We start from the raw sequence: 288358 nt of genomic DNA on the forward strand, positions 1-288358 counted from the left end.
CCGCGTCCGGGCCCCGCTGCCGCCGCCGGTCGCTGCGCAGGTTTGGAACGCGCGCCATTTTGTGAGCGATAGAAAATCTGCCCGGCCAGGAAGCGCCGCGGATCCGCCCGCCGGGCCGGGCCCCCCCGCCCGACTCCCCGCGAGAGGGAGGCGCGCTGCGGGCTCCCGCCGGGGCCCCGCACCACACCGGGGCCCGAGGGCGGCTGGACTGCGGAGCGGAGGCGCTGCGGTGCCGGGGCCCCCGGCCGAAGCGGGAGAAGCGCTGTGCCCAGCCGCCGCCTCCCCGGAGCTCGAGAGAGGAGGCCTCTGCCGGGATCGGGCCCCCCACGGCAGCCGGGCAGGAGAGCAGTGGCCACCCCCAACTCCCACGGGTAAGTGTCCTGGCCGGGGCCTCTCGCACCAGGCCAGCTAATGCCATCCCCTCGGCGTGGGGACAGCCCCGCTGCCATCTTAGAGAGAGGGGCCCGGGGAGTCCCCGCCCCAGCCTGCCGGGCCGGGGCCCGCTGCACCCGCGAAGCCCAGGGGAAGGTGGGACCGGCCGGGCGGCCGCAACACCCTTTTCTCTCTGGCGTGAAGGTGGCGGGCCCCAGTGCTCAGGACAGGCTGCTCTTGTCGGAGGGGATCGCTCCGGTCCCGGGGCTGGGAGAGCAGGGAGATGATCCCGACTGTGCAGAGGGAAGGGGCTGGCAGGACTCTCCGGCTCTGACCTTACGATAGGTGGGAGGTGTCGGACTCTCCCGCAGCCCCCAAGGCCGGGGGAAGGAGTCAGAAGTTTAACAGAGCAGGCACCTGTTGTGGTGGTGGGTTGAGGTGCCCCGTCTGCACTCGGGTAAGTGACTTCCATGGCAGGTGTGGAAGTTGGAGGTGGGGGTGGTGGGAATACTTGTCACGTTACTGTCATTCTGGGGCACCCACAGAGTGCATATCTTCTAGTTGTTAGACAGCTAGCTGCAATCTTTTAGGGATTTTGCTCTGTGTTGGTAAAGAAACTAGAACATACATTATCCACTTCATATATTGAATGTTTTTGCTGTAAAGCAGCTTTTTCTCTAACAAACAAAGCCCCCAAACACAACTCAGGTACTGTAATTAGACATTCCAATATTGGTGTGTTTCTGACTCTTAATCAACTTTGAAGTTTCCAGTTTAGTCTTTCCAAGGACTATGTAAGGATTCTTTGATCAAGAGTCTTGAATGCTGGTGCTGCTTAGTTCTCCCATTATTCCCCAGTCAAGAGAGAAAAAAATCAAACAGATCTGTCTTTTTTTAGCTAATAAACACAGGAGATCTGTCTACAAAAAATCAACAAGCATAAAATATTTTTTTACAACAGACTTTTTTTCATCCTAGTGATAATGTGCTATTAGCTTGTGTTTCTAAACACTTGCAAGGATTACCGTCACTTTTATAAAAGCAGCAAAGAGTCCTGTGGCACTTTATAGACTAACAGACGTATAAGAGCATGAGCTTTCGTGGGTGAATACCCACTTCTTCTTGGAACACTTCTTTTATGTGGACAGTGTTCCAAGGTTCTATACAAGTAGAAGTTAGCTATTTTATCATTGTATTGATATCTCCGTGTTGTGTCATCAGTTTCTTTAATTTATTCCAAATGAAGAAGGCATAATCCTGAATTATTCTCATAAAACATTAACAGTTTTTTTGTAATAGCTGAATACTGTTGAAATAATTATACTCTTTTGGGTGTGATGTATTAGTAATTTCATTGCAGTATTTGAATGTTAGATGTTATCTGTCTATTGACTACTGTTTTTCATATATTTAGTGAACTTTGTAAATAAACTATTCTGTAGACTGTCCTTGGTGTCATCAGTTCATATGAGGTATCTACAACTAGGGTGTTCTTTGTATTTGAGCTTTAAAGTCATTAACATATATGGTGCGTTAGGTTTATGTTTTCTTTCCATTAATTTTTTTGGCATATTTAGCACAAGTATCTGAAGCTTAACATCGCTTCATGCATGTGTCTTGAAGTTAATGTGTAAAGTTAATGCATCTGATTTAGGAGTTGAATATGAGAGAGCTATTGCTTTTATAATCTTACTAAAAAGGACAGTTCCCTATTCCTAGTAACTGTGCAAGTGTTTACTAAATGAAAGTGCTTTGATATTGTTTCCAGGCTAAGGAAAAGTATGGTAGGACACAATTTGTTATGTCAGTAACAGTATTATAGTTCCTGAAATGAGATTTGTCTAGGTTTAGAACTTATCATTTTGGTTTTGTTAGGGTTGGCAACTTGAGGGAAAGAGGAGTGAATGAGGATGGTTTTAGCAAGTAGTAGTGGCGGCAAAGAGATTTCTCCGATACTTGTGCTTCAAAAAAAGTCCAGTGACTTGTAGATAGTATTCACTCTATATGGAAGGTGTAATGATGTGGTCTGTTAAGCATTTTTGAAAGTTTTGGGCTCTGTGTAGATGTTAGCACATGTTAGCTAATAGTCTAGACAAGGTGCACTAACTTGACCAGTTTAGCATGTATTAAGGCATTGTAACTTGTCTAGACTAGACTTTTAAAAAGTTAGCATGTGTTTTCTAACACATGCTAGTACCTCATCTTTAAATCTTAGTCTAGAAAAGGGCTTAGAGAGAAACTTGTAACTGAGTTAAAACCTCTAGACTGTCTTAATAGCCAAAGAGTGGTGAGGTGTCTATCATGTTAACTCAAATGAGTTAGCACAGGGGTCGGCAACCTTTGGCACACGGCTTGCCAGGGTAAGCACCCTGGCGGGCTGGGCCAGTTTGTTTACCTGCCGCGTCCGCAGGTTCGGCCGATCGCGGCTCTGACTGGCAGCGGTTTGCCGCTCCAGGCCAATGGGGGGGGCTGCGGGAAGCGGTGCGGGCCGAGGGATGTGCTGGCTGCAGCTTCCCGCCTCCCCCATTGTCCTGGAGTGGCGAACCCCGGCCAGTAGGAGCCGCGATCGGCCGAACCTGCGGACGCGGCAGGTAAACAAACTGGCCCGGCCCGCCAGAGTGCTTACCCTGGCAAGCTATGTGCCAAAGGTTGCTGACCCCTGAGTTAGAGTAACAAGATTGAAAAGCTCTCCTTATACTCTTTAAGATGCAGGCTAACACATTTGAAACTGCTAACTGGTTCTGTTGTAGCATTCTACCTAAACAGCTTCATGTTCAGTGTGGCTTTTCAATCATGTTTAGCTAACTTAACTGGAAAACATACTTTTTATCTGTTAAGACAGGGCTTTATAGCTACATTTCTCTTAATAGAAGAACCTGGGTAGTGAGCTAAAACACAAATGCTTCTCTATTAAATGGTGCTATAGCGTGACTGAATTTTCCTTTTAAAAGCTCTTATTTTGAGGTGTTCATAACTGTTATGGTCTGTCTTTACCTGAAAGTAGGCACATAAAGGCTCAAACTTGAAAGCAACTATTGAAAATTGGATTTACAAACAATTTAACATATTAGTGCAGTTTCAGTGGGTTTTTAGCCTTTGTATAACTTAAATGACACAGATTTTTAAAAGATGACCATTTGGAAAATTATTTCTCCATAATGAAACCCTAAATGCTTTTAGTATCTTTCTATTTTGTGCGAATTCTGGGAAACTTGTAACACTTCTGAGACTCTGAACTTTTTCAAATGAATACTGTTATTGTGGAATAACTTATTTTTATAGACCTATCATAATTACTTTTCTCTACACACTTGATTAAAATGGGTTGGGTTTATAAATCACTTTAAAAATGAGCAGTATTACACCTGTTTTGCTTCTTGAGTAGGAGTGTATTAGGGCAATCTTAACTTTTGACTGACTTTGGTTGTGTCATAAATTCATCTAAATAGACTTTACGTATCCAAACCTTTTGATTTTTTTTTTATATATATTGTGGTGTGTTTTGTTACAAGAATGTCCATTTTCCTATTGAAAGCTTTCCAAATTATGTGGTGTGTATTTTTGTTGTTGTAAATCTGTGCGAAAATAAGGAAACAGGTAATTCTGTTAAGAGGAATATATTCTTTTTTCATTTGTTATTGGAATGAGAGAGGAATTCTCTCTAGTATATATTGTACTGGCCATTTAAAAAAATTACATGGAACAATTTGCAACATGATCTGGACACTCTTTAGAAACAACTAACTATACCGTTCAGTGAGAATATAAGTGCAATCTAAAAATACATTAACGCTTTTTCCCAAGGTGGTGAGGGAGACAGGTCATCCCCATAAAAGCTTGAATGGCTTTATTATCAACTGTACAACATGCTCTCATGTAACAGTTCGCTAGTGGTCTCCAAATATAACCTATTTGGATCATCTTTTCTCTTTTAGGGATGAAAGATTTAATTCCATTTTCTTTATGATCCTCCATCTCTCCCGAGCCCAGCTTACAAAATTTACCAGCTTATAACTTCTTTTCCTATTACAGGCATATTTCAATACTTTCAGTAAGTCTTCACTGCAGAGTTCACTTGTGTTTTAACCCAACCTCCCATCTACATACCGTTGCTTGGAGGAGGTTTAAGCTTAGGCTCTGCTTTAGCTTAGGCTGGAACCTGTCCACTTTGCAGTGAGGATGGAGGCTAAATTGCGCAAGTGCTGATAGGCTTCCCATAATTCCCCATGAAGGCCAAACAAGTTCTCCCACAATTGACTGTGAAAGAATCATCGTTAATCTTAGCCCAAAGAGAACATAAGAACAGCCGTACTGGGTTAGACCAAAGGTCCATTTATCGCAGTACCCTGTCTTCCGACAGTGGCCAATGCCAGGTGCCTCAGAGGGAATGAACAGAAGAGGTAATCATCAAGTGATCCATCCACTGTTGCTCATTCTCAGTTTCTGGCAAACAGAGGCTAGGGACACCATCCCTGCCCATCCTGGCTAATAGCCATTGATGGATCTATCCTCCATGAACTTATCTAGTTCTTTTTTAAACTATATTATAGTCTTGCCCTTCACAACATCCTCTGGCAAGGAGTTCCACAGATTAACTGTGCGTCATGTGAAAAAATACTTCCTTTTGTTTGTTTTAAACCTGCTGCCTATTACTTTTGTTAGTGACCCCTAGCTTGTGTGTTATGAGAAGGAGTAAATAAGACTTCCTTCTTTACTTTCTCCACACCAGTCATGATTTTATAGACTTCTATCATATCCCCCCTTAGTCGTCTCTTTTTCAAGCTGAAAAGTCCCAGTCTTATTAATCTCTCCTCATACGGAAGCCGTTCCATACCCCTAATAATTTTTGTTGCTGTTTTCTGTACCTTTTCCAATTCCAAAATATTTCTTTTTCAGATGGGTTGATCACATCTGCACGCAGCATTCAAGATGTGGGCCTACCTTGGATTTATACAGAGGCAATATTATATTTTTTGGCTTATTATCTATCCTTTTCTTAATGATTTCCAACATTGTTTGCTTTTTTGACTGCTGCTGCACATTGAGTGGATGTTTTCAGAGAACTATCCACAATGACTCCAAGATCTCTTTCTTGAGTGGTAACAGCTAATTTAGACGCCATCATTTTATATGTATAGTTGGGATTATGTTTTCCAATGTGCATTACTTTGCATTTATCAACATTGAATTTCATCTGCCATTTCGTTGCCCAGTCACCCAGTTTTGTGAGATCCTTTTGTAGATCTTCACAGTCTGCTTGGGACTTAACTATCTTGAGTAGTTTTGTATCATCTGCAAATTTTGTCACCTCACTGTTTATCCCTTTTCCCAGATCATTTATGAATATGTTGAATAGGACCGGTCCCAGTACAGACCCCTGGGGGACAGCACTATTTTCCTCTCTCCATTCTGAAAACTGACCCTTTATTCCTACCCTCTGTTTCCTATATTTTAACCAGTTACCAATCCACGAGAGGACCTTCCTTCTTAATCCATGATAGCTTACTTTGCTTAAAAGCCTTTGGGCTGGTCTACACTGGGGGGGGGGGGGGGATCAATCCAAGATACGCAACTTCAGCTACGCGAATAGCGTAGCTGAAGTCGAAGTATCTTGGATCGAATTACCTGGGGTCCACACGGCGCGGGATCGACGGCCGCGGCTCCCCCGTCGACTGCGCTACCGCCGCTCACTCTGGTGGAGTTCTGGAGTTGATGGTGAGCACGTTTGGGGATTGATGTATCGCGTCTTAACGAGACGCGATATATTGATCCCGGATAAATCGATTGCTACCCGCCGATACAGCGGGTAGTGAAGACGTACCCTTTGGTGAGGGCCCTTGTTAAAGGCTTTCTGAAAATCTAAGTACATTATATCCCCTGGATCCCTCTTATCCACATGCTTGTTGACCCCCTTCAAAGAATTCTAGTAGATGGTAAGGCATGATATCCTTTTACAAAAATCATGTTGACTCATCCCCAACAAATTATGTTAATCTATGTGTCTGACAGTTCTGTTCTTTACTATAGTGTCAACCAGTTTGCTCAGTACTGAAGTCAGGCTTACCGGCCTGTAATTGCCGGGATCACCTCTGGAGCCCTTTTTAAAAATTGGCGTCACATTAGCTATCCTCCAGTCATTTTGGTACAGAAGCTGATTTAAATGATAGGTTACAAACCACAATTAGTAGTTCTGAAATTTCACATTTGAGTTCCTTCAGAACTCTTGGGTGAAATACCATCTGGTCCTGGTAACTTATTACTGTTTAGTACAGGGGTTCTCAAACTGGGGGTTGTGACCCCTCAAGGGTTGCAAGTTTATTACACGGGGGGGTTGCGAGCGGTCAGCCTCCACCCCCAAACTCTGCTTTGCCTCCAGCATTTATAATAGCGTTAAATATAAAAAAAGTGTTTTTAATTTGTAAGGGGAGGTCGCAATCATAGGTTTGAGGTGTGAAAGGGGTCACCAATACAAAAAATTGGGAACCCCGGATTTAGTTTATCAATTTGTTCCAAAACCTCCTCTGACACTTCGATCTGGGACAGTTCTTCAGATTTGTCACCTAAAAAGAATGTCTCAGGTTTGGGAATCTCCCTCACATCTTCAGCCATGAAGACAGATACAAAGATTTCATTTTGTTTCTCCGCAGTGGGCTTATCCTTGAGTGCTCCTTTAGCATCTTGATCGTCCAGTGGCCCCGCTGGTTGTTTAGCAGGCTTCCTGCTTCTGATGTACTTACAATTTTTTTTGCTATTACTTTTTGAGTCTTTGGCTAGCTGTTCTTCAAATTCTTGTTTGGGCTTCCTAATTATATTTTTATACTTCATTTGCCAGAGTTTATGCTTCTGTCTATTTTCCTCACTAGGATTTAACTTCCACTTTTGAAAAGATGCCTTTTTTGCCTCTCACTGCATCTTTTACTTTGTTGTTTAGCCACTGTGGCACTTCTTTGATTCTCTTAACAATGTTTTTAAATTTGGGGTATGCGTTTAAGTTGAGCCTGTATTATGGTGTCTTTAAAAAGTTTCCATGCAGCTTGCAGAGATTTCACTTTTGGCATGCTACCTTTTAATTTCTGTTTAACTAACTTCCTCATTTTTGTGTAGTCCCCCTTTCTGAAATTAAATGCCACAATGGTGGGCTGCTGTGGTGTTTTCCCAGCCATGGGGTTGTTAAATTTAATAATATTATGGCCACTATTACAAAGCGGTCCAGCTATATTCACCTCTTGGACCAGATCCTGTGCTCCACTTGGGACTAAATCAAGAATTGCCTCTCCTCTTGTGGGTTCCAGGACTAGCTGCTCCAAGAAGCAGTCATTTAAGGTGTCAAGAAACTTTATCTCTGCATCCCGTTCTGAGATGACATGTACCCAATCAATATGGGGATAGTTGAAATCCCACCTTATTATTGAGCCTCTCTAATCTCCCTGAGCATTTCACAGTCACTATTAAGAGCCATGAGATATGTCCCCCTCCCCCTGCCACAAACACAGACGAGTGCAGAAATGGGGAGGACACAGTAAAATGGGGATGCTCACACCTGGACTAGGCTAATTAATGTACCCTTAAAGTGAAATGTTTCCCCATCCCCAAAGAAAGAATATTTAATCATCGGATTTGTTGTTACTTTGGGGCAACAGTTTGAAAAATCTACAAATTGATTCATAGATTCTAGGACTGGAAGGGACCTCGAGAGGTCATCGAGTCCAGTCCCCTGCCCGCATGGCAGGACCAAATACTGTCTAGACCATCCCTGACAGATATTTATCTAACCTACTCTTAAATATCTCCAGAGATGGAGATTCCACAACCTCCCTAGGCAATTTATTCCAGTTGCACGAGGGCATTACTTTTCTGCACATTTTAGTTGAGATGCCTAGAAATAATCTATTCAGGTGAATGATTGGATAAATTAAAATAGCAAAAACTATCAAATTTTCAACATCTTAATTTATACTAATGGTGTTAATGTTTAATTAAACACATTTTTTTATGAATTAATGCAGCCAACCCATGGTAAGCTTTACAAATTATATGAAAAAATATTTTTAAGTGACTGATTTGACTTTCCTTGAGTGTGATATCCTGAGTTCAAATGTAAGTATAGTAGAACCTCAGAGTTACAAATATCAGAGTTACGAACTGACCAGCCAACCACACACCTCATTTGGAACTGGAATTACACAATCAGGCAGCAGCAGAGACCCCCCCCCCCCCAAACCAAATGTAATAATGTGTTAAACATAAACTACTAAAAAAAGGGGGGGCAGCATTTTTCTTCGGCATAGTAAAGATTCAAAGCTGTATTGAGTCAACGTTCAGTTGTAACTTTTTGAAAGAACAACCAGAACATTTTGTTCAGAGTTATGAACAACCTCCATTCCAGAGGTGTTCATAACTCTGAGGTTCTACTGTAGTTAAAATTGATTGTTTATTATTAAACCTGTTCAGTGCATGTGTACAAGTTTCCACATGTCTTTCAGAGAGCAAAGTAAACTACAGACACCCTCTAGTTTATTCTGATAGCAGGGTCTGTTGCTGCGGAGCCAATCAGAACTGTGCACATTCATTTCCCTTGTAGAGGAAGCTGATTGGTAGCATCTGAGACCAAAGACATAGAGAACCACCGTTCAAACTGAAGTAATATGGTAAAGAGAAGAAAACTGCTGTCTGGCAGGCAAGACAAGTGTTAAGTACTTGCCCATTTTTTTCCATTGTCTTGAACACATGGAATCTTTCTCATGCAGAACCCTGTTTTGTCTGTCTGGTTATCACAACAAATTTTGTCATGACACCTAAACAAATAGTTACAATAGCATAACATAAGAATGGCCATTCTGGGTCAAATCAGTGGTCCATCTAGCCCTGTATCCTGTCTTCGGAAAGTGGCCAGTGTCAGATGCTTCAGAGGGAATGAACAGAACAGGGCAATTATTGAATAATCCATCCCTTGTTGTCCAGTCCGAGATTTTAGGGACACCCACAGCGTGGGGTGCATCCCTGACCATTTTGACTAATACCCATTGATGGACTTATCCTCCGTGAACTTTTTGAACCCAATTATATTTTTGTATAATGTATGGGTGATACTTGGCTTTTATATAAGTTGTTTTACAGGGCTGAACTACAAAATACATGTTGGATACAAATCCGATTACAGTCATTTGTGTGTTAAATGGTTTCATTTACTTTTTTTTAAATAATCCAGTGATGATGGTAGAAATTCATTGGCTGTTTTGTTGATTATGGTTTCTTTATTATTGGAAATTCTGATTAGCAACTAAAACACATTTGATGGTATACTGACAAACAGGAAAACTTACCCTGGACATCTGAAATATGCTGATAACTTTGATAATGTTATGGGAGGTGATAATCAGATGTAACATTTGAGAATTCACTTATCCATATGTGTAATTCTTCACATCAGTTTCTGGAATAATAAAACATAATATACAATTTTTTCTAGAACCGCAGATGCATAGGTATAGCATCTTGTACTTTTTTCTTTCTTATATATACTAACTTCTTTGTAATAAAGGTTCAATATAATTTTACAAGTTTAAACTTTTTATATAAGCACTCTCTTTTTATGGTATGCATTTTAAGAAGTTAGGGCCTGATACTGCAGATATTTACATACATGCAAGTGGTCACATTTAAAAGCAGTGGGACTGGTTGCTGTATGTTAGTGTTTGCAAGATAGAGCCCTGAATCTGCAATGGGGTATTACACTTTTTTTTTAGCTAGTATCACAAACTTTTTCAGGTGCAATATAGCAGGGAGTCAGTTGACTACAAAGTTAATATAATTTCATTGTTGGATGGCCTATATATGTCAGCAGACTTTCACTGTTACTCTGTATACTTAATATGCAATATGTTTTATAAGTTTGGTTTATTGTATGTATTCATGAAAGTCATTTATATGACAAACAGTGTCTGGGATACATGGTATTACAAATGCTACGTGTGTGTACAAGGTTGAAGGTAAAATGTATAATATTGTATTGTTTGAGACATAATGACTATATATGAAAACTCTATCATAACTACTTCCCTGTGTATGCATTAATGTTGTTTTATTTTGTCTTACTATAGTGCTTAGAAACTTCAGTCAGGATCTGGCTCCCATCATATTGGGTGGTGCATAAATGCAATCCATGTCCCAAAGAGTTTACAGTCAGAATTTCCTGACTTGACTGCTTTTTCATTCAGCCGTATCATTCTCCTAATGTACGGGTTTTTTTTTTTTTTTTTTTTTTTTGCGGGGAATTAATACATATTTTAAAAAAACCACTCAAATAAAACAAAAAAGACTGCATGCTAGTGTATTTGAAGGTCTGCTGATTTGCCGAACTTTGGCAATAGCACGTCTAAATTTCATTACCTGCAAGTGTGGCTAGAAACCACTGATAATGTCTTAGGGTGGTGCTTTGGAGAGAGCTTCTGTCCTGTCCACATAGGATCTGTAGAGCAGCATTCCAACCTGTGTGTTTTGCACAGTATCCCTTTGCACCTCAGTGTCCGCATGAATCCTCTTTCGTTCTCTTTTCCCCTTCCTTAGCCTACAAACCTTCAATACCCTGTGAAGCTAAAGTAGCCACACTCATGTTCATAGCATGGCCTTTCTTACACTTGGAGCTTAGTGAAAGTCCTTGTGTGGAATGTATTGTACATATAAAAACAGACTGTTGGAATAGAAATGATCAGCCACCTTAACTCTAGTGGCTGGTGCCATTACCAATATAATTTTTTTTTAATTGCTCTTCCCTATGGGGACACAGGGTATAAGCATTTCTTGTGCAAGGGGCTACTTTGTATTTAACAGCAGATACAAGGAAATATTTATGATTGTAGATTGCTTCACCATAGAAGTCTGAGTATAATACACCTAAAATAACATCTACTGTCCTGTCACTTAATTTGCATTGTGCCCAGTTGTTCTCATTTACAGCAAGCTAAACATGTTTTAAAAAATATTTCCTTAATGGTAAAGATAAAAAGTTACTAAAATGAGGAAAGCTTGTTTGCATTTGAAGGGGAAATGTTATATTTTATCACCAGCCCCTTATGGCTTATACCATAACTGAACAGTTAGGTTCAGTTAAAAGAACAATACCTGTTTCCCAATTCAGGTAAATATTACCACAGAGTTAAACAGAGCATCTATACATCTAAGAACATTCTGGTTTTCTACTATTCACCATCCATTTATTCCAAGACACTGGTACATGAAGTAACAAGTTTAATCTTTAGTTCACAAGATTGAAGTACTATATTTTGAAATTATTCTCTCTTCTACATAACTTAGAGATAAATGCTACTTCTAAGTGACTTTATATTTTTAAAACACTTTTTATTATCAGTTTAACTACTGCTTTTGTAATGAAAGTAGAAAGTAAAAATATAAGATAATGTCATGTTTAGCCAAAGAACCCATTTTTTCGTTGGTGTAGGGAGAAAAAGATGTATGTATATGGCAAACTTTTGATTTTTTTTTTAAAATGTTTACTTAACTGTTGCAGCCCAATGATTGTATTAATGTAGCTTTGTGCATTTAGGAACATAAATTGCCATGTTAGATCAGACCACTGATCAATCTATCTCAGTATCCTGTTTGAGGGGCCAGTTCTGGATGCTTCTGGGAAGGTGCAAGAAACCCCATATTGGAATAACCTGCCTATGATAGAAGTTTCTTTCTAACTGCCTGGGGTTAGCAGTTGGACTATGTCCTGAAGCATAAGGGTTTGTAATTATAGATAGTTTTGTCCTGTCTAATGTAATTTAAGATGCTACACCTCTACCCCGATATAACGCGACCCGATATAACATGAATTCGGATATAATGCGGTAAAGCAGTGCTCCAGGTGGGCGGGGCTGCGCACTCCAGCGGATCAACGCAAGTTTGATATAACGTGGTTTCATCTATAACGCGGTAAGATTTTTTTTGGCTCCCGAGGACAGTGTTATATCGGGGTAGAGGTGTATTTGTTAATTTCTGATCCTTTTTAAAGGATTATAACTTTTTAAGTTTTTGGCCTCAATAACATCTTGTGATAGAGTTCCAAAAACTAATTGTGTTGTGTGAAAAATATTTCCTTGTATCTGTTTTACATTGTTGCTCTTCAATTTTATTTGTCTCTTATTCTATTATTATGAAAAAGGGTGTATGGAAGTTTTTGACCTACCTCCTCTGCATTATTCCTTTTATACACCTTTATAATCTCAACTCATATTTGTCTGATTTCTAAAGTGTTATATAGGTTTAGGCCAACATTTTCAGTCCTCCATGCCTAAATGTTAGGCTCCAAAATCCTTGTTTAGGCATATAAGTAAATCCTGCCTTGAGTCTCCTCCTCCATCCCCCCTTCCCCAAAGTCACTGAGACTTCTAGTTTCTGTTGACTTGCTTGAGCTCTGACTGTTTAGCAACTCTAAAAATGAGGCCACTTTTATTTTGGTGCCTGAATATAGGATTGGGAGCCTAATTTTTGGACACTCAGATTTTACCCTTAATCTTAATCTGATGTGGAGTTATTTTCATGTATTCATTGCCTTTCTCTGGACTGCTGTTATTTCTGTTATAGATAACTTAATTAAATTGCACACATGTTAATGCAATGTTAAGGTTGTATAGTTACACCTGGGACCTGTTGCTTAGGGAGATCACAGCGGAAAGCTCAATGATAGTTGTTTAGGAAGTATACAGTGGGACAGTGTACAATTCCCAAGTTACATGTCGGTGTTTAAAGGTGCTCCTAATGGAAAATGATGAAAAATAATCAGTGTTGTGACTAGGGGAAAGATGTGATTTGGGATCAGTGTGTCTTAAAGACAGCCTTTCCCCTTACATTCTATCCTAAGATGTTGATAATGAAATTACATGATCACATGGTATTTTTTCCACAGGATGTATGCCTCATTCAGAGGAGGTGATTTGGGAATGATGCAGCAGTTCAAAATTTGTTCGTATTCTTTTCAGTGTGCGGCCACACAGGTTACTTTGCATGGCGCTGCACACCATCCAAACCTTGCACTAAATAGGGAGTTAATAATAGGGAGTTGTTGTATCTGAGCCTAACAAACAGTGAAGTTATTCTCCTAGCACCCAGAGATCTGAAACTTTTTCACAGATTGGAAATTGATGCACAGAAAGATTAAGGCCAAAATTTGCAAAATTCTCCATTAATCTTGGGTATCTCAATGATTGAGCACACAGCTTGAGAGACGGCCTGATTTTTCAGAGTACAGTACATGGCATTTTTTTTATTGTACTTCAATGTCTACACCAGGGGTCGGCAACCTTTCAGAAGTGGTGTGCCGAGTCTTCATTTATTCACTCTAATTTAAGGTTTCGCGTGCCAGTAATACATTTTAACGTTTTTAGAAGGTCTCTTTGTACAAGTCTTTAATATATAACTAAACTATTGTTGTATGTAAAGTAAATAAGGTTTTTAAAATGTTTAAGAAGCTTCATTTAAAATTAAATTAAGATGCAGAGCCCCCTGGACCGGTGGTCAGGACCCGGGCAGTATGAGTGCCACTGAAAATCAGCTCGCGTGCCGCCTTCGGCACCCGTGCCATAGGTTGCCTATCCCTGGTCTACACAGTACTCTGAACATAAAGTTAGTTCTTGCAAGTAGCTGTAGGAGGTAGGGAAATATGTATTAACTTGTTTTACATACGGGGAAAACTGAAACAGAAAGGCAAAGTGACTTGCCCAAAGTTACACGATGAGTCAATGGAAGAGTCCAGTTTAGAACACTAGGCCTTCTGGCTCCCAACCCTGTGCTTATTTCCTCCAGACCTTATTGCCTGAGATGGACATCTACATTTGCTATTGATTTTAGTTGAAATTATGAGGTTTCGGTACTTCAGAAAATCAGGCCTTTATGTGTCTTAAGTTGGGGACCCAAAAAATGAGAATAAAATTAGTGGCCACATCACAAAATTTTGGTATCAGTGACTTGCCAGCTTCACATAGCAAGCCTGTGGTGGGGTCAGGAATAGAAACCAGTTCTTCTGTATGGCATTCATCTGCCTTAACCATATTTCCACCTCTCCTCTTCCCAAAGTCTCCTGCCTCATTCAAGACATATCTTCCAACTTTGCAACAAATGATGCTGAGTTCCTACAGTCAACCCTGTTCACTACACAGCCCTGATTCAGTCTCTGTGTGCTCAGAGAGGCAGGTGTAAGTTTATAGATACTTTTTTCTGGCTTTTCTTTTTAAAAAAAAGAAAAGAAAAGAAAAAAAAAGGTGCAGCTCTAATGCCACCTGATATCAGCACTGCAGCACACACCTCTAAAATTGATCTAAAGGATTAGCTACAGTAGCTTACAGAAGGAGTGTTGTGTTATCTTTCGTGGATTGGCCACCAAAGGATCCATAGTATGGTGAAACAGTGGGTTCTATATACATAGCCCCATTTTACAGACAGCTTTTTTGTGTACTTAGGTTTGGCAGATTCTTTCTTGACAGTGTGGATAAGTGGTTTAGATGTGACAGTGATATTGGAAATCTAGGTTTTGTTCCCAACTTGTATAACCTCTTATTGGGGTATGAGACCTTGCTTAATAAGTAATAAAGGTTTTGAAATGGCACAGATTTACTATCAGTTACTACTAACACTTGAACTCAAGGTCTCTTGGATTACGTCTCAAAGCCCGAGTCAACTGACTCGGGCTTGCCCTGCAAAGCTAAAAATAGCTGTGTAGGGAGTCAGGTTTGGGCTGGAGCCCGGGTTCTGAGACCCTCTCCATTGCCAGGTTTCAGAACCTGAGCTCCAGCCTGAGTCTGAACTACTACACAGCTTTTTTTAGCCCTGCAGCATGAATCCCACAAGTCCAAGTCAGTTGACCAGGGCTCTGAGAATCTCTGTTGCGAGTTGGTGGGTGGTTTTTTTTGTTTTTGTTTTTTGCTTTGGTGTGTGGCTGTGTAGATGGACCCTTGGTTCCCAGCCCTTCCTGTGGGCCACAGGGAGATGGGAGAAGTGCAGAGGATTCCAATTTTTTCTCTTACATCCAGAGTGGATTTGATTTAAATCATGATTTAAATCACTAGTCAGGAAGACTCGATTTAATCATGGTTTTTTACATAAAAGTGCTTTCTTGTTGGTTTTTATAGCCTTAATACGTATTCTTCACAACTCAGAGATAGATGTAGGTTTCATTTTTAGAAAGTACACACCATACATTTTTAAAGCAAACAGTGACTTATTTTGAAAACTTTTCAGATTAGTTTTACAGCTATTTAAGAAAATAAATGATTGTTTGGTTTTTTCATTTACCAATGGTAATTGAAGCAGATATTTATGAAGTCATTGGGAGGTGAACTGTCTGCAATTCAACAGGTTAATCATTAATATTTGGAGGATTTTTTTGCTGTGCTGTATTAGGAGAACATCACCAGACAGACATTTAAATTGTTTTATTTAACTAAAACAACAACATTAAGTATTCTGGATTTTTTTCTTCAGCAGCAAACATATGCTTGTTTTGTTAAAATATTATATGTCCCTCGCTTCTCACATTTATCTCCAGACTTCTTCTCCTTGTACAGATCTATTCCACCCCTAACAATCTTCTATTCATTGAACTTTTTGAAACACAAATTTGCAGAGGGACAATAGAGTTGAGGTCTGTTATTTCTCACCTCTATATATTATTTATTTTATTTAAAAACATTTTTGCTGTTAACAAGCGTGTTATCTCTGGAGACACAAATCCACAGTTTGAGAACTGCACAACTAAGCATCTCTGATGGTATCTTCTAGACTGAGTACTGAGTCCCATTGGATAGATAGAAAGATTAACCTAAATAATCTATACAGAAGCCTGTGGAACCCCATAAGATTGGGTCCCTAATCCATGAACTATTGGAACTCATTGACAAAACTTTTCTTAAACATGAATATATTGTCTCAGACTATAGAATTAGAATTTATAATCCCTATTCCATGATGAGATATCTTTGAGCTATAAGGTTGAATTAAGATACATATCTTTAGATAGGTTTTTTCCTCAGAAAGCATTTTATTAAAAAAACAAACAAAAAACACTTTGATTTTTGTCCACCCATCTAGAGCAGTTCTGTGTGGCATGCTGAAGTGAGACACCAGGGTGATGCATGTGCCCTGCTAACAGAATGTTTAGGGTTTTTGGCAACAAGCCAGGAACAAGATGCAGAGGAAAAGAGAGACAGCAAATGCTGATTTTCAGCACTGGTGTCTTGCTCAAATCTGAATGGACTCTTGTGGGGCCAGCAAAAAAAGGCACTTGGTTGTTGTCCCCAGAACTAGTCTTCTGTCAGACTTTAACCTCCTGCAGCAAACCATGGAGGTGCTAGAGCTCTTTGATGAAAACCACTGGAAGGATAGGTATAATGGAAAGTGTTAGACACTCTAAGTTTAGGTACACCTCTACCCCGATATAATGCGACCCGATATAACACAAATTCTGATATAACACGTTAAAGCAGTGCTCCGGGGGGCGGAGCTGCGCACTCCGGCAGATCAAAGCGAGTTCGATATGCGGTTTCACCTATAATGCGGTAAGATTTTTTGGCTTCCGAGGACAGCGTTATGTTGAGGTAGAGGTATATTGCTGCTGCTGCCGCTTCTGTAACAAACTGCACAAGGTGGGGAGGAAATCTACTCAAGATCACCAGTCCTTATCAGGGACATCAACTTAAAGCACATTTGAAATTTCTAGACCAAATCTAAAAACTTAAAATCTGAATTATGCTTAGTCACAAAAGTGTTAGAAATAAATAAAGAACTGAATATACAATTTCTGGACCCTCACATCTTCCAGACTCATCTGATGTACCTCTAACATTTCCAGTTAAATTATACCCTTGACATAATATGCATACAAAATCTTTTATGGATTGGTTTTTTGCTTGGCAAAATTGAAGGTTTATACAAGGTTTTCAAAATTGAGGTTATAATGAAAGGCGTTTCAACCTTACTTGTCTTGTAGGAGACGAGCATATCTCCCTAATTTGCAAAAATTAAATTGCAAAATTAAAAAAAAAAAAAGGCTTGTGGCCTTTTCTTTATAGTATAGAACAGAGGTTTTTGACCTGTGATCTGTGGACCTCTGGGGGTCAGCAGACTATGCCTAAGATTTCCAAAGGGGTCCGGACCTCCATTTGAATTTTTTTAGGGTTCTGCAGATGAAAAAAGGTTGAAAACTACTGATGTAGAAAGAAGGCCCGGAATGGTATTCTTTCTCCAACCTGCCACCTCTTTTTTTAATTTATATAATAGAAATTTCCATCTTGTCTGTCATGGATGACAGGATCAGTGGGATTATATCAAATACAGAGAAGTAAAAACTGATAGGAGAAATAATTTTCATTCATACTGTTTTATTTTTAATGTCTATTTAACACTCACTTGAGAGAGTAACTTTTTAATTGAGAAGACAGGTGTGGTGAAGCCTTAATGTTTGAGACACATTTGAACTATCTAAGGAGTTCTCTAATAAAAACTGGAAATAGCAGTCTTAATATCCTGAAATTTTAAGGTGGAAAAACAAGCAAAATCTTCCTTCTCTCACCCTTCAACCCTTTTGCGGGAAACGTCTACTCTACATTACAAAGAAGCCAAAGGAAGGGGGGAGCACAACCCCTTTTCTTTTATTTTGCAAATTGCCTTTACAGATCCAGCATAAACATTAACTTGGCTGGACTGCACATCCTCTGTGTGTGTGTGTGTGTGGGGGGGGGGGGGGGGTATACATTTTACAGTAGAAATAGTAATATATTAAGCTTCACATTTAACCAGTAAAACAGGAATAGAAAATACCACTTACACGGAGACCACAGTTTTACTGTAATCTTGTCGGACATTCAAACACTTGTAAAATCAGCTTTTCTGACAACAATTTCTGTAAAGATATATTATCAGCACAGGCTCTTCACTCCTGCCTTTCTCATGGTAGGAAGCACAAGACCCATGACTCTCCAAGATTTAAGGCTTTTGTTTCCTAAAGGCAGCAATAGTGTATTGGGACATGAACCATGCCCCTACTAGTGGGCACACGCTACAATGAATTCTAATTGGTGGCCTTGGAATCTTCTAATCAATAAAGAGTTTCTTGCAGATGCTGCATCTATTCAACTGCTGCTCTGGTTCTTTATGCTATCTAGCTTCCACTTTCTTTTGGGTATCCTGTTTGTATGCTTTCCTACCTTCCAGTGAGGTCCATTCATTATACTTTTAAAATTGTATCTTTCAGGGTTCTGTAGCGTTTTGACTTCTACTAACCAAGAAGCTCTGCTCAGTCTTTGGAAGCACTTAGTCAAGGTTTACGTGCTTTGATGTTTTGCTTTGTTGCCTATGTCTCAGGACTGCATTTTTTTCACTAAGCCTTGGTGGTTGTTTTTCCCCCTGCATGTTCAAAGTTCTCAGTTTCAAAGCTTCCTCCTTTGAGTGTCTTTATTTGCCCTTCAGGATATCATCCATTTCCTCAAGCCTTTGGGAGGAAGGAAAACTGTTCAGTCACTTCAAGCAATGTCTGCATGACAGAAAAATCTCTCATATATTAGCATGTTCATCAGCATCCTCTTGAGCACACAAGCATCATGGGTAATGCTTCCAAGCCTACCTCAAGAAACCCCCTAGCAATTCCTGTAAGTCCAGCCTGAAGCCAACCTGGAGTGCTCCAAATGAAAAAATCTCTAAGCAAAAACATAAGTGGGCCTTCACTGCTAAATGCTGGAACTGCAGTGGCACAGACCCAGCTTCCTCTCCAGGTTGGCCTAATGGGACATCTTCAATTCTCCACCATAGTGTCTTTCAACATCCCCTCTGCAGTTGGGGACTCTGCCATGTGTTGAGACCTAGCCAATAATTTATCTTTCGGATCAGTGGTTCTGAGTTCTGGCTCATTGAATGAGATCTCATTTCTTCATAAGAAGTGCTGTTGTGAGGAGGAGCTGAAAGAACCAGCAGCCCTCCAGCTCTGAAGGCCGCAGCTGCATGCAGCTTTTTGTTAAGGCACCTGAACCCATCCTTCCGGTAGGGTTCAGGATAAGGAGACGAGTCAGGAATCCTGATTACTTCTGTATATTTGGGAACCTAGACAAATCACTCCTTATTTCTGTGACTATCTTCAAGATTTCGTTATTTCCTTCTTGTCCTATGTTGGGAATTGGCTGAGCTTGATGGGCAATGGGAGTGATTTTTGTACAGAGATCAGCCCTCTACACTGGGAGTTGGATCATTTGCTGGGCAGAGTATTGGCCCTGACTCCTCCTGAGACACTGTTGATGACCCATGCCCCTAATTTGCATCTACTTGTGTGAGGGCAAGATCTTGATTCTACTGAGATTCAGAAATTGGACTCTTCTAATGCCAAATACTAGGACTTAGAAGCTGAGGCACTCTTCAATGCCAAATACATCTCCATGGTAGGATATAGTGATTCTACATGTGAGGATCCAGCTTCCCATCAGCTTCTTAAAAACTTGCCACGTCAATTGGCCTTGAGTTAGGGTTGATACAGATATCTGTCAAGGCCTCAGTCAGGAGGTACCTGAGCCAATAACTCCTGTCCAACACCTCTGTGGCCTTGCACCTCTATTTTGGAATAGCTGATGGTATGGCAGGTACGTCACGCTGCTTCTGCTTTCTCAGAGGTGGTTAGGGGGGGAAAATTCACCCCCAAGGACACCTCTGGCCACATCTTCCATTCAGCACATTGAAGGTTCATCTTATATTCTCTTATGGCCATAACCTTTCTCTTGGGCCCTTTTGTGAAACAGAAAAAAGAGGGCCTGTTTCAAAAGTTATCTTTTGCAATCACCCTAATTTTTAAGGCAGCAGTATATATTTACATGAGATACTCTGCCTCTGTAGCATTAGCATTCACCAAAGGATACTGAGCCCCCTTTCAATAAGCACATAAAAGAAGTTATGAGGGACTGTAGAGCATCTAGTTGATCTATCCACATTTAGTATCTGCTGGCACTTCAGGGGAGACAAGGGGTGTTCTAACTCCTATGGCCCTGGTCATCTAAGACACATGGTTTTGAGCCCTGTTTGGTAGGGCTATACAATCAGGTTTTTACAAAGCACTTCAGATTTCTCTCTCTATTATGCCGTCTCCTACTCCCAGTCACATTCTGTTAAAACTCTTGAGAATCTTATTGGGACGAGATGGTTTCAAGAAATCCACTCCCTCCTGGTAGAGACTTACCAACTTCTAGTGTTATTCCTGGTACTCTTTGGTAATCAAAAAGACAGGAGGGCTCCCACTAATTCTGTATTTCAGGGTCCTAATTCAGTGTTTTGTCAGAGAGATTCAAGTTGGTCATCCTGAAAGAAGATACCCTGTTGTAGAGCAAAATGATTCGGTATGCGCTCTAGACTTTGGACATTTTATATGCACTTGGAAAATATCTTATACTTACAATATGGCAGTTGCACTATCAATTTTGTATTTTGCCTTTTGATTTGGCATTAGCATTGTGTGTTTGTATGAAGTGTTTGGTGGTAGTTGTGTCCTGCTTATACAGAATAACAATTCTAATCCCCCTACTTGAAAATTGGGTAATCAAAGACACTTATCTGGAGGCTGTCAAAAGATTGGTTTGTTACCATTAGGGCATTGGAGGTGCTAGGGTTCAAGTTCAACTACCCAAAGTTTGTTAGTTTCCAGCTGGCAATTGGATTACATAAAAGCCTTGCTAAACACAACTCATCTGAATGCTCTCATGTGAGAGAACCTCCGTGGGCCTTGAGATCCTACAGGAAACAATGATCACATCCGGGCAACAGGTGTCTTCTGGACTTCCCTGTTCTAATAGCAGTCTAAGGACAATATTCATTTAGGATTTGAGTTCCAAATACCTCCCATCCAAATTGTGGTGAGCATGGCTGTATCTAGCTCCTCACCATAGTTATGGAAAGGAGCACAGTCCCAAATTCACAAAGTATGTTAAGAGAGCTGGCATACCAAAAAGTAGCCCCAATTTCAAATGTACAGTCTGACCACAATATTATACATAAACAAATTTGGTGGTACCAGTTGTGTCTCCAGTGCCAGAAAGCCCTGCAGAAGTGGCAATGGTCTCTGACCTCAAGTATATTTCTGGTTGCCTTGTAGCTAACATGTAGATAGATGGAGTCAATCCACAATAGATCTGCAGGAATGGTCTCAGGATTCAAGAGTTATAGTAAATAGTTATCTACTGATGGGGGACGTAAGAGGTGGTGCTTTTTGCCATCTGTTTGAACAAGTTATCATGGCACCAAGAAAAGAGTTTGCTGCCCAGAAACATTTTTTTTCCCATCTGTTGGGGTAGAAGGCTTCTGTATGACTTCTCCATCAATACCTCTTATAATGTGCGTTTTGGCAAAGCCCAGGAGAAACCAAATGCTCAATGATCTTCTTAAGACAAGTTTGGTTCTCAGCTCTTTTGCATCAGAGGGCACTACAATTCATCCAGCCCAGGAGCCTTTTTCCTGGCAGCTTGGCTCATGACATGGTCCAATTCCATAGGTACCAGAAGGACTTAGAGTGATAAGTAGAATAGGTTTGAAGAGTGGTACAAACCAGATTTGACCCCTTGACTAATACTGCTCAAACTACATGACAATTTTACCTCTCAGTCTGATTTAGCTGCCAAATAAGCTGGATTGAATTAGTCTAATTCAATTCATGACATAGTCTAAGATAGCCCAGTGTCTCTGCAGCCTTTGTGTTAGGTTCATGAAGGGCTTAACACTATTAACCTCTATTTAAGAAAATGCTATTAACTTTTCTTTAAGAAAAAGCCCTTTGTGTGATGGGATATTGGCAAAACTTTTTTGAACTGCTAGTTTAAGTTTAAGATAGACAAGTCAGACAGGAAATAATGCACAAATATTTTACCCAGTTAAGAGATGTGATGGATTCTTTATTACTTGATACCTTTAAATTGATTTGATGTATTTCGAAGAATGATGCTGTAGCTCATCCAGAAGACATGGGCTTGAAGCAGGAACTACTAGGTGAAACTGTATGGTCTGTGTTGTTTAGAAGGTCAGACTAGATAATCAAATGGTACCCTCTGGGCGTAGTTTTTTCGATAGAATGTAATTTTCCTGTTGGCAGTGACTTGAGGTTGCAAAGTGAGAAAGATTCAGTCTCTAGTGACTGATCCACCTTTTATACCATATTTTACAAGAATAAGATGGTATCATGAACTCCATCTGAGATTCCTATCCAAAATGATAACAGATTTCACCTTAAGGAACTTATCCTGTTAATATGCTTACCATGCCCTTATGGTCATCCCAGTGAGGCTCTTTCCCACATATTCAACCTTTAAAGGTCCTTGGAGTTCTGTTTAATGGGCTAATGCTCTTTTATTTCCTCTGAAACGTTTATTTCCTATTCTGTAGGCAGTGAAGTAAGTCTTTGTGTGTGTGTACTGTGAGCTCATGCCTTAATTGAAGGGTATGGTTGTTTTAATTTTTTACAGGAAGATATTTTAAATCTATAATTAGTCATTGAAGTCCAATGAATGCTTACAAATTAATAGCAAACACAAAATCCCCACATTTTAAATCTGACTAAAAATTCATTCTCCTTTTGAATTGCTCAGCTTTTACTTCCTTGGTCTTTTGATGAAGTTGCTTTGCCTAGTTCTCCAGTCTGAAATTTTTTTTTTATGGGAGATATGGGAGGTGGAATAGAAGGACCTTTCAGGCTTTCTTTATACACCTTCAAGAAGTTTTTTTTTTTTTTTTTTTTAAAAAGCACAAGTCAACATTTTTCCTTTTCCTCCTGCCTATCTTTGGGTTTTTATATTGCCTCAATTACCATAGCATCTAAGTACCTGTATAGTTTTTAATGTATATCTCCTCAGAACACTCCTGTGAGATGATAGTACTTCAGTATTTTACAGATGGGGGGGCTGAGACAAAGAGAAAATGAGGGGATGTCTACACCACAAGCGCTACATCAGCACAGCTGCTGCTATGCTACTGTAGTGTGGACACTTATTACAGTGACAGAACGGATTTTTCCATTGCTATAGTAAATCCACCCCCTTGTGAGGCAGTAGCTAAGTCAATTGAAGAATTATTCTGTTGACCTAGCAGTGTCTATAGTGGGAGTTAGGTCGACCGAACTAAATTGCACAGAGCATGAAATTTTTCACAGCCCTGAGTGTTGTAGCTATGTCAGCTTAAGTTTTAGGTGTAGACCAGACCAGAGTGACTTGTCCAAGGTCACACAGGAAGTCTGTGACAGTGGAGGGAATTTAATCTGGGTCTCCTGAGTCTCAGGGGTAGTTCCCTAGCCCACGGACCACACTTCTTTCTCTCTCTCTTTTTTTTAAGTCACTTTAGTAGTTATGTTCATACTTAATTTTCACATTTCCTGACTTTGGAGCATTCAATAATGAATCTGACTGTTCAGTTAACGTAGGAGCTTTGTTTTTACATTTAATTTCCTAGCTTTTAGAAAGAGCACAAACAACTTGTGCAGCTCATCTTCAGCAGAGTGTTAGGGCTCTGCTGTATTAGAGCTCCTGTCCTGGAAAGATTAGGAGATCTGGAGGCTTTGTAGAATTCTCAAAGCACCTCTACAGCATGTGGATTTGGAGCAACTTATTTTAAAGTGCTTTTGGATGACTTGAGCTACCTACAAGCAAGGAAAACTTCAGCCTTTAAAAAATTTCTCTCAAAAAGTTGTTTATGAAAACAGAGAACATGTTAAGTATTTTCCATCTTAATTGTAGTAGGTGCTGTTGATAGTTGGTACTTACTATAATAAAAGCATCAGGAATTGTAACGACTTTAAGCAAAGCCAAAACTTTTAATCTGAAATACTATAAATTTAGTTTACAAAATAGAGATTATATATTTCATCTGGCGATAATAAGAAATAAACAGAATAATTTTAGTCAGTGGACTAATAAAGAGAAATGTAAAGTATTAATTCTCTGAGAATCTTGACCTACCTATCCCATCACCTTTTCACAAATAAATAGTTACTTATTAACACAGAGGGCTTATGTGAAAACATGACTGTTTTGGAGTAGCATTTAGTTGCACATGTGGTTTTCAATTGCTCTAATTGCATAGGGAAGTTGCTTGCTCATAAGTTGTAAGTAAGGTTATCCACATTATTGAATGTTTGAGACTCCCTGACCTAGAATCTGCCAGTTGTAAAGTTCCAGAATTCTAGGTTTACATGATGAAGAAAATGCATTTGTAGTCTTTAGTGATCAGACTATTTTAAAAATGTAAACAATTTATTAAAACAATAGAGATCAAATATCCTGTTAGTCACTGAATTAAACTTTTTTAATTTGAACATTTTAATTATTTTGTAGTCCATATTCAAACTAGGAAAATCATGTTTAAAAATGCTAGCTAATGAGATAGCTGGTTGTAGTGGAGCCTAGAGTTGCCCATTACCAGTTAATATGTTTTTAAAGGTGTTAAACTCTGTCTACACCAGTGTTTTGAAAGCATGTTAGCTTTTTAACATGACCTATTTTTCTAGACTGGACATGGCTATAGGGGACCTACTAGAAGTCCCAGGATTAGTTTCTCATTTTCATCTCCCCAGGCTGACAGGATCTGTAAGTGCTATAGTGATAATATGTGTAGTCTCTGAAGGAAGGAGTTCTTCTTTGACTTTAAATAGTGATCACTCCTCCCCCCCCCCCCCAGATTAAGACCCCCATCTACGTTATAAGTAAATTTTGTTTCTGTAAGTGGATCCTGGCACTTACTTGATCTAGTTAAAATGCACAGTTGATTTGTATTCATACATAATTTTTTTTATTAGCATGCCACTTGACAACTATATTTGTGTCCCCACATCTACCACGCTGCGTTATCTTTTCTGTATGAGGGAAGCCTATCCCTTAATCCAAGAGCCCCAGGATGTTTGTGATTAAAGACTTTGGACAGTGCCTTCTCTTGAGGAAGTCAAAGTCCTGACTTTTTCCCAGGACAGCTACCTTTATCAGAAGGCCTCTAAGAAGAAACTCTTTCAGTGCTGGGGGAAAAAACCCTTTGTTGCTTCCCATTTCATAAAGATAGCATGGAGATCCATGGGAAGAAAGACAGTGTCTCCTCAGCCCTTTCCAAGGTAATGTACTGATTTTGACTCTTCAGATGCTGCTGTAAGACCTGGGAATTCCCTTTCATCAATAGATTCCCTCTCTCCTGTTGATGTATCTTGTTGCTCAAACAGTCATCTCTTGTAATAGAGGGTTGGTTGGTTCCTGTCAAACAAATGAAGAAAATCAGTGTCAAACTCCACTTCATGACATATTTTCTGTGTGATGCCTCCTTGAATGCAATCACTCTGGTGGTGGTCTTACTCATCACAGGCTTCACTGATAGAAGAGCTTTATGGCTCTAACCATGGTTGGAGGAATTTGTATGAAACTTGCTCATTACTCCATTTAAGGTCAAGAAGTTCTTTTAAAACAAAACTCCGGGAAGATCCTTTGGGTCAATGATGGAATGGGGAAAAAGTCTTACTGTTTTTTTAGACACATGATATGATGACAGCTGTGCATCTTATTACATAGGGATTTTTTTATATCAGTTTTAAATAATTTTTCATTTCTTAGTTTATAATGGTCTGTTTTTCTATATGAAATCTTCAATTCTGGAGATCAAATCTACAGCAAGAGATGGATTCTTCAGCAAATTTCACAGCACAGCTGTAGAAGCGCACAATATGTGGAGCCCTACCTAGAATGGGATGAACTGATTTACAGTATTCTCTTAAATGTTCTCTGTGGTAATGCAAGATTACTTGTGTGCTATCACACTATACATTTTAATACATGAAACACAGAAACTAAATATACTGTTAGTACAATTACACACAAACTTGTATATCAAATACCATCTTCTAAAGAAATCATGTAGGAAGTACACGTTAACCAGAAAAAGACCAATCCAGAATTGTTTTTTCAATATATAACGTAAGAATGGCCGTACTGGGTCAGACCAAAGGTCCATCCAGCCCAAGTATCCTGTCTACCGACAGTGGCCAATGCCAGGTGCCCCAGAGGGAGTGAACCTAACAGGTAATGATTGAGTGATCTCTCTCCTGCCATCTATCACCACCCTCTGACAAACAGAGGCTAGGGACACCGTTCCTTACCCATCCTGGCTAATAGCCATTTATGGACTTCACCTCCATGAATTTATCCAGTTCTCTTTTAAACCCTGTTATAGTCCTAGCCTTCACAACCTCCTCAAGCAAGGACTTCCACAAGTTGACTGTGCGCTGTGTGAAGAAGAACTTCCTTTTATTTGTTTTAAACCTGCTGCCCATTAATTTCATTTGGTGGCCCCTAGTTCTTGTATTATGGGAACAAGTAAATAACTTTTCCTTATTCACTTTCTCGATGTCACTCATGATTTTATATACCTCTGTCATATCCCCCCTTAGTCTCCTCTTTTCCAAGCTGAAAAGTCCTAGCCTCTTTAATCTCTCCTCATATGGGACCCGTTTCAAACCCCTAATCATTTTAGTTGCCCTTCTCTGAACCTTTTCTAATGCCAGTATATCTTTTTTGAGATGAGGAGACCACATCTGTACGCAGTATTCAAGATGTGGGCGTACCTTTGATTTATTTAAGGGCAATAAGATATTCTCTGTCTTACTCTCTATCCCCTTTTTAATGATTCCTAACATCCTGTTTGCTTTTTTGACTGCCGCTGCATACTGCGTAGACGTCTTCAGAAAACTATCCATGATGACTCCAAAACCTTTTCCTGATTAGTTGTAGCTAAATTAGCCCCCATCATATTGTATGTATAGTTGGGGTTATTTTTCCCAATGTGCATTACTTTACATTTATCCACATTAAATTTCATTTGTCATTTTGTTGCCCAATCACTTAGTTTTGTGAGATCCTTTTGAAGTTCTTCACAGTCTGCTTTGGTCTTAACTATCTTGAGCAGTTTAGTATCATCTGCAAACTTTGCCACCTCACTTTTTACCCCTTTCTCCAGATCATTTATGAAGTAGTTTGAGCAACTTCCACTACTTAAATAGCTAAAATATATTCATTTACCACCACACAGAAATAACTCCTACTGCAAAGTATCCAGATTTCATAAACGTAATTATAACTTGTTTCCAATGTGAATTTCAGATGGAAATGTTTCCAATTATCACATAAACATAACTCTTTAATAGTCATTGTAATATTCAGTAAGCTCATTAAACATTGCTAAGACAAGCATGTTGGTTTAAGATTTCAACGTTAGTCAAACAGTAGTTTTGAATATTTCAGCTGATACAGCTGGGGGATGGGCAGCTGCTGCTGAAGCATCTCTTTGCTTCCACTGCATGGGGGATGGGAATGTAAACAGAGCAGCATGACTTGCTGTTGTAACCAGAATCTTAACTCCATGCTTATAAACCTGACTATATTGCTTTAGTTTAACAACATAAAACTCCACTGTCCCCAGTTTTATTGTACATTGTCTAGTCAACCAATCACTAAAGCCAACTTAACATTTTTATATGTTGTTAGGATAGGAGCATAAAAAAATTCTGCTGGAATTCCACATACCTAGAATCACTAGATTACTAATAAAGATTTCATTTTCTTCTTGAGATAGTTATTAATAATCTCTAGAACTATAGCCCTAGTTAGAAATTTATTCTATCCTTTGACTAGCTATCAAAAACAACGCTTGCTAATCCTTACACAGTTTTTGTATTGTTTCCTGTATTTGAGGTGAAAATAACAAGGGACTATGTAGTGAAAGCTAATTCTAGTTAGAATCATATTAACTGGACAATGTGGGATTTATTTTCAAAATATTTACTACTATTTTGTGTGACGAGGGATAATATGTGGCTACAGAACAGACTTTTTAAAAGATTCAGAATAGCATCACCTGAATTAATAAACAGGCATAGATGGCGTCTTTCTAGCTTCTACTATGATAGCTACACATCATATTAGTCCTCTCTTTGCCTGGGTTGAACTCGGATAAGAAAGATATGTTTGTGTTGCACAGTAGAGGCTGACTACACATACTGTCATTATCAGAACTGCAGCTCAAGTTGAAGTCCAATTTAAAATACAAAAGTGATATACTATGTAAAACTAGTCATACAAAATTTATTCACTGAGGGCAAGTAATCTCTTTTGGAACAGTGAGTTAAAATTTTAGTTTTCTCACCATCAGAGTGGTGGTAATGGTGAAGTAGACTTTGTGTTAGACCTGGTAAATTTTCATAACAATTTTGCAAGTTTGATCTATTGGTGCTCATTCATAAATTTACAAAAAAATTCACTCAGAAATGTATATAAAAATTTGCTTTGAACATACAAAATAAAAACTAAATTGAAAGCTTGTGTTATGGGTGAACTATAAGTAAGGATACGTTTTAGTCACAGGTATTTTTAGTACAAGTCATGGACAGGTTACGGGCTGTAAACAAAAATTCATGGCCCGTAACGTGTCCATGACTTGTACTAAAAATACCTGTGACTAAATCTGGGGGAGGGGGGCGGCCTGGGGGTGCTGTGGGTATTCGGGGAGGGTGGCCTGGAACCCCCTGCAGGTGCTCGGGGGGGGAGTGGGAGGGAGGCGGCCTGGAACCTGCGCTGATGTTGGGGAGGGGTTGGCGGGGCTGGCAGGCTCCCTAGCTGACTTTGCACCTCACTGGAAGTGGCAAGATCCCTCCGCTGCTAGGTAGAGGCGTGGCCAGGCAGCTCTGCATGTTGCCTCCTCTCCGAGCGCTGACTCCGCAGTTCCCATTGGCTGGGAACTGTGGCCAATGGGAGCTGTGGAGGCTGTGCGCAGAGCCCCCCAGGCTGTGCCTCCCCCTAGGAGCCGAGAGATATCGCCGCTTCCAGGGAGTACCCCCCCCCCCCCCCGAGCTAAGCTCCCAGGGCCCTCACCCCCTCCCATGCCCCAGCACTGAGAGCCCCACCCAAACTCCTGCTGCTGCTGGGTGAGGGGGAGGCCCAGCAGCCCTCTGGCCCGCCGCACCGGCCGCTGCAGAGGTCACGGAATCTGTGACTTCCATGACCTCCATGACAAACTTGCAGCCTTAACTATGAGTCAGTCAAGTTTAAGGTGAATTAGACCAGTCTTGAACTGGCCAACACTCAAAGCCTGTAGATATCTGAAAGGGATGCAACCAATTTGAAACCTAGTTGTATTCACCTATTTTAATCCCAATATTTCTCTGCAAAAGACTCACACTAAAATGACCCCATGCACAGCTCTGTAAAATGTACAAAATAACCTAAAAAGAGAATATTTCAGTTGCATGGGTTGTTAATTTTGAAACCTAGAGATGACCTATCCACTGCTGATTGTTTTAGGGCTAGTCTACACTACCCACCCGGATCGGCGGGTAGAAATCGATCTCTCGGGGATTGATTTGTCGCATCTCATCTAGACGGATAAATCGATCCCCGAATCGACGTGTGTACTCCCACCTCATCAGGAGGAGTAAGCGCTGTCGACGGGGGAGCCGCAGCGGTCGATTTGCCGCTGTCCTCACAGCGGGGTAAGTCGAATAGGATACGTCAGCGTAGCTGAATTTGCATATCTTAAATCGACCTCCCCCCCCCCCCCCCAGTGTAGACCTAGCCTTAGTTGGAACATCCAGCTAATGTGCTTATTCCACAATACCAAACCACCTAGCCTTCAAAAACAAGTGCCTTTTGACTTGTTTGAAGACATTTGGATTAGAAGTAAGCTGTTTGAAAAGTCAAATAATGTGAGCAGTATGCTATTTTCTACTAAATGTTCAATGTACTGTGCACCAGGTATACAAGCAAGCAGGTTGTGTAAAACTGGAGTTGTATATATTGATTTACACATTGATATAAAATGTATGTAATATTTTTATTTGAATGTTTGATTCAGTGTATACCTTAGATTATATATTGTTTGTTCGGATAAATTTTGCTTTGTAAATTAGATAAAACACGTTACCCTGTATTTGTGTGATCAAATATTGGTTGAGTATCACTCTTGTTAGGTCTTTAAGAATGGAAACAACCAGTACTTTTGAAATTTATTATAAACAAAATATACAAAGGTTTTAAATGCAAAAATCTGCTAATGCATCCTTATGGTTGAGGTTTTATTTTATCTTTTTAGTTCCATTTATACGTAAAAATATATGAGAACCTATGCCATTGCCCCGGCACCCTTGAAAGAAGTAAAATATACAAATGTACTTTTTTAAATGCACGAGAATCAAATTCATTCACCATATGGCTCCCACAGCAATTATAACTTGGCCACTTTTCACACATGTATCTTGTATTACTGTGTATTATCGTAACTTACATGTATGTATTGAACAATAAAAGTTAAGATTTTTATACTGTAATACCAAAAATGTATGTTCAGGGTAGTTACAGTTGCTTGTAAGAACCATAATTTTGAATTTCCTCAGTAGTATGTATTCAGGATCCTGTCCTAGAAAGTAAGGGTAGATAGAACTTGCAAGATTGGGTCCTTACTATTGATATTTTGACACATTAGTAGTCCTTGGCATTTTACTTACGTTTTGTTTTCCATTTAAAATACTATATATTTACGTATGTTATATTTCTAAATTTGGCAGATTGTTTCCCTATAATATGTCTGTATGAACCAACATCATTGTCAATTATCAGGGGGTAGCCGTGTTAGTCTGTATCTACAAAAACAACAAGGAGTCTGGTGGCACCTTAAAGACTAACAGATTTATTTGGGCATAAGCTTTCGTGGGTAAAAAGCTCATCCGAAGAAGTGAGGTTTTTACCCACGAAAGCTTATGCCCAAATAAATCTGTTAGTCTTTAAGGTGCCACCAGACTCCTTGTTGTTATCATTGTCAATGTAGCTCCAAGAATAGGCTGCTGCAGATATAGATTAAAGGAGCACAAGAGAGTGATTTTCTGTTGGGTTCTACACCAATATCTGGTCAATTGTATGTTTGTTAGGTGGTTTGATTTTGCTGTTATGTAGTCTTGGATGATTCTACTCTAAGAAGGTAAGAATGGCCATACTGGCTCAGACTAGTAGTCCATCTAGCCCAGTATCCTGTCTTCCTGGCATTGGTTTCAGAGGGAATGAAACAGAACAGACAATCATTGAGTGATCCGTCCCCTGTTGTCCACTCCCGCTTCTGGCAGTCAGAGGCTAGGGACATCAGGGCATGGGATTTTAAGAATGTATGCTTCTCAAGTTCAGATTTACATGTTAAACGTAGACCCATTGGTATCAATGTATCAAGGACTATTGATCTAAATGTTGCACGTTTTTGACTGCTGTGCCCTATATCTGTAAGGAGGAATATAGGGATTTGGTGTATGCTACAGGAGAATTGCTATTAGAAGTTACAAAATAGTCTTTCTATAGAGAATAGAGGTCCTTCCAGAAACTGCTGTTAAGCTAGACCAGGGGTCGGCAACCTTTCAGAAGTGGTGTGCCCGAGTCTTCATTTATTCACTCTAATTTAAGGGTTCGCGTGCCAGTAATACATTTTAACGTTTTTAGAAGGTCTCTTTGTACAAGTCTTTAATATATAACTAAACTATTATTATATGTGAAGTAAATAAGGTTTTTAAAATGTTTAAGAAGCTTCATTTAAAATTAAATTAAGATGCAGAGCCCCCTGGACCGGTGGTCAGGACCCGGGCAATATGAGTGCCACTGAAAATCAGCTCGCGTGCCGCCTTCGGCACCCGTGCCATAGGTTGCCTACCCCTGAGCTAGACAGTCTTTCAATCATTTATGAAAGCTTCCATTGAGTCTTGTGCAACAGTATTGAGCAAACAAAGTTAATCTGTAATAAGTAAAAAATTATAATAAAAAAAATCCATGTAGCCCTGTTTGCTGATGCAAAGTTTTGTGTATGACAAAAATAGTGATCCTTTTAAAACTTTTATTTAAATTTGTTCTCTGAGGAATGCTTTGATTGTTATAGAGCATCAGTGAAGCTGTGGTGAAAATGTTTTCTATGGTGCTAATTATAGTTCATGAACTCTGTTGCTTGCTTCCTGTCTTTTGTCCGATCCAGTAGTAAAATGTAGTACTTTAAACACTAGATGCTCTAAATTTCTTTTTTTAAACAGTTAAAGTAAAACACAAGTTTAAATTCTAAAGTATCAAGTTTTAGTTATCCCATACACCTCCAGATTTAAAATGATGAAATGTGGACTTTTAAAATTATTATTCTATTAGTGTCTAGAGGCCTCAGTCAAGATGGGTATGCCACTGTGCTCATATGTAGTAAGAGATGGTCCGTATCCCAGAAGCTCAGTTTAATTTGAGACACAATGCAATAAGTGAATTTGACATACAAAAAAGGAAATGTGTGGAGGGATGAAGACTAAGGGTAATTAAAGTGACATCATAGCATTGCACAATTTAATGGTTCTAAATCATTTTACTTCTAAAAAAAATTTAAAATTGGTCATCCTGACTCATGCACAATCCACCTGTTGTTGGTTAGCTGATTTCTTATAGAGGTCACAGCAGAAACATATTCTGAGGAAGGTTTCAAAGGAGGAGAGAGTTGGGTTTTTTTTATGAATGGTGTTAAGGAGCAATGTGGAAGAAATCATTGTGAGAGATGCTGACAAATAGGCAAATGAAGGCTGGTTGGGTGAGGAGGGACAGTATAGATGGGTCTACATTACAGAACATTACCATTTTTTGCATGTTGTTGTGAAGAATAGTTGGGTAACATGATGTTGACCCCAATCTTATTATAGTATATCCTAGGATGAATTGTGTTCATCAGTATGTAAGTACATTGAGTAAATATTTTGTAGGAAAAATGAGCCCCAAATTGAGTTTACTGTGGTGGAGAGGGGAGTAGTAGAGGGATTTAGAGTAGAGAGTGATGCAATCAGAGTGACTGGTAAGGACATTGAACCTGTCAGTTATATTTTGAATGCATCGTAGAGGAGCAATGTGTGTGTTGGGGAGATTAAAATAGAGGGGGGTGACATTTTTTAGGTGAATTGTAAATTTGCTGAAAAAAGCATTTTGGAGTGGGGGGTGACATTGAAGCTATTCAAATTCAGGTTGAATTTGGCAAATAGTTTTGGTCAAAAAAACAAAACAAAACAAACCCCCATAAAACCAAAACTTGAGTATTTGTTTTGGGGAATTGTTGAAATGAAAAGTTTCAACATTTGTGAATTGGATAGTTTTGGCTTTTTATAACTTTTTGTTTCAACTCAACACTTTCTAAACTTTTTTTGTTGTTGTTTTGGTTTTTAACTTGGTGAGAGAATTTTTTAAAAAGCATATTCATTTTAAACTGATTTTTTCCCCCCAGATTTTTTCCCTTTGGTCACCAAAACAAAAAGATCTATTATTCACTCGGCTCTGCAGAGGAAGCAGCAACTGTAATTAAGTTGGGAGATAAGAGCCTGAATAAAAGTTTTAACTGTGTTAGTATTAGAGGATTGATGAAGACTTGCATCTGATCTATGTTGACCACTCTTGTCTTGGTTTCAGATCAAATGAAGCTTCTTAAATTAACTCTTTTTGCTTGTAGTGTCATGCTCAATCCTTTGTCCCCGCCCCATTTCCTATCTCTTTCCTAACTATCCCTTGTTTCTTTCTGTTCTTCCACAATAGCTTCATTTCCTATTTTCAATTCCTCTCCCTTCTAATTCAGTAAAGTAGGTCACACTGGATCAGACACTACTCCATGAAATCTGTGAGTGATACTTCTCTTGAGGAGGAAGTTAGTTTTACTCTCTTAATGACCTGTGATGAGGGAGATGAGGGAGATTCCTTCTTGACTCTTGTGGTGATCAATGTATGCTCTGACTCATGAGTCCATGTGCCTCTGTTTTAAAGTATGCAAAAACATATCTATTGTTGGTCACAAAACTATCTGGCCCCTTCTTAAAACTAGCACGATTTTTAAAAATTTTATTTTGACCCTCTGTGGCTTTGAATTTCACAGGTTAAATGTGCGTTATTGAAAGTCATAGACCAGGGGTCGGCAACCTTTCAGAGGTGGTGTGCCGAGTCTTCATTTATTCACTCTAATTTAAGGTTTTGCGTGCCAGTAATACATTTTAACGTTTTTAGAAGGTCTCTTTCTATAAGTCTATAATATATAACTAAACTATTGTTGTATGTAAAGTAAATAAGGTTTTTAAAATGTTTAAGAAGCTTCATTTAAAATTAAATTAAAATGCAGAGCCCCCCAGACCAGTGGCCAGGACCCGGGCAGTGTGAGTGCCACTGAAAATCAGCTCGCGTGCTGCCTTCGGCACGTGTGCCATAGGTTGCCTACCCCTGTCATAGACAGTTCTTTGATACTCCTGATCCTATTCCCATACCTTTCTGATATTAGTGTTTGGTAATTTGAAAAAGTTTAGAACAGTGTTAAGGAGACAATATTAAAACAAATATGCTGGACTGCAATTGTTGTGGCTGCTTGGTTACATCCACCCACTTTATAACTGTTGATTTCCTTTTCCTATAACTTTCTATTTGTTATTAGTGACTCTCCCGTTATTGCCTGCAGCTCCAGTCTGCTCTAATCTCGCTGGATTGCTTTAGAATTTTAATGTGTGAGAGATACTCTTCCAATGTGGTGTCTTTTTCAAATTTGATCATGACTGAATTTTGCCAGACACTTCACAAAAAGATATGCAGCCATGCAGGTTTAAGAGAGGGATGTTCGTTCTTTCGTTCTGTACTGGAATAGTTTGCAATTAATGGAAAACATAACTACTAGTACATGAACAATCTGTTCACCACTGTGACAGAATTGGTTATGTAAAATTTGGAACAGTTCTCTAAGATGCAGATTGAGAACTCCTAAATTTTACTGGATGTGGTAATTTTATAAAGTTATTACTTTTTTTCTTGCATTATGGGACAGAGTAAATAAAGAGAGATTGATCAGTATGACTTCGAACATTTTTGATTCCCAGTCCCATTACCCATAAGACCATGCTCTCTTGTGGTGTAGCAGTCAGAGTTGGGCACAATACTTCTGATCATGGAGTACCATTATTCGGTATATCATATTTTCTCTTCCTTTAATTCATACAAGTGCCCATTAGCTTTATATAATTTTTACTTTATACGGGGCAAGTATCTTCACTCAGCTATCAATGAGGACCTCAAAATTTCTTTCTTTGGTGAATGGCACTAGTTTAGGGCCCATTGATGTGTTTTCATTTTCATGTTCCATGGTGGTGAACATTGCATACAAGTCTATTTGCGTGTCTCATCCTCGCTAGTCTTTATGAAAAGAAACTATTCAGTGTCAGACTTGCACCAGTTTGCCACCCAGCTCTATCCTTCAGAACAACACAAGTTTCTCTTTTGTCATTATTGTAGTATGCAGCTCTCACACAGCCTCTACACTTTTCAGTACCTCTCACTGGCCCACTTTTTCTCTGCGTTAAGAACTTGGGCGCAACTGTAAGCTGAATTTGCCATTTTGTTGAATTCCTCTGAATGATTTCAAGTTACACAAAACTTTTGCTGTAAGAAGTGCTGAAAAGTGGACTTTATATGTAGGAAATGCATGAATATGTTTCCACTTGTACACCAAGAGAGTTTATAAAGAGACTAAAAACGTAGTTTCATGCTTGAAAACTGAACAAGTGGTAGTTCCATAAGTTATGACGAGACAAAGTTCAGTAGGCTTAGTTTTCTTAATAAGAAAATGATTAGTTATTAATTTTCAAAATTTGTATCTGAGGAAGTGCTTGAATACTGACTTGGTGTTCTCAGAGGATGCAACGTAGAATATAGGTAAACTTGCACAGAATCTGAATAACACAGATTTTTGCATATCAAAACAATTAACCTGTTTAATAATTCAAAAGAATGTCATCTAAAATACTGAATTCTTAAGTATTTTGATATTTTGCATAAGTTGCATAGTAAGTAAAGGCCACATATATTGGAGCATATTTTGAAAATCAGCCATTCTTACAAAAAAAATTTCTGGTTCTTTGTAGATTCTTTCCGCTCTTTATTTTTGTTGCAGTAACAGCTTTCTTCCTAACAGCTCACCTTTTCTTTCTGCTTAATCTTGTTGTGAAGTCATAATTCTTTGGTTCTGACAATATATTAATATTTAGAAATGATGCTGAATTAGATCATTTATCATGCAAGATCAAGCAGAAAAGCTGGACTATATGAGATCGATCCCTCCTTATGCTAGGTGTGTCTGTGAGCTTTCTGTAGTGGTGATTCAGTAAAGTCATACAGAATTTCAACATTATTAGTTTTACAATATTATTGTAGGCTTATATAATACTTAACATCCAAAGATATCTAAGAGTGTTGCCAAGGCGGGTAAGTATTCCCACTGAGGCACAGATTAGCTAAGGGTCTGATTATTCAGTGGTGCTGAATTAGAGGTGGGAAATGGACGGTGAGCAGCATCTCTGAAAGTTGGGCACTGTCTGATTTGTCACTTACAGTTGGGAACCAGGTCTCCTGATTTCTAGTATTTTATACAGTAACAGCTAGGCACTTCTTCCTTCCATGTAAATATACGATTTCTTTGAAGTGCGTTTGTCCTGCACTAGCACCTAGAGGCCATGACCAGTGACTAGGGTCCCGTTGTACACACACATAGCAAAAAGACTGTTCTGTCCCCAAAGATTTTAAAGTCTTAGATCCTTTATTAGAAATGGATTATCAGGGTAATTGCATCTTGTATTTTTGCCTCTTGTTCTAATCTATTTTCTTCATTTTACAGTGTTGTGTTTTGCTTCTGGACTCTCCCCTGCCACCCACCCCCACAGGATGATATGAGACTTGAAAGAAGACGATGCATACAGGTGATTCTAGTTTTGAAATTCCTGTAGAAAGAAAGATCTATATTGTTATTCTGATGTTCTATTCTTTTTTTGGATTTTGTTCCTATCCCCCAAAACTGCATCATTACAACCTTCATAAAACATATTTACAAAAGGAGTAGAAATCATTGAAGCACCTTTGATCTTTTGGAGATTACTCTCTTAAAAATTATAGTTTGAAATGTCCAGTAGAAAAACCGTTTTCCTGAATGTAGATTCTTTTCCAGTTTTCTCTAAATAGATGGCCAGGCAGTCAAAGTGCTGGGAAAGCATATTGCTTTATTTTAAGTCCCCTTGTCTCTGTTAATATTCCTCCTTTCATACCTTTCCCAGTTACAGATTTCCTGTTGTGTTGTGTAATTATTTGTATATAAATTTTAATGTTAAAATAATGTATTATTTTTGATCACTATGTAAAAAACAAAACAAAAGTATGCATCTGACAAACTATTTTAAGCAAGGAAATAGTTAACACTACTTCATCTTTAATCACCATTGGACCTAGATTTTGTAAGGGTTTCACAAGAGTTGATGTAGCCCTCAACTGTTTGCAATATACAGCCGTTCTTCAAGCTGATGCTTTGTTTTTGTGCTTTTTTTTTAAATTGGAAGTTCTAAAATCAGTGTGATTTAAAAAAAAAAAAAATTATTTCAAATCCTTTCCAGGAATTATACGCTTTTTTGGCTATGTGGATCTCTCAAAACTTGTATATTTTGTTTCAACCCGAAGGGCATTACTATGGCCACGCCTCAAATCCCATAAAATGGGATACATAATGGAAAAAAAAACAAATGAAGCAAAGTAGATTCCTGGATTGGATTGGAGCAGGAATGTAACTGCTTGGTTGCAATTAGTTTTACATTCTCACATTCTTAAGCGACATAACTATGCCAACAATATTTTGTGGTATACCCCGGCCTAAGTGCTCTCATAAGGATATCCAAAAACAGTATTGAGAATCCACTCCTGTTTTAAGGCTACCACAAGCACCTTGGTGAATAAGCATGTTTGGGATATCATACCATGCTAATGGGGACAGCATGGAGATGGGATAGTTATCATGTTTGGGCAAATTCAAATACTTATGTGTGTGGATCGAAATCTGTGGCCATGTTTAATAAGGAAATATGTGTCATGGGTTTTTTTGTTTTTGTTACTGTGCAACAGAATTTATCAAGTATTAACTCCTTAATCTCAGAGCCACCTATATGGTTAGGACAGAGATCAAAGTGGATAAATTACATATTTTTATGTATGTTGATCATCCTGTATTCAGAATGAAGTTATTTGGAGTGCATCATGAGATGAGCTGTGGAATGATAGATGTTTGAAATGTTGAGGACTGGAAGATTCTGAGCCGCTGCATGTTACATTTTAAAACTTCTAATTCTGAAGTTGATAGAAAGTGTAATAATACTATATCTTACTTCAGTCTACAATTGTAAAACACTGCTCGCTGGAAGGGGAACAAAGCCAAAGTAGTGCTCCTTCTGACATTGTATTACAATGTCGATGTTCTACAGAGGTGTGGGTTTTTTTTTTTTGTCAGTTAGATTGCTTATTAAAATTATTTGAACACAAACATTTTGGGAAATAAAGAATTCAGAGCTGGAATTACAGATTTGTAAAATATTTGGGTGTTGGTTTTATGTTATAGTAAAAAAAAAAAAAAAGACAGTATGTAGGGTTGGACTGTGCCGTCTATGGGTGATTGTTTCTTACATAGTATTTTACCTGCTAATTTTATTAAATGTAATATATAAATGTTTATACGCTGTACCTGTTTTAAAAGAGGGTAACTGTTGTGCTATATTATGAACAGCAAGATCTAATATTGCTGCTTCAATTTTTGTAAATCATCTGTTCTTTGAATGATTGTCCACAAATATTCCGCTTCTTGTACACATCTGAATGAGATCAGAGTCTTTTGAATAACAGTTTCTTCTGGGGCCATGCTGCACCTACGAGCCCTCTGGTCACCCTGAAGCTGAGGGTAAAAGAGCAGTGCGGCAGCAATCACTCTCCAGTTCTTTCTTACTGCTCATGGCTATGATACAGAACATCTATAGTGTCTGCATCTCTGTATGCTGTACACTTTTTCTTTCAAGATAGATAGTTTTATTCTTTTAGTCCATTGACTTTAAAAAATTGATTTTAGGGTCTTCAAGTCCATGTGCTGCCTTCGAAACCAGGACCTGCCTGTCCATGGTGGAGACAAATCCCCTGGATTAAAGGTCTTCCCCTCTTTCAGTGGAAAGATCCCCATCAATGATGGAGACTCCAAGTGCCTCTTTTGTCTGGGGCAAGTGCACATATCATGAAAGTGCTCTATAGCTGCTTTTTGGAAAGAAGCCGGAGTCCAGGGTGTCTTCACTCAAGCTTTTCCTCCTCAGAAGCTCAGTGAGGGCTTTCTTGGCACTGGAAGGCAAGAAGACTGTTTGTTTTTACCAGACCATCTCTCAGAGCTCCCCAGTTAAGCCATCTGTCTACTGTGGGTTCCAGAGCCCATTTGAGGTTGAGGAAGTTCCATTTCAGTGCTACGGAGTTGGTCAATACCTCCTTCATCTCTTCAGCCCAACCCTTTGATGAGAGAGGATGGAAGGAGCATCACTCTTGAGGTGACTAGAGAAGGAGATCCTCCCTCTCTGGATCTGAGCAGATCTAGCCTAGGAGGCAGTTTGAGGCCCAGATCAGGTCCTACTGATGCCTCAGCACCAAGCAGCCATTGACCAGCCTCTGCACATGTTCCAGAACCTGTCAATATATTTGGTACTGGCGACTGAGGATCAAAGTGCTTGACGCTGAAACAGTCAGCACAGGCACACACTGCACTGAAACCAAGAGTATAGAAGTGCTCTTTGGACCTCCTGGCACCAACACTGTAAGCCCTGGCACCAGAAAAGTGTGATCTGACTGATTAGTTTGCCTTCAATACTGAAAACCTTGGCACTGACTTCTGCTCTGTGGTACCGACCATTCTTCCTGAGTCTTTGCCCCGGAGCCTCTTTGTGGTACCAATGTGGTTCATGTTACTAGTAGATTTAGTATAGGACCAACCTGCCCCTCCATTGTTGTCCTCTGCTAAGAAACTTTCTATGCTAGTATCAGCACTTCCAGCACAGGAGCTGCTGGTTACTTTCAAATTCTCGAGAGATCTACACCACCCATGGAGGATGGTATATTCTTTCTCCTCTGCCTAGGAGGACCAGTGTGATACGTCTGCCTTAGTCCCTAGACCCATACAACTCTAGGCTGTCTGAAAGGGCATTCAGAGACTGTCCCTGTAAGACCTCCTGTGGGAACAACCATGAGCAATACCCTGCATGGTACCTATCATGGTCTGAACCTCGTTTTTCCAGAATCCCATGCAGTCAGGCCCCTTCTGGGCCCCAAGGTGGGGAATGGGTTCCCACTGCCTCTCAGACAACTAGAGCAAGGTCACCCTGCCCTCGTAGACCTCAAGATGGTCACCACACTCACTGGCACCTCATGTACCTGATGCAGAGAGCGAGTAGAAGGACTTTCACGAAACTGAAGGCCAACCTGTCCCAACAGCGATCTCATCCTCTTCACCTAATGAGGCAGTGAACATGGTGGTTCTAAACCAGCCTGTAGATTACTGGATCTTTGAGGAACTTCTCAGGAGGATGGCTGACACTCTGGAAACCCCAGTTGAGATTGTCTGACTTCTTCTCATAGACTGTAAGGCCAGAAGGGACCATCAGGATCATTTAGTTAGTTTGACCATCTGGACATTGCAGGCTACAAAACCTCACCAGCCCATTCCTGTAATAGACCCATAACCTTTGGCTCAGTTACTGAAGTCCTCAGATCATGCTTGTAAGACTTCAAGTTACAGAGAATCCACCATTTACACTAGTTTAAACCTGCAAGTGGCCCTGGGTGAAACCCCCCTGGGTCTCTTGCACTAACTTCTTGACACCCTGCACTTGTTGGCCCCTGGTAGATTGGCAGTACAATCATGTATGGTCATTAATGAACCCCAGTATGCAAGACCTCTTTCGCAAATGGGAGTGCCTGACTTTTTAGAGCTGTTTGCATCCAACCAGAATGTCAAATGCTCCAGAGGGGGAGCCAGTCCCAGCTCTCTGCCTTTCTGATTCCATGGGCACTGGGACTCATGTATACCTACCCTCCAATTCCCCTGATACCCAGAGTCCTCAAGAAGATCACAGAAGACACAGTTCAAATGATGATCCTAGCCCTGGAGTGGCCCTGATAGTTTTGGTTCTCAGACTTCATGAACCTGTCAATATGGTCTCAACCACGCTCTCACATACCCGGACATTAGCATGCAATTGCAGGGGCAAGTCCCGCACCTATAGATGATATCTCTCCATCTCACAGTCTGGATGCTGGCTAGATGATATCCACTGACAGATTTTGCTATTTAGCAGTTCAAAACATCCTGGTTTTCAGCAAAAAGGACTCCACCAGACTGAACTATACTGCTAAATGGAAGAGATTCTCTATCTGGTCCTTGGAGAATTGTCTCTCCCTGGGATGCACCTCTGTCTGCCATCCTGGACTGCCTACTTGCCTTAAAGTATTTGGACCTTTTCATTAGCTCCATAGAGTGCTTCTCTTGGTGATCTCTGCTCACTATCCCCCAGCGGAGGGTCACACTGTGTTTTCTCAGTGACTAGATTTCTCAAGGTCTCATTCATGTCTGTCTCCTCCTAAGAGGCCCTCCACCCTCCTGAGATCTCACCATTGTTCTAACAGGTTTAATGGGGACCCCCTTTTGAGTCTTTGCTGACTTGCTGTTTGTAACACCTCTCTATGAAGACCACATTCCTACTGGCCATAACCTCAGCCAGAAGGATAGGAGAGATTCAAGCCCTTATTATGGTCAGGCCACTTTATACAGTTTTCCATGGTTGCAAAATGACTTACAGACCTCAGTGGCTGACTTCCTCTTAATTAAATAATCCACCTACCAATCTTCCCTAAGCCTCACTCCATTTGGGGAGAAGCTATAATTTACACTTTTGATATTGTCAGGGTTTTTTCCTACTATCTAGAAAAAAACCCTTCAGAAATTCTTCTAGATGTTTGCTGACAGGATGAAAGATCAGTCAGTCTCCATTCAGACTGTCAGAATAAATCTTGGATTATATTGAAATGTGTTCGGAATTATCAGTACAAAATGAGAAACTGAGAAAAGCCTTCTTTTTGCATAAACTTAGACTGTGGTGTTTATAGGGGCTGTTCTGGAGTCTGCCAAAGAGACAGATGTCAAGGGATGCAGAGATCAATGCTTCTGAAGGACTTCATTGAAAGCCATATGGATCGTTTGATTTTTGAGATTTACATGGCTTCTTGCACTTAAGTGATATTGTTTACCAGAGTCACGATAGAAACTTCTGCAGGGTACTTCTTGGACAGTATATCAAAATCAAGAGGACAATATACAGTGCACTTTTACTGTGCTTTGAACTATCCAAGGTTCTCTACTGGGGTGGATAGTACCAGGAAAAAAATTCAGAAAGTACCATTCAGTCCTTCTTCATCAGTTGTAGCTGTGACAGATGCCTTGGTCATAGGTTGGAGAGAACCCAATGAACAATCCTAGGTCTCTTAAAAACCATAGTCAAAACTTCATATGAATGTCTTTAGAGCTGAGAACAGTTCAATTTTCATTCTTTCATTTTGAGCTTTTCTTTCTCCAAATCATGTATTGCTGGATAAGTCTTGATGGGCACCACTGTGGACGCACATTATATCAGATGGCAGGATTGCATTCATTCTTTTCTGTCTTACTAGGACATTGTGTGGTTTTGTGAATGGTTGTCAGATATCTGGTCATACCTCTGACCCTTCATTTTCTATCAACAGATTTAGAAGTCAGAAACTACTTTGTTTTACACAAGTAATCTTTAAAAGACATTAGTCAATCAATCACAGATTTTGTCACAAAGGAGAGACACACATGCCTTCAGTTTTGCTTTAGAAGTGCAAAGATTCTAGTTCCTTGATAGATGTTTTCTTCTATACTGAAGTAAGTTGATATGCATCTGCCTTTGGCACACCTGCTATCAAGGGTCCTTTAAGAAAACAGAGGACAAAGTTCATGTGATACGAATAGTTAAAGATATAGTTATATCATGGTGGTCTCCACTTCTCATGGAACCCATGTATTTGGCCATTTATTTCAACTCGGCAATGAAAGGTCACCAGGGTCCCAGAACTGTTGCCATTTATATGGACCCTGCTGCTGCGCATGAGCAGTTCTTTAGTTTGCTTTGATTTAGTCCCGTTGCAAAGGGGACTATGTCAAAGTGAACTAATGAACTGCTAATCCTCAACAGCAGGGTCCAGAAGGTTGCCATCATCATAGCGTGAAATTCTTTTTTTTTTTTTTTACTGTGACTGTGCTGTGAATTATATTTAATTTTACTGTGATAAAATCGTATCCAAGCTAATAAGTTCTTCTTGGATTGGTTGCTTCTCTCACCTCCATTCCTTGCATTGAAACCTAAGTCCATTACCTGTACTCTGGATCTCCTGTCTCAAGGCCAGGATCCAGTTTTTCATCTGAATCCAAATTCTCTTGGTCTGGTCAGTTGGGGTGTGGCATGTTGCTGATTTCTGATTTTGACTTCCCAAGAAGTTCAACAGATGCTTCAAGAAGTTCAAGAGGCCCCTCTCACTCTTAAGAGAATGCTGCTAATCTCTTGAATGGCCAAAGAATTGAGACTTGTGGGACATCTGTTTATCCTCTGTTTATTCCGCCCTAGAAGGAAAATAAAGAGAGGTTCTGTTGGTGAAGTCGTGCATCATCCAAATCAATTCTTTCCAAGTGGATAAAGTGTCAAGTCTGAAAGCTTGACTCTCTGCAGACAAAGTCCATTGCACTGGAAAGTTAATTGTCATGGGCTGAGAAGGTGTATTCATTGTTATTGGAGATATATATATGCCAAGCTCCCTGGGTTACATATTCTACGGTATTTATTTGCTCTGAATACCACAGATTTATGTTCAGTTACCAACTGGTATATGTTATTTAGTAACTGTGTTGCAGGCAACCTTCTTACAGTTTGGCACTACACTGATTTGGGAGGTCCGAAATGTATTGGCATAGATGGAAGAGAAGGAAATTCTCCTTACCTGTGATTTCATTGAGATCTCTTAGGCTGGTCTAGATCTTCTCTTTGCTCCCTCTTTCAGGATAAACTCCTGTTTTAATACAAAGTTTTTTTGCGGGGTGGGGAATGTTTGTGAGCAAGTTTCATGCTAGCGTTTCAGGATCTCGTGTTTGCGAGATTTGTATATTGCTTAGTATATTACATTTTTAGAATATACAACTGAGATCTAGTAACAGTTCTAGTAATGTTAGTTAGGCTGCAATATTTAGATTCTAGATGAAACAAGTTGATTGGGGACTATGGCTCCTTTATACTACAAATATAACCATGTTGCAGACACGTTTACAATGTGATTGTCTCCTGACCTGGTTATAATATGGCTAATGTTCTATTTGTATCACAAACTGAAATTGTGTTGTAACTGGGTCCCATGACACAGTTACTTGTAATGTAGATGAGATATTTATTAGAGCAGAGCTAAGCCTGCAGGCTTCAATTCATGTCAAGTTTTCATACTGAACTTGTGAGGTTCAGTTCACAGGTTAGTAAATTTAACCCTAAAGAGTTGCATAGTTGTTTTGTACGTAGTCCCACATAATCCCTTCAATGCCTTTCCTTCAAACAAGCTTTTTAGTTCCCTTCCTTACATTAAGGTCCCTCCTCTGCCTGAAAACCCCCTTGCTATAGCACTGGGTCCAGGAGGCTCCTCTGCGTCTACCTTATCTTTCAGCCACCCTGAAAGGGGTGGCAGAATGGCTGTTCTTCTTCGAGTGCTTGTTCACGTCCATTCCACATTAGGTGTACGCGCGCCGCGTGCACGAACGTCGGAAACTTTTTCCCTCAGCGGCTCCCGTCGGGCCCGCAGGGTCTCCCTTCCCGCCAGAGCGGCGCCCCGCCCTAGCGTATATATATCCCTGCCGGCCCGACCCTCCCTCAGTTCCTTCTTACCGCCCTTGGCAACGTTGGAACAACTCGGTCTCTCGCTTGAGAGTGTCCCTTAGCATAGCCATTAGCAATAGTTATCAGTTCATTGTATAGTTAAGTGTTAGTGTTAAGTAGTTATTTAGTTCTTCACAAAGACCAAAAAGGTCTTGGTGATAGGGGTTTGGTCAACCCCGGCACCAGCCCTGGGCGGCGGGGCATGCCACACGCCCAAGGCTTCAAGGCTTGTGCCGCGTGCCGCAGGCCTATGCCAGTGAGCGACCCGCACGAGTCGTGTCTCCGTTGCCTGGGGGAAGCACACCAGAAGGAGCGCTGTAAAATTTGTAAGGCTTTCAAGCCCAGGACACAAAAGGAGAGAGACTTTCGTCTTAAACAGCTCCTCATGGAGATGGCGTTACAGCCCTCCGCTTCCACGGTACCGTCGGCTTCGGTGCGGAGTGCCCCGGCATCGGTCCGCGACCCGACACCGGCGGTGCAGACTAAGCCTACGGTGCCGCCACGGCGAGATCACGCCCGGCACTGGTCTGCTTCGCCGGCCAAGCCCAAGAGCCAGCCCAAGACCCGGGGTCGCTCCCCGCACAAGAAGGTGGCACCAGCAAAGACCGCAAGTGCGGCCAAGGCCGTGCCGGCCCCGATACAGGTCCCGGTACCAGTGGCTCCGGCGCCGAAAGGCCCGTCGAGCACCGGGACAAGCGCGTCGAGTGAGGAGGAAGGGCTGGAGGAACTGTTGCAACAGCCCTCCACCCCGGACACATTTGAGGCGGCAAAGGACCTCATTGAATTGTCCTCCGTCAACACACTCCGCGCTAAAGACATTCCGCCGCGACTGCCTTCCAAGGGCAAGCCGGCGATGATGCGCCCATCGCGGTCGCCATCTCGGCACCGCTCACGGCGCCGGTCCCGGTCGCGCTCCGCCTCGGTGGACTCCCGGCTTCCCGCCACGCAACGGGCCTCCAAACAGACAGGCCCCGATGCGAGCGAGGCACCGCCCCAGCAGCCCGGCTCGAGCAGGCACCGGGACGCTTCGATGGCGAGGGTCCCCAGACCATCCTCCCGCAGCCGTTCCCGGTCCCGCGGTCAACGGTACCGTTCCAGGTCCAGATCGGCACGGCGCTACTCACGGTCCCGGTCCCGACGGCACCGCTCCCCGACACCGGACCGGCACCGCCCCACGGCACCGCCGTGGCCCTCTAGGTCGCCGTCGCTTGCGTCGGAAGAGGGCTCGGGGTTTTCCAGATATGGCCGCAGAGGGCACGCCGCTAGAGAGCACGAGGCCTCTTGGCAACCGCATTGGAGCCATCCGGGACAGTGGCCGTTCTGGACCCCGTGGGCCTATCATCAGCAAGGCCCTCCGTCCAGAACCTCGAGATCGGGCCCTTCAGGAGACCGGTCCCGCTCCCCACGGTGCCGTCCTGCCTCCCGTGCGGAGGCCACGGTCTCCAGACCACCTGATGCAGAGAGGGCGGACTCGGCACCGAGCCCGGCACTGTCCCTGACTCGAGGCAGGGGACGCACCCCGGAGGGCCACCCCGCTGAGGAGGAGTTACAGGAGGATGAGGACGCTCAAAAGGCCATGACCTCCTCCTCCTCACCGGATGAAGCCGTGGCGGGCACAACAGTGTCCGGCCCTCCCCCGGTTGACCACCGGGCACACCAGGACTTGCTCCGCCGGGTGGCCCTCAATTTGGGGTTGCAGGCGGAGGAGACGGTTGAGCAGGAGGACCCCATGGTAGACATTCTCAGCCCGGAGGGTCCCTCCAGGATCGCACTTCCACTAATAAAGACGGTACAGTCGAATTATAAGACTGTATGGCAGACGCCAGCCTCCTCTGCGCCGACGGCAAGGGGCGTCGAGAGGAAGTACTTTGCCCCATCCAAGGGGTTTGACTTCCTCTTCTCCCATCCAGCCCCATGTTCGCTGGTCATTTCGGCGGTCAACGAGAGGGAGCGGCATGGCCAGCAGGCCCCAGCCCCCAAGGCCAAGGAGGCGAAACGATTAGACTTGTTCGGCAGAAAGGTCTACTCGTCGGGAGGCCTCCAGTTGCGGATCGCGAACCAGCAGGCGATCCTCAATAGACATAATTTTAACTCCTGGGCGTCGGTGTCTAAATTTAAAGATGCCTTGCCTCAGGGATCGCAACCCGAGTTTGCGGCCATTGTGGACGAGGGAAAGGCGGTGGCCAAGACCTCGTTACAGGCCTCGCTCGACTCGGCTGATGCGGCCGCTAGGACTATCGCGTCCGGCGTGGTGATGAGACGCTCAGCGTGGCTGCAGGCGTCTGGTCTTCCCCCTGAGGTGCAAAACACCCTCCAAGACCTTCCGTTTGAAGGGACAGGGTTGTTTTCGGAGCAGACGGATGCCAGGCTCCATGGCCTCAAGGACTCGCGGGCTACCCTCAAGTCCTTGGGGATGCATACCCCTGTGACACAGAGGAAGCCCTTCAAACCGCAGCCTCCACAGAGGCAGTACCAGCCTCGCCCTCGACACGAACCATACCGTAGGCGGGGCAGAGACAATAGGCGTAGGCGCAACAATACGCCTAACCAGGGCCAAAACCAGGGCAACAATAAGCCGCAGCCGGGAAATAAGCAGGGATTTTGAAGATGCGATCGAGGACAGCGTACCTATCTCTTCTCCGGATCCTCCCCTGTGTTTCAGGGACCGCCTATCCCGTTTTTTCCGTGCCTGGTCCCATATAACATCAGACCATTGGGTCCTGCGCACGGTAGAGTCAGGATATGCCCTCCAGTTCTCCTCGCCCCCTCCCTCCTACCCACCACCCCCGTCCCTCTTCAGGGACCCCTCTCACGAGCAACTTCTCATGCAGGAGGTACGGACCCTCCTCGCTTTAGGGGCGGTGGAAGAGGTTCCTCCAGACCTCAGAGGAAAAGGGTTCTATTCCAGATACTTCCTCATTCCCAAGGCGAAAGGGGGCCTCCGTCCTATCCTGGACCTTCGCAAGCTGAACAAGTACTTGCAAAAACCACGTTTCCGTATGGTCTCCCTTGGTACCATCATTCCTTCCCTGGATCCGGGGGATTGGTACGCTGCCCTCGATATGAAAGACGCTTACTTTCACATCGCTATCCGCCCGGCCCACCGGCGGTTCCTGCGCTTCACTATCCAGCAGCGCCATTTTCAGTTTACGGTCTTGCCCTTCGGCCTGGCAACGGCCCCACGTGTCTTCACGAAATGCATGTCCGTGGTGGCGGCCTTCCTTCGGAAAAGACGGATGCGCGTCTACCCGTACCTAGACGATTGGCTCCTGGCGGGCCGGTCAGAGGCAGAGGTTCGCGCTCACGTGACATTGGCGCTACAAGTATTCCGCGAACTCGGCCTGTTGGTCAATGTGCCCAAGTCCTCGCTAGTCCCCACACAGAGACTGGAGTTCATAGGGGCAGTCCTGGACTCGGTGGCGGCACGGGCGAGTCTTCCCGTATCGCGATTCCTGGCGATCCAGGAGGCCGTGACCTCCATTCAGAGATTCCCCACGACCACGGCCAGACGTTGCTTACAGCTCTTGGGGCACATGGCGGCATGCACCCACGTAGTTGGACACGCCCGCCTCAGGCTCCGGCCTCTGCAGTTGTGGTTGGCCCAAGTATATTGCCCCAACAGCGACCCATTGGACATGGTCGTCACGATCCCGGCTCGGGTATCGAGCGCCCTCTGTTGGTGGCTCGACCAACAGCAGGTCTGTGCGGGGGTCCCGTTCGCCGCCCCACAACCAGTTCTGACGTTAGTGACAGACGCGTTGGACCTTGGTTGGGGGGCGCACCTGGGGGACCTGCGCACTCAGGGCTTGTGGTCCAGGGAGGAACAGTTGCTTCACATCAACCTGAAGGAGCTGAGGGCGGTTCGCCTCGCCTGCCAGACCTTTCACGCCACCATAAGAGGGCACGGCGTGTCAGTTCTGACGGACAACACTACCGCTATGTTTTACATAAACAAGCAGGGCGGGTCCCGGTCCTCTCCTCTCTGTCGCGAGGCGCTCCTCCTTTGGGACTTCTGCATAGCCCATTCAGTACACCTCCAGGCTGCATATCTCCCCGGGGTCCAGAACGGATTGGCGGACCGTCTCAGCCGGTCCTATCTCATGCACGAGTGGAGGCTGAGACGGGACATCCTCTGTTCAATCTTCCTGAGGTGGGGGTTTCCCCAGGTGGATCTGTTTGCCACCATGGACAACAGCCAGTGCCCGCAGTTTTGCTCCTTCCAGAACCGCAGTCCGGGCTCAATGGCGGACGCCTTTGCAATCCCGTGGGGCGGGAGCCTGCGGTATGCCTTCCCCCTGTTCCCACTCATTCACAGGGTCCTCCTAAAGACCCGCAGGGACAGGGCGACGGTCATTCTCATCGCCCCGGCGTGGCCACGTCAACACTGGTTTACAACTCTCTTAGAACTGTCCGTGACCTCTCCGATAGCCCTCTCCCTCCATCACGACCTCATAACACAAGACCGAGGTCGCCTGCTCCACCCGAACCTGCCATCGCTGCATCTCACGGCGTGGCTTCTCTCTGGCTAAGTGAGGTGGAGCACAGGTGCTCTCAGGAGGTCCAGCAAATCCTCCTGGGTAGTAGGAAGCCCTCCACAAGGGCGACCTACGTTGCCAAGTGGAAACGCTTCTCCCTATGGTGTGAGCCTCAGCACATCCAGCCCTTGCAGGCCTCGATACCACTGATTCTGGACTACTTGCTGCACCTCAAGCATCAAAGCCTTGCCCCCGCTTCTATTAAGGTGCATCTAGCCGCCATATCGGCGTTCCACCCGGGGGAATTGGGGCTGTCCGTATTCTCCAACCCCACTGTGGTCCGATTCCTCAAGGGGCTGGAAAGGATGTTCCCCTACTCTCGCCCACCTATACCCCCGTGGGACCTCAATCTGGTCCTCACTAAGCTCATGGGGGCCCCCCTTTGAACCCCTGGCCTCTTGCTCCCTCATGCACCTTTCATGGAAGGTCGCGTTTCTCGTGGCCGTCACCTCGGCTAGGAGGGTGTCGGAGCTGAGGGCCCTCACCTCGGAGCCTCCTTATACTGTCTTTCATAAGGATAAGGTGCAGCTTAGACCTCACCCTAAATTCCTCCCTAAGGTGGTCACGAGTTCGAAGAAGAAAAGACGGTTACTTACCTTCTGTAACTGTTGTTCTTCGAGATGTGTTGTTCACGTCCATTACACTTCCCACACTCCTTCCCCTCTGTCGGAGTCACCGGCAAGAAGGAACTGAGGGAGGGTCGGGCCGGCAGGGATATATATACGCTAGGGCGGGGCGCCGCTCTGGCGGGAAGGGAGACCCTGCGGGCCTGACGGGAGCCGCTGAGGGGAAAAGTTTCTGACGTTCGTGCACACGGCGCGCGTACACCTAATGTGTAATGGACGTGAACAACACATCTCGAAGAACAACAGTTACAGAAGGTAAGTAACCGTCTTTTTTCACCCCTGCTCCTCTTCCTTCAAATCAAGTCTCTTGGTAAAGATCTCAGTTTCATATCTCTGAAAGAATCTTATGGTGGATAGCATGTACCTATTTCTCTTCTCCCCTTCTCCCACAGTAGTGCAGGAGAAGCAGCAAACAGGCTGCTCTGAGTAACTTGCTTTGGGCGGCAGGGAGCAGGTATACAATGCCCTATTAAAAAGTGGGAGGGGGAACACTAAATGATTATTGAAGCAGGGCAATGCAGAAAAAAGCCTGTGGCTTTATTCCTTACCCACAAAATTTCTAGTGGAAAGGGAGATGAGGATCGATGGGCTCATTTGTGGAAAGGGGGAACAGATGGAGATAGGTCAGTACAGAGTGGGCCACATAAAGCTAAACATGAGTCTCTGCCCATGTTTCTGAAATTCTTGTGACCATGGGCTGAGGTTTAAAGAAGCGGTGAATCTTAAATCTAGGGTAAGTTTAAGATTTGTTGTAAAGAATTGGCACAGCTCTAAAACTTATAAACTATCATTTCCAGGAAATCACAGATATGAGTAAAGGAATTTCAACAATTTCTGGAGTACAAACTGCTTCGATTGTAGACCAGAAACATGAGAACATACAGGTGTCAAGATACATGAAGTATAATACTTTGAAAATAAAAGTGTAAGAGTGTGAGTGTGTGTGTGTGTGTGTGTGTGTGTGTGTGCGCGTATATATTGTGACGGGGCAAGGCCAGATGGCTATAGTAAAGTAATGGGAGACAGATATATTAGCCACAGGCTAAACAAATCCCTGTTACCAGGATAAGAAAATAGCAGCTGCCCCAGGTCAATTAAGACACCTGGTGCCAATTATGATCTTTCCAGAAGGCAGGGAGGACAGCTAGGTTGATTGGGACACCTGAAGCCAATCAGGGGCTGGCTGAAACTAGTTAAAAGCCTCCCAGTTAGTCAGATGGGTGCGTGTGTCAGGAGCTGTAGGGGAAAGCTGTGCTGTTGGAGAGACTGATCAGTAAAACCATATCAGGCACAAGGAAGGAGGCCCTGAGGTAAGGGTGAAGTGGATCTTGAGGAAGTGGGGACTGCTGTGGGGAAGTGGCCCAGGGAATTGTACGTGTCCGGTTTCTAAAAAGTCAGCTACCATAGCTGATACTATTAGGGTCCCTGGGCTGGAGCCCGGTGTAGAAGGTGGGCCCGGGCTTCCCCCTTTGCCACCTGATTAATCACTGAGACTGGGAGACAACAGAGACTGTGCAAGGGAGGGTAGCTTCTGCTCACCTCCCTTGCTGGCTTATGATGAAAATGGCTCAGTAGGCTGTGACCCTTGCCTCTAGAGAGAGAAGGGCTACGTGAAGGGTCACAGTGAGCCTCTGAGGCTAGCGAAATCTGCCAGGAAACACGGGACCCACGGAGATAAGGACAGAGCTTTGTGACTATATGTAAATGTGCGTGTATATATATTTATTTCTGGGTCGTAATACTGTTTTCATGACACAGTTGCAGTTAAGTAATATACCCTTTTTTACATTGTATTGTATGTTAAAGAATCCTAGTACTACTTTGGGCAAATAAACATGCACAAACTAAGTTTTACTACTTCAGATTTCAGTTTGAGTTCTCTCTAATAAGGAGGTAAATCAAGTATATAGGAAACAGTGCAATTTATTAACAGGGATGGGGTTGTTTAATGATTTCAGGAAGTCTAAGTGTAGAGTATCAGGGTACGTCTACACTACACACCGGATCGATCCCCGATCGCTCTGCTGTCGACTCCGGAACTCCTCCACGGCGAGAGGGAGAAGCGGAGTCGACGGGGGAGCGGCGGCCGTCGATCCCGCACCGCAAGGACGCGAAGTAAGTGATTCTAAGTTGATCTAAGATACGTCGACTTCAGCTATGCTATTCTCATAGCTGAAGTTGCGTATCTTAGATTGACCCCACTCCCCCCCGTGTAGACCAGGCCTCAGGAACTAAAAGCTGAACGGAGACACTTTTGATTTGGATTAAATACCGTTGCCAAAATATGTCATTTTGTTAAAGAAATACGTGGCTTCTTCTCTCAAGTGGACTAATTTTTATGAAAATAGGAAAAAAATTATTTTAAATAGCTTTAAGTATGGTTTTGGTAGATACACAGGATAGGTGTGTGTAAATAGTCTGAATTTTTTTTGTCTGTTCCAGTTTGATTTATATATATATATATATAAAAGCACAAATATTCACCAAATTCAAATAAATTGCTCTAATCTTTACACACCTATTCTTAATCTTTAATTTCTGTTTGATTGAAGTCAACCATACTAAGGCCTTGTCTGCACTAGAAAGGGTTTCCTGATATGAGTTGCGTCTCCACTAGGAGGATTTGCAGCAGGGTGGATTTGCTTTAAATCACTAGTTAGGAAGACTCGATTTAATGATGGATTTCTACATAAAAGTGCATTCTTGTTGGTTGTTATAACCGTAATACATATTCTTCACAACTCCGAGATAGATGTAGGTTTCATTTTTAGAAGGTACACACTATATTTTTAAACAGTGATTTATTTTGAAAACTTTTCAGATTAGTTTTACAGCTATATCAGAAAAAGAATGATTGGTTATTTCATTTACCAAAGGTAATTGAAGCAGATATTTATGAAGTCATTGGGAGGTGAACTATGTCCAATTCAACAGGTTAATCATTAATATTTGGAGGTTTTTCTTGCCATGCTGTATTAGGAGGAGAACATCACCAGACAGACCTTTAAATTGTATTATTTAACGAAAACAACAACGTTATGTATTCTGGATTTTTTCTTCAACAGCAAACATATAATAATTTAACAAAACACGCATATGAATTTTTGAATTTAGTTAAACGTTCAAGTTTTTTAAAATCAGGTTTGTTTTTGTTAAAATTGTTTTTAACTAAAACAGTTAAATTAAATATTTAAAAAACAACAACAAAAATTAAATTGACTATGTCAGCCAGGTCAACATGAGAAACTTAAAATATTGGCTTCTGCAGCTAACTCAGTCGTCTTCACCTTCCTTTTCCTGTTTGTTCATAATCTGGGAAAAGAAAAACAAGCTTTCCTGCTTTTTCAGGTCCCAAACGATTTCTCAATTTGGAATGAATTAGTCCAAAGGAAGAAAATATTCTTTCTACACCGGCAGAAGAAGCTACTGCTGTTAAAAGTGAGATTATCACTTCAACAGTCTCTGAATCCAAGTGCTTAAGTGACGTCCGCTAGTTCACAGGTGTGACTTTCTTTAAAACATCATCAGCAAACATATATTTCTTGAATGGTTCACCCTTAGTTCTGAAGTTTATTATAGTTGGCATTATGGAGGAATGATTGCTGGGTGTCCATATCGTAGCCAACTCCTATTCTTCGGCAGTTAAGGTTTCACCCTGGTACCGAGTAGTGAGAATATTTGCAAGAAAATGAGCTGGAGATAGTGCTTGTCCCATTTATTTTTTTTAATGCTTGTAATTTAACTCTGTCATTGCATATTTCTCTTTTTAAGATCTCACTCAGTTCCTTCTGAATTTCAACGTCTGCAATAAAACAGCTCTTTCCCTGCATTTTGTTCAAGACTAGAGAAATAAGCTTCAGAGTACTCAGCATGTGTTCAACATTTCTCTTAAGCCCAATGTTGAGAACTTTGGCTTTGACAGTGCCATCTATTTTTTCATGATCTTGTTCACAAACTGTCATCAGATTAGGCCAGTTCTTGATATAGCGCTGAAAACGGTTGACTACTGAATTCCAGGACTACTTTAAAGGTGAAATTGTAAAAGGAAGAACTGCCTATTTGAGCTATTTATTTTTTATCACAACTGCATCTAAAATGATAGTACCATAGAGTAACAACTATATTTTTTGTTCAAACATGAGAATTCAAGAATAGTCCAGAAGGAAGACAGGAGTCCTTAAGAAAGAAGTATTAAATAAAAAAGTTTACCAACTTGAAGATCCTGCATGTTTAGACATGTTCCTTTCATCATATTCAACGCAGCTCCCTCCTGAGAAGGAACACTTCTCATGATGTTGTTTCATTTGGGCAACCGGGCCTTGCATTTCTTTGTTGCACTGTTTGCATTTTGCACGCATGCCTGTCTTATCCACAGGTAGAGGAACTTCATTAAAATAGTCCCAGACTCGGTCTCTTTTACAGCCTGCTGCCATTATAGGTTTTCCCTTCTAGTGAGAGAATGGTATGGTAGATCTCAAATCAATGAAGTCTACACTCAGAAAGACCTCAAGACTTCTGGAATATGCTGCTCAAACAGTTTCACTTTTGTTTCTGCTGCCTGTCCATCCCTTCTCACATTTATCTCCAGACTTCTTCTCCTTGTCCAGATCTATTCCACCCCCAACAATCTTCTATTCATTGAACTTTTTGAAACTTTGCCCTTTTAGAGAGAGGTAAGGGATTGACTCTGTGTACACAAAGGGACAATAGGGTTGAGGTCTGTTATTTCTCACCTCTATATATTATTTATTTAAAAACATTTTTGCTGTTAACAAGTGTGTTATCTCTGGAGACACAAATCCACAGTTTGAGAACTGCAAAGCTAAGCATCTCTGATGGCATCTTCTAGACTGAGCACTGAGTCCCATTGGGTAGATTGAAAGATTAACCTAAATAATTTATACAGAAGCTCCTGGAACCTCATAAAATTTGGTCCCTAATCCATGAACTATTGGAACTCATTTACAGAACTTTTCTTAAACATTACATGAATGTAGTTTTTCATACTATAGAATTAGAATTTATAATCCTTATTCCATGTTGAGATATCTTTGAGCTATAATGGATCTTAATTAAAACTATCTTTAGATAAGTTTTTTCCCCCTCAAAAAGCATTTTATCAAAAAAATCCAATTTAAATAAAAAAAATCTGATTTTTTTTACAAAAATAATTGATTTTTATCCACCCTGATTTGCAACGACAACTAGCTATATAGCAGTTCAGTTTACACCTGTTCAAAAGGACTTCATTGCCAGTATGACTGCACCTAGACTAAAGTTTTTGCCAGCATAGCTATTTCAGTTGGGGTGTGATTTTTATCTCTCCTCCCTTTCCTCCCCACCGCCCCGCCAACCCATGTGGTTATGCCTGCAAAACTTAAGTGTAGACCAGGCTGAAGGCCATACTGCGAGAATGCTTGTAATGTCTGTAGGATTAGGCATTATCCAAAGCCTTTTGGTGGAGGGAAATAAATTCCAAAACGATAGGACTATGTAAGAATGTGTTTTACAGTATGCTTGTTTTCCATATTGTATGAGAGATGAAGCCTACCTTTATGGTACACAATTAAGTACAGTCTTCATTGATCAGGGGTAGCTGTGTTAGTCTGTGTCCACAAAAACAACAAGGAGTCCGGTGGCACCTTAAAGACTAACAGTTTTATTTGGGCATAAGCTTTCGTATTCATCTGAAGAAGTGAGTTTTTTACCCACGAAATCTCATGCCCAAATAAGTCTGTTAGTCTTTAAGGTGCCACCGGACTCCTTGTTGTTTTAGACTTCATTGAGTTCATATAATGAAAGTAGCTTGAAAATTAAGGTAATTGTTAGAAAGCAGATTTTACAACTGAATTCTAAAATGAAGTGTATTTTTAATCCACTTCATGTTTGCCATAATTATTCAGAACTATAAAACTTCCTTCAGACCCCTGCCTCTGGCCAGTCTGTTTCCTTGGTCAGGTATTAAATGATTTATATCATGTGAGACTGTTGCACATGATGTATTCATCTCTTGTTTAGCTCTTACATTAACAGTTTGGCATGCTGGCTGTGCATACATAGGATAGATGTTTCCCATTTCTTCTCTATCAACTGTTTAAATATATCTCGTACCTCAGTATCTACACATGAAAAATGACTTGAATTATTCTGTTTCTCTTGCTGGCACTTATGTATATAGGGAAAAAAGTCTAATTTCTGGTTTGTACTATAGATTAAGAAAAAGTTTATGAAGATTTTCAGGATACTTATAATGAACACTAAATTATGTATAATTGAAAAGTCACAGGATTTCCTTTTTAGCAGTAAATGGTCTCGTATTTGGGATTAATTATGTTTATAGACATTAGGCTAAGGTTGTCTGTCTACTGTTGTGTGTATTTTATTCAAAGAAAATTCTCAGGGTCGTCTTTTTTTAGTTCTATGCTAACTGTAGGGCATTGTTTCAGTACAGAATTAGTAGTGTAAGATTCACCTAATGTATTACATGGGTATGATTGTGCAGCAGGTGACTTATGTTCAGTCTTATCTGTGTTATTTTGCCTTGTAAACTATTAAAAATTATAAGTATTGGGAATTGATGTTTGGTCTTTGGAGATATGGAGATGAGGTTGCAGCAGTGTTAGAGACCCTAAGTTAGCTAAACCACTGATAAAAGCTTTACTTCTCCTGAGGAGATAGTGGAGTAGACTAGTTGAAGTATTAGTGCTGCAAAGTGTTGGCCCAAATAGATTGCTGAAAATTTTGTAAGCTTATGGTCAGATAATGTCTTCCTTCTGCTCTCTGCCAATGCTGCTGCAAAACTGTCTGTGCAATAGATATACTAGATGGGCATAAATTGAAAGCCTGTAAAAGTTTAACTGTTTAAATGAGATAAAGAATAAACTGATGATTTTAATGTAACTTCTAGGTAACATGTTTATACTGAGAATGTACTATGATGATGTGTCCTGAGGAAATGTAAGAAGAATTATTTTCATTAGATTTAATGTTAGCAACTTTCATTTTGAACATGGTTCTACCAAGTGAGGCATCCCATATAATTTTCATTTATATTCAGATTGTATCACAGAGATAAACTTTTGACAGAAACTTTCCCAAATTGTGGTTAGTGCTCAACGTTCTGGGTGGTATGGGGTTGGTAATGAAATACAGAGCCTGTCACCAGCTGTGACCTGGGTTGGGCCACTAGTGTTTGAAAGTCATTACCCTCTGACAGCTAGGTGACGGACAGAATAGTATTATGGCCCATTGACAGGGTTGGGATGCATATATTGCTGCTGCTTCATGTGCTGTACCTGGCCTGTGGATTAAAAGATAAGTTTCCAGAGCTGTCAGATACCTTTCACAAGCACATAAGAAAGAAACACACACCACTGTTAAGTAACGGGCTACAATCAGGGGGTAGTATCACCACTGTTGTGAGTGAAATGCATTAACACTTTCACTTCACTGCAAATCTGTAGAAAATGAGGTAAAACATCTAAAGAATCACATTCATTGCCACATTATAAAGTTAAGATGTGCAGCTGCATTCTGCTTTTAAATGGAGACAGAATGATTCAGAGAATAAATCTGAGTTAGTCTTTTTGGGTCTTGTAATAGATGTTTAATTTTAAATGGACTGAATCATGCAGAATTTCAGAAGAAACATGTATGCGATGTGAAAAATTCTCTTAGAACTATTGAAAGTATTAATGGTCAATACTGTTGTGTATTTATACATATAAAATATGTGTGCTAGTTCATATAGCTACATATTGAAACACATTAATTTTATTTTACTTACATCCTTTAATTTTTGTAAATGACGATTATTTGAGGAAAATCTAGCTATTCCCTTGCATTCTAGTGTTTATATCTTGGCACTAATCTGTTAATTGAAACAGAGTTCAGTGTATGGAGTATTGTAATATATTAAAGTAGCTTCCTATTTTATTTTATGCTCGTCCTCCATAATGATCAAAATATCTGGAACTTTGGTGCATGGGACTAAAGGGATTTTTTTAAAGTTTATTTTATCTGAGGAAGTGTGTATATATGATTTTTATAATAGCAAATGTTCTACTTATCTTCATAAAAACAAATCATTGATAAAGTTAACTGTGTTCCTCCCTTGCTATAACTGTTGTCAGCTTTATATATTTAAAATGTTTTTGTTTAAATTCTTCACCATTAGAAGTGTATGGATACCTTTTGCAATTGGATACTTTAAAAATCTCAGAACTTTGAAGATTTTTTTCATGCTTACAGTATGGCTATTCTGTGAGAAGTTTAAATCCTAATGCAGTACTTAGCTATAATCCTTGGGTATCATTACTGTATCACCCCCTTTCTTTGGGGGTGAAATGTAAAACATGATTCTAATCCTTTCTGGTTGTAGCTAATTTTGCTTTAAACTTGAAAGTGTTAACAACTTGAAAATATGATAAAGCTCAGTTTCATTTCTTGTTTATTGCTTGTTTTCCTATTGGACAATAGGAAGCAGCTCTACCCTGGCAACTGAAGTATGCTATTTGCATAACCTGGTTTGATTGGCCAGCTCGCTGACTAAGTCTTCCAATCATATGGTGTCGTTTTAGTGGTAGGCTATGCTAATTAACTGCTGTTGCTGGGGTTCACAGTGGTTTCTGTGTGCTGTTCTGCTGCATTGTGTTGCCTGGTGAGAGACATTGATAAATGAGTATTTAATGATCTGCAGCAGTTCCCACTCACTGCAGGCGGACACAGATTTTAGAACAGAAGTGGAAATAAGGATTTAATTGCTGTTAAATATCTATAACCGCTCTATATAATCTTAATATTAGGTTGATACTTAAAATGCTTGCCTTTAATGGAATACTTTATAGATTTTAAAGAGGAAATAGTGCAATGTAGATGGGTTTTATTCAAGGAGGAGGGCTGGGGTTTTAGATTTTAAAAGGGTTTGATATCAAAGTAACATGACTGATATAAGCATGACTTTGTCTGGGAACATTAATGATGCCAAATTAATATCTGTACTACCTATAATATATCCACTTGCTTTCACAAAAAATGTCTAGATGGTGTATCAATACAGTATATGTCCAGAGCGCACACACTCCTGTAAACACAGTGAGTTCAGATGTCATTGGGTTTTTCATATAAATGTGTTTGAGAGATTTTCCATGCATGCTACCTAGGCAGTGTGGCCTAATGTGCAGAGCACTGGACCGAGACTCAAGGGATCTGGGTTCTATTCCCAGGTTGTCTGCTGGCTGGCTGTGTGACCTGGGGCAAGTCGTGTGTCTCCGTGCCTCGGTTTCTCCATCTCTAAGCTGGGAAGAATAATACTTGCCACCCTTTTAAAGCATTTTCCTGTTGTGTGGTGCACTGATGAAAAGTATTCTATAAGAGCTAGGTATTAGTATTGTTATTGGTTCTGCTTAAGAACATTGGGGACACAGATCTTAAACAGTTTTCACCTTTGACTGATGTATACATCTTTTTTCTTCTTGTCTCTTCCCATTGCTACTTTCTCGCCTGTTCATAGACTAACTTACCTCCTTTAGGCTTCTTTTTCTCTTTTCTGTCCACATTCCTAAAGAATCAGAGAAATGTATGGCTGGAAGTGACCTTGAGAGATCATCAAGTCCAGCTTCCTGCATTGAGGCATGATCCAGTAAACCTAGACAATCTCTGGCAGGTGTTTTGTCCAACTTGTTCATAAAAGCCTCCAATGACCGGTATTCCACAACCTTTCTTGGAAGCCTATTCTAGAACTTGACTACCCTCATAGTTAGAAAGTTTTTTCTGCTATCTAACTAAATCTTCCTTGACGCAGTTTAAGCCCATTACTGTTTGTCCTACCTTCAGTGGATGTGAAGAGCAGCTGATCACCATCCGCTTATTAACAACCCTTAATATATTTGAAGGTCCCCTCTGTTGTCTTTTTTGAAGACTAAATATGGCCAGATTTTTAACCTTTCCTCATAGGTCAGGTTTTTTCAACCTTTTATCTTTTTGTTGCTCTCCTCTGGACTGTCTCCAATTTGTCCACATCTTTCCTAAAGAGCGGCACCCAGAACTGCACAGAGTACTCCAGCTGAGGCCTCAGCTGTGCTGTTACATATGACACGCCTCTTAATGCCCTTAAGAATGATACTGGCCCTTTTTGCAACTGCATCACACTGACTCATATTTAATTGTGATCCACTATACTCCTCACATCTGTTCCAGCGGTGTTACCGACTAGCCCTTTTGTAGCTGTATATTTGATTTTTTTTTCCTTCCTACGTTTAGTACTTTGCACTTTATTGAAAGTCATTTTGTTAATTTCAGACTAATTCTCTGATTTATCAAGGTTGTTTTGAATTTTAATTCTGTTCTCCTAAATTCGAGCAACTCTTCTCCCCCTGCCCCGTTGATGTCATCCACAGATTTTATAAGCATACGCTCCATTCCGTTATCCAAGTCATTAAAGAAAATATTGATTAGCACTGGACCCAGGCCTGACCCCTCCTGGGCCCCACTAGATACACCCTCCCAGTTTAACAATGGAGCAGTTGATAACTGCTCTTCAAGTACTGTCTTTTAACCAGTTGTGCACCATCGTATAGTAATATCATCTAGACCACATTTCCCTAGTTTTGCTTATGGAAATGTCTTGTAGGACTGTATAAAAAGCCATACTAAAATCAAGATATCTCACATCTATTGTTCCCCATCCCCCCCCCCCCATCTTAATAAGCCAGTATTCTTCTTCGAGTGCTGTCCGTGTGGGTGCTCCACTTCAGGTGTCGGTGCATCCTGGTGCTGTCAATCGGAGATTTTCGGCAGCAGTGTCTGTTCCGGGTGCGCATTAGCAGTCTCGCGGCGCAGCTGGTGCCTCATCTAGCATGCGTGCGGCTCGACCCCTTCAGTTCCTTCTCAACTGTCCTTGGCTTGAGACGGAGTCTGTTAGTGGTGTCACTGAAAACCTTAAAATAAGATTAGATTAAGTTAGCTAGCTTAGTTCTTACCCTTGTTTGTTAGCAGTGTGTTACTTAGTATAGTTCGTGTTAGTCAAACCTAGTTAGATAGCTGTTCAAATTTAAAAAACACTTTGGTTTTCCCCATTTCCCCCATTTTTCACATGAGGGATGCCTCAAATATGCCTGGATCCCCAGGCTTTAAAAGATGCACTTTGTGCAAGGATGAAATGCCAATCTCAATGGCCGCTCCTTATGTGTCCAATGCCTAAGGTGAGTTGCACATACCGCAAAAGTGCGCTCATGCAGCAATCTTAAAGCTAGAGCAAGGAGAGACTGGGAACTTTGCCTTAAACTCATTTTAATGGAGAAATCCCTCACATCAGCCTCAGACCCCGGACAACCCATGACAAGGGACTCCCCGGGCACATCCTCCATGAACAAATTAAGTGTCAGCTCCTCTATAAAATTGAGGAAAAGGGCCACGTCTTCCCCAAGCTGATAGCCATTGAAAAAGAAACAGTCTCTGTCAAGATCACTGCCCTCGTAGCTGACCTCTTCCAGAGTGAGCACCTTTGATGCACCAGACACCTCCGGCACCATCTGCTCAGGGACCTCTGTCGGCAGGAGAAAGGAGTCGTGTAGCAGGCATAAAGCAGCCTCCTCCTCCACGGCATGGATTACCCCTTTGAAGGGCACGGTACTGCAACCTCAACCTCAACCACCTGTGATGGCTTCTCCTCCGACACCGACCTCATCGGAGCCAACTGTGGAACCGCTAAGACCAGCACCAAAGAAGGCTACACACAAAGGGATGGCACCGGCCAAACTTCTATTTAAGGTGGCGGCACAGAAGGACACGGTACTGCATATGACGGCACTGATCCCCTTATTCACACATCAGATATGGAAGTTCTTCTGCTCCCGGATCTCTGCTGCTCGGCACCGAACCAACCAGAATCCCCCAATGCTTCACCTTTTTCAAGTGATGATGAGGGCGACATGGAGGAGGCAGTTTTTTCATTTGGACACTCCATCAGGCACGGAACCTCATTATAGATCCAGAGAACAAAGCACCAGGGACATGCCTCCATGTCTCGCTAACACCTGGATGTGCCCTCCTATGCCATTCCCCATTCAATGGTTACAGTGGGACCTATGGGCAGCCTACAGCCTCCCACTTCTCACAGGAAACCTATACAGTTCGCAACTACATCAGTACTTGAGCCCTCTGAGGTGACAGAGGAGGTGGAGGAAGACAGGGGAGAGACCACAGAACACGAAACATCCCCGATCACAACTCCTCTTCTTCCTCTGATGAGGCAGTAATGCCCCTGCCCCCACTATTACAGATTACTTCAAACACTTTCAAGAGTTATTCAGGCAGGTGGCACAGAGCCAAAATATTCCTCTTGAAGAGGCACCAGAGACACAACACCAACTCCTCGAGATCTTACACACTTCTTCCATGACAAAAATAGCATTGCCCATAAATGATGCTTTAATGGAACCTGCAGAAACGGTGTGGCAAACACCTGCCATCCCTGCAACCAATAAGTGTACAGACAAGAATACAATGTGACAAATAAAGGCATGGACATCCTCTTCTCTCACCCACAACCTAACTCCTTAGTGGTGGATGCAGTGAACCAATGGGGCAAACAACCTCAATTCAGATCCACGCCCCAAGAAAAGGATTGGAAGAGATTAGACCTGTTGCAGCGAAAAGTTAACTCTTCAGCGATTCTTCAATTCTGCATGGCCAATTACATGGCGTTACTTGCTAGCTACCATCACAATAATTATACCAACGTATTGCTAGAACAGCGCTTCAGGCATCCCTCAACGTGGCAGACACAGTGGCATTCATGATGGCGACAGCCATCGTCATGCGCAGAGCATCTTGGTTACCCTCATTGGATATCCCAAGGGCACTTCAGAACAAAGTAGAGGACCTCCTCTTCGACAGGGACAAGATCTTCTCTGATAAGACAGATGAAGTCTAAAGCGATACTGAGGACCCTTGGTATCTACATGCCCCCTAACAGAAGGCGCAGATACCAGCCTTACAATTGTAGCAGCGACAACACGACACAGCGCCAGCAGAGACCATACAATCAAAGACAGAGGCACAGACCACAGAGACATCACTCTACCAGTCTCAGGTTGCGAGGTTCCAAGCACCACCAAACAAGACGCAGTTTTGAAACGTTGGTCGAGGGTCTGACCGACCTCCCCCCACCACCAGCGCCAATGGGCGAGCATCACAAACCTTTGATCATTGGTTTTGGCTGTTTTAACATATGTGGGCTTCTATTAACACACACCACTGGGTTTTAGAAATCATTCGAATGGGTTATACCATCCCCTTTACCTCCATCCCACCTACCCAACCCCTTTCCCCGTCCCTTTTCAGGATCCCTTCTCACGAGCACCTATTGAGACGAGAAGTTCATCACTTTCTACAATTAGGGGCCGTGGAACAAGTTCCAACACAACACAGAGGAAAGAGATTTTATTTCTTGATTCAAAAGAAAAATGGAGGTTGGAGACCCATTCTAGATCTCAGAAAACTCAACAAATTTTTCCCTACCCACAGATTCAAAATGGTCACATTGAACTCATTGAATGGTTCGACGGGGACAGGTGAGCAAAGCCCACAGGTAAGTGGAGAACATGGAGACCTGGAAGATGGGTTGGAAATAGGAGGGAGCGTGGGCTATAATGGCAGAGAGAAAAGAGGGTCCGGGCGAAACTGGGAGGCAAGATCAAATCAGTATCTTAGATGCCTATATACAAATGCGAGAAGTATGGGTAATAAACATGAAGAACTGGAAGTGCTAATAAATAAATACAACTATGACATTGTTGGCATCACCGAAACTTGGTGGGATAATACACGATTGGAATGTTGGTATGGATGGATACAGCTTGCTCAGGAAAAAAGGGAGGAGGTGTTGCCTTATATATTAATATTGTACACACTTGGACTAAGATGGAGATGGACATAGGAGATGGAAGTGTTGAGAGTCTCTGGGTTAGGCTAAAAGGGGTAAAAAAAACAAACAAAGGTGATGTCATGCTAGGAGTGTACTACAGGCCATCTAACCAGGTGGAAGAGGTGGATGAGGCTTTTTTTAAACAACTAACAAAATCATCCAAAGCCCAAGATTTGGTGGTGATGGGGGACTTCAACTATCCAGATATATGTTGGGAAAATAACACAGCGGGGCACAGACTATCCAATAAGTTCTTGAACTGCATTGCAGACAACTTTTTATTTCAGAAGGTTGAAAAAGCTACTGGGGGGGAGCTGTTCTAGAATGATTTTAACAAATAGGGAGGAACTCGAGAATTTGAAAGTGGAAGGCAGCTTGGGTGAAAGTGATCATGAAATCATAGAGTTCACAATGCTAAGGAAGGGTAGAAGGGAGTACAGCAAAATAGAGACAATGGATTTCCGGAAGGCGGATTTTGGTAAGCTCAGAGAGCTGATAGGTAAGGTCCCATGGGAATCAAGACTGAGGGGAAAAACAACTGAGGACAGTTGGCAGTATTTCAAAGGGACACTATTAAGAGCCCAAAAGCTGGGTAGGAAAGATAGAAAATGTGGCAAAAGACCAGCTTGGCTTAACCACGAGATCTTGCATGATCTAAAAAATAAAAAGGAGTCATATAAAAAATGGAAACTAGGACAAATTACAAGGGATGAATATAGGCAAACAACACAGGAATGCAGGGGCAAGATTAGAAAGGCAGAGGCACAAAATGAGCTCAGACTAGCTACAGGAATAAAGGGAAACAAGACTTTTTATCAATACATTAAAAGGAAGAGGACGACCAAGGACCGGGTAGGCCCACTGTTCAGTGAGGAGGGGGAAACAGTAACAGGAAACTTGGAAATGGCAGAGATGCTTAATGACTTCTTTGTTTCGGTCTTCACCGAGAAGTCTGAAGGAATGCCTAACATAGTGAATGCTAATGGGAAAGGGGTAGGTTTAGAAGATAAAATAAAAAAAGAACAAGTTAAAAATCACTTAGAAAAGTTAGATGCCTGCAAGTCACCAGGGCCTGATGAAATGCATCCTAGAATACTCAAGGAGCTAATAGAGGAGGTATCTGAGCCTCTAGCTATTATCTTTGGAAAATCATGGGAGACGGGAGAGATTCCAGGAGACTGGAAAAGGGCAAATATAGTGCCCATCTATAAAAAGGGAAATAAAAACATTTTTGTTGCTTTCTTGTGGACTTTCTCCAGTTTGTCCACATCTTTCCTGGAGTGCGGTGCCCGGAATTGGGTAGAGTACTCCAGTTGAGGCCTAATCAGTGCTGAATAGAGTGGAGGAATTACTACTTGTGTGTTGCTTATAACACTCCTGCTAATACACCCCAGAATATATTTATTTATTTATTTATTTATTTGCACCAGTATTACATTGTTGACACACATTGTGTTGGTGATTCACTATAACCCCCAGATCCTTTTCTGCAGTCCACCTTCCTAGGCAGTCATTTCCAAGTTTTTATTTGTGCACTTGATTATTTCTTCCTAAGTGTAGTACTTCGCATTTGTGCTTATTGAGTTTCATTCTGTTTAATTCAGACCATTTCTCCAGTTTGTCAAGATCATTTTGAATTCTAATCATGTCCTCCAAAATGCTTGCAGCCTCTCCCAGTTTGATATCATCCACAAACTTTCTGTACTCTATATGCCAGGGATCAGCAACCTTTGGCATGCAGCCCGCCAGGGTAAGCACCCTGGCAGGACGGGCCGATTTGTTTACCTGCCACGTCCACAGGTTCAGCCGATCGCAGCTCCCAGTGGCCGTGGTTCGCCGCTCCAGGCCAATGGGGGCGGCAGGAAGTGGCGCAGGCCGAGGGATAGAAATAGAAATAGAAATTAATGGAGATATCCCATCTCCTAGAACTGGAAGGGACCTTGAAAGGTCATCGAGTCCAGCCCCCTGCCTTCACTAGCAGGACCAAGTACTGATTTTGCCCCAGATCCCCAAGTGGCCCCCTCAAGGATTGAACTCACAACCCTGGGTTTAGCAGGCCAATGCTCAAACCACTGAGCTATCCCTCCCCCCCACCGCCGCTGGCCGCTGCTTCCCACCGCCCCCATTGACCTGGAGCGGCGAACCGCGGTCAGTGGGAGCCGGGATCGGTCGAACCTGCGGGCGCGGCAGGTAAATAAACGGGGCTGCGTGCCAAAGGTTGCCAATCCGTGCTATATGCCATTATCCAAATAATTTATGAAGATATTGACTAGAATCAGACACAAGACAGATCTCTACGGGACCCACTTAATATGCTCTTCTAGCTTGATTGTGAACCATTGATAATGATGCATAGAAACAGGCAAAAAAGGAAGCTAAAAAGGCAATTGCAAAGGCAAAAATGGAGGCTATTTAGGAAGAATTATACAGAAAGCTGGAGGAAGATGGCAGGAAATCAGTTTTTGGATGGGCAATAAAGGGGAACATTGAAACACAAGATATGAAGAAATCTTTGTGTGTGTGAAAGGTGGGAACTGTGTGGTGACTAAATCTAAAGAGATGTTAGAAGTATGAGAAAAATATTTCCAAAGACTGTTAAATGAGAAGACAGAGTTGTGAGTGTTAGGTCCACCAACAATTATTGTGAAGCCTCTCAAAAGTTAACAGTCTCTGTAAAGGAGGTAGAAGAAGCACTGAATAAGGTGAAGAGTGGTAAAGCAGCTGGTGAAGATGAGACAACTGTTGATATGATCATGGCATTCTGAATGCAGGACAGTCTGAATACAGGAGAAAAGTGGCTACAAAAATTACTTGGTGAATCAAGTTAGGATAACAGAAGACTGGAGCACAGACCTGATTGTGCTTCTTTGGAAGGTTAAGGGTGATGCAAATGATCTGTTGGGGGCATCCCTGTTAAAACAGCTTGTTGAAGTGCTTGAGAGAGTTCTAGAGGCAAGGTTGAGGTGAAAGGTGGAGGAAAATATAGGAGTGGAGTAATATGGCTTTAGGAAGGGAAGGAGTATTGTAGATGCAAATGAGGTAAGTTTGAAATAAAGATAAATCGAGGGTTTAACTGCTAGGTAGCATTTATTGATCTTGAGAAAACATGACCTTGGTTCTGTGGGCGCTGGTGTTTGGAGTATTGAGATGGATGGGTCGGGGTCTTCAAGAAGTGGAGATGATAGAGGAGTTGTATCAAGGGTCAGGAGCTAAGGTGGTAACAATGCATTGAATTTCAGAGTTTTGAGCTGACAGTAGGATTGAGACATGGCAGTGTGAGTCAACTTTTCTTCATCCTAGCTGTGGAGTTAATTAGTAGGAGAACTAAGCCTTTGGAGACCCAGAGAAATCTAACATATGCTGACAATCTGGCCCTTTTAGCTGACAGCAAAGAGGAATTGGTAAATATGGTATCAGAGTGGGCATCCATGTTTGAAGATCATGATTTGAGGGTATAAACAAAGAAAATTGAAGTTATGTAAGTAGGGAATGTAAAAAAAGAGCTGTAGATTGAAGTTGCAGGAGAGAAGCTGAATCAGAAGTGTACTTTGGAAGTATACTTAGTGTCATTAAAGAGGGATCTGGGGAATTGAAAAGAAGAAGCTAATGTGCATGTGTGGCAGTCAAAAAGATAGCAGAAGTACTGTGGGACCGGCAAGTAAGTCACAAACTGAAAGGAAAAGTGTATGTTTTGTGTGTTTTGTCCCTGTCTGCTCTATGGTTTGGAAATGGTGGGTCTTACAGAGATGGAAGAAAAGATGATGCAAGTAGTAGAAAATAACATACTGAGCAAGATGGCAGGCAGCGGAGGGCGTACACAGTGTGTATGGAAGAAATTAGGGTGGAAGATGAACTTGGGCCTCTCAGGGATAGGCTCAAGAGTGTACATTTGAGGTGGACTGGGCATATGATAAGAATAGGATAAGAATGACAAGCAAAGAAAGCATGAGAGGAAGGCTGTTTTGAAGAGAAAAGGACTGGAACTCCCAGACCTACATACCCATGCCATTGACCGGAAGGCGTGGCAAAGAACCATGGGCAAGTCCAGTTCCAAGTAAATGGTCAAAGGAGTTGAGAAGTGAAGTGATTGAACCTCTCCACATACATTTGTTACCACATATGTTGATTTGTAACTGAGAATGCATTACAAGGTTAATAAGATTACCTTTGTGTTCTAGTAATGGTGTAGTATTTATCAACTAGTAATTTATCTAGTAACTTTGACCCTTTGGAGTATATAGGGCCAAATTCAGTCTTGGTCTGAGCAAGTGTAAGTCCTTTAAATTACAAATGGTGTTGCACTCCTGCCATAATTGAGTACATTTGATCCATGTTTTTTGTTTTTCAGATATTTTTGGAAAACATCTTTACTCCCAATTTTCCATTTTTAAAAATGTCATGAGACTCACTACTTTTAAAACAAAGACAAAAACATCAAACCTCTGATAACTAAAGGTTTACTCTTTGGAAGAAAGCCATTTGAGAGTCCATTGAGTAATAGCAGTAATGGTACTTTGCAGTGGTCTGCAGCCATTTTCAGTAAATGTTGGTGTAGAGGGATACCCTAAAGTATAAAGCAGTGTTGAGAGTAGCTTGGGAATATATGGATTTAAACTAATAGTTTTTCTACTTTTAATATTTAATTATGTTTTGTAAACCTTGATTTGAGAAAACAGACATGGGAGCACAACTTTTATTTGAATGTAAACATTTAACAGTTTCTTTTAACAGGCAGATTAATTTAAAAATTGTCAGTACATATGTCAAGAGTCTGGAAAATGATAATGTGTGATATTGGGAAGTATGTTTTGGAGAGGAGAGTGTTTGAGGCCTTGCAAAATATGAATTTAGTGGTTCCTTAGCAGCTTGTATCTGGTCAGTGGAATGGAATTTATAGGCACATATCAACATAAAAATAACATTTATCTGGTTTTATTTTACTTACTATTACAGGATTACTACGACTGAAAGAGATACAAAATATTTTTGTCTTTCAGTTTACTTCATGCATTTGGTAACACTATATATAATCAATTTCTCCTATTCCTTTTATGGGTCCATAAAATCGGCATTGGAACTCAGAAACTACATTTTAACAAATTTTTAGAAAACTGCTTAAAGTTCAGTGTCAAATAAAATAGCTTATAAACATTCTAAATATGTAATTACATTTACATTTTATTCTTTGTTTTTTTATGTATTGTTTTGAACCTTTTATTGATCATAAAATACTATTTATCCATTTTCCTGCAGGTGTGTATGTTCAGTTTATAGTAAATACAGAGGTTTTCATTCAGGTTAAAAAAAAATTACAAACTGTGTAGCTCAGTAGACTGAGTTGTGTATACTTGCAGAACATGTATTAGAGCTATAATAGATCTGAAGGAATCTGTACTTCTGGGGGAATTCTGACCACTGTGCATGGGCAAAAATCTTGTCTCCGAAGATTTCTTTGCTTTCTCACAGAAAAAATTTCTGACTGGGAAGCAAAGGGAAACTGCAAGAGTGGTCACATGCTCCTCCCCAGCAGCATTGGCATGTTGTTCAAGGTGCCTGGAGGAGCCAGCGGAGAGGTAAATCACTGCGGAGGGAAGGCGGGGCTGGAGATGCCCCAACTGTTGGCTCCTACCCTGTGCTGGCCTCCGCTGCTAGTCTTTGTTGTGATGGGGATGGGGGAAGATGGGACTTGCTCTTCCCCTGCAAGGAGCAGCCAGGTCAGACCCACCCCAGGAAACCTCCCCCAGCTGTAGGAAGCTCCGCATACTCCCCCGTCTCTCACTTCCTGCCCCCATCGCTCTTCAGCCATGGAGGGAGGAATTACAGTATGGGGAGATGCTCCCCCCCTCTGCCCAATCCCGTGCATCCAGATCCCACCATAACCGAACTCCCCTGCCAAGCCTCACTTCCCCCCACACGAGTTCCCATCCCTCTGAGCCTTACCCCCAGCATCTGGAGCACCCTTGCACCCAGACCTCATTGGGCCCCATGCCCTGCATCTGGACCCCCACCTCTGCACCCAGACCACCCCGCACTCGAATCCCCACCCCGACGAGCCCCCACCCCACCCCCGCATCCAGAAGTCCACCCCGATGAGCCTCACCCAGGATGGATTTGATTTAAATCATGATTTAAATGACTAGTCAGGAAGACTCAATTTAATCATAGATTTCTATATTAAAGTGCATTCTTGTTGGTTTTTATAACCTTAATACATATTCTTCACAACTCAGAGATAGATGTAGGTTTCATTTTTAGAAGGTACACACTATAGGTTTTTTAAGTGATTTATTTTGAAAACTTTTCAGATTAGTTTTATAGCTAATCAGAAAATGAATGATTGGTTATTTCATTTACCAAAGGTAAATAAAGCAGATAGTTCACCTCCCAATGACTTCATAAATATCTCCAATTCAACAGGTTAATCATTAATATTTGGAGGATTTTCTTGCCCTGCTGTACTAGGAGGAGAACATCACCAGACAGACATTTAACTAAAACAACTACGTTATGTATTCTGGATTTTTTTCTTCACCAGCAAATATTTTAACAAAACAAGCATATGAATATTTGAATTTAGTTAAACGTTCACGTTTTTTAAAATCAGGTTATTTTTGTTAAAATTGTTTTTAACTAAAACAGTTAAATTAAATATTTAAAAAACAACAACAAAAATTAAATTGATTATGTCAGCCAGGTCAACATGAGAAATTTAAAATATTGGCTTCTGCAGCTAACTCAGTCGTCTTCACCTTCCTTTTCCTGTTTGTTCATAATCTGGAAAAGAAAAACAAGCTTTCCTGCTTTTTCAGGTCCCAAACGATTTCTCAATTTGGAATGAATTAGTCCAAAGGCAGAAAATATTCTTTCTACACCGGCAGAAGAAGCTACTGCTGTTAAAAGTGAGATTATCACTTCAACAGTCTCTGAATCCAAGTGCTTAAGTGACTTCAACCAGTTCATGGGTGTGACTTTCTTTAAAACATCATCAGCAAACATATATTTCTTGAATGGTTCTTATTCCCAAACTGGAGCTCTTTTACGACCTGCTGCCATTATAGGTTTTCCCTTCTAGTGAGAGTATGGTATTGTAGAGCTCAAATAAATGAAGGCTACACACAGAAAGAGCTCAAGACTTCTGGAATATGTTTCTCAAACAGTTTCACTTTTGTTTCTACTGCCTGTCCATCCCTTCTCACATTTATCTCCAGACTTCTACTCCTTGTCCAGATCTATTCCGCTCCCAACAATCTTCTATCATTGAACTTTTTGAAACTTTGCCCTTTTAGAGAGAGGTAAGGAATTGACTCCGTGTACACAAATTTGCAGAGGGACAATGGGGTTGAGGTCTGTTATTTCTCACCTCTATATATTATTTATTTATTTATTTAAAAACCTTTTTTGCTGTTAAGAAGCATGTTATCTCTGGAGATACAAATCCACAGTTTGAGAACTGCAAAACTAAGCATCTCTGATGGTATCTTCTAGACTGAGTACGGAGTCCCATTGGGTAGATAGAAAGATTAACCTAAGTAATCTATACAGAAGCCCCGTCAGATTGGGTCCCTAATCCATGAACTATTGGAACTCATTTACAAAACTTTTCTGAAACATTACAATATATTGTCTCATACTATAGAATTAGAATTTATAATCCTTATTCCATGATGAGACAGTATAGCTCAAGGGTATATCTTAATTAAACTATCTTTAGATAGGTTTTTTCCTCAAAAAGCATTTTATCAAAAAAATCCGATTTTTTTTATTTTCTTAAAAAAAAAAATCATTGATTTTTTTTTTTTTTTATCCACCCTGGCCTCACCTCCTGCATTCAGAGCCCCCCTGCACCCAGAGCCACCCAGTGAGCCCTAATCATCTGCACCCATGCCCCCACTCACCCAGTACCTGGACCACCCTGATGAGCTCCCTGATGAGCAAGATCCGCCCACACCTAAACCCACTCTGCTGAGCCCCAATCACCTTCACCTGGACCCCCGTGTTGAGTCCCATTGCCCCTGCACCTGGAACCTCCCAAAAGAGGCCCAGTGCATCCAGATCCCACCCACCCACCTGTACCCCCCCCCAATGAACTGCCCTCATCCAGGTTGCCCCATAGAGCACCCTCTCACCCCACACTAAGTCCCTCCACTCTTGGATCCTGCTGGATTGAGCCTGCCTGCCCACACCTGGTGCACCTGGCATGGAGAGGCAGGGCCCGGGGGAGTTTCTGGGGCAGGCCCAGCCCTTGCATTGGGTCAGGTTCAGCCTCACTGCCGAGTCAGTGTCCGGGGGAGGGGGAGGCTTCAGGGAGATCTCCCACATCCATGCAGCCAGTGGCCTGTGCTCCCCACTGCCATGCTGGAGCCAACATTTATTTATTGACAAATAAGATTTGTAGAATTTTGCATATTTTTAAAATATTGTGCACAGAATTTTTATTTTTTTTGGTGCAGAAATCTATCGAGTAAATCTGAAAAAGGCAAGGATGCTGGTACTGATGTAGCTTCACCATCAGCAGTATCCTCTGAAAAATAAGTAAATCTGTAGTAATGTTTAATCTTGGATTTATTTCTAACCTTTTAATCCGGCAGATACTGAACTATATTTTCCTGATTGCTCTTTACATGCCAACCTCTAGTTCGCCCTCTGTCTTTCAGAGAGAACTTCTTAATCACTTTAATTTTATAAACAAATGTTGGTTAGAACTCCTTTGCTAAACTTACCTATTGAATATCATCTGTTCACTTTGATTTGCTGCAATTAAGTTCATGTGCATACAATTTTTGACTGAAGTAATCTGCAGTTTCTCAGACAAATTGGACAGAGTCTCATTGTACTTTGTCAGAATAGATCAAACTAGGTAGCTCTTGTGAAGCCTCTCATTCAGTTTACTGGATCAGTACAAGTGTCTGACATCACAGCCCTATGAAGGGGACAGTCTGAATATGTTGCCATTGTTATTAATTATACACTAGTGCCTTCCGGCCCTGAAGAGCCTTGTTCTTCTTTAGTCTGTGACACAAGAACTGCCTTTCCTTAAGTCTTTGAGTATTTCACTGTAAACAGAACTGAACACCTCAACTAAAATTCTCATAATGTCAGCGTAACTTTCAATAGTAGGAAATCTTTCTGGGTTGTTGAGTGCTTCAGTTTTCTTCCTGAGAGTTCAGTAAACCAAAGTTTTATATACTTAAGCACTTCCCAACATTTTTGTCACACAACAATTCTGAATGTTCTGAAAAATCCGGGCCTGGGAACCCCAAATCAGTGAACATTTTTAACCATAATCCCTGTATCTCTGTTCCTCATTTGTAAAATTGAAATTCCTTACCTCACAGGAGTGGTATGAACATAAATTCATCATTTGTAAGGCACTCAGATACTCTAGTGATGGGTGCTTTAAAAAAAGAGGAAATTATTAACTCTTTATTCAGAGCAAGTTATAAAGAGTGCAGTAAATAAGGCATGGGGCCATCCAGTGAATGAGGAGGATAAAAAGAAATGTTGAATAGCTGCCAATTTAGTGATCGCTGTCCATCCTGTGCACTGTGTGATATAGGAGGTCAGACTAGATAATTACAGTAGTCCGTTCTGACCTTGGAATTTATGAAAAAGGCAGGCATCCTATGGAATAAAATAGTATATGAGCATGTAGTTAAAGACGGTCAGAGGGGGATGAATTAAAGTGGCACAGCTCTGCCAAGCTGCCTCAACTGATCCTTCCATAATTCAATATAGGTATACCTAACACAGTGAACCCTGCTGGAATGTGTGCAGATAAACGCTGTAATTCAAATCTGTGGATCATAGCACAAAAAAATGTATGTTCTTAGTCCTTTTTCATCTTATTGTAGATGAATAGATTTTTTTTTTTTTTTAAGACCAGAAGGGACCATCAGCTCATCTAGTCAGATCTCCAGTTAATACAGACCAGAGAATTTCACCCAATTACTCCTGCATTGAGCCTAATAACTTGATTGACTAAAGCATCTTCCATTAAGGCATCCATCATGGGATGTAGAATCCACCACTTCTCTTAGTAGTTTAACCTTTGTGCCACCCATACAGAACCATGCCCCAGCAGCTATTGCCTGTTCTGGAGAGCAGGGTTAAGGTTGCGTTGCAGGGGTGGCATGTACCTTAACTTTGTATTTCCTGGTTTCCAAAAGTTTAAGTTTAGCCCTTCTTCATATTCTGGAACCATGAGTGCCAGTGGACAGCCTTAACTTTGTGTTAACTAAGGCTCTGTCTACACTGCAGTATTAAGTGGACCTAACATAGGTCGATTTACAGCCACTGCATTAATTACTGCAGTGGCAGATGTCCACACCGCCTTCGCGCTCCCGGCTGGGAGCAGGGGGAGGAGTGGGGGGCAGTAGCGCAGGGCTTTTTGCCTCTGGTGGGGAGATACGCACCCGGAATCCAATCAACTGCTGTGCTCCCGGCAGGGAGCCAGGACCCTGGGGGCAGCAGGGTTCCCTACAGGGAGCCTAGGCAGCATTCAAAGCCAGGAACCTGGGTGGCAGCCTGGCTTGGAGCAGAGACAGGGCAGCAGCCTGGCTGGGGAGCCAAGGAACAGGCTTTCTGGAGCTATGAAATTGACAAGAATGATAGCAAACAGCTGATGTAAATAATGCAGTGTCTACAGAGACATGGTGTCGCCCTAACTACACCGACATAAGCCCTATGCCTCTCGTCAACGTTGTTATGTTGTCATAGCAGAGGAGTTACATTGGCGGAAGGAGCATTTCAGTGTGTACACCTTCACTGTTTTGTTGACGAAAGCTGACTTTTGTTGACAAAACTGTGTAATGTAGACACGGCCTATGTTTTTGAGTATTTAATATGTATTCAGTGTCTAGATATAAGTAAAACACTATGTATATTATGGTGTGGATCTGTAGAGATTATAGTGTGTATATTATACATGGATGCATGAAACATGCAACCAAAGGCCTCCATGATATAAGAGAACTAGAAATGTAAAAGAGAACTTCAGTTTTCTTTGTACGAAGTAATTTTCTAATAGTCTTCCTTGGGAAGATATACAGTAGAAGCTCAGAGTTACAAACACTTTGGGAATGGAGATTGTTTGTAACTCTGAACAAAACATTGTTCTTTCAGAAGTTTACAACTGAACAATGACTTAATACAGCTTTGAAACTTTACTATGCAGAAGAAAAATGCTGCTTTTAACCACCTTAATTTAAATGAAACAAGCACAGAAACAGTTTCCTTACCTTGTCAAATCTTTTAACTTTCCCTTTCTCTTTGCAGTAGTTTACATTTAACACAGTACTGTACTGTATTTGCGTTTTTGTTTTTATTTTTGTTCTGCTGCTGCCTGATTGCGAACTTCCAGTTCCAAATGAGGTGGGTAGTTGACTGGTTGTAACTCTGGTGTTTGTAACTCGAGGTTCTATTGTGAGTGGCCAGATAGTAGGGAAAAAGAACATTAATGAACATCTATTTAAATTATAAGTACAGTCACCTGGCAAAGCTACCCCACAACCTATAAATAAATCCCAACTCATACAGGTCTGTCGCATCTTACGCGCATTTAACATGCGCGATTTTAGCTTTACGCGGTCAGCAAAAACAAAAAACAAAACAAAAGAGAAAAAATAACAATTTTAATACTGTACTAGTAGTGCGGGCGATTCCGCCCGCCATTCAACTCAATGTAATTTTGACTATACGTGGTTTTCGCTTTACGCGCTAACCGCGGAACGGAACCCCCGCGTAAGATGAGACTCGCCTGTATTTTTCTTGTGGCGCTCCAGCCACCAGTGGTTTTCACCTTCCAGGATTGGTGCAGGCCCTTAAAGGACTGCTGCCATAAGTGGGGAAAGAGATGTGGGCAGGATTTGTTGAGATGGAGGGATTTTCCCAAAGGCTCGGGCTTCTCTGAACCCAGGCCTTTAGTAGTACACCATTCTCTGGATACAAGGTGGACTCTAAGAGAAGAAAATTTAATTAATCCTCAGAATAGATTTGGAGCCACTTAGACATTAAATTAAGTGCAAGTTTAAAACATTGAGTATGGAGAACCTGTACCATCATGCAATTGTCTGAGGCCGTAGCCCCTCACGCATCCCAAGGCAGACCAGAACAAATTAGAGGAATCTGTTTTAGGGTTTTTATATTGGTGCACTGTAAAATCTGAGGACCTCTCAGGTTACTTAGATTGGCATAGGGAGATATCTGATGGTCTTGTTGGAGTCTAATGTTCTTTCTTTTCTCTCGTTCTTTTCTTTTTTCTTGTATTTGTGGGGTGATATAGTTATAAATGTAATTCTTGTTTTGATGGAAAAGCTTAATCAGGAGTGTTATGATGCATGGTGACATAAAAGTGGTCAAGCTCTGGATCATTATCATCTTCTCTGAAAGTTAATTCCACATCTGGATCCCCTAGACTGAAGCTGCCTTGTCTTTGACTTGCATGTTTTGCTCTGAGCGTTATAATCTCTGTTGTCCCTGAGAAATGCATCTTGGATGGCAGTTTGTAGATGCTCTTGAATTCTTCAAAGTAGCTAGGATCTGATCTATTAATGGCCTCAAAGACAGGATCAAGGCCTTGAACTGACAGTGGAAGACTGGGAGAGAGTTGAGGGACCAGAGGAATGGGAATGATGTGCTCAGAGTGTCTTAACTTATAAAGAGGTGGGTGGCCTCTATGTATCAGCTGGAGCCTGTCCATTATTTTTACATCATTTTAGATACAGCAAATTACGGTATTCCACTCTGGAGGTAACATGCTCAGATTACCATGATCAAGTTCTCTCTTATGGGAGGAAAGAGCAAAGTTTGCTCGTAAGATGGAGATGAAAAACAGCCTTTTTTATCACTGACCATATCAGATCATCCAGGCTCAGTGATGAGGCAGAAAAATAACAGAGGCTTTACCCAAGTTTGTCAAACTGGATGCATATTTTCAAAGAAAGGAAAGTGTCCCAGGTAGCTTCTAGAAAAAGCAGCAGCATTAGCTTTCAGTGAACTGCTGCTGTTTTTTGATTTATAAGCCTTGAAAGGTTTAGGACATAGCTGAGACTGTCTCTCTGAACCAGTGACATATTATCACAGTTCATATCAGCAGAGGTGTTTGAGCTGGTGTTCCTTCAATATAAATGAGATTTGCTGGCAAGCCTCATGTCATTGGGAGAGGAGCTTACACACTCACTATATTTAATTGATCTCGTTTACCTTTTGCAGAAAAAGTTAAATGATGGTTTAGATGAGCAATTACAGTTACCACTATAGGTCCTGAAAACAAATGACTTGAGTTGTTGAAGTGCTGTGCTGCCTATGCCTTGTCTACTATCTAATAATGCAAATTATGGAGATATAGCCATAGCCATGAAGCTAGGGTCTTTCAGTGGTACCACATATCCTATGTCCTTATCTGAAGCCCAGTTGAGAGGGATCCAGGATGTTAGCACATGCCACTTCCTCACAGATTTTTGCCTGAGAATCTGAGGTTGAAGAAAAGGTCATAGTTGGAATGGTCTTCTGGATCAAGTATTGAATTTCTGAGGATTAGGTTAAGTTAGTTTTTCAGGGAGATTCTCTGAAACAAGGCTGCGATGGTTCCTTTTAGGAGTGGAAGGCATTGATAGTTTCCATTAGGTGCTTTTCCCAGCCAGCACAATTACTAAATTGATTCACATATGGTAGCTCAGATCTTTTTCAGAGTTTCTTGAGATTCACCAGTGCAATGGAGCCAAACTCTGGGAATGGGTAATGTAGTTTGGTCAATTAGAACTAATCTACATGGATTTCAGTAAAGCATTTGATACAGTTCCACATGGGAAATTATTAGTTGGGATTAATACGGGAATCGAAAGATTAGTAAGGAACTGATTAAAGGAGAGACTACAATGGGTCATACTGAAAGGAGAACTATCAGGCTGGAGAGAGGTTACTAGCGCAATTTCTCAAGGATCGGTCATGGGACCAATCTTATTTAACATTTTCTTTCACGACCTGGGCACAAAAAGTGGGTGTGCACTAATCAAATTTGCAGATGACATAAAGTTGGGAGGTATTGCCAATATGGAGGAGGACTGGAATATCATACAGAAAGATTTTGACCCTGCAAACTGACATAATAGAAATTGGATGAAATTTAATAGTGCAGAGTGCAAGGTCAAGCACTTACGGACTTACAACAAGTATTTTTGCTATAAGCTGGGGACAGATCAGTTGGAAGTGACAGAGGACAACGAGAGACCTGGGTGTATTGGTCGATCATGGGATGACTATGAGCTGCCTATGTGATGCGGCTGTGAAAAAGGCTAATGCAGTCCTAGGATGCATTAGATTAGGTATTTCCAGTAGAGTTAGGGAAGTGTTATTACTAAGGCTACAGTTTTGGCATGGAGGTTGCAGAAGTCATGGAATCCGTGACTTCCAAAGACCTCCGTGACTTCAGCCCTGGCGGCTGGTAGCTGCAGGGTCCTGCCGCCTCCCGCAGTGGCAGGGAGCGATAAGGTACCCCTGCCGCCCGAGGCAGCAGACACCCAAGCTTTCAGCCACCTTGGGCAGCAGAGGTACCCCGCAGCTCCCAGTCGCTGTAGGCTGCTGGGTACCCCGCAGCTCCCGGCTGCTGCGGAGGACAGGGGTACCCTGGCAGCTCCCCACTGCAGCGTTGGCGGGGGAATTCCTACAGTGCTCCTTGTCGCTGGGGAAAGGGGAGGGGGACCCTGCAGCTTCCCTCTGCCACTGGTGGCAGGAGGACCCTGGAGCTCTGAACCTCCACAGGTGGTGGGAGCCCCAGAGCTCCCAGCCATCCCGCAGCTGCCCAGTCCCTTCCCATTTTATCATGGATATTTTTAGTAAAAGTCAGAGACAGGTCACGGGCCTCCGTGAATTTTTCTTTATTGCTCATGACCTGTCTGTGACTTTTACTAAAAATATCCATGACAAAATCTTAACCTTAGTTATTACCATTATACAAGGCACTGGTGACAACTCATCTGGAATACTGTGTGCAATTCTGGTCTCCCATCTTTAAGAAAAATGAATGCCAAATTGAACAGGTGCAGAGCAGGGCTACTAGGATGATCAGAGGAATGGAGAAGAATTAAAGAGCTTGGCTTGTTTAGCCTAACCAAAAGAAGGCTGAGGGGGAGATATGATTGCTCTCTGTAAATAAACCAGAGAGAGATACACCAGGGAAGGAGAGGAGTTATTTAAGTTAAGTGCCATTATTGGCACAAAAACAAATGGATATAAACTGGCCATCAGTAAGTTTTTAGGCTTGAAATGAGATGCAGGCATCTAACCATCCAAGGAGTGAAGTTCTTGAACAGCCTTCCAAAGGAAGTAGCAGGGGCTAAAATCCTAACTTGTTTCAAGACTGAACTTGATAAGTTTATGAAGGGGATGGTGTGCTCGCCTACAATGTATGTGGCCCATCTGTGACTACTGTTGGCAAATATCTCCAGTGGTAGGTGATGGGACACTAGATGGGGGGGAGGGTTCTGAATTACTTCAGAGAATTCTTTCCCATGTGTCTGGCTGGAGGGTCTCGCCCATATGCTCATGGTCTAATTGATTGACATATTGGGGTCAGGAAGAGATTGGCAGAGTCCCTAGTGTTTTTTCACCTTCCTCTGCAGCATGGGGCATTGCTCACTTGGTTTGAATTAGAGTAAATGGTGGATTCTCTGGAACTTGAAGTGTATAAATCAAGATTTGAGGACTTCAGTAATTCAGCCAGAGGGTATGTATCTTTTACAGGAGTTGGGTGGGTGAGGTTCTGTAATGTACGATTATGCAAAAGGACAGAGTAGATGATCATGATGGTCCCTTCTGGCCTTAAAGGCTCTGAGTTCTAAATTTTTCTGCCTCATTTAGCTCCATTCCTATTCAGTCAATCTAGTCAGCAAAGAATGTGAGCTCTGCTGTAATTTGAAAGCTGGGTCCAAATCTGGATTGCATTTTGGCTTCATTTGCTAGTTTGCTATGTTGAATAGCTACATTGGCCATGATTTTGGTGCTGTGATAGTGGAAAAGAAGAATGTTTTTGTTTCTTTACTGTGGTGGTGTAGTCCTGTGAATAGTTTTTCGTGCTATTGGCATATGAATTAGGATCCTGTTTTGTACGACTTTCATTGTAATCCTCTGCCTATACATTTCTTCCACTGCAGTTCATCTGAGCTATGATGATCTATGATGGCTAGAGGCCAAAGTGTCAACTGTAATGGTCGTCAAGTCATGGTAGTTATTGGGAACCTTACTTTGTAGGTGGTTGGCTTGTTGTCCCAGGATGAGCTGAAAATTGAATAATCAAATATTTTCAAGGATGAACCAGCCTTGATTGCTTCCCTAGTAAGATGAAGGAAAGGCCCTGATTTTCATTAGCATGTGGCAGTGGCTGGCCCAAAAGAGTAGAATGTTTGTGGTTTCTCCCATACTGGAAATTGGGTCCCGAGTGTATTTGTCTAAGTGTGAGAGTTGGAGATGGTCTGACAGCATCCAGTGGTTCCCCTGTAAACTAAAAGATCACACACTAATACTGGTGCTACTTATATGGAAGTTGAAGTTGCTGAGTATGATGACCCTTGAGGTTCATAACATTGCTGGCCAGCAGATCCATTATGTTCCTCCAGGAAGTTTCCAGGATTTTCATCTGAAGAGTCCAGACCACCAAGAGGCCTAGATTTTTTTATTTTTGTCCTTTGCCTCACAGATCAGATAGGTGCACTCAAATGTTACTGTTTCTGCGGTGCATTTTCCCCTGCATCTGAGGTTGGAGGGATTAGGACAGCTATTCCGCCTACTTATTTCTTCTTTCTAACTCATTATTGGATCTTTCTTGGCTTTCAATATATTGTAATTACTACATAAGGATTGGATGTGCTAGGGTAGGGTTGGAAGTGGCATTGAACCAGGTCTGTGGTGCAGGCAAGGTCAGGTTTCAAGGATCAGATCTTGAATGGTGTTTGTTTTTGTTGATGGATGACCTTGTATTCATCAGCAGAAGCCTGACTTTCTCTCAGTTTCTCTCTGTCTCCATCCCAGTGACAGCAGGAATTGGTAAAGATAGGAACAGTTGGTTTCCAGATTTTTCAGTAGGCCTTGTATTCCAGTTCTTAAAATTCTGAGTGTTTGACGTTGATGTGCTGGCCTCTCATGGAAAAGGTTTGCATGGTGGAATTGATCTATGGAACCAAGCACAAAAATGTGCAAAGTTTGTATGTGGAATTGTTCCAGCTGGTGAATAGCCTGGTTAATTTGGACTGCCTCCAGCCTGAAACAGTCCAGAAGCTGAAGTTGATACACAATGCGTGCAGTTGCCTACCTGTTAAATGGTGCTTCACAATAAGTGTACATACAGCAACACTGCTGTTCAATCGCCTAGTTTCCTTTTGGCTTCCATGTTGTATTTAAGTTATTTAACATGTAAAACCCTAAATGTAATGGAACTTGGCCATCTGAGAAACCAGTATGTCTATGTTATTACTGCAGCTGTCATCTATAATGAAGCTTGAGTGAGATACCGCTTGGTTTAAGTGGGTGGAAACTACTGATGTGGCATTCTGTTACTGGTCTTCTCTGGAAGTTATTTTACCTCTAGATCCACTGGAGCCTGGTTTTGTTTAACCTTCTAGGTGTGCTGAAAATCTCCTAGTGTGTCAGGTTTTTAGCTCAACAGGGGACATGAGCCCAGGATCCTTGTCTGATGCCTTTTTAATCTAATGGTTTGGTGTATACTTAGTTGCCAGTTCCATTGATTGAGTGCTCTGCAAGACGAGAAAGGATTTGGCTCTGTTGTGGTTGAGGCAGTTTTGGTTCCCAAGCAGCCTGAACCTGTCAATCTGCCAACCAAGGATCTGCTGGTGCAGGGTGAAGGGACGATTCTGTACCCAGATCTGAATTCCCTTCATCTCACAGTTGGGCTGCTGGATGGATATTGAAAGTAGAGCATTCATGCTCTTTACCCATCCAGAATATTTTAGTGAACAGTAGAAAGTCTCTGCGAGGTGCTCACCTGGTGAAATGGACAAGGTTTTCTTGCTGGTGTCATCAGACGTCCCTGATTCCACAAGAAACTTTGGTGCTAGCGATCTTAGTCTACTTTCTGGGCTTGAAGCAGAGTAACCTGTTTCTCAGCTCAGTGAAAGTCCATCTGGTAGTTCTTTCTGCACACCATCCACCTGTAGAAGGTCACAGTGTCTTTTCTCATCCAACTGTAATCAGATTTTGAAGAGCCTGGTTAAGGTGTTTTCAACTGTTTAAAAATACAGGCCCACAATGGGACCTTAACTTAGTACTTTTGGCCCTGATTGGGCCACTGTTTGAGCTGATGGCAATTTGTTCCCTGTTACTTTTCAATGAAAACATCCTTTCTGGTTGCCTTTACATCTCTGAGGATGGTAGAGGGAGATCCAAGCATTGATGGTGGTCCCTCCTTATACTGTTTACTTGTGGCACCTTAGAGACTAACAAATTTATTAGAGCATAAGCTTTCGTGGGCTACAGCCCACTTCTTCGGATGCATAAAGAGTGAACCATATATTGAGGAGATATATATACACACACATACAGAGAGCATGAACAGGTGGGAGTTGTCTTACCAACTCTGAGAGGCCAATTAAGTAAGAGAAAAAAAAACTTTTGAAGTGATAATCAAGATGGTTCAGTACAGACAGTTTGATAAGAAGCAAGTGTGAAAATACTTACAAGGGGATATAGATTCAATGTTTGTAATGGCTCAGCCATTCCCAATCCCTATTTAGCCCTGAGTTGATTGTGTCTAGTTTGCATATCAATTCCAGCTCCGCAGTCTCTCGTTGGAGTCTGTTTTTAAAGTTTTTCTGTTGTAAGATAGCCACCCGCAGGTCTGTCATAGAATGGCCAGACAGGTTAAAGTGTTCTCCCACTGGTTTTTGAGTATTATGATTCCTGATGTCAGATTTGTGTCCATTAATTCTTTTGCGTAGAGACTGTCCGGTTTGGCCAATGTACATGGCAGAGGGGCATTGCTGGCACATGATGGCATATATCACATTGGTAGATGTGCAGGTGAACGAGCCCCTGATGGTATGGCTGATGTGATTAGGCCCTATGATGATGTCACTTGAATAGATATGTGGACAGAGTTGGCATCGGGCTTTGTTACAAGGATAGGTTCCTGGGTCAGTGTTTTTGTTCAGTGATGTGTGGTTGCTGGTGAGTATTTGCTTTAGGTTGGGGGGTTGTCTGTAAGCGAGGACAGGTCTGTCTCTCAAGATCTGTGAGAGTAAAGGATCATCTTTCAGGATAGGTTGTAGATCTCTGATGATGCGCTGGAGAGGTTTTAGTTGGGGGCTGAAGGTGACAGCTAGTGGTGTTCTGTTATTTTCTTTGTTGGCCCTGTCTTGTAGGAGGTGACTTCTGGGTACTCGTCTGGCTCTGTCAATCTGTTTTTTTACTTCAGCAGGTGGATATTGTAGTTTTAAGAATGCTTGATAGAGATCTTGTAGGTGCTTGTCTCTATCTGAGGGATTGGAGCAAATGCGGTTATATCTTAGAGCTTGGCTGTAGACAATGGATCGTGTGGTGTGTCCTGGATGGAAGCTGGAGGCATGTAGGTAAGTGTAGCGGTCAGTAGGTTTCCGGTATAGGGTGGTATTTATGTGACCATCGCTTATTTGCACAGTAGTGTCCAGGAAATGGACCGCTTGTGTGGATTGATCTAGGCTGAGGTTGATGGTGGGATGGAAATTATTGAAATCATGGTGGAATTCCTCAAGGGCTTCTTTTCCATGGGTCCAGATGATGAAGATGTCATCAATGTAGCGCAAGTAGAGTAGGGGCGTTAGGGGACGAGAGCTAAGGAAGCATTGTTCTAAGTCAGCCATAAAAATGTTGGCATACTGTGGGGCCATGCGGGTACCCATAGCAGTGCCGCTGACTTGAAGGTATATATTGTCCCCAAATGTGAAATAGTTGTGGGTGAGGACAAAGTCACAGAGTTCAGCCACCAGGTTAGCTGTGACATTATCGGGGATACTGTTCCTGATAGCTTGTAGTCCATCTTTGTGTGGAATATTGGTGTAGAGGGCTTCTACGTCCATAGTGGCCAGGATGGTGTTTTCTGGAAGATCACCGATGGATTGTAGTTTCCTCAGGAAGTCAGTGGTGTCTCGAAGATAGCTAGGAGTGCTGGTAGCGTAGGGTCTGAGGAGAGAGTCCACATAACCAGACAAGCCTGATGTTAGGGTGCCAATGCCTGAGATGATGGGGCGTCCAGGATTTCCAGGTTTATGGATCTTGGGTAGCAAATAGAATGTCCCTGGTCGGGGTTCTAGGCATGTGTCCGTACAGATTTGTTCCTGTGCTTTGTCAGGGAGTTTTTTTTAGCAGATGGTGTAGTTTCTTTAGGTAATCCTCAGTGGGATCAGAGGATAATGGCCTGTAGAATGTGGTGTTAGAGAGCTGTCTAGCAGCCTCTTGGTCATATTCCAATTTATTCATGATGACGACAGCACCTCCTCTGTCAGCCTTTTTGATAATGATGTCAGGGTTTTTTCTGAGTCTGTAGATGACGTTGTGTTCAGCATGGCTGAGGTTATGGGGCAAGTGATGTTGCTTTTCCACAATTTCAGCCTTTGCACGTTGACGGAAGCAATCTATGTAGAAATCCAGTCTGTTGTTTCGACCGTCCGGAGGAGTCCACGCAGAATCCTTTTTTTTGTAGTGCTGGTAGGGGGGATTCTGTGGGTTAGTATGCTTTTCAGAGGTATGTTGGAAATATTCTTTGAGTCGGAGACGTCGAAAGTAGGATTCTAGGTCACCGCAGAACTGTATCATGTTCGTGGGTCTTGAGGGACAAAAGGAGAGGCCCCGAGATAGGACAGACTCTTCTGCTGGGCTAAGAGTATAGCTGGAAAGATTAACAATATTGCTGGGTGGGTTAAGGGAACTACTGTTGTCGCTCCTTGTAGCATGTAGCAGTTTAGATAGTTTAGTGTCCTTTTTCCTTTGTAGAGAGGCAAAGTTTGTCTTGTAAATGGCTTGTCTAGTTTTTGTAAAGTCTATCCATGAGGAAGTTTGTGTGGAAGGTTGGTTTCTTATGAGAGTATCCAGTTTTGAGAGCTCATTCTTAATCTTTCCCTGTTTGCTGTATAGGATGCTGATCAGGTGGTTTCGTAGTTTCTTTGAGAGTGTGTGACACAGTCTCTCAGCATAGTCTGTGTGATATGTAGATTGTAATGGATTTTTTACCTTTAGTCCTTTTGGTATGATGTCCATCTGCTTGCATTTGGAAAGGAAGATGATGTCTGTCTGTATCTGTACGAGTTTTTTCATGAAGTTGATGGATTTCCACTCCATACGGCTAAATGCAATCCACACAAGCGGTCCATTTCCTGGACACTACTGTGCTAATAAGCGATGGTCACATAAATACCACCCTATACCGGAAACCTACTGACCGCTACACTTACCTACATGCCTCCAACTTCCATCCAGGACACACCACACGATCCATTGTCTACAGCCAAGCTCTAAGATATAACCGCATTTGCTCCAATCCCTCAGATAGAGACAAGCACCTACAAGATCTCTATCAAGCATTCTTAAAACTACAATATCCACCTGCTGAAGTAAAAAAACAGATTGACAGAGCCAGACGAGTACCCAGAAGTCACCTCCTACAAGACAGGGCCAACAAAGAAAATAACAGAACACCACTAGCTGTCACCTTCAGCCCCCAACTAAAACCTCTCCAGCGCTTCATCAGAGATCTACAACCTATCCTGAAAGATGATCCTTTACTCTCACAGATCTTGGGAGACAGACCTGTCCTCGCTTACAGACAACCCCCCAACCTAAAGCAAATACTCACCAGCAACCACACATCACTGAACAAAAACACTGACCCAGGAACCTATCCTTGTAACAAAGCCCGATGCCAACTCTGTCCACATATCTATTCAAGTGACATCATCATAGGGCCTAATCACATCAGCCATACCATCAGGGGCTCGTTCACCTGCACATCTACCAATGTGATATATGCCATCATGTGCCAGCAATGCCCCTCTGCCATGTACATTGGCCAAACCGGACAGTCTCTACGCAAAAGAATTAATGGACACAAATCTGACATCAGGAATCATAATACTCAAAAACCAGTGGGAGAACACTTTAACCTGTCTGGCCATTCTATGACAGACCTGCGGGTGGCTATCTTAAAACAGAAAAACTTTAAAAACAGACTCCAACGAGAGACTGCGGAGCTGGAATTGATATGCAAACTAGACACAATCAACTCAGCATTAAATAAGGACTGTAATGGCTGAGCCATTACAAACATTGAATCTATCTCCCCTTGTAAGTATTTTCACACTTGCTTCTTATCAAACTGTCTGTACTGAGCTATCTTGATTATCACTTCAAAAGTTTTTTTTCTCTTACTTAATTGGCCTCTCAGAGTTGGTAAGACAACTCCCACCTGTTTATGCTCTCTGTATGTGTGTATATATATCTCCTCAATATATGTTTCACTCTATATGCATCCGAAGAAGTGGGTTGTAGCCCATGAAAGCTTATGCTCTAATAAATTTGTTAGTCTCTAAGGTGCCACAAGTACTCCTGTTCTTTTTGCGTATACAGCCTAACACGGCTGCTACTCTGAAACTTATACTGTTTATTACATAGACAAGGTGTCTGTAAGGGCACATCCTAAGTTCTGGGGTCCATGTATTCCATGATTCCACAACTGTGGTTGCCTCTTAATTTACTCTTTCCCACAGAGTTGTGCTGCAAATGTAAACTTTATTTTTTAAATAAAATTCTGTTCAACCCTGGAGGACAGAAATTAAAAAGTGTTTAAAATAAAACCTTGAACAGAGTGCAAACCAATGAAATGACCTCTGCAGAGTACCTGAAATAGTAGCTCTTAAGAGGAGTGAACCCAGTTAAGGCTCTGTGGACTTCATGATGCATGGGACTTGGCATTTTTCAAGGTTTTATAGAACCTGGCATTTTGGCCACAGAATTTGCCATTTTGATCCAACAAGACATCCAGCCTTTATGTGTCTATCTTATCTCCCTGCCCTGCAGTTGCCTCTTGCACTTCAGTTTTCCCTGCCTAAAAGGTAATAAATTGGGTTGTAGTGCATATTTCCTGGTGGAGCTGTGCAACAGGGGTCAGGGAGTTAGGGCTAGAGTCCAGCTTGTAGTCAGGGAGTGTAGGATCCAGAAATGTAGATTGGTGAACTAGGCTGTCTATAGAAAAGCAGAGTGACTGTGGCCCCAGGGAAATGAGGTGCTGAATCTGGATACAAATTATCCCCTTCCCTGGAATGCTTAAAAGGGAAGAAGTTTCTTTTGTCAAGCCGCCTGGACAACATCTTGGGAACAGTGGCCTGGGAATTGTAGCTGGCCTGCTTGGAGGTCATAGCAAAAATTCCCATTTTTGAAAATAATCGCTGACATATTTTATCGGCATTTTTAATTACGAATCATGGGTGAGGGTGTCTGTGAATGGGAATTAAGGGTTACAGTACTCTTCTCTCTCAGTGAATATTCAGCCACAATTGAGATCAGAGGCACTCAAGCTGAAGCTTTCTCAGTATAAATGAGAGGGAGCATTCTCAGAGGGCCTTTGTTTTGGAATTTGCTTCCCACTTCGGTCCGCCAGAGTCCAAGTTTGTTAACATTGTGGGTGCGCTGCAAAACCATCTTCTGTCTCTTTTTTGATGTCAGGGATGGGGTAGACTGCAGGGAATATGATAAGGGCAGTCCTTTCATTATTTAGTTATTTTAATGTTTGGGATAGGCTTCTAAAAGGACCTTGAATTGCATTTTAGAAATTTAAATAAATAAAAAGAGGTGGTAGAATAAATTAATACTCTTAAAGAATTTACGGGTTATTGCTGCAGAATTTAGTCCATTGTGTTGCAGTGTACACAGGGCCCTGAATTTATCCTCTATTTTAAACAGTGTCCAAGACATTTTATAACTATTGTTTAAATGACTCTGCAAATTAAAAATTTCCTAGTTTCCCAAGTGGTGTGTGTCAGCATAATTTGAAAAGTTCCCTTTGTCGTATTCATAGACTTTTGAAGCACTACGTTGTGGCAGCTATGTCCATAATTAAAAAAAAAAAAAATTCAACATGAGGAAAATTTGTTTTAACAGAGACAGCTTTCTGGTATCAGCCTGTTCAAGAATTTTAATGAAGATTTTTTTTAAGTGTCTTATCTTGGAAAGAGCTGTGGTCTAGTGTTCAGAATTGAAGACTTGCCTACATTAGGAAATTGTACGGGAGAAAAAAAATCTCAGTGGTATTACCACTAGGTCAGCATCAGTAGGCGAGCTGGTATAGAGGTTTCAGCAACTGGACCCATTTTAACCAACTTGTCAATTAAACCTGCTTTTTAGCAAGTTGAACATAACAGTAATATGTCAGAATCCACAGTACCTCATCTGTGTTAGCACTTCTGCTTGAAACTAGTTTAGTTTTAAAATATTGTTTTCCAAGTATTCTGCCTAGAGCTGGGCAAAAATAGATTTTTGATTCGCTGGTAGTTCTGAAAAATAAAAATAAATCTTTCAGGTTGACCCAAAAAACAAAATTCAGAAAAAATTTAGGCAAATCAAAAATGTCAGTTTTGGAACACTTTATTCATCTTGAAATGTTTTGTTTTCAGGCATGTTTAAAGGGCTAAATTCAGAAAATGGGGGAAGTGGTTTGGCCCTACTTTTAATTTTTAGCCCACTTAGGACATTTACCTAGAATGTAGGAAACCTGGTTACACTTCTCTCCTCTGCTTGATATGGAGCAGCTCTAATTCCACCTGAATGTCTATTCTTTTATTGTGATTCTGCAATATTTTCCGTTCATTTACATTTATGTTTTGTCCCTTTCTGTTGTGTGAAAGACTCTCTCAATTCAGGTGAATTGAAATGATGAAATTGATTGTACAGAAAGATCTCTCATGGCATTGACTAGAGAAACCAGACAACTATATTTTCTTCTAATCTCTTTTCAATTATAATTTTAGGTGTTACTTGTAAAAGTGGGAGGTAAACAATTTCTCTAACACATGTTTTAGTTTGTCACTTTAATGTGTCTCTGTACCACAACTTTCCCATTTGTAAAATGGGGTGTAATAATACTTTTTACTCACCTTTGTGCACTTTAAGATCTCTAGATTAATGCTGCTGTATATGTACAAAGTATTATTTTATCTGGTGTTATTTATTTTATGGCCTTGGAAATGGAGGTCAACTGGTGCAAATACCATGAGGATGTAAATATTACACTAAAATCTTGAATTGTTTTTCTAGGAGGAGAGACTTCAGCATGCAAACCTTCATCTGTTCGGCTTGCACCGTCATTTTCATTCCATGCTGCTGGCCTTCAGATGGCTGGACAGATGTCCCATTCACATCAGCAGTACAGCGATCGTCGGCAGCAGAACATAAATGACCAACAGGTTTCTGCCTTATCCTACACTGACCAGATTCAACAACCTCTAACCAACCAAGTACGTGATATCAGGAGAGAGACTTTTCAGTTTTGAGATACATGCTTTCTTCCCTAAATATTTAAATATTTTGGGACACTTTACCCATGACTTTTTTTTAGATAGAAACATCTATGATTACAAGGTTCACATCTAATGCATCTAGATCAAAATTTGATTTTTTTTTTTTTTTAGTTGAGAAATACTATTACTCCTTTGTAACAGGCTTCAAGAGACCATCTTTTGGCAGTTAATAAATATTTGCCTTATTTGTAAAAGGAATTATTCTATTCTAACCATTCTTGACAAGGAAAGGAAGTAAAGTAATCTGAGGGGAATTTATGGCAATTAAAGATCAGTCTAATGGTAATCATGAAAAATGTAAATTGAAGTCCAAGTTTGACTGCTTTATTTTTTTTAAAGAGGGAGACTGTTATAGTGGAGAATTTTATAGGTAACTTTGGATTGGAAAGTTATTGTACAGAACTTTATAAAGATCTTGATTTCAAAACAATAATACAAATTTTATATTCTCACTTGGACTCTTTCACTGCTCCTCTCCCACATCAGAGTTCTGTATTCTCATATATTAGCTCTTATCTTGGATAGGTGAAGTGAGCATAGTTGGGGAGTAGGAGGACTCCAGCTGGGTACTATCTGGCTGACATACTTTCCCTAGTGTCATTGGACTATGACAGCAGCTCCCCACCTATGAGGGCTAGATTATCCCCTTGCTCTCCCTGAGAGCATTCCTCTGTAGTTCCCCCCTTCTTAAAAGCAGCAGGGAAGCTGACAGCCTGCTTAAAGGGGACGGCTTAGCAACTGCTCCCTGCTTACACCCAGATTGACTGACTTTGGATTTAGGGAGTCTTTAAATTCTGCCTTCAAAGCATACAGGATAGTAAAATGAGCCCAACATAAGAGGAGGGAATGCTGCTGCTGTGCCCTGGTGCAAATCATCCCACCCCCGTCTAAGCCACCTTGGATGTGCTGCAATACTATCATGAGAGCCTTTACCAGGGCTCCCAAGTGTGTTGTTCTGTGGAAAAGCAAGATGAGGGAAGGGACCACAGAAGAAGAGGAAGAGATTAGAGAAGATGAGTGTGATCAGGATAAGCTCTAAGAGATGTAGGGGGGAAAGGGAAGTTCAGGCTGTTCAAGTGGAAGGACTTATGAGACTTACCTTCCAGGATTGCTCAGCTCCTGAAAATTGGAAATGGAAGAGCCAGGTGATCTGATACCCAGCGATCCCATCCTGCCTAGTTCATATAGGTCCCAGAAAACCCCATATGTTAAAAACAAGACATGATGGCTGAAGAGTAGGAATCTTCATTAAGAAGTTGCCTGCAGACAGGCTTGTGAAGATCCTGTATCCGCCAACAGAGGAAAAAATGCCAAGATCTGACTGTCCATCAGTGGATATAGCCACCTCAAGAGTGGCAAAGGGGGTGATAGTACCTACCAGAAGGCACGTTTTCCTTTTAAAACTGCTGCTTAAGAGAGAGGTCAATCTGCTTTTAAAGGAGCATTTAGCTCAGGACCCCTGCAGGGGACCCTGTATGTGATTTATCCTTCTAGGGTAATATTTGGGTGAATGCACAGATTTTTCATGTTCTCTAACACGAAGGATAAACAGATGGTGATGGCTGAAATGTTGCCCTTGTTGGGAGCTGCAGTGTTTTTCATGGCAGGTGCCACATACAGCATGACCAGGACCACCTTAGGAGCCAGGGTGATCTTCATAAAAGTAAAGAGGTCCCTGAGGGCTGAAGCAGTGGTCAACTGATTAGATAGCCAAGGCCAGCCTAGCTCCTCTACCCTTTAGGAGAGCAATCCTGCTTGGCAAAGAGCTTCAGAAGCTGTAGAAGTCTTTCACAGATAGGAAAAAACGAGTCTTCCCACAGTACAGCTCCTGCAGACACTGGTACAAATCTCAACCTTGGTGGGCTCTTGCCTCTCTAAACCTATCCCCATCAACCAGGGAAAAGATTACCTTTGGCAGGCTTCTTTTTGAGGAAAAAAATCTAATTACTTTTGTACCCACAGAGAAGCGCACAGGAGCCCCAGGCAATCAGCATGAAGGTATGCAGACGTGTACCGCATCTTTGCCACTTGCTAAATACATAGGTTAACATCACTTCGGATCATTGGGTATTGCATGCAGTACCCTGACACTTTTGAGGAGAGTACCACTCCAAAAGCTTTGTTTGCTTAGTCACCTTGCTCCAGTGCCAAAAAGAGGCAGGGTGTACAAGACTGTAGACACCCTGCTGAATTTGTAGCAAATCCCCAAAAATCATTCAATTTTCCTAGATTTTAGTGGGAGCAAGGGACCTATTCCACATACTTCACATTTCCCAAGACTAGCGGTGGACGGTGCCCAGTTTTAGACCTGCGTTTGACACTAGTGTGACTGCTGTTGGGATACTGTGTCCCTTTCTGGGATGTACAGTTCAAGAATGATATTGATAAATTGGAGACAGCTCAGATAGTAGCCAGGGAATGATTAAAGGATTGGAAAATATCCATTATAATGATAAACAGGTTGAGCTCTTTGAGGCTATCTGAACATAGAGAAAGTTAAGGGGTGACTTGATCACCGTCCATAACTACCTACATAGCAAATAAAAATTTGATGCTAAAGAGCTCTTCAGCCTAGCAGATAAAACTATTACGAATAAAAATGACTGGAAGCTGTAGCTAGACAAATTCAGACTAAAATAAGGCAGTGATGTTTAACAGTAAGGGTAATTAACCATTGGAACAATTTTACCAAGGGATGTGGTGGATTCTCCATCACTGGAAATTTTAAAGTCAAGATTGCATGTTTTTCTAAAAGATGTGGTTTAGTTCAAACAGGAATTAATTCAGGGAAGTTCTATGGCCTGTGTTATACAGGAGGTCAGACTAGATTATCACAATCATTCCGTCTGGTCTTAATCTGTGGACCTATGAAAATAAATTCTTCATTTCAGGGCTAAAGAAAGATCAAATCTTAAATTAGGGATTCAGTCAGACAATTCAGGAATTTGCCTGTTCCCTGGATCTTCAGGATGCCTTTCTATGCATCCCAATTTGGCATCACATCGATGAATCCTATTTTACACAATATTTGGGGCATTTCTGGCAATATCAAGCTCTCCCAAAATAGGACCTAGATATGTACTGAGACTGCGATGAATTTCCTGTGACCCAAAGCAGGCTCCAGTATGTAGAGCCAAGGTAGGGTCATCAACAGGGAGTTTCCTCTCACAGTGTTAGCAGCTGGTCTGTGTGTGAGCCCAGTTAGCACACAAGCAGATAAAACCTTAATTCAGGACAGCTGTCTGAAGCAGCAACACCAATTGCCAGCCCTGCTGCAACTGCAGGTAGTGTTCTCCTGGGATTACCTATGGATGCTGGAGTCTATGGCAGCGTGCTTGACAATAGTTCCCTGGACTGACTTCCAAATAAGAGTGCTACCATGTTTTCTGCTCTCAAACTGAGCAGAATCAAAGAACTCCAGGCTATATCATCAACTGCTCTCTGCATTCAGAATGGCTCTAAGGTGGTGGCTAGACAACACAAATCAGAAGGGTTGCTCCCTGGGTTGTCCCTGATAATTGGCTGATTAAGGCTGGAAGCTTGCTAGGATGGGGACGCCAACTAAGAAAGTCAGTGGCTCAAGGGAAATAGTCCACAAAGGAAAAGAGCTTGTAAGTCAGCCACCTCAAAATTAAGGCTTAAGACTCACCTTGCTCCACTAACACACTGTCTATGATCACAGTCTGGAGTTCCCCTCATCTAGTTCTAGCTTAGATCCACTCCAACTTGGCTTCCGCCCCTTGCATTCCACTGAAATGGCTCTCGTCGAAGTCTCTAATGACTTCTATCTAGCCAAAGCTCAGAGTCAGTACTCCATCCTTATCCTCCTTTACCTGTCAGCCACTTTCAACATAATCAGCCATGCACTTCTTGAAATCTTCTCCTCCCTTGTCTTTTTGTGACTGTCCTCTCCTGGTTCCCCCTCATCTCTATTCTCTCCTTTTGGATGTCCTTTGGAGGATCCTCCTTATCACCCTCTAGTTTTCTGAGTGCGTTCCACAGGATTCTGTCCTTGGTCCCCTTGTCTTCTCCCTATACCTCATCTCTAAATAATCTCATCCTAAAACACAAATTCCGCTATCATCTCTGAGCTGATGACTCTCGTATCTGCCTCTCTACTCCAGACCTGTCATCTTCTGTCCAGATCTCTGTCTGTCTGTGTGTCTGTCTGTCTGTCTCTCTCTCTCTGACATCTCCTTGTGGATGTCTAGACCTCATCTCAAGCTCAACTTGGCTAAAATAGAGCTTGTATTTTTTCCCTCCAAGCCCTCCCTACTACCTCCTTTCTTGATCACTGCAGACAACACCACCATCCTGTCTGTCACCCAGGCCTGTAACGTGGGTGTTATCTTTGAGTTGGACCTCTTTAGGTCCTCACATTAAGGCTAAATCTTGCAGATTCTTTCTGCATAAAATCTCTGAGATATGGCTTTTCCTATCCAACTGCAGTTTAAATTCTCATCCAGGCTTCTGTCTTCTCACATCTTGATCACTGCAACATCCTTTTCTCTAGCCTTGACAAATGCAGTCTTATCCTTCTGATATTCATTGAGAATGCTGCTGCAAAGATCATTTTCCTATTCTTTTGCTTTGACCGTGTTGCCCCTGTTTGCATCCCTCCATTGGCTCCCTCTTCAGCATTGTATCAACTGTAAGCTACTTGTCTTCACTTTCAAGGCCCTTCGTTCCCTATCCCCACCCTACTTATTATCTTTCATTTTCTATTGAGATTCCAATTCCTACCTCCAATTGGCACATGATGCCAGTCTGCATTACCCACGTGTCAGATTTTCAAACAAGCACCTTTGTGCTTTCTCCCATACTGCCCTTCATGCTTGGGAGGAGCTCCCAATAAGCATTCTCAAAACTCTACCCATGTTGCCTACAAAAAAATTGACAATGGCTAGTGTGCTGATACCACTGCCCGTCATGCTGACCAAACTGTGTAATTGTTTCCTTGTACTTCTGTATCTGTTGTCTTGTCTTATAATTTTGTAAGCTCTCTGGGGCAGGCTTTGTCTTTTGTTCTGTTTGTACAGTGCAGAGCACAATGGGGTCCTGGCTATGACTAAGACTCCTACGTGCTTCAGTAATGCAAATTATAATCACAAACTTAATGAGCCCATTTAGGTAGTCCGATATTGTTATCCTGGGCACATACACAAATTGTCAAGGAGGTATGAATAGCAAGAGCATGGTTAAGAAGCTGGCCATGCTTATGACCTGGCCAGAAAAAGCATTTGAAAGATATCACCCACACATAGCAGGGGATCAAAATGACACAGTAGGCTGGCCAGGCAGGCAACAGGTATGTCCATGAGAGGTGGGAACTCGGTTGTAAGATGCTTACTGTAATATGTCAAACATAAAGAACCCCGTAAATAGCTCTGATTGCCATCAAGATCAGTAGGAAGAGAGAGGTGTACTTCAGCAAGTGTAAGGAGCATAACTTCCTGGGAAATAGGCATTCTGCCTCTCCAATGGGTTTTTCTCCTCACACATCACCATCAGTAACAGGATATTATGTACCAATTTCCCAGGCCTGCCACACACTGTAATGGTTTCTAGTGACAGATCAAAGATCCAGTTCATTGTTTTGGTGCTACTGTATGTAGCAGCCTCAGGGTCGGATATTGCCCAATGGGGGGGAGCCTTCTTGGGTATGATTTCTTAGTTCAACCAGATGTCCTGTAATACTCTCTCTTGCAAGACTTTCAGCCCAAGAAAGTTTTTGCTTTGTTTTGGTTTTGGGTTTTTTGGAGTTTTGGTTTTTTTTGCTGTTGTTTCAGTGACTGTATTTGTAAACAGTGTGAGTGAGGGTCTTTCTCTAATAGTTTGTTTGCTATGCTGGGATTATTGGACAAAATTTTTAGTTTTATAGACTCCAACCTCCATCTTCTGGCCAGACTGCTGCACTGCACCACTTGCTCCTGTTCAAGTTCAGTGCCTTGGCTGGTGAGTTCAGGTGCTTTTCCTCTGATAAGAGACTTTCCTCAAAATTCCTAAACCTTCCATATCTGGAACAAGCCTAATTCTTCCTAATTTCAGTAAAAATTTGTTGGATTTTTAATAGCTCCTCTCGAAGCACAAGTGTTTTATTAATATTTCCTCAGACTCTACCAATCACAGTGGGACAAATTAAAGAAATCTTTTTTCAGTCTCCAAGATTCCTCATTTCTTCTTAGTCTCCTCATTTCTAGCATTTAGGACTGAAATGTTTTCCACAAAGATCCTGATGTTGGTGGATACCAAATGGAGCACCCAATTATTTGAAAGAAAATACAGATTTCTGTAAAATGGCCTTCATACCTATTGTCAGTTGTCTCCTGCCCTCTATGGTTGCCAAAGCTTGTATGGCTTATTGTTGGGATAGAGCGTCCAGCAAGAGTTAAAAACAACTTAGATCCAGCAAGTTGACTCTGGTTTACATTTACGGGAAATAATGCTGCCTGCTTCTTATTTACAATGTCACCTGAAAGTGAGAACAGATGTTCATATGGCAATGTTGTAGCTGGCGTTGCAAGGTATTTACCTGCCAGATATGCTAAACATTTGTATGCCCCTTTATGCTTCGACTTGTAGACTCTAAAGTAGTAATAATTCTACATTTGAAAGTGGCACTTTCATGATAGAGAGATTGTACTAGAGTACTTATATGAGATGTATTGTACTGTTTTCTTTTATACAGTACAAATATTTGTAATACAAATAATATAAAGTGAGCACTGTACACTTTGTATTCTGTGGTGTAATTGAAATCAATATATTTAAATCAATATATAAATCAATATATTTAAAAATGTAGAAAAATGTCCAAAAATATTTATAATAAATTTACATTGGCATTCTATTATTGTTTAATAGTGCAATTAAAACTGTGATTAATCGCGACTGTTTTTTAAACTCTAGTTAATTTGCATTAACGCTTGCATTAACTGCAATTAATTGACAGCCCTAAAAATAAGTAAATAACTGGAATTCTTAGTCGGATATAGTGGTATAAAATATAAATTCCTTTCATTGTACTCCCTTTGTTTGTAAAATCAAAGTCACGCTAGATGTAGCCAGAATCTTTGCTACTCCTTGTTATACTCAATTTTTTTTTTAAGTATCCAAATATCTCTTCATCTATTTTACAGGATATATATCCCCGGTCATAAAATTTCCCATAATGAAATGAGGTATATTTAACAAGAAACACGACTGCTTTGGGCAGTAAAGAATAGGACCACATGAAGAAATTTGTGTGGCAGTCACTTAGTTATCTATTCCCTCTTTTACCAAACACTACAAAATTAATATTGTTGTCAGCTGATACATTGTCCTTCAAGCTGCTCTGGACCAATTAAAAAAATGAAAATAGATCAATTTAATGTGCATAGCTGGGACTCTTAGGCTTGTTGCCTACTCTGTTTTTATTCTTTGTTTCCCGTTCTGACTTTGTGCTTTCCAACTGTCATTTGCATACCAACAAATTGGTCATATGAAATCGAAAATTTGATTTTCTTATTTGTAATTTTAATTTCTCTTAGTGGTACCAATCCCTGCTATGCATGTCCTGCTCCATTAATCTCTTAGGATGATAAAATTTTGTTGTTTATTGACAAATATAATTGCAGTGAAACCACTTGATTGTCATTTATCTTGGAATTTATACATATTTTCCAACATTCAATTTTGGAAATATCTCCTGGGGTTGCAGTTAACTATGTGGCCAGCAGGTAGAGACTGGAGTCTGCAAAGCAGGATTTAAAAAAAAAAAAAAAAAAAAAATTTACTGGAGAGCTGCCTCGAAGCTAAAGGAAAGGCAGGATTACCTAACAACATAGTACGGTGTGGTACCACTATGCAGAATGGGTATTGTCCCCTTCCTGTGCCATCATTCCCCTCTTTCCTTCATCAGAGGAAGAAGTGGTTATATAATTGGAGCAAAATTCAAATCTTTCATATTCTTCTGAGGGGATCTTGTTGTACCATTGGAATGTCCTGATTAAGAATATAGCTAAGCATTTTAAAATGCAGCCTATGGAGAAAAAAGGTGGAAGATTCTTACCTTTTTTTCCCCTTCACAATCTTCCATACCATTTTTCAGAAGGCAGAGAGGAAAATATTGCCTCTTTAAAAAGTTAATACAGGTCAGATTAGAACAATGGGGATGTGAATAGCAGCACGCACCAAAGTGCTGCGCTGTAACTCCCCTGTGTGGATACTGCGGGCACAAGTGAAAAGGTTTCTAGTTTCCCATTATTGTGGTCCTATTTGAAGAGGACTATGTTAATGCAAACTAGGAACCTTTTGGCTTGTGCCTGGAGCATCCACATAGGGAAGTTGCAGTGCAACCCTTTGGTGCATGCTGCTATTCACACCCCTATAGTCTGAACTGTGGGACAATGTAGACAAGCTCTGAGTGATGCTGCACAGGTGTAATTGAAAGCATGATTTGGAGATAAAGGAGTTAGGGTTATCTCTGAGAAGCTGAGAAGGGCGCAAGTTGGCCTGAAGAATCTTAATTATTGTTTGTGGTTTATGAGAAGAAAAGAAAACCAGCTTGATTTTCTCAAGGTGACTTTTCAGGGCTTTGCTAGAAAATTTTTTTACTTGTAAAGTGAACAAATTTGAGCTAGAAATTAGAGATGATCAACATGGAACCTCTGCAATGCTATTCTACAGAGGAAAATATGCATGGGTCCTACACATGCCTATCACAACATGGGGTGTATCTCATCCAGTGCACTAAATTCCCCAATAACGATGTGGGTGAAACCAGACAGTCACTGTGCTCTTGAATGAACTCACACTGGAAGATAAGACAGAAACACTATATCATTTATGGGTGAACACTTTTCGCAAAGCGATCATGCTGTATCTGACCTATCAGTCCTTTTTCTCAAGGGAAACCTGCACAACACTTTCAAAAGACAAGCCAGAGTGCTTAAATCCATAACTTTGCTAGATACTAAAAATCATGGACTGAATGAGACACTGGATTTATGGTTTATTACAACAATTTATAACCCATTAGCCCCACTCCCACCTCCTGCAACCTCTCTCCCCCATTCCTTTCCTCCCCATGACTGGAATGGTGTTAACGAGGGCCACTTCACCTTGAATGGTCCCTTGAAATGTGGTAGCTACTTATTCTAAAAAACCTGTTTCACCTTTTATTTATCTGTGACAGTGCATATATGTTTTCTAGACCTGAAGAAGAGCTCTGTGTAAGAGAGACAAGCTTTCAATCACTAACAGAAGTTGGTTCAATAAAAGATATTACCTCACCCATCTTGTCTGTCTTATATGCTAGGGCCAACAGGGCTATATCACTGCATTCTACAGAATAGGTATGCTGCTTACTACTTCCACAGTTGGGAGAACAACTCCACAAAGTCTAGTCTGTGGCAGCAAAGAGACTGGTCATTACACCTGCCTTGAACAAAGTGTAGCCTTTACGTTTTCACTTGTGACATGAGTGGAGTGACTAATGGATAGTGACAGAGCCTCCAGTCACACTACCAAATTCCTGCTCTTGCCTCAAATGCTTATAAGGACATTACCAACTGAAAAATCATATTTACGTATGTAAACTTGGTACCATCTAGGTTTATAAGTAAACCCTACAATTATTAGAACTGAAGCAGATTAGAGGGAGAAATAATTCCCTTTATATTTCAATTTATTTTCTTCATTTTACAGGATTTTATAGTCAGTTTTGCTGTCTTGTCAATGGTGTACACTGTTCTTCTGGGCTCTGCAAAAAGGTGTTTATCAGTTATAGTGAAACTGATGAGGCTGTAGGCTAGATTGTACACACAGTGAAGAGAAAAGTGTTGCTGAGCACGTTTGGTGAAGTTGCGTGGGCACTAGAGCAACATAACTCTCTAATTGTGAACAGGAATTAGAAAAGAATAGTCTTTTACTTGCTGTTTAAAGGTTGTTCTATCAGAAAATTGAATGTTTTAAAACTAGTTAGTTTTGGAAAATACAATTTTTGTTCCTTTTAAGTATTTTAAAAAAATATACTTTCAATTTGTCCCTAACAGATCCATTTACGTCTAGATCTCTCACATCATATAGACTGATAGATTCCAAAGCCAGAAGGGACCATTGTGAACATCTAGTCTGGCCTCCTGTATAAAACAGGCTATAGAACTTCCCCAAAATAATTTCTAGAGCATATCTTTAGAAAAAATATTCAATCTTGATTTAAAAATTGTGAGTAATGGAGAATCCATCACAACCCTTGGTAAATTGTTCCAGTGGTTAATTACTCTCACTGTTAAAGATTTATACCTTATTTCCAGTCTGAATTTGTCTAGCTTCAGTTGTATACCAGCTTTTCTAAGCCCCCTATAATATCACTGAATATAATGAAGCATTTTTGAAATGTACTGACTCTGCTGTTCCAGAACAGCATTTGTGGCATTTTACTATTTAAACAGTTGATATACCTGTATTCATTATGGTTTTATGTTTGTTTTTTAAATGCAAGTATGTTCAAAATACAAATATTTTGCATGTGCTTGATAAGTCAGGGGATCTGCTGGGGGAGGGAGCTGCTGGGGGAGGGAGGGAAATAAGGGGATATATTGTCAACTAGCTCAAAAAACAATGGGAATATTAAACCTATTAGTAGTAGTAATTTTTTATTTAAACACAGCTTTGTAAATATTAGAAATTCATCAGTTAGAGTGGATAGGATTAGATTTAGGCAGTTTACTCTTCTGAAGAGTGGTAATTATTTAGTTAAAGTGCTAGTTTTTTCTGTCTGTTTAAAGTGATGCCTGATATTGTCATGTTACAGAGGCGGATGCCCCAAACTTTCCGTGATCCAGCTACTGCTCCCCTAAGGAAACTCTCCGTTGATCTGATCAAAACATACAAACATATTAATGAGGTAAAGACCACATAGTTCAAAGTTATATTTTTATTTAATGTATGATAACTTGCTAATAATTGCAATATGTAGTGTTATCAAAAATATTGATTAAAGTGTTCCAAGTAGATTTTTCTATAAGATGCAATGAATTTAGACACATTTTTTACTGGCACATTATACAGGCATTCTTTCTTAATTTATGAATTAACTTGATGAATTCTAAATTAAACAAGTCCATGTACTTTTATTGTCAATAAAAATAACATGCAAAGTACAAAAGGGTTTGTGCCCTTTTTTATTCTTTATTATGTAATTAAAATCTTGGTTCATTTTTTCCCCCCGCCCCTGTAGAAATATCAGTAATGCCTTGTCTTCTCTTCTTTGGTGGGAAGTCTCCTTGAAGGACCTGAAGTGGAAACTTTCTCTGCCTTTAATTTAAAGGGGCTTGGTGGGTGTTGAATATTTAGGCCTAAATTTTCAAAAGTGACTATTTTGGGCTCCTCAGTTTTCGGGTCCCCAACTTCAGACAACTTTAATGAGCCTGGTTTTTCAGAACTGTTGAGCACCTGCCTTCAGAAAACGAGGTCCCTTTCAGTTGTCTCAAGTTGAGCACCCAAATCACGGCTCTCAAAATCAACAGTCACTTTTGAAAGTGTAGGTCTTTATAGTTTTTTCTTCCAACGGTTCGTAGAGCATTTACTTTCCATTGGTTTTACCAACAACACATGCGTTCTAAACACTGAATAAAAATCAGATTCCCTCCCAATTGCTCGTGTTTCACTACTCGATACCTGTGAGGTCATAATCTTACTGGGCCTCCAGTCCATAATCTTCTGGAAAAGAAGGCCTAGGCAGCAGTTGAATTGCTATTGTAAATATAAATAAACTTGAAGGTCTTTTATATGTATCATCAGGAAAACATAAGCCATCTTTGCCTTTCATGTTATCTTTTGATTGCTTTATCTTTTAGAAAATTTGAGTTTCTATAGAGCCTCCTTAATTGATCTATCTTAATTATTCAAAATCCAAAAGAAGGCAAAGTTATAAAGCAAGGAAGTGGTGATGTCCTCCTGGATGCCTGTGGTGATTGTAGAATAAAAGAAATGGCACTGCAGCCATCCATGATTTCACTTTGTTTTTTCTTTTAGTCTTGAGTACTTATGGACTGTAGTCTGGCAAAATTACTATTTCTAATCAAGGCCCCAGCAGTTTAAAAGCAGCTGCTGTTATCTAGTGGCCTGTGCTTGAGCCTGGGAGTCCAGAACTGCTATGTCACTGAGTTTAATGATGCTATGTCACTGATGTTTAATTCCTTTTGCCTCACTTTTTCTACCCTATTGTTTTGTACGGCACTTGAAAAATATAAAATGTTAAGTGCCAAGTATTTCCATATTTAATTATCATTATTATTATATTGTGTATATACTGTAATGCTAGGCAACAATTGAATCTTTTGTTACTCAGCTTCTCTCAGTGCTTACATATTTAATTTTACTTTCTGTTGGTTACACTTTAGTCTTTGACTTGCCTTTTTAAACATAAATAAAGATGTTAGGTTAATTTTCGTGTGTGTGTAAAGTACAATCATAGGACTGTAAGGGACCTGAAGAGGTCGTCTAGTCCAATTCCCTGCATTCAAGGCAGGACTAAGTATTACCTTTTGTGTGTGTGAGAGACAGAGTAAGTGACTTAACCATAGTGTGTTTTCTCTTTTGTACCCTTTGTTTTTTAATAGGCTCAAAGGCTACATTTTATGAATATGTTGCTGTGGTGTGCTTACAGATGTTTCTCGAATATTCATAAATATTGGGATATTTGCTTTTGGTATAAATGACTGAATTTCAGATCCTGTGATATAATTAAAACATTGTGTGCACTTCTGAAGGGACACACTAATTCAAAAATTGCTCTTTTCCCTGAAACTTTATCTACTTTATTTATAAATGTCACTTAGGATTATTATGTCTAAAATTATAATTTTTAGATACATTTTCTGTTTTACTTTGTGAATTTGATAGCTCTGTGTTAAGAGATTCACTATTTTCTCAGTATAGTCAGTTAGTTTTCCTGGTTTTTATGGGTGTCTTTCACACAGCAACAGGGGAGGGGAAAATAACTTTTTAAAAAAGGAAAATGGGTTTGTAAAGCCAGAAAATTTTGCTGGTTGCGGGGAGAGAGGGGAGACTAGAGTAGTCCCTGAAGATACTCTTTACTGATTAAAGTTACACCATCTGTTGAAATTTAAACCAGTATGTTCCTCATCTTCAGGTTTACTATGCAAAAAAGAAGAGGCGGCACCAACAGGGCCAAGGAGATGATTCCAGTCATAAAAAGGAACGGAAAGTTTACAACGATGGCTATGATGATGACAACTATGACTATATTGTAAAAAATGGGGAGAAGTGGATGGATCGTTATGAAATTGACTCTTTAATTGGCAAAGGATCCTTTGGGCAGGTAATGGATGTCAGTTGAAAAATCATTAATTCATTTTAGTTATAATAGCCATCTAAATGAGTCAATATCCAAGCTACATCCCTGTCTCATGTAAAGATTGTTTCCTTAATCATAAGCTCTTGGAATAAGATGTCTACTCAAAATTTCTGCAGTTATGATTTTTCTTGTTTATAAAACATGAAATTTGAATTTTCTTGAGCATGCGCATCCAGTAACTGCTTTTGCAAGAGAATCAAACCCGTTAATTTGGAAAAGAGACAGCTAAGGGGAGATATGATTGAGGTCTATAAAATGATGGCTGGTGTAGAGAAAGTAGATAAGGAAGTGTTGTTTACTACTTCTCATAACACAAGAACTAGGGGTCACCAAATGAAATTAATAGGCAGCAGGTTAAGACAATAAAAGGAAATATTTCTTCACACAATGCACAGTTAATCTGTGGAACTCCTTGTCAGAGAATGTTGCGAAGGCCAAGACCATAACAGGGTTAAAAAAAGAACTGGATAAATTCATAGAGGATACGTCCATCAATGGCTATTAGCCAGGATGGGCAGGAATGGTGGCCCTAGCCTCTGTTTGCCAGAAGCTGGGAATGAGTGACAGGGGATGGATCACTTGATGATTACCTGTTCTGTTCATTCCCTCTGGGGCACCTGGCACTGGCCACTGTTGGAAGACAGGATACTGGGCTAGATGGACCTTTGGTCTGACCCAGTAGGGCCATTCTTATGTTCTTATGTTATGTTCTTAATTTAACACTTAACTTGCATTTGCTGTCATTCAGAATTCCACGGTGTTATGGAAACCCAAATTTAATTTTCTGTGCTTCGGGAGATAACACAAACAGATAGCATAGAGTATGTAATAAATACACATCATACCCAAGTTAACTCTTGAAAAAGGCATTTTGAGAATTAAGCATTTCTAAATAGTGAATATTTAATAGAAAGTGATTTTTTATACTTGTACTTGAATTAGATGTTATTTCCTCAGTCTACCTTCTCAATGAAGTCTGAATCCTGTTTTTGTGATTTTTGTTATGAAAATTAATATCATATCACAATATCACCTATGGCTTCACAGTAGAAAGAAGAAAAGAAAATGGTCTAGAAAGGATGAAAATTCTTATTTTCAAGACAAATATTTTCAATAAGAATTAAACATACTTAGTGAAATTTTGAAATATAAACTGGATTACTAAGTATGTTTTAAATATGATTAATTTCAAACCTTTCTTGGTTTTGAAAGTCTCTGTTTAATAAATAAATTTAATGAAATGTGCAGTTACTTGAACATTGTATTTAGCATGTCTTTTTTTCTCTTTCAGGTTGTAAAGGCTTATGATCGTGTGGAACAGGAGTGGGTTGCTATTAAAATTATAAAGAACAAGAAGGCTTTCCTAAATCAAGCCCAGATTGAAGTGCGGCTTTTGGAGCTTATGAACAAACATGACACTGAAATGAAATACTATATAGGTATTAAGATAATTCTTATTTTTATTCACTTGCAAATATTTGAGAATTGGCTGGAGAACCTAAGACCATGTTACTAATTTTACAGTGCTCATAATGTTGAGGAATTATACATTTGTTTGTTTTTACATCAATAGTTATTTTACAGCAGACTATCTTACATAAAGAAGACAGTTGACCTGTGCATGTAGAACTTGATCCAGAAGTTTATATGAGACCATATGACATTATTAACTGCCTTGTGTTTTTAACCATGAGTTCTACTGCTATATATGGCAATCAGATTGGACAGAGTCTGTTTTGCTCCTGAGAAGGGGGCAGTCTTCAGTCCCTACTGCCTCTTCTTAATATGGAAAAGTTGCTGGTAAAGCAATTTTAACCTATACAGGGGGTATAAATTCCAGAAAAAAATAAGAAGCCCAATATAATTATGGTACCAGAGAAGATCATATTGCTGGCATTTGCCCACTTCTCATAGAAACATGCTAAAAGGAGGCAGAAGCTCCAATTCACTCCCCAGCTGGATCCAGACATTGTACATTTCTTAAACTTGGCCTTTTAAGAAGACAAGGCAGGAAGTAATTTTTCTTATCCTCTCTGTTTACTTGGGATAGTTGGAACTCTGTTGTGGACCAACATGTTCTCACAAGAGAAGAATGTTCTTATGACAACTAGTGGCTGCCCTTTCTCCCCCTCCCACTCCCCCTTCCCTCCACTTTCCCTGAGACAGGATGAGGGGGGATAGGCAGGAAGCTGCCTGGACCATGGTCTACGACTGGTTCCATGTTCTCTCTTTGAACCATTAAATGTGTGTTCCATGTCTTATTTATCAAAGAAAGTTGCATTCCTTGGTGTCACCACCTCAGCCAGAAGAGTGGTTGAGCTGGGAGCCATAATGATGAATCTGCCATAAACTATATTCAGTAACAAACTCTCTTTATGACTACATCTGAAATTCACCTCCAAAGAAGTTTTGGAGTTTCATATAAACTACTCAATCCATTGACCTGTGGTTTTTCCAAAACTGCATGTATCTGAAGAGGAGAGGAGACTTCACTACCTTGATGTACATCACACTCTTGCCTTCTACCTGCAAAGGACAAAACCAATTAGAAAATCACCCAGATTGTTTCACAGTATAGCAGAATGAGTCTGAGGTCAAACTGTATCTTCCCAGAGGATTTCTTGGTAGATCTTGGGCTATATCCTACTCATGCAGCTGTTTTCCATATTTGAGCTTTTATTCTCTGGGAAATGTCACACAGATGTCCACATGGGCACAAAAAATATAATTTATTTCCTAGTGTTGTAGCTGTATTGGTCCCAGGATATTAGGGAGATAAGGTGGATGAGATCATATATTTTATTGGACCAACTTCTGTTGGTGAAAGAGAGATGCTTTCGAGCTACACGGAGCTCTTCTTCTGGTCTGTTTAGCTCGAAAGCTTGTCTCTTTTACCCACAGAAGTTGGTCCAATAAAATATATGATCTCATCCACCTTGTTTCTTGAATATATTTCCTAGTAATTTCTATCTATATCTCTGTTCTGCCAGCATAGGAATCTGGCCCGTTTGTCAGTGAAAAGTCCCAAGTTTTAGGCTGTGTATGTTTTGAAAAGTAATATTCCTAATATAAAGTTGGGTTTTCTCTCAAGTCAACTGGAAAGTCAATGAGGCATGGTCTAGCTAAGGCTGTTAGCCAATCAGAGCCAATACTAAGTTTTGCTTGCTAGCCTGCCTGTTGAAAAGAGGTGGAGCTACCATTTATCCTGTGCGGATTAAACCATCGTATAGAAAGGAATTTCCAGGTAAAAAATTATTAATTAAAAAGCTACATAAGGTTCTTTATAATAAAACTGAGAGATGAGTGAGCATTAAAGCTTACCTGGTCTCAGCACAAAAATCAGATATACATCCTTGCTGTTCCTGGTGGGTTTCATTGCGTTTTTCCTGAGATGTGGTTGTGTCGTCACTTTAATTTTATAATAAAAACTAAATTGGTAATTAGCCAGCCCATGAGAGGCAGTATGTTAAAACTCACAAACCTGCCTGTTCTTTGGAATGTGGTAGAGTGGGAAAGATAATGGAAGGGAAGGAGTATCAGAACAGAGGAATGATGAAGGTTGAGAAGAAATATGGAGGAAAAAGATTAATTTATTTTCTGTCATATAATCAATTTTAAGAGGCTAATAATATTACTAGCTTTACTCTCTCTTTATGTATGTGGGGAGTATTGGCTTACCTTTGTATTATGGAAAGATTATCTCTTTTAAAATGTAAAATTGTACTTAGGATTACATTATCTAGTGACCAGATAACTATTTTAAAGCCTTACCATTTAGGAAATTTTAACTCATTTTATTCAATATTATAGTTGTCTGTGTGTAGAAATATGTTTTGTGATTTTTTTTTTGTGAAAAATATTTTAACATGTTTTAACTTGGATTTATTGATGTCATTCATATCTCAAATAAAAATTAAACTCCACAGCATATGACATAGAGAGATGCCTTTTAGAAATCTAAAAACTACTCTCCTTTACATTAGTTCACTGCAAAATAGTGAAATACGGTATGACAATAATAAGAAACCTCTTGAATTTTTAATATTAGATTGAGAGCCTCTGCTTGGAAAAAATCCTTGATTTAAAACAAACAAACAAACAAACATTCCATATTTCCCCAAAACATCATATTAAAATTTATATATCTCATAACTTTGTCCTAAAGCTACGCTTGGATTGCTTTATAAATTGGTGGTTTAATTGAGATGGCTGCCAGTGAACAGACCAACGTAATGAATGTCAGTAATTCTGAACAATGGAGAAATATTACACGTATTCTGTTGAAATATCACACCTGCTGTTGACTGCACTCTTTAAGCAATCATTTATAATAGTTCTTGGCTTGCTTCAGGTTACTTTCCTGCTCCAGTATGGCTGAAATATGAGCTTGTTATCTTTTAATATAGAAATGTTCTCATGTTGATTAATTTTTAAACCAATTCGTGAATTTAAAATTAATATCTTCTAATATATACTGAACACACAACAAATCTCTCTGTAAATAGACAGTTATTTGATTGTTAAAATTGTTTCCATAAGTGTGCGTCAGTTAACAGGATACTACCATGTAACTATTCAAAACCGTTTCTTCTGCTAGAAATAGATGCAGTTACATGTTACATTTTAAATTTATAAAACTTGGAAATCTGTTTTTTCCTCAATATTTACTGAACCTTTCTGTGCAGCCCCACACTCTGGCATTTGCTGGGGTATTTTTTTATTGAGATGCAATTACTTTAAGTAGCTTCACAAAACAAGTACCACATTGCCTAGATGACACACAGATACTGCTACTTCATTGTACGTGTACACTGTAAGTTTGTAAGCATAGAAAAGTTCTTTTGATTTTGCTTATAGATGTACTTTTATTGGAATACTCAATAGAGTAATGTAGAAAGAGAAGTTGTCTATAGAAGAGTCATAGATTTTTTTTTTTTTTTTTTTTTAACATTTTTGAAGGCTTTCAGATATGACAGTGGTGGGCGTGGTATAAAATATAGATTGCATAGATCGAGTGTTTTATAAGTAAATCATGGATATTATAGTAAACTCTATAAAATATTTAGTATTGAATAATGTTTAGGAGACAAATGTCTAGATTCAAAGAAGGGATAGCGGACAAGCATTTTTGTTAATAGTTTTTATTAAAATTCTAAAGTAGTTGTGATTCTGCTGTTCCTTATTAGTTTATTTATAGAAAAATGGGTAAAGCTCTACACTGGAGTATGCAAATATTATGCCTTGCTTGCTCCCCCCTTTGCCTCAAAAGTGTTTCCTGGAGCAGCTCTTCTAGATGGTTGACAGCCTGGTAAATCTTGGTTCTTCTTTGAGTGTTTGTCCATATATATTCCACTATCATTGTACGTGTACCGAGTGTGCTTAAGACGGATTCTTTTGGCAGCAGTGTCCGTTGGGGAAGTGCCTGCACTTTGTGTCCCCATGCACCAACTAGGTGCATACAAGGAGGGGCCACTTCAACTATCCCTCAGTTCCTGCTCATCACCTGTGGCTACGGGTCAGAGCTTGCAGTGACTGCCTCTTCATATGCTTTGTAAATTGCTAATTAGGTACTTAGTTTAAAGTAGTGTTAGGAATTTTTCTAGAGTTTTTTTCCTTTGTGACGAAATTGTCTTTTATTTGTTTATGTGGGAGGTACTTTCAGTACCACTTCGGTCATGATGACTGGAGTAAATCCCCAGGATTCAAGAATTGTCCTTCATGTGAGACAGCAATGCTGTTGAACAATGGGCGTGCTTGGTGTTTGATTTATCTGAGTGAGGGGCACTTCAGTGATGTGCCATCTGCAAATCATTCTCAAAAAGAATCCAGAGGATGAGAGAGAAGTGAGGTTTTTACCCACGAAAGCTTATGCCCAAATAAATCTGTTAGTCTTTAAGATGCCACCAGACTCCTTGGTGTTTTTGTAGATACAGACTAACACGGCTACCCCCTGATACTTAGAGAGGTCAGTGCACCCTGCCTCTCATCCTGGCTTGTCTGGGGCAGAATAATCTGATTGATCCATTTCAGGGAGTGCCCCAGCTGCTGCTTCTCCTGAAGCTGCCATTCCGAGTTTAAAAAACCCATCATCTTCATCTGGGAGGTACTGAGGTTAGAGAGGGAGAAAACTGCGAGCGAGAGAGCAGATACAGATCTTCTCTGGGCCCTTCAGCTTCCAAGGACCTTTGATTTCCAAGGACCATAAATCCTCTCAGTTGACTGAATCTAAGGGTATGTCTACACTGCAATTAAACACCCACAGCTGACCCAAGCCAGCTGACTCAGGCTCGCAGGGCTCAGGCTCAAGGGGCTGTTTAACTGCATTGTAGACATTCGGGCTGCAAACCAAGCCCTGGGACTCTCCCACCTCACAGGGTCATAGAATCATAGAATATCAGGGTTGCAAGGGACCTCAGGAAGTCATCTAGTCCAACCCCCTGCTCAAAGCAGGACCAATCCCCAACTAAATCATCCCAGCCAGGGCTTTGTCAAACCTGACCTTAAAAACCTCTAAGGAAGGAGATTCCACCACCTCCCTAAGTAACCCATTCCAGTGCTTCACCACCCTCCTAGTGAAAAAGTTTTTCCTAATGTCCAACGTAAACCTCCCCCACTGCAACTTGAGACCATTACTCCTTGTTCTGTCATCTGGTACCACTGAGAACAGTCTAGATCCATCCTCTTTGGAACCCCCTTTCAGGTAGTTGAAAGCAGCTATCAAATCCCCCCTCATTCTTCTCTTCTGCAGACTAAACAATCCCAGTTCCCTCAGCCTCTCCTCATAAATCATGTGCTCCAGCCCCCTAATCATTTTTGTTGCCCTCCGCTGGAGCCGTTGATCACTGCCCGTTGAGGCCGATGATCTAGCCAGCTTTCTATCCACCTTATAGTCCATTCATCCAGCCCATACTTCTTTAACTTTATGGCAAGACTACTGTAGGAGACTATATCAAAAACTTTGCTAAAGTCAAGGAATAACACTTCCACTGCTTTCCCCTCATCCACAGAGCCAGTTATCTCATCATAGAAGGCAGTTAGGTTAGTCAGGCATGACTTGCCTTGGTGAATCCATGCTGACTGTACCTGATCACTTTCCTTGAACCTGTGCTCCATCTCAAGCCTGAACATCTATGCTGCAGTTGAACAGCCCCTTAGCCTGAGCCCTGCAAGCCCAAGTTAGCTGGCATGGGCTAGCTGCAGATTTTTAATTGCACTGTAGACATACCCCTAAGGGTAGCCTTAGAGCTAAGAAGGGTTCTTACAGCACCCATTCAGGTTCCGTATACCGTGCCTCAGGATCTGATATTATGTTCCCTCAGAAATTGTCTGGTACCACCTGTGCAATGTCAAGGCTCCTGGTACTGACAACTATGGTGCTGATGGCCCCGGAACCACAGGATGCTCTTATCTATTAGTGACTTTACCAGTACAGTCACTTTTGGTACAGTCATCTGTCATGGGTGTTTCACAGACTTCAATGTATACATTACTGAGGGTTTACTTAGCAGCTAAGGACTTCTCTGTATCCTCTGTACTGGACTTACCTCTGTTGGCAACCTTAAAAGTGCCTCCACTGGTACCAACATCATTACTGACCTTGGTGCCTAATGTATCCCCTATACCAGCGAAATCTCAGTTGGTCTGGGCGCTGAGTACACCAACTGGAAAGTCCCTCCTTTGCACGAAAAATATTCTTTCTCCTCCTATGAATCTGAGGACAGCAGGAAAGCTTCATCAACAAGATCCCTTGTCTCAGGAGATTCAGGCCCGCTCCTGCAGGGCTGGGATTCTAGGGCTGATTTTGGTTATCAAAGACTGAAGACTAGGTAAGAGAGGATATGAATTTTTGGTACCCTCCTCTTTGGCTAACAACCTTCTATGCTCATCAACACACTTGGGCTTTTTGGGACATATTCCCCATGTCAAAGAATTGCTTCAGCATCATAAACCAGACCCAGATCATCCTTGCCCCAACATCCCATGAAGGGCATATCACTCACTCAAATGGTGCAAACAACGGAACACTGTCCTTGATCATGTTTCTTCTTCCTCTCCAGATGAGGCTGTCAGAATCTTCATCCACCCCAGGTGATTATAAAACATTTCAAGATCTTATGAGGGGAGTTGCCTCAACTCTAGAGATTCCTGTTGAGGTAGTTCAAGACAAAGTCTCAAACTCCTCCATACCTCTGTATCAACTCGCTTGACTACCAGTTAGGCCCTGCCAAATTACTGTGGTAAACCTCAGCCTCAGTAGCTTCAACATCTAAAAGAACGGATGGGTGCTATTAAGCCCCTTCTCAAGGATTTGAACAAGTTTATACCCATCTCTCACAAGGCTCACTGGCAGCAGCCAATAAAATGAATCTCCAGAGACAACAAAGGTTGATTTCCCCCCAGAATTGGAATTGTTTGGCAGGAAAAACTGTTCCACCTCTAGTTTGCAAATAAGAATTTACAACTACCAAGCCTTGTTGGCAATATATGATTATATTAATTGGGACTCTGAAAAAATTCACTGAGAAGATTCCACAGGAAATGATAGATAAATTCAAATCCATCATTGCCAAGGGTCAACTTGTGGCTGGAACATCTCTGCAGGCAGCACTTGGTGGGTGCTTCCATAGCAATGGGAAGGTCCTCTTGACTCCACTCATCTGGAATTCTTAAGGAGGTACAAGTCATAATTGAAAACCTTCCATTCAAGGGATGCAGCTTTTTCTATGCCAAGGCACACTACATTCTTTTAAGGACTCAATGGCAACCCTGAGGTCTTTGGGAGTCTATACACCTGCTCTCAAAGGAAAACAATATAAGCCACAGCTTTACCAAATGCCATTCCTTCTATCAACAGAACAAACAGTTGGATCCACTAAGGAAATGACAACATTTTCCTTGGTAGAAATCTTCCACTTCCACTGCTTTGTTGACCCATCAGCCTTCTTTGATTGATTTTGGCTGCTTGCTTAAGAGCGGAGTACCAATCCCTACCGATCATCCCATCCCACCCCATCTCTTTCTTTTGGGAATCATTTATATCTGTTCTGAAAATTCTGGAACACTATCACTATTGATCAGTGGGTTCTGAACATAATAGAGATTGCATATACTATCCAGTTCCAGTCTCCTTGTCACCCTCAAATACCTCCCCCAAATGATCCTTCTGATGAGAGTGTCTTTTGTTAAGAGGTGTGTCTCCTGATGCAACAGAAATCCTGCGTCAGTACGGGGGAGAGGGGTTTTATTCCCCAAAAGAGAGCACTGAAGTCTATCCTGGACCTAAGACAACTAAACACCTTCATCAGAAAGGTCAAGTTCAGGATCATTTGCTTCTGTTGCCCTATCCCTAGAGCAGAGGAGATTGATACACCACTCTCCATCCCCTGGATGCCCATTTTTGCATCACAGTTCACCCAGCCCACATAAGATATTTAACATTCCTAATGGGAGATTGCTATTACCAGTACAGAGTACTAACATTTGGCCTGTTGATAGCTCCCAGACTGTTCAAAGTGCCTTGAAAGAATGGCTGCGTACCTCAGGAAGTTGGAAATCCAAATGTTTCCATACTTAAATGGCTGATTTGTGCAAAGTCTCCTCAACAGGTAGCAGACTTCATCCAGCAGATACTGCTTCTTTTGTGTGATTAAGTCTGAAAATAAAGACCAGTAACTACTGACCACGGTACAAAAAATAGAGTTCATTGTGGTCATTATAGACTTTGACAATAATGGTATGCACACATGTCCAGGCTAATCCAGAATATATCTGACTACTGGGCTGTATGGCATCCTGTACCTTTATGACTCAGCATGCCAGACTTTACCTGTGCTGCATGCAAAAGTGACTGAAGTCTGTATATCAGCCAAGCAAACATCATCTGGACATGTTGGTTCCTGTTCCACCATGAGTCCTGTTATGATTAGAGGTGGATAGACCTGACAAAAGTCTGCAAAGGGGTTCCATTCTTTCCCCACCAGTTCTATCAAAGACTCTGATGATAGATGCATCCACGTTGGGCGGGGGGGCCCATCTTGGATGACTTGCAAATGCAGTGGTTGTGGACACCTTGAGAAACAACTCTTCTCATAAACATGCTAGAGTTAAGAACCAGTCATCAAGCTTATGTGATCTTTCTACCAGCCATCAAGGGGCTTACCACGTAAGTCATAACAGGCAACATTAGCATGTTTTACTTAAACAAGCAGAGTGGAATCAGATTCATTCTGCTGTGTCAAGAGGTACCCCAACTGTAGAACTTTTTACATATGCCAGAAAGTTACCCTGAAGAAGATTGATCTTCCAGGAATACACAGTGTACTGTCAGATCACCTCAGCAGAAAGTTTGTGGACAACAGGAAATGTTGTCCATAAAAGATGATGTGACTCAATAGCTATTCATCAAGTGGGGTTCCCCTACTATGAACTGGTTCACCATCAGGCTGTACAGGAAATCTCATCGCTTCTGCCCCAGAGAGCATCAGAGTCCAGAGACTACTTTGGATGCATTTCTGATCCTGTGATCCATGGATCCTCTCTACACCACATTTCTTCCAATTCCACCAACACCAAGTGTTGATATAATGTCTAAATGGGACAGATGAGAGTGATGCCTTTGGGATTTTGGCCCGTTTTATTCAATGACATTTTGGAAGGCTGTGACCTGTGATTTCCACTTAACACTTCTTGTGGTTAGTTAAATCATGCTGGAATTGTTGGTTAAAATTATTAATACTGCCCTCTGGAAAGGCAAGAGACCACTTCCCTGGAGAGTTACAACTTTACTCAAGAAACTATTTCTAGATCCTAGTAATCTTGCCTAATCTTTTCTTACCTTTACCCCATTGTCTCTTCCCCAGAAAACGGAATTACTTTTTTTTCCCTCTTAGCTGAATGATTACAGATATCTTATACATTTTAATTCTTTTAATAATGAGAAAGTATAACCCTTTTTTGGAGAGGCAGTCTGCATGTGTTTCTCCTAGACCTGGGAGATGCTGTAAGATATTCATATAATAAAAGTCCCTTATAATCAAGTTGTTATAGCTCCATAGCTCACATGCTATGCAGATCCATACTTGGCATCCCTTCCCATTTTTCACTTTACTGCATTCTCCTCACTCGCTTCCTTTCCTTTCTGTGAATGTCCCTTCTTTGTTTTTTCTTATTTCACCTCCTTGTGTAATCATTTCAATCAGATTGATGAGGTGTTAAGTGAATATTGTTTTTGATAAATAACTATAATCAGAAAATATTGCTAACTAGCACCTTTTTTAATAAATATGTTGGAAGTTGACCCTATAAGGTATTTGAAGCACCTTGTGTAATAATTTGTTGTATTTTTGCATTTGTTAGTTATCACAGTGAATATGTACTTCTAATGTAAAATTATTTTCTTTCCTCTTTTAGTGCATTTGAAACGCCATTTTATGTTCCGAAACCATCTCTGTTTAGTTTTCGAAATGCTGTCCTACAACCTCTATGACCTGTTGCGGAACACCAACTTCAGAGGTGTCTCACTGAACCTGACACGAAAGTTTGCACAGCAGATGTGCACTGCACTGCTTTTCCTTGCGACTCCTGAACTTAGTATCATTCACTGTGACCTAAAACCTGAGAATATCCTGCTCTGTAACCCCAAACGAAGCGCTATCAAGATTGTTGATTTTGGCAGTTCTTGCCAACTTGGGCAGAGGGTGGGTGTTACATAAATGTTAATGTTTTGTCTAATTAGAAGCTTGAGGAACATTTAAAAATGAGATTAAGCAAATCCTAACACTTTCTCATTGCCAATTTCAGCTTTGCTTATGTTGATTAATATTAAACACTGATTTGTTTTTATGATGTGGCAACATAAGGTTGCCTATGAAAAATATCTTTAACAAATTCCCAGTTAATTTTCCTGACACTATTTCATAATGCAAAAGACATCTACATTTAACAGTAGGAGCTTAATATAGTACAAGGGTAACAAATTAAATATTTTCATTAGTATTTTCTTTTTCTGTGTTTGTAATTCCTTTTTTGATTTTAAGATATTGCTTGGTATGGGTAAGTGAAAACATTCAAGATATTTGTTGATAGTAACATTAGAATAGTTGGCTTTTAAATACAGGGCCAACCAGACTCAGAGCTTTGAGGTAACTTTAAAAAAAAAATTTAGAGAGAGAGAGAGAGAACACTATTTCCATAACATTAATCTTTTGTCATAAAGTGTGCTCATTGTTAGGAATAGAAGAAAATAAGTGGTAGACTGGGAATACTGGGTAGCTCAGGGGACTGCTGAGGGTGTGTGGAACTTCTAACATCTACTTCGCTAGCTGAAATTCAGTTCCAGGGTGAAAAACTTGAGCCACTGTCATCTGATAGTTGTTCAGTGGTTCAGTCCACATCACAGAATCCACCACCAAAATTAGCACTAATTGGCCATGTTCTTGACAGTCTCTCCCAAGACACAAAAATTGAATGGGTTTAGTGACTAAGGCCTCAGTTCTGCAAACATTAAGCATATGAGTAATTTTACTCATATGGGTAGTTGCATTTACTTCAATGGGATTATTAGAGTAAGTAAAATTATGTATGCATTTAAGTGTTTGCGGAATAGGGGCCTGAATTACCCTATGTCCTGCAGATGGTTCCTTTAGATTAGAATAGAGGCACATTGCTTGGGCAGTAAAGGAAAACGTAGGGCTTCGCTACACTTGCAAGTTAGAGCGCATTAAAGCAGCCCCAGGCGCCCTAACTCACGACCCGTCCACACTGGCAAGGCACTTAGAGCGCCTGGACTCTGCAGCTGGAGCGCTGCACGAGAAGCATAACGCTTGCTGCGCCTTGGCTGAAATACCCCCGCATCAGTGTGAACGAGGTGTTGCATTACTGCACTTCGATCAGCCTCCGGAAACGTCCCATAATCCCCTTAAGTCAAGTGACCACTCTTGTCATTGTTTTGAACTCGGCTGTAGGAAAGCAGATATGCCCTTTCAGAGCACCGTTTTTGACAGCTGGCATGCTTATCTGCTCTGGGACAAAGCAAGCCATTAGTGTCGAATGCTGCTTGCTGAGAGTGAGAGAGAGAGGCGGGGGGGCGGGGGCTGCTGCTGTCTGAACTTACAAGACAGCATGCTGACATGCTCTCAGCTGCTCCAAAACCCACACTCTCTCCCCCCACATACACACAACACACTCCACCCCACCCCCCTATTTGAAAAGCACGTTGCAGCCACTTGCATGCTGGGATAGCTACCACAATGCACTGCTCTCAGTGGTGTTGCAAGAGCTGCTAATGTGGCCACGCCAGTGCGCTTGAATCTGATAGTGTGAAGACACTGCAGCGCTTTCCCTACTGCGCTCTCCAAGGGCTGGTTTAATGCACAGCGCTCTACATCTGCAAGTGTAGCCATACCCTTAGATTGCCATGATTTATGCCGTATGTGTTTTGAGGATAAATAGATTACTTCAGTATTCAGGGCTATCTATCTTAGTACTTCAATGAGTACTAATTTCACTTACATTAAAAAAAAATTGGATTAAACCATTTACTGTAATTGTAGATAAGTACATAAATATTGTTTTAACAGATGCCAAAAGCTTCTCCCTTCCTGAGGAAGAATTGGACTCTCCACCTAGTTTAGTTTTTAATGGCAGTCTGCTCATAGACATTATTTCAAGATACATGGAGCATGTTTATTGCACCCCAATATATCCTAGTGTGCAGAAAGGTTCTTCACTGTCTGAATGCATTCAGTCAGTGAAGAAACATCCCACCATACATAAGTATCAGGGGGTAGCCGTGTTAGTCTGTATCCACAAAAACAACAAGGAGTCCGGTGGCACCTTAAAGACTAACAGATTTATTTGGGCATAAGCTTTCGTGGGTAAAAAATCCACTTCTTCAGATGCAACCATACATACCCACTATACATAGTAACCTTTCCCTGCCTGACTGCTCTAAAACAGGGGTGTCAGTCATACAGATGACTAGGAATCCTGTAGAAAGAAATTTTCAAAAGCATCTAAGTGACTTGGGAGCTTAAGCATCATTGAAAGCCAATGGGACTTGGGCTCCTAAATGCCTAAACACTTTTGAACATGGAATTTAGGCTTGCAAGTCACTTAGGCACTTCTGAAATTTTACTTATAAAGATTAAGAATGCTATTCCCTTTTCTTTTCAACAGTTGAGTGTTGGGAGGAGTGTGAAGAAGGATGTTCCCCACCCACAGCAGGAACCGAACAGAAATCTGAATAGGATATTCAGAGGAGGATATTAGTCTGAATTGGGAGAAATCCTATTTTTTCTTAAAGATTAATTTATACAAACAAAATGATCTCTTTGAGTAAAGCCCTATTTTTAAAGATTTGTAGCAGATGTTGGGGCTCAGGAGAGTGCTAGTATTTTATTAAGTATTGATATGTAAATATCTGAGACTTCAAGTACAAATTCTGATTTTTATATTTATTATTAAATTTCCAGACTTCCCTTTTCGTCCTCCCCAACCTCAAAAATACTTTTCTGTGGTAAAGTTCTTGTAAGTCACTAATGTCTAAATCAGGACAAGGCTTTTCAGAAGTTATTCATTATCTTTCTATGTGTTTATTTCAGATATACCAATATATCCAGAGTCGTTTTTATAGATCTCCAGAGGTGCTACTGGGAATGCCTTATGACCTTGCAATTGACATGTGGTCCCTTGGGTGTATTTTAGTAGAAATGCACACTGGAGAACCTCTCTTTAGTGGAGCAAACGAGGTGTGTAAATTCCCAATGGTAGAAGTGATCTTATTCTTCATTCTTTCTAATCAGGAGTTTGATCTAATTAATTGTAAGGCACACATAGAGGAAGCCTGTTTAATTGTTTAAGAATTGGCATCAACTTGGCAGTAGGAATATCTTTTGACAGGAGTCTAAAGTACAGATTGCTTATATCAAATTGTAATGTATTGATTTCTGCAAATATTGATACTTGTACTTATTTGTGTATTTGCTTCTTACATAAAAATTAATATTCTCAAATGTTACAGCTGCTTTGTAACTCAACAGCTTTTTTAGGTAGTTCCAATTTTCTTCCCACATGTCTACCTAGAATTTTAGATTTCATCTCATTGCCAAATTATCTACATTTGTTTTTATAACTATTCTTTCTTTTGAACCAGGTGGATCAAATGAATAAAATAGTGGAAGTTCTGGGTATAGCACCTGCTCATATTCTTGACCAAGCACCAAAAGCAAGAAAGTTCTTTGAAAAGTTGCCAGATGGCACTTGGAACTTAAAGAAGACCAAAGATGGAAAAAGGGTAGGTTAGGTATCCTAGATAAGGAATGGAGTGTTCAAAATAAGTTTCTGTGGTAACTATTGTACTGATTAAAAATGTTTGTTCTTTTGAAGACTTAATTTTAACACTATTTAATATTCAGTATGATAGAATTGATTTGAAAATTAAATCTATGAATGTTCTCAGTACTGACAAATAACTCCTGACTTTCATTTGATTTTCTTTTATGGTTTATTTAAACGGTGATAATGTAAAGTCTAGCTTATAACTTGAATGACAATCAACTGCTAACTTCTCAACAGGAGTACAAACCACCAGGAACTCGTAAACTTCACAATATACTTGGAGTTGAAACAGGGGGACCAGGCGGACGGCGTACTGGGGAATCGGGTCATACTGTAGCTGACTACTTGAAGTTCAAAGACCTCATCTTAAGGATGCTTGATTATGACCCCAAAACCCGAATTCAACCTTATTATGCCCTGCAGCACAGTTTCTTTAAGAAAACAGCAGATGAAGGTACAAATACAAGTAACAGTGTGTCTACGAGTCCTGCCATGGAGCAGTCGCAGTCTTCAGGAACCACCTCTAGCACATCTTCAAGCTCAGGTACATTTCTCATTAGTAAATTGTCAAGACAGTATTATTTTAAAGAGAAAATATCAAAAATTTCAAGTCAGCAATTTTTCCATATAATTGTCTTCATTTTTTTCACTTCTGAAAGCCTGTCTTTTTAAAAACAAAAATGTTTAAAAAAAATTCATAATAGATTTCCACTACAACCTATAACTTAAAAGTTCAGTCAAATTTTTTTCATCTAAACCTATTTCTGCTTTATACGGAATAAATTGTTTCAAGATCAAAGCCTAAGATTATGTTCCTAACATAGTTGTTCTGTGGAATGCTGTAAATATTGCTGCTGTTCTATTATTGCTTGTGTTATGATTGTTATAGGTGGGTCTTCTGGGACAAGCAACAGTGGAAGGGCTCGGTCAGACCCTACACATCAACATCGACACAGTGGTGGACACTTCACTGCTGCTGTCCAAGCTATGGACTGTGAAACACAGAGTCCACAGGTATGCTCTTGAACAGAGCTTCTCCCTGATGCATTTATAAAAATGCAATTGCTTTTATATTTTGAGAAGATTGAATCCATAAACTATCCTGTAATGTCAAGATTTATGCTAATTAACACTTCAAAGTGAAAGGTGGGGTAGGCATGGAACTGGCAATTGGAAGACTTGGATTTTGCTAGTCCCAGTTCTTCCACAGATAATCCTTTGTGAATATCTTGGGTAAGTCACTTTGGCTAAGTACTGGGGAATCCTGCAGCTGTAAGAAGGAAGAATCCCCCACTCCCTAACTATGGAGTGTCAGCAACAGAGAGCCTCTAGGGCTCTTGCAGCTTTTCCTCCATTCCCCTGTTAAGGACCAGAGAATTCAAATAGTCATAAATCTTCCAGTCCATCCCAAAGAGCAGTTTGAACATAGACTTTATATGGCCAGAAGGGACTATCATGATCATCTAGTTTGTAGAATCTCACCCACCCACTCCTATAATAGACCCGTAACCTCTGGCTGAGTTACTGAAATCCTCAAATCATGATTTAAAGACTTAAAGTTACAGAGAATCCACCATTTACTCTAGTTTAAACCTGCAAGTGACCAATGCCCCACGCTGCAGAGGAACACGAACACTTCCCCCCCCCCCCCCCCCAAAGCGTTCCTTGCCAATCTGACCCAGGGGGAAATTCCTTCCCAACCCCAAATATGGTGATCAGTTGGACCCTGAGCATCTGGGCAAGACCCACCAGCCCTACAGCTGGGAAAGAATTCTCTGTAGTAACTCAGAGCCCTCCCCATCTAGTGTCCCATCATCAGCTGTTGGAGATATTTGCTGCTATCAGTCACAGATTGGCAATATGCCATTGTACACAGTCTCATCATACCATACGCTCCATAAACTTATCAAGCTCGGTCTTAAAGCCAGTTAGGTTTTTTGCCCCTACTACTTGCATTGGAAGGCTGTTCAAGAACTTCACTCCTCTAATGGTTAGAAACCTTCAACGAATTTCGTCTAAGGTTGATTGCCAGTTTATATCCATTTGTTCTTGTGTCCACATTGGTGCTTAACTTAAATAACTCCTCTCCCTCCCTGGTATTTATCCCTATGATGTATTTATAGAGAGCAGTCATCTCTCTCCTCAACCTTCTTTTGGTTAGGCTAAACAAGCCAAGCTCTTTGAGTCTCCTCTCATAAGGTAGGTTTTCCATTCCTCGGATCATCCTAATAGTCCTTCTCTGCACCTGTTCCAGTTTGAATTCATCTTTTTAAAACCTGGGAGATCAGAACTGCACACAATATTCCAGTTGAGGTCTCACCAGTACCTTGTATAATGGTATTACCACTTCTGTTTCTCTACTGGAAACACCTTGCCTGATGCATCCTAGGACTGCATTAGTCTTTTTCACAGCATCACATTGGCGGCTCATAGTCATCCTGTGATCAACTGATACACCCAGCTCTTTCTCCTTCTCTTCCAACTGAAAAGTCCCCAGCTTATAGCAGAAATTTTTGTTGTTAGTCCCTAAGTGCATGACCTTGCACTTTGCACTATTAAATTTCATCAAATTTTTATTACTCCAGTTTTCAAAGTCATCCAGATCTTCTTGTAGGATACTCCAGTCCTCTTCTGTATTGGCAATACCTCCCAACTTTGTGTCATCCACAGTCTTTATTAACACACACCTGCTTTTTGTGCCAAGGTCACAACAGTATTGCAGAGAACCCACACAGAGCTTGCAGTGGCAGGGTCTGTCCCCAGGTAAACCTGTGCTTCAGTTTCTCTCTTTATCCCCATTTGACATTAATGTTTCTAAGACATATTAATGTTCTTGAAGGAAAGCCACTATACAAGTGCAAAGTAGTAGTAGTATTTTTTGTTGCTTTTATTATTCGTTGAACTATGGTCTTGGTTAAAAATATAAATGAGTATATATCTGCTTGATTTACTGATAAAAGAATAAAACTAAAATGTAGTAGTTATTGGCCATTGCTGCTCATCACTTTACAACATAAAGCTAGTGGAAAAACAAAGCTTCTCAGTATTGCCATCGCTATTATAAAAGGAGTAATTGTACTTCTTCCCAGGTGAGGGGAATAATTATGAAAATAAACTTATGAAATCAGTTTTATTAGCTAATATTTTGGTAGAGTTGTTAATAATACTCTTCTGATGCTATTGGGATCTCAATGCAAGCTTCAAGCTACTTGTCTAATAATATTAATACAGTAAAAGCTGTTTTATCCGGCACTTCACCAACTGGAAAGCTCTATAAAGCAGCCAGGACAGGTTGTCGTTTGCGGGGAACTGCCTGAGGTGAGGGCCCCCCGCACCCGCCACCCCACACTCCCTCCCGTGCCCCAACCCACTGCCTCGAGCTCCCTCCCGCACCCAAACTTCCTCCCAGAGCTCATTTCCCGCACCTGCTCCTGTGCCCCAACCCCCAGCCCCGCACTCCCTCCCATACCCAAACTCCCTCCCTCCTAGTTAACCAGCATTTTTCACTTACCGGCATCCCCCATTCCTCCAATATGCCAGATAAAACAGCTTTTACTGTACTAATAATTTGTTTTTCAGTATTAGAGACCCCAATCAGAGATCAAGGTCCTGTTGTGCTAGGCACGATGTAAACACACACTTACTGATTACTACCATTAAACAATGCTGCCTCTGAATTTGCTTTTTACAACTTTTGCAGTAGGTCACATAATTAGAATTTTTTTCTTGAGTGTATCAGCAATATTAAATTCAAAGTGTCTGTCCTAGTTTTTCTTTTCCAAAGATACATTTAGAAAAGCGTATTAGAAATATTTCTAGCTTCATACTTTTATCAGTTTTTATGCTACTTAAAATTTAGTTTTATTTTTTACATTAGAGTAAATTTTAATCGTTTTTAAGCTCTTTGTATAAATGGCATATAAAACATATTTGATTAAACTTTTTATTTCTTAAACTACTGTCATAGGTTCGACAGCAGTTTCCTCCTCCACTTGGTTGGACAAGCACTGAAGCTCCTACACAGGTCACCGTTGAAACCCATCCAGTTCAAGAAACCACCTTTCATGTAACCCCTCAGCAACAGAATGCATTACATCACCACCATGGGAATAACTCCCACCATCACCACCACCACCACCATCATCATGGACAGCAAGCCTTGGGTAGCCGGACCAGGCCAAGGGTCTACAATTCTCCCACAAATAGCTCCTCCACCCAGGATTCTATGGAGGTGGGCCATAGTCACCACTCCATGACATCTCTGTCTTCCTCAACTACTTCTTCCTCTACATCTTCCTCCTCTACCGGTAACCAAGGCAATCAAGCCTATCAGAACCGCCCAGTGGCTGCTAATACCTTGGACTTCGGACAAAATGGAGCTATAGACATGAATTTAACAGTCTATTCTAATCCGCGCCAAGAGACTGGCATAGCTGGACATCCAACATACCAGTTTTCTGCTAATACAGGTCCTGCTCATTACATGACTGAAGGACACCTTGCAATGAGGCAAGGAATTGATAGAGAAGAGTCTCCCATGACAGGAGTTTGTGTTCAGCAAAGTCCTGTGGCTAGCTCGTGACTAAACTGAAACTAAGTTTGTTTCTTGTGTGTTTTTATAGAAGTGGTGTTTTTCCAAAAACAAAGTGCAAAGCTGCTTGAATCAGAAGGAGATAAACTCACTGAACCGCTACAGGAGGGCAAAGCTGACTATTTTTTTAAACTTGAAAAGATTGCAAAGGGACAATGAAAGTTTTTTAAGAGCCATGTCCAAACCCACCTTAATGGATAGCTTAGAGGTGTTGTCTCACCTTTTGCTTCCCCCTTCCTCCCATTTTAACTTGCCACAACTTAGTCATAGATTTTTTTTTTTTTTTTTTGTCTCATTCAACAGGGGTTAATGTTCAAATGTTGGTCTTAGTTGCAAATTATTTTTTTTAAAAGCACTGCACAGGATTTACATAAAAGGACCCTTTGAGGTTGGTGGGGAGGGATTGAGTAATATGGGTTTTTTAAGTTCCCCAAATACACATGGGCACAGAAATGCAGTACTGTAAGGAAGAGGGACCTTCAGATTACACTATATATAATATTCAACTGTAAAAAGGGACAGTTGTAAAGGAGTTTGTAAGGCACATTAAGCATGCTAAGTGGCGGTGATCAGAACTCTCCTTATCTGAATCTACTGAGGATCAAAGCAGCAATTATAATGGGATTCTGTGTGTCTCATATTTTAGAGACCACAGTCAGCTAGTATTGGAATATGACTGGTCTCATAACTAAGGTGCACTGAGAAGCAATCAACGGGTTGGTCCTGGCCAGTCTTGGGGAGGTCTTAAGTGGTGGTCTTTGGGATAACCTTTGGCCTTATGGATTTGGACTCTTAAATTAGAAGAGCCTACCATTTCAGATGCAATCACATTTGGACATGCTTTTGCAGACAGTCCTTAATGCTGAAAACAGAGAATGGGTAATTCAAGAGGCCTTTCTTTTAAAATAGACTTTTGTGACCCACTTATTGTAAGGTATTGCAAGGTCACTTTGCGTGTGTCATAAAGTTGACTTCCTTATTGGTTGAAGGTCACAGAAGTAGTGGTTTGCGTTTGATGGAAATAGCTACAACTGTGTCCCTTCCTGCTTTTTTACTTTTTTCTTTTGCTTTTTCTCGGCACGTGGTTTCTCCACCATTACTTCTGCACAAAGATGTCTTCTGTTCATTCTGAACATTTTAAAAAATGCAGAATTTTATGTGACTGCTTTTTTGCCTCACAATTATGCTGTGAATTTTACAAAAATTTATTTTCTTTTTTGATAATTTATTGTACCAAAGCTGTTTTTATAGCACATAGATGTCTGTAACCAATAATGTAGCAGTTCTGCACTTTGACACAAGGTGTAATTAGACCATTTTTAAATGTCAGTTGAAAATTATGGCTGTACTATTGCTTAAACAAAACTGGAACTGTTGTTGAATTCATAGCCAATACATTTACGGCAATCTGTGTACTGAACATAATAGATTGACATCTAATTCAAGACTACAACATCTGTTACATTATAAATGTGTTCAGGCTTCTGAAGGTAAAAGGGACACTAGATCCAGAAGCTATGAAACCAGCAGTTGATTCTTGTATTCCTTATTAACATAAATGTAAACTTGAAGGTAAGACCTTGATTGCATGAACAGGTCCAAAACAATAGTATGAGTAAAGCAAAAAGCTCATGAGAGACCTGAAGTTAGCAGGCTGTATTTAACAGGTGCCTAATTTTTGGGTTATGCTGCCTTAATATAACACAGTCAGCTTGGCAGTTGCTAAATTTATGGGCCCACATAAAGATTTATAAATATTATGAATAAAAACTCAGTGAATTAAAGTGAAAAATAAGGGTAGTTCAGCAATTGCCTATCCCAGAACATTGTTTGCCCATTAGATATTACAGAAGCAGTGATCTACCTCTGCCAGTAAGCCCTTTAAAAAGGTAATTCAGCAGAAGAATATTGCATCCTTACACTGGTCAATTCCATGTGGCTGGCTAGGTCAGGTTTTTTTTGAACAAAAGTTTTTTTTGTTATATTTAATGGCAACACAGCAGCTGAATATTGTGTAAATGCAAATGAGTACTTGGGGGTTATCAGTTTTTGTAAATCACAATTTTTTTTATCACGGGATCCATATTTCTTTTGTATTGACATGTCAAGCCTGTGAATTAAAGTATTTTTGAACTCAGTAGTTCAGAAAAGTTTACAGTGATTGAAATGCTGTCATCTTAGAAACAGAGCACTGAGTTTAGCAATATAAAAAGGAATCCAGTACTTACTGCTGTCTAGAAATATAAGGGTAATATAAAATATGGGTAATTTTTCCTGTGTTGGTTGCCACACTTTAGCAAGCACCAAAAATTAAAGCCGTTTAAAAAAATATTTACATAAAAATCATAAAATCCAATGCTTCTGCATACTGTGTTATGTTACAGTCCAGTTTTGTGTGCTTTACTACACAGTTTGGTTACAGGACTTCTGTGCATTGTAAACATAAACAGCATGGAAAAGGTTAAATACCTGTGTTCAGATTGTAAGATCTAGTCCGGACTTGCTGTGTATATTGTAACGTTAAATGAAAAAGACAAGCCCTTTGTATTATAGTCATGCAGTCTTATGTATGATAAACAGTTGAATAATTTGTCCTCAGACTCTTTACTGTGCTTTTTAAAAAAGTAATTTAAGAGAAAAATGTAAACATAGTAATATCTTCCTATGCAATTAACCTACTCCAAACCTTGGTTTGGTAGGTATAACTATAGTAAAATATGTAAATATTAGATACATTGACACAGACTTTAAAAAAAATTACAGAAGTAAAAGTTGGAGGCGTAACAGATCATTTTGAGTTTTTAATTGAAACAGCAAGGTATATAAATCATTGATGTATAAACACTGACGCATTTTGATCTCTGCTTGATTCCAATTGACATATAATATTGCTTTTAGTTTCAGAATTGTTTATATTCTCATCCACTAGTTTCAGAATATTACAGAGATCTTCTTACATGCACTTTAGAGTTCCTACTATTATAATCAATTGATAGATTTCAAGGCCAGAAGGGCCATTATAATGATCTAGTCTGACCTCCTGCATAACACTGGCATAGAATTTTACCTGGTAATTCCTGCATCAAGCCCATATCGTTTGGTTGAGTTAGCACATATGTTTTAGAAAGACATCCAGTCTTGATTTAGAGGTTTCAAGAGATGGAGAATCTACATCATCTCTTGGTAAGCAGTTCAGTGGTTAATTATCCACACTTAAAAATTATTCCCCTGGTTCCCAGTTTAAATTTGTCAAGCTTCAGCTTCCAGTATTGGGATATTGTTATGCCTTTGCTTACTAGGTTAGAGCTGTCTAGTTTCAGACATCTCCCCTGTAAAGAGTGAGCAAGTCACTTCTTAATCTTCTCTTTAATAAGCGGCCTTGATCAGGCCCCTTAAGTCTCTAACTGCAAAGCATGTTTTCCAGACCTCAAATTATTCTTGTGGCTCTTCTCTGAACTTTCTTCAATTTTTAACATCCGTTTTAAAGTGTGGATACCAAAACTAGACACAGTGTTCCAGTAATGGTCTTAATAATGCCATATACAGAGGTAATATCACTTTACTCCTATTTGTTTATACCTATTCCTGTTTATCCATCCAAGGACTGCATTTTAGGCTTTTTAGCCACAGCATTGCACTGGAAACTGTTTAGTTGGTTATCCACAATGACTCCTAAGTTCTTTTCAGATTTGCTGCTTTCCAGGATGCAGTCAACCATCCTGTAAGTATGACCTTATATTCTTTACTAGAGTATGGCTTTGCATTTGACTATTTTAAAATGTATGATGTTTGAATGTTCCTGGTTTACAAAGCAATCCAGTTCTGTAGAAGTGACCTGTCCTTTTTATTTACGACACCACCAATTTTTGTGTGGTCTTCAAACTTTATCAGCAATGATCTTATATCTTCTTCCAGATAACGGATAAAAACACTGAAATAACTTTTGAGCTGAAAGCCAACCCTGTTGAATCTCTCTCTAGAAACACTTTCAGTTGTTGTTGATTTCCCCATTAACTGTTACATTGAGATATATTGGTTAGCCAGTTTTTAATCCATTTAATATGTGCTGTATTGATTTTGTATAATGCTATTATTTTAATCAGAATGTGGTACAACACTTTGAGATAGCATGGAAATATCTACATCTCCAAAATAATCAAATAACTCATAAAGTGAAATTGTATATGATTATAAATTTAGCTTGCATGCAAAATTTATAAGATCAGTATCACCAGTTTCTTATATATGATTCAGCATGTCAGTGTGGTAAGATATATCCTGATGTAGAGGTGCACATCAAAATATTTGAATTCTACAGAATATTATGGTTGCCAGGCAGACACACATACATATCTGCTCTATTAGGATTATAGGTGTTCTGTGCACACCGTTGTTTGATTGGGTCCTGTTGAATCACCCCATTGTTGGGTATATCAAGCAATTTCTAATGATCTTTAGAAACTGGGATTTATTGTCCACCTGATGATTACCTTTAAATTTCTAATATTTCCAACTTTTTTTATTAACCTGCTTAGGCCACTTGTTTAATTTCCATAGCATTTCTCCAAGATAGTGGTGTCAAATATGCAGGCCCCCCCGGATCTAAGATTATATGTGATTTCTAGAACGAATAATATTGTACATAGATTTATTATGAAGTACTAATATGCACAATACTGCATAAGACACAAACACAAAGCCCCAGAGAGCTGAATGACAAATATAGATGTGATACACTGGGTAACCTAGAGGAAGGTGTGCATACAAATATAAATTACAGCTCCCACTTTTTCTAAAGGTGTTGTAGAGAGAACAATCTAACTCATCTGGGTTTGTGCTGATGGGTCTCAGAGAAGAAATGGGTCATTAGGAGAGATTTGAATTGGGGGTGGGTTAGGGCCTAGCACAATGGAATTGAAGAGAAAATCTATGTGTAGTGGGCAAATCTGGAGGGTATGAAGGTGTGTGTGGGGGGGGGAAAGCTGTGGGTGAGGCTGGTATAGTTAGTGGAGTGATAGGGTTGAGAGGCAATAAAACAAGGAATCAGATAAGAGATTAGGGTTGAGTGGAATTGTATAGATCTTGAAAATGAGAATGACAAGTTTAATTAGATTGATCCTGGGAGACCTAGTGAAGGGATTTGAAGAGGTAATGATGTGGTCTGATTGGATGAGGAAGATCATTTGAACAGTTGTACTTTGGATTGGCTGGATGGAAGCAATATGGGTCTCAGGGAAGCCAGAAGAGGAAATTCCAGTAATGAAAATGGGAGATAACTAGGGCATAGATAAATGTTTTGGCTGTTGTGACAGGATTGATTTTTAATATGTTATGGAGGAGGAGGAAGTGGCAAGACTTAGCAATAGTCCTAATATGCAGGATAAAGAAGAGAGGAAATAAAAGATGGTCACTGTGGATGAAAGTGTTGTAATTGAGAAAGGCAAAGATGGAGAAGAGGGCTTGGTTTGGGCCTTTTAAGCTTGAGCTCTTGTGGTGAACCAACCAGGATGATATGTCGGAAAGTCAAAAATGTGGAGCGTGAACAACAGAAACAGAAGAGTGTAGGTGGTAGAATAGAGTCAGCATAGAGGTAACAGCTAATGCTATGTTAATTCATTAGGTCAACTAAGGATAAGGTGTAGGAGAAAATGAAAGGACTTGAGGACAGAGCCCTGTGAGTCACCAACAGAAGAGGGGCTGAGGAGGAGGAGCCCCACCACAAGAGACACTGAAAATACACAATGATAGAACGGCATCACAGAAGTCAGGTGGACAGTGTCTGTTGAGAGAGTCATCAACTACTAAAGCCTGTAGAAAGATTGAGGATGAGCATGGAGGAGAGGCTAACTATGAACTGGTAATTGGAAACCTTTGTTAGAGCAATAGCAATGGAGTAGAAAGGACAGAAAATCTATTAATTTGTATGTATTCTGAAATAGGTTCTGTGACAGATTGTGGATCCAGTGTAGGGCATCCTATATGGTACTGGACTTCTGGGTCATCACAAGTAATTCCCTTCCTGATGAAAATTCAGGAAACATTAACACACTTTTGTAAGTCATCCTGGCTAAGTAATTACAATGGCTATCAGAATGTAAGGCTGCTGAGCTCAAATAGGAAACAAATCTGTCTGACACAAATCTAAGAGCAGCTTGAAGATTACTGTGTTCCAGTCTGAGCAACAAGAAAAAAAGTTAAAGTTATTGTTGGAAAATATGAGCTAATAACTCCTTGCTTATCAGACAATCAGAAGTACGTCACTTGCATAGTACAGTAAATCTTTTTCTGAAGGAAGCTGTATTTGTATTGAAGTGAACAAAGAACATCAGCTCTTTAAACAAAAATCTGGGAATCCAAAACAGCCAATTGTATGCTGGGCCAGTCAGTCATTTGTGAATCTCATAATAGCCACTAGAAATTTTCCCATATGCCTCAAATTGACAGACAATATTGGTCCAGTTTAACTAGGACAACACTGTGAGATACCTCAGTACAGTACCTTGGAGGTTTCCTCTATTCTTGCTCCTCTCTATATCTGACACCCTTCTAATTGGGCCATTCCCTGTCTCCATGATATCTGGGGTCAGACCAGATTTTAGCTCTGCGCCTCAGGAAGAGCTCCCCAGCTCCAAGCAGCACATACAGCAAACACCTTTGTAATAGAACTTTCAGAGGATTTTAAAAAGATTTGTAACTAAATGTCTGTTTCTTCATTAGCTTTGAGGTTTTCTTCCTCAAAACTGCTAACCTCTTTAAGACTTTGGCTTTTTGGGGAGGGTGCAATGCATAGTACCTCACCTCCTCTCCACAGGAACTTGACTCACAACTAGTGTGTGGCGAGGTCCACGCTGAGACAGTTGAGCAGGCTGCATGGAATCTCCCTTCATTGAGACCAGGCAAGAATCATTGCCATAGAATCAGAGAAGATTAGGGTTGGAAGAGACCTCAGGAGGTCATCTTGTCCAACCCCCTGTTCAAAGCAGGACCAGTCCCCAACTAAATGATCCCACCCAGGGCCTTAAAAACCTCTTAAGGATGGAGATTCCACCACCTCCCTAGGTAACCCATTCCAGTGCTTCACCACCCTCCTAGTGAAATAGTGTTTCCTAATATCCAACCTAGACCTCCCCCACTGCAACTTGAGCCCATTGCTCCTTGTTCTGTCATCTGCCATCACTGAGAACAGCTGACTCCATCCTCTTTGAAACCCCCCTTCAGGTAGTTGAAGGCTGCTATCAAATCCACCCTCACTCTTCTGCAGACTAAACAAGCCCAGTTCCCTCTGCCTCTCCCCACTACCCGTTGAGCCTGACAATCTAGCCAGCTTTCTATCCACCTTATAGTCCATTCTTCCAATCCATACTTTTTCAACTTGATGGCACGAATACTGTGGGAGACCGTATCAAAAGCTTTGCTTAAAGTCAAGATATATCACGTCCACCGCTTTCCTCATATCCACAGAGCCAGTTGTCTCACTATAGAAGGCAATCAGTTTGGTCAGGCATGACTTGCCCTTGGTGAATCCATGTTGACTGTTCCTGATCACCTTCCTCTCCTCCAAGTGCTTCAAATGGATTCCTTGAGGACCTGCTCCATGATTTTTCCAGGGACTGAGGTGAGGCTGACTGATCTGTAGTTCCCCGGGTTCTCCTCCTTCCTTTTTTTAAAGATGGGCACTACTACTAGAGCTGGGGTAAATTTTTCTAAGCACTCCCTCACACACACTGCCTCTCTCTCAGGCATAGGACCCCTAGTCCCACAGCTTGAATCCCGGGGGAAGGCAATTTCTTTTCCCCCACCCCCACGCAACCTGGAGGGAAGTAATTCCTGTTCCCAGCCAGAATGTAGGCAACATCTTTGCCCAGAAGGTTGAGAAGGTCGCAAAGGATCACCCCTTTCCCACAAGTTGTTTCACCTGAAAAGCCTTGGCTGCCATGAAAGTCTCACCTGCCTGCAATCTTTCTGATACCATTGAGTCCTTTGTCACCAACGGCTCTGGCTCATGCCTCATTCAGTGCAGTCAGTCTCCACTCAGCCCAGACCCAGCAGCAGGGAGCATGTGGATGAAGTGATTCAGATCTCCCTTCTCTGAGAGATGGACCTGCCTTCAAGGCTCTAGAGGCTTGTCCTACATTTTCAGCATGGTAGCGTGAGTCTGTCTATCTGAGCTGGGAGAGACTGTGCCAGCTGCAGTATAGACATATGACCACAGGAGGTCATAAAGTGGGCACTGTTTTCCTTAGGGAGACATTCAGGATAGGTGTCTGCAGTCTTCCCTTTGTCTCCCTGGTAACATACTCTCCCCTCACAGGGCTCCTTTCCCACTTCCCATGGACTGGTGTAGGATATTGCTGACAATCAGCTCTTTAAGGGTCAACACCGTCTTAAAACCTCTCCTGAGTCTCCTATGCAGTTCCTCTGATGAGGAGAAATCTCTAAATCTGTGATTTACAGTGAAATACCCTGGACTCTAAATTAAGTTTTCCCAGAATTAAGCACAAATGAAGTACTAACTTCTCAGGTGCTTTTAGCTTTAGAAAATGAAACATCAATTCCTCCTCCCTCCAAATTAAAATGAAATAAAGAACCTTGCAGGGTTGAAGGGCTGTGTAATCTCTTTCTTACTTGAGTTATAACAGGGGTAGGCAACCTATGGCACGCGTGCCGAAGGCGGCACGCGAGCTGATTTTCAGTGGCACTCACACTGCCCGGGTCCTGGCCACTGGTCTGGGGGGCTCTGCATTTTAATTTAATTTTAAATGAAGCTTCTTAAACATTTTAAAAACCTTATTTACTTTACATACAACAATAGTTTAGTTATATATTATAGACTTATAGAAAGAGACCTTCTAAAAACGTTAAAATGTATTACTGGCACGCAAAACCTTAAATTAGAGTGAATAAATGAAGACTCGGCACACCACCTCTGAAAGGTTGCCGACCCCTGGTCTATGACTTTCAATAATGCACATTTAACCTGTGAAATTCAAAGTCACAGAGGGTCAAAATAAAATTTTAAAAAATCGTGCTAGTTTTAAGAAGGGGCCAGATAGTTTTGTGACCAACAATAGATATGTTTTTGCATATTTTAAAACAGAGGCACATGGACTCATGAGTCAGAGCATACATTGATCACCACAAGAGTCAAGAAGGAATCTCCCTCATCACACGCTTTGTTAGGTCATTAAGAGAGTAAAACTAACTTCCTCCTCAAGAGAAGTACCACTCACAGATTTCATGGAGTAGTGTCTGATCCAGTATGACCTACTTTACTGAATTAGAAGGGAGAGGAATTGAAAATAGGAGATGAAGCTATTGTGGAAGAACAGAAAGAAACAAGGGATAGTTAGGAAAGAGATAGGAAATGGGGCGGGGACAAAGGATTGAGCATGACACTACAAGCAAAAAGAATTAATTTAAGAAGCTTCATTTGATCTGAAACCAAGACAAGAGTGGTCAACATAGATCAGATGCAAGTCTTCATCAATCCTCTAATACTAACACATTTAAAACTTTTATTCAGGCTCTTATCTCCCAACTTAATTACAGTTGCTGCTTCCTCTGCAGAGCCGAGTGAATAATAGATTTTTTTTGTTTTGGTGACCAAAGGGAAAAAATCTGGGGGAAAAAAATCAGTTTAAAATGAATATGCTTTTTAAAAAATTCTCTCACCAAGTTAAAAACCAAAACAACAACAACAAAAGTTTAGAAAGTGTTGAGTTGAAACAAAAAGTTATAAAAAGCCAAAACTATCCAATTCACAAATGTTGAAACTTTTCATTTCAACAATTCCCCAAAACAAATACTCAAGTTTTGGTTTTATGGGGGTTTGTTTTGTTTTGGTTTTTTGACCAAAACTATTTGCCAAATTCAACCTGAATTTGAATAGCTTCAATGTCACCCCCCACTCCAAAATGCTTTTTTCAGCAAATTTACAATTCACCTAAAAAATGTCACCCCCCTCTATTTTAATCTCCCCAACACACACATTGCTCCTCTACGATGCATTCAAAATATAACTGACAGGTTCAATGTCCTTACCAGTCACTCTGATTGCATCACTCTCTACTCTAAATCCCTCTACTACTCCCCTCTCCACCACAGTAAACTCAATTTGGGGCTCATTTTTCCTACAAAATATTTACTCAATGTACTTACATACTGATGAACACAATTCATCCTAGGATATACTATAATAAGATTGGGGTCAACATCATGTTACCCAACTATTCTTCACAACAACATGCAAAAAATGGTAATGTTCTGTAATGTAGACCCATCTATACTGTCCCTCCTCACCCAACCAGCCTTCATTTGCCTATTTGTCAGCATCTCTCACAATGATTTCTTCCACATTGCTCCTTAACACCATTCATAAAAAAAAACCCAACTCTCTCCTCCTTTGAAACCTTCCTCAGAATATGTTTCTGCTGTGACCTCTATAAGAAATCAGCTAATCAACAACAGGTGGATTGTGCATGAGTCAGGATGACCAATTTTAAAATTTTTTTAGAAGTAAAATGATTTAGAACCATTAAATTGTGCAATGCTATGATGTCACTTTAATTACCCTTAGTCTTCATCCCTCCACACATTTCCTTTTTTGTATGTCAAATTTACTTATTGCATTGTGTCTCAAATTAAACTGAGCTTCTGGGATACAGACCATCTCTTACTACATATGAACACAGTGGCATACCCATCTTGACTGAGGCCTCTAGACACTAATAGAATAATAATTTTAAAAGTCCACATTTCATCATTTTAAATCTGGAGGTGTATGGGATAACAAACTTGATACTTTAGAATTTAAACTTGTGTTTTACTTTAACTGTTTAAAAAAAGAAATTTAGAGCATCTAGTGTTTAAAGTACTACATTTTACTACTGGATCGGACAAAAGACAGGAAGCAAGCAACAGAGTTCATGAACTATAATTAGCACCATAGAAAACATTTTCACCACAGCTTCACTGATGCTCTATAACAATCAAAGCATTCCTCAGAGAACAAATTTAAATAAAAGTTTTAAAAGGATCAACTATTTTTGTCATACACAAAACTTTGCATCAGCAAACAGGGCTACATGGATTTTTTTTATTATAATTTTTTACTTATTACAGATTAACTTTGTTTGCTCAATACTGTTGCACAAGACTCAATGGAAGCTTTCATAAATGATTGAAAGACTGTCTAGCTCAGGGGTAGGCAACCTATGGCACGGGTGCCGAAGGCGGCACGCGAGCTGATTTTCAGTGGCACTCATATTGCCCGGGTCCTGACCACCGGTCCAGGGGGCTCTGCATCTTAATTTAATTTTAAATGAAGCTTCTTAAACATTTTAAAAACCTTATTTACTTTACATATAATAATAGTTTAGTTATATATTAAAGACTTGTACAAAGAGACCTTCTAAAAACGTTAAAATGTATTACTGGCACGCGAACCCTTAAATTAGAGTGAATAAATGAAGACTCGGCACACCACTTCTGAAAGGTTGCCGACCCCTGGGTTATAAGGATGGGATTAAGATGGAGTGGGAATTCCCTATCAAGACCTATGTATTCCTAAGGACTCAAATGGCTTCATTACTCTGCTTAATGTTAAGCTTACTCCAGACTCCTTAGTAAAAAAGGTCATAGTTATGCCAGTGGAGATAGTATTCCTGCCAAACTCTCAAACTGGAGAATATGACATCACTCAGACTAAATTTAGATACAACAGCCGCAGCCTCAGCCCTAAGAGTATTAGCTGTAGTCTCTAATTGTGAAGTCTTACATGGGAGGCCATTGTGAGCACACACAAAACCCCCAAACCACCCAACACCTACCCTGTATAAAATCTACTTTAAAGATTTCTCTAACAGCTTTTTCAGGACTGATGCTTCCCCTGGCTCTGATTTGTTGTATGTTGAAAACTTCCAAAGGATATGTTGAAGGGGCACCTATGGCTCCATCTGAAGAAACTGGAATTGCAGGCTAACATCATATATCCTTCCAAATATTCTGTTGGTAAGCACTTTGGGGAGCATAGAGACAAAGCAGCCACTGAGACTTCAGACAAGGGCAAAAGTCCCTTCCTCCATCCAGTGAAAGAATCTTCAAACTACATTATCTCAGCAGGCATTCCTTTTGAAGCTGCTGCTTCTCCAGATTCCAGCACAGAGATTACATGTTATGAGGAGGCCATTGCTCCCTTTCCTGAGAGTTGGAAGGCTAAGAACTGGGATTCTCTGGAAAAAAACCCAAAGCATCTCTTGATTTTACATTTCACAAGTCTGGGCAAATTGTATCCCCTCTCCCGCCATAGGATGCTTTTCAGGGTTGACCCTTACCTGTGATTGAACCACCTCAGAAAATGAGTGGTTGAGATAGGGGAAAATATTCAATAGAACTCACTTATAGTTCCTGGGACAAGTTTATCCTTTGCCCAAAGTAAATTAAAATAAAGCAATGCTATCCACAAGACCCCGTGTACCATCGGAAGATGAAGGTGCAATAGTCCATATCCTCCACCCAGTTCTTTGGAGACAGGTATTTTCGAAAGAACAAAAAATTTGTTGTCCGAATAGAAACAGTCTCCTGATGATGTAGAAATGCATAAATTGGATGTTAACAGAGCCTACTGAGGAATAAAGGAGTGTATAGCAGAGGCATTCAAAGTCTCAGGTACAACTCCTCTCATTACTGTGTGTTCTGAAGATAGCTGTGATTTTGTGGGTGAAGAGATCGCACACATCTTATGCAAAAGTCTGTAAGGTGTTGTGAGAGTTTAGAATATCTGTCACCAATATCTAACTTTTTAGTGAGTACTAAAAAAAAAAAAAAGGTTAAAAAAAAAACCCCATTATTCAATAATGTTTGAGAATTCTGCTTAGTTTAAAGTAGAGCTTGGTCATTTTCTGTTGCTTGAACTTAAGCTTACGTCATTTAGTAGTATTTGTAATAATCAATTGCTACAGATTCACTCGAGGCAAGGATTTTTTATTTATCACATTAAAAGGCTCTAAAACCGCAGGAAGTCTCCTAGCAGACAACTCAGTTTCCATCCTTTTTGTGGTTTGTCCTACTGCAATGTGAAAGGCCTAGTATTCTCCTTGAACACCACATCTTACAGGCCCACTATAACATTTAGGCATTACTGATAGGTGATGATAAAGAATAGTAGAACCGGTGAATTAAGAAATACATTTCCAATTAAGTATCAGAGGGGTAGCCGTGTTAGTCTGAATCTGTAAAAAGCAACAGAGGGTCCTGTGGCACCTTTAAGACTAACAGAAGTATTGGAGCTTAAGCTTTCGTGGGTGAATGCCCACTTCATCAGACGCAAGTCAGAAGCCTCCTGCTACAAGACAGGCCCAAAAAAGAAACCAACAGAACTCCACTGGCCATCACCTACAGTCCTCAGCTTAAACCTCTCCAACGCATCATCAGTGATCTACAACCCATCCTGGACAATTATCCCTCACTTTCACAGACCTCGGGAGGCAGGCCAGTCCTCGCCCACAGACAACCCGCCAACCTTAAGCATATTCTCACCAGCAACCATGCACCGCACCATAACAACTCTGACTCAGGAACCAACCCATGCAACAAACCTCGATGCCAACTCTGCCCACATATCTACACCAGCAACACCATCACAGGACCTAACCAGGTCAGCTACAACATCACCAGCTCATTCACCTGCATGTCCACCAATGTTGTATATGGCATTATGTGCCAGCAATGCCCCTCTGCTATGTACATTGGCCAAACTGGACAGTCACTACGCAAGAGGATAAATGGTCACAAGTCAGATATCAGGAATGGCAATATACAAAAACCTGTAGGAGAACACTTCAACCTCCCTGGCCACACAATAGCAAATGTAAAGGTAGCCATTTTACAGCAAAAAACTTCAGGACCAGACTCCAAAGAGAAACTGCTGAGCTCCAGTTCATTTGCAAATTTGACACCATCAGATCAGGATTAAACAAAGACTGTGAATGGCTATCCAACTACAGAAGCAGTTTCTCCTCCCTTGGTGTTCACACCTCAACTGCTAGCAGAGCACCTCACCCTCCCTGATTGAACTAACCTCGTTATCTCCATACTGATTTATACCTGCCTCTGGAAATTTCCATTACTTGCGTCTGATGAGGTGGGCATTCACCCACGAAAGCTTATGCTCCAATACTTCTGTTAGTCTTAAAGGTGCCACAGGACCCTCTGTTGCTTTTTACAGATTAACACGGCTACCCCTCTAATTTTTTTATGAATATTGTTGATAGTATCACTTCTGAAATGTTAACATTTACCAATATTTGATTAGTATTTAAGGCAATAAGAACAGTACTGCTTAGCACGTTAGCTATTAGTACACCATTTTGAAAAATGTAACACTTGGAGCGCCCCAGGAAAGATTCATTTTACAGAATGGGAAACTGAGGTAGAGTAGTTAAATGATTTGCCCAATGCCATGCAACAAATTAGTTCCAGCGCCAAGGTTAGTGCTCGGGGAAGCTGGCTGACAGCTCAGTCACTTAGACAGCTCTCCCACTCTGCCTTGTGCATCATCATCACATAACTAAATTCCAATTGCAAAAGAAATTTCTGCCATTAGTTATACCTGTGCATGCCCACTGAATATAATGGGGCTGTACAGCTGCAACTTGGCATGTTCAATCTTTACTACTGATGGTGATATCAGTGAAAAAGAGCACAGCTTGACTTTCAGATCCCAAGTTTGCAGAACTGGCATTTAGAAACCCCATCATCTCACTTGTTAAATAAGCAAATTTGAAATGAAAATACTTGAGATAAAATAAACATGAAGCCCCACAATATCATTTTTACTGTCCTTTTCTAGCTCCTAATCTCTCTTTCAATCTGAGACATTTAGGCTGTATCTAATTTCTTGCAAACTCCAAAGGCGATTCAAACCATTCCAAAGGGCTCTGGAGCTTCGCCCCTTCTATCTTTGTGCCAGATTTTCTTCCTTGGGCAATATATGCTTTCCTCTGCCTTAGGGGAGCAACATTTCCAATGTTTTGCACCCCCAAATGTGATCACATGTTGGGCTTCTTGTCAGGCCTGTTACTTTGAGAAATATGGTGGGGGGTGAGGATCCCCATCCCCTTCCCAGCAGAACTTAAGTCTTCCAAGAAGTCGAGGCTGGAAGAGGGATCTCTCCTCCTCCTCGTTTACCCAGAACAGTCAGCATCAGCCCAGTGCTCTTCCCAGCAGCTGTCTACCCTATTCTCTTTTCCTTCTTCTCCATCAAGGCAGGGTGAGATTGGGGAGCCTGGAAGTTGCTTGGATCATATTCAATAGCTGGCTCCAAGTTCTTTTCTGCCCTCATTGCAGTTATTATTGGCAGGCAGAGCAGGCTCATCCAAAGGGGACCCCTTTTGTAGGCCCTGTGCCCTTGGTAGCTTAGAGGAAGGGACTCGCTTTCTGGACAGGGACTTTGATTCTGAAATTGTTGGTAAAAACCTGGAGTCCTGGCTAAGGAATATGCCAAACAATTTCCCTCAGAGAATATTAAGGCATGAGGAAAGACAGCGTAATCCAGGGGTAGCAACCTATGACATGCGTGCCAAAGGCGGCACATGAGCTGATTTTCAGTGGCACTCACACTGCCCGGGTCCTGGCCATGGGTCAGGGGGGCTCTGCATTTTAATTTAATTTTAAATGAAGCTTCTTAAACATTTTAAAAACCTTATTTACTTTACATACAACAATAGTTTAGTTATATATTATAGACTTCTAGAAAGAGACCTTCTAAAAACGTTAAAAAGTATGACTGGCACGCAAAACCTTAAATCAGAGTGAATAAATGAAGACTCGGCACACCACTTCTGAAAGGTGCTGACCCCTGGCGTAATCTATCAGATTCTTGTCTGAGGCAAGAAACACCTCTTAAATTCAGCCAGAAGCCTGATGTATGCTTTCCAACTCATATAGATGTTGAAGAGTTAATCACAACATCTTGGAAGAAACCTGATGCCTAGCCATCCTTACCTAACGGTAAGTATAAGTTTTTATAGGCTGCCAGAAAGGTGGTTGGAACTCCTGGAACCTCTGCTCCATATAAATCCTGTTGTTTCATTCTCTCTCCCTATAGAAAGCACTGCATCCCTAAGGGACTCCATGACAACAAGTTTACAATCTACCACAGGAACGACGATTAAGTGAACAAGTCTATTGCTGCCATCTGCCATGGCCCTATGTACAAAAGCACAGTGTGTTTTGGTAGAGGAGGTATCTCCAGAAACCATTCCAGATAGCGGTTGTGTTAAAAAGACCTAAGAAGGCATGTGGTCAATTTCAGATTTTCTTTATGGTGCACTGTTGGATTTGGTCACTTGATGATTTTCTACTGGTCAACAACTTAACTGACAGAGGACTTTGTATTGGGTCCTGGAAAGGGAAATTATTTCGGTGCATTCTCCAAGGCAATTTTATCTTTCCTGTGGTACAGTGACCAATACTGTACATAATATTTCAAATAGGAGTCTGACCAAGTGCTCTCCTCATTGACCATTAGAACACTGAGGACAAGCATAGTTGCTCATCTGTTCTGTACCGAAGAGCGTAAATCTTTTCTCTCCTGACTCCAGAAAAGGAGCTTAATGAAAGATAACTAATTTGAGAAACTAGAGTACCCTGAATTCAGTCCTCTAGAATATCAACTTTGAACAGAGAGAAAATTTATCAATAATATATCAATTTATGTTGTATATACCAAATGCAGGGAAATAGAAGCTACTGTTAAATGGGAAAGGGATTTGAATGAACAATTGTTTTAGTTTAGTTACGTATTCCAGTCTCCATCGGTGGAAGGCTCCAAATGTGTATGTTTCATTTAATTCATAGAACATATCACTTCAGAAATATATGCTCAAAATATATGGTGGTGGTAATGATGAATGTATAAAATTTAAATTCCAAAAGGGGTTGTCCCATAAATCACTGTTCTGACACAAGGTTGCAAAATCTAATGAAGATGTACTGGAAATATTTAATATATGCCAATCTCAAATATGTGTGCTCCATGTTCTGTATGACCTTCCTCTGGACATACAGAAAAGTGAATTCTTGGATATTGCAGTCTGGTAGTAAGAATCTGTCTTCTAAACTTTAGTGGAAAGACACTGTTCTGTTAGTGGAAGAATAGATTAAGGATGGACACTTTTTTCCCTCTGGGAGAAAGTAATTTATGAGATAAGGAGACCTCCTAAAACATTTCATAATGTATACATGGCATGTGATGCTGAACTGCTTAATTAGGGCTACTATAGAAACCTAAATTTTAACGTTAAGCAACTGTGTATAAGAGGGCTGTTGAGAATTATGTTAGACTATGATTCCCATTTGATAATGTATTGTGATGTCCTAATGCATATTAACATCATACCTTTGCATTACTTTTCTGCATTGCACCAGTTCTCTTTGAAGTCAATGGAGCTGTGCCAATTTATACCTGCTTAAGATCTGATCCAGTGTCTCCTTTTTTTGGGGGGGGGGGGGGAGGGGAGGGAAGTGGGTAAAAGAGGGTTTTATTTTTGTTAATCCTCACTATAATGGCTCCATAAAGAATATAGAGTCAAATTCAAGGTCTTGGTCCTTGTCTTGAGGACATTCCATAACCTGGGCCCACGGTATCTAAAAAATCACTTACAGCTCCAGGATGAGGACCACAGTTGACAACACTGCTTCTCATACACAAAGGAACTGTCTATTGTAAGGGTAAAACTGGTCTATGTAAGAGATGGTGCTTTTGTGGGGACCAGTCCAAGACTCTGCACCAAAATTTGACAGGATCTAAGAACAGGCTGAACCCTCCTTCCTCTTAGTCTAAGGTCCACATTTTTTGACCTGGCCTTCAGTAATTAAAATGCATAACATGGTAGTGTGACCTGAGAGCATCCCAATGCCAGATGGCAAAGGGCCCCCTGCTTGTAACAGTAAAACTCAGCTGGCCTGACCAGCTCGATACACCTCACACACTGTTGTCCTGATATTTATTTAAAAGGTGTCAGGTAATATATCATTTGAAGACTAACACCACACTGGTCATTAATATCACTGTGAAATGTTTGTAACAATGCTGTAGGTGAAATTATGGATACTCTCCAATATTATGTTTTGGAGACTGTAAACAGACAAAGGAGGCAAAAAAAAAAAAAAAATTCCAGACAGCCAGGAAGGCAAACACCTCTGGCTTAGTGGCAAATTGAGCTAGGCGTTACCAGAGATATGGAGAATGGACTATTAATTTGCATTGGAGACTTACAGGAAACCATTTGTATTGTAAAATCATAGAGACTGCAAAATGAACATGGCATTTGGCTCCTTGGGGGAGACAGAAAACAGAGCCAAGGTGAGCCCCCAGCAGGACTTCCTGACTTTTAAGTCAAAGATAAACTTTGGGAATATAAGGAATTGCTGAATGACTTTGGAGTATCCATCTCTTGAGTGATGAAAGACACCGGCATTTTGATGCTGTAAGGATGGATCCTGGCTGGAATAGCTGGTCACGTTGGGGAAGCTGCTGAAAGTAGGGAAACCATCTTGAACAAGAACTATAGCAGATTAAGTTGAGTTTTAGTTTTAGAAATGTTTTTTGCTTGTATTTGTTTGCAACCATTTCTATCTATTCCTTCTACTTGGTATCTTTTGTTCTTTTGTTAATAAACTTGTTTTATTTTTATTATAACCCAACTCAGTGCTGGGTTTGAAGGGAAGGATGTGTTTTACCCAGGTCAAGATAATAAGCTGTATTGTACTGACTCTTTAAAAGAACAGAACTTCTATGAATGGTCAGTATGAGGGCTGGACATTGCAGGGCAGATGGTTCTGGGGAAATCTGGACCTGAGAGAGTGTTAGGGTCATTCTACAAAAAGTAACTGGGCAGTGGAAACCAGGGTGTGACCTGCATGCCTGTAGGCTGGCTGATGGTGTCAGGTTGTAAGCCACAGCAGCATAGTGTTTAAGGTACCCAGAATTGCAGGGGAAGTGGTAATGCAACCCCTTACTGGTCTGAACCCCAAGTTTCACAGGTATTTATAAACATTATTAAAACAACAGCAGCAACCCTCTCTCACAATTCTCCCCTTGGGCCGGGGGAGGAGATTGGGAGAAAGTGTATGTCCCATGTGATAGAATATTAGTCAAATCATGCAATGCAGTGCAGAGATACTATGGTGAGGAGGTCAATATAAGAACCTGAATAGAATACAAATCTGTTTTTGATTCATGTGTTATTTTAAGAGCTATATAAATAAAAAGATGTTACCTCCCTCATACCACCTGCTCCCTTTTACCAACAAAATGAGGGCCCTCCCATAGTATCATCCTCAGCCCCCAAAATGTACCAAACAGTCCTCCCTGAAGTCCTTCAGCTCATTCACTAATTCTTCCTAGCTACCTCCTTGCTTCTGGCTTCCTTCACAATTCTTTCCCAGCATTACATTCCGAGTATTAACGGAACAACATGGTCAAAGTGGGAGTGGATGCAAGAGGGTGAAGAAGAGTTGCCGGCAGCAGGGAAGGAGGACTGGTTGGGTCTCTGGAGTGGTGTCAGGCCTGAGCTCTTCTGTTTCACAGTTGCAGAAAACCCTGCCACTACCTACACCAATAGTGACTGCCACACCCTAGAAATTAATCAACTGCCTTATGTCAATCATCTGACAGAGAATTATCTAGTTTTCAAAAGGTTCTCTGTACCATCTCTTGCTTTGTGTTCTTTCCCTCCACTAATACAACCCGTTGCACTGTTTGCCATTTCCCCTTACCACAACCAGATATATTCATTGCTTTTATTTTTCCTCCAATTCAGTCTTCTGAACATGAAGAAATACATTTTCTGATTTATATGAGGAATTATTACTTTTACCTAAATTTTTATTTTTTGTCTATAAAAATGCTGTTCACAAATTACTCTGAGCAAATAAATTCAGTGGGACTGGAAATCAAAAGATTAGTGTCTACTGACCTAGTAACTCCAGAGAGACCTCTCTCACACATAATTCCAGTAAGTTAGAGGAGCTGAACCAATAACTTTACACAGGACTGTGCAAAGACATCAGCCCAGCAAATGACAAGTGCTGAGAACCAATGGTATCACCGACACCTGTGCCTTGAAACCAGCTGGGGCAATGAGATATACTGAACCAGTGCTGTCACAGCAATCTGTCCCTTGGCATCAGCCCACTAAGCTAGAAATACTGAACCAGGAATCTCACAGAAGTCAATAGCTGAAAATCAGCCCAACAAGGTGAAAGTGCTTGAGTATAGCTGGTAGGGAAAAACTGGATTTTTTCCCCCCACAATTTTTTTTTAATGAAACATTTTAATTTGAAATTTTTTGATAAACTTCAAAACAAAATGATGTTAATAATAATAAATGGAGATATCCTATCTCCTAGAACTGGGAGGGACCCTGAAAGGTCATCAACTACAGCCCCCAGCCTTCACTAGCAGGACCAAGTATGGATTTTGCCCCAGATCCCTAAGTGGCCCCCTCAAGGATTGAACTCACAACCCTGAGTTTAGCAGGCCAATGCTCAAACCACTGAGCTATCCCTCCCTCCCCCACTGTAAAATGAAAAAATTCAGAGTTATGAACACCAGAGTTATGAACTGACCAGTCAACCACACACCACCTAATTTGGAACCGGAAGTATGCAATCAGGCAGCAGCAGCAGCAGACATTGGGGGGGGGGGAGGGGGGAAGCAAATACAATACAATACAATACAGTACTGTGTTAAACGTAAACTATGCAAAAAATTAAGAGAAAGTTTTAAAAAAATTGACAAGGTAAGAAAACTTTCTGTGCTTGTTTCATTTAAATTAAGATGGTTAAAAGCAGCATTTTTCTTCTGCATAGTAGAGTTTCAAAGCTGAATTAAGTCAATGTTCAGTTGCAAACTTTTGAAAGAACAACCATAATGTTTTGTTCTGAGTTATGAACATTTCAGAGTTATGAACAACCTCCATTCCTGAGGTGTTTGTAACTCTGAGGTTTTCCATGTTGAGAACAATACAAATTTGGTTTGCAGTTATTTCCCCATATTTTTTCAACTGGAAAAGATGGGCGGAGGAGGGAAGCAAAAAAGTTTGGAAAAACGGGGGGTTCCCCTCACTTTTAAAACATTTTTTGTTTTTTCCACCACTGGAAAAGCGTCAGTGAGAGAGTAAAAAATCTAAAGGAAATGGTTTCCCTCACACACATTCTCTTTTTACTTCTTTCTATTTGAAAAAAAGTTGAGGAAAAGTCTTACTACTTTGATTGTTCATATATATTCTACTCTTGGACTATGTGCACTTTGTGTTCAAGATTAGATTCTTTTGGATAGCACTGCTTGCTGGGGCTCTTCCCATGCCCCTGGCCTTGGGGGTGCATAAAGGGCAGGGGGACCTCAATTGTCCCTCAGTTCCTTCTTACTGCCCATGGTTCTGAATCAGAACTTTAGCAGCGTCTATGTCTCTTGCTCACTGTGTGACTAACCTTTTTAGTGTAAATAGTTCCTAAGGTAGGTTTTAGTACTAGTTAGATAGTTGTAGTTAGTCTTTTTACCTCCTTTTTAAAAATAAAAAACCCTTAACCTGTTTTTAAAGCATTTTTTCTTGCGAGACTTCCCTTGTACTGGGTTCAGTCTTTATGGTGGCGCTAAACTCTCCGAGGTTTGAAAACTGGCTCTCTTGCAGTGCAGTGACATTGCTTAATGATGGATACAGGAGGTGCCTGTTGTGCCTGTGTAAGGAGGACATTCCTGAGAAATACGTCATTTGCCAGTCTTTCTTTGAGAATGCAAAAAGCAAGAACGGCTTGCTTGAAACTCTTTTTGTTGGAGACATCTATGTGCCCCTCTTTGTATCCAGGAGTGGCTGAGACTAATAAACCTCTTCAAGAAGTGCTCGAGTTCAGGGACAACTCAGGGCTTTATTGTCAGGATCCTTGCTGCAGGCCCAGGGCCGGCTCCAGCATTTCTGCCACCCCAAGCAAAAAAAAAAAAAAAAAAAAAAAAAGCTGCGATCGGCGGCGGCAGTTCAGCGGCAGGTCCTTCGCTCCTAGAGGGAGTGAGGGACCTGCCGCCTCCGAATTGCCGCAGGTGCCGCCCCTCTCCCTTGGCCGCCCCAAGCACCTGCTTGTTAAGCTGGTGCCTGGAGCCGGCCTTGTGCAGGCCACATGTCAAGGCTTAAAGCTCTAGCCTGCACTGGTGTCATACTGAAGGGTCAGGCTGTAGTTAGTCGGTGAACTGTGTCAAGTCAGAAGCCCAGTGGCTGCATCGAGGTTGGACTAGTGGAGCAGGGACAGATTTGAGAGGTCAGGGGGATCTGGACCCAGGAAGCAGGAGTGAGTAGGGATACCAACTTTCTACTCGCACAAAACTGAACACGATTACTCTGCCCCCTGCCGCACCCCCTGTTCACTGCATCCCCGCTCCCTCTGTCATTTGCTCTCCCCACCCTTACTCACTTGCTCATTTTCACCAGGCTGGCTCAGGGGGTTGGGGTGTGGGAGGGGGTGAGGGCTCCAACTGGGGATGCGGGCTCTGGGGTGGGGTCAGAAATGAGGACTTCAGGGTGTGGGAGGGGGCTCCGGGCTGAGGCAGTAGGTTGGGCTGCAGGAAGGGGATGAGAGCTCTGGCTAGGGGTGTGGGATCTGGGGTGGGGCCAGGGACAAAGGGTTTGGAGTGCAGGAGGGAGTGGGGGGGGGGTGAAGCTGAGGGGTTCGGCGTATGGGAGGCAGCTCCAGGCTGAGGCAGGGGTTTGGGGTGTGGGAGGGGATACGGGCTGTGGGCTAAGAGTGTGGGTTCTGGGGTGGGGCCAGAAATGAGGGGTTCAGGGTGTGGGAGGGGGCTCCAGGATGGGGTGGGGAATTGGGGTGTAGGGAGGGGGGGTGAGGGCTTTGGCTGGGGGTGCAGGCTCTGGTGTGGGGCTGGGGATGAGGGATTTGGGGTGCAAGAGGGTGCTCCGGGCTGGGACCAAGGGGTTTGGAGGGTGGGAGGGGGATCAGGGCTGGGGCAAGAGGTTGGGGACTGGGGGGTGTGCTTCTGGGAGCCACGGGCGGCAGGAAGCCTGCTTTAGTCCCACTGTGCCGCCGACCTGACTTTTAACGGCCCCTTTTCGACCGGGCGTTCCGGACACCTGGCAATGCTAGGAGCGAGTCGAGATATCAGGAAGACAGCTGGGTCTGACTGTAAGCAGTGAGCCAGGGTCTGTCTAGTTGCACAGACAGCCTCCATGTATTTGGCTCAGACACACCATATAAGGCCTGGGGAAATCGGGACCTCAGTAGGCACTGCTAATCTGCTGCGCAGGAGTTGTTGAATGGCAATGTGGATGTGGGCAGCTGCCAGTGAGCCTGCAGATATGGGTTCTAGACCCTGTGGACCCTTCCACTTATGTCTTAAAGAAACCATCCTCTGTGACCAGTAAAGCAACAGTGGTCTGGGGGAGGGAGGATGCCGCTCCACTAAAAGAAGCAGGTCTAGGTCACCCTCACTGGGTTGTAGCAAGAAAAGGCAGTGATCCCCTCATCCTGCCACTCTGAAGGTAGCTCAAAGCCCAAGATGGGTCCCATTGGGCCTCCTTCAGGCTCTGGTCACTGTGCATTGGTACCATCTCAGGCTGAGTTTTGTCTTTCCAAGGTTCTTGGGCCCTGATGTCAGTACTCACCACTTCAGCACCCATGGCCTCCATTTGCCTGCCCTTAGTACTACCATTCTCATTATTATAAGCCTTTACAGTGCCAAGTGAACTTACTGTCTCAGCACTGCGTGACTTACCACTTCTCATCTGTGGTGAAGATGTCCTCTTCAGTAGAAACCACTACTCCTAATACAGTGCCAAGCGCCTCTGAAGAACCAGGGCACACACTGAAGTTTGACCTGGGACCCCAGTTCAGGTTGCTCCACCTCTGGAAGAGGAATACTCTTTTTCCTCTTCAGCCTTTGAGCATAGCAGGGAAGCATCATTGATTCACTCTCTAAGGTTCCTATCATTTGATCCCTATGCGGTATGTCTACACCGCAGTTGAAAACCCGCAGCTGGCCCACATCAGCTGGCTCGGGCTCATGGGGCTGGGGCTAAGGGGCTGTTTAATTGTGGTGTAGACATTGGGGCTCAGGCAGGAGCCCAGGTTCTGGGACCCCGTGAGGAGGGAGGGTTCCAGAGCTCAGGCTCTGCCCAAGCCTGAATGTCTACACCACAATTAAACAGCCCCTTGGCCCAAGCCCCATGAGCCCAAGTCAGCTGACAAGGGCCAGCCATGGGTGTTTAGTTGCAGTGTAGACATACTCTGTGGGGCTCACATCCAGCTTTTGTAGTTCCATCTAGGGTCAGATCTCCCTTGAGACATCAAAGAGAACTGCAGGGAGCTCAAATGGCAATTCTCCTCCTGAATAACTGCGGGAACAGGGCTCTGAGGAAAAGATCTGCAGGGTGATGAACAGATTGTACCAGCACCTATTTCCTTCTCTTCACTTGACGTGGAAGTATTTCTTTCATCAAGCGCGCAGACTAACGATTACAAGACCTTCCAGGAGCTGTTACATTCTATGGTGGACACTTTTGAAATACCTGGGGAAGTTGTTCAGGAAAAATCCCATAAATTCTTGGAGATGTACATACCTTTCTGCCTGGACAGTAGGTGACACCGATAAATGAGGGTGTGTTAGAACCAGCTAAACACCTCTGGCAGATGCCAGCATCCCTGGTGCCTACATCCAAATGAGGAGATTGGCCCTCTCACCAGGTTTTGAGCAATTTCATAGCCGTCCTGTTCCCTGGCCTGTAGTTGCGGCTGAAGTACATGAAAGGACCAGGCAACAGGGACCACTAAGACTCAGTAGCTGAAGAGACTATTTGGCTGCCAAAACTACTCTTCAGCCAGTTTGCAAATGACGATTGCCAATTATCAGGCTTTATGGGCAAAATATGATTATTTAAATTAGGACAGTGCCTCCAAATTCATGGACAAACTCCCCCATGCCAGTCGAGAGGAATTTAAGTCTTTTGTCTCTGAAAGTCAGCTTGTGGTGCACGCTACTCTCCAGGCTGCTCTCAACGTTTGAGAAACAGCAGCAAGTTCCATGGCCACATGGGGGAGCACATGGGTCTCGCTTTTTCCCAGTGGGAAATAAATACATAACTGAGTGTGTTTTGTTCCCATTTTCAGTGTTTTGCCTCTTCCCCTATTTTTCCAGTGGGGGTGGGGGTGGGGGGGGGAAGGAAGGGGAGAGCAGGAATTTTACTGAGACAGTGAGCTCACAAAGTCCTAGGAAACTAGGGGTGTGTTAATCCAATAACCTCACAAATACCTTGAGCCTTGGTTTCAGTCCAGTATTCTTAATGCTCCTGAGCTAATCACCTCACAAACTCCTGTTCCTTGACATCAGCCCAACAAGCTACTGAAGTTATGTAAGGGAACGTGTGTGGGAGTGGAAGAATTGTTTCTCTTCCTCTCCTGGGTTTAGGGGAGCTCAGCTCCCATCCTTCAGCCACTATTGGTGAAATGAGGAGATACCAGGTAGGAATGTCTGTAATACCAGTAGCAGGAGGAGCGCTTTCTGGCTGGGGAGTTTATGGAGCTCCAGGCCTTCCTACCAGTGGGTGGATTGGTGCAGCACCTGATGGGAGAAGAATTGTCCAAGCTGAGAAACCACAATCTGCCTTTTTTCTTCAACTGGAAGATATGTCCCCCTGCTGGTTCCCTTCCCATCTAGGGGAACAGAGAGAGAAAGAGGTAGAGGTCTGCCACCTCCATCTCTCCCTCCCTTTCAGGGGAAGAGGGGGAGAACCTGCCATTGGCTTCTTTTCAGCTAGAATCAAAGGGAAACAGAACCGTTTTGTCAGTGCCCCCTGGCTCTCCATACTTGTGTGGGGAGGAGGGAACTTGGAGGAACTTGCAGCAAAAGGATTTTCCCTTCTATACAGCAGGGATGTGTACTCTTTCAATTTACATGTACAACTTTTGCCTGGCTGGCTGTGGATCCGCACAGGGACCTGGACATCCCCAAGGTTCATTTATTCTTTTTGTCCTTAGTCTCTTCCCCAAGCCATGCCTCGTTGCCTAAGGTGAGGTAGTGTCACTTTGCTACAACATCCACGATGCCTTACAGGCACCCCAACTGGTGAACTCTCCCTCCTGTTCTGATTTACTTTAACTACTGTTCAGCTCAGCTGTTTGGTGGGAGTTTGACAGACTGTGTGTCCTATTCTTTATTGGAATGCCTCATGGTTTTGTGTATAGCCAAATTGCTTTTCTAAGGGAAGATTGTGCCTTTAATAGAGAGGCCTATGATGGGTATGGTGCGGAGCCACACAACTACCAAGCTAACCAGCATGCACCACTCCACCATTCTAATGTGAGGAAGGAGGGGCATAATCCTGCCCTCTCTGGGTTGGCTAGTGCCCCACAGACTGAAAATGTGGCTAGTCCTCATACAGGGTTTGTAAGGATGGGGACAGGCTCCTTGTGCCCTGTGTTTGTTGCTCATGCAAGGGACGGGGACAGTCTGTCCCTCAGTAAAGAGTAGAAGTTGTGCTTTTCCTGTCTCCCATGAAAGCAATGAAGGGTTACTCATGAAGTTTTACCCATACATTTTTTTTATTGGGGTAAAATGTTTATTTATTTATTTATTTACAACTCTCTCCTCCTTTTTAAGTGCCATCTAGATCCAGTTTGTTTATATCTCCGAGGAAGTCAAGAAAAGCAGAAGACTAAACTTAGAGTATTTCTTGCAGGGTTAAAAAAAGTAATAACATGGTAAGAAATTAGAGGAAAACTGATGTCTTGGGTTATGTTTATTCAGACTCGTGACAATCTGAATAAATTTCAGCAGAGTTTGCATATTATGGGGCTGTTATTTTAAGTATTTATCACAATGCCATCGCATGGGTTGTGAAATGTGTGGGTAACTATTGGAAACAGCTGTGGATTGGAGAAGTTAGGATTTAAATTTTATTTATCAATTTTTACAGCAAGTAACATGATATTTGGCAGCTACTGTATATGTTGTTTATAGTCTTATTTAGTGAAGATTTTGATTTTGTCCTGATTAAGTATCTAGTGAATTAATTTTTGTTTTAAAAATCATGAATTTTGAGCCTTTCATTCTAAATAATAGTTGAAAATATATTAATTCTTTAGGGGAGTTTGAAAGAATCGCTTTGAATCTTTTGTAAATCATATTGCATTACACACAACTCTTTCATCTCTATGCTGCTATAATGGTGCCTGGTGCATATGACAGATACACCATCTTGCTGTATTAGCACATTTACTCCATCCCAAGAGAGACCAGCCTCTCAAGGTATCTGTCTAATAATAAGATACTTACAGAGCACTAATTTCAATCGTATCTACGTGCTAGTAGATTTCTAGGTAGTAAAAGCCCTTCCAAGCTTTTGTGGGTTCCTCTTCTGGATTCCACTATATTTCTTGTTTTATCAGTTCTTTCCCTCTCCATTCTAATAATAATATTCTCAGCCATGTCAGATGACATTTGCCCTCTTTGGCGGCACCATGTTGGTTTATCCTCTGTACCTTGTGCATACCATAAATAGTTCAGATATTTAATATCAAATATTCTTAGCCTCCCTCAACTTCCACTTTGCTCACCATAGATTTTGTAGGATATACAGCTTTAGATGGATATTTCCCTTTTCTTTTCTTTTCTTTTGCACGTGGAAGGATTTTTATTATGTTGTCACTGCTTATATCTGCTAGAGATGGGCCTGAACAACCCTGGACCTTGAGGAGGAGGATTGAATACAACCTTGGATCCAAATTTCATGAGTGGCTTCACCCTTTTGATTCAGCTGATCACAACGAGAGAAGAGCTATTTCAGCTAAAGATGATATTGTTACAAGAACAAATGAATCTAAATTGTCCGTGAATAAATTTAGGCTGGAAATTAGAAGACGGTTTCTAACCATCAGAGGAGTGAGGTTCTGGAACAGCCTCCCAATAGGAATTGTGAGGGCAAATAATCTAACTAGTTTTAAGGTAGAGCTTGATAAATCTGGGTGGGATTATATGTCAGGGTTGCTTGTGATATTGTGGGGGCAGGGCTCAGCAGCCCTGAGGGTCCATTCCAGTTCATGTCTTACATTCCTAAAATCTCATGCTCCAGGGCTTCAGTAGATCCTTCAGCAGGAAGGGAATTTGTGTTCGATTTCATTTGTCTGTCTCCTTCCTCTGAAACATCAGAGATTGCCACCGCTGGAGATGGGACATTGGATGGAATGGACCAGTACTCTGAGGTAGTATTAAGAATTCTCTTTCTCAGGTGCTTGGCTCTGGTGGGCCTTGTTCACATGCTCAGGGTCTAACCAATTACCATAGTCGGGGTCAGAAAAGAATTTTCCCCCAGGTCACATTGGGAGGGATCTTAAGATTTTTTTGCCTTCCTCTACAGCCTGGTGTTGTTGGTCACTTGCTAGGATCATCTTGGGTACAGGGCTGGCTCTAGGTTTTTTGCCACCCCAAGCAAAAAAATTTTTGGCTGCCCCCCTGCCGCCCCAGCCCTGGGCTCTCTCTCCCCCTCCCCAACCCACACCCCCTGCCGCCCCAGCACTGGGTTCCCCCCCCACCAGTGCTGACTCCACCCGCTCCCCTCTCGCCTCCAGCCGGTCCGGCACTGGCAGGGTCGGGGTAAGCAACAGGTCTCCCGGGCTGCGCCTCAGCCCAGGGTCCCTCCAGCCGGGGCTCCCACCTCCAGGACCGGCCAGGCACCTCCAGGACTGACCACCCTGGCAGGGGGCTGAGGAGCTGGGGAAGGGTAGCCCCAGAGGGAGCAGAGCCCCCGAGAGCGGGACGCGGGCCCCGCACGGCAGCGCCCCGCCCTCTATGGCCCCGCTGCTGCTGCTGCTTCTGGCTGCCCTGCCGCAGTTCCTGGGCGGCTTGGGCCGCTTCACCCAGCCCCTACTGCGGCGCTGGGGGGCGGCCGCTCTGCGGCACCTGCAGGTGGCTCCATGTGCCCAGCGGGGCGGCCTCCGCCCGAGTGTCCCCCGCTCGGAGCCTGCCCGACCCAGCCACAAGGTGCAGGTGCTGCTCCCCCGCGGTGTGAACCGCAGTGGCCCCAGGGCACCCCCCGCGCACAACGCGCTGCTGCTGCCAGGGCTGGCTCCAGGCTTTTGCCGCCTGAAGCAAAAACAAAAAATGGCCGGAGTGCAGCCCCAAGCACATGCTTGGTTTGCTGGTTCCTAGAGCCGGCCCTGTTGGTATATCTCACCAAATCAGTTCCCTGCCATTTATGGGCCCCTAGGCATGTGTACCTCGGTCCTTCCTGTTCTCTGCCTGGGGCACACAACAGTTTAGCCTCCTGAGGGCTGTAAATACTTTGGTCTAATTCTGGTTCTTGGCTTGGTGTGAGAGTGGCCGGGTGGGGTTTTGTGGCTTGTGGTATACAGGAGGTCAGACTAGATCTGGCAGTCCATTCTGGCCTTAAACTCTGATGCTAAATCCTGTGAAAATGTATGCATATAGGTATTTGAAATTTGGTTTCAATCATCCCTGCATGTTAGATTGTAAGCCATTATTGCAGGGGACTGTCTTTTTTTGCTCTAGTACAAGGGAGTCCTGGTCCATCACTAGGTCTTCTAGGCACTATGGTAATACAAATAACAATCCAGTTCCCATGGAAGTCAGTGAGTGTCAGATCAAGCCCTTAGTACAAACCCTCAGGGTTGGTTTTTGTAGTTACAAAGAGAGAGGCACTAGTTTTAGAAGAGAAAATGTTTCCATGCAATACCAATCCATGTACTTAAAATTGCCAGACCTGGATCAGCTTTGCTATACACTGTTTAAAATGGATGATGCATTTTGACCCCAGAATGCTATTGATCATGTAGTAGCTTCCTTAACTACTCTAATAGGAAAATCTTCCAGAAGGATTCACTACAGTGCAATGAGGCAGGATATTTATAGCTAACACTGAATAATGTGCCAGGCAGTTAAGTGTTTTTGCTGGTCTATGACAATAATTTATGGCAAGCAAAACAAGTGTAAAGACCAATATAAATCACATTCTTCAAAAAGAGGGATATTGACAGTTGAAAACATCTCCGCTTCCTTTCTCAAAAAACCCTAGTATTTTTCTGTTTCAATTACTGTTGTCACAAGCATGCAGTTATGGTTTATTTGCAGTAAAGTACGAAAAATATGGGAAGAGAATCCATTGAATAAATAACCCACATCTGTTGTTAGATTTTCTTTAGATCTGTTTTAACTTACATCCAGAGTACATCTACAGTGATCTTGTCAAGAAATGCCCCTCTTTGTACCATTCATCCTGACAACACTGTATGTTTCCTTACAAGGAAGAACCTTATTTATTGGCCATTTTTTCACTCATTCATAAACAGATTTTCAGCAATCAAGTAATTAACCTTTCTAGCTGGGATAAAATACACCCAACAGAAAGGAATGAAATCGAATGAGAGCCAAATGAACTGTCAATAATAAAGATAATTTATCATCCTTAATTTACAGTATATTGGCATCAGTTTGACACCTCGCAGATATTTCTGTTTCCTTCTCTTACTTCTGTCAAGTCCATTTGTATCACTTGATTGAAATAAGGGATTGATTTTATAATTTGAATGAGCATCAGAATGCAATGATAGTTTACTGATATAGCACAAATGGGAGTGCTTATAATGTCAATAACATCTGTCTAATACAACCTTTTGTGGTAATCACATTTGTTGGTGTTCTAGTGGAGAGGAAGGATGGTACAGTGCTTAGAGGGCTAGCCTAGGCATTGCCAGACCTCCGTTCAAGTCCCTGCTTCACTAAAAACTTTCTGTGTGACACTGGGCAAGTCACTTAGTTTCTCTGTGTCACAATTCCCCAAATGTAAAATGGGGATAATTGCACTTCTCTGCTTCACAGAGGCTAAATGCATTAAAGATTGTGAGGCACTCAGGTACTATGGTGACAGGGGGCCCATACAAGATTCTAAGCTAGATAGCACCAGAGATGGGGGGGGGGTAGGAGTGGGAGAAACAGATTCTCTGCCACAAAGAATTTACAGTCTGTCAAGCAGAGAACAACAGCAGGAGAGCCTTGAAGGCAGCAGTGCGGAGTGAAGGGCTTCCACATAGATGACCATTGCTTTGATCTGGTCTCCCAAGAGCCATGAATTTATGCAGGTTAACCCCTGGCCTCCTCTGCAGGAGGGCAGCTCTGCCTCCCACCCTGCTCCCAGTGAAAGAATGGGGAAATTCTTTTAGTTGGAACTTGTGAAGTTTCCTATATGGGAATAACTCAGACGGGAAGCATGTGGCCCATGGGATTTTAGCCTTCTTTATAATTGTATGGCATCTTTCTATAGTCTCATTGACTTTATCCAGTAACACCTACCTAACGTGAAAAAATAATCAAAAAAGGGTACATTAGTACGAATTATTTGGTTCCTGAGCTTTTGGCTAAATTAAAAGGAAGATCAAATTAAGCTGAGACTAAACAGATGATCTAGTCTAGTAGTCTGAGCCTGAGACTCTGGGAGTCCTGAGCTCTTCATTCCAACTCTGCCACTGAGTGACTGACTGGAAAAATCACCTGTTGTCTCTGGGCATGATACTGCAATTCCTAATCAATTCACTGACTGTTAGGAAAACAGGGATATGAATCCCAAACGCAAAGCTCTGCTTCCATGCACTGACCATCAGTGGTTTCACAGGCACCGACTTTTACCGCCCACGACCAAACAGCTGATCAGCGAGGCCCACTGAACAACTGATCGGTGAGTGACTGGTGGGTGCTTCAGCCCCAGAGCACCCACAGAGTTGGCGCCTATGGGTGGTTTGGCATCAATAGCTAGGGGGCCTGATGCAAAGCCCAAGGAAGTCAATGGGAGGACTCCGATTGACTTTCATGGACTTTGGATCAGGCCCACTTCTACAGTGAACTGAACTGCTTTTCATTTACCTATGAACTAGGAAGAAAAAAGATAAGATGAATATAGATATTTGCAGAAATAGCCTCAATTTCTCTTTGTTTGGATATTCAGCAGCTAATGCGTTTGAGCTCTCAAAAACAAACAAAACTATGTAGTTTATCACTGAGACTGTAAGTTGTGATAGATGACATCACATACTGGGCCTTAATCATCAGCAGTAACTGAAGAAATGGAAGGTTCAGGTTGTCCTCAGTATTTGTATTAGCTTCCTGATGAGAAATGCATGTTAGGTGCTTTACAGACAAATAGCTATCATTATGAATCTCTGTAAATTAATCAATAATATTTGCACTGGTGGGTGGTCCAGTCCATCAAATATCACCAGCAGTTCCCGTCTCAACTATTATTTCTGTAATTACAGCATGTGAATTACCAGTTGAATAGTTTAGTGGCAAACCAATCTTGGATGCAACAAAAACATCTTCTCACACTAACTGGCTATTTTTTCTGAGAAGTTCTCCTGGTATGAGTAGTAGTATCTATTTATCTTAGTTACTTATATGGATGCTATTACCATAATAGCTGAGACATCTGACAATCTTGGATGTATTGATCTTGACAACGTCCCGGTGAGGTAGGAAAATATTATGATTTTTAGATTTGTACAAAAGTAAGGAAGGGGACCAAGGTTCTACGTACCCTTGCCATAAATTGCAAAAACAAAACAATGAAACAGTCGTCCTATCACAAATATTTTTGTTTCTATATTTTTCTGTCCATGAGCTAAATGGTCACTGCTAATTGCAGCAATACCTCTTAGATTTAGATTAATGTTAGTTGCAGTTAGACAATAAATAATATTGAGTGTAAAGTGTGCAATTAAAGGAAAAAGATGAGATGAAATATTAAAGTAAAACTGAAGGGAATATTAAGTAAAAGAGCAACATGAAATGAAGAAAGGTGAATAAAGAGACTCCTGTTAAAGCCACTTCTTTAAAAATTAAAACAATTGAGACAAGATGGGGAAAAAAGAAGTGGAACAGTTGAGATGATAGCAATGATTTCTAAAAGAGGGTAGGAAAAAAGCAGAGGGGGAAAGGAGAGCATTTGCTAAGGGCTCCAGGAGGTTCCAGTTTCTAACAGGATTCCCAAAGGCCAGCCCGACACCACTCTTCAAAAGGGAGGAGATAGGAAAGGGAAGACTGTGTTTTATTTCAACTTTTATAAGCTTCTCAGTCCTCTTCCGTCATTTCCGGTTTCAGCTAATGAAAGGTTGTGGGCTGGACAATAATGGGGTAATACTCTTAGATTAGTGTAATGGATAGTAACAATAATTTCTATTAGATTGCAAGAATTTATGGAACTGGGTACAAAAGATGATTCAGGACAAGAGTGAGCCTGAACCAAAATTAATTAATTAAAAAATTAATAAATAACCAAAATTAATTATTAATTGTTGCAGAACAATATTTGATATTCTCTTTGAAATTCAGGCTGAGTGTGATTAATTATGATTGGTAACAAGTCCCAAGCCACTGATCATTTGAATCTTTCAGGGAGAAGTATCAATTTAAGGAGTGCAGGTAGCCAGTATAACTTGAGAAAACGTTAAATCTTTGCCTTTTGGGGGCATATAAACCTAGTCCTAGGCTTAAATTTAAGAAGAAAAAATAGGCTACTGTAAAATTAATTGGCTGGATGCTGTTTAGTTTTCTCTCATCACATTTATGCAGATTGTGTGTGTGTGTGTACAGTTGTAACTATAAAAGTGATGATGCTATCCTTGTCTCACTTATTTAATTACCTGTGCACCCTGGTCTTCCTTCTGTGATGTCATACAGTGTCCTATCCTATATGAAATATACTATGTCGCAGCACATTTACTGGTTAACTTTAACTTCACAATCTGACACACAAGGAATTGCCTTATTTTGGCAGTGCTAGCTGTCAATAACAGTAAGGACCTTGGGTGAGGTCCTCACCCCCTGTTCTGGACTCTGTGCCTCGCAGAAGGGCCGGTGCAGCATAAACATCCCCTAAAAGTCTCAGTTCCAGCTGGGTGAGGATTCCCCTGGTACAGGCTCTGAGATGAACAGCCATAAGATTGGCCTCCATGGAGCCCTTTGCATCAGTTTTCCCAAACTGCAACCTTTCCACCCCCTCTCCCAAACTGCAGTGTGTGTACCTTGGCCACAGCAAAAGATCCACTCAAAATAATTTTCAACAAGGGTTCTTCCCAGACCAAATGCCAGTTTCTTATTCACAGCCCCTTTGACTGCAGAGATTTTTTTTTTTTTTTTTTAAAGCCATAAAAGATTTTTGTTTACTAAGCGGGGAAATGTTTTTTTTTCATTCTCTTAATACTAAAAATAAATAAACAAATAAATAATCCATTTTTTCCTCAACATTAAAAAAAAAAATCACTTTTAGACTAAGCCAAGTCTGGAATTTTAGCCCAAAGAGGGAAAGTTTTAGATAGTTATGAGTGACTGAAAACAGAAAACCCGAATGGCAAGATTTATGCAACCTTCACTAAAGTGACCATTGCCCATCGCAATACAACATGAACCTGTCTGTGAGTTTTTGTTCAACGTTTACAAATAGTTTCAAAAAACTAAAATGTTTTGACTGTTGCTCGACACAGAAGATGAATGTTTTTAGAGCAGCAGGATCCTCTTTATATTTCATTTTGTAGCACCCACTGATAAAATTTGACTGCAGGAATGATTTTTCTGTTCATGATTTACTCATAGTCCTTAAAGAGAGATTTTTATCAATACAAGATTTTCTCTTGTTTTCTTATTTTAAAAATAGTTCTAGTCCTATCCAGTATGCCATTGAGAGGCAGCTTCCGTGAGATTGCATGAGGATACTTTGTACAGCAATAGATTTATTTTCATTAGCGGATCAGGTCCAGAACTTTACCCACATTTTGTTTGCTTTTCTTTGCATTGTATAATAAAGGTTTGGGTAACATGAAAATAAATTTGATCTGTTCACCTAAATTATGCTGTAAAACCAAGTCCCTGGGACAGCTGTTCAAAATCCTCAGTATGACAAAGCTACTCAAGGATTATTATTCATACAAAAAGGGGATAATGCAGAACTGATAGTATAGAAGATAAAAAAGCAAAAAACTTGATGAAATGGACCATTATCACCATGGGAATACTAGACGTTATTTTGATCACATTTATAATCACATCTTCATGTTTTCTTTCATGCTATCTACATGCTTGGAATGCCTTCCCTCTCTTTTCCCCATAAGCAACGTCCCTTTCCACATTCAAATTGTCTCTTCACAGCATCTCAGTTCTGCCAGACCCCCAAGCACTTGAGGGGTAATGAATCTGTTTATCTTAGAATATTCTGTAGAGCCCATCACCCCAGAATGTAAATTCTAAGGAGAAAGGAAGGGGGGGGGGGGGAGAAATTAAATAAACCAGTAATCACCAACTGCATGAAAGCTTCACCACTTACCTGCTTATACTTTATGCACTTACATTATTGCAATCTAGGGGGGGAGGGATAGCTCAATGGTTTGAGCATTGGCCTGCTAAACCCAGGGTTGTGAGTTTGATCCTTGAGGGGGCCACTTAGGGATCTGGGGTAAAAATCAGTACTTGATCCTGCTAGTGAAGGCTGGACTTAATGACCTTTCAGGGTCCCTTCCAGTTCTATGAGATAGGTATATCTCCATATATTATTATGTTAGTGCTGTGGTATCAGTGTCTAATTTAGATTGTAAGCTCCTTGAGGTAGAGACTTGGGGTGGGGAGTGAGATTCTGTAGGACTGTACACTGTGGGTCTGACGACCTCCTGCCCACAACCCCCACCTCCAGCACTAGGGCTTGTTTGGGAGTCCTCAGAGGAGAGCCTAGGGCTATCTTCCCCAGTGCCTGCCCTGGAGGAAACAAGGTCCTTTATTCTGCTCTGGTCTTTAACCTGTCATAAAAGGTGCCAGAGTGGGGATGAGGTTCCTACTCTGAAATGTCTTCCTTGCTTTGTACAGCGCCAAGCACTCTTAGTAGCCTATTGAAAATGTTTCTGAAGTATGAGGAAATACATTTATTATACTGATAGGGACTGTGCAAAACCCTGATATAGGTAAGTCATTAACTGCCGTTTCTACATGAACATAGTTAGCCGCTTTGGAATTTTGCCCATTTTTCTCAGTGCAGTGTTCAGAAAGTTCCCATGTTGGGAAGGCCCTGTAAAGGGTTAAATGCATTTCAAACTGAAGTTTGTGTATGGAAACAGGCATTTTTGGGCTTACAGCTCTTGGGGGCCCAACTTGCTATGAAATGGCATTATCTGAGACTCTGCTTTTGGAAAGGAGTCCAAAGTAAGAACTAATCAAATAGTTTTTATCTTGGTGTAAAATAAATTTCATAATCAGAACTACTCTATTTTTAAAAACATCATTAGTCTTGAAGAGTAAACTGTGCTTTCTTACTGCTAGTGTCACAAACAATATTGCTTTTCAGCAAGATGGTTGCCAGCAACTGTAATCAAAAATGGTTTTTTTTCTGGAATAAATTTCACAGTTTATAAATGGTGCAAAGTGCTTTCCACCAGATGATCATTCAGAAAGTTGTATTGTCAAGCAAAACAGATGGTTTCCTTTTAAATTTACCCTTAGAGGATGGTTAAGTGATTGTTTCTGTGCTTGGAAACTTATTTTAAAGAAGGAAGGAGGAGACCTCAGGAGAGGAGAATGGCTTTCTCTAGGGGAAAAGGTGTATCTTATATAATGCATTTAAAAAGTTAGTAAGAAATGAAACTCCAGATGACATTCTAGCCTTATTTTTCTTTTTCTGATTATGTGATATTTTATTTATGGAAATATCTTATTTCTGCTAAGTAAAATCTAAATCATATTGGTAGCTATTTTCTTTAGCTATGACTTTCCATTTTCAGACACACAGAACACTAGCTTGCTACGCACCAACTCCTCATGTGGACCCTGCTACCGTGCACTAAAGGTTACATAGTACGCTTTGACCTACAGCTGTTTGAAATGGGAGTACGTCAAAGCACACTATGGAACCTTTAGTGAGCTGTAGCAGGATCCATACAGCAAGTTACTATGCAGCAAGCTAGTGTGCTGTAGATTCACACCCTAGATTGCCATGTACTAACTCACCATGTAGACAAGCCCTGAAAGTACTGCGGGAGTATCTGGTTGTGAAGTCTCCCTTTCTTTGGTCTATTTCTGTTTTATCAATTGTTTTTGAAGAGGACTGGTTTGTGCAAGGATAGATGTTCAGTTTCTTTGCATCTGTAGTAGGAAGCCAGGCAAGGACTGGGAAAGATTTGTGGCAGCAGCTGTACAATGAAGCAGAGAGAGACCGAATAGCTTGAAGGTTAATACTGTTTTCCTTATTGTAATAAAAGTTCCTTGTTAAGTGTTAGAAGAAAGTGACTCCCTGTGATTGTTTACCATTGTCTGGCTCAGTGAGAAGTATTCAATCTTGGCTCATTAACTAGATGCCATAATTACTATTTCTAATGTATGTTTTTTTCTGTGAGGCTAACCATAAAAAATTATACTAGTAGTTTTGTAGTGCCTTCCCCCTGCAGAACACAATGTGCTTTGTAAACATTGATTATTTTATATCACAGTATTGCTCTGAGGTAGGTGTATTATTTTACAGTTAAGGAAAGTGAGACACTTTTCATTTATTAAAAAAAACAAAAAACAACCGAGGAGTCCTTGTGGCACCTTAGAGACGGATTTTGCTAGCCTCAGAGGCTCACTGTGATCCTCCACATAGCCCTTCTCTCTCTAGGGGCAAGGGTCACAGCCTACTGAGCCATTTTCATCATAAGCCAGCAAGGGAGGTGAGGAGAAACAACCCTCCCTCACACAGTCTCTGTTGTCTCCCAGTATCAGTGATTTAATCAGGGAGGGGAGGGGGGAGCCCAGGCCCACCCTCTACTCCAGGCTCCAGCCCAGGGACCCTAAAATTAGCAGCTATGGAAGCTGACTTTTTGGAAATAGGACATGTACAATTCCCTGGGCTACTTCCCCACAGCAGCCCCCCACTCAATATCTTCTTCACAATTACCTCAGGGCCTCCTTCCTTGCACCTGATACGGATTCGTGCTACTTCATTCCTCCAACAGCACAGCTCCCTCCTATAGCTCCTGACACCCACCTCACACTGACTAACTGGGAGGCTTTTAACTAGTTCCACCAGTCCTTGATTGGCTTCAGGTGTCCCAATCAATCTAGCTATCTCCACTACCTTCTAGAAGGATCTTAATTGGCCCCAGGTGTCTTGATTAACCTGGAGCAACTGCCATTTGGTTACCATGGTACCAGGGATTTGTTTAGCCTGGGGCTAACATACCTGTTCCTCACTACTTTACTGTAGCCATCTGGCCTTGCCCCATCACACTATATAAAAAAAAAGCCCCAAATATCGGGACTGTCCCTATAAAATTGGGGCATCTGGTCACCCTAAGATGATGCGCTGGAGAGGTTTTAGTTGGGGGCTGAAGGTGATGGCTAGTGGCGTTCTGTTACTTTCTTTATTGGGCCTGTCCTGTAGTAGGTGACTTCTGGGTACCCTTCTGGCTCTGTCAATCTGTTTCTTCACTTCCCCAGGTGGGTATTGTAGTTTTAAGAATGCTTGATAGAGATTCTGTAGGTGTTTCTTTGTCTGAGGGATTGGAGCAATCTGCTGGCAGCTCTGGTGGCAAGTATGTTGTCCTCTGGCCTCTGGCTGTAGGATGATTGGTTAGGGGGTAGTGGATCCCTTCTGACAGTGGGATGGGTGGTCAATGGGAAATGAGTCCCAAACGATTCTTGAAGTTGGACAGATCTCACTTGACTCCTGGTGGTCTACCTTAACTGATGTGGGGCTGGGAAAGAGAGTCTCCCAGATTGACAGGAGGGTGGGACGAGGCCTCTATGCTCCTTCTCAGAAATCAGCTCTTCAGATTCTTCAGATTCCAGGCTGGGGATGGACTCTGAAAAGACAAACAGCTCTGCTGATCATAACTGTGGGAATGGCTAGAGAGGTGGTTTCTCAAGGAACCAAATCTCAAACCTTTTATGGCTTTATAAGTTGAAACCAATACACTGAATTTCCCCTGGAAATGTTAGTAGCTAGTTCACAATATGCAGTTATGATATAATGTGCCTTTGAAAGGAAAGATCATTTTCTCTTTGCCAAAAACAGATCAGAAAAATACAATCTAGTCCCGCTGGTGCTACTTGGGTGCAGACTTTCTTTCCAGCTGGTGTATATGCTGTCTTGATCAGAGGTGCCAACATAGATCTTGGGCCTCCATAATTAGAATTGTCTCTAAAAGATCCCACAACACTTTGGGGGTTTTTCCCTTTCACTTAACCATTTGGAAAAATGACAAAATATGTAATTGTGTATTATCAGTATAAAACATGTTTTTTAAAAAAAAGCTGTAAGAGATCATGTATGCATCAAAAAGACACAAAAAGTGACTTGATCTAAAAAGTTCCCAAAATAACACCAATATAGACAAATCCTTGAAAGGAATGGTAACAATCATTCCTCTTCCTTTCCATCTGGCCAGGCAAAGAAATAAAAATACATTAATTACTAATATCCCAACACTTTGGCATGCAACTATTCAAAAATTATTATAAGGAACGCTCTTCAAAGTTTGTTTCCAAATAAATAAGAAAAATAGTACAATCGGTCATATTTGGATAAAACTGAATCATTTTCTTCCACTGACAAGACCTATTTGTATAATTGAGATGAGAACAAATCCTTAGCCTGATCATAGGAATAAAGTAAGAACCGCTCTTGTAACCCATAATCTGAGTTTAATGGGAGCAATAATAAGAAATTTAAGGGGTGACATCCTGGCTCCACTAAAGTGAAGAGAGTTTGGCCAACGTTTCACCCAAGCACTGGAATTCAGTTCTTAGTCAAGAAGAAAGAAGCTTGTTGGGGGTTCATTTACTAGCACAAGAAATGATGTACAATTTATTATAGTCTGAAAGCTTTTGCCCTTAGTTTTCCAAATCTGATATGTGTTTTGTTCATGGTAAATTGTAAATCCTAAAGAAACAATGACAGGCCTTTTTTGAGAGTATAGAACTCGTAGCAAGAGTAGATTATTTTCAGTTGTCCAGAAATCTTATCAGTGGGTTCCGTTCTATTCATTATGACCCTGATTCAGCAAGGTACTTAAGCATGTACCTAACTTTAATCATGTAAGCAGTATTCATGCTTAATTTTAAACATGTGCTTATTGAATCAGGGCCAAAATTATGAATGTCCCAAATACAAAACATTGCACAATTCATAGATTCATAGATTCTAGGCCTGGAAGGGACCTCGAGAGGTCATAGAGTCCAGTCCCCTGCCCGCATGGCAGGACCAAATACTGTCTAGACCATCCCTGATAGACATTTATCTAACCTACTCTTAAATATCTCCAGAGATGGAGATTCCACAACCTCCCTAGGCAATTTATTCCAGTGTTTAACCACCCTGACAGTTAGGAACTTTTTCCTAATGTCCAACCTAGACCTCCCTTGCTGCTGTTTAAACCCATTGCTTCTTGTTCTATCCATAGAGGCTAAGGTGAACAAGTTTTCTCCCTCCTCCTTATGACACCCTTTTAAATACCTGAAAACTGCTATCATGTCCCCTCTCAGTCTTCTCTTTTCCAAACTAAACAAACCCAATTCTTTCAGCCTTCCTTCATAGGTCATGTTCTCAAGACCTTTAATCATTCTTGTTGCTCTTCTCTGGACCCTTTCCAATTTCTCCACATCTTTTTTGAAATGCGGTGCCCAGAACTGGACACAATACTCCAGCTGAGGCCTAACCAGAGCAGAGTAGAGCGGAAGAATGACTTCTCGTGTCTTGCTCACAACACACCTGTTAATACATCCCAGAATCATGTTTGCTTTTTTTGCAACAGCATCACACTGTTGACTCATATTTAGCTTGTGGTCCACTATAACCCCTAGATCCCTTTCTGCCGTACTCCTTCCTAGACAGTCTCTTCCCATTCTGTATATGTGAAACTGATTTTTTCTTCCTAAGTGGAGCACTTTGCATTTGTCTTTGTTAAACTTCATCCTGTTTAACTCAGATCATTTCTCCAATTTGTCCAGATCATTTTGAATTATGACCCTGTCCTCCAAAGCAGTTGCAATCCCTCCCAGTTTGGTATCATCCGCAAACTTAATAAGCGTACTTTCTATGCCAATATCTAAGTTGTTGATGAAGATATTGAACAGAGCCGGTCCCAAAATTTTGCAAATTTTTCCAGATTACTGTTTATGTAACATTATGTTGTTCATCGGTATTCTTATTAGTGATATGATGCTCTCTCTTATCATTAAAATCTTTCTGAAATGTATTAATTGAATCAGCACTCTGCATTGGTAATTCTAAGTAAAATAGCATCTAATTTAGAATAAAATAAATCCAATTTTGCCTGTAGAGACTGGACTGCAGTGAACAGCATCTAGAGAATTCGTACAGGGAGCATCAGTAGTTTAGAAATACATTTATATTTATCTGATTGTACAGCCTTTCTAACAGATACACACACAGGTCTTTGTGTAAGTACAGCGATCGATCGAACATAGATTAGGAAGAGAACAAAGAATAGGTATTCTAATCTTGGTCCTAACCCTGACACTTCTTAGCCTCAATTTCCCCATTTTTAACATGGGGTTAATGATCTTTATCTATTAGTAATAATCTTTAAACTCTGCAACCAAAGTGGAAGAGTTCAATTTGTCAGGAAGGTATTTGACTTAGTTCTTATTATCTAATTATATATTTTCCCAGCATTGTGACCCCCTTCTCCTCCTAAAAAACAAAAAACAAAAAATACCACATCACCACAATGACACACTTCTTAAAAGCCCATCTGTTCTGCATAGTCTACAGGGAATCAAGTCTGCACACCATTCCTTTGTTGTATTTTCTGCTCCTTGTAAAGCATGATGTAAAATTACAACATTATGGGCTAGATTATAAATTTACAATCGGCTTGGAGAGAGTTGCATCACCTCAGGAACAGACCAGAGAATTAATTGTGACGTAGACTGTCAAATTCCTTCCTTGCTTCTCCCTTGCTCTGGAGGGAGCAAGTTTACTTCCTCTTTTCATGGAACAGTTCACTCCTTCCAGGTGCACATAGTCAGTTGCTCTGGCCGGGGCTCATCTTACTTCCCACTCCTGCCTACCTCCTCCCTGCCCCCTGAGGAATATTCAGCAAGTAGCTCCTGCTTTCCTCCTCTGGCCAATCATCATCAGAGCAGGGCAATGAAAAGGAATGAGAGGAAGGCTAGTAACAGGTTCTCAGGACAAATTTTTTGGTGGCCTCAGAGTGTGGCCATCAACTCTTGCTGGTGGCTGCGCTCACACTTTCCCCCTAAAATACTTAATTAGCTTTAGGAAAAACAAATAACTATGCACATATACGTGTCCAAATCAATGCGAATTATTTATTGCTAGCTAGTAAGTCTGTTGTTAAAATTGATATTAACAAACATAAAAGTATCACTTTTCACGGCAGACTTACTCAGACCTGCCAAGCCTGGGGACAAATTAAGCCCTGGATGGGGGGTCGGGGTAGGCAGTAGGGGTCAGGGGCAATGGAGTTGGAGGGGGCTGGGGAGATAGCGGGGGGCCAGAGCCCAAAGCCCGTGGCCAGGGGACAGGGATGGAGCCTGAAGCTGTGTTGCCGGAGCCTGCAGCCACATCACCCCAGGGGTGAAGCCCAAAGCCTGAGCCCCACCACCCTTGGGAAGATGGGGAATCACCAGCTCCCTGCTCCTCCAGTGTTGTGCCCCAGCTGTCTCCAGAGGGGGGAAGGGCCCAACCCCTGCTTGCAGCACTAGCAGACAACACCAAGGCGGTTCATCCAGGAGCAACAGGGGAGGGGGCGCGCTGCTTTGCCCTCTCTCCCCCCAGTTACAGCCCAGGAGGGTATGACCACAAGAAAAGCCACTGGTGGCTGCATTTGAGAAACGCTGGGCTAGTCTATGAAGGAGGATAGCCTATTGGTTTAGGTGCTAGTCTACTACTTGGGACCTTGAGGTTAGGTCTGCTTTGCTATCCAGGCATAGTCCGTCTGCCTCAGATGCCCATCTGTGAAATGGGGATAACAGCACTTTCCTTCCTCACAGGGTGTGTGTGAGCTTAAGTATATTGAAGATTGTCAGATAATACAGTGATAGGATCAATGTAAGTGCTTAAGCTAGATAAAGGAGGGCCTATACCTTTAGCTGGCTGAGGAAAGGCTGTGAGAAGCTAGTCCTTCATAAATAATCTGCTGGGCTCCCCAACATTTAGTCATATTTCAGAACTACATCTTTGGCCTATGAAACAATTTAGTAAACAATCCTTTTTTAGATATTTTCAAATTCATTCTAAAGCTAAAACTGCACAGATTTTTGTATTTCAGATGTGAAAAATGCTCACAAAACCTTTCCCTCTGCCTCTGTATGTGCTATACTTAATAACCATGACTGGACATCTGTGTATACTTTCCTACACAGAGTAGAGATTTTATATGTAACTAATGCAAGCCTAAAATGGTAGTGTGACTTGTGCCAAGAAAAATAAGCATCTAGTTATGTAAAGCATTTTATTGAGTAACTGGGTAATTATAATTTCCTCTCTTGCATTAAAATGGTGGTACAAAGATATGCAAAGAAAACAATTAGTAAACTGAGCCTTTCTGTTCTTGAGTACAGAGCTACTTAGATCATTAACTTTTAATTTTTTTATTTCTAAAATTAAATTTAGTGCTCTTGGATGTTTTCTCGATTGCTAGCATTTGGGGATGCAAGATTTGCATGAGTTTTATCAAAATGTACCTATCCAAAATCCTCTGGACCAGGGATCAGCAACCTTTGGCACGCGGCCCATCAGGGAAATCCACTGGCGGGCCAGGACAGTTTGTTTACCTGCAGCGTCCGCAGGTTCGGCCGATCACAGCTCCCACTGGCCGCGGTTCGCCGTTCCAGGCCAATGGGGGCTGTGGGAAGCGGCACAGGCCCAGGGATGTGCGGATTTCCCTGATGGGCCGCGTGCCAAAGGTTGTCAATCCCTGCTCTGGACTATTGATAAGGTGTGTGTATCCAGCTTGGTTCCAGATAACTACTTATTAATTGTAACACTTATAAAAGCATCCCTTTCTAGTATGTTTCATGGTTCATATACATTTACTCAATTCATAAAATTTTGCCTCTTTTTCAAGAAGCAGAAAGAAAAGATTTCCCTAAAACCTCAACCAGTCCTTTTAAACATTGGAGAAGGATGGGCATGCACTTTGCCTTAAAGGTCAATAGACTTGGGCTCTGTCACCCCACTGTAGGGAATGAGTTCCAGTCTGGAGCATCTTCTGCTAAGAACATCTCCCACCAAGGAGGGACATAGAAACATATGGTCTGTAATGCTAAGAAACTCAAGTGACTTAAATTTCCATGCTCTAAGAAGAGAGATGCAAGGTCTCAATTCGGTCTCAAAACATGTAGAGGTTTATAGATCAAAGTCAATACACTCTGAAATGGAGCTGGAAGTGAGTAGGGAGCAAGTGTAGTGCCTGGAGAACTGGTGTAGCATGTTCTCTGAGGAGCAGGCAAATACTGCCTAACATGAAGGCAGTTGCATTTTACACCATCTATATTGTAACTTCTGAAGTGGTCTTCCACGTTAGTCCAAAGTAAAGCATGCTGTAATAATCCAAACTAGGAATTACAAAGGCATCTAAAAGTATCTGAGGCACTGACAAAAAATATGGTTAGCCATCCCAAACTGGGCTTCTTTAAATGGATTTTGGTGCTTATGAATGTGATCCTATTAACATGGACTTGAGACAAGCATTACTGACTCGAGTTGAACAAGACTTTCCTGCCATTAAAACCCAATTTTGATCTCCTACACTCAGGGGTGAAAGTTACTCCAAAGACTTACCTGTATGGGGGCCGGCTCCGGCCCCCATAAGGGGCAGGGCCTCGGGCAGAAGGGGTGGGGCTGGGAGGGGTCAGCGTCCCCCAGCCAGCTCTTACACACCGCCTGGCCCGTGCTGCCTCAGGCTTCAGCAGTGATTTAAAGGGCCCGGGGCGCCAGCCGCCACCGCTGCAGTAGCGGCAGCGGTGGCCGGAGCCCCGGGCCCTTTTAAATTGCTGGCCCTGGAGCAGCTGCTCCCTTTGCCCCCCCCCCATCGGCGGCCAGAGGGGGGGGGGCAAAAGGGGCAGGGACGTTAAAGCGCTTCAAGCAGGGTCCTTTGCTACGGCAGCGCTTTAACGTCGCTGCCTCTTTTGCACCCCCCCCCTCCGTCAACGACCCTGCTGGTAGGGTTCCTACTGGCAGGGCCACTGACGGGGAAGGGGCAGCAATGTTAAAGCACTGCTGCGGCAGCGCTTTAATGTGGGCTGCGTACGGGCTGATACTGACTTCTTACCGGTACGCCGTACCGGCTCACTTTCATCCCTGCCCACCCTACTGTCCCAGACCTCAAACAGAACTACGGTGCCAAATTTGAGGGCTCGCTTTCTGATATGGGCAAATGCCCACTAAGGATTAAGCTGAGTCCCTCCAAACTAATTTTGTTTACAACCCAATCACGATTTAAACCAGACCTCCAGAAGGGAAGATTAGTGCACTCACCCATTTTACCCTTAGCAGTGCTCTTTCACATATACTCAGGACAGAATACCAAATCTTCTCCCCTAAAGTTAATCAGCTTGATCAATATTTAGGCACCTAAACAGGTGGTCTGCTTCTCAGAGAAGCCAAATACCTGCATTTCCTCTTGACTTCATTTACTTTTTCAAATAACTGGAGAGGTGCTAAAGGACCAGGAACAAAAAAGCAAATTCCAGTGCCCTGGACAAGAACTATCACATGAACCATCTAAAGAGCTCCAAACAAAGGCTAGCCATACATAAGAAGATATCTAGTTAGGAATGGAGGAGAAAATGTGTTAGCATGAATGTTTGTGGCCCCTACTAAGTCCTAACTTAATTTAGTATTTTTATTAAAGAACTGGAAGGAGGAATAAACAGTGTATTAAGATCACTTATTTTTATGTATGTGGTCCCTATTACTGTAGTATTTAGGTGCCTCACAATCATCAATGTATTTATGTTTACAACACCTCTGTAAGGTAGAGAAGTGCTACTATCCCTGTTTTACAGATGGGGAAAGCTGTGAGAGACAGCCTAAATGACTTGCATACAGGGAGTCTGTGGCAGAGAATGGAGTTGATCCTGGAATTCCCAAGTCCCAGGTTAATGCCCTAATCACTGGACAACCCTTCCTCTCCAAATTGGGGATTGTTATGAGCACTAGTGAGAACAGAAACCGTAGTACAGAGGGCACTAGAGTATTTAAAAATGAGTATTTATTTAGTGTTTGCATATTCGTCGAGCCAAGCAATAGTGTTCCTAGTGGCCAAGTGGAGCTCTCGGAGCCCACCACTGAATTTGGTTAGCGGGCACTCTTCGACAATGTGTATCGATGTTTGAGCTGCGCCGCAGCTGCCGCTTGGATCGTCTCAAAGACCGCACTGGTGCTGGTTGGTTGCACAGAGGCCTGGCCCAGTCCAGAATCGGTTAAGAAGGGCCCACTGACTACGTGGCAGGGTGAAGCTGGGCGTGCGAGCAGTAAGGTCTGTGACAAGGAACTGGCTGGTGTTAAGCACCAGTCTTCCTGCCACAGGGACTCCGCTGTCACATCCTGGCATGGCAGCCTCAATCACAGTGAGTGTGGTGAGGAAAGACGTGTAGCTGGTGAGCTTAAAAAAAACAAAAAAGGATTGGCAATGGATCAGTGTTCTCGTCGTGCCACCCGTCAGTACCCAGCACAGTCTGGGGAAATCAGTGATCCTAGCAAGCTCATACTTGAAGAATCCCGATATCGCTGCTTCCAGTAACCCTAAGAATGTGCAATCCCACGGCTTCCATACCATCGGGCCTGCACCTCAAGTCTCACAACTCAACACTGAGGGTTTATTGACAGTCAAGCAACATATAATCAGTGCTCTTGCTTATCAAAAATTTGAGTGGAAATAACAAAATGAGATTTAGCTTGGGAAAAATACTGTGTATTGAATGGGACGTGGGAAAACCTGTAATGCTAACAGGGAGGTTGGTATGGTAATGGATTGCAAAATAGCTATGAGTTTGCAATATGCAACGGCATGGATATAAAGGTGGGAAGGGGGTTGGGACCCAGATTACTGGCAGTAACGAAGAGAGGAGACAGAGATAGACCTGGAGAGAGAAGATGATTTGTGAGAATAGAGAAGTAGAGACTTAAAATGATTTAATAATGTAGTGTGTATAACTAAAAGAGTGACCAATCAGTGCAAAAGGCTGTGTGGATACTCTTATTTTCATTTAAATTAGACTTATTTCAGTTTAGTTTAAGTAGATTAACCATCAGTTTATGCTAAAGAGAAATAAGCCACTCTCAAACCAATATACGAATCTCTACATGGGGTCTGCATCGGTTTAACTAAATGGATATAAAGATGATTTAAATTGAACTGGTGCAACTTTCTTGTATAGAAAGTCTTCAGCTGAAACAGTCATGCTCAGGGATAGCAGGAGTGGGTGCTTAAATGTATGATGAAATATGGGAAGGAGAGGCTCCAGAAGACATGGACAAGAAACAGTATTACATGAACTGAGTGGGAGTTTGAAATGCAAAATGTAAAGCGGGTAATTAAGTGGTTATAACAAGGATAATTTAAGTGGGAGAGGAGAGGGTGGAATGAACTAAGTGGTAACTGCAATTAAACATCAAAGGATCAGCACTGTGGCAGAAAACAGTAGTGAAGGATCAAATCAATGAAGGATGAAAGCCGGCAAATTGGTAAAGCGAGTTTGACAGATGAGTCAATCAATGAAATGGTTGTGGAAGGCAACCACGTATGAAATAAGGATGTGCTGAGAGCCTTTGGCAATGTTTTGATCTGTGCTGAAACAAGGGAATGAGGTGCTATCCCCTGGTGCCTTGCTGCTGCTTTTGGGAAAATGGCCACTGAGGTGGGAGCTGGGATAGCTACTCTCCTGGTGCTCCTATGTCTGTTTATTTGCAATGGAGACAGTGGTGGAAGTATTTGTGCCTGACCAAGATCCTGTGCTACAAACACCAACCTCCCTATTAGCTCAAGCTCAGCTCAGCCCATGTGCTGTTAGAGAAAAATCTGCTGTCGCTAAAATGATCAGTTATTAAAGGCAACTGTCACAAAGCCTGTGTGATAGGGAGAGGAGGAGGCTGGTAAATAATGTTCTTGCAGAATTTTGTGTGTGTGCGCAATACACACACTGCTTGTGTGATGTTTATGATAAAAAGGTAATCACAGAGGGCATGTGAGAGGGAAAACAACAAACAGAACAATATACATAAAGTTCCAGACTAGCACTTGTATTATTTGGAATATTTATAAATGATCTAGAAAAGGGGGTAAGAAATGAAGAAGCAAAATGTGCAGAGAAACAACACTGGAGAAAACTTGGAGGAACTTCAGAGGGCCCTAACCAAGCTAGGGAATTCATCCAGAATACAGTGTGCAGTTCTGGTCACCCCATCTCAAAAAGGATACAGGACAGATAGAAGGGGGAGGTTCAGAGAAGATAATGGAAAATGATTAGGGTTGTGGAAAACCTCTCAAGAAGATAGACTAAAAAGATTGGGACCATTTATCATAGAAAGGAGACCTAGAAGATGGGCCATAATATAAGTATGCAGTAATGAATGATATGGAGAAAGGAGAGCAGGCCCTTCTGTTCAAATGTTTTCATAATAGAAGAACAAGATGAAATTGTTACATTCAATGAATTTAAAGATAGCAAATTCAAACCTGAAAACAGATGAGTGCTGTTGCACACATGGCACAATTAGTCCATAAAACTCCTTGCTGTAAGCTGGCACTGAAGCTGAGTTTAGCAAGGTTCAAAAGAAAGGATTATGTATTTATCTGGATAATGAGAATAGCCAGCGTTGTTATAGTAACTATTAAAAAACAAAAGTTGGAGGTAATAGAAGCCATATAACCAGTGGCGTAGCCAGGTTCTAAGTGTAGGGATAGCAAACATAAAAAAGGCGCCCCCCCATTGGCTCCTCCTCTGGCCACACCCCCTTGGCTCCTCCCATTTCCCCCCCAGATTAACCCCGGGGTCCGGCTCAGGACTCCTGCGGGCTTCCCGGGGGTGCGGATACCCCTGTCCCCCTGCGGGCTTCCCGGGAGAGTCTCTCCTGCCCAGCCCGCTCTGCAGGTGTCCCCCGCTGGGCTGCGCCGCCCGGCCCCACCTGCAGGGTCCCCCGCCCTGGGCTCCGGGCTCCGGGCTCCGGGCTCCAGGCTCCTGCGCCGTGCCAGGGACCCCTGTACAGAGAGCGCGGCCTGTGCCCCTGCCCTGCGGGCCCCGGCCCGGGGAGCCCCCCGCCCGGACCCCCCAGTGCAAGGCACCGGACCCCCGCCGCTCACCTTCCATCCTGCGCCGCCGCCTGTCCCCGGCCGATCCCGGCCCCGTGCCGCGGGCGGATCCCGGCTCCAGCTCCGGCTCGTGAGTCGCTGGCCGAGCCTCACTCCATGGCGCTGCTGGGCCGGGCGGGCCAGGCTGGGCCCTGACCCTCCCGTAGTTGTCCGGGGTAAATGCCAGCCCGGATCCACAAGCTCGCTCGGTGCGCTCCACGCGGGGCTCACCAGTCAGGCGGCCTTAAAGACGCAGGGGCCCTTTCGCCTCCCCCTGCCTGCCGCGATGGGATGCGGGGGCCGCGGAATATTTCACTGGGCCGCGAGCCGCTGCTGGGAGATGCTGCTGCTGCCGCATTAGCAAGGGGCGGGGAGCGCTTGGCCGCCGAGCCCTGAGCTGCTGCAGGAGGTGGCTGCGGCGATGTTGGGGCTGCGCTGAGCGTGGGGCGCGATGCCCGAGGAGCCGGCCCCCTCGCTCCTCCGGCTGCCCCCGCCGCCCCCCCCACCCATGGCTCCTCCGGCCATGCTGCCCCCAGTGCCGGCCCGGCAGGCGCTGCTTTTGGAAAATGTGCTGAGGGGAAGCGGCTGCTTCCCCTGCACCCCGCTAGCTACGCTACTGCATATAACCTTAGAGGCATAAGCCAACTTCTAACTATTGGGTGTTAGGTGAAAACCTGCCTACAGGGCAAGTTATCCCAAACTGCCTACTGGAGGGTTTCTTCCTCTGAAAATCTGGTGCTCAGCACTGTTCTAGACAGGACACTGGACTAGAAGGCTCACTGGTCTGATCCAATATGGCAGTTCTTTCATTCCTAGCAGGGCCGGCTCCAGGCACCAGCGAAGGAAGCAGGTGCCTGGGGTGGCCAATAGAAAGGGGCGGCACGTTATTGGGGCGGCATGTCCGGGTTTTCAGCGGCACTTAGGTGGCAGCTCAAGCGCTCCGCTTTAGTCTTCGGCGGCAATTCGGCAGCGGCCCCTTCACTCCGTCTATTCCTCTTCTGCAGCAGCTCAATTGGGTTTTTCTTTTTTTTTTCTTCGCCACTTGGGGCGGCAAAAAAGCTTGAGCCGGCCCTGATTCCTAGAGAGGTAAATTGCTTTGACAAGTAGCCTGGCTCTCTACTACAGCCCTTTCCTCTATCACTAAGCTCAGACTGTCTGCTTTCTTATTCCAAAAATGGCCTCTTGTCCCTTTTGAGTACTATCTGAACACCCATGGCCCAGAGAAGCAGGTTTTAAAAACCAAAGAATTAGGACAGGAAAGAAGAGAGCTGCGTAATGCCAGGACAGAGTTTGTATCTCTAGGATTTTGGGCCTACTTATTAAGAAATTTCACTTCTGCAACTGAAGAAACATTTGATTTGATGCTGGTTCTTAATGTAGCTGTACTAGTTTATTCGTCCCTATTTTTAACTCAGGTTTTGTCTCTGTGATTTTGAAGGGAAGATGGTGTAAGTACTCTGCATGCCAGTACATATTTGTTGGCTTATATTCTGTCTCTTTAGTCTTTGAATTTTAACCGTCTACATCTTTAGAAGACTAAGTATCCACACTGGAAGTGATCTCAGATCTCACATTTAGACTGGTAAAGTTAAAAGTCAGTTAAACCAATACCTTAGTGCATTAACATTTCATTCTTTTTAATTTCCTGTTTGTTTTAAGACATTCATTTAAGGAGAGCTCTTTTTAATACAATACATTTTGGTGGGGTACACTGAAAAATACATTTATTAAACAGATCTCTTAATTTATCCAACATATATTTTGATTCGATTTAAATTTTTGATGTAATGGAGGCATTTTTAAATGATTTTTTTCCAGCTATCCTTTAACGAAAGGAAGGATGGTCTTAGATATAAGGCCACTGGACTGAGACTTAGGAAATCTGGCCTGAATTCCTGGCTCTGATACAGATTTCCAGTGTAACCTTTGAGAAGTTACGTAGTGAATTTTGTGCCTCAGTTCCTCATCTTGTAAAATTCTCCATTAATATTTCTTCGATGCATTAAATTGCTTCAGATTCATACCTTTTTGTTTTCACTTTCTGCAAGGATCTGCATGATTCCATTTGCAGGTACAAACACTCCTGGAAAGTAAATATCAAAGCAAAAATTCAGTATTTGTCATGGTGAAAGTGGTTCTATGCTCATCCACTCAGGGAATAGGAAAAAATCATGCGACTTGTCTAGCCAATCAAAAGTAATCCACACAGCTCAAGTTTGGAAAATTATTCATCAATCCAAAGAGTGAAAAAAAAATTCAAAAAGGTATTTAAATCCGGACTACAGCTAAGAAAATCATGATTTGCTCACAGGTTCTCCATGAGCACACAACGAGGCTAAATTCATTGAAGTAATTACTAAATGCAAAACTGAATTAATTGAAAAATCTTCAAAGCTATTATCTAGAAAGCAATGAAGATAAAGCTCTATGCCAAAATACTAGGAAAAAGAAAAAAGTTTTAACTCATTATAAGATTCATAAACTAATAGATTCCAAAGCCAGAAAGGATCATTGTGATTATCTAGACCAGGGGTGGGCAAAATATGGCCCAGGGGCTGCATCCGGTCCTTCAGACATTTTAATCTGGCCCTTGATCTCCCACCTGGGAGCAGGGTCCAGGGCTTGCCCCGCTCCAGCCCTCCAGTCGGGGAGCAGGGTCGGGGGCTTGCCCCGCTCTGCTCGTACCGTGGCTCTTGCAGAGCCTGCACTTCTGACCCCCTCCCATGCCCCAACCCCCTGCCCCAGCCCTGATTCCCCCTCCTGTCTTCTGAACCCCTTGGTCCCAGCCTGGAGCACCCTCCTGCACCCCAAACCCTCATCCCCACCTCTACCCCAGAGCCCGCCCCCCCAGCCAGAGCCCTCCCCACCCCGCACCCCAACCCCCTGCCCCAGCCCGCACACTGAACTCATTTCTGCACCCACCACAGAGCCTGCACCCCCAGCTGGAGCCCTCACTCCCTCCCGCACCCCAACCCCCAATTCCGTGAGCATTCATGGCCTGCCATACAATTTCCATACCCAGATGTGGCCCTCGGGCGAAAATGTTTGCCCATCCCTGATCTAGTCTGATCTCCTGTATAAAACAGGCTATAGAACTTCCCCAAAATAATTCCTAGAAAAACATCCAGTCTTGATTTAAAAATTGCCAGACTTGATGGAGAATCCACCACGACCCTTGGTAAATTGTTCCAATGGTTAATCACTTTCACTGTTAAAAATTTACAGTTTATTTCCAGTCTGAATTTGTCTACGTTCAGCTTCCAGCCATTGGATTGTGTTATACCTTTCTCTGCTAGACCAAGGAGCTCATTATTAAATATTTGTTCCCCATGTAGATACTTAAAGACTGTAATCCTGACATAATTCAAAAAAAGAGAGAGAGATTCTGTAGATTAGATAAAATGCAGAGGTTGCAACTATCAACACAGAAATACTCTGAGTGAGTTGAGCTAAGAAATATGAAGGGTGAAAGGCTATTAATAATGGTACATTTGAAAAAAAATCCCACACTGGTAGATGGGAATGTAATGCTATTAGAATGGCTTGTAAGAATAGTAAGGTATGATTGAAGGGGATGTTTCAGAGTCATGGCTGTGGAGCAATGGAAACATAAAATGATAATTTCTTAAATTGAAGTCTCAGAAATCTCTGAGTTAGAGGAGGTCTGGAATCAACCAAAAACCATGCCAGAATAAAGGCGTCACAGAAATAGCTGAGCTGCCATATCAAATGACCACAAGAAGATTACATTTGATATAACATGGAAATCAAAAACACTTGTACAAATCAATCAGGAATGGAAAGTGAGAGGAAGAAGAGCAGAGTGGATAAAGCTTACAAGAAGGAAAAGAATTTGGGTTGGCAAAAAGCCAACATGACATCCGTCTGCTCCTCTGACGTATTCATCTTTTTCACTGAGCAGGGACTTTCCCCCCACTTTGTTAGGAACAATATAGAAATAGCTTGAAGTATCAGACTGAGCAGAAAATGAAGGGCCCAATTCCATTTAAGTCAATGGCAAAACTTCTATAGATTTCACCATGTGCAGGTGAAATGAAAGGCCAATGTAGAACTGCAAAACCCCTCTCCAGTCACATTGGAATGCAAACAACCTGGCCTACGAGACCCAAGAGAGGAATTAAGAAAATGTTTTCCCCACCCTACAATATTTAATAATAATAATAATTAAATGGATGTAATTTAATATAGTTCCTTTCCTTCAAAGATAGCACATGTTCAAAACGTCCTGTGCCAGTATTATAAGACTATGTCAAAATATGTTCAGTTCTTTATTACCAGCATGGGACTGAATCATGGGTACTGCTGCTGTACCTCCTCTTGGTTTCCATAACGAAACTAAAAATGTAGAAACTGTTTTTTCAGATATATACTATGGTAGTTTGATACTGTATGTATATGAATCTTTCCATATCACTATCCTTTGTCCCTATTGCTTTTCACTCCAAATATTTTTTTAAAATACTTGGCTGCCTAGCAAGTATGGACTGAATATTTGCTAAGAGGTATTGTAGATACAAGTAAGTAAATAAAAAAACCGTCTAGACAGAATACTGGAAGGAGTTTCTCATCTGCCTTCCTCCTTTAACACCTCCACTTGCCCAGTGACCACATTCCATCTTCTGATCTCCCCTGTGCCCACTCTTACCCCCACTTACCCTTTCCCTTAACCTCTTACTCTGCACCCCCACAATACAAACCTGCTTTACTCTCCACCATTTAAAAAAAAAAACTCACCCTTGTCCCACAGCCTTTCCAACTACCACCCTATTGCTTTTCTCCCTTTCATCTCAAAGCATATTAAGCACAGTGTCTATAATCACTGTCTGGAGTTCCTCTCCTCCAGTTCCATCCTAGACTCTCTCCAGTCTGGCTTCCACCCCTTGCGCTCCACTGAAACTGCTCTTTCCAAAGTTTCTAAGGACTTCTTCCTAGCCAAAGCTCAGAACCAGCACTCCATCCTCATCCTCCTTGACCTGTTAGCTGCCTTTGACACAGTTGGCCGTGCTTCTCATCTTGAAATCTTCTCCTCCCTTGTCTTTTTGTGAATCTGTCCTCTCCTGGTTCCCCCTCATCTCTAGTCTCTTCTTCTGGATGTCCTTCGGAGGATCCTCCTTATCAGCCTCTAGTTTTCTGAGTGTGTTCCACAGGGTTCTGTCCTTGGTCCCCTTGGCTTCTCCCTCTATCTTATCTCTAAGTAATCTCATCCTAAAACACAAATTCAGCTGCCATCTCTGAGCTGAAGATTCTCATATCTGCCTCTCTACTCCAGACCTGTCATTTTCTGTCCAGACTAAAATCTCTGTTTGTCTCTGACATCTCCTTGTGGATGTCTAACCCTCAACTCAAGCTCAACATGGTCTGATTTTCCAAAGTGCTGAGGATCCTAAACTTCAGCTGAAGCTCAGTGAGAGCTGTTGGTACTCATTGCTTCTAAAAATCAGAGACCAGGCATCTGAAGTTGGGCACCAAAAAATGGAGGCAACCAAAATTAGCCTTAACCTCTCTAAACCAAATTCAGCCATGCAGTGAGCAAGCACAACTCCCACTGAATAATGGCAGAGTTGAATTTGATTTTTGGTCTTCTTCCCTTCCTATAAAACTGGAATAATAACTCTCACCTATAGCATAGGGTGGTTGTGTGGATTAACTAGTTAATATTTGTGTAGTGTTTGATGATATAGCTCCATTCCCTTTGGGTCACTGAGGCCAGGTTTACACTATAAACTGACATTGCTATAACCACACCCCTGAGAGATGCAGTTATGCCAACCTAACCCCTGGTGTAGTCAGCACTACATCGATGAGAGAACTTCTCCAGTCACCATAACTACCATCTCTCATGGAGGTGGATTAACTCTGCCGACGAGAAAAGCTCTCCCATTGGCGTAGTCACATTTTCACTGAAGTGCCACAACACCGCAGCTGCACTGGTGCACCATTTTAAGTGTAGACCTGCCCTCAGACAGTGCAAAGATAGAGGATATTGGCTGCAAGTCTCCCTGGTAGGGAGTCTCCTAGCTTTAGGGAGCCCCTAGCAGGTGTAAAGCAGACATAGCCAGCTTCTATGCTTCTCTCCCCACAGCCCACAGTGCAGGGGATGTGTTGGAGTGAACGGGGTGCGTGTGGGGTGTCCAGAGTGCAGTGCTGGGGGCCGTAGCCTGCTGGTGCAGGTTAAACCAGCTGCTGTGCTTAGAGCTGGGACTAGAGACAAGCAGGAAGCCATGATCGTGCTTCCCCCCCGCCCCCCTGCCAATCCTGCTCTGCTGCATCTAGTCTAGTGCAAACTGGACACAGGAGAGTCTAGCCCATAAAGTGCTCTATACATACATACATAGACATGATTATTATTATACAGAACTCTGTGAGTCTCTTGAAGTCTGAGGCATGGGCAGCTCCAGATGCAGTTCCTTACCCTCAGAGTCCAGGTGTGGGATTCCCCTGTGCATTTTGAGCTCTGTGTGCTGCGGAAAGGAAGAGGGGAGATACCTTTTCTCTGCCCTCCAAGCACTAATTCATTCTCTGCTCCCCCTCACCTCAGGCTGTTTATATTTTCAAACCCAAATTGTAGAACGTTGACGCTGACACCTGGTCTGTGCATTCTAATGTCAGTTCTCTAAATGCACTGTACATTGCTACCCAACTCACCCATGCAGCCACTGACGAAACATGGCCTGCTCTAGCTAGGCTCTTGTACATGGGTAGCTGTGGATAGGCCAGTTCTGGGGATTGAAATGTCTCCCTGCTGCTGTGTAAGGGCCCTGCTGTGTAAATGTGCCTCTTGTTAGTTTGGAAGTACTAATTTGCATAGCAGAGGACAAAGCTAGCTGTGAGAATTGAATCCAGGAGCAGACACACAGGATAGGTCGAATGGTATTTTGCTGAAAGATTTCATTATGCATTGCAACCACTGGGGCACTACTGATCAGAGGCAGGCTCAAGTTACAAATTCAGATCCTGGCTTCCAATTTCTCAAAGACTGTGTGTGTGTGTTGGGCTCGTATAAGAAGTGGCTATCTGCAAAAAACTGACCGGGATCAGGGTTCAGTTCGCACATTATTGTTAAGTGTCAGCCGTGTGCTTGGTGCTGTACCAGGCATAGTCTGTGTCCTGAGGAGCTCACAGTTTAAAAGACAACGTAGATTAGACAGTAATATTCAGGGGAAGGCTTAGGGAATGGATGTAATTTGAGTGAGCATTTGCTTACATAGTGATTGGATGAAACCATAAACTCTGAGACAGTGATGGCACAATGCTGAGGTGGATCAGTATTGGTGAGCCTCTAGGGACAAGTTGGTTTTCAGGAAGGATATAAATGACAGGAGGGAGGGAGTTGCAGGCATGGAGGAAGCAGATAGGATGGGAAAAGGAAACGAAGGTAGTAGTGTGGGTGGTATCACTGGCAGAGCAATGACAATATGATTTGGGGATGTCTCATCCTGTAGGAGAGCAAGGTCCTGGAACAAGTGGCTCTTAAAGAGGAATTTGAAGGAAGAGAGGGTGATTGGTGGACAGGAAGAGGAGGGTTACCCAAGCACAGGGGGCAGCCTGGGTGAAGGAGACAAAGACCCTAGTAGGCATAGATAATTGTGAGGCACATAGATAATGAAAGAATAAGAGGAAGAGGAAATGAGAGGAGAGATGTAGTGGCATGGGGGGACATTCTGTAGGATCTTGTAGATGAAGGCAAGGAGATTTAATCTGATGCATAAACAAACAGGAAGGCAATGAAGGGGTTTCAGAATGGGGCTGTGATCAGAGCAATGCGACAGGTAGATGGCCTGACTGCGTTGCTAGACTAAAGAGAGAAGCGGAGGAGAATGTCACGGCAGTCAGTATGAGGGATGGCTTGGTCACAGGACGCACACAATAGCACTCTCTCCACTCTGGGAAGTGCAGGGACTGCTTGGCCTTGTCCCTTCTCAGGAGGGAGGAGGCAGGGCCATAGCCTTGGGCCCAGACTGCACCAGGTCTGTCACATGGGCCCAGCACGCTTGGTGGAGTATTCTGTCCATAAGGGCTGGCAAAAAATGCACATGCCCTGTTTACAGGGAGCAGTACTGAGCGAGATGGGGCCTGCCTCAGATAAGTTTTCTCCAGTTGTCCTCCGGTGGTGGTGCTGCTCTGCACTGCCTCCAACTCAGGGCTTGTGGCTAAAAGTTACAAGCTAGCCCTGCAAGGAGAGAGGATAAAGGAAAAGATTGGAATCAGGGGCGGCTCTATGGTTTTTGCCGCCCCAACCATGGCAGTCAGGTGGCCTTTGGCGGCACACCTGCAGGTGGTCCGTGGTCACGCGGATTCAGCGGCGTTTCTGCGGGTGATCTGCTGGTCCCGCGGCTTCAGAGTACCCGCCGCCGAATTGCCGCCGAAACCGTGGGACCGGCGGACCTCCTGCAGGCATGCCGCCGAAGGCTGTCTGACTGCCGCCCTCACAGCGACCGGCAGGCTGCTCCCCACGGCTTGCCGCCTGAGGCACGCACTTGCTACGCTGGTGTCTGGAGCTGCCCCTGATTGGAATAGAGGGGGCAAGCAAAGCAGCTGCAGAAGCCAAGCGAAGGGTTGCGCCTGACAATTATCAGAATAAAATGTTTGCATCAGAAAGGCTCTCTGCCCACTGCTACTAAGTGCATTTTCTGTGCATTATAAGTGCAGCCATGTCACTTCAGACTGTCCGATCTCATCAGAGCTTGCGAACTTGGGCCAGGTTAGTACCTGGCTAGGTGACCATACTGGAAATCCCAGCTTGCTGCAGGAAGTGGTACTGAAGAGTTAGGCACAAATCCAGCTCTGTGGTGGCCACGGGCAGAGTACTGGAACCCCCATTAAAGTCAGAGGGTTCTCTAGGAGCTTAGCAATCTGCCTGAACAGATTGCAGTGCAAGACTGTGGCCTTAGTATGTAGCACTATTTCCCCCCCCCCCCCACACTCTGGGCTCAGTGCCTGAGCATAGTGCTATGGAGCAATGTACTGCCGGAGGTGCTGTTTTTCCTGTGAGAGAGAGAGAGAGAGAGAGAGAACTGAGATCCTGAACACATGTGGTCATTGAAGACCCCCTGATGTCCTTGCCATATTGAAATCTGTTCTGCTTATTTAAAATTCATTGTGCAGACTGTTCCAGCTGGAGATATTCTTTTTCACTGCTGCTCCTAAAATGTTGTATAGTGCTGCAGCGGGCTATCAAACAACTATTGCATTTAGCCACAAAAGGGCATCATTTCACTGTGGGAGGAGGTGACTCCTATTATGACAAATCAGGAAAATGTCTGTATTTCTTAGGAATATTACATGCAACTTGGCTTCCCTACTCGATTTTATATCACTGCCTGTCTGAATCGACAGAGTTAATTCAAAGAAGGCTGTAAAGGGGGGGGGGGGGGTTGTTAAGGAAACCAGGAAGGGTAAAACAATGACACAGATAAGACAACCTCTCAGGTACCAGCTTCAAAGGAATGAAGCCGGCAGTGGTAGGGGAAGAACTTATCAAGATATTTTTCTCTTTCCAAGTCTAGGGCTGAGATCAAAAGATCCTCAGGGATTAAAAGGTGCCTTAGAAGAATGGCAGGTGGGGAGCGATCCGCTCAGCTGGAAGCCGCCAAGGACAGAGTGTCGGCATGCAGGGAAGCTGTCATGCAGACAGACTGACTCAAGAGTCAGGGTCAGCAGCTGGCAACCTGTAACTTGGTGCTCAGAGAGAACAGGGGACGCCAAGGCTAAGTCATGTCTACCCAGGGGCTTGAGCGGGAATGCCAAGCTTAGGTAAGACAATATGCACATAAGCCTCTTTGTTGTTTTTAAATTTTCTCTCTCAGCTCTGTGTACCGTTGGGGCAAATAAATCATACTGTTTTCTGGAGAAACTGCTTCTGTGTCACTGCATATTATTCCTGACCATAGGCTCACGAAGGAGGTTTCAGGCAGGGTCCAAGTCCAGCTGGATCTTCTAGGAGCCAAAGGTGGCAGCCAGGGAGATGTAAGCTGACGGCAGTCAGAGAATGGTTGGATTACAGGATCCCTCTCCAAAGAGAAGTGGAGGCACGGGCCTGCCGCTTGAAAGGGGTGCATTTGGTGGGGGGGGGGGGGGGGGAGGAAGGCTGTAACAGGGTCTCAGAAGGAGCAGCTTCCCCCAAGGCTGTAGGATGGGTCTCCGCCCCAAGTCAAAGGGTGGGAGTTTGAAAGCCACTTCCAGCAAGAGGGGCCTTCACCACAGTGGCTCTTCTAAACAGGTGGAAAACTTTGTGGGAAAAGGGAGGAATTAGTAAACCGCTTATGTTTGTCTTTGCTACTGTCTTTCCATAGCCGCAATATCAGATGTGTAAATTACTGCTGGCTGTAGAGAAGATACTCTGTGCTTTGGAGTTTTGGTATATGCGTTTCCCATAGCTCTCTTGCTCCATGTTTCAAGTCATAATCCTGCAACTTCATGTGAGACTTCAATGAGGCTCTGCATTGGGGCAGGGACCTGCCCACGCATGTGCACTTGCAGAACTGGGGAGACTCTCTCTCACCTCATCCCACTCAAAAGGGGATGTTTTGGGGATGGGACTTTTGTCGTGGAGCCTGGGAACTCGGTATTGTTCTTGACATCTCATCATTTGATGGCTGTAAACCTCATTGTATCATGCTGTATGTTTTTGGATGTATTCTATGTTCATAAACTTGACATTTTATTCTGTGCCCTTTGGAACCAACTTCAGTGATATTCAACTGAAACAAACAGAAGAGCGGCGTGTTGCCAAAGAACAGAGGTAACATAGATGGTTTGATATGAAGTTAATTGCTCTGGTACACTATCGTCCCTCATAGTTAGATGTGTAATACGTTGTCTGACCCAAAACAGAGAGTAGCGCAGCCATAGAAAGTGGTGATAGCTATAAAAGCAACCACATTAGAAAGGGATAGAGTTTCAAGAGTGCCTAAGGGTGTGGCAGTGCAGCCTGTGGCAGTGAGCTTCCCAGCCTGGGTTAACAGGCTCAGGCTAGCATTCTAAACAGAGCTGTACGCTCCAGCCTGAGCCGCAACTTTGAAGCGCTGTCTATTCAGCACAAGCCCCAGCAGCCTGAGTCTGTCGACCTGGGCTGGGAGGCTCGCTCCTGCAGGCTGTGTAAACATACCCTAAATGAGTTAGGAGCACAAGGCCCAGGAGCGTAAGCTTCTATTACCATAGTATCTGAGTGCCTCACAATCTGTAATCTCATGATTTATAAGCCAATGTCATGACTTTTGGGGGCCTGACTCATGATTTTTGAACACTCAGAGTTGCAATATTGTTGATTAATGTCCACAGGTCTTTTCAGAGGTGTTTTTTTTTGGGGGGGGGGGGGCGCTACTGGATAGCTGCCACATTTTTAACTCCTAGAAAAGTGTTAATGATTTTTTTAAAGGATCAGATAAGCAGTGTTTGGCTGAAACTCTAGGACCCCAATAGCAAATAATAAAGAACATAATTCAGTGAAGAAACATGAACAGGATTTTGATTGAATGTAAGGTTTTGGGAACATGGAAAATTGCATGTAAATCTTGGCTGTGATGATTCTTTGACTAACGTTCTGTATGGCTAGTTGTTGGGACCTTCAGTTTCAGGCCATCATAGATTAATCACTGACTAATGAAATTCAAACTTCTTTAGACATTTGTTGCTATTGCAGGAAAGTAATCCCCAAGTGAACCAGGAAGTTCAGTGGAAGTTACTGTCCGTGAAGTTAACTTGTTTTTTGCTCAGGCGAGGTAGAATGTGAGTCCAGTAAAGTTCCCAAATGCAATTTCAAAACCATGAAGCTGAAATTAAAGCAAAATGTGGTTGCTTATACCTGCTACTTACTTTTTCAAAGTCAAGAACATTGGAGGGATGCCACATAAAGGCATATATAGGTTTGAGGAAATGACCTTGTGTGATCTGTGATGCAAATGGGAAGAAAACCGATCTCCAGGTACAACCAGAGCTGCCAATACATTTTTTTTTAAAGCAACAAAACAAGTACTTTTTCTGCCCTGGAAGCTGCACAGAAATCCACTGGAATACTAGAATTACATGGATGGATGCTAAAGTGGCAAAACTTGGTTCTAAATTAGTACTATTCTGCACAATGGTGGTAGAGTTTAGTGGATAAAATAAAGACAAATTAAACCAAGACCATGTCCAAAGTTATTTATTGTTCCAGCCAAAAGAGGAAAACTTCCCCCAGTGCGTAAACTATTTTTGGAACAGTAATTTCATAAAGATGTTTATATTTTAAAAATTTGGCACTGTAAATTTTCTAAATACATGTTTGTCTTGTGCTTTCATAATAAGCATGCTTTCATTTCATTGCCCGTGCAAGATGCATTGAAACTGATTTCAAGGGAGTTACAAAAGGACTCAAAGATATTTCAGGAGCCAAACCAGTATTTTAGCCATTCCCAGCTGTTATCTTCTCTTATAATATGATAGAACAATTGTATAGGTAGCAGCCTGAGCATAGATAGTTAATTGTGGTTTACACATAAACGGAGAAATGAAGAAAGGGTAAAAACATTGGCTTGATTTCAGAGAGCTTATTTTTAATATGTTTTCTTATTGATAGTCCTATGAATTGTTTGCAGTTTTTAGTTATTAATGAACTTTCATAAATCTTGGGTAAATTAAACTTGCTTCCAAATTTGCTAGCCAAATTGTATTATTATTTAGAAGCTGAGATCTATGCTGAAATTTACGCATGATTTATTTTGTAATTTAGTAAAACTTTAGATCTTTTAATAGCAGGGGACTCGTATTAGCATCGCCCTTACTTTATGCTGCCCATTAGTGAAAAAGTTCCAAATGTGAAAAGCACTTCTCAAAATTAGTAGACTGTGGGCCAAATTCTGCAGTCTTTAACTGAGTAAATCTCTCATCAGCTTCATGGAAAATAGAGGTTTTAATTACATTTGACATTTCTGAATCTACTCTAAATGGTGGCCACCTTTCCAAAAAAATGACAGCATTTGTGACTCTGGTAGATGGGAACTTCTAAACCAGGGCTCAAATGTTCAAACTTGGTTACCTAAAACTAGTTACCTAAATCTATATTTGTCCATCTATTGAATTCAATGGAAATCCAGACTCGGTTTGGGGAAAAAAATAGTGATGTTCTCTCAAGCTTTGCCTGCCAGCCAAGCTCCATGCACTTGTGATACCAAAATGAGATGTCACTCACAGCAGAGTGTGCAGATCTTCATAATATTGTCTTTATTGTGTGATTTGATCACCAGTTAAATAAATATATTTTATATTGGGCTTCAGAGCTAACACCTTACTGAGATCATTGGTAACAGTCCTTACCTTTCAGAGCTATTGTTTCAGGCTGTTTTCTGACCTAGACAGACATAGTTGTATTAGTCTACAGTAGATTTGCATTTTGAAGATTTTTGAGCACCTATACTTGAAATGGTTGGCCTTTTTTTAAATATTAAACATGCAAGTTTGTTCCATGATTGTTATACTGATCATCTATAGAATAGAAAAGAATAGAAAAGCAATTTGGAAACTTTTTTAGCAAGATGGCTGTCAACAGTCTGTGTCACTGAAGAGCATGCAGGCTGAGAGAACACACTTGAACAGAGCTGCCAGGTGAACCCACGACTGTACTTTTTACTGTGTTGAAGGAACTTTCCTGTGCTTCCAAGAAGAGTACTGATTCTGTGAAGCTACTGCGATGACGGGTGACATGCCTAACAACAAAATGAATTATTGACAGGAAGCCTCTGTTCAGCTGAGGTTTATAGAAGGTTCAACAATCTTCGGGTGCTGCGCAAATGGGACTGACTCTTGGAGACCGTGCCTGCCGATGGAGTCATCTCATATCGTTTGTACCTTTTATCATGAAGGACAATGAAGCACTCTTTTACCAGGCTGAGGTGGTGAAAAACGAGGTATAAAGCCACAATATTTTTTTGTGGAGAGTGGAGATGTTCATCTGGAGAAGAAAGGGAAGAAAGTGTTTTTTTTTTTTTAAGGCACTCTCATTTCAGGACTACTTAGAATTGACACTGACAGTTGTTTATCCTGAGGAAATATTATCAGATCTTCTGAGAAGGGAACATCCTGGCCCAGATTAGTAACAGTGGAGTCTGAAATTCTGTGTTTCTCCACAGAACAAATACAACATAGAAGACAGCAATAGAAGTCTCCCCTAGCTTCTTATCCAGTGTGCCTCAGCCATGACCTGGAGGACCAATCACTCATGCTCTTTTAAACCTTGGCCTCTGTGTTACTGCTGACAAGTCTGTCAGTTGTGATGGTGTTTTTGTAATGTGAATGCTAGTCTATTAGGAACTGGAGGAAGTGTCGCTCACCAGCTCATTCCAGGTAGGCCACGAGGGCCTATGATAGTGACTTTCAGTCACTACCAGCTGGGCTCAGATTCAAACTGGTGACCAGTGAAAGCCCTTGAATCTCACTATCAATCTCATGAGTAGAGCTGGCTGGAATGTTTTGATTTTGATTAAGTTTTTGTTCTGAAGGGGGTGTGTGCATGAGTGAGAGACTGAGTTTCTCTAGCATGGTAGTTAGATCACTGCTGTGAGATTTGGGAGATCCAGGTTTCCCACATCCCAGGCCACACAGACACAGAAAAACCTCAGGTTTTGATCCAAACATGTACTTTTAAACACAATTCTGTTTTCGTGCTAATGTTCAAAAAGTCTTGTTTTGTTGCAAAATGGATTTGGTGTCCTCTGAACAGCTCTGCTTGTGAGCGATTCAGCTTCTATTACACACATTATTAAATGTTAACTGTCATTAGAGTTATAGTAATGACTAACTAATAGATACCATAATGGCAAGGATGGGAGGAGATTAACCTGCATTGCTGCAGATATCTAGCCCTGAGAGTTTTTACGGTATATGGACTGATTAATATGGTAATGTAATAGTGCTCATTAACAGTGCTAATTAACTGGAATAGTTAATAAAGCATCATGCTAAACATTTTATTTAAAAATTAGAATTCCTTTGAAAAGTTCAATATTTTCATGGTCACACAATTATCTGGCAAATCAGACTGATGACTGTATAAAAAAGAGCCCCAACACTATATATATTTTTTTTTAAAAAGAAAAGCTTAAAAGGTTAAGATCTTCATTTACTTAGTCCTATGAATCAGAGCCCTATAAATTTCACAAGAAAATCTCTTTGTTTTTTTTTCCCTCTCAAGATTTTTCCTTTTTTAATTTGTGTGGGTGAGGTTGGTTTCTTACCTGGGCAATGAGCTAAGTAAAAGTTTGACTCCTTTTACATTTATTAGAATCAACATGATTGATCTCTGAGATTTTTCTTCAGTTTTATTGTAAAGCTGTTCCATGCATTTCAAGGCACAATAAGCTTGTATATAATCAATACCATAGATATTACTAGCCACTTAGTGTCAGATACAGGACAAAAATATGATTCAGTCCTTGCCATCTAGATGGTAGCAAAAACCAGTAATAGCAGGATGCATAATGATTTGTAACATGAGATTTTTTCTTTCAAATGCCATGAGTTTTAAAGAGTAGCTATCTATTGTATCTTTTTTTAATGGCTGTCTCAGGAACGAAAAGACAAAAACACATTTGAATTATAAATCCTCTTCCCTGATTCCTCCACAGTACAGAGTTCAGATCGATGGCACTATTCAGTATTTTTAAACATTGTTTTGAACATCACTGATCTAGTATATTTTTGTTGCTCTATTTATTTATAACAATTTTCTATAGTTTATAAATGTCTTCATTTACTTCAATAACATTTTTTTAAATGGCCCTGATCCAGCAAAGTATTTAAGCTCATGCGTAACTTGAAGCACTTGACTTTAATGGGACTTCTTACTTGCTAAAGTGCTTTGGTGCATCTGGGGCTATATGACTTTATATACACTTGAATTCAGTTTAATTCTTCCTATATTTGTCAGGGATCTTTTGTATCTAGTAAGAGCCACTTCACCTCTTAAGTAGAAAATTTGTTCTTTTATTTTCTTATTTTTTAATCCAAAATTTTGTGTTGGTGAATGAGCTGGGTTGACAGCTCAAGAGACTGAAGTCTTTCATTTATCCCCAGAAAAGATACAGCACAAGCAACAGGAGTGCAGGTTCCCTCCCCTGCACCCTGATTCAGAGAGACCATCTCTAAGGGCAGGTCTACACTACAGCGGGGATCGACGCTCTGAGATCGATCCACCGGCGGTCGATTTAGCGGGTCTAGTAAAGACCCACCAAATCGACTGCAGATCGCTCTCCAGTCGACGCCTGTACTGTACCCCTGACAAGAAGAGTAAGGTAAGTCGATGGGAGATTTTTCTCCCCTCGACCCCCCCACAGTGTAGACCCTGCGGTAACTCAACCTAAGGTATATCGACTCCAGCTACATTATTCACGTTGCTGGAGTTGCGCAGCATAGGTCGACTTACCACGGTAGTGTAGACATAGCCTAAGAGGGAGAACAGAGCTCAACTTCCATGCTCATTCGATCCTTGGCCTCTTCAACGAGTGTGCAAAGAAGGGTGCATAGGCTTACATCAGCAAAGCACTTATGCATGTGGTTAACTGTAAGCATCTGAATGTTCCCATGGGACTTTAAGCACATGGTTGAAGTTAACCACATGCTTAAGTGGTTTGCTGAATGGAGGCATTAATACTGATGGTGTTTCATTGATGTGGATGCCTCTCCTGAGACCACCAGGTTCGGGATTTTAAAAAGTAGGAGCAAACAGAAGTGCCAAGATCCTTACTTTCGCACCCAACTAAGTGGCCTGATTTTTCAAAAGGGTTCAGCACCCAGCGGTTTCAACTGAAGTCAGTGGGAGTTGTTGGATCTTCAGCACTTCTGAAAATTAGGCAGGTGCCTAACTGTGGATTTAGGATCTTAACTTTTGGCTCTACTTCTGAAAATTTTCACATGAGCCTGAAATGTTGCTAGCAGAGGGTAACAATTTTCATTATGGCCTGAGCCAGATTCATTCTAATGCCTTAGAGGTAAAATATTTGTATTTCCCTGATCCAACCAGGCCCTTCTGATTTGAAATTTCAAGTGAGATACTGGTAGTTTTTACTTTGACATAAGTTTACCTTGGAATCAAATTTGATTGTAGTCATATTCTTAGAGAGATCACTTATCATTCAACAGAACTATGTATATGTATAAAATGTAAGTTTTGATAATGTATAAGTTTTTTCCCACCTAAAAGCTTTATGTACCGTACATGTCAAATGGATCACTCAGCATAGTATGCTATCATCCTTTCATTACTGGTGGTGCTTGGAAAATGGCAATCCCAATCCCTGCATCACAAGTCATTTAACATAGATCTGTCAGTGAGGACCTCAGGCCCTCATGTTTCAGCAGATCCCTGCTACGGCGGGAGGCAAGGGATGTGGAAGTGAGGACACTTGCCTCAATCCCATGTACCCTTGTTTTCCCAGGCCCTGCGGAAGTCCAGATTGGTTCAGTTTTGACAGGCTGGAATGGGTGGGGAAGAGGTGGGATGGGACCAGTAGCTCCCCATCAGTTCCTCCCATTCAAATCTGCAAATGATGCCACCACAAATAACCTCAAACAGAGGCCACAGTCACTTGAGAGGCTTCCTTTTTATGACTTGGGAACACAGCTGAGGTGGATTTCAAGAGAGACTAGGGGAAGGGAGATACCCTTTTCCTCCAGCAGATCCTACGAGAGCTGCAGGTTTGGGGCTGGAATCACTGGCTTCTTCAGTGGGAGGCAAGGGAAGGAGCTGGCAATTGTGCCCATCTGACAGAAGAATTCAAAGCAGATTACACAAGCTGAAACTCTGAATTTGACTCTGCTGTGTGTGTTATTCTCACATTAGGGGGGAATGGGCCAGAAGTGTGATGTGTATTTGTCAATTTGCTTAAAATATAAAACTAATTTCACACCTGTGAGATGAAATACTTACTCTGCCTGGTTTTAGAACACAGTTTGTCTTTTGCTATGATAACAGTGTTACATCTACATACTGCTACATGCCATCTGGGGAATCAACATACAGTAAATCTCTGAGAGAATCATCATAGAAGTGTAGGACTGGAAGCGATGTTGAGAGATCATCTAGTCCAGTCCCCTGCACTCAAGGCAGAACTGAGTATGATCTAGATCATCCCTGACAGGTGTTTGTCTAACCTGCTCTTAAAAATACCCAATGATGGAGATTCCACAACCTCCCTAGGCAATTTATTCCAGTGCTTAACCACCCTGACAGTTAGGAAGTTTTTCCTAATGTCCAACCTAAACCTCCCTTGCTGCAATTTAAGCCCATTGCTTCTTGTCCTGTCTGCAGAAGTTAAGAACAACAATTTTTCTCCCTCCTCCTTGTAACAACCTTTTATGTACTTGAAAACTTATCATGTCCCCTCTCAGGCTTCTCTTTTCCAGGCTAAACAAATACAATTTTTTCAATCTTCCCTCATAGGTCATGTTTTCTAGACCTTTAATCATTTTTGTTGCTCTTCTCTGGACTTTCTCCAGTTTGTCCACATCTTTCCTGAAATGTGGCACCCACAACTGGACACAATACTCCAGTTGAGGCCTAATCAGCGTGGAGTAGAGCGGAAGAATGACTTCTCGTGTCTTGCTTACAACACTCCTGCTAATGGTGAAGCAGGACTCGATTACGCTATAGTCACCCATACAAGTGATTCTGGAAATCCAGTGGAGTTTGAAGTGGGGGGTGGGAGAGAGGGAAGATGGATATATTGTTAGTATCTACATTTTTAATATTTAGTTTAAATTTTTGTTAAGGGGCATGAAACACTATCCTTTAAACAAAACAAGATTGATCCTTAGGCTCTCTCATTAAGAATAATTTAGATCACAAAGTCCAAATCTGTGTCAAACAGTTCCCCCAATTGTCATTAATGTCATTCCCTTTCCTCATAGTCAATGGCGGATTAGCCACTGGGCCAACGGGGCCCATGCCCAGGGGCCCTGGCCAATTGGGGAGCCCCAGAAAAATGGGTGTCCCCATGCCCCGATCCGCTCTGCCCGCCTGGCACTCCAGCCAGGGAGTGGGATCGAAGCATGGAGGCTTTCCCTGCTCTGTCCACTCGGCACCGGGGGGCAGGTGGGTGGGCAGAACAGAGCAAGCCCCCGTGCGCTGACTCCGCTCCCCAGCTGGAATGCTGGGCAGAATGGGGCAAGCCCCCAACCCTACTCCTGTGAACACCGTGAGAGGGGTGGGGGGGACTCCCAGGGGCCCCACAAAATGCGAATCCGCCCCTGCTCATAGTGAGAGTCCAGCTGTATTTCTTTTGTTGTATATGATTTGCATCATGTTATCACAATGATGTCACATAGTATCAGAATTTCAGAAGAATTCCATCTTCAAAACTGTCTGAAAGCAAAGATGTATTGAGAACAGAAAATACTGAAATACATTTTTCCATTGTATCTTATTTAGAAATCCCCACTAGATACAAAATAAGGGTTGTTACATCTCAGCCTCTTGAATATAGCAAGGATATTTGGAGCAAGTCTGAATTAAGACTCTAAGATTTAGTGCCACCTCCTGCCTTTCCGGTATTATTAAAAGAAAATGGTATACTTTCTCCTAGTGGGAAATAGAAAGGGTGACTAAAATCATTGCCATGTGATCAGAAAGTCACTTTATACATAGGAAATTTCTTTTTAAAGTTATAAATAGGGTTTCCACTTTCAAATTTAAATGCCACTCAGCAAAAATTTCAGAATAGCTTTTGATGAAACATACACCAAAAATACCCCAAATCTTAAATTCGTGCATTGTTGAAAATTGTTTGCAGAGGGAGTCTGTGATCCTTACAGATCTACCATTCTCACTATGCCTTTGAACCCACAAACTCTGACACTTGTATAAAGCAACAGAGGGTCCTGTGGCACCTTTAAGACTAACAGACTTGCATCTGAAGAAGTGAGGTTCTTACCCACGAAAGCTTATGCTCCCAATACTTCTGTTAGTCTTAAAGGTGCCACAGGACCCTCTGTTGCTTTTTACAGATTCAGACTAATACGGCTACCCCTCTGATACTTTACACTTGTATGTAACTTTGCTCACACAAATTGACTTCAGTGGGATTGCTCATGTGCATAACGTTACTCACGTGTTTAAGTATTTACAGGATCAGGGCCTAGAGGTTCAACTTCCAGAGTGGCCAGCTTTGATGTAATGTAAGGAATACCATTTTTATTCCTAAAATAATAAACCAGAACTTGCCTTAAAATAAACATGGAGGGTCAGGTCCTCAGGTGGTATAAATTCATGTAGCTCCATTAAAGTCAGTACATCTGTGCCAATTTACACCAGCTGATGAACTGACCCAGAAAATGTGGGTGGGGAAAAATGAACATGAACCAGAAACCCCTGCTATACAGTAAAAAGATTGAGAGTTGCACTATAGTCATCGGGAAGGGGTCAATACAAAGAAACTGCTCTAGTGTACCTAAGCTAGAGTACTCTAGCGTACTGTAGCTACCTAAGTAGGCAGAATCTAGCAGTATGAAAAAGCTGAAAGATTGCATCTATCTTTGAATATTGTCACTTGCTCATCAATTTCACAATAGATTTTAAGAAAAAGATACCTTAGTATATCAGTGAAATACAGAGAAATAGGAGCTTTGGATGGATTTTGGTTGCTTATGTAGCTACTTACATAAAAATGTCACATTATTTATGTTCCTTAAATTTGATTTGCCCACAATATTACTGAGCATTGACATTTCCAAATATATTGTTTTAATAAGAGCATGAGTCAAAATTATCAGGTAAGTGTATATACTGTAGTAATGAAAAACACCACTCACTACGGTCAGCTTTGAAAATCCATTGTTAATTAACAGCATTCAATTCTTAATTGTTTTTAACAGTTCAGTTGAAATTGTGGACACAAAATACATTGTTAAACAGCTTAATCAATCATTGTAGAAAAATAGAGGTGTTTGATAGGGACATTCTAGTACAAAGTTTCTGTGAAGCTTCCCAGTTGAAAGCCTTGGAGACTTTTTTCATTTTTAAGCTTACGTTACAAAAATGAGATTTTTTGTAAACTTTACATTTCATACCACATGAATAGCAAAGACCATGAGAGACAGAGAGAGACCTTAAACTTTAAGTGCCCTAGTCACAAAAATATAACTTACCCATGCACATGCCCCACTAGCATAAAGTCTATTTTTTTGTACTAAAGGGCACAAAAAGGTTTAAAAACCGCTGTTTTATTGAACACGACAAGCTCTTCTTAATGGATTATAGAATGGCCCAGTAAATTACAAGAGCAAAAAGCAGATTCATCCTAAGAGGCGTTCTTTGCTTTAAACTCATGTACTACAGGCTGACACACACAGGCTGAGCCCCCCCCCGCAGGCTGTGCTTCATTACTTTTAGCAAGTACCTTTGCTACGGGGTTCTCCCTTATAAGATTACCTCTGATATGTGACTACTGTTCTCCAATGAAATTTCAGAGTGACTCTTCCCTTAAAACACCTTAAGAAGCACGCATACACCCTGCTCTACTGTGTGAATTCCGTGGCTCTCAAGAGCAGCCTTAAAGACAGGGTGTGCTGTATAAACCATAGTACTGAGCAGGTTCTGACACTGTGTCAGTAAACAAAGGATACCACTGTATTTTAAAAGGGTCTGTAGCAAAACCAGTTTTTTCGCCAAACTAAATGAAAATAAGCAACAATCTGTAACTACCTGATGAAATCAGTCATCCTGGTGGAGGGGATGAAAATACATCTTTTGAACAATTGCTTAAACTGTGGAATTGTATGAGTAGCTTCTTTGTGAAAACCTGTTAGGGAAAATTTTCAGAAATAAAGCAGACACAAGGCTTAGCTGTTTTGATTGGTGTGATCGAGGTGTGCAAAACCTCCGCCTGGAGGCAATTATAGCTGCAGGAGCCAAATCAACTCTTAACCACTCAATGAAAATAAAGGATGGGCAATTGTGTTGCAGTAAAAACAGTGTATAGATGTGAAATTAATGTGAAGGATATATCACAGTGCAAAATTTCCACCTGCCCACTAGGTTTCTCCTGAGGTTTTTTTCTTCTATTTCAATTTAAAAGCTTCTGTACAATCAAAACCCAAAATAACTTTAAATTCTTTTCAGTGTATTTTTCCTTTCCAGACTAGGCAGGTTCAAAAAGAAAATTAAGGCTGCAGTTTGTTTTTCTCTTGACTGAGGGAAATGGTACTCTTTATGGGCCAGAGCCAAAGCCCATTGAAGTCAATGGGAGACTTTTATTTGAATTAATACTATTTTATGCACACAGGGCCTGATGCAACAATCTTTACAGAGAGTAATACCATACACTGTGAGTCACCCCACACTGAGTGTATTTAAGAAGTTAGGTACTACTCTATGGGCCAGATGCTCAGCTGGTGTAAATCAGGCAAATCATCATAGTTCTGACAGGTTTCAGAGTAGCAGCCGTGTTAGTCTGTATCCGCAAAAAGAACAGGAGTACTTGTGGCACCTTAGTTCTGGTGCATCAAATCAAAATTATTTAAATCAGCCTGAGGATTTGGCCCAATATGAGTAAGGGTAAGGGTCCACTCACCTGAATAGAGTTGTCAGGAGTGGGCTTTTATATGAGAAACCCTGATGAAAATTACCTAGGGCCATAAAGCCTTCTGGGAATTTTCAGGACCAACAAAGTGCTAATGATGTTAACAAATGAATCTCATTGACTACAACTTCAGATGAAATTCAATTCTTTCTTCCCAGACCGAGTAGCTAAAAGTGTTCTCTACTTAGCGTATGAATAACATTCAGAATTTGTAATGGCTTATACTGTTTATATAGAAAACTACATAGTTTTAATCCAATGGTTTAGGTAGTGCACTTACAGGGTCCTAGCCCAACATGAACATGCTTTTTATATTAACAGTGTACTAGAGATTCTTGTGTTTTCCAAGAATCTGCCACAGTCTAATTCAGGCTGAACTGCCAAAAGTAGCCAGGAATGGTTTACCCTATAATATTACAAAAGATAGAATCATTTTTGTAAACAGTTTCACAGTATATCAGTAAGGTTTCAATTTCTCCACCCTGCCCTCCCCCCAGACTTATGGCTTTTTAGAATCAGTAAAATGATTTGTTAGGGAAACAGTGAGGTCTTCTAAATAGCTGCCAGTCTGGTACACTGAAGAAAATGTTGTGCACTAAAAGGGCCAGATATATAGGGGAGAAACTAATATACTCCAAATATTAAAACAGAAATGCCTATTCAGTTTTTTGCATCCCAATATTTCTAGAATTATGTATCTAAACCTACATTAATTACACATCTATGTACATTATTTAGAAGTTCTTTACTACAGTACTTTTGTACATGCTGGGTTTATTACTAAATTTAAAGAGAAAGTAATTACATAAGGCATATATACAGTATCCTGTTGAACTGCAGCTCTTTCTGCTCACCTCGGTCTTAAAGCTGCAATGCCCATTTTCATTGGAGGCATCACATCCTGTTTATGAAACTGTCTTGAAATATATAAAAATTAGAGCCAAGGCCCATGGTATTAGCAAACATTAATCACAGTCTTTCCTTTTATTATCCCAGATACTGAGTCTTGCTCCCCCCGCCCCCTTTTTGGTTCCTTTTTAAACACACCTGTGGTCATAAACTTGTATTTATCCAGAGGAAATATGCAATTATTGGAAGGGCAGTGATCAGAGATTTCATCGTATATAAGGGATATTGCAGCTTTAACCCACGTCTTTGCTTATTTTATGAATCTCTTGATTTGTTTGGGCAGGTAGACATTTCAAACCTTAAATATTTCTTTTCTTGTCATCATAATAAAAAAAGGGAAGGATCAAAAAGAAAAAAGAGGTTGTGTGGTGAACCTCTGCTGGTTCAAACTTTGGATTCATTCTCTAAGTTTGCCACGTCACCATTCCTTTCAGTTTGGTCTTCATGATTCTTTCCCCTCTCTTCAGTTTCCAGGTCAGCATGCTGGTTTAGTTTGCTGGACACAGACCAAGTCAGGGGCAGTTCTGCTTGGCTGGCCATCTCTGCCAGGTCTTTGGCACTGTAAGACGGTGTGTTGGTCTCATATGTTTCATGAAAGCTGTTGTAATCAACTTCATAAAATCCATCCTCCAGCGTGAGGACAGGTGTAAAACGATGACCCCACAGGATCTCGCTGGTTACGTAAGAACTTCGCGCTTGGCATGTCATTCCTGTAAAGAGAGAGAAAAAAAATTGTAATACAGACCGAATGCCCCAAAATGATTCTTGTTGTTGTAGTTTTACATAGCCTTTTGGTTGTACTTAGCACTGCATGATAGGAGTGATATGCCAGACAAGTCACAAGTTCACTGCCCCTCGACAATTAAAACTAAGCAAAAATTCACTATGTGTCATTTGCCAAACTTTACCTTTATTTTTTGTGGGTATGGTCCACAAAATTCTCACATTTATTTTTTAGTTGGACGTAGTCTTGAATTTCATCAGCAAATAATTCTGAGTCTGCAGATGAATCACAATCAGTTTGCTGAGACTAGTAATCTTGTTTATTTTGTTCATTGATGGAGGACTTGTGTAACTAACTCTGCCTAGATTAGCTGAAGAACTAATACAAAAACCTTTACTCTGGTTGAGCTGCCCACTGAGAGTCTGACCTAGGGACCAACTTTGTCTTGCCCAAAGGTTTGGGACACCCTTAAAGTTAAGTCACTCTGAACCTCAGACTGACAGTCTACTCAGAAATTTTAGCAAATGTCTCAAGCTTACATTGTGAAAAGTTGTGGCATTGGATGAAAAGGACTGGGATAAACTTCTGCCTTAACTTTTCTTCACAATAAGGCTTCCACTGGGACTTTTGCCCTTTGGAATGCTGGAAGGGGCATCAACCCTGAGGAATCCTATGGATCTTGTTAAGGAAGCTTGGGGAAAGCAGCCAAGCCAAGTTCAAACTATAGTCCAGTATGTCCTCTAGATGAGGAAATGTCTGGCCACAGTGTAGAGATTTGCTCAGGAGAACCTACCTCAAATCAAACTGACCCGAGGAAGGCACTGTAATAAAGGATTAAGGGAAAGGAACATACTGGTTGTGGTAAGGGACAGGAAAAAGTGTAAGGAATGGGGGATTGAAGGTTACAAAAACATTTTCCCCAAAAAGTGGGATTATGAGGTGATGATGTAGCAGTTTCCCTTAAATAATTTCCACATTGTTTGCACAATTTTTGAATAATGGTGGCCATTCAACTAATATAATATGGCAAGAAAACATAATGAGTAGCAAGATCATGTAACTGAAGAACAAAAAGTGAAACTATTTAGGAGAGAATCCTAGGCAATCAAAAAAAAATAATGTTCAGTTTGGAGATAATAAAATGCAATCATTAGGATCTCACATTGCAACTCTGCAGGTGCTCCTGCCAGTCAAGTCACTCAGGGGGTTTCAGGAAGTACATAAGCTAGTGGCTGGGTATTTTGATTCTTTCCAGGGATATACAAATTGCCTTAGACAAAATAATATTGCCCCTACCCCGTTTGATCCTTTTCTCCAAGCTCAAGCAGAATCATTGTTGAGGTCTGAAAACATTTAGTTGTCCTCTGTACTTTATCATTACTTTTTATTTTCACTTATATTGGTTGCCAGTAAAAAGACATTTACCGACACTTGCCACACTGTGGTACTTCTGCAGCATTCCCCGTACTTAGAATTGCAAGTAGTTGCAGCATCTCTGCTGTTGCAGGGTTGTAACTGTTGGTGAAGGCTTTCTCGTGATGATTGCCGTACCTCTGTTACCCTTCCCTTTTTGTCAGGAGCAGCAACAGAGGTGCCGAAATATCACGAGAGATTAGTTTCACAGTGTTTGCTACCCAACAACAAGAAGAGGGATCCTAGAAATCTTACAAGTCATCCTGTTCTAGGGAGATTTCTACTGCAATTTCAGTCTAAAGAGGGTCTACTACTTTTTGATAATTTTGCGGTAAGCATCAAACCATTTGCTCATTTGAACTGAACCTCCAGGTATTTGAAGAGTCATTCATCCGCTCAAACTTCATGAAAACTTCTGAAATGAAGGGCAAAGTGTGGAGATATGTATTTTTCAATTTGTCTATTACCCAGTGAGTGAAACATAAACCTTCCCTGTTCACCCAAGTGAGGGAAAGAAAGAAAGATTTTTTTTTTTTGGTGGGGTGGGATGTTCTTATGTTCTTATGGATGAAAATGAGGTTGCTTCATCCAGGTTGCCTGGGACCTTCATAGAGAGTGAAGACCTGAAAACCAGAGACAGAATCAATGAGCAGGGAAACTGATAAACTGATATTCTTTAGGGTTTATCTGCTACTTTTCACTTCTGTCCCTGCAATTCGAGACTCAATCTCTTGAGTTTCTGGACTATGTTTCTGGACTATGAGCTCTTGGAGATTCTGGGTCAAATTTTGAAAGCGGGGTAAAAATTAATCCACAAAAAGGTCTGCAAACAATTAAAAGAAACTGCTTAAAAGAAAATGGCCAATTTTTATGAAAAGAAAAGAAAGAAATGGAGTAGTTATACATGCAGATACCCCCTTTATATATGCAAATCTGAGTTTTTGCAGGCAAACACATGCATTTTTGTGGTCTACACAACTTTGAATAGGTGACCCTGTAGTAGGGTGACCATATTTTCCAAAGGGAAAATGGGATACCACACGGGGCTGGTTCGAGACACTCACCCAAGCCCTGCCTCCCGCCCCCAACAAGGCTGTTGCTGGTTGCTCCAGCCCGCCCCACCCCCCCACGGCTGATGCTGGTTGCTCCAACCCTGCCCCCCCCCTCCTGTGCTGGCCTGGCATCACCACTCTCTCCCCCCATGTTCCTCAGCACCACAGCCCACTTTTTTGACAACTGGCAAGAGCAAACGGGACAAATGCCCATTTTTGCCAAAAAAAGGACGGTTGGGGCAGGGCTTAAAAAAGGGACTGTCCCAGCCAAAATGGGACATATGACTGCCCTACCCTGTAGCATGTAATGTATCTAAACTGATCTCTACTGGTAGCTGTGTGTTTAAACTATGATATTTGACTGTTTACTGACATTTGTTTCAAATCATGAGATAGCAAGTGAGGCAGCACGATTATGCCACTACTACTTCTGCTTCACAAACATTACCATCTTGGGCCCCGACGCTGCAATGAGCTCTGTACTGGCAGATCCCCAGTGCCTACATAGAGCCTCATTGATTTCCATTAGGCTCTGAATTGGAGGTTAAGCCTTGGTTTTTACACTGATAGCAACACAAGTTTCAGCTGGAAATGATGCTCTGCACTTTCCGACCCTAAACTGCTTTTAGTGTAAGTGGCTACCAGGGGTCTGCCCCAATGACAGCTGTGCTTTTCAGTGGTAGGCAATTCCTGTATATGGTTTGCAGAATGTTTAAGGGCCCTTTGGCGTGAAGGGTGCAAGTTATTAATAGTAAAATGTATGGAGACTAACAGACTCTCTATTCGCGATAGGATACAGAAACAAGAGGGGTAAAGCATGTGCACTTGGCTTCATCAGCCATGCAGATCAGATGAACCAGGCTGACTGTGATGAGTAATTCTGTTGTTCTGTTTACACATTGTGGAGTGACTGCCGAATTGGAAAGGTAACAAAGAACTAATATAAGGAAATGAAGTAAAATGAACAAATACAGTTGCATAACTGAAGAACCAGAATTTGCAGCTATCTACAGAAAACACTAATGGGCAAAGGTAGAGTTGAATGATTAAAGTGTTCTGCTCATAAAAGCATGTGGAACAAAAGTGGAGCTGATTGCAGGATGGCCATAGGAGGACAGTTACTCTTGCTTTCCTTGGTATACAATGTATTTAACTGATCTGGTCCATGATAATTTTCCAGGTGCCATCTTCTATCTCAGACCACTGCTTAATGAGCTACATTATCATTCTCAGACTTTCTCTTGAATGCCCCCTCTTTCCCATGTTTTCATCTTAGGGCAAGTCTACACTACAGCGCTACATTAGTGCAACTTCACCGGTGCAGCTGCGTCACTGTAACATGTCTGGTGAAGATGCGCTACGCCGACGGGAGAGAGTTCTCCCATTGGAATGATTACTCCACCTCAGTGAGAAGTGCTGGTGTGGAAAGGGTGAAACTTGTGTGACTTGGGTGTGTGTGTGTGTGTGTGTGTGCATTTTCACACCTTTGAGCAACTTAAGTTAGATCAACTTAAGCGGTAGTGGAGACCTGCCTATAGTTAGCCTGATGTGTCCACTCACATTAGGTGTCTATGGATATGGGTTCAAAGCATAGCAATCTTCTCATGTACAGCAAATGTCATTCTGGGATGTATTAGCAGGAGTGTTGTAAGCAAGACACAAGAAGTAATTTTTCCCCTCTACTCCTCACTGATAAGGCCTCAGCTGGAGTATTGTGTTCAGTTCTGGGTGCCACATTTCAGGAAAGGTGTGGACAAATGGGAGAAAGTCCAGATGAGAGCAACAAAAATAATGAAAGGTCTAGAAAACATGACCTATGAGGGAAGATTGAAAAAATTGAGTTTGTTTAGTCTGGAGAAGAGAAGACTGAGGGGGGACATGATACCAGTTTTCAAGTACATAAAAGGTTGTTACAAGGAGGGAGGTGAAAAATTGTTTTCCTTAACTTCTGAGGATAGGAGAAGAAGCAATGGGCTTAAATTGCAGCAAGGGCAGTTTAGGTTGAACATTAGGAAAAACTTCCTAACTGTCAGGGTAGTTAAGCACTGGAACAAATTGCCTAGGGAGGTTGTAGAATGTTTGTCATCGGAGGTTTTTACGAACAGGTTAGACAAACGCCTATCAGGGATGGTCTAGTTATTATGTAGTCCTGCCTTGAGTGCAGGGGACTGGACTAGATGACCTCTCGAGGTCCCTTCCAGTCCTATACTTCTATAATTCTGTGAGTCAAGCAGTTGCAACTGGATCTGAAGAACTGAAGGGAAGAAAAACCTCCATCAGGAGTTAGAGACCATCTGTGTATTCTTAGTAGGAACTGGAACATAGGCAGTCTGGCCTAATGGGCAGAGAAGGTGTCAGGTCTAGTGGGCAGAGCAAGCATACAGGTTGGGGAATGGAAGAGGAGGTCAGAGCCAGAGTCACTGCCAAATACCGGAACCAAGGGGTTAAGTCAGACTCAGGACCAGGAATCGATGCTGAGGACTGGAGTCAGGATTAAATAAGAATGCCAGAGCGCAGGGTTGAGCCAGAATCAGAAGTCAGAGCTGGGGTCAGATACCAAGTGCCAGGGTCAAGGGTTGAGTCAGAGGTTCGGAGTCAGGATTGGTAGCTGATAGTCAGGAGCAAGGTGAAAGAGCAGGAACCGGAGAGAGACAAGGAGTCGGCGTGGAGAAGGAGCAAGGTACGAGCTAGGAGCGAGGAGCAGGAATCAGGAACAGGGCTGGATCATGATTGCAGGAGGCAGCCAAGAGTATGGTCTGATGTGGCAGCAGCAGGAAGTCTGCGCAATTGCTCGGACAGTCCACCTGGGTCATTTCCAGGCTTAAGTAGCAGGTATGAGCCAATCAGCTAACTGCAGGCCTTGGGTGCTCCAATAGAACTTCATGTGGGACCTGACTTTTCAGGTTTAGCGAAATGCTGCTTCACCTATCTCCCCTGGTGGCAATGAGGGTGAATGAGAAATCCAGGTCCCCTACAGCCCCTGGCTCTAGCCCTGTACCCTCAATCCGTACAGTTCTTTCCCTTCTCTAGTTCTCTGTCCACATCTGGATTTTTTTCTGCTTCTCCTTCTCCTTTGGGTGAGATGACCATTGTCTACAAGGGGAGGGAATTTTCTTCTATGGGGAAGCAGCCAAGGGAAAATAGTTGTGATGTTTGGAGGATTTTTGCATTTTTTCCATCATAAGGATGGGGGTGGAGCTGTTGTAGAATCTGCAGCTGATGTATTCATCCTCCTCTGCTTGTAGCATTATTCTTCTTTCGCTGCATAGTGCTGTAGTCTTGGCCATCCAGTGATATGTCTGGAATAATATGGAGGCCCACATCCTCTGTCAAATGTGGCCATTTGAGGGCAAATTTTCAAAGGGTAAAGGCCCATTTGTACTTAGCCAAAAATGCAAGACAACATTTATGAATGCAATTTTGCACACAGACCTATTCTTGAAGTATCCCAGAACAGCAGCGAGGAAACAGATGCCTTGTCAGCTACACACACACACTCACTTTTGTTATCCATTAGTTGCAATTTACGAAACATGTAAATATTGCTGTCTTGGACAGGTCACTTCACCTCTCTGTGCCTAAAATGGAGAGAATCCTGATCCACCCCACAGGGGTACTGAGACTTTTAATTAATGTTTGTAATGCTCTGTAGTTGTCCCATTTATTTTAGAGGTGCAGCACCATGAACAAAGGCTCCTTTGCTCTGAAGAGCTGTGGCTGGCTCAGTGGAGCATATGTGGCGTAGGGACAGCACTCCTAGAGGGCACGTCTTCACTACCCGCCGGATCGGTGGGTAGCAATCGGTCTATCGGGGATCGACTTACCGCGTCTAGTGAAGACGCGATAAAATCGATCCCTGATGGCTCTACCGTCGACTCCGGAAATCCACCGCGGCAAGAGGCGGTAGCGGAGTCGACGGCGGCGCGGCAGCGGTCGACTTGCCGCCGTCCTCACAGCCAGGTAAGTTGACCTAAAATACGCCACTTCAGCTACGCTATTCACGTAGCTGAAGTTGCGTATCTTAGGTCGACCCCCCGCTGTAGTGTAGACCTCCCTCTCCTCTGATATCCTCCTACACTTGCCATGTTAAGAACCCAGGAAATTACATACCTCTCAAAAGAGTTTTTGTTAATAAAGTTGGTTAAAATCCCTCACTACACAGACTCTTAGAATCAGGGAACGGCAGACCTTTGAACTGTAACTTAATGCCCCCACAGCCTGTGATAAACTCCACATCTTCACAGGGAATGTGCTGCTGCTTCAGACCGATAGAGAAACACACTATTCACTGCACGTTAATCGCCCTCACAGTATGCCACAAAACTTTAATTGCGTCCTCATACTTGTGTCAGAAACACACATGACACACTTGGTCAACACAGAATATCTGCTGATGTTGCTGAGACTGTGTTGTGTTATCCTGTTAGGGAGATTAATGTCATCACTCCTTGGGTTAATTTGCTTTCCTTTTTGTATTGTGCTCACTTGCTCCTTCAGCGTCCCATTTGCGTTCTTCACTGAAATTTGCCCAATCGAAAACCCCTGTATGCTCTGTGACAGACCCAGTCCGGGTGGGTGCAGGAGTCTGGTAGAAGGAAAACATACTGGACACTGGATGAATAGTTTTCTGTTCCCTGAGTGACCAGGGCAGGGGCTGCCCCAGAGCAGTCAAGAAGGTGCTAGAAGCAGTGAAGTCAGGCAGACTCCATAAGACACCTGGAACCAATTAAGAACTGATTAGAAGCAATCAAGGGAAACAGGCTAATCAGATCACCTGAAGCCCATTTAGAACCGGCTGGGACTAGTTTAAAAAGAAGCTCCTTCAGAGAGACTGGCTGGTAGGAGCTGGGAGTAGGAAGACTGGGAGAAAGAAGGTGCTCAGTGAAAGAGCTGGGAGGACAAGCAAGGTCAGGTACCAAGGGGGGGTGGGGCTAGGAGGATCCGTTTGGGGAAGTAGCCCAGGGAAGGGCTATAGCTCCGGTAGTATAGGAAAACTACCTGTTGCCGGTGCCATTAGGGTCCCTAGACTGGAACCCGGAGAAGATGGCTGGCCTGGGTTTCCCCCAACCCTCCCCACACCTCTACAAAAACGCTCCTTGAGTAGGAAGACAGGGACTAAAGAGGGCTCTTACACCAAACCCATTGATTGGCTGATGATGAAGGAGGATCAGTAAGCTGTGACCTTTGCCTCTAGAAGGGGAGAGAGGCTACATTGAGGGTCACAGCAAACCTCTGAGGCAAGCCCTAACTGCCTAGAACTGCAGGACCCCCCTAGGCAAAGCCGGAGCTCTGCCACAGCTCATACAAAGTAAATAATATTCCCTCTAAAATACACTGAAGAAATACTATTGCATTTTAAGTACTCTCCATTTCCCCCTGCTCTTTCTTTATGGTCGTTTTTAATGCAAGTCCGATCTTTTGCCCCAGACACCAAGATCTGAACTAGCTAAAATGAATGTGATGTTCACAGAAGCATGACATTCATCAGCAAACTAACAATCACAATACAGAAGAGCTGGTGTAAGCTGTTAGGAAATTATTTTGAAAAGTTGTCTGAGACAGGCTGCTGTGATTGTATAATCTACATCTTTGTGGGCCATATGCTACTTTTGATTCGCAAACACCAAGGGGATTTGTGCATGTGGATTGAGGGCTTAGAAAGTGCTCCCAGTTGTCGTTCAGGTTAATGGTGAGTCCTCTGTGCACTAAAATACAAAGGCAGACTGCTGAACTATAATAGTTTGAGAATGTGCTACCTCCCAAACCAAGATGTTTTTATAAAGCTTTTCAACAAATGAGACATTATTTTGTGCCCAGTAGAAGTAACTTGTACATACTTAAACACGATAGACATATGGTTAGCACTTTACAATTTTTATTATTTGTAAAATTCATCAAAGTAACAGGGCTTATAAATCATGTCCTTCATTCAGCAAAGTAACTATATATTATGAATCAAGTTTTACTCTATCATACTGTGGTGCTACTATATAGCGTGTGTTTAATATTGTTACCCCTTTATCAAGCAAGAGCAGATTTTGGGGTTCTCTGGGTTGGCTTCTTGGAAGCAGAAATTGGTGACACGGAATCAGGGTATTTTCTTAATGTAATTTATTTATTTATGAAATGTGCATGGGTCCTGTGTCCTTGAAGGGAGACAACTCCCTTTTTACAGACCCCTCTATAGAGATAGAGCTGCCTTGGGCCTCTGTATTCCCTAGGGTCTCACAACTCTAAATTACTTCAAGTTTTCTCTTTCACCCTAAGTTTACACCTGGGAAGCTCCTCTACCTCAAAGCCTCTCATCTGGGACCACATGGTTAAAAATGAGTCTGGGTATTAACCCACCTTTTGAAAGTAGCTACTTTGCAATATTAAAAAACAACAACCTGAGGCCTTTAACTGCCAGACAAAGGAACGTGCTCTAACCCACATTGTTTCGATAATGTGTGGGTGGGTATTTATATCTTAATGACCCCTAATGGACAAACCACTAGCACCTTTTGGAATATCAATATATCTGTATGTATGTGGGTATGTCTATAATGTAAACTGTAAAGTAAAAATCATGCTATGTATAAAATCTGTGGGTCTGGTTTTTCAGAGGCTGAGCATCAGTAGCTCCTATTGACTTCAAATGGAATTGTGACTGTTCAGCAATCAGGCCCTGTATCTATATCTGTATCCCTTCATATACAATTATTCTATAGTCATGGCTCCCCAGTTAAGTTTATAAGCCGGGATGCATTATGATCTATTTAGTAGAACTGGTCAGAAAAATTCCAATGAAATATATATATATATATATTTATATTTTTTTGGTCAGAATCTGCTAATTTGTTGAAATCAAAACATTCTGTGGAGATGTGCTGACAAAGTGCCCCGACCCTGCCTGGTTTCCTGGCAGCTTGCATGCCCACATCCAGGGTCCATTGCTGCAGGGCTGGGAACACCCGAGCTTCCAGGGTCTGCAGCTCTCGTGGAGTATGCCAGGAACACTACCTTGGAGTTTGGGCTTCCAGTGTCCATGGCTCTGTCGCAGCCCCACCATGCTGACTGCCCCAGAGCCAGGACTTTACCCCCTTTTTAGGGCAAATTTCAAAGTTGTTGGTGTTCGCTACAAATAGGAATGAAACCAAATGAAGAAATATCAAAGTCCTCTTCCCAGCTCAAATATGAAATGTTAATGTCTCTTCCCTTTCCCTATCTAGTTAAAACACCTTCAGAACTAGAATGTAGGCTATTTTTGAAGCAAATAAGTTGAAATAAAGCAAAGTTATTAACAATTGTTTTTATCGTGTGTGTGTGTGTGTGTGTGTGAGAGAGAGAGAGAGAGAGACAGACTTCTGAGTGCTCTCTAGTGACTGGTTACAGCTTTAAGAGACAAAAACAAAAAGTTACTTCTACTGCTGGCAGCAATTGATAGTTCTACTTTAGTTCAGGTGGGAGAGGCATTTTGAGACATAAGGAGCAGGGTTCTAGTCCTAGGAATTGTATGGCTTATTCAGCAGTGGTGTAATTTGTTGGTTGTAATGGAGTTGTTGCATGATGGCATTAAAAATTATTGTGGTTTGAAATTTTAACAACTGTCCAACTTTAATGGGGTCCCTCTACGATGGGTGAGAACCTAGAGGAATCTTTTTTGCTCAATATTAGATTTTTTTTTTTAATAAATGAGGAAATCAAGAGACCAAAATAATTAACTTAAAGTTAATTGAAATTAAAATGATAGCTAAAATGTAAAAGGAATGTTTAGAATCCATAAAATTCCTGGGTTTAAAATGGCTGGACATATCCAACGGAGAATTCCCCTTATGCAGAGGAACTTTCTGCCAGCACAAATCTGGTGGAGGCAGCTCTGTAGCCTCCTGCACCAGTTGTCCCTCTCTACCATCCTCTATCTCCTGGTATAGCAAGAGGAGAGGGGATGTACCAGAGTGTGGTACAATGGAGGAGAGCTCTACTTCGCCCAGTTCTCCAATGGTCTAAATTAGAACTACTTCCCTGCAGCTCTCACTTATACTGGGGCCAGGTGACTTCAGACCAAGGAGTTGCAACCATTCCCCTACATCTCCCCCAATTTAGTGAGTCTGAGCTCTGATCAGAAATGGGAGAATCTGCCTCATGGCCTTTAGAAGCTGTAGTACTTACGATATAAGCTTATCCCTGTTAGATGAGTTAATTGGGGCAGATCTTAAGCTAGCGTAAATTCTTGTAGCTCTGTTGGCTTCAATGGAGCTAGGTCAATGTCATTACTGTGCCAAGGGTGTTCCAGGCTTGGTTCAAAGACTCTGATCCAGCTCTCTTCCCCCCCCCTCCCCCCGTGCTACAAAAAAACCAAACCAAAACCAGAAATGCCAGCATTATCACCACAAAATACTTTTACAAAGGGACTTTCCTAGCCTTCTTTGGAGCAATCTCATTAATTATCTCATCCCACGCTATCTGCCTTGCTTCCAAGTTTTTTATAGAACAGGGGTAGTCAATAGGCAGACCATGGGCCAAATCTGGACAGCCAGATGCTTTTGAATGGACCCCAAAATATTTTTATTTAGTTATTATTATTATTTTATTATTTATTTTCTCTGGCGTCTGTGCCTTGACTATACTTTGACCAAGAAATCTGGACCTTGACAAAAAAACTAATTGACTCCCTTGGCTGTAGAAATAACCGCCAGATCTCTTAACCTTTTCTGCCCTATGGACATTCTTAGTTAGGTCTTGATTAATTTTAGCTTGCTGAAACTCCTTTCATTAGCAGCCATGGTTACAGGCAGACAGCAAAAAATATGCAGTGCTGTTTCTGTGTTAGGGAAGTTTGCATCTAAAGACCTTTTGTGAATGTAGGTAAAGAGATCAGTGGACACCTTCATCCTTGAAGATTTGCTTGCAAAAATTGGTGAAGGGCTCAATCTCATTATCAAAATTCTCGGAGTTTAAATCCTCAGGATAGCTGGTTGCTAAATTTTGTCTCTCTCTCGTTAGGTCTTCGCTGCTGAGTTTCAGTTTCTTGCTTGCCAGAAAAACAAAGCTTCCTTCAACTCCATTGTACTTATGCATCCTGTCATCCAATATTGTGTCTAAGATGGCGCTGGCAACCTTTCATTGAAAAACTTTGTCAGGATCTGATGAACTTTTGTCCTTTGCAAGTTCACCTGGCATTACTGTTATCCTTTGAGATCATTTGCCTTTGAACTGCGTGGATATTCCTAATGTTTCAGACTGTGATGCAGCAGCTTCCTTACATGCAACGAATCCAGAAGACCATAATTCCGATAAAGCATCTCAAAGACCTCCAAGTGAACTGCGAGCCATTTGCATGCCAAGATCCAGGCTCTGCAATTTTTTGGCACACAACGTTAAGGTTTGATAGGATACCACATCTCAGCCAAAACTAGAAATGAAAACTCTGAAATGTTCACTTGCAAGCTACCAGCTTCCGACTTAAGTTTTGGCGCAAGATTGTGTGAAATCTTGATCTTGTCTAAAGCGTCAAGAACACCCTTAATCTGATTTTTGTAGTGGATGGATTGCCTCAACCTCTGCCGACCATGTTGCCGTGCTGTGGCATTTTAATGTAAGTCTAAGATGCTTTTTCAGCACATTCCAACAACCAATAGAAGTGGAAGAGAGGCTAGACAACATTTGAACAATTCCAAAAAATAGAACAACTTGGGGAACGGCTGTGGTGGCTGCTTCTCCAACCAGTTTCAGTGAGTGGGCAGCACCTGGGACAAAAGATGCGTACTGATTTACCTGCTGAATTCAATGTTGAACACCTTTGTATGCTGCAGCCATTATCGCTCCATTGTCATAGCTTTGTCTGCTTCAATCAGCCATATTTAAACCGTCTTTTTTCCAGCTTCTCTAAAATAACCTCCTATTTTGGTGTGGATATCAGTGAAACCTATGAAGCGCTGAACAACCTTTGCTCTGTTTTTCGACATCCCTTAACACCTGACACATTTGTCACATTTGCTTGCACTCCACACCTGTCCCAAACATAATAGAGAAGTATTTAGTTTTCCTAACTTTATCAAAAATAGTCTGCCATACTTTTCTTGCGATCCTACTGAACATTTTGAATTTGATTTGACACGTGGCACCATTGTGACACCAACCTTAATAGCTTCCATGTGATCTCCCAATACACTATCAAACCTTGCAAGCTCTTCAAGTAAATCCAAAAAATTACCATTATGAGGCCTGTCTAATTTCTCGTCTGAGTCTCTCAAAGCTATACATCTCTCACCTAAGCCCAGCAAAACATCCAAGAGATGATGCAAAATATTGTGTTTCTTTTATTGTATGCTTCTGTCAATTGTGCAACTCTCTTCCTACTGTTCTGCAAGTTCCATCCAGTGAGCAATTGTCTTCGTGTGTTACGCCGAACATTCATGTTTGGCATATTTGATCACCATAGTTGAAAAAGTCAGTGAACCCAGTTTTATGGTTTGGAAAGGAAGATGAGGAATTTAGCTGGAAAAGCAAACAAATGAAACAGAAGGAGGAAAGAATGGAATTGTACATCTACCAAGATCGCTAGTGTAATTCTCCATTAGGAATTTTGACAAAGAACCATGATTTTAATAGTTGCCTTCTTTTGTATTCGTTAGGTGAAAAATCTTGTTTTAAATTAACAATGGGACTGTTTTCTACCAAAAAACAGCAAATAGAATCCATCACTTGTGGCCAAGTAGCTGGATCTGCCTTGTCAGTGTCAAAATTCTGCCCCCGTTTTCAGTAATCAAACTGCGTTCAGTATCCATGTTCATAACAGTTGCAGTAGCAACCAACGGCCAACTTTCTGCCCTGGAATCAGAGACTCTAGGACCCAACAATTCAATTCCAAGGTCTGTGTTGGAATCAGAGACTCCAGCACCCAACAAGCCTGACAAACCCAAATCAAAATCCTCATTAGCAAAGGAAGGCCCAGTAGCGCAAGTAGTAGAAACAACTGTGGATTGTTCACCAGGAACATGGCTGAACTTTGCAAGTTTCAAGAAACTCTGTAGCCTACTCATACTTTTCTGATCTTCTTTTTCATGGGCCTCCAGTAGATTGTGCTGTTGAGCCCCACTCTTGTGTTTATAGGTATTCTGGGGGAAATCAAGGTTGACCATAAGAATTCACCCACCAAGCTTGTCACGAATGAATTGCTAGGCTTGGAGTGACTGCAGGGTGGGTGAAAGATCTAATTCATAGCTCTGTGAAACTCTAATAGAAATCAGTTGAAAGGTCATAACGTTTCTGTGAAACTCAGAGCTGTACCAGGTGAAGCTAATGAGCCAGAGCTCAGGAATGAGAATAAGGTCAATTGTGGTCAAGGGAAGGGAGCAGTTACAGAGAAGGCCAGGGCTCCACGACAAAATAAAAGCATGACAAGTCAGTAAAAAAACAGAAAAAAATGGGGCCCTTTATGGGCCCAGTTCCACCGGAACCTTTTGAATGCCCTTTAGCAAGGCCCTAGCCAATGTACATCAGTTGAGGATCTGCCCCAATGCCTCTTGCTGGCAGGGAAGGAAGAGGGGGAGAGAGACCATTGTTGTAGTTATTATATAGTGGGAGGCACTCCAGTACTATGGCGATGTGCACCAGTGTAAGAACCTAAAAAGACACATGGATAGAATGGTGTTTTCAGTGTGCAACACAATACATTTATTTATTGCTGAAGGTTTCCCTTCATGTTTGTTTCATTCTTTTACATGGTGAGCATTTTAAATTAATTGTGATGCTCCTTTTTATACGTTTTAATTTTAGGGAGCAACCTTAGCTTAAAGTTAGTTTTGGTCTCTTTATTTTATATGCACACAGAGACCATGGAACCAAGGCCAAACATTAAATAAGAAGTACATGGCTGGGCCAACTACCTATAAAGTAAAATTAATTGCTGTGTTACTACTTTGCAGTTTTAAAATGGTCTTTATAGTTCAGTTATAGCTCTATGTTGTGTAAGCGGAGTAATAAAAGTTGCCAGTAATAAAAGTTCTGTCAGAGAACACACCGTTTTGGATACATTCCCTATTGCCTTCCCTTTCCCGACTCATAAGTCAAAATATTGTGGAGAGAGTTGATGCTTTGAATCTTGGCCTTGGTTACTGTGGATAGCCCAATCAATATTTGTGCAAGGGGACCAGCCTTGCGTGAGCCAGCCAAGATGATTTGCAAAGGTGGTTATTTTTTTTGGTTCAGATAGGCACACACAGCTCGCTTTGAAGTCACTGGGAACACTATGTATGTATCTAAAACCAATATTATTTAATTATTGCACGTATATGATCCCCAATGCCATACAATCAGAGGGCCTCACAATCTTTAATGTATTTGTCCTCTGACAGAGAGGGTAAGCAACAGAGAGACTAAGTGACTTGCCCATGATCACATGGGAAGTCTGTGGCAGAGCCAGGAATTGAACCCACCTCTCCCAAGTTCCAGGGTTAGCACCTTATCCACCTGCCTCTCAATATAAATAAATGTGTTTAGAAACGGTCTGAAAGATTAAAGGAAACAGTGTGACTGACTTTGCTCCCTCTGTCAGAATATTAAACAAGGACAGTGTTTCAGTAGATTATGTTAGCACTTTGTCTCACAGCCAGCATTCAAGGTTTGATTAAGCTTAGCATGTACACAGTGCAGTCTACAGAAAATGACAACATGGGATATAATAGTTCCCTAGGGCCATTATTCACAATGTGGGCCAAGTTACAAACCAGCCCCTTGACTGATTAGGATCAATAACAAAGCTGACATCGGGTCCAGATTCGTCAGTTGAAAAGTGGCACATGCGCAGTTAGTTTGGGATTACATTTTGTTTGCGCCGTCTATTGGTATTGAGGCTTGTGTCTCAGCACTGGTTTACAAGGCTGCAGATTTCAGTGTGGTGACCTACTGTGACTTGACTCATTTCCTCACAGGAGGCCTAATGGAAGATTTCACACCCACGCACACAATAATGTGTTGTGTCACGCTCCCCCACTGTATGTGAGTGCACTTTATGTGATGGGAGATGGCAAATGCAAAACCATAAGAGGTAGAAAAGGCTAGAAAAAAATTGTTACTGTGGAATCCTGGAACACAATAAACGTTGTGGCCAAGGTGCCACGAACTTCAGCACCAGTTCAATCTTTGTTTTCATGCGTTTTCATGGCCTTTTTACTGGGGACTGGTCTCTGTCTTTTTCATTTCAAATTTAGTGTCTGTGATCAAGCATATTCCACTAGGTGGCTGTTTCAAAATGAAATCAGGATGCCCTGATTTTATGAGTTCTGATTTTATGATATTATGAGTGCCATATACAGGGGCCGCCAGTTTCTTATTGCATCTTTTTGGTTGGCGGTGGTCACAAAGTCAAAAAGAGTGAGAGGCTGACTTTGATTGAGATACCCTGCGTCTGAATGAAACCACCTTCTTCGGTGTACAAAATTGCCAAGTCATTTCATGAGAATAGCCCCATTTAAACTGTCCCCTAGAAAGGTGGCTTTCCAATTTAAGTTGGCGCCATCTGTAGTGAGAGACTTTCACTTAATAATGTGGGGCCAGATTCTCTGTCAGTGTAATGGGTTTAGCTCCAGGGAATTCAGAAGTTTCACTCATTTATAGCAATACAGAATTTGGCTCAGAGTCCCTGACCACGTGCTGAGACTTTCCCACACACATGCATGCCCTGCCTGCTACACTCATATTAGTGCTAGTGTTTAGGAGCTTTTTATTGTTGTTGCATCTCCTTATTACTCCAAAGTGCAGTTTCTAATACATCCCGCTTTCAGTCTGACCTGAAACACTAAGCACAAAATTCTTTGCATTTAGGGGGTGCATCCTCCCTGTATCATGTCTATTTTGCATGGTGGAACCAAACTGTTTAGTTGCACTAAGGGCCCACCAGACCTGACGTGTGTGTGTGTGTGTGTGTGTGTGTGTGTTTGTACTGGGAGGGGAAAAGGGGCAGGACTACTTACTCCTGTAAGAATGGCTGGTTTTATAACATTGATTCAACCTCCAGACTCTGTCGTGTGAAAATGAAAAGCAATGAACTTTTTTTACACTGAATATTTGGGACCACTACCCAGCTAACAATATTTAATCTTCATTGAAGCCACAGATCTGGTACATGCCCAGCAAACTGAACAACCTGATGTATGAATTTTAATCATTTTGTGAGTTGTGCCTTTTCAAGACTAAATGAATGACGGTTGCCTTTTTTCTGCCGGCTAATCTGTGAAATCTAATCAGATCAAATAACGGAGTCCTGACCAGAGAGAAATGTGTGTTCCAGGGCTGGTACTTGGAGTCCTTGGAAGCAGTCAGCTCAATTCTGCGGAGTGGGAACATGAAGTACAGTACTAGGATGGTGTATCCTCCTCTGTGTTTGACTAGTCTGGAATATTTACAGTTTCATTGGTGTTTTGGATATTAAACCAACACCAAGCAGGAGATGGAGTTTATTGCTGTTTTTCTACTTCAGAACTGCTCTGAGAAGACAGGAGCACTCTAACACTTGATTTAAAAAGGTGCAATAATGTGGCTATCTTTAGTGACTCCACTTTTAAAATATGAGGCTCAGATGAAATAAAAGACTCCTCTTAACCTTTTTAAATCCTTTAGAAAATGCATCCTGTTGATCAGTGGAATTCTTCCTTTAATTCTGGCCTGCAGATGGGTTTTTCTCCAATGATGCTGCAGTGTCACTGGTAGATCTGCTTGCAGTTTCCTGAGTAGCAGTAGGGAACAGGCAGCAAAAGGGTAGTGTTCCAGCTGAGCCTCCTGCTGCCGCTTCACTTGAATTAAGTCTCTGCAAGATATTTTGCTGCTGTTGCTGCTGCAAGCAGGTCCACAGGGAAAGGCTACTGATAGAGGATGGGCCAGAGGGTTCAGTTATGGCTTTGGGCTGAGTGTGGGAGAGGAAAACTGCAAGTGTATCAAGATTTACAGTGTATCTTACATTTTTAGATCTGTCAAGTTTTCTTTTTGGCTAGGTTGTTTCCAAATTAAAGGGACTGGTCAACTAGAAAATCACATTTTGTGCTTGAGTTTCTTCTTTTCTTTCCATGTGACACCTAAAATCCCTATAACTGCAAATGTTAGCAAACCAGAAATCCTTCCCCATGCTTTCCAGCTTGCTTATTTGAGCCTTTGATAACACTTTGTGCAGAGTCAGCTTTATTGTCCCTCTAGTAGTTGGTTTCTCCATTGCTGAAAAAGACCTTTATAAATATCAACGGGGGAAGGGAGGAGGGGAATGGGAGAACAGTCCTCTCAAGTGTACCCTGCTGCACAGTACATCCTGCATTACAGCTGAGTCTGTCTCCCTGTCCTGCTGCATCACATTTTCAGGTGGTGTCCCTCAGGACAGGAAGCAGCAACCACTGTCTGGTAGGGATGGGGGAACCTTGTTCTCCAGCAGCAGCCCCCTGGGCCTTTCTGCTCCTTGGAGAAAGAGAGGAAAAGAGTATCCCAGGGAGGAGACTCTAGAGGCAACAGGGGTGTTTACTTGGATAGGGGAGGGGTGATGATGGGCCCGCTTGGGCTGCTACATTATCCAAACAGGGGAAAGTGGGGAGGAAGAACTAGAGCAGGCCCCGAGCTGCTGGGCTCTGCATAGGGTGGCAGGCAGTGCTCCCATCCTCTTGTGGCCCAGCCTGCTCACTCTGACTCGCCTCCATCCTAGGGAAAACCAGGTCCGGTCCTGGGCAGCTGGGGTCCCTCTCTGTGTTCCTTAAGTGGGGGGCAGGGGAGTGGAGCAGGGCCCAGAGCATCAGTGGCTGCAGTGGAGCCTTGCAGAGAGGTAGGGATGGGCCTATGTTAACTATTGGGGCTGGGCAGCGGCTAAATGATTTGTGCTGTCAGTGTTGCCAGCTCTTCTGATTTTCCCAGGAGTGATGGGACCTGGGCTGGACCCAGCCTGCCATGAGGTGCAAAGCTCTGTCTCACTACCAATTTAAAGTCTGCCCTGAGGGAAAACATCCTTTGCTTGGCTGGCTGCTTGTCCCACTGCCCTTCCCATTCTGGGGCTGAGCAACCAATCAGAGGTGCTGCAGGCAGACCTCTTCTCCTCCTCCTCCTCCTCCTCTGCTCTCAGCAGCCCAAAGCTGTTTTCACAGGAGGGGAGGAGGGAGCTAAAGAGCCCAGCATCTCAGGGCGGCTCCCCTCCGGCCTGCCCCTACCCCTCCTGTGAGCAGTGGGGACAGGACAGTTCCTCTGCTCCTCCCCCTGACAGCACCTGCCTGGGAAAGGACAGAGGGAGGTAAAGAGCTGCTAGAGCTGCTCCCTCAGGCGTAAGGGGCAGAGGGGACCCTGCTGCAGGCCCCCCAGCCTGGGAGGACGGGGTGAAGAACTCCAGGAGGAGCAGAGCTGAAGCTGGGGTGGGGCATTGAGCTGAATGGGGGCTGGGTGGGGATGGGCAGATGGGGGTGAGAGCTTGTGCAGCAGAGGCCAAAATCCCCTTACCCAGGACCTTTGGGAGTGTGGGCGACACTATCTGTCACACCCACACAGGGGGTGAGCAGGGGGAGTTAAAAAAATAAAGACCAAACCCCACCAATCTAGTCTTCTAAAAAAACAACAACAACTTCATGATTTTGGGGGGTCTGATGCTCTCTCCAACCCCCTCCAAGCTGAAGCTGATTGGGCGAAGTCCTCTTCCGCCCATCTGTCAGCAATTACAAAGTGGATTTATTTTATTGACATAGTGTGGAAACAGCCTTAAAATGAATGTCACACATATTGATGGGAGGTGTCACCCATTGAGAGGTTTGATGACTGAGAGGTATGAGCAGGAAAATCGTGTGTGTATGTACAAAGGTTTGACTTTCATGATATTCCAGCAGAACCACTTTGGATAAGAAGGAGATTTTCATGTAAGCAATGTACATTGGGGGCCATAGTTCAAATGGTGGTAACAGGAATTCTACTGTGTGTCTGACAGGTGGAATTTGCAGAAGGGCTCAGCATTGATCTGTTACATGTGACATAATGCACAGCATATACAAACCTCAGGGAGGGAGTTTGTATATAATGGGGAGGATATATCTAACATACAGTTATAATGGGGGAGTGTAAATAAAAGGTAACATGTTTGGGGAGTTACTATAATCGTGCATTTCAGGGGTTCAGGGGAAAGAAAAAAATCTTCAGTTAGAATAGTGCTTGCTGGGTAAAGGGTATAGGCCATACTGGCTTCTTTATTTTTCTAGTTTAAGTGATCCATACTTGTCAGAACAGTGAGTTAAACATTTAATTAAAGATAACTATGTGAAGCTATATCACATCTCCTTAGTTGGTCTAATCCAGGGGTAGGCAACCTATGGCACGTGTGCCGAAGGTGGCACACGAGCTGATTTTCAGTAGCACTCTCACTGCCCGGGTCCTGGCCACCCATCCGGGGGGGTTCTGCATTTTAATTTAATTTTAAATGAAGCTTCTTAAACATTTTATAAACCTTATTTACTTTATATACACAATCGTTTAGTTATATATTATAGACTTATAGAAAGACCTTCTAAAAAACGTTAACATGTATTACTGGCACGCGAAACCTTAAATTAGAGTGAATAAATGAAGACTCGGCACATCACTTCTGAAAGGTTGCTGACCCCTGGTCTAATCAAATGCAAAGTTTGAATTTACACTTTAGGCGGCTTCTGATCCAACATAATCTAAAATTTTATTTAACTCCCCCCCCCAAAAATAACCCCTTAAATCTGGAGCACACTAAGCCTCACTGATGTAGAGTTTTTTAAATAAAATGTCACATTTTACTACATCAAGGATGTGGCTGAAACAGGGATTAAAAACGAGCCTGTGTGAACCCATCTCGGCATGTCCTAAAATCCAAGCAGCTGCTACAGATCAATAGCTTTTGACATCACAATCCATGAATCACATCCAAAGTCCTCTAGTTACTATTTCTGTGTTCATGGTTAATGGCACTGTTGTAGCCTTGCTTGGCTTTAGTGAAATCTGTGTGGCAAAGTGCTCAGCCAGGCAGGTGTTAACAAGACATGATGTCTGGAAATTAGTGTAAAGTGAAGATGTGCTGTTTTTCCCAAGATCATCTAAGTAGTTGGCAAGGAGAAAAATCTGTCATTTAGTATGGTCAGTCAAGCAATTTGATGTTAACAGTGCATCTTTTCAAGTGAGTAGGGAAAAAAATCTAGATAGGTGAGTTTTGCTTTTGGAAATGATAAGGTATAGGAAGTAGTCTCCCCCCCCCACCATATTGCCAGAGGTTAAATGTGTTATTTACATGGTGCTTTACATTCTGAAGAGTCCCAAAGGACATTACAGACTGTTGACTTTCATGAGAGTTTAGGGGCTCAGCACCTCCAAGGATCATGCCCTAAATTCATACAGCAGCACAGAAATGCTGCCACCTCTTAGAGTGGAGGGTGGCACCCAACTGGCACATAGCACCTTGCAAAACAGAATTAGAGGGAAAATTCTGGCAAAAGACATTGGAGCAAATACCTGATTTTACAAAAACTCTTCAATGTCTGTGCAGAGCACACAGGGCCACAAGTTTAAGTTTTTATCTGAAAGATAAAGTAGACATCATGGATTGTGATGTCAAAAGCTATTGATCTGTAGCAGCTGCTTGGATTTTAGGACATGCCGAGATGGGTTCACACAGGCTCGTTTTTAATCCCTGTTTCAGCCACATCCTTGATGTAGTAAAATGTGACATTTTATTTAAAAAACTCTACATCAGATTAGGTCTATTGCATAGACCTAAATTATCTACTCTGGAAGGAGGAATGTCTGAATTAATCTTGTTAGGATTTGAAACTGTGGTTCCAGGTAGTTGACTTTAGCCCCTAAACATTTCAAACCTGAGGCAGTTTAGATCACTAAATACTTGTTTGTACCGTTCTCGACCGTGACTGAACAAAACTGTTCAGTCAAACTTGTTTATCTTAAAAATCGATCTGCTATAAAAAGTGCCCTCTCGTATTTTTGACTTTAAATTCCAGCTATGTATTTAAAAAAAAAACTATTAGTGCATTTGGTATCATTTGAGAGTTGAAGCAAACAAGCAATTAAGTAAATACCAGACTTAATACAACTCAGAATACTGACAAACTCTTGCATACATGCCCCTAGCTCCCCATCTAGAAAAGCATGTATGGAATTCTCTAACACATGCGTCATATATTGAAATAACAAGGGTTTGGTACAACTTGCATAGCATTTTTCCCACCAACTGCATCCCAAAATACTTCACAGTTTTACTAATAAAGAATTTCAGAGTGCGGGAGAAATGAAAGAGGCATTGGTATGTGGAAAAATGATGAGTTTTCAGCTGAGTCTTGATAGGAGGTGGACAGGCATGGGGAAGCGGTTTTAGGGGGCAAGAAGAGAAGACAATTGCACCTGAAATGGTGAGGTTGTGTGGCATGCCACAAAGGAGTGGCATTTCAAACAGCCTGTTGCATCAGAATGTCATGATGCATGATGGAAATTCTGTGCCCTTAGGTTCCCTTTGGCATATGGGGCCTGGATCTACAGCCGCGGCAGCGCTGTGAAGCGCGAGTGTAGCCAAGGCCTAAGTCTCTAAGGTGCCACAAGTACTCCTCGTCTTTTTGCTGATACAGACTTACACGGCTACCACTCTGAAATGTATATACAATTAACCCAACTAGCAAATTACACCTTGAATCTGTTGCTCATGCACTAGTGTGAAGGATACTTTAGAAATGGCTACACAGAAAGCTGGTCACAAGGATGATGGAATTTTTGTGATGGATCACATTTGAATGTAGTATTTAATTAAGAAGGGAAAAAAACAAAACCTTTTTGGTTGAGTTTCTTTCTTTGAGCTTTTATGACAGCTGCCAGACCATTGCTAATTTGCAGTAGTTTGTTGATATGTACTTTGGGTGAGGTTACCCATTTTTCACAATGCTGATATCCTGTCACTTGGTGTATAAACTAGAACGAGTCCCAAATCTCAGAGGTAAAATGGGGGAAAAAAATAAAAACAGTCTCTATTGACTAATGAGATCTGCCTTCAATGTTACACGTAAGTTATTTAAGCAGGGTTTTGAGTGATATGGGACTAAACTGTTGATATAAAAGCAACATGCAAGGCCAAATACTGCTGTCAGTTAACAGCAGTGCAAATCTGGACTAACTCTTTTCACTTTTGTTGAATTGCTCAGGATTTACACAGTAACTCCACTGAGGTATAAAACTGGTGAGATCAGAATCAGGCCCACAGCCTGGACTAGCTGGAGCTTGTGAGGTTTGTAATATAAAAGTGCTACATCAAGACAATTATAACAGCCCAGTCTAGATGTCACTAGAGCAGTATTTCTCAGCTGGTGAGTCATAAACCCTCAGGGGTGTGCGTGTGTCATGAGGCTTTGAAAATTTTATTACAATCTAAAACATAAAGGCCCCAAGAAAACCCTACTCCAAGCACAGCTTTCTGTAATGAGAGAAGGAATAATAAGAGTAAAAGGCTCCATGCAGGCCACTAGAGACCTTGCTTTGCCAGTCTAATTAAACCTGGGATGTTCTCAGATATTACATGATGGGCGGCAGATAGACCCACTTTGCTTCCCCCAGCTGTGTCAAGGGGAGCTTTAGCCTAGCTGAGGATTTGGGCTGTGGTGTGGGAGGATGTTGGTTAACTTCCTGCGGTGAAATTTCTGAGTGGCTAATCCATGATCCGCTCTGGCGTCAGTACATCCAAGAAAGAAGTAAAGGGGGTTTAATTACCTTTTTTTTTTTTTTTTTAAAGAGCAAATGTATTTGCTAATTCCCAGCATGCACGTAAGAACTGAAAGGTAATGTGTGAAATGTAGAAAGTCTGAGCTGTAGAGGGCTTAGATCTTTACTGGGTGTTAGGCATTATTTTAAAAGCCGCTACAGAACTCATTCATTAGGATCTATCTCTATTTGCTTCCGATATTTCATTTTTTTAATTGCATTTTATTTTGGTTTTACTGGAAATGGAAGTCAATGCAAATGTAATAACATGGGAGAATAATATGTTACGTCAGTGTCTAGAGTCACAGTTTGTATCTCATAGAATCTGGAAACCCAGGTGGGAGGAAATTACTAGGGCCCAGGGTAGATAGTAATAATAATGACCTCTGATTTAGTACTCTTTATCTGTAGCTCTCAAAATGCTTTACAAACCAAGGCAAGCAGTATTATTCTCATATCAAAGAGAGAAACTGAGGCTCAGTGAGGTGACTTGCCCAAGGTCTCTCAGTAGGTCCGTTGCAGAGCCAAGAAAAAATGCTCCTAGTTTATCGCTATATAACTCTGGCATTCATTTGGGAGAGTGAAGATTACATTTAACCCTTTGCAGCCTGCCATCTGAACTTTTTTGACAATAGCACTGATGCCATTTTCATGGATTGTCAACATTTGGAAATGCTGATGGCCAAACTTCCATGAATGGCCAGGCTTACATAACATAATTTCGAGCTACCATTTCTACCCTGGCTAGTGGTGCTTCAGAGTGGTGAAATAGATATTTTTGCTGTGATGGTGCTGTATCTCTGCAGGTTTCTCTCTCTCTCTCTGCATTTTTGAATGCATTATTTTAATTCTACCACCATTGACTTAATGGGAGTCTTCTCTGTGTAAGGACTGCAGCATCAGATGCTGTAAGGCCAGTCCAATACACAGACAGCCGTGATTTTGATTTTGTGATTCAGGTGTTCCAAAAATAACAACTCCAGCATTCTTTAAAGTATGCCAGGGAGATCCCTCAATCCCTTCAAATAGTTAAAAAGGTTGGTTGATCATCATCAAATGAAAATTACCTCTGTCATATGTGGGGAGGAGAAGGAAATTTAACTGTCAGCAGTGAGAAGACAATTAGCAGACTTCAGAGAGGCACTAGGACAGTTAAGACATTGTTACAAGAAAATAAGTGGGAAATGATGGATAGCTCAGGCTATTATAAGCATATGGTGAAATTGAACAACAAATTACCACAAGATAGTGAAATGTGATGCACTGAGATGAAATCAGCCAACAGTTAAAATTGTTTAGCACCCAAACAGAAGGGAAATGTTTAGGTTTCATATCTTGGAAATATTTGCATTGTAACTTGAAAATGTCTGAAAAGTCCTTGCAATACAGAAAATTACTGAAATTTCTAATTTTGCAAAAAGTTGCAGGAAAATGTTCAATAGTTCAGTGAAATGTAGTGATAATCTGTGAAATTTTGGCTGTGAGAAAAGCCTTAATAAATGATGGATCTTGAGTTTATAGAGTCCAACTTCTTCAGTCTTGCAAATGTTCCCATAAGTATTGAGAAGTTAAATAATTTTGGAGGTATAGTTTAACCACCTATTAATCCTACATGAAAGATTTTGCCCTGCTCAGCAAGGTGAAATAAATGTGATCCACTTGGATGCAAATACAGGGATAATTGTGCAACTAATCGTATGCTGCTCCCATGACTAAACATTGGCTCAAAGCCAAGTAGTACTACAAGCATTCCTCAAAAAGTTTTGATAAATACTGTACATTTCATGTAATAAAACCCTTTATGGGAGCAATTTTGGCCAGCTTGTTTTGTTTTGTTTTTTTAAATTTTTTTCTTTATGCTTCTAACCAATAATGAATGAGACATTTATTATTCCCCCTAGCAAATCTATTGCTCTTGTCATGTCACACACCTTCTGGGCAAGAGCTAGACCCATTCTCCACAAACTGTCACACAGCCACAAATGAGGTGTTCAAAGCCAATTGAAATGTTAAAAGCCCGATCAGAAGTCCACTGAAGTTATGGGGAGTCTCCTATTGACTTCAGTGGCTTTTGGATCAGGCTTTAAGGGAGAGATTTTCAAAAGCTCCTAAGGGAAAGGGACTTGTGGTCCTAAATCCTTTATTTAAGTGCATTTGAAAATCTCCGCATCGGCCTCACTTGGCTACTGAATCTCTCAGGGAGGCTCTCTGAGTCAGGGTGTGTGTGTGACAGACATACTGAGATGTAGGCAGTGCGACCTACTGGTCAGAGCAGAATCAGTTGTGGTCAGGAGACAAGCCGAAGGGTGGAGCCAGGAGTTGGGAGCCTGAACAAAGCCAAAAGGCAGATCTGGAATTGTGGTGAGCAGACAAACCAGTGGTGGGAGCCAGGAGTCAGAACAGAGCCAGAGGCATGGAGGGAAACAAGCCAATGATCAGAACCAAAGGGCACAGCCAGAGTCATGTCCGAAGACAAGCAAGTGATCAGAGCCAGGAGTTAAATGTCAGCAGTTCAGAGGCAGGCAGGGACTAAGGCTGGAGTGGAGTAGGCAAGGGTGGAGCAAGGGATGGACAGGAAGCAGGTCTGGCGCACCTGCAGGTGTGGAATGCATTGAGCAGCCACTATGCTACATTGAGTCTATTTCCCCATGTTAAGTATCCTCACACCTTCTTGTCAAACTGTCTGAAATGGGCCATCTTGATTATCACTACAAAAGTTTTTTTCCCCTTGCTGATAATTGCTCATCTTAATTAATTAGCCTCTTACAGTTGGTAGGGCAACTCCCACCTTTTCATGCTCTCTGTATGTGTATAGCTTCTTACTATATGTTCCATTCTATGCATCTGATGAAGTGGGCTATAGCCCACGAAAGCTTATGCTCAAATAAATTTGTTAGTCTCTAAGGTGCCACAAGTACTCCTGTTCTTTTTGCGGATACAGACTAACACGGCTGCTACTCTGAAACCGGGTTTAAATAGTGACCCGTTGGCTCTTCTGACTAACCAGGGAGCACAGTCACTTAGTGAGGGTTTATTGGGCCCAGCTGAGCTCATTGGGTTGCTAGGCAGCTGAGTTCCAGACAGTATGTACACACCAGTGCTTAGGTTGTAATGAAAGAAGTGCTGGGGCTCAAGCAATTAGGTGCTGGGGCTCAAGCAATTTTTTTTACTTTCATAACCGAGGTGGCAAGCCCAGAGGTGCCGGGACTATGAACTGCTGAGCCTAGAGATGCCCCGCGGGGCTCAGCCCTAGCAAGCCCTGGCACAAATTAAGCACTGGTGTACACGTGAATCCCTGTGCAGGCATTGCACTAGTATATATTGCACCACAACTTCCAATTATCACTAGCAAACTATCTGCTCAGCTCTAGTGATACAGAAAAACACAGGACATTAGTTGTAGCCATTTTACCTCCTGGATTATGGGAGTGAGAAATCCATTTTACAATGAGGTAGAGTAGAAGCTTTACTAGGTCCTACAAAGGGAATATTCTCATAAGGTGGGCATAGGCAAATTCACTTGCCTTATACAAAGAAAAGCCTGGGTTAGAAGCTAGTGTTGTGTGCTATAGATGTAGTCACCTATCTAAGACTTGTAATGTAGCCAGCAGTCTGGTCCATGACTGCATGGTCCAAGCTAGGATTTATGAACAATCTTTACGATGACACTAGGAACTGCAGGTTGTATTTGTATTAGGGAGAACTGCTGAGATGTTGGTTGATCACTTAGCAAGCTAAGAGTGCCTTTTTGAATTCACACCAATGTAGTCTTGTCATTTTGGGGAGAATACAGATCCAAGGTATACGAATAAGATAAAAGGGGCGTCTGGAAGTGGAAAACTTAGCAGTTACAAATGGAAAATAAAATCTGTCAGTGCTAGATTTTGATACCCATCTATTGGGGGTGGTTTCAGCTTAATGCAGCCAATTGTGTCACAATACACAGTAGCAGACTGACTCCGTATTGATCCATTCCAACCCAACTGTTTCCATGAGAGAAATTACTGAAGTCATTAATGGATTTTAACTGGAGGGACCTAATTATTCAGTTGAAATGAATCCATAACTAGAATCTTAAACAGTTTATTCTGGCTGAGTCAATAACTGTAACTGACAATTCTTCCCTCTTTTAGAAAGGTGTGGAATTGGCTAACATCAGATACAGTGACATCTGTATAAGAGAATGCCCTAGTTAGGTAACCTCCAGGCTGCAGAGTGTGGTGTACAGGAATAGGATAGTATCCTTTTAAATAGTTGTCAGCCCTTTAGTGGTGCACTCTGTGTTCTCTGTTTAGCGAAGCAGCATAGTGTATGTTTAGTGAGGTTTTGTGTGTAGTGTATAGTATCAGAGGGGTAGCCGTGTTAGTCTGAATCTGTAAAAAGGAACAGAGGGTCCTGTGGCACCTTTAAGACTAACAGAAGTATTGGAGCATAAGCTTTCGTGGGTGAATGCCCACTTCATCAGACGCAAGTGTAGTGTATAGTTAGTGAACATGGTTGTGTGGACCCCACTGTGCCCATGTGGTTCTTTCATTTTATGTTTGCTGTGTAAAGATCAAAAGACACAATAAAGAGGTTGCCTAAAATATATTGGATAAAATTTTTGTCCATCTTGTGCTGCTGGCAGACCAGGTTGCAGCTCCTGCCAAAGTCTGTAGGCCTTCTTGAACACTGAAAAATGCACAGCTGGAAACCAATCTGGCTCACCTGTGTGTTAGCATTGTTAAAATATATGTTAAGTTGATAAGAATGTGTTTAATGTTTAGACTTGATGAAATGCTTGTAGGATGCTGCATGTATTGATCTCACTTATAACATCTGTAGTCCAGGATATATAAAGTTATATTAAGTGTTTGCATTATAAATCTCTGTAATTGTGTAACAAGCCAAACAGGAAAGAAGCATTCATTAGTGTAAAGTGCTGGTCCTGCACACAAGAAAGCCCATTGAAACCAAATGAGCCATTGTGAAACATCAAAGGACAAAGACTTTGTTGACTGCTCCCCCTCACCCCCATGAAGATGGGACCTGAGCATGAACCTGTCCCATCAGCTTGAACTCTGGGGGAAGGGAATAAAAGTGTCTGACAAGGAGGAACTGTGCGGCGAGGGCAATATTTCTAGGCATAAGCAAGGGATCCCCAAGCTGCTTAGTTTGGGTTGGCCCTAAAGGTCACAGAGTGCTTGCATATATAGCAGCTGCTATCCCCTTTTGGAACCTAAGATTGTAACTCATTTGTGTGTATATGTTTATCTGCTTTAACCTTGTAAATAACTCGCTTATTTCTTTTCTTAGTTAATAAATCTTTAGTTTTTTACAGGATTGGCTACAGTTATTGTCATTGGTGAGAGATCTGGGGTACAATTAACTTGGGGTAAGTGACTGGTCTTTTGGGACTGGGAGTAACCTGAAAATTGTTGTGATTTTTGATGTAAGGGACCATAGAACACAAAGGCAAACTTGCCTAAGTGGCAAGAGAGACCAGAGTACCTAAAGAGACTGTGACCCCATGGTAAGGCTGTTATAGTGCTTCAGAAATTCACGCTTGATACTTGTTTGGTGAAATCTAAGGCTAGAGCTTACAACCAGTCTTCCCTGAGGTTGGCACTCATGATTGTGAGCCACTCTAGATAGCTTGACACACCTGGATTAAGCAACCCATTTTTCTTGGTCCTTTGAGGTAGTTTTTAACACTGCACTGGTTCTGAGGTGCATGTGCATCCCAGTGTGCCTGTTCTAAGGCCGTCTTTTTAAGGGAGTTACTCCCAGATGAGGAGAATGAGATTTGTGGGATTGGCAGCGAAGTGATGCGCCACAGTAAATTAGGAAAGTCAGTAGCTCAGTTTGTAGCCATGGCGCAGTCTTCCTTGGTTAAAGATATACACCCACAATTAGTCAATTCAGTCTGTAGTTTAGGAGTACTTCTGGACTTCTTGCTGACACTAAAGTCTCAAATGGCAGCATCCACAAATAACTCTTTCTACCATTTCTGATTGGCTAGGAGACTGCATTTCCTCCTGGTGGATGATGATCTGGCATTGGTTATACAACCTTCATTGCCTCTTGTCTGGATCACAGCAAGGAGATGTACCTTGGAATGAAGCCATCAAGCCTCAGGAAACTCCTACTAGCACAGAGCACACGAGGGCTACTGTGAACAAATCAAACCTGCCCTCTACCCACTACACTGGCTTCCCATAGAATATAGAGTCACATTCAAGTCTCGGCGCTTTTGGCCTGGGACCAGCATATCTAAAAGATCACCGACAGTTCTGGGATGAAGATGCTGGTCAACAACTCTGCTTCTTAGGCACAATGGAACTTTCTACCAGAAGGGTAAAGTTCATCTGTGCAGGAGACCGAGCTTTCTCGGCGCCCAGTCCAAGACTGTGGAACAAACCCCCACAGGACCATCACAGACCTCACCACTTTCTGTGACAAGTGCAAGGTGCACACCTTTGACCTGATCTTCTCTACATAAACACAGAGCAGTGGGTACATTTAAATAAACAAAACTGTAACCAGGTAGCTTGCCCTGTGGGCTAGAGAGCTTGGGGCTACGCCAACCTGATTCCAGAATGGGGCCCACCCAGGGGGGATAGGGCAATTCCCCATAAAGGTGGCTAGAGTAGAGAGAGGAAGAGCCAAGCGTAAGTGATGAGAGCCAGCTGGAGGGAGAGTCAGGCAGGAAGTGCAGCACAGTGAGGAAAGGTCTCCAGGCAGGGAGGCCTGGGAGAGACCCTGACTAGAGCAGGGAAGAGGTGGAAAGAGGAAAACCCCAGCGAGGGAGGAAGGATTTTGTTTGTGTTTAAAGACATTTGGGGACTTTTAAGTGTGGACAGCTGTGACTGTGAACTTAAGATGGTGACCTGGTGTAGTGCCAAGTTATGGGAAGAGATGACATCACAGCACTGGAACAACTGTCGGTAAGGGGCGCTAGAGAAGCAAGAGAGCTGCTATCCCACACCTGGCCATGAAGGGTTGCCTAGTGGTGAGTGACTTTATTTACAAACACCCTATCAGAACATGCAATTCTCCCACAGACCCTCAGAAGAAGGGTCATGCCCTGCCAAGAGGCTGGAGTTGAAGACTGTTTGTGTTGGTTTAAGACTTTATTCGATATGCTGGAAGGGGTGAACTCTGTGGGCTAATTGGGGGCTAAGTCAATGCACTGCAATGCACTGAAGACTCCTGAATAAAAGCACCATGGAGGCCAACCAATGTGGGACACAGATGTTATGTGAGGGGAAACTGAAGTGGTGGATGGGCCCAGCACTACAGTAGATAAGCCCCTACTTACATGGCTGAGGCTTCATTATACTTACTTTCTTGAGGTTTTGTAAATTTATTTATTGCTTGGTTGCAGAGTTTCATTGGCAACTCAGTGCTATTTTTATTCCCCAAATGTTGATATTAAAATGCAGCACTACGGAAGGACAATTGGAGACATAACTTTCAGCATGCACGTAGGCCTGTCGGCAACAGAGCACAACTTCAAAAAATGAATATAAGCTCTGAGGATATTTGAATGATGCACTATCACATCAGCTATGGGAACAGAGCAATATCACAAGCCTAGTCAAGATGGATATCCATTATAATGTCCTGAGCCATTCTCTTCCCTGCATAGATAACATGTTCTATAACCTGTTGCATGATTCAGCATTTTTTGAGGTGATCAAGCTATGAAAATAACACCAGGCCTATGTGGGGTGGATGTAAATCTGGGGATAAATATGGACTAGCCAACCTGTCTTAAGGAGAGATGGAGGAGAGGTATGAGCATTGTTTCTTTTTCTTTTTCTTTCTCTCTCAATATTAGATGATGACAGATGCTTACAAGTCAAACTGACACACCATCATGCATTATCTGGAGTTGAATACAAGATTGTAATTTGATTAAGGGGTTCTGACAGCTTTAGGAACAGCAACAGCGTTTTAAAACAGAACTATAGCTGGAGGGATTCATTCATTAATGTATGCCCCATTTAAACAGATTTTTCCTAAACTTTACTCCCACCCCACCCTGCCATAAAAGCATGTGGGGAGTCCGGTTGAAGCCAATGGGACTGTATATGTGCTGAAGTACCTTGTTGAACAGAGCGTCTATGAAGCTGAACTTCAGTGAGGTCAGATCTGACAGATATAGGGTTGCACTGATTTGCCAGTTATTACAAGAGCTGTGGGGAAATGCATGCAACAAAACCTGAAATTTTCTCAAAAGCCTCCTGGTTTGGGATTTAATTTCAAATTCTAAATTTAGAACAGCGCCAGCAAGTAGTTTGTAAATCTAGGCTGATTGGTGGTCCTGTGAAATCCGTCATTTCATATGGGGTTAGCATAAAAGCAAGTCAAACTTAAGTTTCAATTTGAATGTTGGGGTGCCTTCAGATTCAAAGCTCAAGGTGAAATTATGTAGGTCAGAATTGAAGGAATTATTCACACAAGCCCTTCTAGAAATTATTTCAAACATTCTTTTCCGTGTCACATGTAAGAATCTCTGTAGGTGACTGGCATCAGGCTTGTTGTGGGTTACTTCTGTAACAGTATCTCACTGAGCAGATTCACATGCATTGGTGTCATTGGTTTGGACAGCTTCCATTCAGACAGTGGAGTGGCCTGATAGAACCTTCATGGTAGCAATGGGTTTGCTCATGGCCCAGACTCTGTATCGTGTGTGGCTTGGGCCAGAAATCTTTGCACATAGACAAAACTAAGGGATAGTTTTGATTCTGCAAAAGTCTCAAGGTTTGAGATTTTATTTTATTTTGTTAAATCAAAAGCGAGGGTGGTTCAGATCTGGGTCCCACTTCATCTGACAGCACAAAGTGTAGCTGAGGAGTGTTCAGAGAAATGGGTTTTTGTTTATTTCCAGCTAGGATCAGGATTAGATCAGTGGGACACAGGTTTGTGTACATATTTCTTTAGCTAACACTTGTCTTGATTTATGCAGGTCCATGAGTGAACAAGCAGCTGGCCCTGATGTGGAGGAAAGAAGAGATCTTGTTTCACTACCATGTGCCTATCTCAGTAACACCCACACACTGTTCCATGTATTTGGAAATTAGTAACTTTTTTTGAAAATCATGTATTTTCAGTTATAGTGGAAATATTCCTTTTAAGTAAGTAGAGGAGACTGCGTCATTGAAGTCGAGCCGGTTACAAGGGTCTGGGATTATTAAGATAGATATGATGTAGGAGGGAAAAATGCTATCACTTTTAAAAATATTGTATTTCCAATATGTTTAATGCTCTCTTCCAGAAATGCTGGGCTGATGTTATTAAAGTCACCATCAACAATAGATTTAGAACCTGATTTTCTGTTGCCTTTTGCTCTCTGTACTTATTGACCTGTGCAAAGTGATTGCAAAATGGATATAAAATGCTACTAAATCAGAAGAGCAGCAGTTTACACCAACTTTTACACGTATTTTGCAGAGATATAAATGAGTACACAGTGTGAGGCAGTGGAAAATCAGGCCCATGATATCTGGAGGATTATTTAATTCAGTGCATGTGTAAGTATATCTTCTGTTCACTGCTAATACAGTGCTCAGGCTATGTCTACACTACAAGTTACTTCAGTATAACTTAGGTTACTAACGGGTGTGAATAATCCACACCTCTCGACATAAATTAAACCTCTCTAAGTGCTGGTGTGGACAACAGAGGAGTTGCTTCTCCCTTTGTCAGAGCCATCTCACAGAGGCAGGAGTTAAGCCGATGGCAGAGCTCTCTCCCATTGACTTAGAGCATCTTCACCAGACGCGCTACCGTGGTACAGCTGCACTGCTGTAGTGTAGACATAGCCTCAGTCACACCACTGAATGAAACAGGCAGATGTTATACCCTTCTCTTCCAGATCAAGCTATGTCTGTCTTTTCTGAAATTACATAGAGGGTTATTTTCTGGACCATTTGTAAATTTCACCTCCATTTTTTTAAAAAAGTCACCTTGCTTAGTCTGATTTGAGCAAAACTGTATCATCCAGTCCCAGACTCCACTGCTTTATTGTCTTCCCCTTGGAGTATTTCTTTATCCCCCTCAGAAAGTGCTTTTTCTCCTTTTAGAATTTCTAGGTTTTAAAACTAACTTTGAGGGCTAGATTTTTAAAATTGGCCGCTAAAGCCCCAATCCAGCAAAGCAATTAAGAATGTGTCTCATGTTAAGCGTGTGAGTAGTCCCATTTATTGGAGTATACGTATACTGCAATTCAAGGTGTGATTGCAGTTCAGGTAGACATACCTGTGCTAGCATTGCTAAAAATAGCAGTGTACATGTGGCTGGGCAGGGTGTAGAAGCTCACCAGGAACCCTGGATACTTACTTATGTTGCTGAAGCCTGCACTGCTGCACCTACCCTGCTATTTTTAGCAATGTTAGCATGTGTAAAGCTAGCGTGGGTATGTCTACCTGAGCTGCAATCCCACCTTGGATTGCAATATAAATATACCCTCAGTTCCATGTATTGACTTCAGTGGGGTTACTCCTAGGCTCTGTTTGGTATGTGCTTAAGTACTTTGCTCTATCAGGGCCTAAATTTGCATCCATAAGCTTGCATGCAAACTGCTTTTAGGTACAAAATAGAATATCTAATTTGTGGGTGTAAATAACATTTACCTCTGCAAGTCAGGGAGCTGGACATCAAGGGCCTGATCCAAAGCCTATTGAAGTCAAAGGGCTTTGGATTGGGCCCTTCCATTTCATTTATGCCTCACCCAAAATTGTCGTTGCAAATGACTGTGTGTGCAAAATTGCAGGTTCAAATTTAGCAGCTGGGTTTGAGGCACTTTTCCTAGTGTGGCCATCATTGGTTTTTCTAATGTAATGCTTTGCATTTAATGACTTTTTCAGGAAAAAAAACATAGTAAAATGAAATGTATACTGAAACGGAGACAGTGTTTGTTGTCTCTTTTGGATTGAGTGAGATCTCGTATAATTATGGGTAGGGAAGTGGAGTTCTTGTGGAAAATGTAGTTATGACCTGATCCAAAACGCTTTGAAGTCAGTAGGAACCTTTCTACTGACTTCAGTGGGCTCTGGCTCAATCCCTTATTGCACATTCTTGGTAACTACACCTCTACCCCGATATAACGCTGTCCTCAGGAGCCAAAAAATCTTACCACATTATAGGTGAAACCGCGTTATATCGAACTTGCTTTGATCCACCGGAGTGCGCAGCCCCACCTCCCCGGAGCACTACTTTACCGCGTTATATCCGAATTCGTGTTATATCGGGTCGCGTTATATCGGGGTAGAGGTGTACTTCTTAAATCTCAGAAATCCATTTTCATTTAACCAAGTGCCCACTGGGAAGTAGCCTACAGTGTGAATCAGTGCCCTTGAAAATTTCACATTTCATCTTCAGGATGTTTTTGTTCTGTAAAAAATACAAGAAAATATCTGTACAACAAAACTCCTTCCACCCTATGGCTGAACTTAGACAACATTTCAGTAGATAAACCAATTTTAAAGAAATAAAATAAAGTTTGATCCCTCACGGAAATACCTTTTTCCAGGTTTTGGGATGCAGATGCTTTTTACAGCAGTGTTCTCAATTTCTGAGTTTGCAATGGCAAACGAGCACTAGCCATGTTACTACTATATAACTTAGACCCAGGTCCTGCAACATGTTCTGCATGAGCGGGCTGCTGGGGCATGTGTGGAGCCATTTCCAAAGAGTCTGGCAGCTAGAATGATCTGGGCCACACTGGATTTCTTTCTTCCACAGATGGATTTCACGTTGTAATAAATGACAATCTCCACAAAGATGTATGCGTTTGCTAATTAAATGTAGATGGTTTGAAGTGGGATGAAATTTATCATGCCTGGTTCCAGAGACCAGAGAAGGAATTACTCTTCATAAAATGTTGAAATAAACAGTTTGATCTCTTTTAAGACCTGAAAATACAAAACCCTAACTGTGAATTGTTGCTTTTGAGTTCCCGTTTGGCCAGAAATAATTTGCTCAGTGCAGAAGTGCTCCATGTGTGGAACTCCTATCACAGTCTGTGGGGGTTCCACATGCAGGGCACGTATGGGATTGGACCCAGTGAACTGTACTAGTACTTGCTGGGCACCGATGTATGCTCAGCATTGTACAGAACATAAGACGCATACAATCGATGCCCCAAGGAATTTATAATGCAAGACTCAATCCTGCTACTTGATGCACATGGATGTTCTCTGCACATGCTCACACATAAATACTGGTATATTACTTTTGGCTACAGCACAGGATAGGCAAAATTCAATCCTACACCTGTGACAACTTTCCACAAATAAAAATAATGTATTTAAAGTATTTTGCACTCCTCCAGGACTAGAAACAGAAGCTTTAAACCACAGGGAAGGGGAAATTCTCATCTTCCCAATGGGGGACAGCACTCACTCCTGGACCTGTGGTGCCATTTTTAGGTAGAGAAGATTTATTTTAAGTCCTAGTTGTTTTTATGGTTCCCTCTAACCCTGTACATTTGGATTCATGATAACTAAGATACCTGATTTTACAGGTAAAAGAATATAAAAAACTGTCCCAGTAACATTATTTTACTTTATAAAACATTCCTAAAATTACTTCAATGTAATTACACATATCGTACAGAAAATACATAGTGCTGCTGCATGGTACAAAGATTTTATCAGCACTTGTTTGGGATATCATGCCTAACTCACCCATGACTTCACCACTGATTAGTAATGGGCCCTTTCAAACTCATGTGATAAATCCTTTTTACCACATTGTCATGTATTTAGTATATACTATGTATATGGTGGTGGCATTCATTGGGATCTATGTAATAAATTGCATTTTTTGCTGCACCTCACCTGTACTCTGCCCACGAGGGACATCTTCTAACATTCAGAAAACCATTGAGCCATTTTTTCTTCCAATTTTTTTTAAACCTGCAAAAATATTTTCTTCTTTCCCACCAAATAAGTAATTGCCTTCATAAATTACACTGATTTGAGGTACTGGGTTAATGGAAATTGGTCCTTGACAGTGGGCTAATATCTTGTGAACAAGCTGGGTGAGAAATGGTTGTCTTATGCTATTGGGAAAAGGAAAGTGTTGCATTTCCAATGGGAGAAAGCACTTGTTTCTAACCCAGGTACTATACTGTGAGACATTGGACATTTTGACATTATGATTTATAAAAAGTGAGAATTTTGTATAATGTTTCTAATGTCTGATGATTAGGTTTCCTCTTCTCCACTCCCTGTAGAGTTGAAGTCATGTTCATATGTCACTCTGCTTTCTAAGCAGAAGGATAGGAAAAATATTAAAAGTAAAACTTTTCAAAGCTCTCAAACCTTTCTAAAATATCTATTTGTGAAATATGTGGCATATGCAGATTATATGACGGCATCGTGTGGCATAAAGGTTTCATCATCATGAATTTGAATTTAGCTCCAGAACATGCCTATGGCATCGCAACTCATAAGTAATAATGTAGCTGTGTAAAAATGAATGCCAATAAAATCTTTTGAACATACCACACTAGCATGTATTCCATAGTATAGTGGTTCTAGTTGTGACTCATTCTGAAGTTTGTGTTGAAAATTCAGCTAAACTGGGGACGTATTTCATTTTTCTTCTAAAGTCAATGGAGTATTCCTTTCCCATACTCTCTCTGTTTGAATTTTTGTGAATATTTTAAGAGATGCCATCAAATAAGTTAAAAGTTAGAACCATTAAAATGTGACCCATTTTTGAAAAACATCAAATATTTTAATAATGGCCTTTTGTCTCCCTCTATTTTTAACATTGTTAGATCTAGAAGGCCAGATTCTAAACTGCTATAAATGGGTAAAGCTCCACTGAGGTCAATGGTCCTGTGCCCATTTACTCCAGCTGAAAATTTGGCTCATACTTACCAAATTTATAGTTATTGATAATGTCCCTAACTCTTGGATTTGGCAAAGCTGTGCTTAGCACAGGACCCAGTGGGGAAAGGTGGCAGCTTCCTAATTCTGGGGCCTAAAATAAAGCCACTTCAGGACTGCGCCATGACCTATGCCCATCTGCCAATGGTCCCAAAGAGCCATACCAGCCTAGGGTGACCAGACAGCAAGTGTGAAAAATCGGGACCGGGGGAGGGCGGGGTAATAGGAGCCTATATAAGAAAAAGACCCCAAAATCGGGACTATCCCTATAAAATTGGGAGAACTGGTCACCTTATACCAGCCTGGAATAGTCAGAGTGCTGCAGCATTGTAACCATACTCCCTTCCCTCTGCCATGCCCCTCTGCTACTGTTTGCAAGAGCAGGTGGTTTAGAGACACTGTGCTGGCTCTTCACCACCCAGGAAGTCTCTGCACTAGAGGAATGCCCAGGTGACCAGTTCCGCTGGCTTTATGGCTCCTCTGAACCAGCAAAATGACACACAGGGAGCATCACGGAAAATCTGGCCAATCTCCATTTGTATTGAATTTATGACCGAGACGAGCCTTAACAGTAAGGCTGGGCTTGAGGGAACCAGTGGCTTCCAATATTGTCTTTGCCTTTAGTATTGTACCAAGATAGCTGTGTTTCTGCCTCATTCTACTTTCAAAACTCTCCCCCCCAACTCCCAAGTTCTTCACCTTTTTGAACCCAGATTGTGTCAAGCGAGTGGAACTCACTCCACAGAGTCACTGAAGTCAATGCACGGGTGCCCTGTGTCATGTCTATGGCGGACATATTTTTCATACACATTCTTTCTCTAAGCCACAGGATGTATCTAGCCCGAGGTGCATTGGCAATTTATTTATGGTCTTTTTAGCATTATCTTTTCCCTTGTCTCCATATTTCTGAAGCTTAACTGGAGTGGTTCTGAGGGACACTTACCTTAAAGTATTGAGTTCTGTGGAAGCAACAGCACATGCTACAAACCAAATGAGCTCTTACACTTACCTAATTTGTGAAATTTAAAGGTACATACTACAACTTTTTAACTACTTTTGTTCAGGTTTGGTTTAATTTTTAATAAAATATACAGTGGGTGTACCTTTACCCATATTAATGGGATATATGTTGCTATTGAATAGTAAATAACTGATGACACTGATAAACTATGCTAAATCTCCCATCAGCACACTATGCAATACCCCTCCAGTCTGTCAAAACTCCTCTAACCTCACACCAATTTCACTTCAGCCACACAAATCTATTTTCAAATCTACATACAGCTTTGCAACTGGTACTCCTAGGGCCAAAAAATGACATCCTGATATTGCATCATGACATCTTTTAATAGATTTTAAGGCCAGAAGGGACCATTGTGATCCTCTAGTCTGACCTCCGTACATCATGATATATCAGAGCATTGCATCATATGCAGCCAAAAATTGGGACTGGCCCAAGAAATTGGGCCCACACATAAATCACCCTCTGACTCTGACATTGAAATATTTGGGTGGAAGATGCAACCTGAGTGCAAGGTAGTATGAATTAGTATTTATGACTTGCTATGTATTCTTTTATGTCCACGTAATACACATCTCTCTGAAACAGCTGTCTTTTTAGCAGTGCACCGATTGGGCTGGTGTGGTCCAGGAATGGCACCATTCCTCAGAATGCTTAAAATCAACATCTTTGTATTGAAATTTTCAGGTTAATTGGCCCATTCATTCCTCTGGGGGAAAAGGCAGGGCAAGGAAGAGTGGGAATGAAGGAGAAGAGCTTGCCCTGGACAGAGCAGCAATGGCCTGTGTCCTATTCCCAGAACCGTGTGCATCTCAGGATATCCACAGGTTTTGGTGGACCAACCTCTTTCAGCTCCCCACTCTGGAAGAAGCAAGGTGGAAAACCTCAGCTCTGATGGAAATATTTCAAGGAAACTCCTTGAGATTCTCCTATTGAACTCCTATACTGCTGTTAATTTTTCCTGCAGATTTTCCTGATTGGCTTAAAGTTACTCAAATACTGTGATGATGGGTGACCTTAGAAAAACCTAGATAGGTTGATCTTGGCCTTAGTTACAAAAAATTAGGAGGAGCAGCCCTGAGAGCTGTGTGTGTTCACAGGAGTCCATAGGTCTCTTCCACAGTTTTTTCATCTTTTTAATTATTTCATTAACAAAAAATTGTAATGAACCCACCATAGTTCTGTTCAGGTGAGTTATACCCGGAATGAATTTGGCTCTTTCTTTTTTCTTACAGATTAAACACTAAACAACAACATGCAATAGATGGAAAGCTTGGTAGATCATGGGGGATGACAGTATATAAAGAAGAGGACTAGGGTGAGGATTATTTCTGCAGTCTGATCAAGTAATTACATAGCAGTATTTGTATATACCATGAACACATGTTCATGTGATGAAATATTAAAGCTTTGTTTTGGTACAACTCTGCACTGGGTGTTTTTACATCTACATGTGTAAAGAAGGGTATCTACACAATAGGAGAGACCCCAGGGAATGGTTTCCTGCACAGAGGATTGACACCTCAATAGAGATTGACTCTTTTTTTTTATTTTTTTTTTATATGGCATAAAGTCCTTTTTTCTAGACAAAGCTTCCAGTATCAGTCCCTTGACTTCCTTGTAAATCTTTTACCTGCTTTTAATCTGTCTTAATTAATTAGTATTTTAATTAGTGTCTTAATTGCTTGTTTTGTGAGGTGACTGGAAAACTGACAGGCACCATGCAAATTACTTGTATTATTTTAGGACTATTATAAGTCCTTTGAAGTGAATCAGAGTCTTTCCATTGGCTTCAAGGGGTTTTGGATTAAGCCCATAATGTACATTAAGGTTGTGATGCAAATTGACAGGAATTTCAGTGTTCAGGCAGACATTCGGGGCCTGATTTTCCATTGCCTCACCCTGGGTGGGGAGTCATTTATTATCTGTGAAAACCGGGAGTGATATGCTACCAGCATTTTGCACCCATTTTGTACAGGTATAAAAGACAAAACAAGCAGCAAGGCTGAATTGGGCTTAAGCCTACTCCATCACAAGGTTTTAAATGACTTAACGGAGTTTGAATCCACATGATTTAAAAACTGTTACAACCAGTATTTGAACCTTACAGAATAGTCTCCAAGTGCAGTTTTTAGAACACAGTCTGGAGTGCATAAGATGGTCGCCCCAGGCATCTCTTAATGCACAACATGATAACAAGGTAAAAGTTTAGTGTCTGTTTCCAGACCAAGAATTTCAGTATGATTGAAAGTTTAAATACAATTGCTTTCATTTGAGTGCATGCTATTCTCAGTTATCAGTGCCTATCAGAATGGCTATCTGAATATAACTTTAAGATCAATGAATTTAGCTGTACTTGAATTTTGTTGTTGTTATCCAATATTTTTGTTTGAAGTATTACTCTTTCTTCTAAATCTTAAACAGAGAATTGAACACTTCAGTGCACTTATGAAGCCCACATTATAAATATCTAGACAGACAGAATGTCCAGTATCACAGACCTGTGTTAACTGTTAATTTGCATATACATGCAGTGCTTGCTAGGGGTTGTCAAATACTCTTTGATCAGACAAAGACAGTTAATTGAAAAATATACACAGGTTACTATTTTTTCATTTACTTTGCTTGAATGTCCAAAGTTACAGAGAACTACTTTAAACTTGGGGGGCCCAGCTAATATCTAAGTTAATCGGCAAAGATGTGTGGCAAGAGGGGCTTGTGTGTACAGAACAAGGCCATGAGTCAGGTGAGGGCTAGGTTCTATTCTAGCTCTGCCACAGACTTCCTATGTGAGCTTGGGCAAGTCACTTAACCTCTCTATGCCTTAGTTTCCCCCTCTGTAAAATATGGAATTTTCTGTATTTTTCCCCCTCTTTGATTTATTTTGTGTAAACTGCGCTCTCTGATCCTTTGAAGAGAATGAGATCCTCCCTTTTATTTTGATTATATCCTCACACACAAAAAAAGCTGCCTATGTAAAATCCTAGTGGAGGACAAGGCACGGGTAGTTTTGGTCATGACTAACTTAATCAAGGATAACCCCAGGGTTTTTTGGGGGGAGGGGGGGGCGGAGGTACAAAACTGACCTCCACTAGCTACATCAAGGCAGTAACTACCTAGACCTTGTCTCCACTAGTATTTTACATCAGGGTAATGGTTGTGATGTAAAAAAGCCCCCCACAGTTGTTTGTAATGAAGACATAGCTCCAGAAATAGGTAGAAGTGGTATGAGTGACAACCTCATTCTGGTTATGGACTGTAAGAGAGGCTATAGTCTCTGCTCTTAAGCAGTGTCACGGAAGAGCCTGAGGGTAAAGTGGGGGCAGCATAGACAAAGAAAGAAAACCTAAAGGAAATGTGTACTGTCACAATCCTCCCAGGATACACAACTGGAGCCTGATTCTCAGCCCCTTTACAGTGCGCTGGCAGTTTAATTTGAATGTGTGATCATTTAGATGTGCTTCAGTGCTTTGCCAAATTGGGGCCTTAAATGGATGGGTATTGAAATATTAAAAGCTGACTTCTACCTTCTGATTCACAAATTCAATTAGACTTTTTTTTAATTGAACCAGTATTTTTGGGTAAAATGTGGTCATTTTTCATGAATAAACATTTCCACAAAAGCAGCTTGATTTTTCTCAACATTTTCCATAATTTAATGAATACCCTGGGAAAATTTTGAGATTAAAAAAAATTTTTTTTTATACCAGCTCTAGAGATTGATGAATCACTTGGAAAATGAGGGGAAAAAGTTTTCTTAGGCCGTGTCTGTATTCAGAATTGCATCATTTTAAGTAAAAAAAAAAAAAAATTAAAATTAATTAAACTACTGCAAAACACAATAAAGTATAAATTTTTAATGTGACTTAATCCTGTTATATATTGATTTATCTTAAATCTGTTGGTTACCAAGCTAAACTAAATCAATATAAACCAGTTGAATTGAATTGAATAGCCACACTGTTTTGCACCAGTTTAACCAAATCTGTTCAGCATTACATGTTTAGTTAAACTAGTGCAGCTATATAGACAAGCACACACTGAGGGCTAAGGTGCAGATTCTCTCCTAAATTTGGGAATGGTAGACCGGAGCAGCCAGCATATAGGCTTCTGGGACTTCCTGTAAGCAAATAGAACACCCATAGACCCTCAGAAAACTAGACCTGACTCAATTAAGTGGGCCCTGAGGTTGCCTCTTAAAGCACCAATGTCAAAGTGGAAGATACATTGCCTAGTCTCTCCCAGAAGAGACAGACCCTCCTGCCCACCCTTGCAACAAGAAAACACAGCAGGATGGGGAAAGCAGCAGTTGTGTAAAAGTGCTGGTCTCTGTTCCTGAGGAAAAATGAGATTTGTGTTGCTTAGCAGCCAGACTGCCTGACCACTCAGGAAATGGCTTTTCCAGCTGAAAAATGGCCCTCTTAAACTAAGCCATAAACTTTTCTGAAGATGCTCAGATTAATTTACTTGGGCTTTAACGTCAAACAGTAAATGACCTACTTAATTAGCCTGATTGTTTCATGACGATTTAGGAAACCCTAATTTGGATTACGGCTATACCCCCAAAATATTCTCACATTGGAGCTCTTGATAGTCCTCTTCATTCAGAAAGAAGGAACTTGTTTAACTATTTTGTAGACCTACAGTTTGGAAGATGTCTATAAATTTACCGCAAACCACAATCCATGTGAGTGAACTCCTATGAATGTTGGTAGGAATTGCAGACCTGGATCCCGAGCAGTGTATAACTCACAGAATGTAAACAACTCCATTCATGTACCATGAAAACAAAACTAATACCTGTTAAAGTCTCAAGTCCAGATTAATTTTGGCTCTTTCTTGCTGTTTTGCACCTTTCTGGTGATGCAAAGCAGCTGGAAACGCATTGTGACCAGCCCGTTAAGCTGGGTTTATGGCTGCTTTTTGTTATCAGAGTGGCGCAAAGCAGCCAGACTATACTGGTGAATCTGATCCTCAGTTTGCTTCTGTGTGTTTTAAATGCCATAGTATAATTTTTGAGTCTATGAGGTTCATTGTAATTCTGCAGTTTTTCTTTGCTCTAACCTCCGGAGAACTCTTGTGTGGTGGCCTCACGAAACCCAGAAGCAATGCCATAAAGGGAGTTTCTAGTGCTGGTAACTGCCCCTTTGGATACGAAAAGGACACACAAAAAAGCTGGGCCCTTTTAACATATTTCAGATGCCCTGTGGGATTAACTGCAGTCCATAGCCTTGTCCTTTTTAGTCTGCCAAATTCTTATCTTGAATTTACAGTATGCCTGACAGCTGTATTTGCTATTTCTTTTATATTTTCTGTCACTTCTGCCCTCATAGCAGAATTCTGTTAAATTCTGAATGAAAACTTTTTGCTGAGGTTGAATGTGAAGAACAACATACTAACAACATGCACTAATGCAATTACCTGTGATTTTAGAGAGAACCTAACGCTATTAGAAAAGTTTGTTGTAACTGATGCTGACAGACTAGGGGCCAGCTCATGCCAGAGCCCCAGGCCAATTCACTTGTGTATTAGTATAGCTCAAAGTGATTGTTAAATGTATACAAGTGTACTTGGTGTTTAAACTTCATGAAAACTAGTGGGATGTTACTAGCATTGTTTTCAATTATCTGTATCCCATTATAGTGTAGTAGCAAACATTTACATTGTGTATACCCTGTAACTAAATAACCCATCAAAGGAGAAAGAAACCTTGTGAAATGCAAATGAAGAACTTTAACAGAAAAGTGCTAATTTCTGAGCAAGTGGTCATTGTGTGTGATGATCGGAGGTCAAAGACTCAAAATGCATTCCTCACTCTCTGTCATCAAAGGAAAAGCCCACGTGGCTAGTGACCCAGTCAGCTTGTTTTCTGTGAGAAGAAGCTATAAGTATGGATTCAGGGAAAGATCCTGGATCTCTGGACTGTTTGGACTCTTATAGGAAAGTGTACCAGATACAAAGCTGAGATCCCCACAGAGAATATGGGTACAATGAAAAGACTTTTGGGAAACTGGCAGTTTATTACATCACTGCCGCCATTTGTAATTACAAACTGTGACTCATCTGTGCATATCTTTTACCTGCTTTAACCTCTCAATAACTCTTATTTCCTTTTCTTAGCTAATAAACCTTTAGTTAGTTTACTATAGAATTGGCTACCAGCATTGTCTTTGGTGTAAGATCTAGAGTCCCAATTGATCTGGGGTAAGTGACTGTTCTCTTGGGACTGGGAGCAACCTGATGTGGTGTGATTTTAGTTTTAAGTGACCTTTTATCACAAAGTCCAGCTTTCTGGATGGCAAGGTAGACTGGAGAGTCTAAGCGGGCTGTCTGTGACTCCATGGTAAGACAGATACAGTAATCCAGGAGTTCACATTTGTCACTGGTGTGGTGAAATCTAATTATACACAGGGCCGGCTTTAGGGCGATTCAGCCGATTCCCTGGAATCGGGCCCCGCAACGTCCCGAAGGAGCTGCCGCCAAAGTCTCACCGCTGTCTTTGGCGGCAGCTCAATCGCTGCCATGGAGGAAGGTCCCTCCACCGAAGTGCCGCCGAAGGCACCAGCAGCCGATTGAGCTGCCGCCGAAGTCCCGGCACTGTCAGCGGCGGCAGCTCAATCGTTGCCGCTGTCTTCGGCGGCATTTTGGCGGAGGGTCCTTCCTCCGCGGCAGCAACTGAGCTGCCGCCGAAGACAGCGGCGGGACTTTGGCAGCAGCTCCTTCAAATCGGGCCCCGCGGTGCCTAAAGCCGGCCCTGATTATACACCAGCTTGGGGTGCTGCCTTGTTTTCCAACAATAGGCACTCACAGTTGTGAGCCTCTTCAGACAGCGTGACAGTAGCATGGTTATCCTTCGATGCAGTTTAATAAGATGGTATATCCGAAAAGAAATATTAAAACTGAAGACAACTGAGGACCAAAGGGAAAAGTAAAAGAACCTCATCTATCCACCGGAGCTGCCTTTGCCAGCAAGCTTTCTCAGAGACTTGCATAGCAGGGTATTTAAGTGTGTTTGACATCTGAACATCTATTGAACTCTATTGAATGAGCTAATTAATCTAAAAGATCAAGTTCATTTAAATAAAAACTCTGGGGGGTGTAATCCGGCCCCAATTGAAGTCAATAGGACCATGATTTCATCCCAGTTGTTCATAAGAGCCACATTCTCCAAAGGGAAAAACTTAAAGTAACAGAAAGCAAAAGATCAAAATGAGACTGAATGAACAAAACAATCATTTCCAAAATCAGCTGTTCCAATTCAGACTCTCCATTTTAATTGGTCAAAGATCAAAGACACAAGGATAATAAATGCATATACTAGTAGATAACTATAAAGGTCCTTGGAATTCAAAAGGGGCTTGATTCTTCAGCACTGCTTCTCAGGAGGACTCAGAACGGCTGTCTCTGATCTGCAGGCAAAAATGTTCACTGATTAACTTATTCCCAAGGAGTTAGGAGTGAAGAAGTCCTTGACCTGTGTGATGCACGTGTACGCTTTGGCACAGGTCATCCCTTCTGCTTTTGAAAGCGGAGATGACTGAGATCTAGCGAATCTCTTCTGAGGGACAGGGAAAGCAGCTCAGTGCCATCATCCTATCCTTCCCTGGCCCCTGCAGAAGTCCCTCTGTTGAAGTTCCATGGTGTGTTGAGATGGGGCTGGAGGTGAATCTGAAGATCCAAGATCTCTCTGGAACATCATCCTCAGTGGACCCCTTGGATTTCCGTTAAGAAATGGAAATGTTGCAGCTTAAATGAGATTAACTCCCGCTGGGTCCACTCAGTGTCTGATACTGAGCAGTGGTTAGAGAACCCAGCCAATGGTGGCATTGACCCATGATATCCAGGGTGAGGGAGCCAGCAGAGCCATGCAGAGGGCTCAGATACTTTTCTTGTATCTGTGGATGTGGAGCTGCCCAGTTTGTAACTCCCCAAAGCTCTTCCAGCTGAGGAGGGGTGGGGTCAGTTTCTTGAAACTGTGAAGTACTTTCAGTCCCCAGTGGCCCTTTCCCATGTGTTTCTCCATGAGAGAAGGTGATATAGCCCTTTGTTAGGTAACACTTTTAAACTGTGACAGTTAAAGGTAAATTGCAAACTGGAATTTTGGGTTCCCTAAACAGACTGTAGCGATGCACTGTGCGCCTGTGATGCCGCCATTAACATGAAGCATGATTATGGGCCTGGCCTAGTGACATGGAGACAGAAGCAAAATCAGCCAGAGAGACCCAGGTTTTAGAACAACTTTGTGATCCTCATTTACTCTGCTTGTGGGTATCATGTGGATCATGGAGGTGACCTATTTGGTCTCAGAGTGATAGGGCATAGAAGAGCAGACTGTTTGAGTTGCTCTGCTTCATGCTATGTGCTCTAAAGTGCCAGCCATGGAGCAGCATTGACAGCAGATTAGGGCCAGTGGAAAGCAGTCCTTGTTGCTTTTGTACAGGTTTTGAAATCCCAGTATTGTCTTAATTATGAGCTCAAATCTACCAATAAAGGTCTCTCGGCCAAATGAAACAAAAAGAGAAGCTCCTCTACTGAAAATATGTTGTTGCTAGGGCTGTCAATTAATCACGGTTAACTCATGCAATTAACTCAAAAAAATAAATCACAATTAAAAAAATTAATCAGGATTAATCACAGTTTTAATCACACTGTTAAACAACAATAGAATACCAATTGAAATGTAGTAAATATTTTTGGATGTTTTTCCACATTTTCAAATATAGTTCAATTACAACACAGAGTACAAAGTGTACAGTGCTCACTTTATATTATTTTTATTACACATATTTGCACTGTAAAAATGATAAAAGAAATGGTATTTTTCAATTCCCCTCATACAAGGACTGTAGAGCAATCTCTTTATCATGAAAGTGCAATTTACAACTGTAGATTTTTTTGTTACATAATTGCACTCAAAGAGAAAGCAATATAAAACTTTAGAGCCTACAAGTCCACTCAGTCCAACTTCTTGTTCAGCTAATCGCTCAGACAAACAAGTTTGTTTACAATTACGGGACATAATGCTGTCTGCTTCTTATTTATAATGTCACCTGAATGTGAGAACAGGACATGCTTCTATGCTGACGACGCTTGTTAAAAAAATAATGCGTTAATTAAATTTGTGACTGAACTCCTTGGGGGAGAATTGTATGTCTCCTGCTCTGTGTTTTACCCACATTCAGCCATATATTTCATGTTATAGCAGTTCGGATGATGACCCAGCACATGATGTTCATTTTAAGAACACTTTCACTGCAGATTTGACAAAACGCAAAGAAGGTACCAATGTGAGATTTCTAAAGATAGCTATAGCAATTGACCCAAAGTATAAGAATCTGAAGTGCCTTCCAAAATCTGAGCGGGACGAGGTGTGGAGCATGCTTTCAGAAGTCTTAAAAGAGCAACACTCTGATGTGGCAACTACAGAACCCAAATTACCAAAAAAGAAAATCAACCTTCTGCTGGTGGCATCTGACTCAGATGTTGAAAATGAACATGCGTCGGTCCACATTGCTTTGGATTGTTATCGAGTAGAACCTGTCATCATCATGGACGCATGTCCTCTGGAATGGTGGTTGAAGCATGAAGGGACATATGAATCTTTAGCGCATCTGGCACGTAAATATCTTGCGATGCCGGCTACAACATTGCCATGCGAATGCCCGTTCTCACTTTTAAGTGACATTGTCAACAAGAAACAGGCAGCATTATCTCCTGCAAATACAATCAAACTTGATTGTCTGAGCGATTAGTTGAACAAGAAGTAGGACTGAGTGGACTTGCAGGCTCTAAAGTTTTACATTGTTTTATTTTTGAGTGAAGTTATTGTTTGTATATAATTCTACAACTGTAAGTTCAACTTTTATGATAAAGAGATTGCACTACAGTACTTGTAATGGGGGAATTGAAATACTATTTCTTTGTTTTTTACAATGCAAATATTTGTAATAAAAAATAAATATAAAGTGAGCACTGTACACTTTGTATTCTGTGTTGTAATTGAAATAGATATATTTGAAAATGCAGGAAACATCCAAAAATATTTAAATAAATGGTATTCCTTTTTTGTTTAACAGCGTGATTAATTGTGATTAATTTTTTTAATCGCGTGATTAATTGTGATTAATTTTTTTAATTGCTTGAAAGCCTTAGTTGTTGCTTTGTTCTGAATATCATTAAATAACAGCCATGTGACAGACTGGCCATATCATGTAATATCCTGAACAAACCTTATGGAATTAAGACAAACTTTAATGAGCAACAAAGAGTCCTGTGGCACCTTATAGACTAACAGACGTATTGGAGCATGAGCTTTCGTGGGTGAACATGCGTCTGACGAAGTGGGTATTCACCCACGAAAGCTTATGCTCCAATACGTCTGTTAGTCTATAAGGTGCCACAGGACTCTTTGTTGCTTTTTACAGATCCAGACTAACACGGCTACCCCTCTGATACTTGAAACTTTATTGAATTAGGGTTAATACCTTTAGGGTGCATTGTATTAAAAATGCAGTTGTGTATGTGTTGTTGCATTGTATGTACCTTCTCTAGTAGGAAGGGAGGATGCTATCAGCCTTTGAAGCCACCCCCTGGGGAGATATGTGTATACTAGTGTTATGTAGGGCCAGGGAAGGTTAAACAATGACCTGTAGGCAACCCTTAAGGACATATCAAAAGGGTATTACAATGGCAAACAGGGCCATTTCTTGTAGATAGTTATCAAAGCCTTGTTAAATAAACTAGACTCTAACCCATTTGCTGGTATTTTTAGAGAATCAAAGAGTAAGTGCTAAATGTGTCTCTGTTTACTTGCCTAGAACTCTAACAATGTGATCTAATTAGCTTGTAGATTTAAAATTTTTATTAAGATGATGTTAAAAAAAAAATAGTGAACAGAGTTTGAGCATAGAAGTTTCTGGTTATCAGGGAATAACATACAGATTATTGGGGTGCAAAGTTTGTTTTAAGATCAGGTGGCATGAGGAATACATAGTCTGCAATATCCCTGATTGGGGGTAAAAGGTTGATGGGACAAAGTACAGACATTGAGATATGAGGGTATGAAGTTCATAGAGTGGTTGTGTTCGGGTGTGGAGTATAATGAGTGGATATGATGATGAGGATGGATTGACCCTCATTTGGTGAGATTTAATGTTTAGGGAGTTTATGGTTCCAGTTCATATGATCCAACGGAGAAGGTCACTTGGTCCCTTTCTCGTAGTGGGAGAATGATGTCACTCTGGCTCACGCCTCCTGGTACTGTCGGTGGCCGGTGATGTGCGCTATGTAGATGTCCCTGGACCATCGGATGGTGTCTGAGACCATGAGGCGCCGCATGAGACGTGCGTAGCGTTGACTGATCCCGCAGGTCCGCAGCACATGCTTGTTGCAGGGGTCCCAGGCTCCCAGGGCTCCGACAATCAGGGCATCCATCTGCACCTCATAGCCCTTCGCTCTCAGGGTGTCAGCCAGGGGGGCATACTTTTCCAGCTTACGAGCTCAGGCTTCGCAAAATGCCGGAGTCCTGTTCTCAAAGGAGACCGTGACGTCGACGAGGATGATCTTTTTCTGGGCCTCGTCGGTGACGACCACGTCAGGTCGTAGCTGGCTGTCGGTACCGGGGATGGTGCAGTTCACGGAGATCTCCCCCAGGCGTGGCGCGATGGCTTTCACCAGGCGGTTCTGGATGGTGTTGTGGTGCAGCTGCCAGGCTCTGGAGTGGGGTTTGCAGCTGCACAGGATGTGGGGCAGGGTCTCGTAGGGGTAGCCGCACTTCCTGCAAAGCTTGTCTCGGTTCCCATGGCGGATGGCTCCGTTGAGCGGGATGCAGTTGAGCCGGGCACGGTGGATGAACCGCCAGTCAGCAAAACGGGTGAAGCTGCCCCCGGCGAGGAAGTGGTTGCTGGCGTCCCACTTGCTGGTCAACTCAAAGGCTTTACCCTGGTCCGGTTTACGCTTCAGGGTTTCCACGTACAGCGAGCGGATGGCGGCCTTCAGAGTCCTCTCCAGCAAGCCCCTGGCCGTCAGGGTGACGATGGTGTTGTCGTCAGACCTGATCTGCGGCACCGGGACTCCCAGCTCCTGGCGCTCCTCGCACCACTCCCAGTGGCAGCCGATGCGCTTCCCCAGGCGACGCGTGGCATTGCGAGTGCGGGACCACAGTGAAGCGATGTCGCGCCCGTCCCGTCCGAATTCCCCATCCCGGGAGCCGCTCAGGAAGGTGGCGATGTCTTGGTTCGAGGGGGCTCTGCTGATCCGCTTCTCTGTCGCATCACGCAGGGCGTTCGCTGCAATGTTCCTCACCGTGGGGTCGGGACATGTCAGCAGGCGGAAGGCGTGGGTGATCACCGCGACATCGCACAGGTCACCCACGTGGGGGACATTGGCGCCGCCGTACCTGTGGGCGATGTAGACCAGCTCGTTGCTGGCTCTCTGGGGAAGGAACAGCCACTTCTTCACCAGCTTCCGGATGATCTTGTCTGCCTTGTTGAGGGGCACCTTCGCCACGGCGGATCCCCTTAGGGTGAACGAGATGCGTGGGATCAGGAAGGTGTTCAAGGGCATTTATCTTCTGCCACGGTGCCAGCAGGGAGGCATCAATCTTGGCGGTGTCCTGCAAGATCTCCTGGATGGTGTCCTCGGGTGTCTGCCGGACACGGAACCCTGTTGGCGTGCCCAGGTGCTGGTATGCCTGCCCCTCTGCCAGGGGGATGACGGGCTCACCCTGGATCTGGAACCCCGTTGTCTGCACCAAGTCCCTTTTGCTGCCGTCAATGTGCAGAGTTGCGCACTTCTTCGCATTGAAGTGGAGCCCCATCCAGTCAGTAGCTTGGCTGGTGGCATCTAGCATACCTTGGACGCTCTCTGGGTTGTCCGCGGTCAGGACCAGATCGTCCGCGTAGGCCAGAATGCTGAGTTTCTTGCCGTGCAGGTCGAAGCCGGTCGGGCCGCTGGACATGGCTCGGATGAGCAATTCCATGGCCAGGTTGAAGATGATGGGGCTAGGGGGATGTCATAACTATAAAGGGAAGGGTAACAGCTCTCCTGTGTACAGTACTATAAAACCCCTCCTGGCCAGAGACTCCAAAAGCCTTTTACCTGTAAAGGGTTAAGAAGCTCGGGTAACCTGGCTGACACCTGACCCAAAGGACCAATAAGGGGACAAGATACTTTCAAATCTTGGGGGGGGGAAAGGCTTTTGTTTGTGCTCTTTGTTTAAGGGGTTGTTCGCTCTTGGGACTGAGAGGGACCAGACATCAATCCAGGTTCTCCCCATCTTTCTAAACAAGTCTCTCATATTTCAAACTTGTAAGTAAAAAGCCAGTCAAGGCGTCTTAGTTTTACTTTGTTTTCTCAACTTGTAAATGTACCTTTTACTAGAGTGTTTATCTTTGTTTGCTATACTTTGAACCTGGGCTAGAGGGGGGTCCTCTGAGCTCTTTAAGTCTGATTACCCTGTAAAGTTATTTTCCATACTGATTTTACAGAGATGATTTTTACCTTTTTCTTTAATTAAAAGCCTTCTTTTTAAGAACCTGATTGATTTTTCCTTGTTTTTAGATCCAAGGGAGTTGGATCTGTATTCACCAGAAGTTGGTGAAAGGAAGGAGGGGGGAAGGGTCAATTTCTCCTTGTTTTAAGATCCAAGGGGTTTGGATCTGTATTCACCAGGAGTTGGTGAAAGGAAGGAGAGGGGAAGGGTCAATTTCTCCTTGTTTTAATATCCAAGGGATTTGGATCTGTATTCACCAGGGAATTGGTGAAAGGTTTCTCAAAGCTTCCCAGGGAAGGGAATGGTGGCAGCGGACCAGAACTAAGCTGGTAGTTAAGCTTAGAAGTCCTCATGCAGGCCCCCACACTTGTACCCTAAAGTTCAAAGTGGGGATACAGCCTTGACAGGGGGCATCCTTGTTTCACGCCGCGGCGGATGGGGATGGCGTCCGTCTCTCCGTCCGTGGCACGGATGGTGGTGGTACAGTCCTTGTAGAGGTCCCGGAGGATCTGGATGAAGGTTTCTGGCATCCCGAACTCTCCCAGGGTGGCAAAGATGTGGTGGTGGGGTATGGCCCCAAAGGCGTTGGTCAGGTCAAGCCATGCTACTGTGCACTGCCTCTTGGACCTCCTGGCCTTCTGGATGGCCGTCTGAAGGAGGAAGTTGTGCTCGTAGCATCCCTCGCAGGACATGAAACCCTTCTGCACTGAGCTGACGGTGCCCCCGCACACTGACCAGTCTGTGATCCTTGCCGCAAGGCAGCTGGCATACAGCTTGTAGATGGTGGAGCAGAGGGAGATGGGCCTCCAGTTGCCGGGGTCGTCTCGTTCGCCTTTTTTGTGGATGAGCACAGTCATGGACTTTTTCCAGGAGCGGGGAACGCGATGGAACTGCTTGCATTTGTTGAAGATGGCAGCGAGCACCAAGCAGCCGGGGTCTCGCTTCTTCAGCAGGGGGTAGCGGATGCCATCTTTTCCAGGGGCGGTGTTTTTGGTCCTCGACAGCCTCGCCTGCACCTCCTGCGGGGAAAAATCTCGCTCCAAGTCCTCCGTGAGGTCGATCCGGGGTAGCGGGGAAAGGCACTCTGGGCGTCGCAAGTTGGTCTGGGCCTCGTGATCAAACGCGTCCTTGAAGTAGGAGTAGAGCCTCTCGGGCTGGATGGCACAGTAGGAGGAGGTCCTGTCGAGGATCTCCCTCATGGCTTTCGTCCGGTTCATCCTGTATAGTTTCTGAATACGGGATGCAGCCACCGGATCGTAGCGGCGGCCAACGTCCCCTCTCCTGCCTTCTCTGGCGGTGTTGTTACAGCTCGGCGCAGGGAATCTGCGAGTGGCCCATGCGGCTTCCTGGGGTTCCCTCCTTCTGGTCGCAATTTCCGCAGACAGTTCTGCAGTCAGTCTGTCCATCAGGGTGTCGAAGTTCTCAAAGTCCTCAGCCTTTGCCAGCTCCTCCATCCAGGCGGATTGCCACGGCGTGGCGACCCTCGCTCGTGGCTGTCGCTCCTCCTGCTGCGTTGTCTCTGCAGATTCAGGTGCTGTGGGGACGGTCTGCGGCCTTGTTGTCCCTCGGACTGTGGAGCGGTGTTCAGGTGGCTCTCGAGGTGGGGGTCCTGGTGTGGTGGGGAGGGCAGCTCTCGGTGTCTCCGAGGCAGCACTGGATCTTCCGGGAGGGAGTGGGGTTCTGGAAGCACCAGTGCTGGGCTTTGTCGGGGCGCGGTCGTGTTTGGAAGCGCTGGGGATGGTTCTGGTTCTTCTGCGGGAGGCATCCGGCTGGTGGGTCCTCGGTGGGGCATGGGGTTTTTGGCGGTCAGAGGCTCTTTGGGTAACCTTGGAGGAGGTGTTGGGTCTCCCGGGGGCGGGGTCTGGCTGTGGGATCTGGGGGCTACGGGAGGCTCCTCCGTTGGCTGGATCTCGCCGTGCAGCCTGGGGGACGATGCTAGTTGTTCCTACGGCAGGGCGGCATGAGGTTACCTGTGGGGGAGCGCTGCAGCGTCTCGTGTCCGTGTTGTGCTGGATGTTTTTTATGAGGTCGCTGAGGCATCTGGTGAGGTTGTTGACCTGGGAGGTGGCGGTGGTCCCCCTCACAGCAGGGTCCAGCGTGGGGATTCTGGAGACGGGACTGGTCCTTTTGGTGGCATCGTCAGTCCTCGAGGCGGGGGTTACGCTTCCCTCAGTTGGCGGTTGGTCCCCCCTTATCTGCTGTGACTCTGGGGACGCTGGCTGGGGTGCTGAAGTCAGATCATCGGTGGGGCTCAGGGTTGGAACCCGGAGGATGTCAGTGGGATTCACCTTCGCGATCGTGGGGGGTCCCCTGCACGCGGCTTGATGAAACTTACATTTCTTTTGGGTCTCGAAGGGGAGATCGCAGCGGCTACACCGGAAAGCAATCCGTTTGTTGTAGGTCTTACGAACGTGTTTGCTGAGGGCCGCGAGGGTCTGGACTCCATGGACGGGGAGACAGAAGGGGCAGAGGAGGAGACCTGTAGGGAGCGGGTACTGGAGGTAGATGCGGTCTTCTTCCCTTGCCTCACCCTCCGTGGGGTGGATCTCTGTTGTGCCTGCAGACTCGCCAGGTGATTCCTCTGGGTCTGGTAGAGAAGCTTGTGGAGGTGAAGTCGCTCTTGGGGGGGTGCTGGATTCACTGGCCATGATGTCTCTTTGCCCGGAAGGACAGCGTGCGGCATCGAGATCTTGGGCTCTGAAGTGCATTCCCCTTCGAGCGGCCCTTCTCCGGACAGCCGGGTGGTAAGTAGTTTTGGGGTCTGGGGTTGAGGAGGTGGTTCCTTCTGGATCATCCCTCTCTGGAGCAACGGGGCAGCGATCAGCATCCTGGTCCTGGGTCGTCCGGGGGGCTCCTCCGGTGACGTCCTTCCCGGCGGGGCGGCGATCAGCATCCTGGTCCTGGGTCATCCGGGGGGCTCCTCCAGTGACGTCCTTCCTGGCGGGGCGGCGATCAGCATCCTGGTCCTGGGTTGTCCGGGGGGCTCCTCCGGTGGTGTCCTTCCTGGCGGGGCGGCGATCAGCATCCTGGTCCCGGGTAATCGGGGGGCTCCTCCGGTGGCATCCTTCCCAGCGGGGCGGTGCTCAGCATCCTGGTCCTGGGTTGTCAGGGGGGCTCTTCTGGTGGCAACCTTCTCTGAAGCATCAGGGCAGTGCTCAGCATCCTGGTCCTGGGAAGCGGGCAGGGTTCTCTGGGGGTCCTCCTCCTGAAGAGCTGTTAAGATATTCTTGCTCCTGGATGTGAAGTCCCGAAGAGCTGTCCTTCTGGAGCCAGGTCTCCCTGCAGAGATATCCACGGGGGCTTTCTTCAGTCAGCTCCTAATGCTTTTGTTCTTGCAGGTAGTCCGGGTCTTCCGTGAGGCACCAAGGGTGGTCTTCAGGATAGGTTTTTGCTGAGCTTTCTGGAAAGCAGGAACAGCAGCAGCCAATGACAGTGTAGCTGAAGCTGAAAAAGAGTTTTCTTCCAAAATAGGAGGAGTGGAGTATATCTTCAAAGCAGCATCAATTTTTTCAAAAACGGCTGCAGGAGATTCCATCTTCTGGACGGTTGTTTGCAGTTGTCCATCAGAAGAAATTAAACTGATAAGAACAGACACTACACTTTGATCTTAGCTCCAAGGAGATGCTAAATCCTGTTTCTATCTTATAATACTTCATTATTGTATTCTGTTGACTGGGAGATCAAAAGTGGATATTATCATTTAGATGGCATGGGTGGCGTAATATTGTTGTCCTAGTCTCTCCTCAAAGCTTGAACTATAGCTATTGTCTGAGAAAGAACTCATTGAACAGAGATCACAAACTGTTGGCTCCCTTTCATCAAAGTCCACGTGGTGGAGTTGCTTGTCATCGCCCAGCCTGCTTCAACTATAAAGGAAGCCTCAGGGCTGATCCTTTTCATCTCACGTCTGCTTAAATTTTAATAGGGAAGGTCTAAGCCATAGGACCGAGGTCTCCAGGCAGTTGCCTAGATTATCCTGGAACTCTCATGGAAAAACTCTAACAGACTCTACACCTGAAATGCCTATTGGACTATAACTTATCGAATTGATTCCAGAGAGACTTTTACAAGCCAGAAGCTATAACATCACTGCTATGATCCTGATCTATGAACATTGAAAGTCATTTGTATGTATATTGATCCTGTAACCATTTATATCTCTCTTCTTTCTTTTTCCTTTTATTTATAAAGCTTAAATTTAGTTATCAAGGACTGGCATGTATTTGGGTAAGATCTGAAATATTCATTGACCTGTGGAGTAATGTGTCTGATCCTTTGGGATTGGAAGAACTTGGTTTATGGTGAATAGGGTTTTTAATAACCTCTTACTATACATGATCAGTTGTCCAGATGGAAACCAAAGGCTGGGCTGTCTAAAGGGGGCTATGGTTTTGGCTTCTTGTTAACCACATGGTAAGGCAGTTTTGATACTGGTTGCTGAATCTAATTATAGTGTAATCTGCCAGTTTGGGGAATATCTGCTCCATTTCTCACAGCCTGCCCTGACTGTGGCATTCTCAGTGGGTCCACCCAGGCACAACGGTCACTAGTTCAAACTGGATTCTCCAGAGGCCAAGATACAAAGAAAAGACTTTTGGATAAAAGCCTGGATTTTAAGATGACTCATGTCCTTCCTAATCCAGCAAATGGACAGGACCCCTGGTCCACGGAGGGCTGCTGTCCTTAGGGGAGGATTGGAAGGACTGGGCTTACTAAGGCCTCATAAAACAAAGTGATTGTTCTGAGCTGAAGCTCTGATGAACTTGTAAGCACAAAGAACCCCATAGCCTGGACTGATGCCAGGTAAACTCATTAGCCTGCATGTACATTCTTTTATTGTTTCTAACATTTTCTTTGTAATGCTTTTTACCTTAAGAATAAAGTATGCTTGCCTAGAAATAGCTGTGTGGGTAACTTGTATCTATAGCAATCACTCTGCTATCAGTCTCTGAGGAGAAAGCAAGTGGGTCTGTTTAGGGCAGGCAGACTGTCTTTGCTGGGAAATACCAGTGAAGGGTGGGAACTGTGCAGCCTGGACATATCCTGGTCTGAAGAGAGTGAGACGTGGGTCTCCACCCAAGAGAGGCAACAGCTGGGGAGCTAGAAGCCTGAGAGTGGTTGCCCTGACTGGACCACTGAGAGGACATACAGGTGTAGTTGCCTGAACTGTGACAATCCAATCTACTATAAAGAAAGTACTAGCTCATTTGAAGTAGAAAGTTGGTTTTCCGCAAAGCTAGTCTGCAGAAGTCTAGTTCTTCTGCCTGGCTGTCTTTGACACATGAGTAGCTGTTTAAGTCTGAACATTATAATTGCACTGATAGCTTGATGAGAGCCTTCCATGGATTGCTGGATTACTGGGGGAGAGGAGTTGTTGCTCTAGCTGCAGTTGTTAGAATTGGGTGGCTAACTGGTGAGACAGGTGTTTCCAATGAAAGAAATGGATAATCGCCCAGAATTGAACAAGAGAAGGGAAAATGTTTGAATAGTACAAATAATATTTAGAGGATGCAGCTATTAAACAAAATGCAGTTCCTGCTTTACTCCAGTGAGGGTAATTTAGACTTACTCCGCAAAATTTTGGCTGATATTTTCATAACCAGAGTCTAAGTTTCATATGAACCTTTTGTCTTCTTTTCTAGCCATTTTGGATGTTACTTTGATTAGAAAACTTTGGTTACTCTGGTAGTGTGTTCATTTAAGTATCCATTTAAATCTAATAGTCTCCAAACCAAACAGACTAGTTCTTTCCACCTGCTAAGGAAGCTCCTTAAAAGAAACATCACTTGAAATGAGAATGACTGTGGACCTTGCAGCATTCAGAATACAATGCAACTCCTCCTATCCCCCAAACACAGGCTGACCCACTCCACCACACACCAGCATTCCTCATTCTCTGTATTTAATAATTGCCCCAAACAAACAAAAATGCCAGCAAGGAAAGTTAAAGATACTGTTGTCATTTGTACTCTTGGCAGGGGCTCAGCTACTATAGTGAAGGGGGTATAAGGGTGATAGAACACAAACACCAGGCGAGACTATAAAAATGATAGCTTAGAATTGAAACGGAAGAAATACCAAAGACTGTACATCTTTTGTATTCCATCCCTTCCTGAGAGGCTGGTGAGCCAACCCAGAATTGAAACTAGTTCAGTCCTAATTCTATTTGGAATGTATTTCAAGCAAATAAACTTTGGTCACACCATGGGGGCACTACAGTATAATCTATTTCCACCTATTTCCATAATCTATTTCTATTTCCTTTGGAGAGGCTTGGCTGTAAGCAATTCTGATTCCTTTCCCCTCTGTCACCTCCATCCCCTTAAGAAGTAATTTAAGAACATAAACATCGCTTCTTTGAAGAGCAATAGGAAAATTTGGCCCCAAACCTGTAAACCACGCAAGGCTTATTTGAAAAGAGAAGAGTCTGAGAGATGCTGTGAGGGCTAGAATTGCTAATATCCATATCAAACGGAGGCATTTGTTAGGATAGGGCAATCATAAGGGGGGAAGTATGGCAACCGATTAGTGTGGAAGCAAAAAGACAATAAATCATTCAATCAACAGGGCTGTAGTTAAGAGCAGACACAGCTTTCTACCATGTGTGCTTAGCCAATAGCCTCATTTGCTATATAAAGAACATTTTATGTGCACATTTGACTGCTTTTCACACACATTTTCTATAGCTAGTGAGCATGTTTGTTTATGTATCTATAAACTCTTCTGCAAATATTGGTCTCAAGCTGTCCATGTGTCAGAAATATAAATGAGTTCTATTACAAATATATTTGTATCATTCTCCATATGAACCCAAAGATGTTTATATAACTTTGCCATGCAATTTCCTGTGTTGCCTTTTATTTTTAACACACAAAAAATGTTTATAATAGCTACTGTCTCACTTTTCATTTTCACAAGGGGGGAATTGCCATTGTGTTTTCTAGTGCCCCCCTCCGCCCCGCCCCCGTGGTCACATAATAATGCATGTAGGTTATTAGTGTTGGTGCCCATGTTTTGTGTCTCACTAAATAGTTGCCTTCTCCAGAAGGCAAAGGGTTTAAACCTTCAAAAGCATTTTTGGGGCTTGTAAAAAGAAGAACAGCCACAGTAAAGTTTTAAAACTTTGTTTAAATATAATCCCTGTCCCCACCAACCCAGTTAAGCAGCCTAGTATTACCTTTTAGACATGCTCCTCTAGCAGATAGATTTGAGGCTCTTTGGATCTAAAAAATCTACCCAAGTCCTACGTGGAAAACAGACGCTCCAAATAGGAGTTCTGGTTCATATTCAGTCACAGAAAAATGTTCATAGTGTTAAAAAAAAAAAGTCTCTAATTCTTCTGTAAAATAATATACAATCAATGGTGACATTTTAATATAAACCAGAATTATGACCTGTTGGCTAATATTAATCAGTGATAACCCAAATTGTCTGCATCATGCAAGTTGTGTTCCTACCAGATGGCTTGTCTATGCCAGAGACAGGAAGGAAAATAGAAAAACAGGAAGGAATGTAATGTTCCCATGTGCCTTAAAGGAGAGCTCCACTTCCCCCTTCAAAGTGGAGCTCTCCTTTAAGGCACATGGGAACATTACATTCTGCTTCCCAGGACTGTACAAACATGGGCCAGATCCTCCGTAGTGGAGTAGCCACAGTGTACCATGCCACCAGTGTAATCTGGGATCCTAAAAGTGGCTTAACTGGCGCAGGAAGGATCACCTCCCTAATCTTGTAGTGATATGGAATTGACATAGGCACTCTTATGCCTCACCCATCCCCACTTGCTCTCAGCACTGGAGTGAAAAATAGAACATGACCTGTGCAAAGAGGGTATGGCTTGGATGTCACTCAAGTATGCCAGTTCTTGGGTGAATGTGTGGCTCCCTGTAACTGCTGCAGCTCATCACAAGTTAAAGCAAGTCTCAGACTGCTTCAAAAAGGCACAAAGGGACCAGCACTACATAGCACTGCATCAGGAGAGTGCAGAGTTGAACTTTAAACTAGCTTTGCACACCATTCCCCTGGATAGGGCTCCATCCAGGGATCCGGCCTGTACTCTCAACTGCAGTATTTGTGCCTGGCTAGAATGGGACATCTTAGGCATTTCTGAATACCCTTCTGGGCATGGTAGATTATATTGAGCATTTCTTTTTTAGTCTGAGCATATTTCTGTTGTGTTTTACTCAGTGCTTGGAAACACATGCCAACGAGTGACACTTTTGCAGAAAGATAGTGCTCCATATCATGTGCATTTGTATTGATTGAGATTTTAGGGTATTTGTTAATTTCAAAATACCAAGGTTCCTGTAAAATATTTGTTTTAAACTCCCCAAAGCATTTCTGTTGCTAGTCGTCCCACTGCCATTCTGTCCTGTCCTCTATCTGCATTTCGAGTGGAACACTTAATTATGACAAACTAGGGATGAATTTGCTTAGATATGCTGACATACTCGTGAATCTCTGAAAGGCCTCCTTGTTTTGGGATCTGTTTGTACAATTGCCATCTTTCTACGCTCTGATCAAAATCTTTTGTTACTCAGGCTGTGTCATGTGTAACTAATCTCATTCTCCCTGATCAGCATTTTTCCTGTTGGTTTTTTCTCTCTCGCTGCAGACTATAACAGTCTCTCATTGTGGTGTGCTTCATTTTGCCTCAAATCAGCAGATAATGAACAGTCATATCCTTCAAGTATAAATTCTGAAAGATCTGGGATTCTCTAAGACCCAGTATGGCCGTTCTTATGTAATACTTTGGTACTGAGACACAGCAGGAGACAAGTCACTTTAACATAGATCTACTAAAAGGGAAATGGAAACTGCAGAGCTTTGCACTTTCTGTACTTTGCATCCAAAACTGAACACACTTTTGCATTATGAAATCTGACATGGTCTTCTCAGCTGGTCTCCTGAGGCAGTGCTGCTGTTTGGTGCCTGTATTCAAATCCTTTGGTTCTATACGAATCCTTAACTAGTTTGGTTTTACTACAATGACTATACTAGTATCAGAGGGGTAGCCGTGTTAGTCTGGATCTGTAAAAGCAGCAAAGAGTCCTGTGGCACCTTATAGACTAACAGACGTATTGTAGCATGAGCTTTCGTGGGTGAATACTCACTTCTTCGGATGCATGTCATGCTTTGCTGCAATGACAATACTGTTAATCTAGGCCTTAAAAGTTAGGTCAACATACTTGTGGTGCTCAGTAGGAATGTGATGTGTAGACATGGCCTTAGTCAGTGGTATTTGTATTTGCTCAATAACATCTAATTTTACCACCTGCTTGAGTTCGGCTTTTACTTTCTGTCAGTCTAGTGTGATTTTGCTTGATGCATATATTTTTGACAGCACAAGGGGATCCATATCAATAGGATGTATTAAAGGATCCCAGTCCATTTATCAAGTCATCAAATTATTTAAGAATACCTTTTTGCATCCTGCTCAGTAGACAAGTTATACATTCATTTGATCATCTACATTTACAGACTCATCTTCAGCTCAAGCATCTATGGATCATTCTGTTTCATCATTTCAAATTCTACCAAGAAGTATTTGTTCTTCTCTATACATGCCTGTGTGGCATTGCCACATGGGCTCATTTTATTCCTATTAAATGAAACAAGTTTTGTTTGCAGTTTGAACATTCATCAGTCACTAATCGTTTTGTGTGAGCTTGCTGTGATTACATTGCATTTAGCCCCACTATCTATTTTGAGATTTGCTTTCTGTTCATTTATTTCCAGTCTCACAGACCAGTTTGCTGTAGGACCTTGCTTTGTAAATGTATTAAGAGACACAACAAATAATTCTTTGTGTTGTCATTATCAGAGATTTGAGCTCCAGTTGTTTATCCATAATGGATTTTATTTTTATATTTCCTTGCAATATGTGCTGAGCAACATAAGTGAATGAAGCCGTTACTAGCAGGGGCCCTCAGGGTTCAGTTCTTGGTCCAATACTATTCAATATTTTTATCAGTGATATAGATGATGAGATGAAATCTTTTGCTGGTTAAATTTGCAGGTGACATGAAGATTGATGGAGTAGTAAATAAGGAGGAGGACAGGTTACTGTTACATAGTGATCTGAATTGCCTGCTTAAATGATCACAATCCTACAAAATGTGTTTCAATACAGATGAATGCAAGGTAATACATATGGGAAGAAAGAAATCAGTCTATGCCTACAGGACGGGAGACTGTCTTGGAAAGCAGAGACTCAGAAAAGGACTTTGGGGGTGTCATTGTAGAACAGGGGTCGGCAACCTTTCAGAAGTGGTGTGCCAAGTCTTCATTTATTCATTCTAATTTAAGTTTTCACGTGCCAGTAACACATTTTAACATTTTTAGAAGGTCTCTCTCTATAAGTCTATATTATATAACTAAACTATTGTTGTATGTAAAGTAAATAAGGTTTTTAAAATGTTTAAGAAGCTTCATTTAAAATTAAATTCAAATGCAGAGCCTCCGGGACCGGTGGCCAGGACCCGGGCAGTGTGAGTGCCACTGAAAATCAGCTCGCGTGCCGCCTTTGGCATGCATGCCATAGGTTGCCTACCCCTGTTGTAGAACAAACTCAACATAAGCCTTCCATGCTATGCTGTGACTAAAAGGGCTAATGCAATCCTTGGATGAAGAAAAAAGAAAATATCAAGTAGAAGTAGGCAAGTGATCTTGCCTCTGTGTGCAGTACACAGCACTGATGAGACTGCTACTAGAGTACTGTGTCCAGTTCCAGAATACAGTGCCACACTCCAAGAAGGATGTGGAAATACTTGAGAGAGTTCAAAGGAGGTCCACAAAAATGACCCAGCAGCTGGAAAACAAGTCTTTTGATGAGAGGCTTAAGGAGCTCGGTCTATTCAGTTTGTGACAGAGAAGGTTGAGAGGTGACTTGATCACTGCGCATGGTTATTATTTACACATGCAACAGATATCTGACAGTGAGGGGCTTTTCAGTCTTTCAGACAAAGGCATAACAAGATCCAGTGGCTGTAAACTGAATTTAGATTAATTCAACCTTGAAATAAGATGGAATTTCTAGCAGTGAGAGTAATTAAACATTGGAATAGCTTACCAGGGGAGGTGGTGGACTCTCAGTCTCTTGGGGTCTTTAAAACAAGTTTAGATATCTTCCTAAAATATATGCCTTTATCCAGTTTCTGGTAACAATTCCATGGCCTGTGTATACAGGATGATGATAGTGGCCCCTTTTGGCCTTAGAGTCTTTAAATCGATGAATCTATTGCTTTTATTGAATATGTGACACTGCTCCCCTCATCCTGTATGCCTTTCCATTGTTTATATGCCATGTTGTTGTAGCCATGTTGGTTCCAGGATATTAGAGAGACAAGGTGGGTGAGGTAATAACTTTTATTGGACTAACTTCTGTGGGTGAGAGAGACAAGCTTTCAAGCTACACGGAGCTCTTCTTCAGGTCTGGGAAAGGTACTAAAAATGTCTCGGCTAAATACAAGATTGAACAGATAGGTGTATACAGCTAAAGCTAAACTATTTTAAGGCTTCTGTACACTGCCAGAATGGTATAAAGGGGCCTTAGGGTAAATGAGAATCAAGTCCTTGATATTTTGAATCTAAAGTAAAACCAGTCTAAAAGTTAAAACAAAACAAATGTTAAAAAATAAAGTGTTAAGTTGAACATATTATCATTTCATATTCGATGCAAACATCTTTTGGGAATTCCATGGTAGAAGTTTGCACATACCAGGCAGTTCTTTTTGCATTACCCATGAATAATTGGGAACAGCAGGTTCTACGGTATTTGCACATTATGTCTAATCAGGGATTCAGATTAGATTTTTACAAAGCATTGTAAAGCAGTTTATCACACTAGGTTCTACAGGCTTGATTTACGCTTGTGATAGAATGATAAATAATGGGATGACATGCTCTGGAAAATTTAGACAGTAATAAATGTTATATCATTTTCAAACCAGATCAGAAACAAATGTAATTTCATTGGGCAGGGTTGAGCACACAATTAAACAGAGCATGCTTTTAATTTTAAACCCAACCACACTGCTGATGCCTTTTGCAAATGTAATGTCTGCTTCCATTGTTGAAGTAATTCTTTTAAAGTGAGGTGAAAACAAAGGTTTTCTGTGGCACAAGAGGCACCAAATGGAGTATAACGACCAGTCCAATTCAGATTTACTGTATTTTCCCTGCTGAATATAGTTTGTATCTGAAATCAATTTATTTAAAATTAAAATGTATACTTTACACAAAGTATAAGAAACATTACCTGTTGCCTCCACCATGCCTTCTAGAATTACAACAATTTCTAGTTCCTCTTTGGGCAATTGGTCTTTGGAAATCTCCCAGAAAGGACTCTGCTGGTTAATTTCATGGCTGATGATCAGTGGTGAAACCAAAAAGAGACGATCATCCCCTGTGTAATAACCTACGTTGATATCTGTCTGGTTGAGTGGTATAAATTCCCCCTCCTTTGTCTGTTTAGATTTGATCAACTTGGCTCGTATTGATGCCTCCACAATGTGTGAATTCCTAAGGTCCCCTACTCGGAACATCAGGCACAGCTTCCCATCCCGCATGGAAATGACTGCGTTGGTAGAAAAGACCAGGGTTTCTGCCCTCTTCTTGGGCTGGGATATTTTCACAAACATGCAACCAACCATGAAAGCATTGACAATAGAACCTAAAACAGACTGAACTAAAAGCAGAATAATTCCCTCGGGACATTTGTCCGTGATGACCCGATAACCATACCCGATGGTGGTTTCTGTCTCTATTGAGAATAAAAAGGCCGAGACAAACCCATTGAGGTTACTGACACATGGGGTCCATGTACTGTCTCCTATATGTTCCATATCACCTCGGATGTAAGCAATTAGCCACCAGATCATTCCAAAGAAGAGCCACGTCACAGTGTAAACCATGACAAAAATCAAAAGGTTGAACCTCCATTTGAGGTCGACTAAGGTAGTGAAGATATCACTCAGATAACGATAAGTCTCTCTCACGTTCCCATGGTGTACGTTGCATTTCCCATCTTTCCTAACATACCTCTGAATTTTTCTCTTGGTACATACTTTGCTTATGTGTTTTGGAAGATCCTCTCTAGCTTGTTTGGGCAACTTTGGCTGCTGAATCGTGACAGGGCTCTCCACGTCCTGCTCCATTGAGTCTTCTTCAAGTACGCTAGCTGCCATTAAAAAAAAGACGTTAATATTTATGTGTATACAGACAATTGAATAAACACACAACTTCCTTCTGTATTAGCAGTAGGAAACAAGAATTAATTCATTACCTAATAGAAATAACTTTGAAAGGAAACTTTTTCTTATGTCATGGGCTTCCTATCTATTATTTCAGAGATTTGATCCTGTCTGCACCAGTGGTTAAATTCTGCAACACATATTCAAACAAATGTTCTACCCCCTTTTAAAATGTAATACTACATTTGTACTGCTTATAAGCCAAGAATGCTCTTCTGGGAGATTATATAAATGAAGAAACAGATCTGCTTTGGGGCTTAAGTCACCAATATGAGCAATTGTTAGACTATTTTTTTTTTAACATTGATGCCATTACTAAGGGGAAAAGAATTAAATACATGTAAGTGGTTTTAAAAAACACTTTATTTTCAAAGGAGCCAATTCTGCTCTCATTGACCTCAATAGAAGAAAGATTGGGCCTTAGCATAATATACACCAACAGCAATTCTAACCAATTTCTATACAAAATAGATGTGTTTATACTTAGCCTGGGCAGTCTATGTCCTCCTCTCACTAATGTAAAACACACAGTACTTCAGAAGTTGGTGCCATGGTAGTTCACTTGGGTGAGCACCCAAGAATGAGGCTATTAATCGTGGTGCACCTTCCTTTCTATGGATGTGAGCCCCTAGCCACCCGGGTATCTGAGTGCCTCCCAAATATTTAACAACAGTAACAATCTCTTTCTTTCTCCCCACTTCCTTCCCACCCTTTTGAGAGAAATAGCTTGATTAGTTTATAGGGTTTTTGTTTGTGTGAGAGAATGTGTGGGTGTTGTGTGTGAAAAACTTACTGAGGGAAAGCTAAGTCAAATACATGAGTTTTGCACTTCATTCAGAGCACTGGGAGACCTGTGGTTATTCTTATCTCTTGTAGGAATGTGTTTCTTGCTCCTGTGTGAGTTACAGCTCCTGCTTTCCCAAACCTCACCCTATTGGCTGAGTTTTGTTGTTCCAATAGAATGTAGTGGTCATGGTTGTGGAGGGAGAAGCAGTCTCTCAAGCAGCTAGGAGCAATGCCTTAGAAGGCTTTGAATATCAAAACAGAGGCCTTGAACCATGAGAGCTGCTCTAGTTCAAAAGGAATTATTTGGGGGCTTGGAAATCTGTGAATCTGTGAACTAGGCTCTCTATTCAGCGTGGACAGTGCAGACTGCAGAACACTTAGGTGATTTGTTTTTAGCAACCTATGTTGCTAAGCAGATGGTTTGCTGAGTTTTGAATCACTTGGAGCTTTCTGGGGTGTGTGTGGCTTCATCCCTCTGGAGCAGAGTCAAAGGCTCTCTGTAAAATTCTAGGTGAAGGTAAAATACACATGAAAAGAAGGTGTTGTAAAACTTCAACTGTCTCTCCACCCCATCTTGCTGTCAGCCATGCCCCTGTCTACCCAATAGCCACGAAGGTTAGCAATAGCATTGAAACCTGCTAGCATTTTTGTGTGTTCATGTTATGGACTCCAATGACTTCTGTGTCATTTTCTAATCTTGTTACTATTTCTTTAAAAGAATTTTATTCCAGCTGATTTCAGGGGCAGCATTTACAGCAATGTTCCAACCAGTCAGTTCTGGATGAACTTATCGCAAGTGGTGACAGTGCTGCCTTCTTGGATTACCACTAATAGAGTATAATGAAATAAACACACAAAAAGCACATTCAAGTAACCTTTTGGGGATGACTTAAACTAAAGCCAGGAAATTTGGCGTTAAGGCTTTATACTCTATGCTTAACTCACAATTGTGTCTAAGGGAATTTCAGTCCCTGAAATCCATAAAATCACTGCAGTAGCAGCCCCTTGAAATAGCCAGGAATGGGTTATGAAGCCTCTGGCTTAGAGTTTTAAAGTAATGTTAGTTACACTTGTAATGTCCGTGTAATGGGACTCTGTTAGATGCAAAGAGACACTGTGTAAGCTTTGACAATGCATTTCAGTCCTTGCAGACAGTCTCTGCTGAGTTTTGTTATTCAAGCAAACTTTGTTGCACAACTCTAGTTCTGAGCCTTTCTTGAGCAGAGACTGAAAATGGCACCAAATAACATAGCGGAACTAGGACAGGGGTGGGCATACTGTGGCCTGGGGGCCGCATCCGGCGCTTCAGACATTTTAATCCAGCCCTCGAGCTCCCGCCAGGGGGCAGGATCCAGGGCTTGCCCTGCTCCAGTGCTCCATTCGGGGAGCGGGGTTGGGGGCTTGCCCGTACCACGGCTCCACGCAGAGCCTGCATTCCTGACCCCTTCCCACACCCCAACCCCCTGCCCCAGCCCTGATCCCCCTCCTGCCTTCTGAACCCCTTGGCACACCCTCCTGCACCCCAAACCCTCATCCCTAGAGCCCGCACCCCCAGCCAGAGCCCTCCCTACCCCGCACCCCAACCACCTGCCCCAGCCCGCACACTGAACTCATTTCTGGACCCACCACAGAGCCTGCACCCCCAGCCAGAGCCCTCACCCCCTCCTGCACCCCAACTCCCAATTTCGTGAGCATTCATGGCCCGCCATACAATTTCCATACCCAGATGCGGCCCTCGGGCCAAAAAGTTTGCCCACCCCTGAACTAGGAGGAGACAAACACACTAATTTCACTTGTGATTTAAAAATAAATTTGAAATGATGTCTCCAGAGGTGGAACTTCCCAACAACCAGGTACTGCACTCTCTAGCCTACTTCGTAGGTTTATTTTTGCTTTTAAAGCACTTATTATTACTACTACTACTATATTTAATTTCAGGCTCACAAAGTGCTTTATGTTAAGTAAGACCCTCCACACTGAGTGATCTGAAGCACAAAGAAGGTTTAGGTCCAGAATTTCCAAGGTGGCCACTAATTTTGTAGTAGGAATGAGCAGTGCTTATGCACCCCAGAGCTCAGGGAGTGCAGAGATTGCTAGTGCGAGTGGCCTCTCTCGGCAGGGTGCAGGGAAGCCTCTTTCTCACCCATGAGGCTGTGCAAGGGCTGCTCACATTCTGGTTTTTTGCATACAAAAAACAACCACTACAAACTCACTTTTATTAACCAAAGACAATAACTAACTTTAATATAAAACTGTTTCAATAGAACATCTTACAAATAGGTGCTCACAGACACTTAGATTATGCTGGAGACATCTGCATGGATCTTCAGCCAGTTTCCAATGCCAACCTCTCTAGACCGTCAGGCAGTCTCCGAAAAAAGTTAAACTCAATACTCCAACCTTTTCCCAGTTATTCAAGATACCCAATTAATCCTATTACTCTTTCCACCACCCAAGCAATTCATAACGAAACACCCCCGCCTTGTGGCTGTCAGCTCTGAATTCCACCAGTCAGAGTCTCAGCAACTAGACACGCTCTCAGTCTGGATTCTAGCTCCAAAAGGAAACACAAGAGCAGCAAGTCTTTTTATTTTTTTTATTTATTTATTTTATTTATTTTTTTTAAGTCCCTAAATAAATGATGCCTGGAATGCACGTCTGTGTGTTGACAGAGATGCCAGGCAAACATCTTTTAAGCACCTGGCAGGATCCCTTGCACATCCCCATGGCCAGTGAAAAGTCGCACATGGATGGCGCTGTAGCCACAAGACATTTAGTCTAATGATATTTTTACTTGGTATCAAGCCAATTAGCTTATGCTGTTTATCTCATTTCATTCTCTCTGCAGTTATATAATGGTTGTCATAATTCCAAGGACACAGGAGTGAATGTCTGCTATCTTACTTGAAAGCTATTTTTATTCTTAGTGGTTTTCTTCATGGCAAATATATATAAATAATTAACCCATATGCTGAATAAGTATTTTCTACCTTGTACTGTTTATGGACCAGTCTATATTAAACTTGTGTGAACACGATGGCACAGGTAGCAATACCCTGGCTATTTAGCATATTCTGTTCAATGTAATACTCAGTGGGGCATCCCTTAGATAGTTAAATATCATGCCTAAGTGCCTGCAGGGTGCTCATTTCACATTCTGTCCAATTATACTGGTCTACAATTTTTGAGACGTCGTCTGCTTCAGAGATAAAATGTGCTATTTATTATGTATTTTGATGTGCTGAATTCAAATATGACAATTAAAACAACTGATTGGCTACTGTTTCTAAGATATTTAAGTTTTTACATTTTATGTCTATGTATATTGTGTAGATAGTAGAGTTTTAATCATAAATTGTAAACCCAGATCTTTCAGAATTTATACTTGAAGGATATGACTGTTCATTATCCGTGGGGTACTGGGCGTATAGCTGATGGAATGTTTGGATAATGCACAGTCCACTTTTTCTTCTTTGACACACCTTTCCCAACTGGAGGCACCATGCAGAAGTAACAATTGCTGGTATGATCTGTTGGCTCTCTCCAAATCATTGGCACTGCAAAAGGCATAGATTTCCTTTTCCTGTGCAACCACTGGCGAAGATTTGTTGCACAAGTGTTGCAGCATATGTGTGGGGCCCACCTCTTGTCCTGATCTCCAATTTTGCAGCCAAAATAAAGGTGATAGGCTTTCTTAACCATAGTGGTTATACTGCGCTTTTGTGATGCAAAAGTCACTTCACCACAAACATAGCAGAAGTTATCTGCACTGTTCACACAAGTACGAGGCATCTCTGCTCACTTTGGTTAAACAGAAATGTGTCCCTTTGCAAAATGAAACACTGACAAATAAGAGAGCACAACACTGTATGATTTCTAGAGCTGATATAGGGCAATTTGTTCAGCAGAGTGATGTAAGCTTCGTTATGATTGCATCATCCATGACTTCTAGGAATAACATGATGCAATTCATATCATGTATGACGCAATACCAGCTTCAGATTTCATCATTCATTGTTTTGCCTAAAAAGCAAGTATTGTCCAAACCCAGTCATAGATTTATTCATAGATCCAGTCAAAGATGTATTTTAGTCATTTCTGGTTTAAATTGAGATCCCTTCCCTTTATAACTCACTTATCCTCCGCCATTCCCAAGTCAAGGGTCGTATATACTGACCCAATAGCATATCTTGAAAACTAGAGCCAATCAACAATTTTAAGCATCATTTTCGTTCTCAGTGACCCAGAATTAGTAAAGTTTGACTACATTTATTTCAGAAGCATTTTGGCTGTAGAGCAGTGTTACATGATTGTGTAAACATAAATAAGTCCCTTTACTGGTTCAGTCATATTTAATCATAGCAGTACCTAGCAATGCTCATTTGTTCTTGCCTCTATTACTGTGAACTCAGAAAGGAATCATCTAATGTCTACACAAACGAAGTGGTCTGTATATTCCTGGATAACAGGAATATGATACTATTGATGAACTATTAGTTGTATAGGAGGGGTTTCAAAGTCCCTGCCCGCGGGCCATCTGCGGCCCGAGAACCTGCCCACTGCGGCCCGCGGAGGAGAGAGGCACGCAGACACGCTGCCTGCTGCAGGCCCCGCCCCCCGCAGCGCCCATTGGCTGGGGGAGAGGGACAGAGATACTAACACTAGTCGCCGGGCAGAGTCAGCCATGGAGGCAGCATCACTTTTTTCCACAATTAATATAAACAAGTCAAAATACTGAACACAACTATCTGATGCACACCTTGCTGCAAGCCTGAAGATTTCAACTGCTCAGTCACTGAGGCCAAACATCAACAAACTGACAGAACTGAAGTGTTGCCAGGTGTCTGGCAAACACTAAAAACTCTCTGGCAGGTGAAGAATTGTATAAAGTTGTATGACAATTTTATTATTTCTAAGAAATTCGAAATAAAAAATACAATGTAAATGTTTTCGTTTCTGAACACCATCTTCAGTGACATTATTGGCCCGCTGGGAGGATTTGAGGACTGGCACTGGCCCTAAGGTAAATTGAGTTTGAGACCCCTGTTGTATAGGAAACCAAAAATATAGCTATATCATTAGCTGCAGGGCTGCAGGTGAAAAAAAATTAATAACAATACCTAAAGTGGTGGTGTTAGTGGTGGCAATAGTACTTATTTGTATTGTGGTAGCGCCTGGGAGCCCCAGTCATGGACCAGAACTCCATTGTGCTAGGGGCTGTCCAAACAGAAGAAAAAGACGGTCTTTGCTCCATAGGGCTTACATCTCTCTAAATGAAATGCTCATATCAATGTGACTATAGATCAGTGTGAATGTACATTACTTTGGAGGTGACAATATACAAAATTATTACGTGGTTTTGCTAAGGTCAGTATGAATTATAACTAAGGCTACAATTTTATCATGGAGGTCATGAAATCTGTGACTTCCAGTGACCTTTGTGACTTCAGCCCATGGCGGCCAGGAGCTGCAGGGTCCCCCCATGGTGGCCGGGAACTACGGGGAGCTCCAAGCTACAGTGGGCGCTGGGGGTAACCTGCAGCTCCTGGCTGCCACGGGTGGCAGGGCCCCACGGAGCTCTGAGCCGTGGGTGGCTGGGGTCCCTCACAGCTCCAGGCTGCGGGTGGTGGGGGACCCCAGAGCTCCGAGCAGGGACCCTGCAGCTGCCCAGCCACTGTGGACGGTGTGGGGATCCCACAGCTGAGCTCCCCATTTTGTCATGGATATTTTTAGTAAAAGTCACGGACAGGTCACTGGGTTCCATGAATTTTTCTGTTGCCGCCTGTGACCTGTTTGTGACTTTTAGTAGAAATATCCATGACAAAATCTTAGCCTTAATTACAACCTTTACCATTTGCAACAGAACTCTGGTATAAACAGAGCCACATGAGTGTTCCCTAGTGAATAACTTATGAGATGAATTAAGCCTGTTTATGGGTCTGTGAATTGTTTGTGTACAGTTTACTATCTCCTCCAATTTATTAGTAATTGAAAGTTATTCACCTAGTTTCAAAGAAGATTATCCTCAAGTAGTTCATTGCACGTATTTAAAATTCACGCAGCATTAGTTAGTTTTGATTATAGTTTGACTTAGTTTCCATGGTATTCTTCTCCTTTCCTGGTTGGATGTGTGTAATCTTTAGAATTAAGTTTATGGTGCAGATGCTTGCATTATACATTGCAATTTTGCTTTCTGTTAATATTCTCTAATATTCACTTTAACTTTGCTGTTTTCATCATTGTTCCTGCCAATAAACTCATTTACTCGAAAATTTGAGGAAGTGGAACACAAAAGTGATGTGAAAACAAACAAAATAACTTTTTGATTTGAGCGCTCTGGGATTTCCCGGAAGCTTTTTTTTTTTTTTTTTAGTGGGGGGAGTATTCAGTCATACCTATTTATAAGGATAGATTTGTGCAATATGATATTTAAGCCTTCTACCTGAATAATCACTATAGCCCAGTGGTGCCCAAACTTTTCCTGTTGTGCTCCCCCCGACCAGTTATGGAATCTGTCTGTGCCCCTTCTCCCTTGCTGCACAGTTAGCTCAGTAGAGGAGCTTGGGATGAAGGCGGAGCTGTGGGCAGAACTGGGGATGGGGGAGGAGCTGGGGCTAAAGGTGGAGCTGGGCTGGGGTCGGTGTGGAGCTGAGGCTGGGGTCAGAGCTGGCCTGCAGGCAGAGCAGGGCTGGGTGGTGCTCTCTCCCCGCCCCCCATGGGGGCTGGCCTGGGCCCTGCTGCACGCATCCCAAATGCTTCTCTGTGCCCCCCGGTTTCTGGACCACTGCTATAGCCAAACTAGTGAATGAGGGGGACATCAGTTACTTAATATGCCACTCCAATTTGTTTCCAATAACATAGTTTATTACATTATCTCTGATGCTTTCTCCCTGTGAATTTGTTTAAGCAAATGTTATATCTGGATTTCCAGGAATCCAGCTCAGGTAGGCTTGTGTGAAACCTCTCTTCCCCATTGCTGTGGTAAGACTGTTGGCCATCAAGATCAGGAGGGAACTGTTCAGATGCATAGCACAAACAAATGCCTGCCACGTCAAAGTTACTGCTCTACTGAGTCTTTGCCATTCCTTCTCTACTTGTGATCCAGACCCAGGTTAGACAGCGACTCACACAAAGCATTTTCTTTGTTTTTGACGGGGACAGTCACAGGGGATTTGAAATGCCTTGCCAGATTTCCCTGGCTTGCTTTAGGCGCTGTTTCAGCTCTGTAAAATCTCAGCTTTGCTGAGCACTGGGCACACACTAGCAGATATTTTCAGAATGGGGAGAGATTTGCTTGCATGGCGAACTAGACTTTTATTACTTTCTCACTGTGAGGCCAGGTAATCTTTATAAAAGAAGGATGTGTATTATAACCAAAGCCACATATGTGGGTTTCAGCTTCCTGGAATTGATCTTTATATAACCAACTAATCATTGTAAGCAGTGATCATTGTTAAAGCCACATTTTTCTCTGCAAAGTGCTTTTCAGGTCTGATGCTGCACCATTGATGTCAATGGGAGCTTTGCCATTCACTTTAATGAGAGCAGGATCTGGGACTTTCATCTTCAAAATGCTTAACAAACATTAAGTATCGGGGGTAGCCGTGTTAGTCTGTATCTACAAAAACAACAAGGAGTCTGGTGGCACCTTAAAGACTAACGGATTTATTTGGGCATAAGCTTTCGTGGGTAAAAACCTCACTTCTTCGGATGCATAGAGTGAAAGTTACAGATGCAGGCATTATATACTGACACATGGAGAGCAGGGAGTTACTTCGCAAGTGGAGAACCAGTGTTGACAGGGCCAATTCGATCAGGGTGGATGTAGTCCACTCCCAATAATAGATGAGGAGGTGTCAATTCCAGGAGAGGAAAAGCTGCTTCTGTAATGAGCCAGCCACTCCCAGTCCCTATTCAAGCCCAGATTAATGGTGTTAAATTTGCAAATGAATTTTAGTTCTGCTGTTTCTCTTTGAAGTCTGTTTCTGAAGTTTTTTTGTTCAAGGATAGTGACTTTTAAATCTGTAATAGAATGACCAGGGAGATTGAAGTGTTCACTTACTGGCTTATGTATGTTACCATTCCTGATGTCCGATTTGTGTCCATTTATTCTTTTGCGGAGGGACTGTCCGGTTTGGCCAATGTACATGGCAGAGGGGCATTGCTGGCACATGATGGCATATATAACATTAGTGGATGTGCAGGTGAATGAGCCCTTGATGGTGTGGCTGATGTGGTTGGGTCCTCTGATGGTGTCGCCAGAGTAGATATGGGGACAGAGTAGGCAACGAGGTTTGCTAGAGGGATTGGTTCCTGGGTTGGTGTTTCTGTGGTGTGGTGTGTGGTTGCTGGTGAGTATTTGCTTCAGGTTGGGGGGTTGTCTGTAAGCGAGGACTGGCCTGCCTCCCAAGGTCTGTGAGAGTGAAGGATCATTTTCCAGGATAGGTTGTAGATCGTGGATAATGCGCTGGAGAGGTTTTAGCTGGGGGCTGTATGTGATGGCCAGTGGTGTTCTGTTATTGTCCTTGTTGGGCCTGTCCTGTAGTAGGTGATTTCTGGGTACCCATTTTGCTCTGTAAATCTGTTTCCTCACTTCCCCAGGTGGGTATTGTAGTTTTACGAATGCTTGATAAAGACCTTGTAGGTGTTTGTCTCTGTCTGAGGGGTTGGAGCAAATTCGGTTGTAGCTTAGGGCTTGGCTGTAGACAATGGATCGTGTGATGTGTCTTGGATGGAAGCTGGAGGCATGTAGGTACGTATAGCAGTCAGTAGGTTTCCGGTATAGGGTGGTGTTTATGTGACCATCACTTATTTGCACTGTAGTGTCCAGGAAGTGGATCTCTTGTGTGGACTGGTCCAGGCTGAGGTTGATGGTGGGGTGGAAATTGTTGAAGTCCAGGTGGAATTCTTCAAGGGCCTCCTTTCCGTGGGTCCATATGATGAAGAGGTCATCAATGTAGCGCAAGTAGAGGAGGGGCACTAGGGGACGAGAGCTGAGGAAGCGTTGTTCTAAGTCAGTCATAAAAATGTTGGCATACTGTGGGGCTATGCGGGTACCCATAGCAGTGCCACTGACTTGAAGGTATAAGTTGTCCCCAAATCTGAAGTGGTTGTGGGTGAGGACAAAGTCACAAAGCTCAGCCACCAGGTGTGCCATGGCCTCTTCAGGGATACTGTTCCTGACAGCTTGTAGTCCATCCTCATGTGGAATATTGGTATAAAGAGCTTCTACATCCATGGTGGCCAGGATGGTGTTTTCAGGAAGAACACCAATGCATTGTAGTTTCCTCAGGAAGTCGGTGGTGTCTCGAAGATAGCTGGGAGTGCTGGTAGCGTAGGGTCTGAGGAGAGAGTCCAAATAGCCAGATAATCCTGCTGTAAGAGTGCCAATGCCTGAGATGATGAGGCGTCCAGGGTTTCCGGGTTTATGGATCTTGGGTAGCAGATAGAATACCCTTGGTCGGGGTTCTGGGGGTGTGTCCATGTAGATTTGTTCCCGTACTGTAGCTGGGAATTTCTTGAGCAGATGGTGTAGTTTCTTTTGGTATTCCTCAGTGGGATCAGAGGATAGTGGCCTGTAGAATGTGGTCTTGGAGAGTTGCCTGGCAGCCTCCTGTTCATAATCCGACCTGTTCATTATGACTACAGCACCTCCTTTGTCAGCCCCTTTGATGATAATGTCAGAGTTGTTTCTGAGGCTGTGGATGGCACTGCGTTCTGTACGGCTACCAGCACTCCCAGCTATCTTCGAGACACCACCGACTTCCTGAGGAAACTACAATGCATTGGTGTATGCCCCTCTGCCATGTACATTGGCCAAACTGGACAGTCCCTCCGCAAAAGAATAAATGGACACAAATCGGACATCAGGAATGGTAACATACATAAGCCAGTAAGTGAACACTTCAATCTCCCTGGTCATTCTATTACAGATTTAAAAGTCACTATCATTGAACAAAAAAACTTCAGAAACAGACTTCAAAGAGAAACAGCAGAACTAAAATTCATTTGCAAATTTAACACCATTAATCTGGGCTTGAATAGGGACTGGGAGCGGCTGGCTCATTACAGAAGCAGCTTTTCCTCTCCTGGAATTGACACCTCCATCTATTATTGGGAGTGGACTACATCCACCCTGATTGAATTGGCCCTGTCAACACTGGTTCTCCACTTGCAAAGTAACTCCCTGCTCTCCATGTGTCAGTATATAATGCCTGCATCTGTAACTTTCACTCTATGGATCCGAAGAAGTGAGGTTTTTACTCACGAAAGCTTATGCCCAAATAAATCCGTTAGTCTTTAAGGCGCCACCAGACTCCTTGTTGTTTTAACAAACATTAGTTTATCAAATTTCTTATTCATGTATCAGGTTTCTTACTGGCTCCTTTAGAGTGCTAACCAGAGATCCAGGGGGCATTTGTGTGTGTGACTTGTATTGGAAATTAGTAGCACAGAAAAAAAATTGTAAATTAAAGTGTGCTTATAGTCAGAAAAGTGACATCTTGTTTTCCACATTAGCTGCTCCGTTTCCTGGGCCTTAGCTGGCAAAAATAACTTTGTACTGTTTTCACTAGTTTAAAATCAATATAGCTGCAGAAGGGCAGGGTTCTGCCTTTAAGTTCTAGAAAAACCTGTCACTAAATTTGGTATTTTATTATTGAGGATGGCGAATGACGATTAGGTATGGATTAGAAAGAACACAAACTGATTTTCTGGTACTCAACGGAATTGCAGATTTTGAACTTGCCAAAGTTTAGAGATGTTTGGAGCTGAGGTTTAGCTTCAGCGCATTACAGAAATAAAGGCCATCTACAAAACTGAGTTCTGAATCTTGGATCAGATTCTTAAACTCCCTTATTCCACCTCCACTAAAGCTAGGGGTGTTTTGAGCCATGACGTTGATTCAGATCCAGCTCTAGTACAAATGTACAGCGGTGAAAACAGGGCTGAGGAATATGTACAGGAAGTCGAAAGGAAACAGAACAGAACTGAAGAGAACAGTCCTACTATCAGAGCCTCCCAAAATTCAGTACTTAACGGTCTTCTTTCCTCCCCACCATTAGTTATTACACATCACCGTCTGTGCCGTTTGCCAGACTTTTGGCAAAATGTTATAACCAGTTCTACTTGTGATGGGCAAACCTCTAAAGAGTCAGTTCAGAGAAGAAAACCCTCCCCTCAAATTTGTATGTTCACACACATTATTCTAACATCTTAGCTAAGGATTAGTGCCTCAATTCAGCTGGGTAGCTAAGCACATGCCTAACTTTAAGCACATGAGTAGTCCCATTGAAATCCATGGCACTACTCACATGCTTAAAGATAGTCATGTACATAAATACCATGCTGAATCGGAGACCAGGGCAGGATGGCTCTTGGTGGACAGGGTTGATTGTTATTGTTCCTCTGAGCAAGATCAATAGGCACACCTATCTCCAACTACCTAGCCCTGGCTATTGCTGGCAGCACACATGCTCTCTGGCTTGTGGGGTATCCTCATTCCCTGTACAATAGACACTTCCTAGACAAGCGCACATGCATTCCCTGTCACATTTTACCCATTCTGCTGCCAGTGCCTTCTACTGAGTCGTGCATGGTAGGACATTCATTTCCCTCATATCAAACGCAAAACCTTCCTGCATCCTGTTCCAACTTGTCCACGAGGCAGGATGCGGGTCTTAGTTCCTTGCTATTGTCAGAGAGTAAAGAGCAAGGGCAGAACTGTCACCTTGTGCAGGTGATGGCTTGAGAATGACAAGTCCCTACAGCTAGAAAAGGCAGACAATAGACACATTTGTCTTATGTTGTTTCATAGTGGCTGACAATGAAGAATGAGTAACGGGTTACTGATGATGCACGGAAGTGGACTGCAGCTCTGCAGCTGATAGTTTCCAAATGGTGGTCCCTAGTGGAAATCTACAAAAGAGATGCGTGATTAAGAGGGTTGGCCAGCATTCCAGGCTGGCATTAAAATCAGAGGGACAAGGAAGTGCATGGCTGTTCACAGTAGTACACAGAGATGCAGGAGCAATGCCCGACCATGTACAAGAGAATTAAATCCTTTGTGCATGAAAAGGAGGGGTTCCAGCCATCCCTTTTCCTGCTGGAAGATATAAGTGGCAAGTTTAACACAGAAGGAGGCAGGGATCAGCAGCAGGGTGGGTCAGAACAGCATCAGATCAGACCAGCTACACACTCATTCTAAGTACCACTGTACAGAAAAAGAGAGAGAACTAAAAGAGGAGAAAACAGTCTCCTTCCACCCAGCTGTTCTGAGAAGTAGTGGGCCAACCTCAGACGCAGAATGAGTGGGTACAGGCTCCTTTGACTTTACAGGACCTGTACCCATGTATCCCAGGTCTGAGTTTGGCTCAATAAATACAAATTCATTGATTTGATTTCTCTACACCCTAATGAGAAACAAACCTTGCCGCACTATGGTTGCTTACAAACAGGTAACATACAGTCTGATCTGTGGGTACCTGGGTAGGGGTAAGTCTGGGACAAGTACGTACTATCTCTGTGCAGAGAGGCCCATATGTATGGGTGCTTGTTAGACCCAAGTACAGTTCTCGGGGCAGTTATATAGCTCTTCCTGCTCTGTGACAGAGAGGCTGACGTCCATACTGATGAGACAGATTAACTTTCAGAAAAGTTTTCCTATGTTTTCTATCATCAGTCCAATTCCATTGTAACTGACCATCATATCCTCCCCAGATCTAGCAGTCTTTCTGAGAAGGCAGCCAAGACACAGAGGATGCATTTTTAGACTAGAGAAATGAGTCCCTATATTGCAGCAGCTCCCAGCAATGGTGCAGCTACACCAGTGCTAAGCCACTAGTGTAGACACAGCTCAGGTGCCTACCACAAAAAACACCTCAGAGTCCCTCTCTATACCAGAGCTCGCATCTTCTCTCCCCCTTGTGAAGCTGCACCATTGCTGGCAATTGCTGTAATGTTTCACAATGCAGACAATGCCGTAGTAGCAATAGCTGCAAATGTTGGCCAAATGCTTTACTTCTGATACTTTAACGTCAAGTATCTTTCTCCCAGCGTAGCTGAAGAGCGGCAGCATTGCTCACATGGCCTATGCAATTTCCTTTGTAGTTCTCTGACTCCTGATATTTTTCTCAGAGGATCTTTGTTTATTCTCAGTTTCCACTGGCCTGTCGGTAAGGGTCGGTTAATATTGCATAAGATGTACTAGTAGGTGGTGTGCTGGGCTCTGCTGACTTGCTGTGGGGTGTAGTTGGAAAAGGAGAAAGTCAGCATACAAGAAATACCCATGTCTGAACATCATCAATTAAAGACTGCTTATGGTTATATGCCTCATTTTGTGGCGCTGTTTACTATTAGCCCAGAAACAATAGTTCTTGAAGTGAGAGACTAACAGTGTAGCTGTCTTGATTTTCTCAGCAGCTGCTAGTTTTCTGTCAGTGGTCAAATGGCCAAGCAGGGTTATGACATACGGCAGGGCCTGGCTGAGTTCTGGATTTTCCACTCATTTTCTCATTTAGTTTTTAACAGATGGAGGAATGGAAAAACTTGGCATAGGAATGCTTTCTGAGTTCTCTGGTGCCAGTCATAAAGGGCTTGAAGACCCATAAGAACTACTTCAGCAATGGAGAACAGTGTATGATATTGGCCTGATGTCACTGTGCAAGAGGGGTAGAATGATTGCTATTTTCTGATCAATGATGCAAGAATGAACGTCATGTAATAGGAAGAATTTGGTGCAGGTTTTAAAATAGTTGATTTTTGCAATTTGAGGTATTTGGATTGGACGCAAATCATCCAGTATGTGTCTGTTCTCTGATTGGAATTGGAAGTCTGATGTGAATACTGACAACAATGAATTTGAAACTTGGATATTCTGCAACATTGGCTGTTTTGGTGGAGCTTTCTGCCCATAAAATCATACACTAGAACATTCACGGAAAGTTAATGCCAAAGGCACATGGATGCAGTTGAAGTGAATTTGTTTAAAATGAAAATGAAAATCAGTGAATAACTTTTTTTCAGTATTTGCCAACTCTAGTTATTACAATTTTCTGTAATAAAGAGCTGCATATAAGACACTATTCAGTAATCCAGCTATTTCAGATGCTTTTGAAAGGTATTGAAAGTAATGTTGAACAACCATTTTACTTAGTATTGCATAGAGATGTGTCACTAGCAGTTCTGAAAAATAAAACTAATTTCATATCGACCTGAAATTTTTTCAAAATGTTCAGCAAATCAAAAAAAAAAAAAAAAGGTTTGGGTTGAACAAAAATTTTTTTCACCCAAAATGAAATGTTTCATTTTGGGCTTTTTCTTAATTTTTGTTTTAAATTAAATACAATTGAAGGACATTTTGAAACATAAAAGTTGTTTTAAACCAAAAAATCAAAACGTTTCATTTAGAAAATGTCAAAATGAAACATTTTGATTTTTTTCAGATTTTTTATTTTTACCAATGCAATTTGGCAAAATGGACATGAAATCATTGAATGTTTTGGCTGACACAAATCTGCAATTTTGGGTGAGAAAATGTCCACAATTTTTTACCCAGCTCTAGCATTGCATGTGCTACTTCTAGTGCCTCGGCTTAGTAGCATTGGTAACGACCACAGAGTGCTGCTATCAGGTTCTGAAAGAGGATTGTACATAAGAACTTCTACTCTCTCAGATTAAAACAATTATTTGGAGGCATGTACATAGATCAGTGGTAAAATGTATGAGCTTTCCCTTTGCTTCTGGAAATGTGCTGTTTTGCTCAATAAATATAAGGCATGGAAATAGGGGAGAAGAATATTCACCTTAGGAAGGAATAGCTTGGCTCAATCCATATGCTATACCAGCCCTTTGAAGCTAATATCTTATACAATGGAATGTACCTGCAGATGAAGGACAAGAATTTCTATTACTTTCCAACAGAGATGGGCTGGAGATATAAAATATAGATCTCGATTTGAGCTCTTCAGTTGTGGGATGATGAATTTGGGAAGACTTGGTGAACGTTTAACTTTCTTCTGAAAAGTAAATAGCTATGATCTATGCAGAATGGACTTACCCTAGTCTATTCAAGCTTCTTCTCAATGGAATGGCAGGTGTCTGTGACCTAATCATAATAGCACTCTGTATTTTATGTCAGTGGCATGTGAGGAGGAGCAGCTGCTGTGGACCTGTGAGGAGTATGGTGCAAAGCAAACAGAATGCCTTCCTGCCTACATGCCTCCTTTTCAGTACAAACTATGCAGTGCTGCTATTCATCAATAGGTATAGCGCAGCATATACCTTCTAAAGAAGCAGAGCTTTGTGACCGTATCTCAGAGTTCCTAGTGCCCCCCCCGTGAAATATGTCAATGGTGAAGATTGTTCATTTTCTCTGTAGTGCCCAAACTGTCCGTTTTTAATTCTGAACTTGTATGCCTTTTAAGGGAATGCAGATGACAATGAACGAGTCTGATTAAAGTGCCTTAAAGTACAACTGGACAAAACTTTTTTCAAATTTTCAAAGTTTTAAAGAAAAATGTAAATGTTTGCTTTTTCAAAATTGGGACATTGCTACCATTTTTTGACCAGCTCTATGTCGAGTGTTTCATTTGAGGTGAGGACAGAGATGCATGTTTTGATTCTGAGAACACAGATGATGGTCTTGTTGATATAGAGAGAATTTAAGGCAAGCTCAAGATGTTTGTACAAGTTAAAAGAGTTTTTGGAGTCAGATATTTTGAATCACTGTTGTAGTTGTTGCCTTTTCCTTTTGCTCAGGGATGTGCTGACGTAGGCATATTCCTACAATCCTCATCCTCAGTATTGCCAACTTTTATGATTTAGTGCGAGTTTTGTGGTTTTGCTGTTTTTCTTGAAGCCCCAGCTCCTGGACTCAGTGAATTACATGGGAATCTCAGATTTCAGTTTTTTAAAGTAAGTTTCTAGTGCTCATGGTTGCAGAGAAAACCTTGAAAATGTGAACCTTATAGGCTCAAAAAAAAAAAAAAAAAAAAAAGACAAATAAAAAGAAGCCCAATGTTGTTTTTTAAAAATCTCTTGTTTGGCAATACCGCATCCTCATTGTCCAGAGGGTGTCTCACACTAGTCTCTTCTTCCTCTTCATCACTGTTACTAATGGTATGGCTACACTACGGAGACTATACCGCTTAGCAAGCTATACCAGCATAATCCCATAGTTTAGATGCAGCATGCACTGACAGGACGGTTTTCCTGTCAGTGTAGGAACACCACCTCTGAGAATGAAGTTAGCTGCATCAACAGAAAAATGCTTCCATTGACACAGCTGCATCTACACTGGTGTCAGCACAGCCATCTCAGTCGGGGTGTGTTATTTTCACACACCTGACCAATGTAGCGATGTCGACTAACTTTCACATGTAGACCAAGCCTAAGTATGTTGGGCTTTTCCTTTTGCCTATACTGCTGCAGAATATATGTGAAATTGCAGAAGGATCCACTACTGTCTCAGTTAGGGGGTGAGAGAAGAAAAAAAAGGCGTAACACAGCCAGAGCTTTTGTTTTTAACTGATCCTGTTACATTTCTTGTCCGATAACTTCTTCCCAATCTGCTACAGATTGCAATGGTTTATGCTCCTAGACTGCAGGTTTTACAGGTGGCAAGAAACTTCTGCCTTTCACTATCCTCAGTGGAGACCAAGGGAGATTTTCATTTAGTGTTCTTGTTCTCTTGAGAATGAAAATCACTAGAATCTGACAGTGACATCTTCCTAGACTGGGAGGAATAAGAGTCTGTGAATTCTGCTGTTGAATCACGTGATGATGATTTACCAGTGCAGATGTATTTACCAATATTATCTAACTAACTTATGTAAGAGTCTTTCCTTTGATTTGCCTCAAAGTTCACTGGCTTTCCCCAGAAAAATAAAGCTAACAAGCCACAAGGAGCTGTGATTTATAGTTTGTTGTTATTATTATAGTAGTAGAACCAAGGGGCCTCAATCAGGATTAGAGCCTGCTTGTACTAGGAGCTACAAACCTATGTAAGAACTTAGGGTCCAACTGATTGTTGCCCTGCACTTTGTGCAGTCACACCAATGGAAAGTGGTTGCAAAATGTTACCACTCTGATTGAGTAGTGTTTTACATCCATTTTGCATTCATCTTGCACTAGTGTAAATGACTGTCTATGGTGCAGACCAAGACTGATCCAAATAGACAGGACAGACAAAGTGTGAGGGACAGGAATGCAATGGATAAGCAGAATGACCAGACTGGGGGGTGGTTAGTAAATGTCATGCTAGTTACATTTTTTGTGGGGATAAAGGGGGTTTGACGCTGGCAGACCCGGTGCCAGTTCATGCCAAGGCCCCAGGCCTCACTGAACACTGACAAATGCACAGCTGGAAACCAGTCTGTCTCACCTGTATGTTAGTATTGCTAAGATTGATATTAGAGTTGTAAGAATGTGTTTGGTGTTTAGACCTTAGGAGTAGCTTGTAGGATGCTGCATGTATTAGTCTCACTTATCAGTAGCCCATGTTATAAAACAATAGCAAATGTTTTCATTTGATTGTCACTATGTAACTCATCAAACAGGAAAGAAGCTTTCCATAATGCAAATGCTGGCTTCCTACGGAAGACGTTAGGTCCTGCCCAAAGAGACGGCCTTTGAAATCAAATGAGCCACTGTGAGACATCAAGGGAATATCTACATGGCAATGTAAGCCCAGGGTTAGTGGGACATGAATCAGCTGACCTGTGTTAAGGAACCCTGGGCTTGAGCATCTACGTTGTATTTTAACCCTATATTAAGACTTTTCTAGCCCTTGCTCGAACCTAGGGCTCTGGTGTCTATTGCAGACCGTAGTCAAAGTAACCATATCTCAGAGTTCCTAGTGCCCCCCCCCCCCCCGTGAAATATGGCCACTCTAGCCTTAGGACCATGGTGCGCTGTGGGAAAATTTTACTGCCCATCCTGCATGTTACCAGGAAGCAGCTCACTTTGCAAAAGGCTTGATCGGTTTGCTCTCCATTGCAAACCCAGGAGGCTCTCAGATAGTGTGCTTGCAATTTGGTGATCAGAAGTTAATGGGTTAATGCTGACCTGAGCTACTACCATTTGCAAAAGGGGGGGTGGCTTCCATTTTCAATAGAGTAGATTACAGATTGTTGGGATAGAGAGGACTAAGGAAATTGTCCCATGGAATTGTGGGATATTTCTGGCTGACTTCCGGGACCTGAATCAAGCAGGGCTATGTCTACATTGTAGAGCAATAGGACTTGGACTCTGGGTCCTGGCGTAACTCGAGCTCAGACTTTCCAGACCAGCAGGGTTCTGGGACTGAAGGTCCGAGCCCTGGGTTGGCACAATTGCAGTGTAGATGCAAGGGGGGTTAGGCTTCAGTCCAGGTTTAAGCACGGGCTTATGTTGCAGTGTAGACATACCCCAGAAGAACAAAGACTTTGTTAATTGCACTCTTCATCCCCCCCAGGAAGAAGAAACCTGGGCATGAACTCATTCCATCAGCTTGGGCTCTGGGGGAGAAGGGGATAAAAATCCCTGACAAGGAGAAACTTGATTCTTTTTGCTGCTTGGACTCTGAAGGGGCAAGAATCACCAAGGATAAGCACACCCCCCCCCCTCAGCTGTTTTGCCTGGGTTAGCCCTAAAGACATATGGAGTTTACTTATTATAGAAGTTTCTATCCTCTTTGGGAACCTAAGAGTGTAACCCATTTGTGTGTGTTTATCTGCTTTAATCTTATAAATAACTCTTTTATTTCTTTTTCCTACTTAATAAAGCTTTAGTTAGTTTGTTACAGCAGTGGATCTCAAGCTTTCCAGACTACTGTACCCCTTTGAGGAGGCTGATTTGCCTTGCGTGCCGCCGGCCCCGGCCCGGCCCCCGGCCCAGCACCCAGCGGCGCCGGATTTTCCCGGACATGTTCGGCTTTTTGGGATTTCCCCCCGGACGGGGATTTGAGTCCCAAAACGCCGGACATGTCCTGGAAAATCCGGACGTATGGTAACCGTAGAGTAACCTGAATATTATTGTGATTACTGATACAAGGGACCATATATCACAGAGGCAGGCTTACCTGTACTGGTAAGATAGACTGGAGTACCCAAGGGGATTTGTTACTTGGTTAGTGAAATCTAATTATAGAATATATAACCAATTTGGGGTTTGCCCCCTATTTCCTGACAGGCTGCCCTCAGGTTGGCAGCCACATTCTTGAGCCACCCAGGACAGCATGACCAGGGGTGTTTCATGTTTTTAGTTCTGTCATATAAGATCCTCTGTGTGCACCTGGCAGTATGCATGCCCCCAGGAGAACTGCGTGAAATTTTTCAGACTGAACTTTTTTTTTTGCTGAAAAATGCAGATGTGAGTTGACCAAAATATTTTTTGAATTTGCAGAATAGCTTCAATAGAAAAGCTCATATTCAATAGAATATGCTGGAAAAATGAAATAATATTTTTTGACATTTTTGAAACACATTTCAGTTTTTTCAATCTGAAATAACTTTTCAGTGAGAATTTTACCTCAATACCATTAAAAAAAAAACATTCCTCTAAAACAAAATGTTTAGTTTTTGGTGGAATGAATGTTTTATTTGACACAAAACCAATTTTTTTCAACTTTTTTGGTTAATTAAAAATTAATTTTCATTCTGGGTTGACCCTGAAGAAACCAAAAAAATCAATTATTTGCACTTTTCTGAAAGTGAGCAGCAGCTCTGTGTGACTTTCAACACTGCAGCTGTTGGATTTCTCTGGTTCCCTAATAGAATACAAAAAAGGCCAATGCATTTTGCTGGTTAGCTGGGAAGGGAATAAAGGCAGTTGCACCATATCTGTGTGAGACCGTAAGTGACAGCTTGTTTAACACTGTCACTGATACCAAAATTGTTAACCACCTGCCTCAGAACATTACAGCACAAATAACACTGGTTGTCTTGGGGAGCCGCTGTGATGTTTTTCACTTCTGTTGGCTTCTGCCCCTTATGGAAGCTGTTCGGACAGACTAATCTCTCAGGGGTGAAAGAGAATTTTGAACAAAATCCTGTTTGTAATTGGGGCTGTGTTTGCTCTTTTTTAGGCTAAATAATTAGACCATCAGTAACCCCATCTCCTTTCCTCTCCCAAACAACATTTAATCACAAAGACCAGCTCCCAGCTCCCAATCTCCCTTTTCCATTCCCAGCAATTTACAGGTTGCAAAGAAAACATAAATGAAAATGATGCTTGAAATGAGGGTCACAGGGTTTTAAGCACCTCATTATTTCGGCTGGGTTGCTATTTTGTTTTGAACTGTGGTATTTTGGTGTCCTGATGCCAGGAAGTGCAGAAATGCTCAACATTAAAAAATATGACTTAGCTCTTACATAGCATGTTTCATTATCCAAGAGCTTTTCAGACATTAACTAATTATTCCTCCTACTGTCCCTGTGAGGTAGGTAGATAAAAGTTACCATGATGATTATTGGGCCCCACTTTATAGATAGGGAAGTGGAGGCAGAAAGTGAGGGCCTATTCCAACACAATGCTGTGCACCATAGACGCCAACTCTGTGGGTGCTCCAGGGCTGGAGAACCCCTGGGGAAGAAAATAGTGGGTGCTCAGCACCCACTGGTAGCCTTGCCGATCAGCTCCCCCCCCAGCACCTCCCACTCGCCAGTGGGCCCTGCCTATCAGCTCCCCCTCCTCCCTGCCAACGCCTCCTGCCTGCCACGATCAGCTGTTCAGCGGCATGCAGGAGGCACTGGGGGGAGGGGGAAGAGCAGGGGCAAGAAGAGGTGGGGCAGGGGTGAAGGAAGGGCGGGAAGAGGCAGAGCGGGGGTGGGGGCAGGGCCTGGGGCGGAGCGGGGCTCGAGCAATCCCTGGGGAAATCCCAAAGTCGGCACCTCTGCTGTGCACTCTCAATTCCTGGCATCAAGCAACATTCTGGCTTACGCTCTAAGGGTATGTGTACCCAATAAAGAAAAACCCATGGCTGGCCTGTGCCAGCCAATGTGGACTCACAGGGCTGGCACAGGCCAGCGGTGAGTATAGACATGCCCTCTGCAGGCCTTGCATCAGGACTTTAGAGTTTGTTTAGACTACAGTTTGTGGCCTTGTCTACATAAGAAAGTTGCACTCTAAAGGTATGAGTTTTTTAAACTGATTAAGTTAAACTAGTCCAAAAGGCTATATAGACAAGCCGTTTAATCCAGGCTCTTTTTTTTTTAGTTTAGTTTAAAAAGGATTAGAAATCAATTTAAACTAAACCACTGTTACTGAAATAAGAGTCTCCACAAAAGAGTTTGTACTTGGCTGTCTAAACTGGTTTAAAAACAGTTTTAAACCAGTACAAATTTCTCATGTAGAGATTGAAAACGCTGGTGGAGACACAAACTACTAATCTCTCTGTCCTGGAACAAACACTGTGGTGTGTCTAGACTAGCATTTAATCAACCTTGAGCTCAAATCACTAGACCATGGTTTTCGTCTTTAAAACAAAACATACACGAAGAGATAACTGAATTTTCCTGAATGGGCAAAAAGACTTGATCGTGATGAGTTTTTATTTCATCCCAGCTGGTCTAATTGTAACATTCTGTTCTCACAAATCTGTCAAGTAATCTCATGGCATTTGATTCTGGACTGCTGAATTTAAAGCCTAGTATAAACATAAAATCCTACTATGGTTTTCAATTTTTCTCTCCGTTATGTGGATGTTACCAGAACAGGCTGAACTGATGTCATGTTTTTTAAGTAATTCACATTTTAGATGGCACATGAGCCTTCAGCCAGCGTAACCCAGACGTCTCCATGGAGCTAAGAAAGCTCAGCATGAGCACAAATAATTCAAAGCTTTCACAGCCTTTAGAACTCTTGAGCGAAAAGAGGAGTTCTCCTTTTTAACATAAATCCCTTGACTTTTATAGGGGGAAGATGTACCTCCAATATGTGTGTGCGTGCTGTATTTTAGGGATTTGTTCACAGGGATCAGAGAAACAGGTTGCTTTTGTTAGAGGCACTAGATGAAGGAGTACAAGGAGATAAAAGAGGAATTCTGTGTCTTTTGTAGGCAGGTACATAGAGTGGTACCCATTTAAATGAGTGCCTAGAAAAGGAACTGACCTGTTAGTTGGAAAGATTTCCTGTGAAGTAAATGAGAATGTACAGCCCTTTGAAGTGAGTTCCTGATAAAGGAATAGACTTGTTCTAAGAACAGACTTGTGCATCCAAAAATAAATAAATTAAATAAAAAATGGAAAATTGAGTTGATAAAAATATAGCTCACTATGTGCTTAACAAGTTTTTATTGTTCCTTTATTAAAATGCATTTGAAGCTCATTAGAGAAGACGAGGCCCATGACAGAGGGGTAGCACTTTGCCTGGAGTGACACAGACATTCAGTTACTGGTTGTGGTCTCTGACTTCCTAGGCCAGCAGGGGTTGGGATAGCTCTGAAGGTAGAAGTGTTCAATGGAAGTGGTGGGAAGAAGTGAGGGTGGATTGATTCTTAGTGCAATGACAAAAACTTAGAGGAGCCTCTTGGGAAAATAAAATACCTTAAGGCCAAATTCTGCCCGCTGGAGTGTGTGTATGCGTGTGTGCACATGCACAGCTCCCACTGAGTTGCACACTGTGTTATCCAAGTGGGGGGAGGCCAAAACCAAAGAGAAAAAAAAGAAGTCCTCTCCAAACAGACCCCAGCCAGCAGAGTTCCTAGTTCTCTTATTGTTCTAAGAGGCAGGCCGGCCTTATTTCTTTCCCTTAGGCAGCAAATTATGGAAGGAGCAATTTAGCCAAGTTTATAAGGCTCTTATCTCAGAGCCTTGAGTCACACCATACAAACTTATATTCAGAAAATAAAGTCTCTAAGGCCCAAATCAGGTTAATGTCCTGGGGCCTACAACTCATAGCAGTCAACAGTCCCTTCTCTCCCTTTTTTAAGCTTCCTTTTCCTGTTTCTATATCCCAGCCCTAAGGGTGGGATGCTCCTTGACTATATCCAGGCTGTCTTGGCTGGGAGCTCCAGATTGTCCCTTAAAGGGGTTGAATACACATCTGAGGGCTGTATATAATTTGCACTGAACTAGCATTCTGACTTACTTTGATATTAGTGTTTTAAGCAGATGAATGCCACTGAATAGCCACAATACCCTGAGGGTTTCTACTATCCAGTTAAATTTCATTGGTTACTACAATTCCTTCATCAATGAAAAAGAACAACTTGTAAATATGGGTCAAATTCTAAGTAAGGATCCCTTGGAAGTTAAAAGGAGTGACCTGGCTAATATGCCTACATTATCTCTGTGATTAGTCAGATACATTTACAATGGCCAGTTTGGTATTTTTGGTTAATATAAATTATAATATTATCAATAATCAAATGCTTATTTTCCCCTCATATGCGGTGTTGTAGCCATGTTGGTTCCAGGATATCAGAGGGACAAGGTGGGTGAGGTAATATCTTCTATTGGACCAACTTCTGCTGGTGAGAGAGACAAGCTTTCAAGCTTACACAGAGCTCTTCTTCAGGTTCTGTATAAGCTAGAAAGCGTGTCTCTCTCACCAACAGGAGTCAGTCCAATAAAAGATATTACCTCACCCTCCCTGTCTCCCTATTTCCCCCCCTCTTCATTTTGGTCCCTTCATAAGGTGTACGCAGGCTCTGCAAGGGTGGTGGTGTTTATATAGGCTCCCTTAACTGAGGGAGCGCTTAGCAATTGCTATTCAGGTTTGCAATGCCAGTTCCCCAGCTGCTGCTGGATGTTCAGATAGCAGCTGTGGTCACCTTTTTGCCACCTGGGCTTGGCAAGTAGTCTTAAATTCAAGAGGTGCTTACTCAGTGCATGCCAAGTTTTCAGAACTTGATGTAGCAGTCAATGAGACTTACCCTTAAAACTTTGCAAGCATGAGGATTTTCCTTTTCTTCTTTGGAGTTTTCAGGGGGATCAAAATTAGCCTGTGATTATGAAGAAACTACCACATCCCTATGACGAAAACCACTGAGACTTGCAGAGCTAGGGTTAGAACCTTAGCTTTGGTTGCCAACTTTTGGCAATTTTTATAACAAATCTTGTGATATCTTGGGGATGGGAGTTGGATCTCATCAGTTTCTGACTTACGGCTTCAGTCACGTGAACTTCTGCTCAATCTAAAATGACTGCCGTCTCCTGTCACCTCAACGGCACTGGAGCTATAAGCTGTCCTCAGCAAGATGGCCAGTGTATTTTTTGACATTTACATGTGAACGTGAGGCTGCCACCATCAGAGGTGGCTGCCTCCCGTTGTTTCCAGTGGGGCTGAAGCCAGGCTGCACTTGGAGAGGATGATGTTTGATGTCCTCTTACTCATGGGTGAGGGCCTGGGAAGAAGCAGGAGAATCTGGAGGTGCTGGGAATGATACTGAGATGGTGGCATCAGGGAATGGAAACAGGTGAGGAAACTATGGAGAGTCAGGGAAATGTGTGTGTGGGGTGAACGGGAGGCAGACTGAGTGGGATGTGTGTTCAGGGGAATGTGGGGGAGCAGGAGGGAGATTTGGGACAAAGGAGGACACTGGGGTACAGATTCTGGAGGGGGATCACTATAGAGCAGGAGATGCAGGAGGCAGCAAAAGTAAGTGGTTTTGGAAGGTTGGGAGAAAAGTTGTTTGTTGTGTTAAAACTTCAGTGGGTTTGTGCATAGTCGGAGTGATGCTGTGGTGCTACAGATGAATGTCTGTATCTCCTTCCCCCCAACTTTTTGGGCAAAATTACTCCACTGTTGCACTAGTTCTGTAACTTTTTACTAAGGTGACCCACCACCTGCATTTTGTCTCTTTTTTGCAACCCACCATTACATATATACTGTACGCCTTCTCCTCCTCTGCTGCTGCTTTCTTCTTGCCCTGCTATGGGGGCACTGACCAACCGCAGCACCACCCTCTGCCCCTGCACTGCAACCTTCATCCTGGCCTGGTGCAGACGGGAGGCCCCTGGGAGGGGGCAGTATTGGAGTGCAATACCCCACATTCACCCTGCAGTAGAGGCTCCTGTCCCAAGAGGCTGAGCCCACCTCCCTGCTCCAGGCATTGTGACAGGCACATGGGTTCACAATGCCACTCAGGTTTGGCTCAGCTGTCTCTCTGTTATGATGGACAGGTGGCTGGGCCAAATTTGAGTGAGTGGCTTTGCCCAGGTTCACAGTGCTTCAAGGGTTTAGCCTGGCTGCCCTTCCATGATAACAGAGGGCTGGTTAGGCCAAATCTGAATGACGCTGCTACCCCATGCGCCATGTTGCAATATTCAGAGTGGGGTGCTGGGCCCAGTCCCTAGGACAGCCCTGCACTCAGCCCGCAGTGGCAGCTCCTGACTTCACTTTCCATGTCTCCCCCTCACTCCAGGCCTCCTCTCACACGCGGCCCACAACCCATCTAGAACCTTCCCGCGTCCCACTGTTTGGGAGACACTGAGCTATTGGAAGGACCCTGATGCTCTTTCTAAGCAAAGGAGGGCAACATACTCTCACAAACACAGAAAGGCTGATCCTAGTCCCCCTGAAGTCAGTGGCACAAAACAACAATTGCTGAGATCAGTGGGAGCAGCATCGGGCCTACAAAAGGTGGGTGGCAAGGGAGGAGATTGTTTCTATTTTAAAATATTTAGGTAGCACTCAGATACTATAGCCTTGTGGGCCATGTAAGTACTTTGCAAGACTGAAATCAAAGAGAAGAGAATTGGGCCCTAATCTATCCAGGACAAAAATCACTAATAAGTTTAATTACAACCTGTTTTCTTCAAATGTAGCTAGGTTTCCAAGGACATTTAATAATATGGAAAGCCTGAAGGGGCAATAACAAGCCACTGTTGAGCTAATGACAAACAAACGAGCAAAAGTCAAAATTTCAATTTTTGTAATGGCCTACAACTCACATCAAATTGTTTTTTATTTCCTTTAGACTTGGCAGAAACATTCTCCTTTGCATTCAGAGTAAATCTCATAATTTTCAGCCTAAACCAGTTTTTCCAAGCCAAATGTATGAGGGTGCTAAGATAGGGATTTAAAATGGAAGCTGTTTGCAGTCTTAATT

The 288358-nt window shown here is 42.1% G+C and overlaps 2 protein-coding genes across 2 annotated transcripts; one reads left to right on the top strand and one right to left on the bottom strand.

The window, feature by feature from the left end:
- The first annotated feature begins 297 nt into the window (after positions 1 to 297).
- On the top strand, positions 298 to 125758 carry DYRK1A (dual specificity tyrosine phosphorylation regulated kinase 1A). The gene is made up of 12 exons (XM_065397497.1): positions 298 to 371; positions 37084 to 37165; positions 89605 to 89804; positions 100666 to 100758; positions 103009 to 103197; positions 104525 to 104672; positions 114643 to 114929; positions 117834 to 117980; positions 118385 to 118525; positions 118807 to 119113; positions 119459 to 119583; positions 122537 to 125758. The coding sequence occupies exons 2-12, from the start codon at positions 37156 to 37158 to the stop codon at positions 123149 to 123151; spliced, it is 2262 nt and encodes a 753-aa protein (XP_065253569.1). The 5' UTR covers positions 298 to 371; positions 37084 to 37155; the 3' UTR covers positions 123152 to 125758.
- Positions 125759 to 196380: 70622 nt separating this feature from the next.
- KCNJ6 (potassium inwardly rectifying channel subfamily J member 6) lies at positions 196381 to 261462 on the bottom strand. Its single transcript, XM_065409254.1, has 2 exons — positions 260550 to 261462; positions 196381 to 196706 (listed from the first exon to the last, which is right to left on the bottom strand). Exons 1-2 carry the CDS (start codon positions 261445 to 261447, stop codon positions 196381 to 196383), a joined length of 1224 nt encoding a protein of 407 aa, XP_065265326.1. The 5' UTR covers positions 261448 to 261462.
- Between the last annotated feature and the right edge of the window lie 26896 nt (positions 261463 to 288358).

Source organism: Emys orbicularis, chromosome 1 (assembly GCF_028017835.1).
Source record: "Emys orbicularis isolate rEmyOrb1 chromosome 1, rEmyOrb1.hap1, whole genome shotgun sequence".
Classification (NCBI taxonomy): domain Eukaryota; kingdom Metazoa; phylum Chordata; order Testudines; family Emydidae; genus Emys; species Emys orbicularis.

Coding starts and splice junctions, on each gene's coding strand:
- DYRK1A (XM_065397497.1), top strand. Junction 104,673..114,642: donor TGAAATGAAATACTATATAG/GTATTAAGATAA, acceptor TTCCTCTTTTAG/TGCATTTGAAACGCCATTTT. Junction 114,930..117,833: donor CTTGCCAACTTGGGCAGAGG/GTGGGTGTTACA, acceptor TGTTTATTTCAG/ATATACCAATATATCCAGAG.
- KCNJ6 (XM_065409254.1), bottom strand. CDS start 261,447: ATGGAGCAGGACGTGGAGAGCCCTGTCACGATTCAGCAGCCAAAGTTG. Junction 196,707..260,549: donor AGGCATGGTGGAGGCAACAG/GTAATGTTTCTT, acceptor CTCTCTTTACAG/GAATGACATGCCAAGCGCGA.